At 35.2% G+C, this 285411-nt stretch overlaps 13 protein-coding genes, 3 long non-coding RNA genes, 1 other non-coding gene and 1 pseudogene across 21 annotated transcripts; 5 read left to right on the top strand and 13 right to left on the bottom strand.

Moving 5' to 3' along the window:
- Nucleotides 1–1263: 1263 nt before the first annotated feature.
- Nucleotides 1264–37837, top strand: LOC128222875 (protein PRRC2C-like). Of its 4 annotated transcripts, none has more exons than XM_052932040.1 (40): nt 1264–1404; nt 1912–2083; nt 2511–2651; nt 2804–2907; nt 3072–3207; nt 3503–3706; nt 3913–4235; nt 4655–4737; nt 7992–8189; nt 8610–8666; nt 9346–9457; nt 10783–10887; nt 12549–12641; nt 13147–13419; nt 13688–13819; nt 14052–14346; nt 14519–14717; nt 15068–15277; nt 16002–16348; nt 16736–16896; nt 17156–17259; nt 17434–18227; nt 18467–18620; nt 19049–19657; nt 19868–19974; nt 22424–22629; nt 23068–23341; nt 24135–24325; nt 24594–24809; nt 25195–25353; nt 25968–26236; nt 26805–27375; nt 29699–29872; nt 30988–31128; nt 31400–31529; nt 31688–31901; nt 32357–32486; nt 33018–33299; nt 33683–33962; nt 34208–37837. In XM_052932040.1, the coding sequence occupies exons 2-40, from the start codon at nt 1972–1974 to the stop codon at nt 34570–34572; spliced, it is 8655 nt and encodes a 2884-aa protein (XP_052788000.1). In that variant the 5' UTR covers nt 1264–1404; nt 1912–1971; the 3' UTR covers nt 34573–37837. The 4 variants fall into 4 exon arrangements, with proteins under 4 accessions (XP_052788000.1, XP_052787998.1, XP_052787999.1 ...); XM_052932038.1 differs by having other exon boundaries at nt 9346–9544; nt 25198–25353; XM_052932039.1 differs by having other exon boundaries at nt 9346–9544; nt 30988–31116.
- A 3479-nt stretch (nt 37838–41316) lies between these two features.
- On the bottom strand, nt 41317–48516 carry LOC128223073 (uncharacterized). Its single transcript, XM_052932308.1, has 10 exons — nt 48221–48516; nt 47440–47661; nt 46983–47064; nt 46007–46178; nt 45508–45654; nt 44878–45122; nt 44021–44278; nt 43506–43680; nt 42932–43077; nt 41317–42349 (listed from the first exon to the last, which is right to left on the bottom strand). The coding sequence occupies exons 1-10, from the start codon at nt 48270–48272 to the stop codon at nt 42040–42042; spliced, it is 1809 nt and encodes a 602-aa protein (XP_052788268.1). The 5' UTR covers nt 48273–48516; the 3' UTR covers nt 41317–42039.
- Nucleotides 48517–49341: 825 nt separating this feature from the next.
- Nucleotides 49342–49848, bottom strand: LOC128223507 (uncharacterized). Its single transcript, XM_052932785.1, has one exon. It carries the CDS (start codon nt 49846–49848, stop codon nt 49342–49344), a length of 507 nt encoding a protein of 168 aa, XP_052788745.1.
- A 717-nt stretch (nt 49849–50565) lies between these two features.
- Nucleotides 50566–50637, bottom strand: Trnam-cau (transfer RNA methionine (anticodon CAU)). Its single transcript has one exon. It is a non-coding gene; the product is annotated as a tRNA-Met (tRNA).
- A 1710-nt stretch (nt 50638–52347) lies between these two features.
- On the bottom strand, nt 52348–57112 carry LOC128224900 (uncharacterized). Its single transcript, XM_052934990.1, has 5 exons — nt 57085–57112; nt 54432–54609; nt 53923–54088; nt 53512–53643; nt 52348–52638 (listed from the first exon to the last, which is right to left on the bottom strand). Exons 1-5 carry the CDS (start codon nt 57103–57105, stop codon nt 52368–52370), a joined length of 768 nt encoding a protein of 255 aa, XP_052790950.1. The 5' UTR covers nt 57106–57112; the 3' UTR covers nt 52348–52367.
- LOC128223506 (uncharacterized) lies at nt 57106–69657 on the bottom strand (the record flags this gene model as incomplete). Its single annotated transcript, XM_052932784.1, has 5 exons — nt 69552–69657; nt 68490–68736; nt 61864–62016; nt 58267–58346; nt 57106–57159 (listed from the first exon to the last, which is right to left on the bottom strand). Coding segments are annotated over exons 2-5 (453 nt in total), but the record flags the coding sequence as incomplete, so codon positions are not given.
- Nucleotides 69658–77938: 8281 nt separating this feature from the next.
- On the top strand, nt 77939–78684 carry LOC128223816 (uncharacterized). The gene is made up of 3 exons (XR_008259363.1): nt 77939–78019; nt 78363–78456; nt 78622–78684. It is a non-coding gene; the product is annotated as an uncharacterized LOC128223816 (long non-coding RNA).
- Nucleotides 78685–88664: 9980 nt separating this feature from the next.
- On the bottom strand, nt 88665–93139 carry LOC128222735 (fatty acid synthase-like). Its single transcript, XM_052931838.1, has 8 exons — nt 93005–93139; nt 92722–92837; nt 92220–92443; nt 90533–90745; nt 90224–90337; nt 89719–89962; nt 89283–89519; nt 88665–88993 (listed from the first exon to the last, which is right to left on the bottom strand). The coding sequence occupies exons 3-8, from the start codon at nt 92256–92258 to the stop codon at nt 88827–88829; spliced, it is 1014 nt and encodes a 337-aa protein (XP_052787798.1). The 5' UTR covers nt 92259–92443; nt 92722–92837; nt 93005–93139; the 3' UTR covers nt 88665–88826.
- Nucleotides 93140–96947: 3808 nt separating this feature from the next.
- Nucleotides 96948–104271, bottom strand: LOC128223505 (fatty acid synthase-like). Its single transcript, XM_052932783.1, has 12 exons — nt 104127–104271; nt 102382–102531; nt 101924–102097; nt 101530–101730; nt 101182–101304; nt 100620–100850; nt 100000–100427; nt 99601–99831; nt 99170–99359; nt 97970–98199; nt 97463–97761; nt 96948–97041 (listed from the first exon to the last, which is right to left on the bottom strand). Exons 1-12 carry the CDS (start codon nt 104269–104271, stop codon nt 96948–96950), a joined length of 2496 nt encoding a protein of 831 aa, XP_052788743.1.
- Nucleotides 104272–157731: 53460 nt separating this feature from the next.
- Nucleotides 157732–172617, bottom strand: LOC128223503 (atrial natriuretic peptide receptor 1-like). Its single transcript, XM_052932782.1, has 17 exons — nt 172505–172617; nt 172141–172232; nt 171720–171855; nt 170938–171019; nt 169989–170091; nt 164397–164501; nt 163588–163659; nt 162949–163108; nt 162655–162819; nt 162079–162253; nt 161723–161875; nt 160172–160310; nt 159829–159897; nt 159259–159433; nt 158645–158743; nt 158179–158270; nt 157732–157806 (listed from the first exon to the last, which is right to left on the bottom strand). The coding sequence occupies exons 1-17, from the start codon at nt 172524–172526 to the stop codon at nt 157732–157734; spliced, it is 1914 nt and encodes a 637-aa protein (XP_052788742.1). The 5' UTR covers nt 172527–172617.
- A 19-nt stretch (nt 172618–172636) lies between these two features.
- LOC128223502 (atrial natriuretic peptide receptor 3-like) lies at nt 172637–186071 on the bottom strand. Its single transcript, XM_052932781.1, has 7 exons — nt 186066–186071; nt 185517–185625; nt 183634–183884; nt 176508–176628; nt 174925–175091; nt 172972–173078; nt 172637–172640 (listed from the first exon to the last, which is right to left on the bottom strand). Exons 1-7 carry the CDS (start codon nt 186069–186071, stop codon nt 172637–172639), a joined length of 765 nt encoding a protein of 254 aa, XP_052788741.1.
- Nucleotides 186072–203912: 17841 nt separating this feature from the next.
- Nucleotides 203913–206877, bottom strand: LOC128223501 (zinc finger protein 862-like; annotated as a pseudogene).
- A 2882-nt stretch (nt 206878–209759) lies between these two features.
- On the bottom strand, nt 209760–213135 carry LOC128224545 (uncharacterized). The gene is made up of 7 exons (XM_052934419.1): nt 213091–213135; nt 212799–212897; nt 212461–212535; nt 212042–212119; nt 211500–211864; nt 211117–211225; nt 209760–210844 (listed from the first exon to the last, which is right to left on the bottom strand). Exons 1-7 carry the CDS (start codon nt 213115–213117, stop codon nt 210833–210835), a joined length of 765 nt encoding a protein of 254 aa, XP_052790379.1. The 5' UTR covers nt 213118–213135; the 3' UTR covers nt 209760–210832.
- A 9150-nt stretch (nt 213136–222285) lies between these two features.
- Nucleotides 222286–224575, bottom strand: LOC128223500 (uncharacterized). Its single transcript, XM_052932780.1, has 3 exons — nt 224492–224575; nt 222708–222789; nt 222286–222456 (listed from the first exon to the last, which is right to left on the bottom strand). The coding sequence occupies exons 1-3, from the start codon at nt 224563–224565 to the stop codon at nt 222286–222288; spliced, it is 327 nt and encodes a 108-aa protein (XP_052788740.1). The 5' UTR covers nt 224566–224575.
- A 6240-nt stretch (nt 224576–230815) lies between these two features.
- On the top strand, nt 230816–244509 carry LOC128224569 (uncharacterized). The gene is made up of 8 exons (XM_052934462.1): nt 230816–230887; nt 235978–236239; nt 237548–237836; nt 238544–238668; nt 239099–239234; nt 241170–241325; nt 242589–242708; nt 243427–244509. Exons 1-8 carry the CDS (start codon nt 230830–230832, stop codon nt 244084–244086), a joined length of 1806 nt encoding a protein of 601 aa, XP_052790422.1. The 5' UTR covers nt 230816–230829; the 3' UTR covers nt 244087–244509.
- Nucleotides 244510–247253: 2744 nt separating this feature from the next.
- Nucleotides 247254–252234, top strand: LOC128224433 (uncharacterized). The gene is made up of 3 exons (XR_008259478.1): nt 247254–247504; nt 248373–248710; nt 249699–252234. It is a non-coding gene; the product is annotated as an uncharacterized LOC128224433 (long non-coding RNA).
- Nucleotides 252235–264108: 11874 nt separating this feature from the next.
- On the bottom strand, nt 264109–267083 carry LOC128222889 (uncharacterized). 2 transcript variants are annotated; one of them, XR_008259246.1, is made up of 4 exons: nt 266751–267083; nt 266147–266305; nt 265773–265903; nt 264109–265327 (listed from the first exon to the last, which is right to left on the bottom strand). It is a non-coding gene; the product is annotated as an uncharacterized LOC128222889 (long non-coding RNA). The 2 variants fall into 2 exon arrangements; XR_008259245.1 differs by having other exon boundaries at nt 266166–266305; nt 266751–267072.
- Nucleotides 267084–273657: 6574 nt separating this feature from the next.
- LOC128224239 (uncharacterized) lies at nt 273658–282772 on the top strand. The gene is made up of 6 exons (XM_052934031.1): nt 273658–273848; nt 276520–276608; nt 277402–277528; nt 278534–278738; nt 280124–280313; nt 281024–282772. Exons 1-6 carry the CDS (start codon nt 273673–273675, stop codon nt 281380–281382), a joined length of 1146 nt encoding a protein of 381 aa, XP_052789991.1. The 5' UTR covers nt 273658–273672; the 3' UTR covers nt 281383–282772.
- Nucleotides 282773–285411: the final 2639 nt, after the last annotated feature.

The raw sequence follows: 285411 nt of genomic DNA, 5'->3' as shown, positions 1-285411 counted from the left end.
AAGAAACTTTATGACAGAGTTAAATATTGCTGAATAATTTTAAAGCCATTTTGTCATTACTTTCATTTATGTGTGCTTGTGTTTTTTTTTATGTAATCCAAATCCAGTGTCAAAAATGAGCTGAATGCAGCGTACTCAAAATCGCCATCCGTTATACCGCCCAAAAATGGCCGGGAATCCGGCGTGCCAAAACGGGTGGGGCTGAAATGCTTCTTAAACATTAAAAAAAATCCTCACTCAACATCAAACAGAAGCTTATATTTTACAAGTAAATGGTTGTTCAAAGCAGCTCAGCTTGAAATAAACAGACCAGTCGCCAGTTGTCACTTAAAGGCCAAGTTCAAGGAATGTTTGGCACGATAATCCCCTGTTGTGCATATCCTGCTAATTGCACTGATGTCACAGTAGGGGCCTGTGTATTCGTTTATTGGCTCAGGGCCATTTAGGGTCCATTTCTAACTTAATATTATCCCAAACTGCATAGCAGGATACTCAGATCGGAGATCTGATAAGACAATTAGGCAATTAGATAAAGATCAATAAACAGAGGTTGTGTACCAATACACGTTATTTTTGTTTTTTTGTTGTTGTTGTTGTTGTTTTTGTGGGTTTTTTTTTTTTTTGGGGGGGGGGGGGGAGGGGTTCACTTATAGAAGGCTTAAACTAGGCCTTTAAACAATCAGGTGACCAATAATGCGGTTATAATTTGTAAATAAATATAAACACATGGTTGAATTATCTAATGGATTAACTGACTCTCCGCCAATTGATTTCGACAAGTTGTGATAATTTAATGACTAAATGCATGGCGACTGGTCCATTCCCATACATTTCAAAATATGTTATTATAAATATACGCCGTCTTAAACATTTCCGACTTTTATGTGCTGGATGTACATCAGAAAATCATGGGAGTGCCACCTGGTCGCAAATCCTTGTTCCTACGATGGGTGAGGTTCAATTTGCTTATACACCATACCTTTGCCAGGGTTTCGTCAGAGAAGCGCTTTTTCAACAAAATATCATTTTTATTTGGAAAATAGTGTGTACAGTTTCAAGACATGTTTTTTTACACTTGAAACAAACAGTTTTAAAAACATTTTTCAATTACAAGAAATTAATTTCCTATACGTACAAGTAATTTGCACAAATTTTAATCATCAATAAATAGCTTGATGCGAAACGAAGCATAGACGGATATGAATGTGGACGCAATCATTATTTAAGGGATTGTGGGAACGAAAAGCGTGACGTCACTCATTATTTGCATATACGCCATCTTGGATATCTGACAACCAAGAATCAGGCGACTGAATCCAAGGGAATCAAGAACATCTTAGTGTTAAGCATATATTCTTTGCAATATATATTGTCTTTAAACATCACCCAATAGAACGGACCGGTGTAAGTGTTTCATTTTGCTCTGATGTTTGTAAATTATGCAGTTGAAATGACCTATTTATGTCGACTGGGGGTTCACTGAGGACGCTTTTTGTTTAGGTGAAAAATGCGTCGTTACCCAGATGAAGGCAAAGTGCTTATTGTCCGAACAAAATGATTTCTCTTTTGCATTTTTAGTCATTATAATGGAGGTTTAAAATGTTCGCCTTTGCATTTGCTTTGGTACATTCAAAGATCGGTTGAGAAAGGACGTGACTTTTTCTTGATCTTCCATTTTAATTTTTCAACATTATCTTTGTCGAAACCGCATCTATAATTCCTTTAAATATGTATGAAAAGAGGTTCCTTGCATATTGCTGATATAAGTACTATAACTATTTACATTGAATATTGTTTTGGAATAAACTGATGGTGATCAAGATACATGTAACCCATTTTTGCTCATTAATGATTCATTTCTTTGTTTAACACTGACATGAATTTGTAAAATAATCTGTCCATTGATTTCAGATCTAACGGTTCGTTCATAGGGTACTTGCAGACAGTATCTCTGATGTATATCTTGGAAAAATGTCCTTCTCAGGGATAGGCAATAGGGCCGACAAGAACAAAGGAAAGTTCACGTCCATCAATATCAATAATATATACAAAGGAAAGGGTGTTGAACAACAGAAGACTCCAGGTAATGCACCAGTCAATTGTAACCATGGCCCCCAGGTCCAGGGATAGCCAGCTGGGGAATAGTGGGGAAAAGGGGCTGTGTTTTAACCTACCTGGTGGCTCGCAGTGCCTAGTGAATGCGGTGGTTTTGTTTTCGCGTCGAAAATAGCAAGAATGCAATGGGCCTTACCTAGGATGTCCTGGGGGTGTGGGGATTTTACAAGCAGTTTGTAGTCCGTGGCGGGTATTTTACCTTGGATTGGCTAAACCGAAAGTTAAGTCCACACTATTCCTCGGATCTTGGGGTGTGTGTGGTAACATTTGACTGGTGCACAATGATGCACAACAAAAAAAATTCCATGTATGTATTGAAAATGTTATTTCTATATTTATTATTATATTGAAAATAATAATTCAATGTAAATCTTTACTTTTGAAATTGATTTCAGTCGTACGTCAACATGGGTTACAAAGCTTGGGTAAAGTGGGAAGCCTCCGGCGTATGCCGCCTCCGGCCAATCTACCAAGTCTGAAGAGCGAAAACAGTGGAAACGATCCTAACATAGCACTCGTCCCTACAGGAGGTTCAGGTAAGGTTAAAAGTCTATGTGTTGCTCTCTGCAAGGTAATGATAATTTTTCATGATGGTGATTTGTTCTTTCTCCATGTCAATTTTGACACGGTATGAATTGGATACTTCCAAGGTTTTCAAGTAACAAGTACTTGTTTGCTTCTGGTGCAGGATGGGGCAGCAAGGAGAAGGAAGAGAAAGGTTCTGGCAGTCCGCAGCCATCCTCGCAGCAGCAGCCGGCTACCACACCGCAATCATCGGGGCAAACAAACAAGGTAATGAATCTGCTTTATTGGGGTCAGTTGTTAGAACCATTACAAATGAAAATTTCCTCATAAAACTGAAATTTCCATTTAAAATTCAGATGAATGCCTGGGTGAAAACTGACAAATGTTTATTAAATTTAAAATATATTTTTTATCCAAATGTCTTCTTTCAGGTGGTGGTGGTGACGCCAGCAACGGCGGTGAGTGGTGGGGCAATAAACCAGACACCGACGTCACAGACACCAAGTCAGCAGGGGACAACAATAACGACTCCTGTATCCACAGGGGCAAACACACAGACCCCATCAGGTATCTTGTCATGTCTTTGAAGATCGAAAAGTTAGGGAACTGTTGTTTCCTTTGGAATGTTTGATGTATACTAAGTATGTTTAGTTCAGCAGCTTTTAGAAAAAGATAAGGATTTCATAGCCACATGATGAGAAGTTGTGTTTCATAGTTCACTAGACTTGGATGACAAGAAATATCACTCACCGAACTGATGGCTTTAAATGTGAACTTAGTTGGGAAAATTTCAATTGCTTTTACTGTCCATTGTATTTCTGTGAAATCTATGCTTAAATGGAACTTGTATCTCTTCTTTAAGCGAGTGGGACAAAGTCATGGAGCAGTGTTACATCAGGGGAACCGGTAAAGCGAATTGTGGGGCACAAGTCGCCATACTTCCAAGACGAGTTCCCCTCACTTGCAGCAGGTGGACCAGACTCCGAGAAGGAGGGTACAGACAAAAAAGATGTAGAAGGTGCAAAGGAGGCACAGTATGGACCAGGGCCAAGCTTGCGTCCACAAAGTAAGTATTTTATGAAATCACTATTGCTAAAGATGTGTTGGTTCACCATTTTATCCATGGTTAGGTGTTTTGTGATTTGCTGTGTTTAACTAGCGTAAGGAATTATTTTTTTTGCTATTTAAGTAGCAAAATCTTTCCGTTGTGGCACATAATGTGCATACATAAATTTAACTATGCGAAAAACCAATTTAATAACACCATTTCAGATGTCGGGAACTGGAAGGAAGGCGGTGGACGTGGCGCTATGCTGCAGACGTCTCCCAGCAAAGATGTACAGTCGCCCACCGTTTCTGGTGCGGAGATCCCGACAGAAACACTGCAGAGTGGCCTCCAGACAACTGCTGGAAGTGGCGTCGCCGGCGTGGACTCTGTAGGGGGTCAGAAGATGCCGGCCGGAGGTCCTGGCATGCCAGGAATGAGGCCCGGGATGCAGGGGCCTGGTGGCCATATGGGCCCGGGACCCCACATGGGACCTGGACCCCCTCCATATAGCATGCCTCCAGGGTACAGGGGAATGATGCCACCCTATGTGAGTTGCACATACAATTGATGTTATTTTGGTTATTTAAGACATCCTTCAAAATAATTTGAAAGAGAAAATCCCAATAAAAAAAACCTTAGATATTATTGCGTGGGTGGGAAAAGGTTACCCCAGAAAGAGTATCCAATTTCAGTCATTCCTAGCTGTAAAGATACCATTTTGCAGAAGCATATAGTCGTTGAAATTCAACTTTTTGTTGAATACGCCCAAATTCTTACACTAATGCATGGAATAAATTTGACAAACTTTGCTCTCTAAGCTTCAGAATTCGAGCAAGCAGAGAAAGCATATAACCAGTTAAGGATTCTGTTAAGGCCTGTGCTTGTGTTCATTGCTACTATTGGTCATATTAGCCAAGTATTTTATGCAATGCAATTTTACCATTAATTGAATATTGTCCATTACAGATGTACCGAGGATTTCCACCTTACCCTCCACCAAACTTTCAAGGCATGCACAGACCTCCTTATGGACCTCACTATGATGGAAGGTTAGTTTACAAACTTAACTTGCTACACTTTACTTCCATTTGTTTGCATGGCGTTGAAATGTTACACTTGACTTCTACCTTTTTGCCTTAATTTTAAATGTTAAGCTGCTCTATGTCATTTATACTATAAGCCACATGATGAGAAGTTGTGTTTCATAGTTTACCATACTCGGATGACAAGAAATATCACTCACCGAACTGATTGCTTTATAAGTTTGTATGATAAATAGTGTTCACTTACTTTATTGTTAATTGTTCATTAGCTTTAATATCATCTTATTTTGTGATGTTTGTCCTCCATTTTAAAGTAATGTATGCAACACGTCTATGCCTTGCAGTGTTTTTTCTGCATTTTAGGAATTTTGTGTCTATTTCGACAATTCTTAGGTCTGTGGCCTAATTAATACAAATGCCGTAAAAATCTTGCGTGTTTTTGTTTTGATATGTTTGAAGTCTGGCTTTGATTTAGGGCCCATATATATGGCTTTCACTTGATAAAATTTACAGGGATGCGCAGTAAGTGCAGGAGGTTCTTTGTTTGACAATTAGGCCGGGCAACATGTGAGGCATGTTGGAGCTATAAAATACTTCTGGTTCCAGTTACCCAACCTTACATACTACATAGGCGCCGACTCTACTGTTTCATATATACCTACCCTGTCTGATTTTGTACAAGATGTAACCCCAATGACACAAAAAAATGTTGGCCTTCCAGATCAATCAGTTTGACAGTCAGTGTTAAGCAAAAATATTTCCCGTTACATTGCACATAGTTTCTGCACATTGATCAGTAACAGACAAGCTGGGATGTGTTGAGTTTGCTTACAAGTTGATTTGATAAGCCACATGATGAGAAGTTGTTTTTCATAGTTCACCAGACTTGGATGACAAGAAATATCACTCACCGAACTGATGGCTTCATAGTTCAAACAGACATTTTGAAAAATCTAAAACCATCTGAATGCTGGTTTACGTTCAAAACACATTACTATTTTTTATGCTGATTAAGCGCTCAATGACTTTCTTGCCTGTTGTTTTGAAACCATGTGTGTTCCTTGGGATATTTCATCATAACATGATTGGCAAACATTAAGGGACCAACTATATGGTGTTTGCGCATGAAAGTTTACTGTAAGGGATCCCAGTAGCACAGGAGGTCCTTTGCCTTTCATATTGAGTCTGTCTACATGTGAGGCAAAATCTATGAAGATCACAGTGACAATGGAAATATTAAGGAAAAAAACAAACTCTTCCTCTGTTCTGCACATTGATAAGCACAGGACAATCTTGCTTGTGTTGATCATGCTTAAAACTTGATTTGATAAGCCATATGATGAGAAATTGTGTTTCATAGTTCACCAGACTTGGATGACAAGAAATATCACTCACCGAACTGATGGCTTTATGCAGGCATTTTGAAATAATTCCTTAGACTAACTGTTTTAACTCCTTGTAGAAGTCCAGTAATGTAATAGGTTAGCCACATGATGAGAAGATGTTGTCATAGTTCACCAGACTTGGATGACAAAAAATATCACTCACCGAACTGATGGCTTCACAGTTGTGTGTTCTTTGTTGGTTGAAAACACTTTCCTATCTTTTATGGTTACAACGCCCTCAATGAGCTTGCCCATGGTCATGTTTTTACCTTGGGATATTTCAGTCTGATATGTTTGGAGTCTGTCAATTATATAAAGCCCCCAATATATGGTTTTCACTCGACAGTTTACTTTCTGGGTCCTAGTGTTACACAGGTTTTAAAACTGGAGGTCCTTTGCTTGGTAATTAAGTCTGTCAACATTTGTGGCAAATTTGGACAAGGTTCTCGATTGCAAAAGAAGTGTAAAGGAAGTCCAATCACCATTGCAACAATACTTTCCCTCAGTTCTGCACACTGACTAGTGTTGGGAATTGGTTCCAGTTAGACTCTTGGCAATGGGCTCCACTTAAGTAACTGAGTATCAATAGTACTATCTGTTTCTGACAATGACTTATTTGTAGTTTTTATCTTGTACAATGATTAGTAGGCTTTAACTTCAAACATATTGCTTATGTTGTGTGTATGTTTTGATTTATATATAAAGCAATACAAGAATAATTCTATATTTTCTCAACTTAAAGTAACTATGCTTAAAGCACTATCCTGGTTACTGGTTCATTTCTCAAGATATTTGCTAACTTGAACAAGATATCAGCTTTTTTTCATTCTTTCATTCTTAATATTTCAATTTTGTTTAATTTTCTGAAATATCAAAGCTAACATTCTTTTTGAGGGTCAGATTGAATTATTTAATGTGTCAATCACATTTTGAAACTAAAAGTATGCATTCAAAACAACTGAAGTAAAAAAAATATGACCACTAACCTTTGTATTTTTCTTGTTCTTAACTCATTCCTACGTTTTCTTTCGTAGCTGGTCTTGGCCTTTTCTTGTAAAAGACCAAGTATGTCCAGACTGGCGATAGGGTAACGAAATATTTCATCTGCTATCAGCCTTATTGTAAATGAAAACAACTTAACACTTCTGAATATATTTATACATGAACTCGATTGCGAATATTGGCGGTAATGAATCAAACACAATTATCGTGAAGAAAGTAGAAAACCAACTCAGTTGAATCGATTATCGACAATGACCAAATACAATTGATTGTCACTCGTTTTTAGGCCCAACCAATGAAATCTTAATGATATTCATCATCAAAATCAGTAACAGATGAGCTTGCAACTTGATTTGAAAAGCCATATGATGAGAAATTGTGCTTCATAGTTCACCAGACTTGGATGACAAGAAATATCACTCACCGAACTGATGGCTTTATGCAGGCATTATGAAATAATTCTTTTGTATGTTATACATAAATGTTAGAAATAAAATCATCCAAGTTACTAGAATAACTGATCAAGCTCCATGTAGTTGACCAGTAATGTAATAGGTAAGCCACATGATGAGAAGTTATTGTCATAGTTCACCAGACTTGGATGACAAAAAATATCACTCACCGAGCTGATGGCTTTAAAGAAACTGCATGAACACCTAAACTTATTTTTTTCTCCAAGTGCACTTTCCTGGAGAAGAATGAAATTATCCAAAACTGTGCCAAAAATTGACTTAAGAACACTTATCTTGCTGTCAAATTTCAAAGGAGGTGACAATAAAAATAGTGAAAATTCAAATATATTTTATTGTAATGATACATCTTATGTATTTTAGATATTGTAGCAGCTCTCTACTATTTCTCTTACACCTGCAGGTTTCCCCGGCACCCACCACCCCACATGGGGGGTCCCCAGCGAGCCGCCGGAGAGAAGCCAGGAGATGATGATGACAAGCGGGAAGACTATAAGCGGCCTGCAATCATCACGGATAAGGACATAAAGGACTTTGATGAAATACTCCATCTTGACAACAATGGTGGCTGGGCAGCTGCTCAGGGGGAAATTGACTACAGGTATGATTTTTGAATGGATTACTGGTACTTCTTTTATTGAAGACTCTCCACAGGAATCATACATCAAGTTTGATTGTATCACAGAGTTTTTAAAGGTTGATAATAGATAGGGATGCTTTTGAATAGGTATATATGTTTTTGAAAAATTGTACTTACTAGTGAAAGCAAATATGCAGTGTTAATTTCTTTATATATATTTGTATGTAAGTGTCAGACATCATGACAAAGGTAGAATGTTAAAAAAATGGAACTGATAATATTTTGTTTGCTTTATGATGATTGAAATATATGACATAAACCAATGATGACATTATTTCACTCATGGAACTGTAAGCAAACCATGAATTTCAATAATGTTACAGTTATTAACTTAATTTATTGTGCCATCTCCTCATTGACCCGGATTGTGATCTATTTCAGTGAGAAGCTTGTGTTCAGTGATGAGGAGGATGAATCTGGAGAACCAGGCAAAAGAAGGTAAACATGATTTGATTGTACAGTATACTTCTATTTCTAGTATTCAGTAAATATGAAGTTTACATTGCATATCTTGTTACTGATGTTGGAAAGTAATTGCCACGGCCTTTAGGATCATTGTGGTTGCTAATGATGATTGAAATGTCTGAGTTCAATTGATGACATTATTTCACTCGCCGAACTGAATGCAACCAAAGTTTTTTTTTCCAAATGTTACTCTCCTATAAGCTGACTGACTGTAAATGTTACCGCTGACTGCAATTTTTAACAACCAAAAATTGCATTAGTCATATAAGTGCTTTCAGGTTTGTTATGGTAATAAAGTCTCGTCCAAATCCATCACTAAGTAGCAACTGTTCCGGTTTAAGATGAATACAGGTGCTCAATAAGTATGTCCATTGTAAGAAAGTTTCGAAGCTGAGTGAAGCTGAGGATTTACTCCATGAACAGTCCTTCAACAATAAAATGGCAAACTGGTGCCCAAAATGATCAAATTTACAATCCCCTGCATTAAAATATTCAGTTTGTTTTTTCACTTGATCATTTTCAGAAATGTTGTCTTGTCTGTTTTTCCTTCATTTATAAGAAGTAAATAACTTTTCATTTTATACCCAGATGTACATTTAAGATGTAACTATATTGTGGTTTAAATAAAGCACAGAAATGTTTTGTGTTACAGGCGAGCCAAGGATAAAGAAAACAAAGCAGGCTCTGCAGGTGGTGCTAGGGGGGAGGGGAAGCCCCATTATGAAGGAGAGGAGCCTGAAGGCCGTCATGAGGCCCGGCGAAAGGCAAGTGACACCCAGAGTGGGCAGGGCGAGACTATTGCCGAGAGGCAGCTTGAGAATGGCGAAAGTCAGGAGCCAGGGCACACAGAGGTATAGAGCAGCAACTGTTTTGATCTAACCCAGGCATTATATCACACACCACTTCAACCAGGCTTGGAAATTGACCCAATTACTGACCAATCAACATTGTCTTTATTCTTTTGTTTCTTTATGTATGAGGAAGATCTTGGGGAAATGCATTCCCTGATTTAAAAGGACATTTTTGCAGAGGTTCTGGATTAATCCTAAAATCAGGAATTTGAGCTTTTTCTCCAGACTTTGGTACAGCTTTAAAGATTTTATATGCTCGGACTGTTCCATCAAAAACACTAGAAGGCGCCTTAAAATGCATAAAAATAACTCGGTAACCCTTTTACCTCACTTATGGCATAAACTTGAAAAGTTCCCCCGGGTATTTTTCATGATTGTTAATTATCAGCTGTTTAAATCTATATTTTCTGGGAACCCTAAGACAACATAAGGAAAGACACTAATATCTGTAAAGCTTTGAAAGATGGGGTAAAATAGATCTGTAAATCATTTTCCAAGCCTGCAATATGCAACATGATTGCATCTTCACTCTACTTACACAGGCAGTTTTTTAAGCTTTGAAAGATCATCCGATCAGTATGTACTCTGAATCTTTACGCTTCTGGTCATGCACTGTAGCCCATTATAGCAATATCTTAATATGCATATGAACAATTACTTCCTGCGTACAACCATCCCTTCTATATAGAGGAAAATTTTAAGGCAGTTGATCATTTGATCATCATTTACATTTGTCATTTACCTCAATCCTCGCTAATTCCTTCTTCTTCATTTATTTCAAGTGCTAATTTATGTTTTTCACAAAGACTTAAGTAAAAGATGCGTCTGGTGGTACATCATTTACATTTCATAAACTGTGTGAAAAGTGTGGGTGTTGCACTGTTACCATAACACTTTAACAAACTTCTTTATTAGTGACATGTAAACAAGAAAGTAACATTTATTACTTCCATCTTCTATTACATTTCATCAACTATTGCTGCTCTTAACCTCAAAAGGCTTGCTAGTGGTACATTCATTTCAGACTTTCATTGTAAAGTAAATAGTATTTTACCACATGTTCCTTCAATTTAAATACTTTTTTATTTTTAAAAATAATGTTTTTTCGATTCAAAATTGTTACTTGTTGAAATGAATTTTTAGTTGACAAGTTTTAGTTTAATTTGAGATGTTTGGATTTGTTATAATACAATCCACATCTTTGTTTAATTTATTAATTGTATTGACATATTGTGCAGGTGAGTGGAGAAGGCCAGTCCCCTGGAGCCAGGGAGGCTTGGGGGCCGGGCGGGCCAATGCTACCCCAGTTCCGAGGCAGACACCCTCACCCTGGCATGGATGCTGTGAGTAGATCTAGAGTTCTAGAATGTTGGTATTATTGTATAGACAGTCCTTTAACTTCTTACATGAATGCCGTTAACAAAATTTGAACTTTGAAATAATTTGGGCTTGGTTGCAAAAATCATTTCACTGGTGCATCACATGCACCGCTTCTTCCAGTAGATGATTAGGCTGAAAAATTTACATTTTCTGACATAGGCTGAAAAATTCACATTTTCTGACAATTTTATGTACTCCATTCATTAACTAAGAGATGTTTGGCGTTTCCTGATATCCACTATATAAGAATCTTAAGTCCTTAGAAAACAAATTAATAGAGTCTGTGGCAAATATACAAACCTTAATTCATGTTCAAAAACGAGACTTCTTCCAAAATGAAAAAAAATGACTGCCGAGTTGTTAAAAAACAATTTGGATAGCCTTATACAGTGTTATTGTATAGATTTAAGTCAATTGTGCAGCCAGTAATAATACAAAAAACCCATGAGGAAGAGATTGTTGTTGTACTTTGAGCTGACATTTCCTAGAGTCTAAGCCTTGTTTCATTTGTTTTAAATGTTCAGGTTAGAACAGTTCAGAATTAAATTAAAAAAGGCTATGAGGAAAATATTCCTATCGTATTTGTTAGTGCTGATACTTACCGGATTCTGAGCCTTTGTTTTTTTTGCTATATTACAATGTACAATTTGGATCAATCGAAGAATGATATGAAATTACAGTGTTTGTTTTTCTGACCAAAAACATTAACTCCCCCCCCACCCCCCCCCCCCCCCCCATTTTTTTTTAATGTAAAAGGAAGAATTAGTTTATTGTTAAAGAAATTAATCACCTTCTTTTATCTGTTATGTTTGGAAGGAGTGTTGGCTGTGAGGAAAACATCTGATCATATTTTATGCTGATACTTACCGGATTCTGAGCCATTGTTGATAAACCAACTTATCTGAATGCTTATCCTCAGTATTTTCATTATAAGAAATAATTTGAACTCAAGCACAGTGTCTATCAAATGCACATTATAATGATTGTGTTAAATAAAACATCAGAAATTATTTCTTCATTTTTCTCTAACAAGGAAAGCCCCGGCTTTCCCAAAATTCCCAAAACTCGCCCATTCCCAAAATCGTGAGAAAAAGGCAAACACTGAAATGGCTGTGAGGAAAACATCTGATCATAATTAATGTTGATACTTACCGGATTCTGAGCCATTGTAATTAAACCAACTTATCTCATTGCGGATCTTCAGTGTTTTCAATAGTAAAAATACTATGAATCTCCAGCACTCACACACAAAAAATGCACAATATTATGCTTGTGTACAAATATACAAAATATTTTTCCTTTATCCTCCTCAAACAAGAAAGCCACAGCCCCATTTCAAAAAAGGTGATAAAACAACATACTGAAATGGCTGTGAGGAAAACATCTCACCATATTTCATGCTGATACTTACCGGATTCTGAGCCATTGCTAAATAACAAACTGGTCTCAATGCTACTTTTCATTGTCTTCACCATTAGAAATAATATGAAACTCAAGCACACACTATAAAACACACATTTTTACAATTATGTAAGAATAAACAGAATGGAACTTAATATCTTGTTGGAACATAAATGAAAGGTAAAGAATAAATATTGATTGATTGTTTTTATTGCTGTTTCAGCGTGGTTGGATGCCACCGTTTGACTTTATGGGAGCACGAGGACCCTTTCCACCCCACTACCGAATGGGCGTGCCACCTCATGGACCTGCACAGGTAATTATTAAACTGTTCAGTGTTACCATTGTCTACTGTTAATATGAAGGACTGTTTGCTTTATGATGATTGAAATGTCTTACTGTTATGATGACATCATTTCACTCGCCGAACTGAAAGCAGACTGGGATAAGAATTGTTATAAATAGACAGGGACACTCAATTTTATGAAAACATTTCTGTTGTCCATTAATTTGTGGTTCCCTCTCTTCTCTCTCTGAGATTGTCTCCTCACATTATATGTAGTTTTCAATATTCAAGTTTCAAGATGAACAAGCCGAAATTTTTACACTTCTGATTGGCATCAAAATCTTTCAACAAGCCCTGTTATATAAAATCTTGATTGCAAGCAAGCCCGAAAGCATTTGACCAGTACAGAGCTTGTGGGCTTGTACTTATTTGGGACAACTGGATTTGTGTCCGGTCCATTTCAAAGATCCATTATCTTTGCTTCACGAAAAGGCAATTATAGTTATGTTAATTAACCATTGCACATACATTTCAGAGGCCCCCATTCCCGAGTCACCCTGGTCAGGCACCAGTGACTCCTGGTAGTGGATCCAGCAGCTCGGGATCAGCATCAGGGAAGAAAGGGGACGATGATGATGAAATGTGGAGACAACGACGCCAGGATACTAACCAGGAAGTGAATACAGCTATTGAGCGTGCCAGACGGCGAAGAGAGGAGGAGGAGAAAAAAATCGAAAATGAACGCAAGAAGGCTGCACAGGAGAAACTGAAGGCTCTTGATGAGAGGGCTAAGAAGAAAGATGATAAGGTGTGTACAAGTACTGCTCTTAAATTGAACTTTAATACTTTGAGTCAGAAATAATTGCTTTTTTTATCGGTTTGTGATTGTACATTTATTTTATGTCATAAAATACATACAAGTTGCATAAAATGTGTTTGAATGGGAATGGGATGGTGTATAGAGGAAGATATGTTTAAAAAAGATAAATATTTTCTCAAATTATCAGGGAAATTACTGAAATTATCAATGTTAAACTGTTTTGAACAGTCTAATATTAATTGATTTTGTCTACCAGGGAGACGTAGATGATGTGGAGAATGAAGGTGAGACAGGCAGTCGGGCGGAGACACGCTCCAGCAGAACCAGCGAGAGTGAAAGTGACAAGGGGGACAGGCCCCAGTCCAGGGATGGACAAAAATATCCACAGGTATGGAGAACATACTTATACATGTGTAGACCAAGTTTTTTTTTATATCGGATGCTTGTTAAAGAAATTGCAAGAGTAGTTCAAGTACAAAAGTTACAGCCAAAGCCTTTCCATGGAAAATTACGCTTTTTTATATGGTGAGAGACTAAAATTTGAAATTCATTAACTTAAATCCACTGATTAGACATGCATCTTTCCCATGCAAGTTCTACAAAGAAAAAAACCATTTCAGGGTTCTCAGAACCAGTACAACAAGGGTTACTCTCGGGGCTCAGGCATCCCACCCAGGTTCCAGAAGCAGCATTCTGGTGGTGACCAGACAACTGTGGCGGCCCCGCCCCGGAGCAGCCAGCCCCACTCCCCCCAGTCATCCCAACCAACACCAACATCACCCCAGCCACAGCCTCACCCTGCCCAGATGAGACCTGGACAAGGACCTCCGTCACCGTGGGGGCCCTACCCCTGGATGCAGCATCCCCACCATCCATTTATGGGCTATGGTCCAAGACCACCCATGGATATGCAAGGTAAACATTCCTGTGATATTTTTCTTTGACCGGTTATTGTTAACTGAAAAAGAAATGTTGTTTTTTTGATAAGTAAAATATGTTACTATTGACTGTAATTATGAGAATTGCATTATTACATAGTATATCGACTTTATCGTTCTGTAATACCTAACATTTTATTTTTTATCAGGGATGCACATGTACCAGCAGGTGCAGACTCGGCGCAATCGTACAGACAGTCACGGGTCTGGCACGGAGAGTGTAGAAGAAAGGGAGCGGGAAGAAGTCCGCCGGGTTGCTGGGTTTCAAGGGTATGAGGAGGCATACAGGCGCCCATACTTCGACCAGAGAATGTACCCTGAGTTTGAAAAACTTGATGAGTATAGGAGGTAGGATATTAAGAAATTTACTGTCTATGTTATGTTTGTATAAACCAGATCAAGGATCAATCATGGATTACAAAATCTAATTACATATAAATGGCCAATCATGGTAATCAAAAAGAAAGACAAATATTTGAACACATGACCTAGTTATTAACAGTTTGTTTGCTTAATGATGATTGAACTATCTTAGTACAGCTTTGATGACATCATTTCACTCGCCGAACTGAAAGCAAGCAATGAAAAATTAAAATAGTACTTAAATGATTATTGTCAAGTACTAATTCTGTCAATTTCAACTTCCTTTCATTTAGATTTGTCCTATATGAATTACAACTGTGTCTCATTTGTTGTAGAGAATATGAGAAGGGAGGTCGTCCTGGTATGGAATACTTCATGCATGGACCAGGTGGCAAGCAAGACCTATACGAGGATATCTCAGACCAGGAGAGCGAGGGAGACTTCACCGAGCCGGAACCACGGCCCCCTGTTGTACAAAAGGATCCATTTGAGGAAGTGGAGAGGGAAGATAGGAGGGAGAAGGTGGATAGTGACAAGAAAGACAGGTTTGTTGGTGTATTATAGTCTACTCAGGTCAAGTTAGATCAACAAGCGTGAAGTCTTAAGTTTAGTTATTCAGAGTTCTAAATACAGGATTAACCAATCTAAAAAAAACTTTTTGGCCGAACTATTACCAAGTCAGTTTGTATAGATATGTATAAATGCATTCTTTCTCTTAACTTTCAAACCCAGGATCTAAAGGGGTCTTGGACTTGGCTTTGTTTCTTGTTCAATAAATACTATGATAAATCCACAATTGTGGGCATTTTGTTGCATTTTTCTCAATTGCAAAGGCTTCTATCCCCATTCACAAGAAGGTTAACAAAAGAACTGAAAACAATTTCAAAAGGGGTCTAAGACTCGTTAGCCTGCTTTGGGCATGAATCTGCTATCTTATCCAGAATGGCAATTATCAGCTGTTGGAACCCCTGCTTCTAAAAAGATTAAAAATTGTAACAAGTCCTGCAAGGACAAGCAAGCTTGATTTATGTGAAATGTCAAACAATGATTAAGAAAAATGGAAAGTTTATGATGTGTGTAGACATTCAATAAGCTCTGTATACAATAACAGCAGTCCATGTAGACTTGTCTGGAAAAATCCTTGAAGAAAACTGAAGCATGGATCTATTTTAATGACAGGTATTGTAAACAAGATTCAGTTATAATTTGAATACCATGAAGGTTGTTTTCACTTTTGCATACTCAGTTTGGATATAATTTTTTTCACAGGAGTAATGAAAAGGAAGAACGACCTGAGAAAATTGACAGTAAATCCAAAGAGGCAGAGCCAGTTCGTGAAATCAAACCTCGGGACAGAAAACCTGACCGACAACCATCACGAGACGACGGCTATGATAGGAGAGACAATCGACAGGACAAGTATGACAATAGAGATACCCGGGATTCAAGGGACTCGAGAGGGAAGCAGGAGCCAAAAGCTCGGGACAATTACTGGGAGAAGGATAATAGAAACAGAGGGGAGGGAAGAGGAGACCGACGGGATGGCAGGAATGACCGCAGAAAGAGGGACCCTGATAATGTTTGGGGCATGAATAAACAGGACGACCATAAACAGAGTAAGTGAAATTCATCAAACTTCTTTGATTAAACAACAATTTGGGTACAAAATCCTGCCTTGTAGTGATTGGAAAACAATTATATCTATTAGGGATATGTATAAGACTTGATTAGCTACATGTGTAGTTCTGTGTCTTTGTCCAATGATAATAATCATTTTTGTTTTTAAACAAGAATGAATGGATGACTGTTTGCTTGATGATGATTGAAACTTCTTACTGTAATGATGACATTATTTCACTCGCCGAACTGAAAGCAAACACTTAGACATGTATGAAATATAGAAATAATTATGAAATATGTTTCCAACTCTCCACCAATTAACAGAATTTTTGCCAATAAATTATGGTCAATTGTGATTAGACTTTTCCCCTTTGTATATCCAGAGAGAGACCATTATAATGCCCCGCCGCCTATCACTCTGCGAGAATCACAGCAGAACACACCACCACGCAGTCACTTTGTCTCCCTAAAGAGGTCTGCATCCACTCTGTCGAAATCTGACTCCAGGGAATCTCCAGCCAGTGATAAACCGGAGGAGAACAAGGTAATCAAAGTTGGAGATATTCAGACCTATTCCCAAATGGAAAATTTACGGTGCAAAAATTTGCTTCCAAAATTACCTAGAGTAAAAGCTGCAGAATTGTTCAGAACTACTGTAACAAATCTAATAAGATTGATTTGTTTAGATCTACAATCGTTGTAACTTACTTGATAGCTTTAAAACAAGATTTGAATTAAAAGAATATTAAGTGAGCAATTATGATCACCAGTTAGCAATTAATAATGCCAATGTTTGTTGTCAGGAATCTGTTAAGGAGAAGACCCCTATTAAATCCAAGGATATGAAGGAGACTCCAGAAAAAGAGACCTTGCGCCCTGACCAGCCAGCAGAACGCAAAGAATTTATGTAAGTTGAAAGAAATGATATAATCTTCAGTTATTATTTAAAAGAGTTTCATATACATGCGGTTTTACTGTATGCTTCTATTGTTTAAGAAATCATTTTACAATGAACTACCAACATTTTTGTAATAATATTTGTATACTCAAAATTTTATTTATTGTTTGATTTCTTTAACAGTGAAAAGTCTGAACAAGGAGAGAAAGCAGACAAAGGTGAACAGAAGGACAGGAAAGAGAAGGATGATCGCCGTGACAGAGACAGGGGAGACAGAGGTGACAGGGAACGTGGAGATCGTTCCCACCCACCTGCCAAACGTATGAGGGATGAAAAAGAAAAATATGATAGCAGAGACAGAGCCCGTAGTGCACCCAGAGGGGGCAGAGAGTTTGTGAGGGGAAATAGAAGTAGAGGTAGAGGGCGCGGTGACCCTCGCACTGATCGTGGGTCACGTGGAGGTGACAAGGGATTTGGGCGAGGTGAAAGGAGAGGAGGGCTTGGCAGTGGGGGTAGAGGCAGCTCAAGGGAGTACAAGTTTGAGAATCATGCCGATGGTAACACAAATGCCCCCCGGAGGGAAGGTGGACTGGGCAGGCCCCCAACTTACGCTGAACAAGTAAAACCCTTCCCCACCATGGGCAAATGGGGTGATGACAATGAACAGGTGGAAGATGCAGAGGAGAAAAGGAGAAGGGATAAGGATGATGATAGTGACCTGTCTGTTGAAGAGGTAAGCTCCGCTAGTGAGGAATCCACTGGTGCAAGGGCTGAACCCTCAACAAGACCAGTTGGAGTAAGAGATGGCACGGGTGGAGTTAGAGATGTCAGGCGTGATGGTGGGAAACCCCGTGACAGGAGAGACAAAGGCCGGAGAAGCATGGACGATGCTAATGATGATCACTATGGGAAAGAGCCTCGGTCTCCAAGAGATGACCAGTTTGTGCCAAAAGGAGAGCCATCTCGCCGAGGCAGAGGTAATTGTAATCCATGATTAGAAATAATACAGATAAGTTTCATTTAATATCACATTTATCTTTTTCTTAAAATGTGTCAAAGTTTATTTATTTTTGAAGCATTTGACTTGATGATTTACCAATTTAACATTTGAGATGAAAATCGAAACCAGGTTAGATAAATGGTTGAAATACCAGTTATTTACTACTAGAAGAAAAGCTTGTCATCCATTATAATATCGTTAAACGATACCTTCCAGGAGGTTCCTCATTCCGAGGAGATCGAGGTAGAGGGCGAGTCCGGGATGATCGGAGGTACAATTCTGCCCCACCTGTCCGAGGTGGGTTTGGTCGACCCCCTAACAAGGAGTACAGGGGAGGTCAAGGAGAGGACCAGCCCAGGAACGAGCCAAGGTAGGCAGGGAACATACTGAAGGAAAAGCCACATTTCAGGATTGACTATTCTGCCTTATTAACTCTAATTACAAGAAATGTGATTTATGGGTCAGGGATTTTCTGGGCGATTTTTATAGCCGGTATTAGGTCATGTGCGAATGTATCTCTTTTTCGGCTAATTTTCCAATAAAACTTCCCAATCCCACTAGTTTAGGTCATTCTCCCAGAATACAAAAACAAACCTATGTATGAGAATGTTTGAATGAATTAGAAATGTTGGTACAATGACGCTGTGAACTGAGTTGTAGCAGCTGGAAGTTTTCCTGTCCCTTTACGATTTTAGGCATTTCAAAACTCATCATTTATCAGTTCAATTTTAGATGAAACGTAAGTTAAATTCATATTGGACATTGATGTTGCTTTAACACAAGTTGTTATGATTTCAGACGTGACCGTAGGTCAGAGAGAGCATCCCCACCCCCCAGATTTGCAAGAGGTCGTGGTGAGAGGGGAGCATTTGACCGAGGAGGTGGTAGGGGGCGAGGCCGCGGTCGAGGGGCCAGTGCCCCAAACGGAGGTGGAAGCAGGGGACCCCAGCTTACCAAGCAGAACTCGTCTGACATGGCGAATGAGGAGTGGGAAACTGCCTCTGAGAGTAGTGATATAATTGATCGTAGGGATTCAAAAAACGATTTAAAGGACGGTCGAGATAAACGTGATCCGAAGAAAAGCTTTTCTAGTCAGCGGCCGCAAAATGATCGACAAAATAGGAGAGTGAATTCCACAGATCAAAGAAATGGTGGTAATACAAATAATAATAAAAATTACGACAATCCAAAAAACTTCCATAAAGAGAGGATATCCCACACCTCGCAGACAAAAAATGGGTATGCTTCACCTCCAAAAAACGGGCCGGGTGGGGGCAAACGACCCCCACACCCCCAGACTGGTAAGAAGGAGAATGGAGGAGGAAACCAGGTGTACAGAGTGGAAGGAGTTGTCCCCAACGACCAGAACGCTATTGACAGTGCCATTAATGGGACATACAACGACAAGTGAGTTCACAATTTTAAAATAATGGAACTTGGGAGTGAAAACATCATATTGATTGATTGCCTGACTTGCACTGCTAAGCAGAATTATCTGAACTTGCGTAGTTAAATGAAAAATAACACCATTTTAAATATTTGTAAATGCATTGCTGATGAGCATCGCTCATGTATCAAGATTTTGACCATTACTTGAGGGTTTTGTATTGTCTACAGGAATCGCTTGGTGAAGAAAGGAGACCTGACTGATGTCTCCAAGCCCCTTAAGCCGGAGAAGAAGAGGGAGGATGCCCTGGCAAATATTGATCTGAACAACTACGCTAGTGAGTATGGTTACAGTGGGGGTTTTGTGACTAATTTGGGGATGAACATTAGCCCCATTCCAAATGCTCAAACATTTTTTTCCTGAAAAGTGAAAAATTAGATTTTTACCTCTAGACCATAATGGTATGGAAGAATTGGTGTTATCGAAAAAAAACCGCTTATTTCCAGTAAAACTGTCCTTAGTAACGTTTAAAAAAAAGAATTCCAGTGCAGGTCTTGTGGGCCGGTTATAATTTCAACCGCTGCATTGTTTCAATAATATTATACCAATAGTTTGCTATGATGTATGCATATCTGTCAATCCTATGAAGTATGCCATGATTCAGCTTCTTTAAGGCACTGAGCAAACATTAATGACATTAATATATTGTGGTTCAATTAGCTTCAAACTTCATTTCAGCCACGTTGGACTGTATTTCAGAAATGTAATGAAAGAAAGATGAAATTTGTCATTCTAGACTCGGACTGAGTGGTCAAAATTACCACAAGCCCTTGACTGCTATCCAGGCTTGCTCAATTTCAGGATTTAGTAAAGTAGGGCTTAGAAAATTTAACTTCAAGCAATGAGTATAAGAATTAATGCTTGTTTATCCAGTCTTAATTTAGATGACTGAGGGGCCATTTTATAGATGGGTCATCCAGCTACTGGTAGTCCGAGACAGGACATGGGTGTAAAAGTTTGCTATGATGTATGCATATCTGTCAATCCTATGAAGTATCTTGTGATTCAGCTTCTTTTTGGCACTGAGCAAACGTTACACTTGATAACAATTTGTTGTTCACTCAAGCTTAGCTTCAATGTTCATTTAAGTCATGTTGGACTGAATTTCATTAACATAATGAAAGAAAGAAGGGATATTTGTCGTAATAGTTTTTTCTTGTCCAAGTTTTATTCTTGGCTCAAACTTGAACCATTGGTCTAAATTAGCACTAGCCTGCAAGCCATACACTGGTAAAATGCTTTCCATGCTTGCTCAAATTCTGGGTTATTTATAGGAAGATTTGATGCCAAGCAATAGTAAAAATATTCAGACAACTATTATATTGTTACTGGTAATCTGTGTCTGGCCAAGGGTGTAAAAGTTTGCTATGATGTATGCATATCTGTCAATCCTATGAAGTATCTTGTGATTCAGCTTCTTTTAGGCACTGAGCAAACCAAACAATAACAATTTGTTGTTCACTCAAGCTTCAAAGTTTGTTTAGGCCATGTTGGATTGAATTTCATAAACCTATTAGGCTAATGAAAGAAAGGAGGGAAATCTGTTGTAATAAATTATTTTCTTGTTCAGGTTTTATTCTAAACTCCGTTTTGAAACAAGTTGTCTAACCCGCAAGCCCATTACTAGTTGTATGCTTTCTGGCCCTGCTCAAATTCTGGATGTTATAAGCAAATTATAAGAATTAATGCTTGTTAAGAATTAATGCTTGTTTAAGAATTAATGCTTGTTTATCGAATAGTCTTAATTTTGATGACTGTGAGGCCATTTTGTAAACATGGTTCCGACAACAATACCTGGTTACTGGTAATCTGCGACTGGCCAAGGGTGTAAAAGTTTGCTATGATGTATGCATATCTGTCAATCCTATGAAGTATCTTTTGATTCAGCTTCTTTTAGGCACTGAGCAAACATAATAACATTTGAAAGAAGGGATATTTGTCAGTTTATTTCTTGTCTTATAAAAGTTTTATTCTTGGCTAAAACTTGAGACCAGTGGTCTATATTAGCACAAGCCCACAAGCCCTACAATGGTAAAATGCTTTCTACACTTGCTCAAATTCTAGTTTTTAAATTAGGAAAGTTTGTTAAGCTTTCATGCCAAGCAATAGTAAAAGAATTCAGACAACCATTATCTTGTTTCTGGTAGTCCGAGACAAGACATGGGTGTGAAAGTTTGCTATGATGTATGCATATCTGTCAATCCTATGAAGCAACTTGTGATTCAGTTTCTTTAAGGCACTGAGCAAACCCATGCATATACCACCTGAGATAAAGTCATGGGTAAAACTAATAAATTGCAGCTAAAAACATTTGTATTATAGTTGTAAAGTGTTAATATTTCAGCAGCACCTTTTATACAATAAGGCATGATTGATGTACATGAATATGTAAAAAATAGTTGAAACTTGCCTTCATGCCATATCCCCATGCAGGGTTGAGGTGGCTAGCCCCCGAAAAAAAAAAAAAAATTTTTGGGGGGAATAGACTAGATCACTTTGTACAATATGTTTACTTACTACATATATACTAAATACTGTGCTCTCCGGTTTAAATGACATGCTTGTTAATATAAATGTTTTGAAAGAAGAAAGCGTGAGTTGAGGAAAAACTCCTGTGAAGCCTTTCGGAAAACTTGCAAACATGTCTTGACGATGTAACTTTGGTTATTAATTTGGTGTTAGTAAGTAACATTAATGAACTAAAAGAAAAACTTTATTATTTCCAGGTGTGGTAGTGATAGATGACCAGCCTGAGGTAACCATTGACGACCCTAACTTCCTGTACGAGAACAACGATGGTTTCCAGGAAGTACAGAGCAAGAAGGCGATGAAGATCAAACAGAAGGCACAGGAGGCTGAGACTAGGAAACTGACGTCAGAGGGTCAACAAGAGAATATTGCTCCAAAGAAGGCCAAGGAGGTCATATCCAAGGTTGGTGGAACAGTGTTTCATAAATCTCATGTTTAGGTGTGATATGACAGTTTTAGATGCTCTGAATTGTACAAATCATGGAGCATGTCTGGACTTGAGGTTTGCCTACCTAGCAGTAGAGACGTGGGATTAGGCGACCTTGATTATATTGTTTGCAATGATGCTAGTCATATCTGTCAATCCTATGAAAGCAGAATGATTCAAACATTTTGTGGCACTGAGCAAACACGAATCAAACATTGGAATACACATGTGCATTTTATTAGGAACTCCCATGTATTCTCAAGTGAGTATGTCGTTGAGGGTTGCATCAGACAACTAGGATATCAGAATTTAGTAAAATGAAATGCCTGCACAAAAATGCTCTAAACTTCCATGTATTCCATATTTCACTGATTTATGATTCCAACAGTGACATCTTGTTTCTTCTTCAAATAGGTTGTAGCCAAGCCAAAGGGTGTGCACACGGCCATAGACAAACCCCGGAACTACAAACTGTCAAAGCTGCCTCCCCGGTTTGCCCGGCAGAGAGAACAGCTACGTGGAGAGAAGGTCGTCACTAAACCTCATGCGGAAGAAGAGGCTCCAGAGGGAGATGGGTTTATGACCAAGATAGATAACTGGGACAATGAAATGTCCAACACTATCCCTCCACTGATGTCGCAGACCGTGAACCCCGATGTTAAACAGCAGGATATGGACATCTCAAAGAGTAAGAACATTGATTCATAATATACTCATGAAAAACAACACCACATTTAGTGATTTTCTCTGTATATGTTTTACTTAAACTATTCATGATTTTGGACAGAATATTAAAAATTTATTCAAATTTGTTTTTTATTTCAAAGAAAAAAAATTTGCGCTATGCATTGTTATAGTTAAAAAAATATTTAGTGAGACATAGAACTAGTTTGAAAGTTCTTGCTAGCATTTGTGTATCTGTGTTGTGATGAGCTTGCTATAATGAATATCAAGTATAGTCTTCTTTATTATGCCCCCACAAAGTGGCGGCATATAGGGTTGCCCTTGTCCGTACGTACGTCTGTCTGTCTGTACGTACGTACGTCCCGAAGATTGTTTCCGATCTAATTCTTGAAAACCGTTTGTCCAATCCTCACCAAACTTTAAACACATGTTTGTGACCATAATATCTTGATCAAGTTCCTTAGCCATGGAAATCGCTTTTGTCATTTAGGAGTTACGGCCCTTTATTTGCAAAAAAAGACTTGAAAAATACGTCCCGAAGATTGTTTCCGATCTAATTCTTGAAAACTGTTTGTCCAATCCTCACCAAACTTTAAACACATGTTTGTGACCATAATATCTTGATCAAGTTCGATAGTCATGGAAATCGCTTTAGTCATTTAGGAGTTACGGCCCTTTTTTGCCAAAAATACTTCAAAAATCATTATGGCTTATTTTCTGTGACAAAAAACCGAAGTGGGGGCATCCGTGTCCTATGGACACATTTCTAGTGTATTATGAAATGTCTACAACTTCAGATATGTTGGGCACATACAACCCTGTGGTTGGTCAGGCAAACCTGCAGGCATTGGGTCAGATCTCCCAGCCCGCCCAGCAGCCTGCTGCCCCAAGCTCTGGAAGCCCCGCCCTGGCACCAGCACCTGTACCCAGTGTCAACGCCTGGAACAAACCAATAAACTTTGCCGCTGTTTCTGGAATTCAAGTCCAGGTAAATGTGTGTACAGTGTTGATAGTGTGTATTTCGTATATTTCATAATTAATAATTCTAAGTATGAGTACAAATAAGGTTGTAAAACAAGGTAATCTTAGTTATTGTTTGCAATTTTGCTGTCCTTTGTATCCTGTAAAATATTTGAGCAAAACACTACATTTGATCAGGTCTCTTTTGAACTAATTTCATTGTTGCGAGAACACAACTACTTTTTAGCACAAATCTTAACAGTACATACAGATTTTGATGTGTTATTTTACTCCAGGTTGGTCAGGATGCTAAGTTTGACAAGGGTGACCAGCATGACAGTGGTATCGATGTAAGTGACCATCCAAACAGTGGAGGGTCCTCAACCCGGAGTTCCCCGAGCACGGAAAATAAGATTGCAGCTCCCAAGCTGGAGAAGATCAGCGAGAAGTCTAGCAGTGGGGATAGTAAACAGTCCATCGAGGCCTCGCCTAAACCACGGAGACAACAGAAGGTGAGAACGGGGCAAAATTTTAAGGGTTTGAAAGTAAACTAGTGAGGACAGTTTTTATGCAAAGGGTATAAAATAACAGAAAGTAGTGTCTTGGGTTGACATGAGCTGTATGAATTTCTTTAAAAGTGAATAGTCAAGATAATGTACTACTGCTTTACTATTACTTCAGTTGAAATCAACATCTGTTTTAAGATGTACAAAAATACAATTGTTAATTGATCCATATATTGAGATTTAAATCTTAATTTGATGTACAAAAATACAATTGTTAATTGGTCCATCTATGGAGATTTAAATCTTAAATTTGATAAATCTTTTTTTTTGTATCATCACTTGTTTCAAATTTTATCAGACTTAACATACATCACTGTCACTACCCTTCCAGCAGGCAATCCGCAGTGAGAAGGTGAGCGTGAAGGAGCCCCTGACCAAGCTGGACAAGACCGTGAAGAAGCCTGAGGGTAAACTTCGCCCAAGCTCCTCAATGGAGAAGCCCCAGCCAATACAGCTACCTCCCAGCTTCAAGGATCCCATCTTTGGCAAGGTACCAGATAACACTAAAGCTATTTGCTTTGTCACTGATTCAGAAACAGTGATTCTTTTTTAAATTGGCTTCAATGTGTTTCTTGAACTTTAACTTTCTATTATCATTATTACAGAGCCAAAAAGATCATAGGCATTATACAGTTTCTCATTTTCAAATCTGCTCGGGTGTATCCCTTGGGACTCATTTAACTATGTTGGGTCCTGGGCAAAAATGTGGGATTCCCAAGCATCACTTTGTGGACATATTACTTCAAAAACTGTGTATCCCCTGTAAGCACATATTCAGGATTAATGTCATGAGAAAAAATGATGAGTGTAGAACTCCATATGAAAAGTGAGTTGAATCACTTGGCTTAGTTTTGTGAACACAAATTTATAATAAAGCTCTCAGCTAATGTGCATATATGTATGAAAAACAATCTGTCCTAGGCTAGTAAGCACTGAAAGAATAAAACGGTGGATGCAGTGCAAAATAAATCTCTTCAGTTACCATAATCTATTTTAATACATCAAAAGAAGCAGTGCATTTGAATAAACCGTCCTTTCTGACTAAATCATTTTGTAGAGGAATATTGATATCTAAAATTGCACCTCTCTCATGGAATTTAACAGGATGACGACTCTGATGCGATCAAGCTGGACTTCACGTTTGATGCTGAGCTGGCCAAGTTCGCTGAAGAGAAGCCAGTGATGGAGCATATCGAGATGCACGACACTGCCTCCCCGGTTGCTATGACCCTTGGGGTTGTGAACACCAGCACTGCCAACATGGCCTCTGCCCAGCCCCTGTCACCCAGTGCACAGGAGCTTGACATGAAGATACAGTCAGTGAAGATGGTCTGGGACAACGCTCCAGATGTGAATAATGTGTTTGAAAACAAGTAAGTAGTAATAAAGTTGAAAATAATCCTTATTTCCATTGGGATATCAGTGATCGAAATAAGGATTTTTAACAGCAATCCCTTTGGGCTTGAAATCATGAATTTCAACAAGTGTGAACAGAAATGAACATGCCAAAAAATATAAAAACATTTGAGAAGCTGAAAGACATACAGTTTTATAGAAAAAGTTGTATCAAGAAATTAAACAACTCGATTTTTTTTTCCAGCTATTTTGGGAAAAGTTTATTACTCAATTGGGGGAAATCACCGCATTTTATAATAGTTAATTTATTCTCAGCCAAGTCGACAAGCCCATAGGGCTTGCTTTAATTGGATAATGAACAAGCTCATGACAGACATTTTACCAGTCTCGGGCTTGCAGGCTTGTGCTTATTTCCACCACTGGGATATTGATTATATGGGGTTGTCTGTTATGTATTGATTTCATAGTATTTTAATATTGATATCATTGAAATAACATTTTTGTTTCTTAATTCTATTCTGTTTCCAAGTACAATTTTATTAAACAGAAGGCTGAAGTATTCAAATTAACTGTTTCTGTTTGCAGCATGTCAACGAAGGTGATTGGCTCATCAGCTGGTGTAAGTGTATCTGAGTCCTTCAGTACGTTTAACTCTGGAGAGATGGACATGAATGTAGATAGCCGCTCCATTGACCTCAATGACAACATGGGAGTATCCGATATGGACAAGAGCAGTAACTCCAACATCTCGCCTAGAGGTCAGGACATGTTTGACTCGGATATTACAAAGAGGACATCATTCTCTGTGGATGTGTCCCCATTCAAGCCATCACTGGAATCCACATTTGCTCAGGCAGATATGGGAAAGGTGTTCAACACAGAAAGCCAACAGTACTCTATCCCCAGAACTATTGATGGTTTCTCAACAGGGTCAGAAGTTGGTTCCAGCTACAGGGAGGGGTTTTCATGTTCAGAGCCATACTCTCAAGTATTCACAGGCCCCAGTTCCACGGGAATATCGTACAGCCAGTCGTTCTCGTCCAACTCCGAGACGTACGTCCAGCCAGACATGGGAAGCTCCAGCTTTGCTCAGACCAACCTCAGTAATATGATCCACCTCAAGTCTCACAATCAGGAGAAGAGCAACATCTGCACGGTAAGGCTGAAGAGGGCTGAACATTTCTATCAAACCCTTAATTCTAGATTTAATAGTTATGCCCCCACTTTTTGATAGAACTTGGACATTAAGCAGCATGTGAAGTTGTGCACCTTTGGTTTTTGTGTCGCCTGAAAAGACGACATATAGGGGTTACTTTTTTCGGCGGTGGCGGCCGCGTCCCATTTTCGCTTGTCCGGGGTATATCTCCTAAACTGTTAGTGGTATAAACTTGAAATTTCATATGTAGATAGATCTAATTGAGGGCAAGTGCAGTGCACAAGAACTGTTGCTCTTGCTTCCATATATTTAGAGTTATTGCCCTTTGTTATTTTTCATGCTTAAAGTTTTGTGCGGGGCATATCTTGAAGAATATAAGATAGCTAGATAGATCTCATTGAGGGCAAGTGCAGTGCACAATAACAGTAACTCTTGCTTTCTTAGTTTTAAAGTTATTGCCCTTTGTTAATTTTCATGCTTAAAGTTTTGTCTGGGGCATATCTTGAAGAATATAAGAGGTATCAACTTGAAACTTCATAGCTAGATAGATCTCATTGAGGGCAAGTGCAGTGCACAAGAACCGTAACTCTTGCTTTCTTAGTTTTAAAGTTATTGCCCTTTGTTAATTTTCATGCTTAAAGTTTTGTCCGGGGCATATCTTGAAGAAAATAAGAGGTATCAACTTGAAACTTCATAGCTAGATAGATCTCATTGAGGGCAAGTGCAGTGCACAAGAACCGTAACTCTTGCTGCCATATTTTTAGAGTTATTGCCCTTTGTTAATTTTCTTGCTTAAAGTTTTGTCCGGGGCATATCTTGAAGAATATAAGATAGCTAGATAGATCTCATTGAGGGCAAGTGCAGTGCACAATAACAGTAACTCTTGCTTTCTTAGTTTTAAAGTTATTGCCCTTTGTTAATTTTCATGCTTAAAGTTTTGTCCGGGGCATATAAGAATATAAGAGGTATCAACTTGAAACTTCATAGCTAGATAGATCTCATTGAGGGCAAGTGCAGTGCACAAGAACCGTAACTCTTGCTGCCATATTTTTAGAGTTATTGCCCTTTGTTAATTTTCTTGCTTAGGTTTTGTCCGTGGCATATCTCGTAAACTATAGGAGGTATCAACCTGAAACTTATTCCGAGTGCAGTGCACAAGAACTGTAACTCTTGCTGCCATATTTTTAGAGTTATTGCCCTTTGTTAATTTTCATGCTTAGGTTTTGTCTGTGGCATATCTCGTAAACTATAGGAGGTATCAACCTGAAACTTATTCTGTAGGTATATCTGATTGAGGGAAAGCGCAGTGCACAAAAACCGTAACCTTGCATCTATATGTTTAGAGTTATTGCCCTTTGTTAATTTTCTTGCTTAAATTTTGTCCGGGGCATTTCTCGAAAACTATAAGAGTTATCAACTTGAAACTTTATAGATTGATAGATCTTATTGAAGGGGATCGCAGTGCACAAAAACTGTATCTCTTGCTTCCATATTAGAGTTATTGCCCTTTGTTAATTTTCATGTTTAACTTTACCTTGCACACTTTTTTAGCTCACCAGAGCACGAAGTGCTCAAGGTGAGCTATTGTGATCGGTCTTTGTCCGTCGTCCGTCCGTCAACAATTGCTTAAAGAACATCTCCTCTGAAACTACCTGGCCAAATTCAATGAAACTTGACAGGAAGCTTCCTTGGGTGTCCCTCTACAAAAATACAACAAGGGGTTACGATTGATTAACAACAACAACAACAACAAAATGGCCGACTTCCTGTTTTGCTCTAACAGCTATAATGTCGACAGTAAATAATTTGTCAGGCGACACATCCGACTCGCAGAGTTCTAGTGTTATAGAAGAATGTTAATAGTTGTGTCCATCTAGGTCAGGTCTTTTCTTCATTTTATAGAACTGGATTTATACAGCATTTACTGGACATGAAGATTTAAGTTTTTGATCATTTTTTCATTGTTTGCAATGATGCTAGTCATATCTGTCAATCCTATGAAAGCAAAATGATTCTAACATATTTTGGCACTGAGCAAACACAAATCAATTATAGAAAGTATATAGTCTGTTGTTGGTGATCCCCATTGTCGGAGAAATAGCGAGAAATTTCCAAATTTGGCTTTGTTTATGGAAACAATTATTTTTTCATGTTTTCTTTAAATGATGTAAGCGGCGCACTAAGCTAAAGCAGGCTGCATGATGATTCAGTTTCTGCAGAAATCAAGCAAGCTGCCTTTAGTGACACCTATACGATAATGAACTTGTTGAAGGGGGATGAGTTTTAAATATACAATCATTGAATAAAGGTCTCTACATTCCAGGTGAAGCCCCAGCAGTTGCAATATGCCAACTCTGGCAGCCTGTCAAACATGAGCCAGTCTATTTCCTCAGCCATGAGTTCAGACCCGAGCCCTCCGATCATGATACAGAGCCAGCAGCACCCGTTCCAGCCCTTCCAGCTGGGCACACAGCTCATTACTCCACAGGAACCAAGAGTAAGTACAAGGAAAAACTGCCTTCTCATTGACACCGACGTAAAATGGAAAAGAAAGTACTCCGTTTTATGTATATATAAGATATATTAAACCAAAAACAAATGATAAGTTAAACATTCATAGAAATAAGACTTGAAAGTCCTTACATTATACCTTCACTTTAGATCATGTAGCCATCCTTTCTTTGAGTAAGCCTCGTTAACAGTGTGCTGCGGCAGGGCTTATTCAGACTGTTAGTATTTATTATTTTAAGTCTGAGAACTATGATGGTTTTAACCTCGCCATCTTTCGGCTGAGTGCAGTTGTGCAAATGTTTACAAATATTTTTAATTTAAGCCTGGTTATCCTAAAATAAGGTATTTCATAGGACTATAATTAGTTAAACGCAAGGAAAACTATGATGATTTTAATCTCACCATCTTTCGGCTGAGTGCAGTGATGCCACTTTACTTTTCTGAAGTTTTCCCCATCATATTTACAAAGTTCATCTTTTATGAAAAAAGTTTGTTTATTTCATCTAAGATGAGTTAAGTGCAAGAAAAACATTATCGACTGCTGAGAGTAGTAATACAACTTATATGTACTGCTGTCATTTGCATAAGACTTTGATAACTTGTACAAAGGTTATCTTGGCTAGTTTGCACATAATAATGATGTCTCTGGTCAATCAATTAAGTCATTATTGAAAAAGTATTTACCAATTTTTGGCTAACTTTTACCAAACCAAAGAATTGACCAATTGTATACAATTGGCTGGGTTGAAGGTTAGCTAACATTGTGCATATTTAATACCTAAAAAAAAAGCTAGGAAAAAGCATCTTTGTTGAATACAGTACATGGAAAACTATGATGATGATTTTCTCACCATCTTTCGGCTGAGAACAATGATGCCACATCTTATCTTTTCTGAAGTTTTCCTAACATCATATCATAATCTGGTAGCACTCTATGTAAAACTGAGTACAAAGGTTTAATCTCTCATTTCCCACTTAAATTTTATCGATGTTTTGACCACTGCTTAAAATGAAGTTCATTCTTAATCGACAAATATTTGTGATTCAAGGTAACTGGTTACACAGATTGTTGATCTTATTCCAACTTTAATGTCTCTCCAGATGAACCAGACCAGCTTCAGCTTCAACCTGTCCCAGCTTCAACAGTCAGCCCTGGGCGGCTCCTTCACCCAGCAGAACTTGTTCCTTCCGACCACACCCACCCAGCCTGACCCATACCAAACATCACAGGTTGGTATAAAAGTGAGCATTCATGTTAGGTTGTGTTAAATTCATCCACATACTTCTATGTTTGGGTTCATTTGTTTTGATAATTCTTTGGGTAATAGAGGTACATAGGATTATAGATCTTCTTTTTTTATCACAGATTTGTAGTCATAAGAATGATCAGAACAATTTTTAGAGTAATTGAGGAAGATTTTTGGCAAACATCAAGAAGTGAACAAAATAATATTGAAAATGCTTGGAAAATGTAATTTGACCGATTACAATCTATTATATGTATTGTTTGCAGGTTGCAAGCTTCCACACTCCGGCCCAGCCATATGGTCAGTCCCACTCCCAGCAGAACACAATCATGGTCTCCGCGGCAACCACTTCACAAATGTCCTCCGCCATCAAGGCACCTGGTCAACCTGCATTTGGTGAGTACAGACTATGTGGGTGCAGTGGGACAATAAATAATACCTGTATATTTATGTGTAATTTTGACTTTTCAAACAGAAAATGATGAAGTTAAACAATAATTTGCATTAATTCACCATTGCTGTTTAATCAACTGTTATGATATTTATCATTACAGGCAACCTTACTAACAAGAACCTGGCCCCAGGCAATATAGCATATGGGCAGTCTGGCTTAAACAGCTCAGGCTTACAGCCTTCCCATCTCTCCTTCATCCCATTTGACCCGAACAGTCAGCTGTTTGGAAGCACAGGGGTCAACCAGATACTCGGCTCATCTCAGACACAGAATGTCAACAACAGTCAGATACTGGGATCATTGTTACCTCAGAGGTGAATTTAAATTGGATGTTGACTACTTCACTGGCCTGACTCTATAACAAACATCAATTTGCGTTAAATTTTAGTGTAAAATCAGAATGTTTTGATTAGACTGAACAATTAATTGGCCAATAGACTGAATAAAATCACTGAGGCATGTCTAAGGATAAGTCTTATATATTGAATACTGGCCAATATTTCTTTCATTGAAGATCATCAAACTAAATTTGACACACATCGTTATGTACTCTTTGAAATAAACAGTAAATCAAAAACAAGGAAGTTGGAAGAGGTAAAATATTGTAATAAGTGGTATATTGAATTGAAATCTGTTTATCAGTAAATACATGTTTTAAGACAGGTAAAATACCATTTAAGAAACCCACTAAGCAGTCATGTTCATAAAATGATGTCCATCTTGCACTCACTAGCCATTATTAAGACCATACCTCTTCATTACCCCACAGGCAAGGAGGGCTGCAGATCCAGACCCCATCCTCATTCTACCAGCAGGGTGGTCAGACATTACAGCAGCCACCCTCCCAACTACAACAGACAGGCTTCTTCCCTCAACAGCAGGCCAATTCCAACTTACAGGTACATAACTTGGTGTGTAATCACTTGAAAACTGGTCAATAGTTGCACAAATCTTCAACAAGCCCTGCTATATGAAATCAAGAATTTGAACAAGACCAGAAAGAACTTGACCAGTGCATTGGTTGTGGGCTTGCTTAAATTCTTTATTTGATATAGCGAGTTTGATGCCAAGCACTAGAATTTGGGTTTCTTCACTCAAATGTCTAATTTCAATGACTGATAAAATGCACTTCTATTGTAAAATTGTTTGATATTCAAACTGAATCTTTCCTGTTAAGAAATCTTCTACAGTAACTTGTATGATGATGCAAGAAATCTGGATGAAACCTTGTGATGATTACTCCTGTCACCATCTTTCGACTGAGTTGATTGTGATGTACACTACTAAAGCTGATGTCTTCACCTCATATACTTGTATTTTAGCTGAATTTTATGTTTATCATTTGCTATCATGTAGACATTTTTTACCAATTGGTGTAATGATGTGGTGGAAAGTATGCAGCCTGTTGTATGTATTTGATCTGATTTCAGTTTCCTGGAAGCAATACAACTATCAAGCTAGGTGGGGACATGACCTTCCAGCCGTCAGTGGTACAGAATCTTTCCCAAGGTCAAACTGGTGGAGCCCAGCATCCCACTGCCACACCAACAGGCCCCCCACCATTCAACCAGCTCTCATTCAAGACAAGCCAGAATTTGAGTGCGTTACTCCAGCAGGCCGGCCCAATGGCCCCTAACCAGCAGATGGGACACAGCCACGGAAAGGCTCAACCATACTCCTCACAGACACAAGTCTCTCCCATACCACCCACAGTAAGTAGTTGAAAGCCAGTTCATGCAACACAGTTTTAGCTCCTGAAATCTTTTTATAATTAAAAGCAATAAAACCATAATTATGGCAGTGTATTCTAAATGGATGTATGATGTTAATTGAATGAATTAGAAATCTTAATGAAGACTTGTGATGATACATAAATCACCATCTTTCGACTGAGTTGGAATGATGTTCATAACCAAACCTGATGTCTTCAAAAAGTCTAGTACTGTATTGCTGATTCAAGGAATGCACAGTTTAATATGCCATTGAAAGGATGAAGGTGAAACAATTGTCCGACTGATAAATCAAAATGTGTAAAATTAATTTTATCTTTTTGCCATGCTTAACTTGTTGAAATAAAATATTTTTTCACCCACAGCTGAAGTCTCCACCAGACAGCCTTGCTTCCTCCACCAGCAACACCAACATGGGGGGTGTTCCTCCTGGCCAGAATGTCAACTCAAAACCATTCACTTCCCAGCGCACTATGACCGCCCAGCCCCCACCTCAGGGGCCACAACCCCCGATGAACCCTGGTGGAAACCCAGGCACCCAGAGGTTCCCAACCCTAGGTCCAGGGCTTGGATTTAACATCCCGCCCTCATCGATGCCCCAACAGGGCCAGTTCAACAAACAGTTCAACAACTTCCCAATGCAAGGTATATCATTTCCCAAACTATTTGCAGGTTTATGATGTTTGGATTTTATTTCTAGCTCTGTTTAAGATTTTGCAAATTTAAAAAAAAGGGGAAAAGATCTGCAGACTTCAAAAGGTACTTGAGGTTGAGCCATAAGATGTTTCCATTATTACTTTTACAAATACTTAATGTAAATTTGATGTAGTAGAAGAACATGAGTTCTCGGTATCTGAAAAGATTTACCATAATTATTTCTATGTCCACAGGAACAATACGTCCCCAGATGATAATGGGAAACATGGTTCGGCCCGGAATGCCCCAGGTATCGTTCCCAAACCCCATCCAGCGCCCGGGTCTACCGCAGAATACCCGTCAAACACGTCCAGTAAGACCCCAGACTGTCCCCGTACCCAGCCCAAGCCTGGGTCAGAACCAGGGGAACCAGTCTATAACGGATGCGAAGCTGAAGCAGCGACAGGCCCTGCTAGCCCATACACAGAGCTTCCTGAATCCCAACAATAAGCCAAGGAAATCTAAGGTTGAAGTGTCTGCTAAAGATGAGAAGTTGCCAACAGTTAGGACGGAGGACACCACTGTGTCAGAAACAGGCAGCGATAGTGGCAAGAAATAGGAGGAAAATGAAAAAAGTAGAAATATTGTGGTAGTCTTATAATCTTGAGAATATATTAGTGGTGGAAAATAACTAGTAAAATGTGTTTTAGAGTTAGTTAAATGCCCACGGTAATAAGGGACAAAAATGTAATTGTATTTTACATGAAAAGTGAATATTCATACTTCGACAATTTCTAACAAACAGTTAAAAGAAAGAGACGAAAATATTGAGCCTTAGGCTAAAAAAAAGATTAAATTCTTTAATTGAAGTGACAAAATCACTCAGAAAGTTGCATGGACTTTAAAAGAGAAATAAGTAGCAACTGTTTAAGGAAACACAACCTTAGAAAATTGACAATACCTCCAATGGAATTGAACTTTCATGTGGAAGTTGAATGGATTGATGTGCTGTGAAGGGACTTGAACTATTGAGACACAGTGTGCTGTCTTAGGTATTTTATTTATTTCACTGTAAATATCCATTTGAGCAGGGACAACACATTGTGTTTGAATGGTCTCAACCCTTGAAGACTGTAACATGCAAATGTGTAAACTTGTGTTGGTTTTGGAAAGAGCATGTTGTATTTTAAGGATTCTAATTTCTTTCAGCTGCAGCCATCAGTAATATTTGCCCCTGTGTTTTTTATCAATTCATTGCGAATACCATCACTTTTGTACAAAGGGTATATTATACTTCTGTAAATATTAACCAGCTGTTACATTTGTACATTTATACTTTTGCATTTGGCTTTACCCACAAATATATGACAATGTATGTTTGAAAAGTTGGACCATTTTCCTTGTCCTGTATGTTGCACAAATGTAGTCGAAGTGAAGCTTACAAGTAATGAAGCATGGATAACTCTAATCCACAGATTCTTCAATGTAAAACTGTTTATATTCTTTGCTTTTTAAAAAAGATACTAGTTGCTGCCAATATATTCTGTTTGAAAGTGTGTATTATGTTAAATGTGCTGGAAATTGATCAATATTCAGCATAATCCTTATGTTTGTGATCCATTTGTTAATAATCTTTATTTCATATCAGATTGTACATAGATCATTGTTCACACTAACACTGCACATTTGGCATATTTTAATAAATACACATACGTTTTTATGATGCTTACAAACATAAATGTATCTTAATATATATCTTTATTGATGGTTGCAGCTGTCTGAAGAATCAGCAACTTGATTGCAAGGTATTTGTTGATGTTCTCTGGGGTTATTTGTTGATAATGGATCAATTTGAGAATTTACTTCTTTGTTAAAAAGAACAGCATTTAGCTGCAGTTTTATGAGTTGGAAACGCAAAAGTAAAAAGGTTTCATGTCAATACATATAGGCATTACTAATAGAATTCGCATAATTGGCAATTATTGCATGTTTGTTGTTTTCCCATGGGAAGGTAGACATTTTGGTTATCAGATTGGTGGCGTTTTACTGCAATTTATAACTGATATGACCGCATTAGCAGGAAGGCTGCTGGTCAGGTTCTGATGTTTAGACCTGTTAACTGAAAGGTATGCTACATTGTGATGGTTTGGCAACAGCCACAGAACGTGGTAGTGAGATTGTAATCTCTAGTTATTGTAGGATTGGAAGATGTCGGACTAGAAATAACTGAATCTTATCTCCATAGAATGGAACCTAGAATGGCTGAAGCATATAAGGTTGAATATGCAACGATGGTTTACAAGGGTGATTTACATGAAAGAAAACCCCATCTCCAGGGAGGAGAGAATAGAACAGAGGTTTTCGAGAAGTTTAGTTGTAAGCTTAAGGAAACCTTTTTTTTCACAAATTGTGTGAAATCCCCACAGGTCTGGGAAGCAGAGAGCTTTGAAAATGAGCCCATGTTTTTACTTACAATTTTATCCAGTTTTACACTAGGTACACTGAAACTGTTTGCCCCAACAGTTTTAATGTGACCTTTTGAGGTGTTGACCTTTGACCTTCATATGCCCCTTGGAGGTCAAGGTCGTGGTTTGTGTTGAGTTATTGTAAATGTAGTTCTTAACTATTACTAAGTGTTTCTATGTCCTTATTTATATCATGTGTACTTTAGGTTGCATTCTAGTTGTTTTTATTCTTTTCACAGGCATTAGACAGGTGTTTGTTGTTGCTGTTGTCATGTATAAGCCAGAGGTCATAACTGGCTGTGGTCATCCTGAGGCTTGACTGTATTTGTTGTAGATCATTATATAGTTTCATTCATGTTGGTACACATTTGTCCACAAATATTAACCTTTGTTTAGGATTGATATTGCTGAAATCTGGTGAAATCACAGTTGTAGACATGTGATGAAAGTGGCATCTTATAAAAGCTCTGTCTGGAAGGATTACTCCAGTAATATTTTTTACACGGGAAGTTTAATGGTTTTCTTGTGTTTCCTCAAAAAACAGTTCTCATTGCTGTACAAATTTACATCATTTTGCTGGGATTTGTAGTAAGGTATACGAATGCATCCCTTCATTTTGTACCTCCGGACATCTGCACATATTTTTCCATCTTCATACAGCCGCATTTCCAATGCTTGATTAATATTCAGCATAACCTGCACCCTCACAAATTACTGGTCCACCAACATTCTATGTACTTGCATTTTATAATTTTTCATCAATGATTTCAAGATGTAGCAATGTTCAGAAAGGACAATGTATTTATGTTTAACCTTTTATCATTCAAAGATATTTACTATTCTTTTCTACCAGATGATGACAAGTGGCGGTGATGTTTTCAGCATCGTTACTAGCTGTTTGACAGTGATATGCTGAGATTTTACCAGCATCTTTATACTGGCCAAAATTGTCAGTTATTTTTAAGAAGCTGTGTATAATCAATCCTGTATTTATTATGAAAAATATACATAGCTGTTTTGTCATGTGATAGTAAAGAATTTATTAAATAGCTGTATATTGTATAGCTAGCTTGAATGTTTGAATAAAAAAATTGGCATATTTATTATTGTTTACTTTACCTTGAGCTTACATTACATTTGTTCTAAATTTGGAGAGAAAATGATACTGATTTGCATGACTTCGTTTAAGTACAGCAATATATTTAAGTGATAAATGTTTACTTCAAAACCTCTTTCCGAACACGGACAGAAGTGCCAGTTTTTTTACCAGATTTATAACATGAAACCTGAGCAAGTGTATTTCAACAGCAATTTCTGTATGCCATTGTATGTTTGTGTGATCTTCTTGGTATCATGTTTACAGTTTTTTTCTTCCAAGAAATCTATTCACGCTCTCTGAAATAAAAGGGCTCAATATCATACAGAGTTGTTTTCAACTACCAAACTATAAAGGACAGTGTAGACCGGCTGAGAATTAAATATACGGTACATTATTATTTATATATCGACACAAATAAGTATGAGCTGTGCAGATCATATAATTTTGTATAGTTTTAAATCGTGGACAGTCGCATACATTTGCTTTACAATTGTTGACAACCGAATGGATTATTTGAACGATGACCTTGGGCCACCGGTCATCAAACTGGTTGCTTCTGTATAATAACTTAAAAAATTATGATTGACACTTGGTATATGGTAAGGTCATGTAGAGACGAACCTGGGGTCAATGACACTTGGTAAATAGTTCAGAATGATGTATAATTGCTAAATGTTTTTTTAGTGGCCTTTTATCAAAAGGTTTCCAATGATTCAAATACATATTTACGTATATGTTCAGTACTGCTCTTGTTGTCTGACACCATTTCTGGGTACTTATTGGGCAGGTTGCCACATCTTTATGTATGGGTCAAGCTGTCCTAGTAAGCCCCCTTAGTGGGTCAATGGGAGCGGTTTACTGTTAGGCAAGCCACCTTGAAGCTTCTAGGTTTTATAGAGCCTACATTTAGGTCATCACTGATGAGAAAATCACTGATGGTGAGAAGGAAAGACTTTAGATAATGTATGTTGGTCAAAAGTCCATAATTACATAAAAACAAGAGCAACTATCACAAAATATGCCCATCCTCTTTTTAAGGACACCATGTACGGTGACAAGTGGTTTTATGTTAAGCCATTTTAAGAAAGCTGACACTGTTGATCCAGTTTTTGCCAATTAATGGTTTATACCTCTGGATTGACTGCGGCGACATAGCTGGTTATGGAACCTGACCGAGATATTCTCCCCACACACTTTCTTATGAAATTTGGTGATGGTTGGACAAGGGCCTCTAATGTAAGCTCTAGACCAATTTTAGGTAATTTATATAATTCTAGGATTACTCTTGAGTGACACGAGCTGTATAGCTGGTTAACAAACTTATCCAAGATATTATCCCCATATACATTTTGACAAAGTTTGGTTATGGTTGGACAAAGGCTTCTTAAGTTACTGATCGAAAAAGCCAATTTTAAGTAATTTCTATAATTACTGTAATTAAAAGACAAGAACTATTGAATGACTTGAGCGATACGGCTGGTTATCCAACTTGTCGGAGATATTATGCCCATACACATTCTGACCAAATTTGGTGATAATTAGACAAAGGATTGCAAAATAATTTATCGGTCAAGACCGATATTATATAGTTTATATAATGTAAGGACGATAACTCTTGAATGACTTGAACGGTTTGGCTGGTTTACGAACTTATCCAAGATATTGGACCAAATTTGGTTATGGTTGGACAAAGGCTACTAAAGTTATTGATCGGACAACACCAATTTTAAGTAAATTCTTTAATTAAAGGGCGATTACCCATGAGATGGCTGGTTATCCAACTTATCCGAGATAATTATGATGCCCATGCACATTCTGACCAAATTTGGTGATCATTGGACAAGGATTGTAAAATTATTGATTAGTCGGGAGTCACATGACCAAGGCAGGTAGGTAGTTTCTATAATTTAAGGGTGATAACTCTTGAATGACTAGTCTAAGATATTCTGCTCATACACACTCTAAATTTTGTTATGGTTGTATAAAGGCTACTAAAGTTGTTCATCAGGTAATACAGATTTTAGGTAATTTCTTTAATTAAAGTACAATAACTCTTGAGTGACTTAAGCAATTTGGCTCATTATGCAACTTGTCCGAGATATGAAGCTCATTTACATTATGACCCAATTTAGTGATGATAGGACAGGACTGGTTTCAGGAAATTTCTATCATTCAAGGGGGATAACTCTTTAGTGACTAAAGCGATATGCATTGTTTGGATAATATGCCCATACACATTCTTTGATGATGATTTGAAGAATTCGAAAGTTATTGATTGGATAATACTGATTATAGGTAATTTCTATAATTAATGGGTGATTACTCTTGAATGGCCGGAGTCATATGGCTGTTTTTCAAATATGTCTGAGATATTATGGCCATGCACATTCAGGCCAAATTTGTTGATGATTTGACAAAGGCTTCTAATGCGATTTTATCATACAAAATACTAGATGCCGCCTGCCCACCCATATGCCTAAGGTATAACTATAATTTGTCCTGTTGAATGGGTGTATAAAAAATTGTGTATACATATTAAAGTTCATTTTAAAACAATATGCACATTGCATGAGAAAGGAGGAGCCGACTGAACTAAAATGGAGTCCACAATGTTGCTTTGGGGCTGCCAATGTATTTCAAGAAAAGGTTTAAAACAAGACAATTAAAATATTATAACATTATAATAAATTATATGTTCCTCCAAATCCATAATAAGGGCACTGCAGAGTGTTGGCCAACACTCTTGTTGATTGTTTTTTAAAGAAAGGGGCATAACTCAACAAATATTAAAGCCAGAGTGATCTACCTTGCTATACATTTGAATCTATCAATGTCTTGCAACATGTGTACCAAGTTTCATTAAATTTCTTTTAAGTTTTTTTTTATTATGGCCAAGGAAAATAAAATTGCCCGACCCACATAATTAAAACACAAAGACTTCTTCGTAAAATAGATGAGCTGAAAATATAAAACTTATATTGTCAATAACAATAAGAGTCAAACTTGTCCATACTTTATTAGTAATTTGCTGCCCAAATCAAGGGGGCAAATGTTTAACAAAGATAGTACAATAATTAATGTCAATAAAGTGTCCTACAAATTAGTGTTAACAATATTTAACAAAATTGTCAATACTAGTAAACAGTTTTTACATTTTGTAAATAAATGCATTATGCAAAACAAACTCATGTATCACAGAACAATTGTTTTACAATAAAGATTGCACATATTTTACTAATAAACAGAATACAGAAAATGTCCTTGTCTTCATATATAACAGCAAAATTTGGTTTAAAACCACCAAAAAGTATATAGTGGTTATTGGTTGGTAATTGTACATACTCATACTCATATATATATATATTATAGGGTTACCTCATATAAATTTGTCCCTTCTTTAAATATATAATCTCGATCGGTCCGTATACCATTGTATTTTGACGAAAATCCAGTTTTATGACGTCAGCGGTCCATATTATATTTTTGGCTGGTCCGGACCTCGCCAAAAATATAATATGGACCGGTCATACAATTGGTTAGTGCGGCTTGCTATTTTCACAACGGCAAAAACTTGTCGCAAGTAAACATTATCAGGTTTGTTAAATAAGACACATTTAAATAGCTTTAAAAATAGTCTTGTAATGAAAAGTGTTTGGTACAATATAAGAAATATAACACACCACTTTGGGCCATATGGCATTATAAGGACCAGTCAGTCAGCCCCCGGTCCATATCGAGGGGTGAAAGCGAAAAGGTTCTATCTTCTTCTTTATTTAATGTCACTTAGAACCTTTTCGCATTCACCCCTCGATATACACTTTTGGTGGCTGACTGGCCGGTCCTTATAATGTCATATGACCCTCAGTGGTGTGTTAGATTTCTTAAATAATGTTCACATATAAAAACATATCACAGACAGCTTCATTTACACAAATATCACAGACAGCTTCATGTACACAAATATATACATATGTATATTAAACTTAACCTGTAACATGAAAAAATAAAATACCTTAATTACACAATGGACAAAATCTCACAATATTATCATACTAAAATAAATTGAAAAAATTCAAGTACTAAAATTGGATAAAATGCTTCATATCAATAGGCATAAAAATAGAACAAAAGAAAACATGTCACAATTGAGTATTACACACCAAGTTTTACAATGACATAAAAAGTTAAAAGTTAAAATAATGGGTATCAAAAATGTTTCTGGCTTCCAGACCTACCTTTTTCCATCTAACCCTATATTGTATTTTGATTATCTGCTTGTTAATTTGTTCTTCTTTTAGTAATAATTAATCAGTAGTTACTGGCGTTAATGTATTGCTTTAAAAGAGCATTCGTAATTAGCGTTTATTCAGACCAAATGGCACAAGTTTGAAGTGTTACAATGGTATTCAGATAAAACTCACAGACTTTTTCTTTTTATATATATTCCATGTATTTTGGGGGACAGTGAAATAGGAAACATGTTTTGGGGGCCTAAGTTAAACAAATAATCTCTGCTAGAATGTCAGTTCATGTTTCCCTCTATCTCCATTCTTTCAAACGCCTTTGTTAGTCCATCTTGTTTAATAACAGCCTCCATCTCATCAATCTCATTATTGAACCCTGAGGACCCAGATGCTAGCATTCCAAACAGTTTATCAAGCTTCGTCAGGTCCGGCCTGCTTGTGTCAAACACAAACCTCATGGGTTTGAACCCCCGGGTCTCCAATTTAGGCAACATGTGTCCGCGATTAGTCTGGTTATAGAAGAATGAGACAAAGACAATTTTCGCGGGGAAAACCTCGTCATGGTACTTCTGGAACATCTCATCAAAACTGAAATGAGGGAGATGAGAATCTTAATACAATGAATTATGCCATTAAATAATATCAGAAAGTGAACCTGATGATATACCTTTAAATATGGTCTGTTTCTTGGTCTGATATAAATATTTTCTCAAGTCTACAATCATGTGTTTTTTAAAAGAGGTTATCATAAAACAACAAGGTACAAAGACAAGCTTGTACCTAGCTTATAGTATTTATAGGTAAAACATGTTTTAGTGCAAAATACAACCAAATGACAAATTGTTGAGGTTTTATTAATTTCTTTGACACTGTTAGTGTTACTAACGATTCACTAGTAAATATCTCTTTCTCTCTAAATGCTCTCAAAGAGACGAATGCAACCAGATGCCAACAATCTTATTTTTTACATTCAAAATGGTGCATTATTCAGCAATATGCATAGCAAGTTTCATGTGACTAACTTGAATAATGTATAAGGTGTAACCATGGTTACCATAACAGTTTTGCATGACATTAATGTGATCCAACCAAAGCTAGCACAATACTTGTTGTTGTTTTTTTTGAACAATCAGACAGGCTAATAAACAGGAGGACAAAGTGGAGACTTACTACATGTCATGGCACTTTCCATTCTCCTCTTCATCTGTGACAATGATGAACGTCTTAACAACCTCCTTCTCATTGTAGAAGGGCCAGAGGCTGGCTGCGGGCGTTGTACCTCCACCCGCCCTTGTGTCTACTGCAAGCTGCAAAACCTAGTGGGAGAACACATGGAGACTTAGTTTATTTTATTTGGATCCACTTTTCTGATAAGTTTATTAACTGTGTGATCCACTTTTCTGATAAGTTTCACTTTTCTGATAAGTTTATTAACTGTTGTTGTTTTTTTAGATTTGCATTAATCTATTTAAGCTTCATTTTCACAATGACCAGACTTACTACAATTGTAGATTGCATAGCTTTGAAACGTTTTTTATCTTTGTTAATAAAACAAATAAAAAATTAAAGCTCTGCTGAACAATACATAAATTACCTTTTGGGTATACAAAAGCATTCCAAATGATCATGGCATTGCAGATACTAAACCTCTAGAATAGTGTCAAAACATAAGTCATAACTAAAGGAACTTTAAAATTTAAAGTGAAAATCTACAGTAACTACAGTATATAATGCATTATTCTACCTCTTCAATATTCTTGGGAACATAGGGGGCGTGTCTGTTCTCTGTATTGAAAAATACAAGCTTGGCCTGACAGATGGCACTTAGCAGTCCTGCAATGATCGAGCTAGTCCGGATGGCCACCTCCATTGACCCGGACGCATCCCCAATAACCACAATGGGGGTCTCCAGGGAGAGGCTGCAAAAAGCGTAAAAATGATTATTATAAAAAAAAAATAAAAAAAAATCGGGCAAAGATAAAGAGAACCAGTATAAATCACTTATAGTAATTCAAACCTTACATGAATCATGCTGTATTGAGCTTTAAGCCTACAAATAAAGTGGGTGGTATCCAATATGAAATATTAATGGTGACTTAAATCACTTCAAATGCTTTAACATCTCCTTGTTGTGTAATTTTTCTAAACACAGAAAGAACAGGAGGTTTTATCAGTAAAATTAATAAAAAGGGCAATGTCATGATAATAGATAAGAATTAACTTTAAAACACTGTATCAAGAATGGAAAGCAGTATTCACCTGATAGCATCCACTTTCTTCTGGCATGGTGGAATGAGGTACTTGAAGAATGGGGCTATTGTCTCATCAGCTGTCCTCTTCTCGGGTGCGGGATCTGAACCATAGTAACAGCGCTGGTTTGATATGTTCTCCCGAAGCATCTTCAAGTACAATAGTCTCTCCAGCAGTTTCCCATTGGGTAGGTTGATCTCCTCCCCGCCCTCAACACGCTTCAGAATAATCTCATCAACAGCTGCACATTTGAGATCCTCATACCACCTGTAAATCAGGAATAAGGTTTTGTCCTAAATTTACTGCTCTAATAATACACATTTCTATCAGCTTGATTGTGATAAAAGCCAATAACTTGTAGAGTTCAGTACTCGAGACCAGTTTGTGAAGCCTCTGGTTGGGTGATAATCCCTCCTTCAGCATTACAGTAAACTTTTTGAAGAGAGGCAGGCACAAATACTATCTAAAAACTGCAGGTAAACAAGTGCCTCGTCTCACAGCCAAATCATCAATTCTTATTTGGTTTTAAATCGTTGGTAATATTGTGATATCTTGTTATGACAGTAAAATAATTTTCTTTAAAGAGATACAAACTAGAATTTTGCAAAGCAAAATGTGTTGCCTGTGGGAAGAGCCTATTTTTTTCTATTAAAGGTCACCTGGTGAACAATACCTTTACCTACTGACTCAAAACAATAGGGGTCTTCTACTGACCATGACCAATGTGCATATAAAGTTCAATAAGTCGTTGAAATGTGATTCAAATTTGGTAACAAAAGCGTGATGACACTGCCGGACAAAGTATTGGCTTTATGTCTACCATCATCACAGGCAAAACAAAACATGGAACAGTGAACAAAACCTACCACAGAAGGGTATCAAGCTTCTTCTCACACGATGCGATCCTGGCCTTTGAGTCATCTGTAAGCTTAGAGAGATGAGGTTTAACCACCGTGTAGGGAATAGGAAACTCCTTGATTAGCGCATTGATATCCATGTCAGTGTCGGTGGAGTTCTTTGCTACAAGGGCCTGACATCTCTCCACCATGGATCCCTCCGGTGCGGCACCTCCAAAGCAGTATGGCAAGAACCAGTCCATGGATGTAAAGTCCTGGAATGATATTCATGTTGTCATGTTAATAGTGGCACATCTTAAAGCTACATTAAAAAGCATCTTATCTTTGATGTTGTGATTTTTTTGTTGATTTTTGCTGTTGTTATGATATTCAAATTCACACACCAAAAAAGAAAATACACATACTTAAATTAACATTTCACATCATTATTTTTAATAGTGCATTTCCAACTTTATAGAACCATAACACCTTTTGTTTATTTTTGTCAATCAATTATTGATTTAGACAATGTCATTTCATTCATATTTGCAAAAGTATTTTATGTATACACAAAAATAAAGGTAATTACAACTTGAAGCATTCCAATGGTACAAAAAAAGTCAGGATCCAACAAATAGTTTCTAAAAATGCAAACAATACCTCTTTTGGATGGAAATGGACAATGTCAGCTAGTTTCTTCCATGGGTCCTTGGGGAAGTGAATGGCATAGAACTCGAGCTCCTCCGCTGTAAACCTCTTCACCCACCGCCTGATGTGCTTACACACAGCTCCACTTGCTGTGCCATTCTGCAATAGGGGATAAACATTTAATATTAACACTCCTATTGCACTTCCTTATGTTAAAGTATGTCCTTTCAATTGCATACATATTTTGAAGAACGCAACATCTTTGAAATACCTCTGATAGTATATTTTTGATGCTGTTGCTGTTCAAGGACAAACAGTTGAATTTATGCTAGATTCAATCATCTTGAAAACATGTTTTTCATTATTGAAGTATGACTACTGTAAAGAATTATCAAAAATAAAGAAAGGTATTGCAGAAAAAACACTAAAAGGTTAAAAAGTAAGGGTAAGGAAACAAATGGTATTCTGACGAACAGAGCAATGGAGTGAAAAGATGCACAAGGCAACCAACCAGTGGTTTGTTCGTGTTGAGGTTATCAATGTCTGACTTCAGTTTGCCTAGTGTGTGAGGTTTCGCCTTCCCAGCAGATGTCTGCAGGCGTTTCAGCTTCTTTTCCAGAACTCGTACCTGCCTGCCAGAGTCAAGCAGTGTGACCGCCTTTAGAACCTCCAGTAGTCCAAACCTGGGGATTTGACAACTCATTAAATATTGGAAAATGGTGAAGACCTTAAGGAAGGATTTTTTAGCATTAATTTTATGATTCATTAAGAAAAATAAAAAATAATTTATCAATACAAAGCAACAATGGTTTGTTTTAGTGTAAGACTGTAATATATTTTACTGAGTGAGAACCAAAAGTCATATTACAAGAGTGGCCCAGCCATAAATGAAATATTCACTTTTTGTGTTCATGAGGTAAAATATATTGTTATCTTACACATTTTAGAAAAAAACACGCCAACTTGTATGCCCACATAACAGCATTTTGTAAATGTGTCCCAGCCCTATGTTTGATTTGAATGTGAGAACAGGCAAATCTTTCAAACAAGTGAAAAAAATAAATTTTGATATTTTCACTGTTTGAAACAGTGAAGTATCATTTTTATTTCACTGATAAATCTCTATATACTACCGGAAAGCATATATTACATGAAGTATTCTTAATCTAATGCCTTAGATTGAAAAAGCTTTTGCAACTAATAAAATAACATTTTAAAAGATTCCTTTTAAAAAAGATAATTCTGAAAAAAAGAAGACATTTTTATCAATGAGGTTAAATAATTTGTATCAATCTAGCAAATACTAAACTTTCCCACTACAAGCTAGGAGCATAACTAAAAACTTATTTAAGCTAGAGTTATGAGCATTGCTATACCAAACCATATTGTCTCTGGAAACATGCATACCAAGTCTTATTTAAACATCTTGGACGTTTTTGAAGACAAATAGACAAACTAAAAAGGTAAATAATCCCCGCAATATGTACCTGGTTCTAGCCTGCAGGAAAGCCTCTGCCAGACTGTAATCGTGCCTTGCCCAGGCAGCAGCTAGTGCTCGGATTCTAGCATCTAAAATATAATACAATGTCATCAGAAGAGAAATTAAATAATTTACTTCTGAATCTTGCAGTGGAAGTATCAGTCTTCAAGTTTGTGTAGTTCATATTTTGTCAAATTCTATACAGAACTATTTTGGCTTTGCCCAATTACACATTGCAATGCAATATTATGATAAGGATTAAAAATTCATCTACTAAACATAATTTTAATTTATCAGAAAAGATAATTTCTTCACTCCAATAGCTCAATTCAATAAAAGCAATATTATCATTAATAATACTTAAATATTTATGTAAGTCTCTCATGTACTACTTAACACTTGTATTTGTCTAACCTATATCAGTAATCATTGCATGGACCAATAAATGCAATAACAAAACTTACTTTGAGCAATGTCCACCCCATTCTTCTGTAGCACGGCCATTGCTGCCGCATATCTGTCTCTGTTTTTACTCTGGGCTTCAAAGTGCTCGTCAGTGGACACACTGCCAACAAAGTATGACGTGACATTCTTATCAACGTCTAACTCCTGTTTTGGACCCTCCTCTGTTTTGTCCTTGGAAGTTGACCTAGCAGCCCTATACCCACCTCGACCTCTGGAGCGTCCTGCAAAATAATTTAAATCAGTCTTAAAAATGTTGATTTTTAAGCTCTGGCCGTAATTTCTATACTTTTATGAAAACTTATTCAATCCAGACTATATATAATCTGGAATATTTAAATTTTCTACAAGCCCCAAAACACTATTACTATTTTTTACTATTTGGCTAGTGCCATGTATAAAAATGATGTATAAAATATGTTGCGATATTTGCTCAGTCAAAAAAATAACAAAAAATTATGAAAGCATTTCCAGACATGTAGTCTACTGATGATACATGTATACGCCCATGACAAAAAAGGAACCTGCGACACCTTAATGTGAAGCTAGCACTCTAACCGTCAGGTACTTTCTACAGGGCGGATTGCAGTAAAGCACAAAAAGTTGACGCAAGGTGGATTATGTTTTATAAGAACCTAACCCTAAAAGTGTGCTTATCCGTCCGCTAACCAGTGATACTATCATCAAACGATCTGCCTGTGTAGAATATATACGTGTTTAACCACTGGGCTAATCAGACAGAGATACATGCAAATGTAAAATGATTGATTAATTTAAACAAACCTCTGCCACCTCCCCGTCCGCCACGACCACGTCCTCTACCTCGTCCTCTCATGATTCTGGTAACAATGTAAACAATTAAATTATTGATGAAATACTTCAAACAACGATGTAGCTGTCAAGCGATTTCAACGGCGATATATGTGGCCTAGAAGAATATTCTAGGTGTCAATTTATTTTTTCAATATAATTTAGCTCTTGACTTAACTCCTTTTAATGCATGTTTATGCTGACAAGCCACGACTGTTGCTTATATACACAGGTTGTAAACCCGTGTATTGCACCACAAAATGTCAACAGAGGCCTTTGAACCGCTAGGCGGATATACATTCGCCAGCAAATTGAAAAAAGTAAACCGTATGTTCAAAATAACTAAGTAAATTAAGACGCTTTATTTAACTAAAGGGTGATAAAAAAGAATACTATTAATAATAATTTGCCTAAACAGAATCGTAAAATGTCATATTTTATTTAATTTATCTATCTGTACAGGAATATATCAATCCGCCGTTTCTGGTACGGTCTAAAATATTTCCTTTTGCCCAACGGTTTCATCAGAAATGTACAGTTCGACCAGAATATTCCAACAGGTTTAATTTTAGCTGTGACCAACTGAAATAATTTCATAAACCAATGAAATAAGTAAAGACACAACACTAGTTCAATTTTCGGGTTCATACAGAGCTTTATATGTGCACCAAATTCATCGTCCTACATGTATAGTTGTAGTTTGCATGCTTTTGCAGGGACAGATCGTAGAATTTAGGTAATCGTGTTTGTTGTCGTTCTTCAATGATGACAATAACGTTCTTACGTAAGGGCTCAATCTTTTTGGGTTCTTTAATGAAGTATATTAAACAACAGAGATGTTTCTGTACTGAGTTTATTATAGCGACTGAATACACATGGCTATAGGTGGAGTATATATCTTTGAGCATGCAGATCATATTACATTTACAGCTATAGACATATACCAGAACACATTCCAATGCGGAGACTCGTGCCCCAGTGAACTCATACTTTTTCCGACCATTCACAAGCGTGACTCGTGTCCCAGTGAACTCGTGCTTCTCTGATCATTCCATGGAGGAGACTCGTGTCCCAGTGAACTCGCGTGTCTCTGATCATTCCAAGGCGGTGACTCGTGTCCTAGTGAACTCGTGCTTCACTGACCATTCAACGGCGGAGACCACTGACCATTCCACGACGGAGACTCGTGTCCCAGTGAACTCGTGCTTCTCTGACCATTCCACGACGGAGACTCGTGTCCCAGTGAACTCGTACTTCTCTGACCATTCCACGACGGAGACTCCTGTTCCAGTGAACTCGTGCTTCTCTGACCATTCCACTACGGAGACTCGTGTCCCAGTGAACTCGTGCTTCTCTGACCATTCCACAACGGAGACTCGTGTCCCAGTGAACTCGTGCTTCTCTGACCATTCCACGGCGGAGACTCCTGTTCCAGTGAACTCGTGTGTCTCTGACCATTCCACGGCGGAGACTCCTGTTCCAGTGAACTCGTGTGTCTCTGACCATTCCAATGCGGAGACTCGTGTTCCAGTGAACTCGTGCTTTTCTGACCATTCAAAAGTGGTAATCTCATCATTTATGGCAAAGCTCTTTTGACGCATGTCTTATGTGTGTGTGTCTGATCTGTTTGTGGTATTTGTATTTGTGTATCTGGTGTTTTAACGTTTGTGTCTCTTGTTCATTGTCGTTAAGGCGCTTGCCTTTTCCCTCTAAACAGAGTTTATTTTTGAATTGATGAAGCATCTGAAAACGCAAACTACGCTAATAAATATTCATACGCACTATTTTTCGCTAAGTCACTATACAGAACTCTTTACACTAGAATTACGTCAAATAAATTACGACATTTTATGAGAAAAAACGCGTTTTAAATAACGCTAAAATGGAAGCGTACGTAACAAAATGATAAAGGATCACAATGGAAATAAGAGTTTTCTCTTTTTTTGTGTCATCCGTGGTTCGGTGTGCCTGTCATGGCTATTGATAATATCATATATGTATAATGTTATTTACTATACATGTTGTTTATTTAAAATGTCCATGTTTGTGCATTCCTTACTGAAATAAATCTATCTATCTATCTAACATCATTTCGGGAATGCGTCGTTAAAATTATGTCCCGACCTTGTGAGCGCTGACGTTTGATTTTGATGTGAGAGCGAGCTAAAATTTCAAAACAGTGAACATTATCAAATATATTTTTTAACGCAATTTAAAGTATGAAAAAAAACGTTCGGTCATATTGTGTTATGCTTCACATATTTTGCATTGTCGGCATTAGTTCGTCTAATCTATGTACTATATTATTTAAAAAAATGTAGCAGAGCGTGGTTTCGATCCACGGACCTCTGGGTTATGGGCCCAGCACGCTTCCATTGCGCCACTCTGCTTCGCTAGTTCATAAATGTTGGCAAATAAAAAACAATCAATTTCATTTTTGTATATCCCCACTAAACAAATTTATTGCCCTATTCAAGGGGGAGGACGTATTCGTTTCATGCAAACATGAAGTGAGAAATATGTTGCATGGCAAACAAAATGGCGGATTTAGAATGAAAAGTACCGATTAACCTATCAACTATTGCCTGGTAAGTGGACTTTTTCTTTAAAGTTTGAAAAAATTGTGCGTCCAGTATGTGGCGAAAAACATAGTCTTCCGTCGACATTTTAGTTTGGTATCATAATTTTAAAGATAAAAAAGTGATTGAACAGATTGAGGCTGAGGATGCAATGTTTACATTTAAACGCTTTGATTTTATCCACATTTTTTCGTATTTTCTCGGCAAATATGGCATATCTTGTTATGTTGTAACTGTGCTTTTATGTATATATTCCTATTTTCCAAACTGCATGATTATTACTCGACTGTACAAATTTCCTGACCGATTTTTTTGTTCCTTAACCCCCCCCCCCCCCCCCATTTTGTTTTTTGCAAGCACATTACCCACATTTTGGTGAAATGCAAACAAACTTCTGCAAAATTGTTTAGCCTTCAGAGGATACTTTTCTTATTCTGGGAATCGCTAATGATCACGAGTCTATCAGTTTGGTATGTGATGTGTATCATTTATAAAGTCAACGACTTTTTCACTTCAGGAACGGACTTGAACTTCACCATGGTCCGATTTAGAATGCATATTTATTCTAAATATTAAACAACCCACTCGGAGTGTATGTTAACAAGTCAGTATTTGAATATAAACACATGAACATTTTTGTCACGTGATCCAGAAATGCGTATAATACGAAAGAAGAAATACCAATTTCATCGTATTTTAACACCATGACATGTACTCTTTTTTATGTTTTATCTTTTATCGACATTTTAAGGTTAGTTATACATGTTTGTACCTTTTCTATTAAGGGTTAAATTGTGTGCAATGTATTCATCTTAAAATTGAATAAACTTAAACTTAAAATGAATGTCTTACTTTACCGTCTACAAATAGTCTAACATCCTCAGCCAATATCGGGTTTCATTTTATTTATTTTATTATATACTACACGGCCTCTAAACGCCAGCTCCACCACTTTACGGTGGTGCAAAGAAAAAGAGCTGTCGAAACTTCCGTGGTGGAGCTGTGCCCTATGTTTACATGAACAAACGAGAGTATGATTTATATTTTATTTGATAATTTCATTTAACGGACATATTTCGAAAATCGAAGAATGTGGTACCGTGTAAGAACACTTCTACTGTAGGCTGGTTACTATTTCGTTTCAATAGTGTGCAAACTGTGGTGCCAGGAGCTTTTCTCCCGAATCGGACTTGTGCATGTTTTGAGATCTGATTGCATAGCAAGTATATTTCGGTGCTTACACACCCCGTAAGAACATTCTCACGCATGCAAACATAATTGTAATGTATAGGACCTATGCCGGAACACAACAAAACTAATAAGCACTTCTTAAAAAGCAAAAATGCACATATTTATAAAAGTGGTGGCGCTGTTGCACTAGTGGTTGCGCTGTTGAGTAGTGGTGGCGCTACAGTGGTGTAACATTAAGCTTACATCTGTTTGAATACTTAGAGTAAGAACAATAACTTTATTCCAATTTATTGGAGGTTAAGGTATTTTCTGATTGATATTGACACTGAATTTACGTTTTTAATTTATTACTAACAAATTAACTGCACAATTTTGTTAATCATAGCCATGTTGTAGAGAGCGTTCACTCCGTTTAGTTGAAACACATGGTCATTCGTTGTAGCTATGTGGAGAAGTTGCGCCTGGCTGACGTCACTTCCTATGCCAATTGCAATTACGTCATCGCTTTTGTGATGCAATCTTTGGAACACATCAATTGGCCAGGACATCGTCATGGCGAAGTGAATGGTTGGATGGTATGGTCTTGATGTTATTAAAATCACACCATCTTTATGCGAAGTTCTGAAAGTACAAGGACCAAACATCGATTCTAAATAACAGTGATACACGCTGACAGTTTAATCCAGTCGAATCAACCAATCAATTGAAATGAGAAATGTAGCTAAAATTGCATCACGCTTCAAACAAGAAATTATATTTCACACGCACACGCACGCGCACGCGCACGCGCGCACACACACACACACACACACACACACAAAACATGTTTGTGGAGGGATAAGTATATAGGAGTGAATGAGAAAACGTGTAGGTTGTCGGTCCGTCGGTGATGGCCCTGTATATTATTATTATATTTATATTTTACACCCAGGTTCCCGCAGGTCATCACAGTGTCTGGTTTCACTTTTCACTTCGGAAGGTTACTTGACTTTTGGTGTACTTCTAAAACGGGTCTGGTTCCCCTTGTAGAGGATTGAATGTCTTCCCTGGAAGTTTATTATGTTAACGTCCTTCCCTTGCTCAGTTATTCACAAAGTAATTTTTCATTCGCATCGTTGACGAAGCGTTAATCCTCGTAGTACTTCAGATTGCCGTACTAATTCGTGGCATAGCTTTAACCCATTTTCAACTTAAAATTTGCCACGAATACGATATCCGAATACTAACCCATGAAAGCGTACACATGTGTAACACAATAGAATACAGGACATGATAGACGTTGGTTACAATAACTCGCTTAAATACTTTACCCTTAACTTTTTTGTGTTAGAATTGATAGAAATTTACCGATTAGTTGCAATATTGGCTCGTGGTGGTGAATTTTACAGCTAGAATGGTATGCATGATACTATATTATATATAACATCCCGCACCCCCCACCCCCCACCCCCACACACATACACCCCTCACTTGTACGCCCACATATACCCATACCTGTCTGCGAAACTGTTCTGCTCGATATCTCCAAGATAAGCATGGATCCCGTACATCGGATCCGACATCATCAAATCTGGATTGCCATGGTAGTTGTCCAATGCTGATACAAGGCTTTCCTTACTAGTATGGCTGTGGGTAAAGAGAAAGAAGTCAAGTATCACAGATGTACAGTTTGTATGTTCGATAAAGTAACCCATCTTTCATACAACAATATGTGACGTTTATTGACTTACTTCGATTCCGGGTGAAGACGGGAGTGGGGGAAATGTGGGTCACTTTACAAAGTTTCACTTACACCTCTAAAGTCAAACTCTTGAACTCTTAGTATTTGGACATAATTCAGAATACATTGCCTTCGTACTATAAGTCAACAGCTATATATGTATAATGTTTAATGTGACCTCTTACCCGTTCAAAGGCCAAACCAATTGGTGGTGTGAATTAGTGTTAAACAAGGCAACCAAGCTTTTCGAATTTCCGACTTTTAGGGTATGAATGACACTGCGCATGAAGTATTTCACTGGTTGGATGTCAATAGTCTCGTCCAAAATGAACACAACATCTTTGCTGCAATCTGAAAAAAATAAAGTAATACATTGAAAATACAGGGACAAGCCCAGTAGTCGAGAATTCAAACATAAACCCTGTTTAGGGGCACAAATAAAGGGCCCAAAGGACATGAACTATTATAAGACACAAACATATTAACATCACATACACAAATACAAACACCACAGACAAACTTACACAACATACACAAATACCATGCTTTCTTGGTGGACCAATCAGATATTGGTTGTTGTTTTTTATAAATCGAATATAGCTATATCTTTATATTGTATATCTCGATTTGGTAGAAATGATAGGCGAGCGGGAGTAAGCAACACATTATAGAAAAGTTGAAAATTTAAGCGTACATGTACTAGTGGAAGTTGTCATCTTGTGGTACAGCGTTGTCAGAACAGTTGTTGGTGTCGAGAGTGTAGTTGAAGGTGTAGCTGTTGTTTGAAAATATTCAGGGCTGTTGCAAAAGTTATCTCTGCAGCAATGTGTCGTCGTGTCTCTTGGCTGAACAGACCTCTTGGTGTCACAAACCTTCAATAATACGTTTGACATGAAATTGAATGAATTGAAACTACACGGACAAACCAATGTATTCCATCATAGCAATTTGCTTGTATGTGACTGTGGCATGAACAACAACAAGGACACATCAGCAGAACAAGGCGAAATTTTAGCAATTATATGGATTGTGATCGTTTAGGTTTGAACTGAGTCAGTAGATTGGAAATGTCGAGTTCGAGCAGTTCTGCATACTTAAATGAAATAATGAAAATAACGAACGACAACTCTGTTTGTAGATTGATGTTTTATAAGCATTGTGAGACAATGGTAAATATCAGATAAATCATTGTTTGTCAATTAAATTAGATTAGCTCGTTTACATAAACTGATATGTAATTCAGAAATATTGTAATTAACTTCTTAGATTAATGATCAATTTATAGCAGGATTTTTTTTTATTTATTCGTTTTTGAGAAAAAGCAGGACGTATTTGAATGAATAAATATTACTGGCGTTTCTCACTGGCACCGGATTTTTAAACGCAAATCATTTTTTTTTTTTAAATTTAAAAAAAATTCTTATAATTCCGAACTAAAAATTATAATACAATGTACCGAAAATGTGAAAAAATATTGATTTTTTTTATAAATATGCACTTTGTACTGTATATAGAGAATACTAGGTTAGTGCCGTGGATGGAGGAAGTTTATCTGGCAAGGCGGAGGAATTTATCGGGTGAGCCGAAGGCGAACACGATAAAATCCGCAGCCGAGCCAGATAAACTTTCTCCATCCACGGCACTAACCTAGTATTCTATTTATCCTGTTACTTAGTTTAATTAAACACTATAAAACCTTGAAATTAATAAGAATCTTTAAAAGTAAGGGGGACAACTGTTTTTTCCCTGTTGACGTCATCACACTCGGTATCCATGTTTAAATCGCCCCCAATATAGTTCTCAAAACTGTTCAACTTTTTTAGTACGTTTATATTCAAAGTCATTGCATTTTAATACGTCAATATCAATTCAAAACATAAAAAAAATAAACGTGCATAAGCATGGATTAGTCTCCAAACAATATCTGATGATGTAACAATTATTCCGCAAGTCACAGAGTACAGTACACAGGTCAAAATTCAAGATCACGAGTGTTTAGTATACAAACAATCGCAACATATGAAATGGACTTAAATGATGTTGATAGTGTTGAATAATCATAACTGCACCGGCAAAGATATCATTCATTTCTGTTATAAGTGATATTTTGTCATTCACCACAGAAATGGAATAAACTATCGACGAGTATCGTTGAATGCTGTTTCACAGTTTCCAGCATTTGCGGGTGGGGTAAGATTTTCACATCACATGTAGATTTCAGGTCGATTGTTCTGCCAGTGTCATTATTTTGAATAATGATGGGACTTTATGGGCGAGTGATTGTTGAGGTCGGCTGTTAGTGGTCCATTGAAAAGATACTGAAACAGCATTTCTGCTGTTTTTCTGACATTGCAGAATATATAAAAGAAGTTCGTTTTCGCGGTCACATGACCACCTGACTGTAGATAAACATCACGTGGTCTACTATCCTAATAAACTTAAGTTTACACGGCACTTTGTTATTGGACCGATTTGTATGCAGGTGACAGGATAAAGTATATTATACAGTACTGGTACCAGGTGCATATTTATAAAAATAAATAAATATATTTTTCAATATTTATTTCACATTTTCGGTATTATAATTTTTAGTTCGGAATTAAAAGATTTTTTTTTTTAAATTTAAAAAAAAATATTGAGTTTGAAAATCCGGTGCCAGTGCACTGACGTGATGTATCACTATTACTTTGGTATCATTTTAAAGGGTTTAATGTTGAGAGGAAAAGCATATAACTATTTTACCGATACACGTGTTGCAAACATGCATTTTGGCCTTGAATTGCAAAAATAATTCATTTCACGTCAGATTTCAGTTAAAAAAGAAAAGAAATACATACTGCAGTACCGTTATCTGTTATGCATTTTTGGTCGTTTGTTTTACATAATTGTTACCAGTAATAAGCAATACCCTTCCAAATGAAAACAAAATTTCATGGGATCATCAGGCATCACAGTTGAACCTTGTTGCCAATGACTCGACGACATGACAAGCTATGCACATCGGGTATCTTAATGCCACACGATTGGTTGGCCAGAGTCGAACAGAATATCAATATTTATATGAAAAACTACAGAAACAAGTCCAGTTGTTTAATCACAACCCCGTTTACTGGCACAGGGTCAAAGCCAATGACATAGAACACAAAACAAACCATCACAAACCGGAAACATGGAACAACATCACAAAACTCCACGATACACGATAAAACAAACACAGTACTCATACAAGATATAAATCAATCAAAGTTACGGTCACAGACTTGGAATGGTAAGCTAAACAAAGGAGTTCACTGGCATGGGTTGGGGTTAAACTGCGGGTTAAAAGTTCTGAAAGCGGTAGCACCTACAGCCACATCCACACACTGCATGATGTAATCCTGGTTTCCATCGACGTAAGACACATGACGCTTCAGCATGCAGACCTGAAAAAAACGCCAGACATTTAAAATAATCGTAATTTTATATAAACTCAAACACATGTTACTTTATGTAGCAAAACAAATAGAACAGGGTGTTTTAGCGATTCAGAACAAAACCAAGTGATATTCATTGCGCAATAACACGTGTGTACATACACTTTTTAAAAGCGAATCACATGTCAATCATTTTAGCGAAAATAATGATTCCAGCACGGTCAATATGGATGAGCATGTCAACAATTTGTTGCTACTGACTAAAAAACACCACGGCGTTTAGGTGTTTATGTTCTTTTTATAAAAACATAAATCAATTCCAGTTGAATCCTTAATTAATATATATGGGTTAAGTCCACTACTATCCACTGCCACCGACCCTGATCAAATGAAGCGAGTGGATGGGTTGTTGAACTTTCGCGCCAAATGTCACGAGACTGCATTGCTACTGAGTCGGGAGGGGCGGAGTCATTGCGACGAACACAAACTAAATTCGCGTTCAATTTCGGTGCTCAACAGAAATTAGACAACAGCTACCTCCAGCCGGCCAATCATAGGCCTGCAAAAGTGTTTGATAAATCTCACACACAACTGTTTTTCTGTCGGATATTTCAACTGGTAAATCTCGTGCAAATCGTGCACCTACTTATGTTACAAGGACGTTCTTAATACTACAGAAATGTTTGTTTCCTGTGCTTTCCTAACATTTTTCTCATACAAATGTATGGTATCGGACTGAGAAACAAGCAATACACCCTCTGTTGTCTAAGTCGGATAGATCACGAGTAGCCGTTTGATATGGAATTATCAACTCGCTACGCTCGCTGATAAATTCCATATCAAACGGCTACTCGGGATCTATCCTATACACAGAGCCTCTTGCTCGATATATTGTCTCGCTGCGAGTTCCATTCTGGACATTAAAACTGAACTTTAGTTTATACTTGTTTTTGCCGATTATAGTAGACTAAAAACGGGACGTCTACAACAACATATGTATGAAGTATATAAACACACAGCGCAGTCGGCCTATTGCGTTACAATTGACAATCGTCCATTTGACTACTTCTTGGGCCGTTATGGATATTGACAAATTTCGTACATGTATAATCTTACCTGACTGTGAGGACAGGCTACAATATTCTTACAGTGCGTGTAATCTGCGACTGTTGCATTACAGTGGAAACAGTAAACCGCTGTAAGCCAATAATTCATAGTTGAATGATATGTTTGCATCCAAACAGAAGGCTCAAAACTAGGTCACACAACATCACATATATATCTGTCATTACTAATAGGAAAACTTTAAATCAAGGACACCACAAGAGGTATGGAGGCTATTCGTTGCCAAAAGTCCAGACGTGTAATTCCCACAATGTGCTTCTTAATCATACTAAATATCTCTTACATTTGTCAATGTAGACGTGCTATCTGTTGTTTCTATTCGTCAGTTGTTCCGTATTGATTTTTCATTTGTCATTAATGTATATTTGTCAGATCGACCCTGTATAAACTCACTAAAACAGAGATCGTATAACTTGCCTTTAACAATATGATGATGTAATTTAGAAAGCCGAATCATGCATATGTAAAACTGCAATCCTACAGTCGACACTCGCATTCGTAAAATGAACATTTGCAGTCCAACAAGTCCCGGTTTACAAAAGTCAATTGACAAGTTCAGAATTACAAGGATAGACGATTTCGCCTATACCTTATATGGTAAATGTCACCGGAAGAAACGAAGGTGAATGGGCGGAGCTAACGAATCAGATTTTCTTTCCTTTATTTCAAGAGAGATAACATCTTCGCCTACCTCCTGTAAATTCCCGGTTGTAAGTCCGAGTACTCTCTCTTTATTTCACAATAAAAACTAAAATTAACTTTATCTTTTATTTTGACGATCAATGTTCCTAAATGGGTTATAAATCACCATATTATTTAGTCAATTGCAGTTGGGTGTATCTGAGCTGGGCTCACGGATCCAGATTTATACTGCCACTGTTAAGTGTTTTTTTTTACTTATATACCCAAGCAAGCAAAAATTGTTCATTTATTTTATTTACAAGTGGACCATGGGCGGGTCTTTCAGTGGGGGGTGGGGCTGTAGGGCCTGTGTCCCCCCAGTTGGCCCGCAAGTAAACTTAAAGGTTATTTTTTTTTGTCAATATTTCTCAGAAAAAAATACTTAATTACGCCACAATGCACCAATTCAGACTAAAAATATTTAAAATATTCTAGGGGGAGTACCCCTAAACCCCACTTCCCACATTTTAAACATATTAATGTCATGCCCACTCGAGGGATCATGTCCAAAAAGTTGTGCCCCTAAGTAACGCCCCTCTAACGTAAGTCCTTGTTCAAAACCTGCTCAAGCAAACCCACGAAACTTTTGATGGACATCATAATGATATCCACATAGTTTTGTCTGATGTTATACATTTACTATCTTAATAAGCATGTATGGTGTAAACGTGTAATTTCAATACATCATTGAAACAAAATATCCATGTGGATGGAAGAACAACCCTCCAACCCACTTGTGTTCCCCAGTTATGAATTAGGGGATCTGCCACTGTGAACCATAACAATCAAGTGGGGGATTTAAAGAACATGAAAAAATAGATATTGTGAATCTTAGATTAGAAAAACAAACTCGCGATTTTTCCCCTCCAAAAGGGCTAGGTCCGCTTCACCTAAATGTGAAAAAAGCCCTGACTGTTGAGTGTGGGTGGGGTATAAAAGGTAGCAGCAAGTAATACTTGTTTATTGGCAATAAATTGACTTCATCATTAAAATACTTTATTAATTACCTATAAAATAATATTCGTTACAGTATTATGTACGAGTTATATGAAGTTGTAATCTAAGTGTATTTTATCCATACAGTTCCAGCTACCAGGTAAGAAACCTGGGGCATCTTGAATAATTTCAACTTAATGAAAATTTAGATTTTTTTCTTCGTAAATTTTAAATTATTTTAAATTACTTGCAATCTTAAACATAGCAAAAAGGCAAGAAAGTGTCCTCTAATGGTATAATTTAAAATAGTGTTTATAGTAATTTAAAGCTGCACTCTCACAGACTGACAGTTTTGACAACCTTTTTTTATCCCAGACTCGGCTGATTTTGGCAGCAATGCTTTCTATACAAATAATAATATTACTTACACTAAAACAGATCTAAATTGTTTGGAAAACTGCCGACATTTTTCATTTTTCTTAAAACGTTACTGTAGTATCACTTTTAGCCATAAAACATCAATTTGCGAACGTAAAACTGAAAAACTGTATCTGATCTTTTGTTAGCAGTCTTATACCACTGGTATCCAGACATTTACGCAAAAATTGGCTAATTCCAAAACAAAAAAATAAAGATAGTTGTCAACACGGTCAATCTGTGAGAGTGCAGCTTTAAAAGAAAAATAAGACAATGGGACTTTTCATTCTTGAAGTATAATTCAATGCTAATGACTTACATTTTGTTGTATTTAAGTCAAGTATCATTTTGCATACATCTCATTTCATGTCATATGTGCGTATTAATTACTATTATATAGACAAAAACATGTTGTAATATCATATATTATTTTATTCGACATGAAATAATTTATAATCCATCCTGTTTCCAAATCATAGTCCATAATGTCATAATATAGATGATTCGTAATGTCCATAATAACGTTCGCAATGTCCATGGTCCAAAGTATTCATAATTGGTTTAAATAGAGCCGAGTGATAGCGGAAATTTCCGAAAGACGTAAGGAGGAGTTAAAACAGGGTTAAGGCGGAGTTAAGACATGGTTAAGGCGGAGCTATCTATAAATAAAATTAAATTCATCTCGTAAACATTTTCAACTGCGAATGAAAAGTCACCACCATACAATGTACTTTGTAGAACTACGAACTGAAATCTGTCTTCTACACACCGCAATGTAAAACCCGGCATGTGACTTTCACAGAATGACGTGTGTTTAACATACACAACTTTATAAATACGACTGAATCGTCTGTTGAATAGATGCAACGAGATTAAAACTGAATGAAAAATGAAAATGTGCAGTGTAAAATGTAAACATACAACCGATGAGTTGGCGGTTGTAAAATGTAAATTGGTAAATCATCAATGTTACAAACCTAAAATACACACATACACGTCTGGACTTTTGGCAACGAATAGCCTCCATAAAGAGGAGGGTAGTTTTCATCTGTTTTCACCTAGTCTAGAACTACGTTGAATCATATGCATGTAAACTTTGTTGTCTTGTCAACTTGCTTGTAGTCATTGTGCCATTGCATTATGTGGCCGGACATCGAACATTGAACAATGTAATCTTGTGTACTATGAAAACACTCATTGGTCATTACAATAAATATAATAGCTTAATTTGAACATGCAGTCGAACTCCGATGGCTCGAACTCGCTTGGCTCGATTCTCTCGTTGGCTCACTGGATGTAAAGAATCAATTTCTTTATATTGAATGTAAGCATTCCCGCTTGGCTCGAAATTTCCAAGGCTCGAAGTATTTTCGCCGGTCTCAAGGAGTTCGAGCCAACGGGGTTCGACCGTATTCTGTAATCTGTGAGAAAATGTATTTTTACTTAAGTCAAATGCGCGTTAAACCTCTTGGGAGTTAGCTTTTCTTTATATTTTTAAAGGGCGCGCATGTTTTTATTGGCTGGTAAAATGTAAATACGAAAAATCAAGCTTACGACATTTATTACACGTGCGTGGACAAACGGTTTGCGAAAGAAGGGGATCGGCGCACAAATTCGGATTTCCGATGCATCCTGATTGGTCAATATCTGCGCACGGCGGACCCGTACTAAGAGAGGATACAGTGACGATCAGGAAAGTAGCCAACACTGTAATACATACAATGTGCACTTTAAACTCTCAAGAATACCGTTTTGGTCTTAAGGTATACAAAGAAATACAGACGTATGCACGATCGGGCAAAAACACGAGGGTGTTGGGGTAGGGGGGCATTCTGAAACAGGCACAAAATGGTAACACCAAAGACCTATAGAAAGCTGTCTCAGTTTGATTGACATAGCTCAGTGGCAGCAATTGCAAGTGTAGCATTATATCAACTTGCGCCATGGCCTTAGCGATATTATAAACAAAAATAAACAATCATAGAAATGATCCCCAAGGAACCTTACTTTCTCATAAATCAACTCAAACAATTTTTCGATGCCCATCATTGGTCGTTGTTTCCGGTGCACTTGATTTGCATGATGGTTAATTCATGTGTTTCATGCCAAACGCATGATTTGTTTCTTGCATGTGATTATTAATAATATATTTACACTCTCAAGTACTCTTCTGTACAAATGAAGTGACGTATGAATGCCCCCGACGAATCACCGGCGTGGTAATTTCAGCGGCATACTTACTTCGCAAATGTTAGTTACGCACGTTTGCAGTACACGCTTCCTATCCAAACAATAACAAACGTTACGATAAAATTAATTTGAACAAAAAAAACTATTAATGTTACTAAACATAATAACACACTTGTACGGGTTTTCTGCGATTATACTCGTCGATTATCGTTTGGAACGTTCACACGTGAATTCAATTTGCGCTTTTAAATGAAAATGGATGTAGTGCAGTATTAACTACGTAATAACACTTCATTGATCCATTCAAATTTTTAAAGTCTGACGATTTTTCTATTTTCACTTTTAATCAAAAGCATTGGGTGTTATTATATCATATGCGCAGAAGAAATTATTTAAGATGCTCAAATCATTTTACCACTTAACAGCCTATGGTAATTCAAAAAAGTACATGTTTTGACTCATATCCCAAAGGAATAATTGAATAAATCATTTTGTATTATTTGACGACTCGTGACAGATGCTCTATTTAAGAATATCTTAAATACAATCATTGATTGTATGTAATATACAAACTTTTATATTAAAAAAAACATTGTACTCTTCTATATATATGTATGCCTATGAAATTTTGACTTATCTGTCTCATGAGTTTCTACTTCAGGTTCATGCCATTGTGTTCGACCACTGGCACCGGATTTTCAAACTTAATCATTTTTTTTAAAAAATCAAAAAAAAATCTTATAATTCCTTACTAAAAATTATGATACCGAATATGTGAAAAAAAATAATAAAATATGCACTTTGTACTGTATAATATACTAACATGGTATTGAACGTTTCTCTACCCGGGTCACGTAATCATCTTATTACTCACGTTAGTATATTATACAGTGCATATTTAATTATTTTTTTTTCACATATTCGGTATTATAATTTTTAGTAAGGAAATATAAGATTTTTTTTGAGTTTTTAAAAAAATGATTAAGTTTGAAAATCCGGTGCCAGTGTGTTCGACAGCAGAGTATTGCTCCTGAGCATGTTCTTATAGTTTCATCAAAGTGACACTCTTATTCAAAATTAATACTTTAACAAAAATAACTTTTGCGTGATAAACCTTTAACTACTTACTTAACGATGCATTTGTGGAAAATATTTCTGATAAAAAGATTTTAACCGTGTATTTAATAGCTGAAAACACATAAATATTAAATGATTGGTGAATGATAAAAGATTTACTGTGATCTACTATCGTTTCGTATGGTAAAAATACCGTGTTTTTCTGCACCTCTCTTTCAAATTAAACTCGATATTCTTCATACGAACCATTGTTTACGACATTTATTCATCCGTTTTGATATATTAAAAGTATTGTATTAATTGTGGTTAATCTTATTTGGGACTAAGAGTGCATCTTTAAATGAATAATATTGAGATATGATTCTTATTTTAGAAATATCTACTCGTGTGTTGTAAGTCCATTGCTAAACGCATTAATCAGTTTCATTTTGATCGATACTGGATACAATATAATATAAATTGATTATAATAATATTGATTCTACGTACGAATTGTCAATTTCAACGTAACCACAGTCCGTTCCATCTTTAAGGCAAACTTGAAATACTGTGCAACTAAATACAGTCTTATCTTTGATAAAGCGAGATATTGCTTACGAAAGGAGCGTGTACACACACACATATATATATATATATATATATATGCATAATTTATATCAGTACATATCAAACCATTGAGATAACGTCAGAGATGGTCTACATTATGTTGTTCGCGAATAAAGAGTTTCATGCAATACACAAATCATAACAAGAGCTCCAGTCTAAGCTTTAAAAATGAAATAAACATTAAATAAAACTTAATTCACGAGGAATTTACTGGGTTGGACATTTTTCATTTAGCAAAAAGGACTTGTGTTTTTAAAGTTTTCCAAGGTTTTATGTATATGTGTAATTATATATGATATATGTTGTTCTGCTACGGAGACACTGATAAATAGAGAAATCCCATTGAACAAAAAGTGTATCAATATGGCCAGAGCTCTCTGTGCAAAATTATCGGACAATCATCGACTGTCATTTGACACACATACTTTTTTTACTACAAAAGCCACCATATTGTCAGCTTCTGTCTTTGCGTTGTTCAAAAGAACTGCTGGTGACGACATATTCGGATGTTGATAAATTAGTATTTTATCACAACAGAGGACATTCGGCATATAATGGCACTGACTCGATCTGTGTGAAAATGTCGCTTAACATGACAATTAAAGCTGCACTCTCACAGATTTACCGTTTTGACAACTTATTTTTTGTCTTGGAATGAGCCACTTTTTGCGTAACTGTCTAACTATCTAACAATCATTGATATAAAGACTGCTGAAAAAAGATCAGATCGCAATTTTTCATATTTCTATTTGAAAAATAATGTTACTAACGCTTGGGAAATATGCATAAAACATCCAGTTTTGAACATAAATATGAAAAGCTGCGGTCTGATTTTTGTCAGCAGTCTGATATCACTGGTTTCCATAGGTGTTTGCAAAAATTGACTCGTTTCAATACATGTTTTTAAAAAAAAAAAAAAAAAGTTCAATCTGCGAGAGTGCAGCTTTAAGCTGCTACATCTAAGTGAGTTAGTCAAACAACTATAAAGATCAGGCGTCAAATTCAATAACCACCTTAGATTTCAATTAATTTTTAGAGTAAAATCTGCGTGTTTTGATTGGACAAAAATAATTGACCATTTGACTGAATGGAATTTCTAAAGCATGTCTAAGGTTAAGGATAGGAACTATATTGAATACGGCCCCAGGGGAATATCCAAGCGTCAGGGTGGGCGTAATATGGCACACTCCGATCGGAACTCTTAAATATATGAATATATAGGTCGTTATTGAGATGAAGTCTTAATAGAGATGTGGACATTTTGTATACCACCCAAAATAATTGCTGTACATATTAATCTAAATTGGTGAATTATTAAGTACTCTAAACGCATATTTTCTACAAATCCGACATAAAATGGTTGGCAAATATAAGTTGAGCCGACATCCATTCAGAAGCTGCCCAGGCATTCCTACTTGCTTGAGCTTCCGCAACATGCCTTATCCCGGTACACCACATGCCATAAAGCCTGCGTCCATACAGGTGTGCCCCTGGAATGGCAACATCTTCAGACACAACATCGGATACCTTTATGTACTTTAAGCGATCAAACGGGGAAAGAGAATGATACTTTTTTGTTTATGGAAAATACAAAGACAAGCCTAGGGCCTGAAATTTAAGTTTCACAAAAACAAATCCAAACCGACACTTAACGTGAAACACCAGCCACTGAAATCACAAAACAGGACATCGATATCAAAACCTTTACATTTCTGTTCCAAGAACAAAATTGATGGCTTTATAGAAACAGTATCCCAATTCGACTAAAATTTCAGCTTAAGTTTTTATTAATGTCTCATTCATGCATATTCATATATAATTCACATATTTAAAAAATCAACATGTACACAGCCATTATATAACTATTAGAGACATACTAGCGTACAACATGTATATAAACAAAACCATTATGAAATGGTGTATAACACTGTAAATTTCTTCAAATGGTAGTACGAATAACGGTTGAGAGTTCTCTTGAAGAACTTCGAGAAATGACATGGGTCCAACCTCAGGCGACATGTTGCCACATCTCTTTGACTTCCCATCGGCTCGAAAGAAGATCTGAAGTTGCTACGGCCATTAATAATTAAGTCGTGACGGTAAGAATGCGTTGAAAGTATTGTTTACATTTATGTTGTCCTCACAGTGTGTGTATATCACGTGATAAATTACGTCATATATGCTACGTCGGAAGGCAAGATTTTGCTTTAAAAGAAGACTTAAATCATAGATAACTTTTCTTTTACTACATCATTTGAAATAAAACAAAGGTCAGACTATGCCGCTTAAAGAGCCCCACCTTCGTTTTATTACAGGAGTTTGATAAGGTGATTAGTTTTATCAAACACTTCGACAAACCTGTTTTCAAACGATGTTTTGACAGTGCTCAGTCAGACGGCCGTATTGTGAAAAGGTTTGTCGAAGTGTTTTAAGAAACTAAACTCTCAATCAAACTTTGGTAAAAGACCGAACGCGGGGCTCCGTAAGCTGCGTAAACTGCGCTATGTTTCATTTAAAATGGTAAAGAATAAGAAAAGTTATCTTTGTGTAAAGTCTTCAATCGAATAAAAATATTGCCTTCCGACGTAGCATGTATGACGCAATTTATCACGTGGTATACACACACTGTCACAGTCAGCCATAAAACACGAAAAACACGAACATTACGTCTTATATCGATGATGAGCTGAGAACAGGAAAATCATATTTCTGCAATGCTACAAATACTAAGATAACAACTTATAGTAGAAATTTTACACTCTGTTTCAAAATCAATTCATACACTTGTAAAATATGTGTATTTGATAGCAGAAAGCGCAAAATATTAAATGATTGGTGAATGCTAAAAAATTTACTATGGTCTACTATTCAGTAGGAAGGAATACCGTGCACTATGCTCATTTCTTTCAAATTGAACTTGGTATCCTTTACAACAACCATTGCTTTTGACATTTATTCATTCATTTTGGAATATTAAAACGATATTATGAATTGTGGTAAATCTTATTTGGGAGTAAGAGTGCATTTTTAATGAATCAAACCGATGGCTTATTTAATAAGTCACATTTTGATTATTTGAAAAGGATTCCCTTCTTTAGTTTCTTTTAATTTTGTTAATGAAAATCCTAGCTGAATAGTTGTGTTTCCAACATGTGTTCCACGACAACCCTTTTCCGTCCTGATCATGTGCACCTCCAAGGTACAACCCATTTGGATGTGCTTCATGACAGGCTTTAAACCAATTTCCCCCAGTGAACTTTACGGCACAGTTGACAGAGCTCCTGTCATTGTCGTTATCGAAAGTAGTGAACTGCATTCCATTGTGATAAGCCATACTGTCACCACAATTGCCCGTAAAGCCGCCAATCTCAAGCCGGTAGTTGGTAGACTCGTCGTTGACGACAAATGTGCTGTAAATGGCATTCACGGCGCTAGGTGACTTATCACCAAGCGAGTCCACGTAGACTCTCACAGATGTATTGAGGAGTGTAAGCCGGTGTATATTTTCAAGGCCAAGCCAGAACTCGCCTTTAATTAAATAAAATGAGTCATGAATTAAAAGGACTATATGCAATTTGCGAAATATGGTGCATATGCCCCGGCGTATGCTTGCACATCATTTGGAACTCCCCGGCCATTTTATACGAAAACAACCTGCCGTTTGCCGGTACATCAGTAAAATTAGTTCGTAAAAATTTGATTTATATTATTATTTAAATGAAGTGTTTTAGCTTGTATATGTAGATCTTATTTTAAATTGATTGCCAGTGAAGTGTATCATCGCAAACATAATTAAGATTCCCAAAAGTTAAGTCATTAAGTTCAACTGCTAAATTGAAATTAATATTGCTTGCAGCGTAGTTAAAGTGTGCTGATTTTTAACATTGTAAACCGTCCATATACAACCGAGGTTGTTTTCGGTAAAAAGGGCCGAGGAGCTTCGAATGGCTAGCAAGTGAGAAAAACCTAGATCACATACATCAACGCTCTACTTAAAAATTAAAATTGACATCTAACCAATAAAGCTAGACAAGTTGTGATTTCTGAAATGTTGGTCGAATGTCAAGATTCAGTTGGAAACACAGTGGCATCGAGAACAACACCAGACTATCCACATTTCTTCGACTTAACCTGCTATGCAAAAAAGCATTGCTTTGATTTCTGTTAAGAAGCATAAGTATAAAAGCACATTCCTTTTGCCTTTCCATCTTCCCATCGATAAATGTATATACCTATATCGATAGTTGTTAAGGATGCATAATATATACCAGAGAAAAATGATAAAGTACGCGTATATGTCAAACAAACCTGTTCTGTTTCCAAAGCCAGCAACATATTGCTCCCATCCACGGTTAAAATCCTCAGACCCGTCTCGCCGCAAGGAGATGACCGTCCATCCACCGTCCTCCATATCACACCACGTGTCCGTGACATCCCCTCCCGGCGGCCGTATTGCGTACACACCGCCCGTCATAAAACCTTCCTCGTACAAAGCTTGACAATCTAGTCGCTCTGGCGTCACGTGACGGCGCAGAAACCCCCCGTCTTTAGATATCTAAAATTATACAGCGAAATAGGAAATCACGAACAAATATCATATCAAAAACATTGCGCACATTTCTGCTATTTCATTTTTTTTTGTTCTGCAGTCACAAAAATCTAAAACACTACGCAATCATGAAATAAGCCGACTACTCAACGAATCTCTACATACTTTTTATTACTAGTATTACAAAAAAAAGTTAAAGTGACACTCTTATTCAAAATTAATCCATACATATGTATAACAAAACATACATTTTGAGATATAAACTTTCAGCTACTTACTAAATAATGTTTTTAATTACTGATAACAATGTATTTACTAGCTGAAAACGCATTTTTTAAATGATTGGTGAGTGCTAAAAGATTAACTCTGGGGCGGTATTCAATAAGCATCTTAGTGAATATTTTAACTTAGTGAGGACTTCGTATTTTTTTTTACATCGATTATTTTAAAAACCCGCTTCTTTTCATCAGATTTATTCATATGCATATATTATCAAGACCATTTTCTTGCTGATTTTCCTATTTTTGGTGTACAAACTTTGTTCGTTTTCGTAAAATTCAAATTAGAAAAAAGGCATTTTTTTACTAAGTTGAAAATTGTATCTAAGATGCTTATTGAATACGGACCCATGGTTTACTTTCGCCTCAAAAGGTAGAAATACCGTGTTTCGACAGCTTTCTTTCAAATTAAACTCACTATCCTGCATAAGAACCATTGCGGTCGATATGAATTCATCCGTTTCGGTGTATTAAAACAATTGTATTAATTGTGTTAAATATCATTTGGTAATAGTGAATCTTTAAGAACAATACAAAATGTACCTGAATACCGTTTCTTTTTTGACCGTAGTAAATTCCTGATGCCTTTGATGGGTCCTCTGTAAATGCCGTTGATGTTTCATTGCAACATTCACATGCTTTTGTAGAAACTTTGTAGATGAACGAACTGGCTATGAGGCCACAACACCAATTTGAACAGCTGATCACAGAACTAGCAGTTGTTGAGTTTAAGATGTTTATTTCCTCGGGCTGTGTTATGATTATAGCTATATTCACATCACACTCATTTTCTTTCGTTATCCAATTGTTTGTTGATATTGTCTTAATAATTGTTAAAATCAAAGTAAAGTATAGGAGAAGTGACATCTCTGTTTAATGACTAATTGACTGCAAACAGAAATGCCACAAGCATTGCTTTCTTCACTCGAACATGGAATGAAGAGATGCCATCGTTGGGACCTGCGGTGCACAATATAAAAGCTGCTACCGTGAATAAATATCAATGAATAAATAAATGACAAATCACGCATGTGCTGGACCAAGGCGGATAAAATTCACTTGAAGTTCACTTGAACACTAATTGGATTTTATATTTTAATAGTTCACCATATTTTTATAACCTTGGATGAGATGGCATAAACAGTAGTGATGATTTTTTTTTGAAGACGCTTCCCAGGTCTCATACCATTTTTACGTCGGTACACACGTGCTTGTAATTTGCAAGGGCCCTTGTCAAATGTGTAAACATCGCATATCGAATATTAATTGGAGCTTTTATGACACTATATGTAAATTTTACTCATTTGTATTGTGAGTGAAACAATTACTAATTTTGTTCCCTCGATACCATACACTCCTCATTATTATATAAACGATGGCACTCGTTGGGAAATGGGCTTGTTTTTTCATGACGTTTCTAAAATAAAAGCGAAGTCCGGAATTCAAAAATCAATTACTCTTTGCTTTGAAATATAATACTTTTGAATATAAATAATACGGTGGAAAATACAGGGGCAGATACAATAGTAAAAACTAACTATGGGTTTTAAAGGCACAACATGACTAACAAGGCACTTACCGAGAAAAGAACAACTGGGGGAAGGTACTAAACGACGGACGCACAACGATGGAGAGGCACTTTACGATGGAAAGGCACTTTACGAGGGATGCACAACGATGGAGAGGCACTTTACGAGGGAAACACAGCGATGGAAAGGCACTTTATGAGGGAAACACAACGATGGAGTGGCACTTTACGATGGAAAGGCACTTTACGATGGAGAGGCACTTTACGATGGAAAGGCACTTTACGATGGAAAGGCACTTTACGATGGAGAGGCACTTTACGATGGAAAGGCACTTTACGAGGGATGCACAACGATGGAAAGGCACTTTACGATGGAAAGGCACTTTACGAGGGATGCACAACGATGGAAAGGCACTTTACGATGGAAAGGCACTTTACGAGGGAAATACAGCGATGGAGAGGCACTTTACGAGGGAAACACAGCGATGGAAAGGCACTTTACGAGGGAAACACAGCGATGGAGAGGCACTTTACGATGGAAAGGCACTTTACGATGGAGAGGCACTTTACGATGGAAAGGCACTTTACGATGGAAAGGCACTTTACGATGGAGAGGCACTTTACGATGGAAAGGCACTTTACGAGGGATGCACAACGATGGAAAGGCACTTTACGATGGAAAGGCACTTTACGAGGGATGCACAACGATGGAGAGGCACTTTACGATGGAAAGGCACTTTACGAGGGATGCACAACGATGGAAAGGCACTTTACGATGGAAAGGCACTTTACGAGGGATGCACAACGATGGAAAGGCACTTTACGATGGAAAGGCACTTTACGAGGGATGCACAACGATGGAGAGGCACTTTACGATGGAAAGGCACTTTACGAGGGATGCACAACGATGGAAAGGCACTTTACGAGGGAAACACAGCGATGGAGAGGCACTTTACGAGGGAAACACAGCGATGGAGAGGCACTTTACGAGGGATGCACAACGTTGGAAAGGCACTTTACGAGGGATGCACACCGATGGACAGGCACTTTACGAGGGAAACACAGCGATGGAAAGGCACTTTACGAGGGATGCACACCGATTGACAGGCACTTTACGAGGGATGCACACCGATGGACAGGCACTTTACGAGGGATGCACAACGATAGACAGGCACTTTACGAGGGATGCACAGCGAGGGAAAGGCACTTTACGAGGGAAACACAGCGATGGAAAGGCACTTTACGAGGGAAACACAGCGATGGAGAGGCACATTACGAGGGATGCACAACGTTGGAAAGGCACTTTACGAGGGATGCACACCGATGGACAGGCACTTTACGAGGGAAACACAGCGATGGAAAGGCACTTTACGAGGGATGCACACCGATTTACAGGCACTTTACGAGGGATGCACACCGATGGACAGGCACTTTACGAGGGATGCACAACGATAGACAGGCACTTTACGAGGGATGCACAGCGAGGGAAAGGCACTTTACGAGGGAAGCACAGCGAGGGAAAGGCACTTTACGAGGGAAACACAGCGAGGGAAAGGTACTTAACGAGGAAAGCACAACGAGGGAAGCACACTGAGGGAAGCGGAACGAGAGAAACAATTTGAGGGAAGCACAACGAGGGAAGCACAACGTTGGAAAGGCACTTTACGAGGGATGCACACCGATGGACAGGCACTTTACGAGGGAAACACAGCGATGGAAAGGCACTTTACGAGGGATGCACACCGATTGACAGGCACTTTACGAGGGATGCACACCGATGGACAGGCACTTTACGAGGGATGCACAACGATAGACAGGCACTTTACGAGGGATGCACAGCGAGGGAAAGGCACTTTACGAGGGAAACACAGCGATGGAAAGGCACTTTACGAGGGAAACACAGCGATGGAGAGGCACATTACGAGGGATGCACAACGTTGGAAAGGCACTTTACGAGGGATGCACACCGATGGACAGGCACTTTACGAGGGAAACACAGCGATGGAAAGGCACTTTACGAGGGATGCACACCGATTTACAGGCACTTTACGAGGGATGCACACCGATGGACAGGCACTTTACGAGGGATGCACAACGATAGACAGGCACTTTACGAGGGATGCACAGCGAGGGAAAGGCACTTTACGAGGGAAGCACAGCGAGGGAAAGGCACTTTACGAGGGAAACACAGCGAGGGAAAGGTACTTAACGAGGAAAGCACAACGAGGGAAGCACACTGAGGGAAGCGGAACGAGAGAAACAATTTGAGGGAAGCACAACGAGTGAAGCACAACGTTGGAAATGCACTTAACGAAGGTAACACAACGAGGAAAGAACAACGAGTGAAGCACAACGAGGGAAATGCACTTAACGAAGGTAGCACAACGAGGGAAAGACACTTAACGAGGGAAGCACAACAAGGGAAACACACTTAACCAGGGAAGCACAACAAGGGAAACACAACGAGGGCAGCACAACGAGGGAAATGCACTTAACGAGGGAAGCACAACAAGGGAAGCACAACGAGGGAAAGAAACTTAACGAGGGAAGCACAACGAGGGAAAGTCACTTAACGAGGGAAGCCCAACGAGGGAAAGTCACTTAACGAGGGAAGCCCAATGAGGGCAGCACAACGAGGGCAGCACAACGAGGGAAAGACACTTAACGATTTGAGCACAACGAGGTAAGCACAACGAGGGAAAGTCACTTATCGAGGGAAGAAAAACGAGGTAAGCACAACGAGGGAAATACACTTTATGAGGGAAGCACAACGAGGAAAAGTAACTTTATGAGGGAAGCACAACGAGGGAAATGCGAAATGCAGTTCGTTTTCAAAATAGGAGAGCACTACTTCTGAATGTTAACAATGGTTTTATTAGTGTTTGCTATGTGTTTATTATTAAAATTAACAATGAACTGTACATGTTCAACCTAATAATAAATGTTCTGTTCTGTTTACGTTAGAGCTGCAGGTATCTTTCGTATGTTGTTTTCAATTCTGATGGACCATCCTAGGCTTCGATTTGTTGTAATTCGAAGACGACAATTCTGTAAGAAGGACAGGGCTTTCTTTTGCAGGATGCAGTGTCGCGGGTTACCAAATTATATTTAAAGCTACCAAACAGTTTCAATGTTAGCTCGCCCGCCTATCAATACAATTAGGCTTCGGTAGTTCGAAATCCATTTTTAATAATTCAGTCGAACCCCGTTGGCTCGAACTCGCTTGGTTCGATTTCTTCGTTTGCTCGAACTGAATGTAGGGGACCGACTTTCTTTCACTGAATGTAAGCATTCCCGCTTGGTTCGAATTTCTTGAGGTTCGAATTATTTCGACCGGTCCATGAGAGTTCAAGCCAAGGGCGCTTGACTGTAGTCAAATGTATATTATGAACTGTACTTGTTTTTCACACACAAGCACGCACGGATTCACACATTCACAACATCTCACTTATCCGAGCACACACACACACACACACACACACACACACACACACACACACACACACACACACACACACACACACACACACACAGGTCGTCTTGCTATACGTCCTTTTAACGCACAGCATTGCAAGAAACTGTAGCACAAAGGTTTTGGTTTTCTGCATGAGGCCTAAAAAATTTGTCTGTTTCCTGTAACCCGACCGACCGTAATTTTTTACCGCCGACCGCAATTTGTTTATGCCCCAAAATTCGAAAAGTCAGATTTTTAGCAATCTCTGGCCTGTGGCGACAACGATAATTTAAATAATTTAGTCGTGTCCGAACTCGTCGCATAATTACAAACGTTTCCGGTTTGACAAGTTGAAACAATGGCAAAAAGCTTATTGGCTGTGACATTAAACCGCTGCCCGGCACAAAGCAAAATAATAAATCTAGCATGTGACTTAACTTTATGTACCAATGACAGCAAACTGACAGAGAAATCCATAATTATGTATCAGATATTTTCATCTTCTCCCAACTCCGCCATTTTGTGTTTCATGTATACATGCAATCAAAGGGCATCTATACTTCATGCTTGTTTTTTTCATTTTAAAGAGTATTCCTTGGTTACAACAACAAATCTCATTTAAAGTGAAATATCAATTTCATTACAAATTGAAATGGACTTATTCAAAATAGTTTTCCGTGTTGTTTTATCTAAATGTTTTGCACACAACTCCCGGCATTAGTAAATGCCATTGACACATGTGTTCAACTCTTTCATTGTTTTTACTCTACTATTAACCCAAACATGAAAAACATGTAATCTAGAATAAACACAAGCTTTACATTGACTCAATGACAAGTATTTCCAAACCATTCTCTGATTTAAAATCCATAAACACCACCGACCGAACTTGTGAAACTAGGGGCGTTTTTGTTGATACCAAACCAGTTTCAGTTTTGGTTTCAATGGTTTCAGCAGTTACGAAACCGGTTTTGATAGTTTTGCTTAAAGTAACAAGTGCATGGTTTTGTGTACATTATCAATAACATGGCGGAGCTGCTGAGCCAAACAATTACTAATATAATCCTTTGCATTCAGCTCATTTGCCCATTGTAAGGCATTGTTATCTAAAAGATTGACTTTCAACAAACGTGGTTGATCACTTTCCGCCATGTTGTTTTCGAAGTAAACTAGGTTTCGGATGGAACGAACCGATGAAACCGCCTCCGGTAGGGGTTTCGATAGTTTCAAAAACCGGTTTCGGTTTTCGTTAAGAAACGATTAAAACTGGTTTTGGTTTATTTGAAACTGTTACAACAAATACACAGTTCGTGAAACCGAAATAAAACCGAAACCAGTTTACTACCAACAAAAACGCCCTAGGTCACAGGTGTCAACTTAGAAATTTTACTTTCGATTTCACCACTCACACTTAGTGCACTGTTTTTTGATATTTAACCATAAAATGTTATAAAATGTTTTTCTCACATAATTACAGATATTTGTGTCTACTAATTCGATGGCAGCCGCTGATACTTCTTTTTTTATCTATAAACAACAATATTTTCATGACCTAAATTGACGGGGGAAAAAAAACAACAATCACGTGACAGTTATTGTTTGTGTCGGCTGTTAAATTTGCCAATGTTTATTGCTTTTGCTTTTTTAACAACTCCTGCATATTTTAATTAATTATGTCATACAAAGAATGACTGCTATCGTCAATTCCGCCATTGCCAACGGCGCTGCCACAACAGTTGACTGGCTCACATGCTATCAATATAAATTGGCGAATACGGCTACGTAACAACAAACCAGTCGAGATCTACTGCATTCGTACTCTTATCTATTTTTTTTTTCGATTCGCACCAAACTCAATACGGTCGGGAAAATAATTTTGAAAAATAAGTGAAATTCATTTTTTATTTTTTTGTACTTTTCGGAAAATTAGACCCACCGGTTTTGTAAACCAATTTATATAACAGTAGTGGCCTAAGTTAACAGATAATTAAACAATTTTCGTAGCACATGGTCTAAAAAGCGCGGGAAACAGGTGCACGCTAACTTCCTGTCAATTTTAATGAAAGTGAAAGGAGAATTGCGTGAATCGTTGTCAGTGTTACAGTTAAGTTCTATAACATAACAGTACTGTATAACAGTTATGGTTATGCCCTTTATGAAAAATACAATGTTGCAATATTGGCAATAGGAACGTTTAATGTTTTTGTTTACTTCCGGAAAAAAAGATAAACGTTAAAGTGAAACTGAAAGTTAAAGTAAGAAAGATGTCGTTGCAACTAAATAATCGCTGGTGCATATTGGAATTTGACAAGGATGCATTGGGTTACATAACGAACATGCATTAACTAAATAATACGTTCGTCAGAGTTAAAACATATTTTTCCAAGTTTTGACTCTGGCAATTCTTTAACCACCTAAGTCAAGTCAAGAAAAGGAAATAAGACAAGGTATTCTATTAAAAGTTATATTGATTATTTTTCATCGTGCTTGAAATTTTTACAGAATGAACAGTGGATCTTATACAGCAGATCTTTATAAAACACTGGAATTTTTGTTTTTAAGTTTTGGAAACTATTTAATGAAGGTACTGTACGTGTACTAGTTTTGCTGTTTTACTGTTTAAAAAAGAAAATGACATTAAGTCAGTCTAAGCTTTTTGATACTGATTCTAGTCTATTTAAACCTATTTCAGTCCAATCTATCATTTTATGAAGTATTGATTTATAGTATTACTCTTAAAGCGTGAAGCACGACTATATCAGGCGTTTGTGACCAGTGTAGACCAATCAGGGTCTACACTGTTCGCTGCAGAGTCAGTAGGTAAGGTTTATGTGTCCAAGCAGTGAACAGCGTAGACCATGGGCCTACACTGGTCCAAAAGACCTGTAGAATTCTGACAGCGCTCTAAGAGTTAAATGGTTTATTCATTGATTCTAGTCATTTATCATTCGAAGTATTGATTTATATATGTTTTGTGGAGATTCTTGCCACTTTCATGTTGTAACAGCGGTTTGATGCTAGTCAGATTTTATAGTCTAGTTATGATTCTTACCATGTCTAGCCAACTGTTTATTTTATAATAGTTGCCATGTACATTTAATTGTAATACAACTTGATATTATTACACAATCTATTTTAAAATAGTTTGTGCAATAATATCATGTTTTATTACTACAAAATGTATGCATTTTGAAAGTATTGTTTTAAATATTTACCAAAAAAAATGTCTAAATGTTATTTGATTCACTTGTTCACTGGGTTATATTTGCGAAGTGTAAAGATGAACTGCTTCCCTGGTGAACATACTGACAATGCTCAAAATTGCACATAATGTTGCCACCGCTGGGAGTCGAACCCAGGTTTTGCAGTACGCATTCTACAACTGAAATACATGTACAATGGCTGTCAAGCTAGCAGTTTTAGCTTATTTAAGGCAGAAAGTTTGAATCTTTATATCACACTGAATTCTTTTTAAAATAATTCACCTGAAATAAACATGATTATTAATCAACTATTACGTATTTGACGAGATACAGAGACAATTGCTGTACCAATACCATACAATTGAAGACAATATATGCCAGAACTTGCTCAATATCGACCAAACTCGGCCAATATCAACAAAACTCGCCTTATATGAGGTTTCCTCCGTTTTGATTGGCTCCAAAACTCGCCTAATATAGGATTTGAGAAATCGGCCATTTTCATTGGCTGTCGAAACTCGCCTAATATGAGAAATATTCGGGAAACTATTTTTAAAGGTAGCCATTTTGTTTCCGTTTTGAAAATTTTGTGTTTCATATAACTCTATTTGGAATACTTGAACCTATTGAATGATTGAACCACTTTGTACGGTTTGATATTACAGTTGTATTTAACCCGTTGGTGGATTTTACGACTATTATGATTTTGTACACCAACAAAATGGACGACGAAGGTGGAACATTAGTCTGGAGTTCCTTCTACTAACACTATCGTTATCGGGTCAGACAAAGACCAATAATGGCGGCGCCCTGTGGACACTATAAGGTTACCATTTATTTAACATTTTTTGATCAAGTTTATAAATCAACGGCATTTGAACCCTCTTGATATATAGAAAATAATGGCACATTCGATTTTTGGTGATCACGTCTGGAAAGAAATATTTTGACAAAAGTGAAGTTAAAGTAATTCGGACGTTGTGTATTTTCGGATGTTTGTCAATGGGAAATGAATGCCGGTTTGACTTTACCTTCTCTTATTAAGACTGATGGTTGAAAGGGGAAGTTTGAATGAATAATGGAACAAGTAAATAGAATTATAACACTGTATTTATTGCATGATTTTGTGTGGTCACTTAAAAAATAAATGGGGATGTTGCATGTTTTAGATTTCACAAGTTTCCTGTTCTGATTGTGGAAGGCGTTTCCTGCTCACCGACATACATTAGGACAAAAATGGCGGTGCCCAATGGCCACTTTAAGGTTACCATTTATTTTATTTTTGTTTTTACATGCACCTATCTCATTTGATCAATTGCAATTATAAGGAGTGTATGAAATATTAAAAAAATGCAACATTTAGGAACAAAGTATTGCTTATTTCGTGCATCGTAGCATACTTAAACACATTTCTTATATTATTCACAGACCAAGAGATCAACCTAGGGACCAAATCGCTGGAATGGGATAGTTTTGATAGCTCGTCTGGCCAAAACTGTACAGAACATAAGACCACAGGCTCTAATTATTGTCTTACATTTAGTATTGTATACATGATGATGTGTAAAATAAACACAAAGAAAGATAACAATTTCTTTTTAATAATCAGTCAGTATCAAGTACAACAAGCAGTTGAATATTCTATATGTTTTACAAGAACAGTTTCTGTTTTACAGGATCAGTTTCTTTCAGAAAAAAAACTAAATTCTTACATGGTTAGAAGTAAACGGTAACACGTTTTAAAAAGAAAGAAAATTTGTAATAAGGTACATGTACTCTAGTGACTTATTGACTTGATATGAGTATGAGTACATAACATAGCAAGACCTTAACATTTCAACATAAACTAGCATTAACCAGAAATAAGAAAATTTGTTGGTAGCGGTTACGTCCTATGTTTCTATATTCCTCCGAAACCCATGTTGGGTATCATATACTAAATTTAAACATGTATCTGCCGCCATGTCATTTATGTTCTTTTTATATACCTCATTTGCCATATATTATGGTATGAGAGAATAAACATTGTTTGACTTGACTTGATTTGACTAAATTCGATTGTTCAAATTTCACTATCGATTGTCGCCAACGTAGGCCTTTCCAATCACTTGTCGATTATAATCGATCAGTGGCACAACACTAATTTCTCTGGAGTGACAGGGGTGACATGGCTTGTTATCAATGATGAAAGCTTACACACCCAGATAGAAAACTCTTATGACAAATGGAAATAAACGGACACACTTGTCAATAAGAATGTTTAAATCAGGTGATGCAAGTCATTAACCAGCAAACTTCTTCCAACATCAGAACTGGGAAATCTGAAACATAAAACATTATTTTTGTTATGCAACCAAACAAATTATCCAATAAATACAGTGGTATATTTAAATTTCATGGTTCCATTATTCATTTGAATTTCCCATTTTAACCATCACAGAGAAGTTGAAGTCAAATAAGCCTATAAAGCATTCATTTCCAATTGACAAACATCCGAAAATAAACAACGTCCGAATTACGTTAACTTCACTTTTGTCAAAATATTTCTTTCCAGACATGTGATCACCAAAACTCGAGTGTACCATTATATTCTACGTATATTTTTAAGTTCATAGTGTTTCCTTGCACATGGCAGTCTTTCCTACATTACTATCATTGCCTGACTTTGTTTTATCATATAAACAATAATTATGATCGTCCAATTCGCATTTATCCGCCCTTCGTAACTCTCTATTCGCTAACGAATATTTTTTTTGCTCAGAAACGGAAAAAAATAGTTAGGGTCGGCGCATATTTATAGGTAGGGTCGGGTTACCCGAAACATACATATTTTTTTTAGGCCTTATAATAAATTCTTGTAGCTCGATTGGGTAAACACTGCTTATAGAATCACTCTATAGTGACGTCACCAATGCATGGTGTAATAAAGTAACGGCACCAATGCCAAGAACACCAAACGCCCAAAAGGAGTTTATATAGTCTGCCTTTAAACTCCAGTTTGCGAATACTCCATGCTCTTCTTTGATTGATTATGACCGAACATGCAACAATTCAATTTGTTCTTCATTATTTTACTGAGGGCATTTTCCCAATACACTTTACGGATTCATAATAGAGTGATGTCGTGTTTCATCACATTGTCTTACTGTCTCAGCAATTGACCATTGCTGTCTATCTATTTCCCTGAAATTGAATTAATCACTGTTTAGCATGTTAAGGAGATTATCAGCTTAAGGCATTAGTTTCGATAGTTTCCAGTAAGTTGATGAGCTATAAATAGCCGTTGCATAAAGCGCTATTAACAAGTTGTTTTTTTTGGCCCCTTAGCAAAAATTACAACTTCTATATCCGGAGAAATGAAAAATTAGTAGTGTTCTCGTGTCAGATCCTATTCTATTTATTCAAAGTTTGTTTCGTATGCCTTAGAATGTAGATCCAGAAATCGAGCTGTAACTTCAAAATGTAGATCCAGAAATCGAGCTGTAACTTCAGAATGTAGATCCAGAAATCAAGCTGTAACTTCAGAATGTAGATCCAGAAATCAAGCTGTAACTTCAGAATGTAGATCCAGAAATCAAGCTGTAACTTCAGAATGTAGATCCAGAAATCGAGCTGTAAATTCAAAATGTAGATCCAGAAATCGAGCTGTAAATTCAAAATGTAGATCCAGAAATCGAGCTGTAACTTCAGAATGTAGATCCAGAAATCAAGCTGTAACTTCAGAATGTAGATCCAGAAATCAAGCTGTAACTTCAGAATGTAGATCCAGAAATCGATCTGTAACTTCAGAATGTAGATCAAGAAATCGAGCTGAAACTTCAGAATGTGGATCCAGAAATCAAGCTGAAACTTCAGAATGTAGATCAAGAAATCGAGCTGTAACTTCAGAATGTGGATCCAGAAATCAAGCTGTAACTTCAGAATGTAGATCCAGAAATCAAGCTGTAACTTCAGAATGTAGATCCAGAAATCAAGCTGTAACTTTAGAATGTAGATCCAGAAATCGAGCTGAAACTTCAGAATGTAGATCCAGAAATCAAGCTGTAACTTCAGAATGTAGATCCAGAAATCGAGCTGAAACTTCAGAATGTAGATCCAGAAATCGAGCTGTAACTTCAGAATGTAGATCCAGAAGCAAGCTGTAACTTCAGAATGTAGATCCAGAAATCAAGCTGTAACTTCAGAATGTAGATCCAGAAATCGAGCTGAAACTTCAGAATGTATATCCAGAAATCGAGCTGAAACTTCAGAATGTAGATCCAGAAATCGAGCTGTAACTTCAGAATGTAGATCCAGAAGCAAGCTGTAACTTCAGAATGTATATCCAGAAATCAAGCTGTAACTTCAGAATGTAGATCCAGAAATCAAGCTGTAACTTCAGAATGTAGATCCAGAAATCGAGCTGTAACTTCAGAATGTATATCCAGAAATCAAGCTGTAACTTCAGAATGTATATCCAGAAATCGAGCTGTAACTTCAGAATGTATATCCAGAAATCAAGCTGTAACTTCAGAATGTAGATCCAGAAATCAAGCTGTAACTTCAGAATGTAGATCCAGAAGCAAGCTGTAACTTCAGAATGTATATCCAGAAATCAAGCTGTAACTTCAGAATGTAGATCCAGAAATCAAGCTGTAACTTCAGAATGTAGATCCAGATATCGAGCTGTAACTTCAGAATGTATATCCAGAAATCAAGCTGTAACTTCAGAATGTAGATCCAGAAATCAAGCTGTAACTTCAGAATGTAGATCCAGAAATCGAGCTGTAACTTCAGAATGTAGATCCAGAAATCAAGCTGTAACTTCAGAATGTAGATCCAGAAATCGAGCTGTAACTTCAGAATGTATATCCAGAAGCAAGCTCTATTTTAGAATATAGATCAAGAAATTGAGCTCTTCCTCAGAAAGTATGTCCAGTTGTTCTGCTTTGTCTCAGAATGTAGGTGCAGAAATCGAGCTCTGCCTCAGAATGTAGACCCAGAAATAGAGCTCTGCCTCAGAATGTAGGTCCAGAAATCGAGCTCTGCATCAGAATGTAGGTCCAGAAATAGAGCTCTGTCCCAGAATGTAGATCCAGAAATAGAGCTCTGTCCCAGAATGTAGATCCAGATATCGAGCTCTGCCTCAGAATGTAGGTCCAGAAATCGAGCTCTGCCTTAGAATATAGATCAAGAAATTGAGCTCTGTCCCAGAATGTAGATCCAGATATCGAGCTCTGCCTCAGAATGTAGGTCCAGATATCGAGCTCTGCCTCAGAATGTAGGTCCAGATATCGAGCTCTGCCTCAGAATGTAGGTCCAGAAATCGAGCTCTGCCTCAGAATGTAGATCCATAAATAGAGCTCTGTCCCAGAATGTAGATCCAGATATCGAGCTCTGCCTCAGAATGTAGGTCCAGATATCGAGCTCTGCCTCAGAATGTAGGTCCAGAAATCGAGCTCTGCCTCAGAATGTAGATCCAGAAATAGAGCTCTGTCCCAGAATGTAGATCCAGATATCGAGCTCTGCCTCAGAATGTAGGTCCAGATATCGAGCTCTGCCTCAGAATGTAGGTCCAGAAATCGAGCTCTGCCTCAGAATGTAGGTCCAGAAATCGAGCTCTGCCTCAGAATGTAGATCCAGAAATAGAGCTCTGTCCCAGAATGTAGATTCAGATATCGAGCTCTGCCTCAGAATGTAGGTCCAGATATCGAGCTCTGCCTCAGAATGTAGGTCCAGATATCGAGCTCTGCCTCAGAATGTAGGTCCAGAAATCGAGCTCTGCCTCAGAATGTAGGTCCAGATATCGAGCTCTGCCTCAGAGTGTAGGTCCAGATATCGAGCTCTGCCTCAGAATGTAGATCCAGATATCGAGCTCTGCCTCAGAATGTAGGTCCAGAAATCGAGCTCTGCCTCAGAATGTAGGTCCAGAAATCGAGCTCTGCCTCAGAATGTACGTCCAGATATCGAGCTCTGCCTCAGAATGTAGGTCCAGAAATCGAGCTCTGCCTCAGAATGTAGATCCAGATATCGAGCTCTGCCTTAGAATGTAGGTCCAGATATCGAGCTCTGCCTCAGAATGTAGGTCCAGAAATCGAGCTCTAACTTTAGAATGTAGGTCCAGAAATCGAGCTCTGCCTCAGAATGTAGATCCAGATATCGAGCTCTGCCTCAGAATGTAGATCCAGATATCGAGCTCTGCCTCAGAATGTAGGTCCAGAAATCGAGCTCTGCCTCAGAATGTAGATCCAGATATCGAGCTCTGCCTCAGAATGTAGACCCAGATATCGAGCTCTGCCTCAGAACGTAGGTCAAGATATCGAGCTCTAACTTTAGAATGTAGGTCCAGAAATCGAGCTCTGCCTCAAAAAATAGGCCCAGATGTCGTGCTATGTCTCAGAATGTAGGTCCAGAAATCGAGAAACCGTTATTAACGATTTAAGCCATAAAACATTAATTTTCGAACGGAAATATGAAAATCTGCGTTCTGATCTTTTGTCAGCAATATTTTATCATGGGTCTACAGATATTGACGCAAGAATTTGCTCTTTCCAAGAAAAATAATAAAAAAAGTTGTGAAAATGGTATATCTGTGAGAGTGCAGCTTTAAAGGCCAGGGCCTCACATACACTCAACATGAGACACACAACGAACACAGCAACACAGACCTACCCTGAACACAGCAACACAGACCTACCCTAAACACAGCAACACAGACCTACCCTGAACACAGCAACACAGACCTACCCTAAACACAACCTCACAGACCTACCCTGAACACAGCAACACAGACCTACCCTGAACACAGAAACACAGACCTACCCTGAACACAGCAACACAGACCTACCCTATCAAATTCCTTTAATAACCTTTACATAGTGAGCATCAATGGTTGACAATAAACCATGTATGTCCTAAATGAGACAGACCAACTAAATCAGCCATAATTGGCCTGACGTTCGGAGCCATGATCACGATCAGTTTCCAATATGAGTTCAGACTCAAGTGGCAGAACTGCAAATCTTCATTTTTCATCGTTAATAAAATCTGAATTTTATTTCTACTTAAAACTTCACAATTATTCACATTTATATTTGTAAAAAGAATGGAATAAAAATATTAATTATTCTTTCTGATTGAATAAAAATGCTTTTTGATAATTCCGATGTTGTAAAGGAACCACGGTCCCTCTTGCCATAACGGCATTGTAACATTTCACATTATTGTCCTTTGGAGAGTATATACTGAATTGTACCACCATCTCATCAATGTTAAAAGCTTTAAGCGACTTAAGACTTAGTTGTACTTATTATACTTAAGTATTTCAGATTGTTTTCACTCAGGATTTGCAATTATGTAAGAAAATTTTGATGAAGGCGCCCAGAGAAGACCTTATATTAGATTTATAGAGGACAGACATAACCCACGATTTCTTATTACATTAAGGAAGTCATCACAGCGAACGCACTTGAATCAAAACCTATCTACGATATGGTAAATTAAGTTACACGGAAAATAGTTGAACATTTGCGATTCACGTTATATGGAACTAATGTGATGAATACAAAACACATTTCCCCCTTCTCATGCAATGTAATACCATGCTTACATGTTCACGGCACATTTTTAAAGATATTTTTAAGTTCAGAATATATTTTACGGCTAATTTCATAAGCCATGACCATAAAAATTGATATAATAATGTACAGAAATGTTGATTGCTATCCAGATAATGATATTTTTAGATGAATAGCTTTTATGAAATCAGTCGAGTCATTGAACAACTGAATTATATCATGATTTGCCTCCATGAAGCGGTACGAATTTTGATATAGTCTATAGTTTTATATGTTGTAATGAATAAATATGTCATTCACCACGTTGACTGTATCTAGAAGATAATAACGTGTATGAGCAATTCGATACAGGCAAATGCGCGCGAATTTGAAATATATTTCATGTATGAAGTACTTCTTTACTGTGAAAGGTCTTAAAGTTCGCCAGATAAACTTCCTCCATCCACGGCACTAACCTATTATTTTCTTTTTAATTTTCGTAATAAATGAACACTATAATAACCAAACAAGAGGCGTAAGTAGGCATTCGGGTACGGGAAAATACATACTCATATACTTCTTATTTTTTTCTATAAAATCTAAAAACGCTTTAAATACCGATTTTTAAAGTGACACTCTTATTCAAAATCAATACAAACACATGTATAACAAATATCATTTTTGACTAATAAACCTTTAACTTCTTACTAAATAATGCATTTATGTAAAATGTTAATTACTTATAACAAGATTGTAACTGTGAATTCAATAAAAGAGAGCGCAAAAATATTAAATGATTGGTGAAGCTAAAAGATTTACTGTGCTCTACCATAGTCTCATAAGGTAGAAATACTGTATGTAATGTTCATTTCCTTCAAACTGAACTCCGTATCCTTCATAAGAACCATTGTTTTCGACATTATTCATTCTTTTTGGAATATTAAATCAATACTATTAATTGCGGTAAATCTTAATTGGGAGTAAGCATCTTTGACTGCTATAAACTGTACTTGATATTGTGGAAATAATATCTCATTGTTCAATAATAAAATGAATCCGACGAGAAGAAATGGTTTTAAACCTCGATATTTAAATAAAACTTACAGATATTTCGGCACTCTAAAATATTGTTTTAAACGGTTTTGAATGACACATGATATTCAACCAGTATTTCTTTATTTTATTTTTATATTCCCACTTAAAACAGATTAGCTCAAAAAATCCATAAGAAGAGAGCACGATTAGAATACTTACATTCTATGTGTGTGTGTCAGGCGTGAAATATGTTGCTTATATCGACCACTATAATGTTGGAGTATGACTCGCTCGAGTTACCAAAATGAAGTTCGGAAATGCTTTATACACTGGAACGGTTTCAATTTTGTTTTAAATGCTAACACATTTTGGCGAACTCAACATATTTCAAGTGTCTATCGAAAGTTTGAGGAAGATCGAATGCAAAGGTGTCATGCATGGAAATAGTCAAATAGAAAGAAAACACTTCCAACGCTAAACTAAACTGACATAATGTCTTGCAAAAAATAAACCTTTTTAAAAATTAAAAATTAAAAAGTATGATTTTCATGATTATTTTTTAAGATCTATTTCTGCATATCGTAGTAGATTTATTCCAATTTGTACGTGGTTATCTTGTCTCAGCACCAGAAAATTGTGAACAATTTAAAAACAAATTGTTGTGAGTGTTTTTCACTGTAGCCGAGTCGACCATAAAGAAGTTGATAGATAAATGGTGAATACATTTGCCCAGAGCATATGTGTAGAATAAATTAGGCATGACTTTAAAAATAATCTTGCTAGAGAAAAAGGCAATGCACAATAAAAACACCCATTCAAATTTGTCATACTTGTTGCTGTAGTCGCTGCCATTGTTGCTATTGCTAGTGCTATTGTTGATGTTGTTGTTGCAGCTGTTGCTGCACGCTCTTTATGTAGTTATTGCTGTTGCTGTCTTTGGTGTTGTTGTTGTTGTTGTTGTAGACGTAGAAAAACGTTGAATTGGAATACATAGCATCAGTAGTATTAGTATAATTTTTGTTGTTGTTCTTGTTTCGGTTGTTATCTTTCTTGATCGGGTAATCGAAAACGAATAGTTACAGACGTAATCATCGCTAAAGTATTATTTATAGTACAAGTGGGACGCTCATTATTATATCTAACTATCTAAAGAAGTCAGTTTTTGCAAGATTAATACCCAAGTTATGGTATTCTAACCTGCATGCAAATATTTCTTTAGCCAAGTAGCTATGGTAAATCACTCCATCTTAAATCAAACGAATAGCCAGCAGATGTTAAACCAAGGTCCTGTTACATGCACAGATCAAGACCAAACAAACACCAAACAAGGGACACATTTATTTCGTCATATATATATATATACTTGTTATGGAGAGCAGAACATAAATGATACACAAGTCAGGGGCGTAGCTAGGCCTAAAACAACTTGTAGGCCCGATGGTTCTAGGTGAGCTGGGGGATACCCATTTCAAAGATTTCTTTCTAAACTAGAAAAATAGTGCAATTTCGGAGCATTCGAAGAGAAAAACAAAAGGCACAATTACATCCATTTTATATGCACATTAAAAAAACCATTTAAATATATTATGTAATGATTACAATAAAATTCAGCAATACACCAAGCACATAGTTTAAATAAACGCCAGACTTGCTTTTGTTATAGTAATTATAAACTGTTATCAGGTTTTATTGCATATTGGGTTATTTAAATTTTTCATTTTCAAAAAAGTTGTAGGCTCAGGCGTACAATGCCTATATGTAGCTACACCACTGCAAGTATATAAAACACTCATATTTGATTTATATAGTATACTCTGAATATAGTGCAGCAAAAATACACCGACCAACATAATCAAATGATTTTGGTCAACATCAACTATTAAATTAATCGTAGTTAATTATGCGTCATCATTTATTTGTGCTACAATCCGATTCCCTTCCAATAGCAACAAGACAATCGGAAACCAAAACGGAATATTTACACCCCAACTTCCATTCCTTCAATGAACTGCCTTTCGGCAATTGCGTTTATCAATCGATGAACGCAACATCTTCGGATATGTTCGGATCGTAATTCATTGCATAACAATATACATGAACAATATTGATCTTGTTATTGTATGTATTGTGTCAGCAGGACCCGTAAAATATAAATCAACATTTTTAAAAGTGTTAATTTATTACATTTTAAATGTATTGTTGCTCTGACTCTGAGTCGCGAAGGACTCCACGCGTACTTTGACCAACCCAATTTCCGTTCATATCCCCGATAATGACATCAACCCCGCAATTCATTCCTTATATTTACACCAATAGAAACAATTAAATAATGCAGAGCAATTGAGAAAACTAGAACAAAAACGAAATTCTAGATTTTCGATTAAAATGTGATTGGAGTAATGAAAATCAGCTATACAAATATCACAGTGCACATTAAATATTTATCTTTTTAAACACAATACTAGTATAGGATGTATTTGTAGATGTCAGTAAGCAATGTCTCAGCTGTCTGGACATCTTGTTCAAATAAAAAATACTAGATTGCAATCTGCTTCTGCGATTACATAAGTAATATAACACGTCATGAAAACATAAAGGACGACTAAGACGATTATCAATACTAATTTAAAATCTTTCATGATTTCAAAACATACTTCAGTGATGAGAAAAACAAACAAAAAATAAAAGTCGATAATAATATTGAAGTACATAACAAAAGTTACTATTGTTCTCATAAAACCGATAGGACGTTGTTTAATTGTATTATTTAGTACAAACAGACTATTCTACATGGCCTAACGTAACTCTGCCTACCGGGGTCATACGACAATGTCATTTTGAAGACGCCCGTGCAATATTGTGTTGCCTGTAGTTATAACGTTAAATGCATCATGACCGAACTTTTCGAATATAATGTGTCATAATACCGTTCTTTTATCATCCATGGCTTTATTTATTAATGTACCAACTCAAGAGTGTTTTCCTCCATTCTATGACATCACACGATATCGAATAATAGTTATGTCTTTAAGCTTTCTCTGTGCCATAACCGACGGTTGTCCACTATTCATCCATTGCCAAAATGTCAGCCACGGTCAAATCTCTCACGTGCTGGGTAGAGATTTTCCTACGTTTTCTTTCTATGAGTTGCTTTACTTCCAACGCACTGAATGAATCAAGTCCGAGATTCTCAAGAGTTTGTGTTGAAGTCAGCTGGTCTTTTTGCATACCTTTTAAATTTATAACATATAAATGTTTAAGTCTCTTAGGAAACTTGTTTTAACGAAACTAAACAATCATGAATTTATTGATTAGTAAAAAATAACGAAATGTTTAAACATAAAATTGATTTTTAGATTCTTGTAAATTAAATGCGGATTTGTCACTAGTTGTCTTAAGAAGTTATCATGATCATAAATGTTTAAATGTGAAGGAATAGGACTTAATGTATTAAGATAATTTCCAATGTGCCCTCTGACGCAATATTTATTCTAATAATACCCGTTCAATCACCAGTACCTAGAATGTCAAAAATCCGTTTTGAGAAAATATTTGTGGGATAGGTTCCTGCGTCTGCCTTCTCCGCAAGCACAAAGCTGGACACCACAGGTTCTTGTTGCAGTAAGAGATGGTCCAGCACTTCCAAACATGAGGCAATGGTTTGAGAGGTAGTGCCAGCAATCTCCTTCGTCTGTCCTTTCAATCTCTGATGGGAAACTCCTACGTCTCCGACTAACCCGTACTGAATGGCCAAACCTTCAAAAAAGAGCAAGCACTCATAAATGTTTCCATAAAGGTTTACTATTTTCATTCCTCGAACAGTTAAATAATTACGTGTGTACAAATTATTCTCGGAAAATAAACAGGTCATTATACCGGTATACGTACATGTACGCCGTATTGGTGTTTAAGCCTCTAATTGTTCTGAAACAAATGAAATAAAACGGTAGATCACCTGAAAGATTGTCACGTCGTCTGTACTCAATAATTCTCTCCATAGCCGAGTTTGCAAAACTGTAGTTTGAGAGCCCTTCATATCCAATCTTACTCATGAGCGTGGAAAATACAACAAAGTGATTTACACCAGATGAGCTTCGTCTTGTGACTATGTCCAGATTCTTTGCTCCTTCAACTTTGGGGTCACATACTTGTTTGAAGAACTCAGGTGTTTGGTCAAGAAACGAACCGTCCTTTAGTACCTGTAATTATAATAACAAGACTTGTCACAATAAGTGCTGGATGCGTCCAGTTCAATGGCATAATACACAAGCCACCGATGCACACAGTGTTTAGCCTAACACCATTTCTTGGTTGAATAGACCGCCAATAAACGAATATATTTATTAGTAAGTCCTTATCAAAATGCAATATATTGGTAACATGTTTGCTCGACTGGTAATTTAAACCTTTCCTTAAATCAACACCTCGTTTACAACTCATGAGTAACTTAAGTAACTTACTAATGCCAAGTGGAAAACTCCGCCAAGCGGTACTGTCAGTTTAGCAATGAGGTGTTCTGCTTCTGCTAGTTTCGAGACGTCATTTGCAGCAATAACGACTTTCGTTCCTCGTACCTAAACAAGCATTATGTGAAACAGATATGTTGTGATTTTTGTGCAATTATCATTATTCAAGCATTATTAACACTTTTATAATAAATATTTTGGAAAAAAATGACATTAACTGACATACTGTTTAGCCACATAGATGTTTACATCGTAACATAATTATCTAACGATTTTTGTACTTTATATTTTTCAAATTCTCACCTCCATCTGTTGTAACTTTCTCTTCTGGTACCCGGTTCGAACACCTGACCGGGAAGTCAAAACAAGATGGCGTGCACCTCTAATGGATAGCCAGTCTGCCAATTCAAGGCCCATTCCTCCAAGACCACCGGTAACAATATACGATTTCATTGGGTCAAAGTTTACCCTAGCTTGAAATGGTATTTTGTCTAATATTCCGATGTCATCCTTCATCTGGTAAAGTTAAATCGTACAGTTATTTTAAATAAAAATAATATTTTTTCAACAAAATGTATAATTCATTTTAGCTTCTATCATACCTTGATTCTGGTTTAATACAACAGTCACATGTTTATTTTCTATATAACACTTGTGTTATATAACAATATCACCCCGTATGTTTCTTTTAACAATTGCATTGAAAACAATTGCTAAATTGTTAATATTTTTTCATCAAATCATACATTTATTTCTACATTTTCCATATAAAACCCTGTGTGTTACTCAGGGGCTGGTATTTCCTCTTTATTACATAAAAACATTCTTAAAACTTTCGTCATTTTCTTTTTCTAATCTGGAAATGACGCCATAATCATATTACAAATTTATGACGTCATATAAACGGGTGTGATGTCATCATTTTTAAGAAAACAAATTCTAGTAAAAGGATAGTGTTTACGATGTGATTTCTACTGCATATTGTCTCAGTTTTCATTAACTTATATTCGGAATAAAAACAAACTGACATATATTTTGTTGAAATTATTTCGGGTACTACATTTCTATAATGCATGAATCGTGAGAAATGTTATTGCTTTGTCAGTTTATGTTATTTGGCTTATCATCAGTGCAGGTGAAACAGGTAGGATTCTTTTTTAAATCTTTATATTTTACAGGAAAAAAAGCATTTATTAACCAAAATCGGACACTCGACATCATAAAATACTTAGGGCTTATTATGTTATTCGGTCTAAGCGATACGGATTCTTCCACAAACAACTCGAAGTGATACAACACCATGGATCAACCGACTAACATAATTTTACAATCATTATATAATTTCAAACTATTTTTCAACAAAATCAGCAAACTAAGTTAACGCCTCAATTTCATCGAACCCACAAACACGTAAGTAACTGGACAACACAGTACAAAGTATACATGTCATATACAATACAAAATATGAATGGCGCATGAATATAAATAATTCAAGCGACTCTGTGTGACGTCACTTATGAATTGACTTAAACGAAAGTAAACGTCCGCAATTTTAAAAACAATTTAACGGTGGAACTGTTAAACTGGTAAATGTTTATTCATGAAACTAATAACTTTAAGGGCACTCAATCTCTGTCATTATCGACTACTCGAATTCGACTACGGTTGTTTTCTGTGTTAACATGATTTCTTTCTGTGCAATGTGTTATCTGGTCATATGCATAAAAGAGGACATTGCACAAATGTGTTTTTATATAATTATGTACATAGTAGTCATATTGTGAAATTATGTTATTATGTAAATGATTGTATCAAAACAACTTACACCCTCTTTGTCTGATACTTACATCTTTAACGTTTGAAAATACTAGTGAATATTCATGTAGTTTCCATTGCATTATTATTTGAAAGACAATACACACACACGTTCCTATACCCTCTGTCGAGCCATGAAGTAAAACATTTTTTTCTCTTCAAAACCTTACAATACCTTAAGAAGAATCTTTCCCCTATGTTTGCCGCTCGTCATCAACCTAAAGGCTTCCTCTGCCTGTGTTGCTGGAAAGACATGTCTGTCTAACGGCCTAACGACACCTTGTTCAATGCCTGTCTGTACTAGTTTATGTAACTGTTCACATACCACCCCTCCCTTTTCATGTAGAAAGTCTAGATGGATTCCTAAGAAACTTGCATTCTTAAGGAACACCGATTGTCCTGTAAAGTAAGACGTACGTTCCGGAATATTCTTTACCAAAAATATAAAGCCGCTTTACTTTCAATTATCAATATTGGAATTTTAAAAAGCTCTTGCAATTGAAAATCGTATATGACTCGCAAACACTTACACCATGACTTATTTGCTCAATTTCGTAATGACAATAAATAAAATAAATAAAAAAAACACACTTCTAACCTAAATAAGGATTTGTCCTATCATAATAATCCCGTTATTTATAGTTTTGTAACTGAAAATAATACAAAGATCTAGTTACCAAGCGGCTGATCAAATCAGACTTCCCAACTTCAAGAAAACACCCGTCAGGTGCAAGTACTCGTATACTTGCTTCTTTCAGATCACCCGTCAGCGAGTTCAGTACTTTGTCAACTCCTACAATATATGCGAATGTAAACATCGTTTAAAAATCATTTTTGATACAAAACGCTTTGAAATCTATAAATTAAAAAACAACAACAACTGTTTTATCAAAGTATGACCTTTTTAATCGGAACATACAAAAGCATATATAATTTCCTCCATTTAAAGTCGTTACATACCATGACCATCAGTCGCTGCCATTATCTTCTGCTCAAAGTCTTTATTTCTGGAGCTAAAAATATTTCTTCTCTTCAGACTTTGGAATTTCTCCAGAAGAAATCCTGCCTTTTCTTCGCCCCCAACAGTCGTGTATATGCTGCAGTCATAACTTAACGCTACTGCAATTGCAGCCTGACCTAATGCGCCGCTTCCGGAATGAATTAGCACGTGCTCACCATGTTTCATGTTTCCACGTAAAACAAAGGCATAATATGCAGTGGCATATGCAACTGGGACTGTGGCAGCCTCTTCCAAACTCCATTGATCCGGAACACCCCACCACCAGTGTTCCGATGTTTCTACCCGGGTAGCGATACCCTAGTTACATTTTGAGACAATAGTTGTAATGAGGAATTAAATAAGCGGACATCACACAACGAAACATAACATCAGAAGCCGATAAACGCAGTGTTAAAATAGAAGCCATTGAATACATATTTAAAAAACCCACTTAACAAAAAAAATACAAAAAATACAGGCAACACATTGGAACAGAGGAATTGTATCTTTTCGTGCTTGAATTTTTTGAGTGATAGAGATTTCCATTACCTGCTTTCCAGTCATACCCATGATCTTTTGTCCATTGCAGTCAATACCAGAGAATTCCATCCCAAGCAAATTGTTTCTTGTCTGAGCCGATTTGGGAATTGCATCCACTGGAAGCTTTCCGGTAGCCAACATAACATCCCGAAAGTTTAAAGCAACAAAAGCTGTTTCGGCAAGTTGTGTTCCATTGCCAGTTGATGAGCAATGTTGTTTCCATGAGAATGAAGTTAAGTCTCCAATATCATTTATCTCAAGATGTTTAGGAATGGCTTCAATCTTTGACAGGCCTGAATTTTAACGTATGTTATGAAATGCATATGTCACCGATTAATTAAATTGGATTTTATAACTAGTACAAATAAGTTAACTATATTTACAAGCTCATTAATTTATTCATATATCTGAATGAATATAAAACGTTCAAAATTGTTACCAACGGTGTGATTGTTAACCAAAAATAATCTGCCTTTGTTTCAAGATCTTCCATTAAATCAAAGGGGGTAGGGAAGGCCAACACTTTTATATATTTCAATTTTACCTCGTTTTGATATACAAGAGTAAACAGTACATACTTTGCAACGTGTTTGGTGTTGTATGGAGTTGCACACTCGTTAAGATGGACTAATGTTTGAAAGATTTGTTGAAATATCGTTCGTTTATAAACAGAAAACTCGTTCGAGAATATGAATATGTTTTGTGGCAAAATATTCCAGGGTATCCTTTTAACAATATCACTTGGCTTCTTGATGTTATCTTTTTCAAGTAAGAAAAATATTCAATAAAAAGTGAAATATATCGATTTTAAATCACTTGTTCTAAGTTACATCTTTCTTGAAATAGAATACTTAGAAAATTCAGAATTGATTGCTGGCACCTTGAATTCCTCCTAATCATGGTACACGTTCAAAATTTTAAAACACATAAATATTTATGAGAGAGTATGTATTATGCTGGCGAATATTGAACTTCAAAAGATGTTTACCTTTGTGAAAAATAAATGAATTAATGAGTATGTCATTCACTAATCATTACAGCACCTCTTATGTTATATTATTGTGATATATTTATATATCAAATTATTGTCTACGATTAAGCCTAAAAATACCATTTACATTTGATGGTATCTGAAGGATTTGTCAAAGTTGTAAAGTAATAAACATCAGAAAAAGTAAAAAAAAAAGAATCAATGCCTAAATATTAAATTTATGGTTTACCTTCCAACAATAATCCTGAAAACGTTCCCCATTTCCCATCATTATATATATTGAAAACGAGATCTAAATCTTTTCTGTCTTTAATAAACCTCTCTGCTGAGGGGCTTTCCGTTTTTAAAGCAAGGAAGACACACCTTAGAAAACAAAATACAAAAACAAATCTTGTTATTCTTACAACATCCTACTCGAAACTGTATCGGTCAAATAGAATCAAAATATATCATGAAATTCATAACGCCAATTCGATTTTTTTATTACCTTATAAATATTCATATTATTACAAGTATTTTTCAGAGACGTAAGAGATAAAGTGAAAATTCCTTACCTGATTCGCTCTCCACTCGGTTCTTGGCGCAATGAATTTACCAATCCAACAATCCCAGAAGATACATCTTCACTATATAGCCAAATCGTTTCTTCATCCCGTTCCTCTCGTGTTTTTAAGACATTTTGCAACTGGTATACCCATTCAAAGCCCTTCGCAGGAATTTCAATAATTTTCTCTTCGGCGTTTATCTTCAAACATGATTTTCTCAAAAGAAATACGAAGCTATATTCTGGGCATTTTCTAAGCGCTACAATCTTGCCCTGTGCTGATCCTGAAACATCGCATTTGCTATTAAGAATGTCAGCAACTGACTGATTGTCAGTCGTACTGATGGAAGGGGTTAATAGGAAAAGAAGAAACCCGTTTGTATTCAGATTTGATAGAAGGTCGTCAATATTTGAAAATAACGTTTCCTCTGTCGTTTCTTTGACTATGAGGTCATATAAATCTGTTTGTGTTTGGACCCTTTCAAATGTGCTTTCTTTTCCACTAGTATTAACAAAGGAACCTCTGTTTGGCATTTCTTGTTCAAACGACGCAGAGTGCCGTAGCTGATATATCATCCCATCTCGTAGATATTCCGATGCCTTGTTTGCGCAGTGGGTCAACACCCGTAATTTGATTGGAGTGTTTTCACATACAATTGACAGCATGTCATTTAAAACATCCTTTAAATTATCTGTCTCTCTTTCTGCATCAATATATGGTCTGAAGGAATAGGACATGAGCGTTGGAGTTTGGACTTCCTTTCTTCGATTGATTGTTGCAAATTGTGTATTTCCCAACACTACTCCTCTCGACTGGATTGTTTTCGCGGCAACATCCACCTGTGCTGACACTGAAATGAAAGTACAATGTTCATAATAAGAAAATAAGATCAACTAAAAGTTCAATGTTTGTGTCTGATCGATTATCTAATATCACGGCTATATGAAGGCAATATAATAAACTTTATACAATGAACCAGGCCAGTAATTCAAAATTTTAAAGTTTATACGTTGTTAAGAGAATAGTTTTACTCGAAACAACTTCTCATATGTCCCATGAAACAACCTTAAACGTACCTATGTCACTCTGTTTGCTTTTCAGCCTTGTATCTTGTGGACTGATCTCAAGAAATGACAACATTCTAGGAATTTTAAGTGCCCTTGAATTTTCCTGGAAAATCATCATTTGCAAAAGCAGATCAAGAAAAGAAATCCAGTTCCCTTTCCACTCTAGCATAACCTGTTGCACTGAAATCACATTTCAAACAAATAGCATCATGTAGCAATAGTCATCTGTTTTACGTACAGAGTACATTTTCAGTACATCTCAAACGTTTTAAATTGTATTGATCAAATTTTCATGGACTCGATCGAAATGTAATTGCATTACCATTTATGTCAGACTTGACAATTCCTCTGAAATCCGGACCGTAGTCGTAACCCATCAGCTTCATTTCCTGGTAAATGTCTTCTTTTCTTAGTACAAACTCTGTCTTTTGTTCGCTGTTCCAAACAGATGTTGGTTTGTCCGCCAGGTGAATTTCACCAAATGCAATTAGCCCGCCGTCATTGTTCATTTCAAACTTGTTTTGACCAGTCATGAGGGTGGTCGATATTCTCTCAACACCTAAAATGCATGTATGAAAATAAGAATGCGTCGATTCCAAAAAAAAAAAAAAAAAAAAAAAAATTGGGAAAAGCGAGTAGTCAATATATTATATATTTTAAAACATTGTTAAGACGCACAACATAAACCATGGTCAAACAAAACAAAATGAAAAGGGCATTCAATTACTCACTATGATCATCGGACAAAAAGACCGTTCGTTCAAATGAAACATTTTTTAGGACCACTGCAGTATCCCAAATGGATCTTCCGACGAAGCTGGCATATGCCTTCCAGGCGAGATATATAACACCAGCTGCAGGGAAAATACAATGACCATTAATAACATGGTCTTTCAGTATTGCATAATCCCCATGTATCGAAAAGTCAAGGTTGTGCTCGAAGACATTCGCCGCGCTTCCTCCAAAGAATTCCTTGCCTGTTGGTACTTGATAGCATTCTCTATGGTCCCATTTGACCAAAGGCGCCAGGAAAACATTTTGCGGATACTTCTGATGGCTGTTGGCTACGTGTGTGTTTGTTTTGAAATCAACTCCGTTTATCCACAAACTAGTAAATAAAATAACAATATTTCAATTGCAATTAACCTTCTTTACTTATTGATTATTAATTAATTATAAAGACATATAAATACAACACTAAACTTATATGCTGTATAATATATACTGCGTATCATATATATAGATATATTGGGGCTAACACAATTCAAATTATACCTTCCAATTGTTCTAAGAATATTTTCCTCGTTTTTAAGACAGTCTTTCTTCATGAATCCAAAGACATAGTTCTTGTTTTTTAGTGATCTTTTCAACAATGATTGAAGAAGGGCATGAGGTGCAACTTCCACTACAAGAGCGTCATCGGGAATCGTTGCTACTGCTTCATAAAACAGAACTGGGTTCAGAAGATTGTCCACCAGAAACGTCGGTGAACAGGATAGAATCTCAGGGCGTTCGTTGCATGGAACAGATGTCGTAATCCATTTACCTGAGACACGTTTTGGCTCAGGTATAATCTAAAAAGGTTGATACGATAAACGTTATATACATGTGGTTATAAAATGACAAAGCAGTGAACAGTTCGCACTGATAAAAGCCGCTAATGTTCTTTAACAATAAAAAGAAAGATCATGTAAAATCTAAATACACACAAATTTTAAAATCATTCTGAAAGTGATTTTGAAAGCGAGTCATTTCTTGAGGTACTAAAATAAAAAAAAATACCTTAATCAGCATTTCCATAAACGCATGTTTTACTCCGGAGATCAATGTTGAGTGAAAGGCTATGCCGCTACAATCCACTTCTTTCGCAAAGATGTTTTTGCTTTTCATATCACCAACAAACTCTTGTACTGTACTCTTTTTTCCTGACACCGTTACAGAATCTGAGGCATTGTGACACGCAACAGTTACGCCATCTGGGCAAATCGATAGTGTTTCCTCGACAGATAGCCCTGCAAATGAATAGCAACACTATCTCATTTTTAAAATAAAATTTTTATGAAGTAGATTTATTCAAACTATATTATTTTAGCTCATATTTTCTAAGAATCAGGAGGCTATACTAATCGCCCCGACGCCGGCGTCTGCGTCAGCGTCGGCGTCAGGTTAAAATTTAATAGCAGTTTGGTATTTTCACTTATAATTCCAATATCTTTCATTTAATTACTTTAAGACTTTAAAAAGTTGTTCAGGACCATCACATAATAAGGTTACATAACTCCATTTTATCCTAAATACAATTTATGGCCAATGATTGACTTCGGAACTTGGGTTAAAGTTTCATGGAACATCCTGTCAGATAAAAGTTTTAGGGCAAGTTGGGATTTTTACTAATAACTTCTATGCCCTTCATTCAATTTATCTAATACTTTAAACAATTATTGACGATCATTTTACAATAAGGTTACATAAAACCATTTCATCCTAAATACAAATAATGGCCCCTGATTGACTTTGGAACTTAAGTTTAAGTTTAACGGCACAATGTGTCCGTGCACGTGGCTAAAGATAAAACTGGTTAGTACTGAATAATTTTAGTTATGGGTTGACATATTTTACCATACTTGCTATATAAGAAGTGATTATAGAGACCTTTTATGTAATTGCGTTTCGGGCCCATTGAATCATTGTCAAAGTCACTGCTACTAAGAATAGAAAACCCTCAGTTGAAACTGAATCTCACAACGAAGTTCTTCTGTCAATCATTCATTATCTGGCTTCGTCGCATTGTGGCGCTTTTTGTTTATTTTTTAATTTGACTTTTTATTGCTTTTGATAGGGACATATTGCATCATTTTTGTAATTATTTCTAAGATAACGCGGCGTAAAGTCGAGCATGCTGTCCTACGGCAGCTCGTTTTTGTTAACGACTTAATATATGACATGGCAGTGTCAATTTATATTTGTTATTCTCATACCAACCTATTGCAGCCATAGCCCCTTTCGGTATGCACGTGTTTTCTATGCATTGTCCTCTAAAGAAAGCGGCCAGAAGGGCTTGCTCATGTGTCAGACATCCATCTGCATAAGCACAAGCCAGCTCACCAACGGAATGCCCTATGTATCCTGATACTTCAATCCCCAAATCACGTATCAAGGAGTATAACGCAATCTGGATAATAATGAAAAAGAAACTGTAATATTACCAGGGACGCAATTAAATTGGTTATCATGTTACATTATATAATCACTAACCAATGCCTTACCTGAATAAGAAGAATGTACATGAAACTAAAGGTGTGCTGGGCGTCGATAGCTGTTTGTACCGTCATAATATCGAAAGGATGCAACAAAATTATTTTGGTTATGACGTTGACCGACGTTAAGATACATAATTAATAGCAAATGGTTACCTGTATTGCAAGAATGCACACGAAGCTCTTGGTTGGTGTATCAATAGCTGTGTTCTCGTCGGTAAGAGTTTCGATAAGGCTAAATCCCTCTTTCTTGAGAATTTCATCAGATGTTTTCAAGGATTCGAAAACCATATCGATGCTCACCAGTTGTTTTCCCATACCATTCCATTGACATCCCATGCCTGTGAAGATCAGCCAAACATCGTTCTTCCTTGACTTCACTGGTTTCTAAAATTTATGACTTAAAGTTATTTAAATGATTCGTGGAAGACAATTTATAGAAAAATTTGAAGCCTGAGTTGGAACTTTAATCTAACACATACCATTTATATACTTTTGAGAAAATGTACAGTGCAAAGTAAATCCGCGATGAAATTTGAGTTTATCCAGACATACCACTTCTATGCTGTCCAAATTCGGTCCAATCGCCATTGCTCTGTAATTTGATTTCCTTCCAAAAAGGGTAGCTGAGCAGAACTGTTCATAATTGTAATTGTTCAGAAGAGTAAGTGATTCTCTGACACCGTTTTCTGTTCTGCCATTTGTGATCAGCAGGCGTTTGTTATGCAACATATTCGGCGATACTCCAGTCATATTTTGGGAAACCCTTCTGTCCTTGTGCAAAATAACATGAGCATTTGTTCCTCCAAATCCAAAGGAATTAATTCCAACCAAACCACCTTTCCAGGGCGTATTGTCTTTCACGACTTGAATTTTCCCGTTTACTAGACCTTCAATCTTTTTATTTAGATTTGTGAAATGTATGTTACCAGGTAAAACATTTCCTTCCATTGCCAACACGACTTTAAGGACACCTACCAAACCTGCAGAAAATACCTTACTGATACCATTCAAATATATTTTTAATTTTTTTTTACCAAAGTACATACTCAACATTATGATATATCTTGTCTGAGACTAGACATAAGAACTATTAATTTACAATCGGGTCTTTATCTTTTGTGATTATGTTAGAGCAGATACATCAATACATGTTCAATTACTTTAAAACATACCAGAAACTTCTTCTGTATGTCCGATATTTGATTTAACAGATCCAACCACCAGTTGACCACTTCTCCCTTCGCATAACACATCACAAATTGCATCGATCTCCGCCTTGTCACCAGCCTGCGTTCCTGTACCGTGAGCCTCTACGTAGGCTATCTCAGAAACATTAATATTCACCTCTTTGTAAACGTCTCGTATAAGGTGTACTAGACGTTCTTTTGAAGGAGACAAAATAGCTGCAAGATATATATAACGGGAAAATTAGAAGAAACCGGCAAATAAAAACAAATAGTGTATTGCATCTCTCTTGTATTTAACGATTGATGAAAAGCTGTTGACAAAACAATACTGTACGTATAATTGCAGCTTTATAATGCACAATGTACAATGCATACGCCAACATGTAATCAAAAATGCTTTTGTCAGTTGCGGCCATGAACTAAATGAATTATTTCATTGCTTCAGACAGCTGCGTGCAAAGATGTAATGGATGATAAAAACAGCTATTTCTCGGTTGACCACAAATGCATTAAAGCTAGATCAAATCATCTGACATTATTGAGATACCTTTATCTGGCTGCCCGTTGTTCATAACTTTTGATCCAAGAACTGTGGCATAATTTCGTTGCGCATACCCTTTCCTCTGAAGTAAAATGGCCACGACTCCTTCGCTTCTACAGTAACCATCAGCTGAATCAAAACATTTTCAGTGAATTAATGGCTCAACTATATTGTTATTGTTATTGTTATTGTTATTGGCTTCAATATGACATATTGATAAAGACATATAGGCTGACAGGCAAAACAAGGCCAATACGGCAACGACGTTTAAAACAATACGTTAATGAAACTCAAACTCTTACATTATGAAAGTCATATCATCTTGAATTATTTGTTTTAACAACTGCCCTTTACCTTTTTCATCAAATGATAAACAACGCCCGTTTGGTGATAGCATTCCTAACTTAAGATACTGTAAGGATTCTAGCGGGTTCAGTATGATTTTCGCAGCAGCAACAATTGCGCTGTCACATTGATTACTGCGAATACTTCTTACAGCGCTGTCAATGGCAACAAGACTTGAGGAACATGCTGTGCTTAAGGTAATACTTGGTTCTGGAAAAGTGGAAAAAGCAATATATAAACATTTCAAATTTAAACTCGTTCACTATTTATTTGTAACGTTGACAAAGTTGTTAGACTAGTGTAAGTCTTTTAAATATGTAGTAAACAAAAAACCCTTAGCTTAATTGTATCACGTGGAATCTGTTTGCTTAACTTCCGGTCCCTAATGAGTCTGGAGTATTACCTTGGAGCCCAAACGTATGCGAAACTTCATTGGACAACATGGAAGAATGACAACCAGTCATCTCAAACCCAGAAATTTCATCTGCTTGTTTTGTCCACGCAGTATGGGCGGCAGAAGGGCACGAACCAACAAATACCCCAGTCCGTGATCCTTTTAGACTTTCCATAGAGCAACCTTGAATTAGAGAAAAGACAGACTTTTATTAGCTGACCTAATCGGGATCTTACATTGGCCTTCAAACAAAAAATAATCAAAGTTGGTTGCAAAACACGCTATAGATGAAATACATGTACATATAAGTTGGATTCGGAGGAGTTATAGTTTGTGCCGCTTGCATAACCATTAAGAATTGTTTAAAGCGCTCAAGGTGACTTTATCTTTCATAAGACTTCCCTGTTTGTCGTTTAACTAGATTCGTACCTGTACAAATCGTTTATTTTTAAAATTCTTGTACGTACCGGAGTCGACGACTGCTTCGTAAGTAACCTCCAATAGCATCCGCAAGGCAGGGTCCATTTTGTCCGCTTGTGCGGGACGGATGTTGAAAAACGATGCGTCAAACCTTGATACGTCATTCAGTTGGCCGAAGCGAGGTATTCCGTAGAATTCTAAAACAGACATGAATGAATAGTTTGAAAGGACTAAGCTATTTGTCAGTTGGCAATCAAATATATATGTTAGGGTCGATTTCAGTTATGGAACTCACTATGATTTCGCATAATCATCATTTCAAATTTATTGATTCAGTTTTGAAAAGAAAGACAATGGCCATTACTACACATCAACTTAGTTTCAGATAGAAACTCAACAAAATATGTCATGTTTAATAATATTATTTACATAACAAACAGAAGGTCATGGCCAATGTGAAAACAACATTATGTTCAATTGTTACAAGAAATCGCAAATACAAAACAAAATCACAAATATTAATTGTAAGTACATAAATATAATGTACATCAAGCAATTAAGAATAGCACTTTATTATTGTGTTCTGTTTCCTTACTACAGTACGGTGAATAATAAATTATTTATACTTGGCATGTAATGAAATGTAATAGAAACATAAATATCGATATTTTAAAACAAATATTTATCCATCAGAAGTGTTAAATATATCAAGAACATATAAACTATTACCCATCCTATCGGGGTAAAATGAAATTAATTTATCATTTACAGTGTCAAAAACATACTTGATTTGGGATAGATTTCTGGAGCAAAAAGCACCTAATATTCATATCAAACAGCATAACAGAATTCCACGATTTTTCCATGCGTGTAAGGTTGTTTTGAAGTTACATAGTATTTTACCTTTATGAGCATCTAAATATAAATGAGCAACCATTGTATTATCGCATAATGCCTATACACAACGTTACAACGATAGATCGTCATAGGACCCTGTTTAAAGTCACAAGGCTAAAACATAAGATACACTGAACAACTTACACATAACGTTCCACCAACACAGACAGATCACACACGCATCTAACTACCGCTTTAAAACGGCCAGCCAAATACACGCATTAATCTACCGCCTTAAAACGGCCAGCCGAACACACGCATCAAACTACCGCCTTAAAACGGCCAGCCAAATACACGCATGAAAATACCACCTTAAAACGGCCAGCCAAACACACGCATCAAACTACCGCCTTAAAACGGCAAGACAAACTCACGCATCAAACTACCGCCTTAAAACGGCCAGACTTACACACGCATCGAACTACCGCCTTAAAACGGCCAGCCAAACACACGCATCAAACTACCGCTTTAAAACGGCCAGCCAAATACACGCATCAATCTACTGCCTTAAAACGGCCAGCCAAACACATGCATCAAACTACCGCCTTAAAACGGCCAGCCAAATACATGCATCAAACTACCGCCCTAAAACGACCAGCCAAACACACGCATCAAACCAAATACACGCATCAAAATACCGCCTTAAAACGGCCAGACAAACACACGCATCAAACTACCGCTTTAAAACGGCCAGCCAAACACACGCATCAAACTACCGCCTTAAAACGGCCAGGGAAAAACAGAAGTTTAACGAGTGAGGGTTTATAGTAATTACTTGATACTTAAAAGCAGTTTTCATTATTACAGTATTGCACGTAAATCTAAACTAATGTTACTGATAAACGAGGAAAAATGCGTAAAAGTGATAAAATATGCTATATACTATCTGCCGTACCTGTATCAAACCGCTGGTTTTCAGTGGTTACGAGATCGACCCCGGCGAAGAGCTTTTCCTTAAACTCTAATATGTTGTCACAACCAGGCAGGCGGCAGGAAATGCCACTGATCACCACCTCATCCTCTCCATTCCCCTCTGTCATTGTCAAAAGTAAACTATAATATATATTCTAAATCTTCATCTTTATGTTCCCTTTTTTACTTCTGATTTAAATATATATATAAATAAAGTAATATGCATAAGCAAAGGACGCATACAAATAAATATTGATAATCAGACACACAACAGTTAACATATATACAGATTTTTATTCTCAAATTTAATAGCTTCAATACAGTCATTCAAATCATTGGCGAACTGTCATGAATTGCCACGCATCCATGAAGGTAAACGATGAATTTATTCGCTTAAAAATATACTCCTCAAAATTACTCAAGGACCACACTTTGTTTTCGGTGTATCTTATATAGTGTCTAAGGCAGCAAATTTCAATACATTTTGTACATATTGAGTTAAACTAAATTTAGAAAGAAAATGAATACAGGAAAGATTAAAGCGAAATGTTCCGGTATCCATCCAAAATGAACTGATTATATGGGCAGGGAACACGCTAATTCAACATGTTCAGTTAAACTAATCAAAATGTACTTATTTGGCATAGTTCATAGTTTATTATGCTTTGAAACGCATTATGCACGCATCATGCTGATAGAAACAGAATAGCACATACGCATTATGCACGCATCATGCTGATAGAAACAGAATAGCACATTCCAATCCATTAAAACAAACTACATAGTGTAACATATGTTTAGACACATTGGTTAGTAAATCACGGTAGCGTAAAGCTTTCTTTGGAGAACCATGTATCGTTGAACACATGTGGCAGTAATAGAACTTCGCAAAGTTGTCCCTATCTTGCGGCTTAATAAAAATAATATTGATAGTAGCTGGGCATATTAAGAAGTATAGGCCCACTTGGTAGTGGGATTGTTTTACTCTAGATCCAATATGGTGCGTTTTGGCGTATATCTGAATCCTTTCTAGTCATAAAAATTAGCTTTAAAATGCATTTCACTACACTTTAGTTTTGTCTTACAAGTGATGTACAGTAACAGAACTGAAATACAAAGCTTAGATACGAAATTGTCAAGAAAGCTTTAAAATAGAAAATGCATATGAAATTGTTTACGATGATATGTCAAGGGTCTCAAATGAAATTCAAGTTTCCTGCTTTTGACTGAATCAAATTTGTTCATGATTTTATTAATGTCTTTCTCAAAAATATGATGGACACCAAGTGAGGATAGCCTCTCGCCTGTCATTGTAGTGCGAAGGTATGTCTTGATACGACTCATAGAAAGAACGACCGCTCACATGAGTCGGATTGTGCAGGCATGGTCAACAGTATCAGCAGTATAATGTGTATGCAGACTCCACCTCCTTACTTCCTCGCTGAGCTCTTGCCGAGTCTTGGGCAGCTCTGATTCATATGCCTCGTAGATCCTGTCCACATTGGCCGGCTGGAGACCTTCAAATATGGTCGGAATTCACCACTGAGCCTGACAGCGCTATTCATTATTCAGGATACGATTATCAATTTCTTTAAGCAGGTGGTCAATGAACACGTTAAAGACGGCAACCTTCCAATACCGACTCGGATCCTGTGTTTCACATTTCACCCTGTGTCTCTGTCTAGCTGCTTGTCGTGGCACAGCTGGGTTAATCTAGGTAAAAAACTTCAACATTCAATCGATATTGTTAATTGCCGAATCGATTAAACCGTTTCGTAGATGAATGCAAAGTACCTAAAAGCTTACCGCGTATATCTGAATTTTTATCTCATATATCAAAAATATCAAGAATATCAAATCAATATCAATATTAATATTTAGGTTATAATGTAATTCCTTGCTATCATTTGCTCTTAAATAAACTTAGATAATACTAATTTCTTTTTGTAAAAGAATTACGAAACTTTTCCGATTAAACATCTGGCACACAGTTTCACGTACTTCAATGGAAATTTGAAATCACTTACCAACTCCCACTTCTGTGATAACAGTCTGAGTTTAAAGTAATCTTTTCAGGATACACCAGAATTTCTGGGGTCGGGGTAAGGGGGAAACATGTCGAATGACGCAACCTTATATTGGTAAACAAAACCGAGTTGAAAAGACGTTCATTGAATGCGGTCGAATCGATATGTTGAACGGTTCAACTGTCTTTCAAAAATAGGCACTTAACTTATTACAAAAGAAATATCCTTAGCTAACCTGGAATGTTAAGTAGGTTTCAGCTGTCGCCCCCCTTACCTTTCAGTTTTTTATTGCAGATTTGGACGTTTTATATTATTCATTTTTGAAAACGAAGTGTAAGCCCGTGCCTCCCGTGCCTTATTTGCCTATGGGAGCTACGCCGTTGAAATATGACTTTATTTTGAAATGTATTCACACATGATCAGTTAAATGTTTTATTTTTCGCAAAGTACATACTATTGTTATTCGCCTTTTATCCAAACAAATATAGGTATATGTATAAGATAGTATTGTATGAATATGGAGAAATACCATGTACCATAGTTATAATTTTGTTACCCTGTTAAAGCATATACGTGTACTTGTTTGTTGCATATCATTCTAGATTTACAAAAACAAATATGTCAGATGAATATTATAGTAAGGCTTTTCAAAGGATCAACTCCATTCAAATTAATTGTAAACACACCCACATGGCTGACATCATCCGATTTCGATTTGTCTCTTAACATATTTTATTAAAAACATTTTGCAACTGCTATAAAGGACATTAAATGTGCTTAATAACTATAACGTTAGAAATTTCTCCATGAAACAATTGAGATAAACCAGTTTCTTTATGAGGTCCCTCAACGGATGTTGTATAGTATTGTCAAGCAGACAAAACAATTCGTTAGCTTTGTTAAGATTTGATTATTTCGATGGATTGCCCTCTCAAAAATAAATCATTATTTAATAGGGTACTTTTAAGGGCCAAATACATCCATTTAATATACTAAATACATCAATTAAATGAATAGCATAGACATATAAAATTGGATTGTATTTATTTTAATCATTTTTGTCATCCTTTGATGTTGATGCTAATGACATTTAAATGGACTACACCTGTTCTAAACATTTCACATCAGATAAATATTCCAGTAATTACATGTTCAAAAAAAATCATATGTACCCAGATTTGATGTGGTAGATTTAAAGCAAAAGGTTATTCATACGGATAAAAATTCACTGGTTTAAAGTGATACACCAATAAAATTCAAAAGGGTCACTCAGCCCGAATCAGACATAAACAATCTTATGGGACTTTTATGGACAAAAGATCTTCAATGGTCACAACTCATAAATTAACTTGTTACATGTGCTGACGTCGTGAGATATACAGCGGGGTAAACAAAGTGAAACCAATATACCAATATAGATTTTATTAAGATAACATCCTGAACATAAGTACATCAAATAGACATAGTTTTGATTCATGGCCAGTCATCAACATTTTGATTTGATATGACAAAGTCGAGGTAAAAGCATGGAATGGGGAATTTAATTTAGGGAAAGTTTCAATCAATCTTTAAGACTAAAGTGTTCAATTTGTGATATATTATATGAAAACCTGAATTATTTTCAAATTAATCCTGTAAAAATGTACTATATCAATTCAAGAGAACACACATAGCATTTAACACCAATACACTCAGACACGAGAAAATGATCATTAAAATATAGTTTCAAAAGAAATCAATATTGATATAATTTGCACTAATGAAAAACCCAACATAAAGTTCCCATGAGCATTAAAAAGTTGTTGACAATATAAAAAATCGAGAAATTTTCAATTCCGAAATAATGTCCTAGCCTGAGTATTTCAACTTATTACATATTAAAAAATAAACTATATATAAAAAACAACACCAAGAAATTTAAACATCAACAAAGTATTTAGAATAAATAAACTCAGACATATTAAATGCAATATTTTTTTTTTATGAAACTAAATTAGATTGTATTAACATCACACTGGAGTTTATTCTGTGTTTATGGAAAAACTGACATGTATATTCATGTATGGGTGGATGTAGTTTTAAAATGTGTGATAAGTCATCAACTGTTTATTCGAAATGACATGACAACTTTCACAACATTATTTGTTTAAAAAACATATTAGAGCAGGTGAAATAATAAATTTAAATAGAAAGCACCTCCAACTAATTTAATTAACATAAATGAAAAACAACAAATCATCTGTCCACTTACTGTCCAATCCCTAGCGGACCAGACGCGCTTGTCGATGCAGATCTAAGAACATTTCTTTCTTTTGGCGTTTGCGCTTGTGTCACTGGGAATGCGAAAGGCATCAATATGGAATTCCGGTCAGCGACGGGGCAATCAACCGTCCTTAGTGTCAAGAGAAAAAATGTCTTTTTCAAGAAGATTAATATTTATTGATGTGTGGTACTTGGAAATATAGGGATTTCTTGTGTTCATGTTGATTTTTGAACTAGTTGACATCATTGAAATTGCATTGCTGTTTCATGGGATGTTAAAATTGAAACAGTAAAGTAACATGCATAAGGAACGTTCTGACTCTCAAGTGTCAATATGACATGGACATGATGATTTTGTCTGCATTCTTAGGGTCGTATACACAAGGCAACTAAATTCAAATTTTCAACTTTATGTCAGAACGCTCGAAAACCTGGACATATGTCTGTCTAGGTTTTAAAACTCTGCATATTTGTGCTTCCACCGAGTGTACCAAATATGACGTTAATTGACACCACAGCTATATAATTGTTTCCATTAACGAAGCGTAGGAAGTTCTGAAGTATGGTGTTGTCAATTTCCTCTCAGCTAGGACAAAGATACCCAGTATGCATTTCTGTCCAGGAATGGAAGGTGTCCAGAGGATGATGCCTGAAACAGCAATTCTGTTCGGAACTAACCGAATAAATTTAAGTCATTTCTGATTCGTCTCAGTTTGCATTATTGAACTACGTTTATTTTGTTGTTTCTTAAAGGGACACCCTTATTCAAAATCAATACATACACATGTATAACAAAAATAAATTTTGAGTGATAAACCTTCAACCCCTTTCTAAATAATGCATCTATGGAAAATTTAATTACTAATAACAATATTATAACCGTGTATTTAATAGCTGAAAACGCAAAAAATATTAAATGATTGGTAAAATCCTAAAAGATTTTCTGCGATATACTATCTTCTTATAAGGTCGAAATGCCGTGTTTTATCTATATTTATTTCAAGTTAAACCCAGTATCTTTTATAAGAGTAGAATGGAACAGAACAGAACAGATACATTATTAAGACTTATACTAACGTTCATCGTCAAGTCACATAATAAAACACTAAAATATGTCATGTCATGAAATGTCTTTCATAAGAACCATTGTTTTCGACATTATTTCATCCTTTTTGGTATATTAAAGCGATTGTAATAAATGTGTTAAATCTTAATTTTGAGTAATAGTGCATCTTTAAAAGGACAGTAAGACTGCAGTTTAACAGATAAGCTCGAATAGTGTTATGGTTTTCTCCACAAGAGATCGATCTGATTACCTGTCCCGATTTTCACAAACAGAAATGTCAGTATATTGTGGTACTGCATTGGTTCTTCCAGCAAATGGTGGTGGTAACCGCATTGGTACTTTCAGTATATGTCGATGGTTACCGCGTTGACACGGTCAGTTAATGATGGGGTTTTCGCCATGGCACGATCAGTAAATGGTTGATGGTAATTATCTAGGCACAGTCAGTATATTGTAGAATAACATCCTTGGGACGGTCAGTAAATAGTAGGCTAACATCCTTTGCACGGCCAGCAAATGTTGGGGTAACCACCTTGGTACTGTCAGTATATGGTGAGTTAACCTCCTTGGCACGGCCAGTAAATGTTGGGGTAAACACCTTGGCGCTGTCAGTATATGGTGAGTTAACCTCCTTGGCACGGCCAGTACATGTTGGGGTAACCACATTGGCACTGTCAGTATATGGTGGGTTAACCTTCTTGGGACGGTCATTTAATGTTTGGGTAACCACCTTGGCACTGTCAGTATATGGTGGGTAAATCTCCATGGCACGGCCAGTAAATGTTGGGGTAACCACATTTGCACTGTCAGTATATGGTGAGTTTACCTGCTTGGCACGGCCAGTAAATGTTAGGGTAACCACAGTGGCACCGTCTGTATATGGTGGGTTAACCTTCTTGGGACGGTCATTTAAATTTTGGGTAACCACCCTGGCACTGTCAGTATATTGTGAGTTAACCTCCTTGGCACGGCCAGTAAATGTTGGGGTAACCACATTGGCACTTTCAGTATATGGTGGGTTAACCTTCTTGGGACGGTCATTTAATGTTTGGGTAACCACCTTGGCACTTTCAGTATATGGTGGGTTAACCTCCTTGGCACGGTCAGTAAATGTTGGGGTAACCACATTGGCACTGTCAGTATATGGTGGGAAAACCTCCATGGCACGCCCAGTAAATGTTGGGGTTACCACCTTGGCACTGTCAGTATATGGTGGTTTACCCTCCTTGGGACGGCCAGTAAATGCTTGGGTTACCACCTAGGCACTGTCAGGCAAGGTCTCGGGAGATATTTAAAATTGGCTGCGCCTCACCCTGATTATGTCTCAATTTAAAAGAAGTCAGATTCAAATTACATGTTACCCGTTGGTTGTGGGTTCATTTGGCGTGTATATCACCAGCAGTTTCCCATGTAGGGCGGGGATTTTACCTGGAATCGGCTGGACCGAAAATCAAAGACCCTGCTATTCTCCGGACCTGAGGGGGCTGGGTTACAATTGTCTGGTGCATACGTTTATCAGCTACTTGACTCTCACCAATTGTTCTTACTGGTATCCATAAATATATATATATATATATATATATATATATATATATATATGTTGTCTTAGCACTTTTCGCCCACGCCCGATTGAGCCGTCCAAGCGGGCCACCGTTTCGTGTTAACCATTTAAATTTCACGATTATTATCTAGCTAGCTAGTTAATAGTTGCGATACTTATTTGGTAAGATTAAAATCATAAGACAAATAACAGACTTGAAAATGCCGAGAACTGCCGCCTTATACTCTTTTTAATAGTGCTTGTTTGCGAATTCCGCTTAATCAAATTCGTGTAAACACTTAATTTTATTATTATGTACTTTTGGCTTCTAGCAGTAACTGGTTATCTAGTTATGGTTTGCGAATTTCATTAAATAAGTGTCATAATAACTCGTTAACTAGATAAGAATTGTGTTATCAGTTAACTATAAATAGATTTAAACTACTTGTTATTTACTTATGATTTGCGAATTTCACTTAGTAAGTTGTAACACGAATCTTATTTAGTTAACCTATGGTATCATTCTCTTTCTACACATATCAGTAAACTCAATATGTACATACTTTATTAAAATATGTTACCTTATACACTATTTAAGACGAACCGATAACAACGTGTGGTCCTTGGGTTATTTTGAGGAGTATATTTATAAGCTAATAAATTCATCATATATCGTATACATTCATGGAGGCAAGGCAAATCAGGACCGACATTCAGTTGTTAAATCACTCAACTGATTTAAAGCTATTCATCTAAAAAGTAATTTTTGGTACATTATGTTGTCAATATGTATATTTATACGCACCAATTGCTCATGAAATAAGCCGTATGAAAATAATTTCCTGAACTTATAATATCTTTAAACATGTGCCGTGAGCATGTGAGCATTGTATAACATTACAAAAGAAGGGGGAAATGAGAACATAAAGATGAAGATTAAGAATAAATATTAAAGTGTACTATTAACAATGACAGATCTCGTAACCACTGAAAACAAGCGATTTGATACAGTTACGGCATATAGTTTTAGAAGATTTCATCACTTTAATGCATTTTCGTCAGTTTTATTAGTTATAGCAATTCACATTTAAATGTTATACTGTTTTACAATAATCTGCGCTTTGTATACAATTGATACTGTCCCCAGGGTCAGAAAAAAATGCAGCCTGAAAGTTAATTTCATGTTTTTTGTTGTTTTTTTTTCCTTTTTCTTTTTGGAATTATTGATAAATATTTTGACAAGAGCGAGGTCTAGCCTGTTCTTTGTGTTTGGCGTTTACCCGTTGCCATTAAATGGGGTTTATTTTTAAAATTTTGGCTACTGAGCTTGTTTCTGTAGCTTGTCATAAAAATATTAGTACCCAGAAATTACTTTATATCCTCACTCAGTGAACACCTGTTTCGCTGGCTGTTCAAAGGAGGTATTTTGATGCGTGTGTTTCGCTGGCCGTTCAAGGAGGTATTTTAATGTGTGTGTTTCGCTGGCCGTTCAAGGAGGTATTTTGATGCGTGTGTTTCGTTTGCCGTTCAAGTAGGTATTTTGATGCGCGTGTTTCGCTGGCTGTTCAAAGGAGGTATTTTGATGCGTGTTTTTCGCTGGCCGTTCAATGAGGTATTTTGATGTGTGTGTTTCGCTCGCCGTTCAATGAGTTATTTTGATTCGTGTATTTCTCTGGCTGTTCAATGAGGTAATTTGATGTATGTGTTTAGCTGGCCGTTCAAGGAGGTATTAGGATGCGTGTGTTTCGCTGGCCGTTCGCGGAGGTATTTTGATGTGTGTGTTTCGCTGGCCGTTCAAGGAGGTATTTTGATGCGTGTGTTTCGCTGGCCGTTCAAGAATGTATTTTGATGTGTGTGTGTCGCTTACCGTTCGCGGAGGTATTTTGATGCGTGTGTTTCGCTGGCCGTTCAAGGAGGTATTTTGATGCGTGCGTTTCGCTGGCCGTTCAATGAGGCATTTTGATGCGTGTGTTTCGCTGGCCGTTCAAGGAGGTATTTTGATGCGTGTGTTTCGCTGGCCGTTCAAGGAGGTATTTTGATTGGTGGTCCGTCTGTGTTGTTTGAACGTTGTGTGACTGTTGTTGAGTGTATACTATGGCTTAGTCTTGTGACTTTAATTAGGGTCTTTGTTATATTTTAGTTTTTCTTGACTTGTCCCTGTAGTTTCCATTATAATATCAAAAATAATTGTCTCAGTTGTAATTTATGAGCAATCTAAATTGGACAACATGTGCCCTTATCGTACAGGAATGGTGTTCCTGGTGCATACTGTCATCGATGATAATAGTTCCATAATACACATATTACTATAAATAGTAACATTTTACTATTGAAGTTCGTTCCCGCAATAATGATTATCGTCTCCGCCCGTGAGATTATCACGGTACGTCAGGGCGATTATGGCACAATTGCCTGACGAAGACTAAAACGTGCACACTGACGTCATTTTTACGAAAATAAAATGGCCGCCGTATACTCGGTAGGCAAACATTTAAACATTTAAAGCTCTAAAGGGATTAAAATGGAACTATCGGGGCAATAATAGTGAAATTAGTTTACCAATAATGACACCTTCTGTCTTTCTGTAACGAGTACTTCCCGAAACCGTACCGGATGTTTATATTCGGTAAAGGTTATTAAGCAGTGAGACAAGGAAATGTTTTGTTGAAACGTTTTGGTTTACTTTATTCGCTGAGAAATGTTAATTATTCCAGCGAAATGGCTAGGGTCATTCAAGCCGAGATTCTTATGAAACTGCTCCTAGGCTTGTTCGACCCTAGCTGTGCTCACCTATTGAAATGAACATCACAAGCCGATGTAAAACAGGAACTATTTGAAGAATGGAAAAAATGCAGGCTTATTCTGAAAACAAGAACGAAAAGGTTTGCTATTTTGAATTCCAGTCACTCGTTATTTTTTGCAGCTAATGCCATTCAAAACCATTTTCTTATATCTCAGTTTTAAGACTTTCAGACTAGATGCTAATTATATGACATATCCTTCATAATTCCGCGAAATCATTTTTTAAAATCCATTTGAAATCATTGACAAATGACAAAACATATGTATTATACAGGATAATACATGGTTGACCATATCAAATCACGAATAGTTTCCCTGACGTTTTAAAGTGTGTAGTACAAAATCTTGCGTTTCTCTTACACATTCTCTAGTTGCAACCTTACATCCTTTATCAGCTGTAATACATTAGGATGTAAAGTTGCTTTAAAGGGACTATACACCAAATTGGCACCAAAAAAGTTTATTTCTGTAACACATCCCAGGCAATTATTTAATAAAATGTTTTACTCTTTGATATCGTAATTGTAAAAAATACCAAAATGTAAAAAGAAGATCGAGTCGGAGACCTGGTTCGAACCGGTGTCCCCAAAATTGCGCAGTCCAGTGTTGTATCCACTGTGCTACGAAGGCTTACCCTAAACGATTGGAATATTTAAGCTGTATACCAAACTTGGTAATATCACGTGATAACATCGACTAGCCAATCACGCATAATGAATGATTTCAACTAGGTAGACATACCTAGTATTTTTTTATTGAAAAAATACGAAAAAAATGCGAAAAATGAATTAATTGTAAAGTATGTGGTACTTCAGTTAGTAAGTTTCAATGCACTGTACACATCGAAACCAAGTTTATGTCAGTTTTCGACAATATTCTTTTTCGCTATTTCATAATACGGTATACAGCCCCTTCAAAGATTTGCACTTTGTTAATACCAATTCAGTGTATGATTTTTCCACTTATATTGTGATACAAACGTCTTCTACAACATTTTATATTGTAATATTAAAAGATGATATTCATATCAATAATGTCAATTTATGTGCATGTGCATACTTATGCTTATGCTGTTTTTGCTTTGTTTATACACAAGTGTATATTATGTTTAATATGGTTCATTTTCTAGTATATAATATGTTCTCCACATATGGAGGAAACAAAGCTCTCTATCTATAAAGAGACAAAGGAAAAGTGTTTTTACCTCTGTTTCGGAAGAACCATATGATACAGTAACTATACCAACCTTAAGTCAAATGTCAGACATAAAAAGGTGTTGGTAAAAAGCTTAAACAGTTGGGGTTTTCTATCAGACAACAGAGTCAGATGACAGCGATTCGGATAGTTCGAGTAGTTGGGATTGGGTATTTTTTGGGACTACATCTAAAGGCAAATCTTCTTCTAAGAAACACAAACATTCTAAAACATCTGGAATTAAGGAAAAGTCGGTTGATAAAGGTAAGTCTTCACAGATGCACCCGCATTCACAGCTTAGATATGAGTTATGGCACAGGGCATTGGTTTTGAGGACTTAAATTATCAGTTTATTTGTGGCAGGAGCTCGAAATCATTTCAGATTTATCAATTCCAGCATTAGAAAAAAAGAAATGGTCGAATTAATTTGTTATAGATAATCATTAATTTGAACTCACATTATACATTTATCGTTATAAAATAAGTATTTTTTATACTGCTGTGTTGAGAGAGATAAAATTTGGGGAGAAAAAATGGGGTGTGGGGGGTGTGTGTGATTAACATCACTTGAAGACATGTATTTTGAATAAGTTAAATCCCTTAAGAGCTAAGCGTGGCCGGATATCAAACCCACGTTCTCGTTCCAAGTTTTCAGATAATGTAAACAATGACGGTGATAAGTCTGTCTGGTTTTGCTCATTTTAACAAAATAACAAATGTACTCACAAAGGTAACCATTCTTCGGTGTATATGGGTAAAATGCGGATGGCTTAGCATATTTGTGCTGCATGTAAGGATAAGTGTCGGATTTAGTACGAATTCATGAATTAGTTTAAAGGTCTGGAAAATTTAACTTAACTGAGGGTTGTCGCTTCGAATTAATAAAAAGATTAATACATAATATTAAAGGGTGTTATTAATCCATTTTGGATATAAGGATAAGTTGTGTGTGATTTGTTAGAACTCGGGTTTCCAATTGGTTTCATTGGTATTAAGAATTTATTTCCAAGCATTAAACACATTTGGGAATATGAAAATAACAAGGGTGCGGAAGAATTTCCTCAACAGATTAATGACTATTTACACAAAGAATTAGAGTGTAAAGCCATTATTTGTCCTTCAAAAATAATCCTTTCAATTCAAAATTATTGATCTAACAATTGATCTCAGTTCAAAAACAAACTATTGAGGATAGTAGGGTGATTTTAGTGAAACTGGATGTGCAATAAATGAAATTGTTCCCAAGGATTTGTATTTAGGTGTTCAGGTTAATTTAGTTTTTCCAAAAAAATGATAGTTTTGTTAAGTTGGTTGTGACTAAAGGCAAAGGTTCAATTATGTACAAGAATGGAATGTCTCGAGCTTATAGACAAATAAGAACTGGTACTTCTAATTATAATTTGGTTGAATATGTTTGGCAAAAGCACCTTATCTGTGACAGCGGGATATCGATTGGTTGTAGCTCATCTGTTTAAATTGGACAGAGAGCAACATGTGCAATTGTTTGTTTACGATTTTAATATACGGGGTAGCAATGTTTGAATTATCTGGATGATTTGGCGGGAGTTGAAAGTGATGCCTTGTATGCAGGACGTGTGGTCCTGAGGAGTCGCAGAAGAAAAGTTCACCAACATCAGAAATAATGACATTCTTAGGTGTATTTTTGATAGTCGAGTCATGACAATTGACATTGCTTCTGATAGATTAAAAGAAATTAGGTTGATTAAATGGTGGTTGCAAAAGGATAAGGCACATTTGATAGAGGGTTTATCTGTGTAGGAAATATTGGTGCGTGTGTTTAACAAAAAAGAACCTTAGTGATTATAAATCGAAATAATTTGAGATAATTATATTTAAGACGAACCCATAACAACGTGTGGTCCTTGGGTTATTTTGAGGAGTATATTTATAAGCTAATAAATTCATCATATATCGTATACATTCATGGAGGCGAGGCAAATCAGGACCGACATTCAGTTGTTAAATGACTCAACTGATTTAAAGCTATTCATCTAAAAAGTACTTTTTAGTACATTATGTTGTCAATATGTATATTTATACGCACCAATTGCTCATGAAATTAGCCGTATGAAAATAATTTCCTGAACTTATAATATCTTTAAACATGTGCCGTGAGCATTGTATAACATTACAAAAGAAGGGGGAAATGAGAACATAATTTGAAGATTAAGAATAAATATTAAAGTGTACTATTAACAATGACAGATCTCGTAACCACTGAAAACAAGCGATTTGATACAGTTACGGCATATAGTTTTAGAAGATTTCATCACTTTAATGCATTTTCGTCAGTTTTATTAGTTATAGCAATTCACATTAATTATGTACAAGAATGGAATGTCTCGAGCTTAAAGACAAATAAGAACTGGTACTTCTAATTATAATTTGGTTGGATATGTTTGGCAAAAGCACCTTATCTGTGACAGCGGGATATCGATTGGTTGTAGCTCATCTGTTTAAATTGGACAGAGAGCAACATGTGCAATTGTTTGTTTACGATTTTAATGTACGGGGTAGCAATGTTTGAATTATCTGGATGATTTGGCGGGAGTTGAAAGTGATGTTATTTGAGATAATTATATGGTAGTGATTATGTTAGAAATACATACTAAGTATTTTAATATACACTCCTCCAAGTAATGAATTATTTATATTGGGGACACGTTTTTACCATTGAATAATGGTGTTTCCATGATGTCAAGGGATTCGTGGTCTCAGGCTGATGTGATGTATATTTCAGACAGTTGTTTAGTTGGTTTTGGTGGTTTTTGGAATGGACAGAATTTTCATTCTGCCTTTCCTCATCTCATTCTCGATAATAATGTTCATATTTGGGACATGGGTGGTTTGTTTACATTTATGGGACAAGTGTTTCAAACACTTACGGATAATAGTTATGTGTGATAAAATGTCAGTGTGTATCGCCTTAAATTCTAGGAAAGCTAGATGTCAATTCTTGCAAGTCTCCGTAAGAAAATTATGTTCATTGATTTTGTTAATGAGTTTAAATTAAAGGCGGAGCACTTTTATTCAGTCGAAAAAAGGACAGCTGAGTATTTGTCTAGGTTGGACATGGAAGGTGCAGGAGACAGGCATTGAATTTAAAGTAGAACTGTTTAAACTTACTTGAAAGTCAACACATCCGTGCTTGGTTGTCGTATTTGAGCCTGGGTGGTATTGATCACCTATACAACAAGCCTGAAAATGAATTGAATAAAGAAGCTTAATATAGGTAGCAGCGCAGACACTTTAACATAATTCAACCCGAACTGGCATACCCATTCAATGAATTAGTAACTTGTATTATTTATATAAGCATTTGTAAAACGTAATACAAATACAACTTTAACACTCGCAGAGCGCACTGCCATAGTGAAGACCTCATATCGGTGACATCTTGCGTCTTTGTCTAAAGCATAAATTGCAATTCTTGAAACAGTTTTATATTAAATTGAGGCATACGAACCAACAAACAATTAACACTAACTCAATAAGGCCACTACTTTTATATAAAGTGGTTTACAAAACCGGAGGGTCTAATTTTCCGAAAACTCAAAAAAAAAAAAAAAAAAATGAATTTCACTTTTTTTCAAAATTATTTTCCGACCGTATTGATTTTGGTCAACTGTTATGGAAGCGCCGTTGGCAATGGCGGAATTGACGATAGCAGTCATTCTTTGTATTAAATAATTTATTAAAATATGCAGGAGTTGTTAAAATAACAATAGCAATAGACATTGGTAAATTTAACAGCCGACACAAACAATAACTGTCACGTGATTGTTGTTTTTCCCCGCCAATTTAGGTCGTGAAAATATTGTTGTTTATAGATAAAAAATAAAAGTGTCAGCGGCTGCCATCAGATAAGTAGACACAAATATCTGTAAATTATGTGTGAGAAAAACATTTTATAACATTTTATGGTTAAACATCAAATAACAGTGCACTAAGTGTGAGTGGTGAAATCGAAAGTAAAATTTCTAAGTTGACACTGGTGACCTAGTTTCACAAGTTCAGTCGGTGGTGTTTATGGATTTTAAATCATAGAATGGTTTGGAAATACTTGTCATTGAGTCAATGTAAAGCTTGTGTTTATTCTAGATTACATGTTTATTCATGTGTGGGTTAATAGTAGAGTAAAAACAATGAAAGAGTTGAACACATGTGTCAATGACATTTACTAATTCCGGGAGTTGTGTGCAAAACATTTAGATAAAACAACACGGAAAACTATTTTGAATAAGTCAATTTCAATTTGTAATGAACTTGATATATCACTATAAATGAGATTTGTTGTTGTAACCAAGGAATACTCTTTAAAATGAAAAATAAACAAGCATGAAGTATAGATGCCCTGTGAACGCATGTATACACAAAATGGCGGAGTTGGGAGAAGATGAAAATATCCAATACATAATTATGGATGTCTCTGTCAGTTTACTATCATTGGTAAATGAAGTTAATTCACATGCTAGATTTATTATTTTGCGATGTGATTTATTATGTACTGATGTGGTAATTTGCTGAAAGATTTGAATTTGAAATGGATTTGGTGAACATCCCATGGTAAATATCCCAGTCCAAAAATATCCAGACTTAGTATGGATCGGGTAATACACTACTAGGACCCCGCATGGTAAGAATTATTAAAACTCAAATCTAGGTTTAGTTTGGTTTTTAGATTTTCTGGAATTGTTTTCACAAAATTAAAGCTCAAATGTCTTCATAAAATGTTATATTTACAAAATTGGTAATTATTTCACTTTATTGACATTTTTCCAATATTGAAATAACTGAAACAATGTTTAGAACATGTAATGTATTGTTTTAATACAGTACAATTTTGGTGTATTTTAATGCGTAAAATTCGCCTTCTCTTTTTTTCAATTTAATATTGGTCAGTTTTTAAGTGTTCTGCATTCACTTTTGCCTTAGCATACCTTTAAAGCTAAACAAATGTCTTGCTGAGTGATATTCAATGTATCTTTGATAAAAAGTGTAGTTTATACATGTAAACATGTTTTATAGTCAATTTCATTGATGTTTTATATGCACAGTATATGTAAGATTTAAACCGTGTGTTTAATTAGAACTTTGAAAGTTTTGAGTGTATTAAAACATGCATCAAAAGCAATTTAAAAATTTAAAATGTCAAGTAAATGATATAAATTTTCAATGTTTTTATGTTGTTCTCTGATTTTCACCCTTTAAGAGTATGTTTTGTGACTTTTTTCCTTTTTTTTTCCCGACCACCCGGTGGACATTTTTTCCAAAAATTCTTGTAAACCAAAAAAATTAAAAAAGGAGTGGCCTAACGGTGATTTGTAGGTCTGTTATGTACATGTTTCAATAAATGTTGAATACGTTTAGGCATTTGACCCAACCGTCCTGCTGTTTGATAGCCTCTATTTACATGCAGGATATTCTGATTGGACGTCCAGTATCACGTCGAGTTCGTAGTGTAATCACGTATCCGTCGTCGTTACGGTTGAGACGGACACCAATTATACATCAAAGTCGACGTGATACTGATATAAAAAAGCGTGCTGACGTAATATTACTTTTGTTGTATCCGTCCTTTTATCAATTACTGGGCTGTTGCCTAATTCCAGATTTTGCCTACATATTCGGAAATCGTTTAAAAGGCGTTTCGGCGACGGTGATCAATATAGAATGATCACAGTCTTCACAACTGACCTCCATAGCAACGGAAACAACATAAAAGTGCAGCTATGTGAGAATAACCCGTAAATAAATACCTCTAAACTTTCGCTTCCCAAAATGTCAATATTTAGTCACGTGGGGGATAACGTCACACAGCGCGAGCTTTTAAATTGAGGTTCAACAGGGTTGTCTTTAAACCCTAGACCTACTATACGAAGTTTATGACTTATCGTCAATCACGAAATACAATTCCAAATACATATAAAATCAATAAATTTACGATGCCATTATTTTCGTGTTGTGCAGCATTTGATATGAAAACGAAGCAAAAATGAAGCAGATTCGTACATTCAAAATTTTACAAATTCGGACATATTAGTAGTTCGGATAGGCCGAAAATACACATACGAATACTTCGGAGAAGGATAAAATTTATATACAGGTTAACATTAAATGCATGATTTATATTTAAAAAGCATTTAAATATTTGTATATTGACTTGATGATGTTAACTGTGTTCTTTTAAAAAATCCGAATATTTAGGCTCTGAATGCAGGTTTTCGGACGTCGTTCATGTCCTCATTTTGTTCTGAATATTAAATTATAATTAATTGTTTTTTTCTTTAATTCTTTTTTTCATTTTGGTTAATATAGGACCCAACATTATGATATCAAAATTTCATGTACTTATGTTCAGTAATTTCGACATTATTTTAAGAAAACCTCAAAATTGATCCGGAATTAGGCAACTGCCCAGTACATAGTTCAATGCACTGTTTATAGTATAAACCAAAGTAACTGAACTTTGATCCTACACGACATTTTCGGAATTTCCTCGCCGGAAATAACAATGGCAGTTATAAATGAACGCATTTTCTTGAATACAGGTACAATCTAAAGCGGTTGAAGAAAGTCGGATGGTTCGTTAGGAGATACAGTAGGTATTTGAAATAATTTCTCTTTTCAATTTATTAATAATTGTAGTTAAAACTTAAAAAGAATGATGCTCTTAGTACATGGCACTTACATGATAAGAAATAAAAAAAACGACGACAGCATATTTGTGACTTTTCAATACGGCTTTCTGTTTTTACAAGCTTATTTATTTTAAGTGCAAAATGCGGCAGATAATGCTATCAAAATAGTTGATATATGATGACTAAACTGCTGTTTTTTAAACACATGACTCGGGTTGGAAGCAACTTGGCAATTAATACAACACCATTTGGTGCCCGGTCGTAAGACTTTTGAGACACCCGGTGACAATTGTACCTCCCAATATATTTTTACCGACAAACAGACGTTCCATGTACCGGGGGATTATTTTGAATAATTAAAGTATACAATGTGCCCCATGCCCTCTGTGGGGTATGTTATGAAATACGTCACATGCACTCGGCTGGAAAAATAGACAACGTGTACCATGCCCTTTCCTGGGGTAAAATATTGATTTACGCATGATTGTCACTATACCTGGTTGAAGTCACAGGTGCCTACAGTAGTGCAAAGTCCGTGGTGTGAATGGGCAGAGTCGCACACGTAGCACTGTGATTGGTTCATCGACGCTGCATATATAATATAATACATGAGCGGCCATTTAAATCGAAATTCATTTAGTAACATGTTTTCAAAACCTAAGATATGTCCAGTAATATTAATGGTATTGTTATTCACCTCCAGTCTTCCAGCTTATATTAAAGTTGCAATAAACAAATCATGCATAATAAGTAAAGACAAGGGAAACAATTAACATACTTAACAGTATTAAAGCGTGTTTGGCGACTCTTTTTTGGTCCTATAGTTAATATAAAATTCACCTGGTATGGTCTTAAAGTTAATGTAGAATCCATCCGGTATGGTCCTACAGATAATATAGAATCCACCTGGTATGGTCCTACAGATAATATAGAATCCACTTGGTATGGTCCTACAGTTAATATAGAATCCACTTGGTATGGTCTTAAAGTTAATGTAGAATCCACGTGGTATTGACTGACAGTTAATATAGAATCCACCTGGTATGGACTAACAGATAATATAGAATCCATCCGGTATGGACTGACAGTTAATGTAGAATCCACCTGGTATGGTCTTACAGATAATATAGAATCCACCTGGTATGGACTGACAGTTAATATAGAATCCACCTGGTATGGACTAACAGATAATATAGAATCCATCCGGTATGGACTGACAGTTAATGTAGAATCCACCTGGTATGGTCTTACAGATAATATAGAATCCACCTAGTATGGTCTTACAGTTAATATAGAATCCATCCGGTATAGACTGACAGTTAATATAGAATCCACCTGGTATGGTCTTACAGTTAATATAAAATCCACCAAGTATGGTCTTACAGTTAATATAGAATCCATCTGGTATAGACTGACAGATAATATAGAATCCATCCGGTACGGACTGACAGTTAATGTAGAATCCACCTGGTATGGTCTTACAGATAATATAGAATACACCTAGTATGGTCTTACAGTTAATATAGAATCCACCTGGTATGGACTGACAGTTAATGTAGAATCCACGTGGTATGGTCTTACAGTTAATATAGAATCCACCTGGTATAGACTGACTATAGATAATATAGAATCCGTCTGGTCCGTGTTCAATAATGTGAAATGATGATACCTTTTGACTTTATATTATTTTGATATCATATGATGTGTTGAGGGGATTTTGTAATTATTATACTGATAAGAATATTGAACAAATTCCCTGCTTTGACTCTAAAAGATTGAAAAAATCGGTCATTTCACATTCGATTTCAGTTGAAATAAAGAACTGATATACTGCCATAACCTTTATCTGTAAAGTGTTTCTAGTAGTTTATTTCTACATCCTATTTGAAATCAGAAGCAATACTGCTTCAAATGATACCAAAATTATTTGGGCCTCCAAGCATCAACATTTCATATAACGGCCTATCGCATCTAAATCACGAACATGTTTTTTGATCATCGCAACCCTTAAATTAAATGACCTTGTAGGAAACATATAGTTAATTTCACATATCACTGCTGTACAAATTTATCTGATTTGGTAAGGCGCTTAGTAAAATAATATTAAACTCGGTAGATAATCAATCATGAAATTGTTACGCCCCTGCAGTAAACATAGAATCAGTTTGAAGCATATGCTCCAGCAGAAAAGTGAATTTGAACTGCCCCTGCAGTAAACATAGTTAATTTGGTGTACCCCTGCATTAAATTAAGAGTCAATTTGGTATGCCCCTGTAGTAAACACAGAATAAAATTGATATTTCCCTGCATTAACCATAGATTCAATTTGGTATACCCGTGCAGTTAACATAGATTCAAGTTGGTATACCCGTGCAGTTAACATATATTCAATTTGGTATACCCCTGCAGTTATCATAGATTCAATTTGGTATACCCCTGCAGTTAACATCGATTCAATTTGGTATACCCCTGCTGTTAACATCGATTCAATTTGGTATACCCCTGCCGTTAACATCGATTCAATTTGGTATACCCGTGCTGTTAACATAGATTCAATTTGGTATACCCCTGCAGTTAACATAGATTCAATTTGGTATACCCCTGCAGTTAACATAGATTCAATTTGGTATACCTGTGCAGTTAACATAGATTCAATTTGGTATACCCCTGCTGTTTACATCGATTCAATTTGGTATACCCGTGCTGTTAACATAGATTCAATTTGGTATACCCCTGCAGTTAACATAGATTCAATTTGGTATACCCCTGCAGTTAACATAGATTCAATTTGGTATACCCGTGCAGTTAACATAGATTCAATTTGGTATACCCGTGCAGTTAACATAGATTCAATTTGGTAAACCCGTGCAGTTAACATAGATTCAATTTGGTAAACCCCTGCAGTTAACATAGATTCAATTTGGTATACCCCTGCAGTTAACATAGATTCAATTTGGTATACTCGTGCAGTTAACATAGATTCAATTTGGTATACCCCTGCAGTTAACATAGATTCAATTTGGTATACCCCTGCAGTTAACATAGATTCAATTTGGTATACCCCTGCTGTTAACATAGATTCAATTTGGTATACCCGTGCATTTAACATAGATTCAATTTGGTATACCCGTGCAGTTAACATAGATTCAATTTGGTATACCCGTGCAGTTAACATAGATTCAATTTGGTATACCCGTGCAGTTAACATAGAATCAATTTGGTATACCCGTGCAGTTAACATATATTCAATTTGGTATACCCGTGCAGTTAACATAGATTCAATTTGGTATACCCCTGCTGTTTACATAGATTCAATTTGGTAAACCCCTGCTGTTAACATAGCTTCAATTTGGTATACCCCTGCAGTTAACATAGATTCAATTTGGTATACCCGTGCAGTTAACATAGATTCAATTTGGTATACCCCTGCTGTTTACATAGATTCAATTTGGTATACCCCTGCAGTTAACATAGATTCAATTTGGTATACCCCTGCAGTTAACATAGATTCAATTTGGTATACCCCTGCAGTTAACATATATTCAATTTGGTATACCCCTGCTGTTTACATAGATTCAATTTGGTATACCCTTGCTGTTAACATATATTCAATTTGGTAAACCCCTGCTGTTAACATAGATTCAATATGGTATACCCCTGCAGTTAACATATATTCAATTTGGTATACCCTTGCTGTTAACATATATTCAATTTGGTATACCCTTGCTGTTAACATATATTCAATTTGGTATACCCCTGCAGTTAACATAGATTCAATTTGGTATACCCCTGCAGTTAACATATATTCAATTTGGTATACCCTTGCTGTTTACATAGATTCAATTTGGTATACCCTTGCTGTTTACATAGATTCAATTTGGTAAACCCCTGCTGTTTACATAGATTCAATTTGGTATACCCTTGCTGTTAACATAGATTCAATTTGGTATACCCCTGCGGTTAACATAGATTCAATTTGGTATACCCCTGCTGTTTACATAGATTCAATTTGGTATACCCCTGCAGTTAAAATAGATTCAATTTGGTATACCCCTGCAGTTAACATAGATTCAATTTGGTATGCCCCTGCTGTTTACATAGATTCAATTTGGTATACCCCTGCAGTTAACATAGATTCAATTTGGTATACCCGTGCAGTTAACATATATTCAATTTGGTATACCCGTGCAGTTAACATAGATTCAATTTGGTATACCCCTGCTGTTAACATAGATTCAATTTGGTATACCCCTGCTGTTAACATCGATTCAATTTGGTATACCCCTGCTGTTAACATAGATTCAATTTGGTATACCCCTGCAGTTAACATAGATTCAATTTGGTATACCCGTGCAGTTAACATAGATTCAATTTGGTATACCCCTGCTGTTTACATAGATTCAATTTGGTATACCCGTGCAGTTAACATATATTCAATTTGGTATACCCGTGCAGTTAACATAGATTCAATTTGGTATACCCGTGCAGTTAACATAGATTCAATTTGGTATACCCGTGCAGTTAACATAGATTCAATTTGGTATACCCCTGCTGTTAACATCGATTCAATTTGGTATACCCCTGCTGTTTACATAGATTCAATTTGGTATACCCGTGCAGTTAACATAGATTCAATTTGGTATACCCGTGCTGTTTACATAGATTCAATTTGGTATACCCGTGCTGTTTACATAGATTCAATTTGGTATACCCGTGCTGTTTACATATATTCAATTTGGTATACCCCTGCTGTTTACATAGATTCAATTTGGTATACCCCTGCTGTTTACATAGATTCAATTTGGTATACCCGTGCAGTTAACATAGATTCAATTTGGTATACCCCTGCTGTTTACATAGATTCAATTTGGTAAACCCGTGCAGTTAACATAGATTCAATTTGGTATACCCGTGCAGTTAACATAGATTCAATTTGGTATACCCCTGCTGTTAACATAGATTCAATTTGGTATACCCGTGCATTTAACATAGATTCAATTTGGTATACCCGTGCAGTTAACATAGATTCAATTTGGTATACCCGTGCAGTTAACATAGATTCAATTTGGTATACCCGTGCAGTTAACATAGAATCAATTTGGTATACCCGTGCAGTTAACATATATTCAATTTGGTAAACCCCTGCTGTTAACATAGATTCAATTTGGTATACCCCTGCTGTTAACATAGATTCAATTTGGTATACCCGTGCAGTTAACATAGAATCAATGTGGTATACCCGTGCAGTTAACATAGATTCAATTTGGTATACCCCTGCTGTTAACATAGATTCAATTTGGTATACCCGTGCAGTTAACATAGAATCAATTTGGTATACCCGTGCAGTTAACATAGATTCAATTTGGTATACCCCTGCTGTTAACATAGATTCAGTTTGGTATACCCGTGCTGTTAACATAGATTCAATTTGGTAAACCCCTACTGTTAACATAGATTCAATTTGGTATACCCCTGCGGTTAACATAGATTCAATTTGGTATACCCGTGTTGTTAACATAGATTCAATTTGGTATACCCGTGCAGTTAACATAGATTCAATTTGGTATACCCCTGCTGTTGACATAGATTCAATTTGGTATACCCGTGCATTTAACATAGATTCAATTTGGAATACCCGTGCAGTTAACATAGATTCAATTTGGTATACCCCTGCTGTTAACATAGATTCAATTTGGTAAACCCCTACTGTTAACATATATTCAATTATGTATACCCCTGCGGTTAACATAGATTCAATTTGGTATACCCGTGCAGTTAACATAGAATCAATTTGGTATACCCGTGCAGTTAACATAGATTCAATTTGGTATACCCCTGCAGTTAACATCGATTCAATTTGGTATACCCGTGCTGTTAACATAGATTCAATTTGGTAAACCCCTGCAGTTAACATATATTCAATTTGGTATACCCGTGCTGTTAACATAGATTCAATTTGGTATACCCCTGCAGTTAACATCGATTCAATTTGGTATACCCGTGCTGTTAACATATATTCAATTTGGTATACCCCTGCTGTTAACATATATTCAATTATGTATACCCCTGCGGTTAACATAGATTCAATTTGGTATACCGCTGCTGTTAACATAGATTCAATTTGGTATACCCGTGTTGTTAACATAGATTCAATTTGGTATACCCGTGCAGTTAACATAGATTCAATCTGGTATACGCGTGCAGTTAACATAGAGTCAATTTGGTATACCCGTGCAATTAACATAGATTCAATCTGGTATACCCGTACAGTTAACATAGATTCAATTTGGTATACCCGTGCAGTTAACATAGATTCAATTTAGTATACCCCTGTTCTTAACATAGATTGAATTTGGTATACCCGTGCTGTTAACATAGATTCAATTTGGTAATCCCCTGCTGTTAACAGAGATTCAATTATTTATACCCCTGCTGTTAACATAGATTCAATTTGGTATACCCCTGCTGTTACCATAGATTCAATTTGGTATACCCGTGCTGTTAACATAGATTCAATTTGGTAAACCTCTGCTTTTAACATAGATTCAATTTGGTATACCCCTGCTGTTAACATAGATTCAATTTGGTATACCCGTGTTGTTAACATAGATTCAATTTGTTAAACCCCTGCTGTTAACATAGATTCAAGTTGGTAAACCCCTGCTGTTAACATAGATTCAATTTGGTATACCCGTGCTGTTAACATAGATTCAATTTGGTATGTTCCTGCTGTTAACATAGAGTCAATTTGGTAAACTCCTGCTGTTAACATAGATTCAAGTAGGTAAACCCCTGCTGTTAACATAGATTCAATTTGGTATACCCCTGCGGTTAACATAGATTCAATTTGGTATACCCGTGCTGTTAACATAGATTCAATTTGATATACCCGTGATGTTAACATAGATTCAAGTTGGTAAACCCTTGCTGTTAACATAGATTCAATTTGGTATACCCGTGCTGTTAACATAGATTCAATTTGGTATACCCGTGCTGTTAACATAGATTCAATTTGGTATACCCGTGCTGTGAACATAGATTCAATTTGGTATACTCCTGCTGTTAACATAGATTCAATTTGGTATACCCCTTCTGTTAACATATATTCAATTTGGTATACCCCTGCTGTTAACATAGATTCAAGTTGGTAAACCCCTGCTGTTAACATATATTCAATTTGGTATACCTCTGCAGTTAACATCGATTCAATTTGGTATACCCCTGCTGTTAACATCGATTCAATTTGGTATACCCCTGCTGTTAACATATATTCAATTTGGTATACCCCTGCTGTTAACATAGATTTAATTTGGTATACCCCTGCAGTTAACATCGATTCAATTTGGTATACCCCTGCTGTTAACATCGATTCAAGTTGGTAAACCCCTGCTGTTAACATATATTCAATTTGGTATACCCCTGCTGTTAACATAGATTTAATTTGGTATACCCCTGCAGTTAACATCGATTCAATTTGGTATACCCCTGCTGTTAACATCGATTCAATTTGGTATACCCCTGCTGTTAACATAGATTCAATTTTGTAAACTCCTGCTGTTAACATATATTCAATTTGGTATACCCCTGCTGTTAACATAGATTTAATTTGGTATACCCCTGCAGTTAACATCGATTCAATTTGGTATACCCCTGCTGTTAACATCGATTCAATTTGGTATACCCCTGCTGTTAACATAGATTCAAGTTGGTAAACCCCTGCTGTTAACATATATTCAATTTGGTATACCCCTGCTGTTAACATAGATTTAATTTGGTATACCCCTGCTGTTAACATAGATTCAATTTGGTATACCCCTGCTGTTAACATAGATTCAATTTGGTATACCCCTGCTGTTAACATAGATTCAATTTGGTATACCCCTGCTTTTAACATAGATTCAATTTGGTATACCCGTGCTGTTAACATAGATTCAATTTGGTATACCCCTGCTGTTAACATAGATTTAATTTGGTATACCCCTGCTGTTAACATAGATTTAATTTGGTATACCTCTGCTGTTAACATAGATTTAATTTGGTATACCTCTGCTGTTAACATAGATTTAATTTGGTATACCCCTGCTGTTGACATAGATTCAATTTGGTATACCCGTGCTGTTTACATGGATTCAATTTGGTATACCCGTGCTGTTAACATGGATTCAATTTGGTATACCCGTGCTGTTAACATATATTTAATTTGGTATACCCCTGCTGTTTACATAAATTCAATTTGGTATGTTCCTGCTTTTAACATAGATTAATTTTTATATACCCCTGCTGTTAACATAGATTCAATTTGGTAAACCCCTGCTGTTAACATAGATTCAATTATGTATACCCGTGCTGTTAACCTAGATTCTTTTTTATATACCCGTGAATTTAACATAGATTTAATTTGGTTAATCCCTGCTGTTAACATAGATTCATTTTGATATACCCATGCGCTGAACATAGATTCATTTTGGTATGTTCCTGCATTTAAAATAGATTCAATTTGGTATACCCCTGCTGTTAACATAAATTCCATTTGGCATGTTCCTGCTGTTAACATAGATCCAATTTGGTATATCCCTGCTCTTAACATAAATTCAATTTGGTATACCCCTGCTGTTCACAGAGATTCAATTTGGTATGTTCCTGCATTTAAAATATAATTAATTTGGTATGCCCCATGAGTAAGCATATAGTCAATTCGGTATACGCCTGCTGTTAACATTGATTGAATTTGTTGTGTTCCTGTAGCTTACATGGAATCAATTGGGTTTGCTTCTGCAGAAAACATAGAATCCATTTGGTATGCCACTGCAGTTAAGAACGCGTCAGTTTGGGATTCTTCTGCAGTAAGCATAAAATCAATTTGGTTTGCCCAAGCAATTAACATAGAATCAAATTGGTATGCCCTTGCAGTAAACATAAAGTCCGTTTGGTATGCCCCTGCATTTAAAATAGAGTCATTTTGTCCATGCAGTAAACATATAGTTATTGTGATATTCCCCTGCAGTAAACATAGAATTAATGTGCTATTCCCCTGCAGTTAACATACAACAGATATGGTATTGCCATACATTAATCTTACAGTCATTTCGTATTGCCGTACAATTAACATACACTCAATCCTAAATGGTCTTTCTTCGTTAATACGCGTGTCAAATCATGAGCTACTTACTCGACTGGATGCCGCAGAGTCGTTTATTACAGTAATTTTCGTCATCGCAACAACTGTAAGTATAAGATATATTTAAGAGATGTGTTCCATAAAAAAAAGGTTGTCATTACCCCCACCCCTACCCCTTGGAATCCAGAATATCGATTATTGTTGGTCAATAACCAGAATACAGGGACATCATTTATTATAGATATTGAAACAAACTGTTTGACTATCGTGTGTTAAATATTCACGCGTAGAGAGAGCGGAAACTAGCTGTGTAAGCACCAGCAAGGTAGGTGTCCGGGAACATTTCTTCTTAGGGATGCGCGTGAGAGCGTTTTCTGGCATTATTCAAAGACAAATCAGTTCCACATTTCAAGGTTTTGATTGCTTACGTTAAACTATGTTCCAGCATAAGTTACAAACACTATATTATTTTATTATATAATAGTACCTTTAACAGCAAACAATGTACGAGGGGTGTTAAGAAAACACAAGTGCACTCATTTTCTTAAACATAAACAAAACACACTGAAACGTTTTCGATATATATATATGAGTAGTCTATGGCAGTCTGTATGGCAATGATTAAAATGACTATCATTTATGTTATCTTAATAATGTATAAAGGTAAAATTATATCATGTGATTTCATTTTAATTGACGTTGTCTCAATAAAAATCGTGGGAAATTGCATGTAATTTCGCGTTATATATATTTGCGTAGGAGTTATGGGTAGAATAGACACTTGATTCAAGAATGGTTTCGGTGATTACATTTGCAAACGTATTTTTTTTGACGCTGATCTCATTGGCAACACGTGTGTCACGTAACCAAGCAATTTGTTTCAATCATTTCACCCTAGATGAACAAAGCGTGTGCCTTGAGCATGAAAATAAAAGTTAACCGTAACTGTACAAAGTGTGTGCCTTAAGAAAGCAGTCAGTTCATCCTTGTGGAACGAAGCGTGTTCATTGAGCATGAAATTAGTTCACCCTTGCTAAACAAAGCGTGTTGCGCAAGCAATTTATTAGCTGTAGCGGAACGAAGTGTGTACCTTAACAAGCAATAAGTTCACCCTAACGGAACGAAGCGGGAGATTTTAGCAAAGAAAACCTTATATCCTCCTAGCTGAACCAATTGTGTACCTTAAGCAAGCAATTACTTATTCATAGCGAAAGAAAGTGTGTGCCTGCAGCAAAGAATTAGTTACCCGCGAGAAACAAAGTTCGTACCTCCGGCAAGCAATTTGTTCACCGTCTGTTTGTCTTTTCTTTTTATGCACATCAGCTGGTCTTTATCCAATCTGTACTGGTCTGCCCCAGCATTGCTGAAACAGGAAAAAAAAGTTTTATTTCGCCCACTGTGAGTACATGTGTATAATATGTGAGCTAAAGGAGTCCGATCCCTTTTACCCCCCCACACCCCCTCCTTTGTATGTAGATTTATTATTTAGACTTTAGTGCAGGGTTCAAAGAAGTCCAGTTGAAATAACCAATGAGCTTAAATTGAATGTATCTCCTCTGTAACTGTGCCTGTATAAAATTATTACTTTCCTGGGTTTAACCAGCACTGATTCTCAGAGTTACCATTTACATTAATATCAAAGCTGATCACCAGGCCCGGGAGAAACAGGTAGAAATTGTCTGTTTACAAAAGGCAAGCCTATGAATTATTAATGCATAGGCGTCTGTCTATTCCTCGAACACCGTTTAAGATATTCAAATGGAACTTGGTACAAATGCTACCAGATAGTTATTGCACATGAATGTCAAGGCCCATAACTTTCATTTTAATTGTTCAGGTTATGCACTTTATTCGATTGGGGGAAGGGGAAACAGATTCGCCTTCGCCCCGCGTTGTTCTGTTTATACTCGTCCATGGTAAGTCTCGGTCAATGATTAAACCCGGAGCCTCACGCCTAAGAACCGGACGCTTTACAACTGAACTATCGCTGTGTGCCTGTTAAAACACTTACCATATGCATAACACTACCAGACAATTAATATAGCTCACATGTCTCAAAACCTCTCTAACATTCTTTGAAAGAAACATCCAAAAGTTGTAACAAACCCGCTTTGCTCGACATCCACCACGGTAAATAAGTTGAAAAGTTGGGATGATCACTTGATCGATATAACATAACTGAAAGAAAAAAATGGTGAATGTTAACATGTTTTAATTTACATCGAACAAGAAATTTGTCTAGAGTCCCTAGGGTGTTTTTTCTACATGAAATCCTCATACATACATACAGGAGTATTAGAGGTGATACCTTTGACACTTTTAGATACTAGGGCGTGTGCATCAATATGGTATCATTACTGAACACCCTAGTTAGGGCAGATCGGGAAGGGAACTGGCCAATACACCTAAGCACAGTTCAGTCAATGCTACCATTTTTGCCCAGTCTGATTAATTATATCTGTCATGTGTTCCCGTTTTGGATAGAAAAATCCCACCCGAGGGCATCGGCTACGCAGCGTGCCCAAGGGTCGGACTTTTCTATCCGGAACGGACACACATGATAGAAATTTTTCTAGTATACCTTAAATTTCATTTTTTTGTAGAGAAAATACATAAAAAGTCGAATATATAAACATTTCATTAAAAAACGCGTGCGATGATGTTGACTGACGTCATGACGCGCAGTAATTTGTATTCACTGCATACGTCAATATGTTCCTTCGATATCACGTATTTTAAGTCTTATTTAGTATTGCTTTTAAGGTATATTTTTGTAAATTGGGTCAATTTAAATGGAAGTCATCTATTAAAATGTCATAATTATGATAACATGAAGTGTATTATAAAAGAAATTGAAAGTATTACGTCATAGCACGATTACGTCATCTGGCATGGGGGTGCCAAATGGAGTTTTCCAGCACTGCTGAATTCACCGGAAATGCCTATCCGGTGTGCTAGAAAATATCATCCACCTTCGTTAGGGCTCTATATTTTATATTTGCCTTTGTCACTTGTACCTTCTGGCGGCCACCTTAAGATATTGCGAGCGTACACGGCTTTGTTGTTTTAGAAAACTGAGATATCCAAAGAAAACCCACGATCCGACTTAGTTATCCCTTACTAAACCCACATTCTCCCAGCTCGCAAATCGAACCGAGACGTCCGCATAAGAAGCAAGTGCGCTTACTGGACACTCATTTGTAAACTTAATGACTGAAGGCGTGTAATAAGCCAGACAACTGCAGAAATACCCGAAATTTGTGTCTCTATTTACTAACGAATATAAGCGTTACGGCAGGCTCAACACTATCAACCATACGATTTCGCTCGAAAATACAGTGTTGAATGAATTCCACATATAAATCATAAAGACGTTACAAAATATCTGGGCGAAAGCTGCAAAAAAGCCGAGATAGTGTAGACTTGTTTTAAAGCTTAAGTTTAAGCGATTTCTGACTCACTAAACACTAGCTCAATGTCATTTTTACGTTTTATTGGTTATTGGCTAATCACTAATTAAACTAATTAAAGCTGTATTCAAAGAAAAGTGGCTGCTCCGGCTATGCTTGGAATTTGACATCTTATCGAAAATGACACCGGAATACAATAACAATTTAGACTTATACAAACAGTGTGTAATATTCAAGATTTTTGGAGGTGATCGCTTAGAGAAGGGTTAATCTAGTCTTTTAATGCATGAAAAGCTACCAAAAAGTTATTTACACCTGCAAAAAGGTTTTGCTAAGGCTAAAAAGTTACTAATACTGCTAAAAATGACAGAAGTTGCCTTTGCATATGCAAACAGTAGGCATGGCTATATGCGCATGCGCAGTTATAGCAATTTGCCTTATCCTGAAGAGTCGTCTTCAGAAATAAGTAGGGATTCTTGACGTAAGAAATGAAACATTTTTAAAAAATAGCGCCCTGATTGGCTGACAGTGTAGGGCAAACACTTATTAGTTTAACTGTTTTACAATTAGAAATAGATATAGCGTAAAGTAACTTAAATAACTCAAAATAATCCTAACTAAGCTTTTCCGGTTTTCAAAGGAAACATTTAAAACATAAAGAAATTACCGTATGGACAAAATGGTCCCATTGGGACGCGTGAGCTGTGACTTTAGGCCACATCAAATTGATAACATCAGATTATTTCCAAAAAATAATGGGGCGAGCGAGCGAAATAATAATAAAAATATTTGTTTTGCATTTAGCAAAAAAGAGGAGAGAACGAAGAGCGAACAAATATATAGAGTCATTTAACTCACTTTTGCTCACATTTTATTCACTTATTAACTAAACAATGATATTGTAAATAGTACAAGGATAACATCCAGTTAAAGAATGATAACACTAAAAGATAATTCTATACAAATAAAATCGACGTTAAAATAAATTACAAATAAAAAGATAAAGAAAAATGCAGGTCCGTGAATGCGTCCACAAGACGCACTTGAGATGGAAATTTCATAGCATAGCAGTAAACAAAGAAAGACATCGGTTATTGTAGTTTGAACGCAAAAACTGAGAGACCTCTCTGGTAAAATCACCGCCTAGGGACATCCTAGGTAACGCCCATCCTCCGCTTTTTTCGGCACGATAGCAAGACCACTGGATTCACTCGGCCCTGGGGGTCACCTGGAAGGTAAAAACATGGCCCATTCCCCCCGCTCTCCCCGATATACCCCCGGACTGGGGGGAGCTAGGTTACAATTAACTGGTGCGTTATATGGACAAAATTGTTTAGTGCACATTGTTTGTTAACATTAAGATGGCAGAAAAACTTGAACTTGGTGCGAAAAATATCACTCACGTTTGTAATAGGTGCATTTGGCCAGTTGTAGATAGTTGTTATATCGGCCCTATATTTACAATCTCATTTCCATCTGAGTTCAAAGTAATCTAGTCTTACCGTATCGCGGTTTGAACTTAACCAATAGACACATTCCGATTTGCAATATATGAAGACAATTCCATATAAAACGATGTATCATTTCAGTGTTAAGTTGACGTTTACATGTTTAGTTTCGCAAAATACAGTTTAGCGTAATGCGACTTGGCGTTAAGCGTAAGACACATAGCGGTTTAGAACATCTTGAAATTCGCGAGCCTGATACAGACAATGTACATTAAAAACATGAACAACGAAATGTAAATGACGATTTAACACTTTATTACAACAAATTAAACAATGCATGAATAAAATGAATTGTAAGATGATAAATATCGAGCATACAAATGTAAACAAATATCATTTTTGAGCCCAATACCGCTCCATAAACTTGTACATAAGAGGGGTAATTTTACCATTATGAGCTTTAATCCAAATTGACAGAAGTACATTCACTGCTCAATACGTGAACTCGGATTTCTTTTATACAACTTAAGGCCGCTGTTATAGTTGCCAAAGCGTCTGTATATAGATGGAGCCCATATTTACTGTTACGATTTATATTTAGGACAATTGTTTGTTTCAGTGAGAGATCGTTTCATATTTCACCGAGTGAGAACCAAGATTAAATATTTCACTAGTGGTATTGGATATAAAAAGGGAATTAAATGGCATCCAAGCGTATTTTTTTTCTCAGAAAAACGTTCAATTTTAGATGCAAATTTCGAAGATAACGTCGTTGATATTGTGCTCAAACCCTGTGTGTGCTGACATTTATTCGAAAAGTGACTAAATTTTCAAAACAGGGAAAGTATTAAATCTATATTTTAACTGTTTGAAACATATAATACAATAATTGATGCAATAAAGGTTGTTGTCTTTGTTGTTTTTGTTGTTGTTGTTTACATTGGAATTATAATCATGATCAAATAAGGATATTTGTTGATTTGAGTGTAAGGTCGTATTTGATTTGGTGTTGTTTTAGTTATTTTGGAGTTTTATTGATATTTAAATTTCTTTTATTAATGACCCCTTTTTGAAAATAGTGTTTTCTAATATATCTTTTGTTTTAAACTACGTAGATGTACTTCATCTTGATTATCATCTTTAAAAGTACATTAAAGGTACCCGTCCCTATCAAAATTAGAATTGAAAAAACAACAGAAATTATACAAAAAAATAACAAACAAGTGTGTGCTTAGCCTTATCCTGCAATACGGGATGTAACAATAGAAGACAAAATGGAGCCAGGGCTTTACGTCCATTGCGTTATTGCTTTTTTTTCTATAACTAATGCGACGTAAACGCAATAAAATAAATCATTGCTTAATTGAATTTGCATTTGCTGATGATGTACTAATCACTTCAACTATCCAATGACTTATTTTCCCAAGAAAAATAATGTTCTTCGAAGTCTTGTTAGGGTTCGTTATTACAATCGATATGGTAACGAACCCTAACAAGACTTCGAAGAACATATGTAAAACTCATAGCACGGCTTGTTAACAGCAAGCTCAAGAAAATTAGATGTCTAAAATCAGTGACAATATTTTCATTCCCGAAATGAAGTATTGTTAGGCGAGGCTCTGATTCGCGTCAGGAATGATTTCCAATATCTCAGACAAATGCCAAGGAAATATATCGGGCACCACATTGGAACACCGTACTGTCAGTGTTGGTCTGGCGCGTTGAACAGCTGTTGTCGGATGAAATAGGGACATCTTACTGTCAGTGTTAGCCAGACACGTTGAACGGCTGATTCCAGATGAGGACGCTTTTTTATATATTTCATAGATTGACTTGTGAGGAAGAATTATTTTCTTGTTAAAGGTAACAATATTATTTAGTGTTCCGTATTACTCTATTTTTTATTTAAAATACAGCTCATAAAATTGTTTTGGGTTGTGCGTCGTTTTTAACAAATATACTCTTATTGTATCTTCTATTGTTTTGATGTTGTTAAAAGGAGATTTCAGTAAGAAATGAAAACGACGTAAAGAATTTACAGAAAAATACAAAAATAAACTGTCAGATTGATACATTTTAATGATTATCACGAGCATAACGTTTGAATGATATTCATTGTATTTTGAACGTTATGTAGCTTTGTGTATCTCTTGTGTTCATATTATATTTTGTCCTTTGCAATATGTAGTGGCCATCAGAATGTCGATAGCTCTTTAGGAACACATTTCTCCAAGATCACGTCTGTGACACCTGTGCAGAATAAGATCCTATGGGTCACAGATATAGAGCACGAGGTGTCATATTTCACTCAACAATGTTACACTGTTGTCAAGAGTGAACTAAAGAATGACAGTATCTTATGATAAGTGTACAGACGTGTGAATAAGTGTTTTTCGTTATTCTTCGTTCTGTAAACTAAGAAATGTATCATGTGCGAGTAAGTAACTCTTTTCTTATAGTCATAATTTATATGGTATTGTACTTGAATAAATAGTTTGATTTTGTTGTCGCCGAAATGAAAATAAATGATGGTTAAACCTACTAAAGCTCTTCAAACCATCAAATTCGTCATTATTCATAGATCTAACAAGAAAAGCATTCTTTATGCGTTCATGGCATAATGGTTTATATTTTAATTTATGACTACTTGGCTTGTCGCCGTAGTGTTCACTGTAATATTAACAGCATTCGAAGTCATTGTAACTGTATTTTCTGTACATTGTAATACGATTCAATCCATTTTCTCTAAAACAATCAAGTTCTTTCGCAACTGAGTTCACTATTTAAATCCTGTATTTAATGTCATTGAAATAAATAAATTATGCCGTAAGTTCCAATGTAAGCCGAAATGCTACTTTATGTCGTAGTTTCCAATTTATGCCGTAGTCTGAAATTGTTACCCTAGTCAATATATGCCGTGATTACAGTGTATGCTACAGTATCCAATGTATTCCGTAGTTTTCATTGTATTCCGTTGTTTCCAATGTATGCTGAAGTTTCCATTGCATTGCGTAGTTTTCTAATGTATGCGAATGTTTCCAATGTATGCGCTTGTTTCCATTTTATGCCGTAGTTTCAAATGCATTCCGTCGTTTCCTATGAATGCCACATATTCATTTCATTTAATGCTTTAGGTTCCATTGTATGTAACAATTTCCATTCGTATGCCGTAGTGTCCAATGTATGCCATGGTTTCCATTGTAATGTATGCTGTGGTATCCAATGTACGCCATAGTGTCTTAAGTATACCACATATTTCAACCAATGTAGTAAATCGAAGTTTCCATGTTTACATTGTATCCCTTAGTTTCCATTGTATGCCGTAGTGTCCATTGTATCCCGTAGTTTCCAATGTTGGCCATAGTTTCCAATGTATGTCGTATTATCAACTGTATGCTGTAGTTTAAACTGTATTTCGACGATTCCAATGACTGCCGTAAAATTTAATGAAAGCAGTATTCTCCAATATATGCTGCAGTTTGCAATATAAGCCGCTCTCTCTAAGGTATGCCGTATTTAGCAAGTAATGCCGTAGTTTTCATATATGCCGTTCACTCAAAGGTATGCCGTAGTTTTCCATGAATGCTATTGTTAACATTGTATGTCGAAGTCTCCAATGAATCCTCTAATTCCCATTATATGAATTGTATGCCGTACTTTCAAATGTATGTCGTAGTCTCCATTGCACGCCAATTTATGTGGTCGTTTCCAATGTATGCCGTTGTTTCCAATGTATGCCGTTGTCGAAATCTTCATTGGATTCCTCAGTTTCCAATGTATGCCACACTGGCCATTGTATGTCCTAGTCTTCAATGTATGCCATTGTTTCCAATGTATGCAATAGTTTCCCATGTATGCATTAGTGTCACATAAATACCGAAGATGACATTGTATGCACAGTTTACATTGTTTGCTGTTGTTATCTAATGTATGCCTAGTTTCCAATGTATGTCGTTATTTACAATGTAGGCCCTAGTTCTGATTGTTTGCGGTAATGTTTTCAAATGTATGACATAGGTTTCAATGTATGCCCTAGTTTTAATTGTATTCGAAACTGTCACAACACAAACACAGTTCGCCAAACCAATATAAAACCAACACTTGTTTATTACCAACAAAAACGACCTCAATGTAAGTAAGACAAATGGTTTCCATTCCATTCACCATTCAGGTGGGTAAAACTTTCGTTCGAAAAAGTAAGAAAAGTTTCTTTTTCTGATAAATATCCTTTTTGGTCCTACGATTATTTTTACTTGTACAAGAATTGTATCAGGTAGATACTGAAAATAATTATTATTCAGAAATGTTCAATGAATTCCCTGTACATTTTTTACATTTGTATCTTATCTCTTTGGAATGTTTCTAAATGGATTTAATAATAAACTGAACTAACATAAACACGTATTTATTTTACAGGACTCTTTCTCTCCAAAGCAGTCACATACAAATGGAAATCTCTGACATGTAAATCATTGAATGATACATCTAACGGAAAACATTTGCCAAAAATAAATAAGGACATTACAAATGAAAATACCAGCTGCATGGCACAGACTGTTCTACGGTATGAGATGGTCTCTGACAAGCCGCAATAATTTGGAGAGAAATATTCCGTGACAAGTCATCAACTACAAGTCTCCCGTGTTTAGTATTGACATTATATTCAAAATGATCTCTGTAAAACTTGCAGAATTTCTCGTAATGGCTATACTTTGCAATGGAAATAAGCAGCCACAATCCATTTCGAATAGAGTGGCTGTTGTTACCACTCCGGCAATGGAGGTCAATTGCTCTGATATGTATTCGGCGGAAAACAATAACGATACTGCAGGGGATTTAGATATTCTTGATTTCCGCAACTGCAATTTCTTGCATACACATATAATTTGTATCGCATGCAGAGCAAGCAAACTAGCCAAGATCAACATGGCAGATAATATGCTGGAAGAAATTTCCGACCTGGATTGTCATTGTCAAGATATCAGAGATCTTGATTTTTCATATAACAGAATATCCTATCTTCGGCCGAATTCATTTGCATTCGCAGAATTTGTTCGATATCTGAATCTAACCAGAAATGACATTCATAAAATCGGCGATAATGCGTTTGTCGAGCTACAGGATTTAATATCACTAGACATATCATACAATAATCTAAAAGAGCTATCTAGAAACAGTTTCAATGGATTGATTAATTTGAAGGAACTCTATTTGTATGAAAATCTCATCAGAAAATTGGACGTTGGGAGTTTTGCCAGTCTCCAGCGACTTGATATAATAGATATTTCCTATAACCAAATCTATTATCTTCACAAGTTGGCATTCACGGGTCTGGAGAATTTGAGAACTCTATATTTACAGCGAAACAGATTGTCAAAACCAGTATTTGAATTTCTCTTCCCATTCATTAAACTGTCAATCTTGGACCTCAGCGGAAACAGGTTTCACACATTTTCCGAGAATGCTTGTCTAGGGAGCCGAGTCAGGTCATTAATTCTCAGACATTCCTTGCATTTGGAGTCAATAATGTCCCGAGCATTTAGTAATTGCTCAGACGTAAGGATGCTGGATCTCAGTGACAACCCTAATTTGATATTTCTGGACAGAGATAGCTTATCCTCAACATACCTACCTTATTTGGAAATTCTTAACGTTAGTTTTACTGGCCTCCAATTTGTTCCAAATGTTTCTGAGAATGTAAAAGTGTTTAAACACGGAACTCACCTGTCTTCAGACTGTTACAAATTTGAAAGTGATGGAAATAGTTCAAGCACAGATTTGCAGACAAACCCAATGGTTCCAGACAATACGTGTCAGCCTTTAATTGTGTCAAGCTTCAATGACACATACTCAATTTATACCGGTGACACGTTACACCTATCTTGTTTTGCGTTCGGTATACCTTGGCCAAATGTCACATGGAAAAGACTAAAAAATACAGTCAACACAAACAAGACAGAAACTATCGGAGATGGATACAGGTTGGACCTTAAAATAGTATCTTTAAACGTTGCTGGTCTATACAGGTGTGAAGCGAAATCCTCTCTAGGCAGAATGACTAAAGACTTTTCTGTCAAAATACAGCACATTGATGTTGGACTAAAAGTTCTGGCGAGCAATGCGCGCGCAATTGTGGTCACATGGAACCAGTCTTACCACGTGAATCACCACGTAGTTCTTTATCGTGCGTATGAAAAGTCATCAAAGTATGTGAGACAACATTTGAATGAATACTGGAAAGTTTTCAAAATAAATTCCCTCACTCCAATGACGCAATACGAGGTGTGCATAGCTTCGTACGCAGACATTCATGACAAGACCTGTGTGCGCGCCTGGACTAAACGGCAAGCTGATTCTCCCCACGGTATACAACACAACGTTCTTGCAATCGGAGCATTGACTATTGCCGCAATTGTGTTTGTTATTTTCTTCACAACGACAGTTTATAGATGTGCGCGAAAAATCCGTGTTATCTCTAAACAAAGCGTCTTTGTTGTTGGATCGGAGTCACGTGAGTGTTTTGATGAGAACACAGAGTCTACGTTTCATTACGAAAATCAGTTCACAGACTTTCTGTTGGAAAATGAGGAGAAAACTGATGTTTAAAAAATATTTTCTTAAACATTGAAATACTTGAAATGTAATCTGCATATATAATTTCCAATGAAAAGTAACAGTTAACAGGCTTTGACCTGACCTCAATACATGGTCCAATCTCATTTCAAAGGGTGAAACTGTTTACATACATTCTATCATGAAACTTCATTTAATTCAAATTAGTCACCAAATATTTAAATAAAGACGGTTTTCTTGCCTATAACTTAGAACATAAACTTAACAAATTTATGAAAAAGCAAAATAAACCAATCTTTTAATATTGTTGAGCTTTTAAGAAATGCTATTGATATTTCTGTTAAAAACTTTCCGGCCTTAAAAGACCTAGTTGCGGGGATTTCCAATTTTCATGCTGATTTATTTTATTAAACAAAGTTTTACTCCAAAAAGACCAAGTCATGTTCATTTTGAAAGACCTTCTCAGAATGTTAGGGTTATAAAGCGTTTCTTTGTCATTTTGCAACTACCTATATGATTCGTTTACTGATTCCTCTCTTCCCGAATGATAATATGATATAAGGCACTGCCTTGGACGGGCTCTAGGTATGTTATCAACTGCAGAAACTGCTATTGCAGTACATTTTTTCTCAGGTAAACAAGTGTCAAAGGCAAAATTCATTTTATATGACATACTATGACTTTGACTACACCAATTAGATTATTAAGGTGCATAACAAGTAAGGTTAAGGCAATGCAAAGCAAATTTAATATTTTAATGTTTGAAAAAACTCATAATAACAAACACAAGTATATTAATTTATCTAATACTGAATATCATACAAGCATTTACAGTACAAATAAATGATTCCTACTTTAAACATAAGAAGGTAAACGAAACAGATTGAGTTTACTTAAAACTAATTATTACAGTTATCTGACAATTAACCTGTACTAAACTATTTTAATATGTAAAACAGCATTGTGTATATTTTAGATTTTTAAGGTTCTGCAAATAACCTGGAAAAATGGTTTGACCACCTCAGCAGTTTGAAATGAATATAAATTCCCTGTAGTTGATGTTGTTAGCACCATTCCATCATTGAATATAACGATGTATGCAGAAAGTATGAAAATATTTAATTATTTAAAGTATGAGTCTTATAACTGAATTATACATCTATAACAGTTAAAAAAACAATAGGGCCCTGAAGGCCCTGTATCGCTCATCTAATCCAATACAGATCATCAAGAATAACAATCTGATCATGTTCCATGAACATATGGTCATAAATGTGGCCTCTAGAGTGTTAACATGCTTTTTCTATTACTTGACCTGGTGACCTAGTTTTTGACTGCACATGACCAAGATCGAACTTGGCCTAGAGCTAATAAAAATAAACATTCTGACCAACTTTCAGGAAGATGCAGTCGTAAATGAGACTTCAGGCCTCAATTTCTCGAAATTTCTTAAGTACCTTATATATAACCGGATAAAGCTAAACTCACTATTTTTGGTTTTCAATAATTTGGATAATATTTACTTCTGTAAGAGTTTTTATACTTTAGATAGGAATTATCTATATGTTAGTTAAATTAAACCATTTTTCATTTATCAAAATTCCATTCAAGTATGTATTTTGAGTAATTGAAATAGTAAAAGCTACTTAAGCCTGTTAAGCTTAAGAAGTTTCGAGAAATTGGGGCCTAGAGTATTAACAAGCTTTCCTTCAATTTGACCAGGTGACCGAGTTTTTGACCACACTTGACCCAGATTCGAACTTGACCTAGATATTATCAATATTAACATTCTGACCAAGTTTCCTGAAGATACAGTCATAAATGTGACTTCTATAGTGTTAACAAGCTTTTCCTTTAATTTGACCGGTGACCTAGTTTTTAACCCCAGCTGACCCAATATCGAACTCGTCCAAGATTTTATTGAGAGTAACATTCTGACCAAGTTTCATTAAGATATTGCCCAAACTGTGACCTCTAGGGTGTTAACAGTCAAATTGTTAACGACGGACGACAACGGACGACTACGACGGATGACGGACACAGGGCGATCACAATAGCTCACCTGAGCACAAAGCATATAGATTATTCAACAAAACATTAGTTCTTGTTATTGATACATATTTATTTATGTTGTAAACTTGTAATATATGCACAATAAAGCAATTTAACTGTTCACAACATCATCAGAACAAAAATATATTATAATTATGCTTACATTAGATCATTCATAAGCTCATTCAGTTTAAAACTACAAAAAGTATATACTTTGCCAATACACTTAATTGTTCAGAACATATTAGGCTTTGTTTTAATTTTAACAATGTCACTGTATTTTAGACATAGTAAATTGCCCCCTACCCCCCCCCCCCCCCAGCAAGAGTTTAGCAGCCTTCTGACAAGATGACTGTAATAAACTATGATGTATTGATCTATTGATAGGGGAATACTCTTCATGAAAATTGACACATTTCTCTGCATTTGATACATATGCAATTCTTGTCTCTTATTTCAATTGTTCATGATGATTACAGTACTGAAGTCATTGATCCAAGATACATAATGCACTCTGGTATAGGGTACTGAAGTGATCGTCCCATATGCAAACTCTGGTATCCTGGATGAAATGTTACTGGTGAATACAATACCGAAGTGATCAAATCCTGATGCCACTCTGGTATCCTGGATAAAACGTTACTGGTGAATCCAACTTACTGAAGAGATCAATCCCAGATGCCACTGTGGTATCCTGGATAAAACCTTACTGGTGAATACGGTACTATAGTGATGAATTCCGATCTGAAACAGATTAACACCTATTTAAAACTCAGAATATAATAAACAAGGGTCAATTTGATTACATTGACGCAGATGAAGAGACTATCACACTAACAAATGAAGTCACCGTTGTTAAAAATATGTAAATATGGCCTAAGACCACAGTTATTCTAACTATATGTTTCATATAGACACTAACCAAGCTTACAATGTATCTCTTCCAAACAGTATTTTCATATAATGTTTTTGCAAAAACAGACTTCAAAAATCCTATAGTTCAATTTCAGGCTGTATGCAACACATACTGAAAGTTTGGCAATGATATATTAAACACTTTTAGAATGAGTATAAGCACCAGTGGTGTTTTCATAAAAAGCAAAAATAGCCATTTCCATCAATCGGTAAGCCGCAAACTTTTAAAGAGCCATTATTTCTTCATGCATTGGATTAATCTGACCAAGTAAAGTATATATATATAAGTATATATATATAAGACAGCACCATAAAAATGGCCTGCCTACTCTATTAAGATTTTTTCAAAGCAAAATAATTTTTTTTCACTTTATCAGCTTAGTGTTTATATAAAAAATGACATAGAGCCAAACTGAAATGCTTCCAGGGACAAATGGCGCAGCAAAGAAAATGGTAAAAAACCCACACCAAAACTGAAAGATTCATAACAACTGCTAGTGTTTTCATGTATGAGATGTCTACATGATGTAGAAAATGCAGTGATAGCATAATTATGCTAAGTTTTTAAAAAAAAATTCCTTAAAGTATCTGTTTTGAAGGCTAGATTTGCCTTAAAATTAAAATTACAGCTCTTAACAAGTGTCTATAAGTTGCTTATTTACACCTGATTAGTATAGATCTCACTCTTTGGAATCATTTACACACAAACAAGAACTACAAAGTTAACTTACATCTTCATTCTGAAATATTAGATTCAGAGCTGCAACTCCTGGATCTAGATTGCAGGACCACTGCCATGGGCGAAAAGCCGCAGCAAACTGGCGCTTATTGGCACATCATATGCTGCAAGCAAGACACAAAATCAATGTTTGACACAGAATAAGACTATCTTCTTCTACTGTAAAAGTATGAAAAATGCCTGTAAACACTCATTTGAGACATACATAACCTTTTATGTAGGAATTATGCTCCAGTCAATTGTAAACACCACTCAAGCCCGGAGAATAGCGGGGACTTTGACTTTCAGTCCAGCCAACCCAGGGTAAAATCCCCGCCCTGCAGGGAAGAAATGATGTTAAAATACCCACCAAATGCCCCCCGCACTGCTTTAGTTTGCACCAAGACAAAACCACCGCATTCACCCGGCACTGCAGTGACACCTGAATGGTAAAAACACAGCCCTTTCCCCCGGCTATCCCCGGTTTACCACTCGACCTAGAGGGTCCAAGGTTACAACTGACTGGTGCATTAATGCGATTAATGTGCAGAAAAGTTCATTAATTCCAAAACATTTATAGCAAAAAAAAAATATATATATAGTCTTTTGGACGATTTGCAATAACTTTATTTAACAACTCAAAGGTTAATCTTTACTAATCGAGTACCCAGATGCATTTTTAAAGCCTTCAAACCAGACTTTCTTAGAAATCTTTCTTACTTGCAGACAATATTCCTTTCTAAAAAATCCTTGCCAAGAACGGGTATGGAATTCCATCACTAGACCATGTTTTGATCAGCATTGGTTCTTGTCCTTGAAAATACCTCTGTGGCTTCAGCAACCAGGATGGCTATATCAAATAAAAAATAAATTAGTGTTTTAATTTATTAAAGCTGCACTCTCACAGATTGAACGTTTTGATCAAATTTTATGAAACAATTGTACCGAGATTCGCTACAGAAAATAATATTTTTGGTGCCAATCTGGTGTACCCTTTAAGGCATTTTGAGTGTATTTAGGTTTTTTCTTTAATGCATTAAGGGAAAAGGTACATATCTCAATCCCCCTGCTCACTTTTTATTGATTTTGCCATCAGAGTTGAGATATAAATTTTTTCAATATATTAACTTCAATTAAATGAATATATTCATGAATGATTGACAGTATGAACGAATGAAAAGTAGCAATATTTCTTTAGATAGGGATCTCATTGTGTTGCTGTTATTGTTTAAGTAGATGTTTTTCATGTTCATAAGCTAAAAATCATATGCACACTAAATGAAACATAATTCTGCATCATGTGTAGTAAGTTGTGATACTTCTTTGCAATTAATGCAATGTTTGCTTAAACGAGCAAACAAAATGTGCGAATAGATGCACAATACAGTCCAAAGACCAATGAAGGTCAGCAGTTTTATTAGAAAATGATATTATCTCAAAGCCGCAACAAAAACGGCATGAAAGAAATTCAATTCGGAAAGAAACAGTTCATCAATGAGCTATTGAAATAAACACTGATCATGATGTCATAACAAGCGAATGTTAATATCAAAGAGCAAGAAACATACTGGCAATTTATTTCAGGGAAACCTTGACAAAATTCTAGTTTATTTCCAAACTTATTGCCTCCAGTAATACATAACATGGCAATACCTGCATTGCTGAAAATCTGTCCATAGCAGTAACTTCAAAAACCAGGTGGCATGGATGCATTCTGAAATAAAAAAGTCTGTAATTTGTGCTAATCTTACATATCCCATTTACAAGTGATTTACACTGAAATCTAAACTATAGTAACACAACTTCTTTATGACCAAACATATTGCTATTGAGCATTAGTACACTGTATGTACATGACTTTTTTATTTTGTATGTCATGTTTCTTTGCCCCAATTTATGGAAATATTTTATAACAGGTTCAAGCTTTTTAAGTCCGTTACGCTTAAGATTTATCGAGAAGCTGGGGTCTTATGCACCAGTCAATTGTAACCACGCCCCCCCCCAGGTCCGGGGTATACAGGGGATAGACAGGAAAATGGGCCGTGTTTTTACCTTTCAGGTGGCCCTCAGTGCCGGGTGAATGCGGTGGTTTTGTCTTCGCTTTAAATATAACGGGTAATGGGTCTTACCTAGGGTCCCTGGGGTGCAAGGGCATTTGGCAGGGATCTTACCATCTGTTCGTCCCCACAGGGCGGGGATTTCAGCCAGGGTTGGCTGGACCAAATGTCAAAGTCCCCACTATTCCCCAGACATGGGGGGTACATTTGACTGGTGCATTATCGCATGCAGATTTGAGTGAATCGCAGAGAGTGTTTACAGTATTTACTGTCAACAACACAAACTTCTTTAGGCATATCATTTAGACTTTTTTACTTATTAACAAGCAGAAATTTTGACACAATGTCAATTTTATAACAAACTTGACCATAAAATTGAGTGTAAGCAAGCCAGTACAGTTTGACTTACCATTTGGGTGAAAAATTACTAAACGGCGATGTAAATTTAAAAAAATGTAGTTGCACCTAATTGTTTAAGGTGCAGGTCTAAGAAAAGGCATGACGGTCTAAATATAGAGGTGCAGTTGTATATTAAAGATGTGCACCTCCATCTTAAATATAGAGGTGCAGTTGTATTTATGTAAGAGGTGCACCTCCATTTTAAAGTTTTAAAATATATATAGAACAGAACGTATGAATAAAGAATTGCACAGCTTGATAACATACAGGTGCACCTGTAAAGTAAGTGTATTTAAGTAACATTGATGATTCTCTCACAAAGCCATGTTGTTTCATTGTAAGGGTATGGCAACTCTCACTCAGTCATGGAGGTTGTTTGGCAGGATGGTTCGCCTTCTCCACACCCTGGACTGACTATTTAGTTACAATATTTCACACGATCTGTGGCCCACAGCAAAACCATCAACCCGCATTTGCCGATTTGTCTTTCAATCACAATCTTGCACTCTTATGGTGTCAGCCTTCCTCGCAACATATTCAGTCACAATCTCTAATCACCCATAGTTTTGCTTGGCACGAGGGCTCACTCGGCACTATTTATTTGCAAACTTTCACACAATCTGTGGATCAAAGCAAAAAACCATTTATCTTTACAGTCACAACAGCTCACAAAGCCATGGTGTTGGACCGCAACCGTCCATTTATCTTTTCAGTCATAATCTTGCGTTCCGCCATGGGTTTTTTTGGCAGGAGGGGAAACCCCTCCCGCACCCTCCCCTTCCAACTTCTTAATTTAATAACATCTGTCACAAAAAAGTGGTGCTGCATTTTAGTTACCTGGTATTTGGACTGCAGTTGTGGCCAGTCGAGCTATCTGATTGGGGCGATTCGGTCCCTTGGATGATCTCTTGGTCTGAGAATTATAAAAAATGTGTTTGTCACTGAGTACTCTATGATACATATAATAAACAAATAATCCACTTTTGGTCGTATATTTTTACATATTAAATATTTTAATGTTACATAAATCTTTATCATTCACATGGTGTCTGACCACAACCATCCATAGATCTTTTCAGTCATAATCTTGCGCTCCGCTATGGTTTCACTTGGCAGGAGGGGATACCCCTCCCGCACCCTCCCCGCCCAACTTCTTAATTTACAAAAAAGTGGTGTTGCATGGCACAAGAGTCCACCTGTCACACAATTCCTGTATATATTTTTAGTTTCAATCTCTCAACCAGCGTGTTGGTAATTGAAAGGTGTTCCCATCCTTTGATCTCAGTCAAAACATCTCACTCATCCATTGTTGAGGTTCACAGACGGTACACCCCAACTGGTCAACCGCATGTCATAAGTTTATGAAATTGATATCTTCATTGTATGATTTACTGAAAAGTGGTTTTACATTTTTACAAAATAATCATACTGTACCTGGCTGACGTGACAAGCTCTGCTATGTGTACCGGTATAATACATGGTCGTAATTAAATCGGTAATCCAACAGGAATTAATTCTTCGCAATTTCTATCCGATCAACAACTGTCAAAAATCTAAATAGTATTGAAATTGTAAAGCCTAAATTGACAACTTCTTACTGTCAAGTGTGACCTTCGTATAGAATGGTAAACAATGCGTATGAATATTTTTAATAAACAAGTGAAAACAAAGTATATATCTCAGACAATCTATAGAAACATGTTTTTGAGTTTACCAAAAGTTTTCATAGTCATTGCTTATAAGCATATTTTGAATTATTTTAATAACTAGTAGGGCGCTATTTCGCCGCATCTCATAGTTTAAATTTCATTCTTCCGTATCGTCACGCTCTGATGACGCTGGTGTCCGGCATGCACGCGCTCGATATAGTTTATGAACAGAAAAAATACTGGTTCCATCACCATTACGTCTTTTTTCAGGCTGATAGTATGTGCAGTTTTTGAACGATAGTAGTGCTATGTGTGACCGTAATAGGGCTCTGCCGAGCTTCGCTCGGTTTAGAGCCCGTATAAAATAATGTTGCCATCATATGTTTAAGTTTTACGCTGATGTCAAAATGAGCAAAATTATAGACACAACACCATTCTAGACTAGAACGACAAACTCAAAGGGATGCTAGTTACATTTTTATATCATTGGTCTCCTTATACAAATTTTCCTGTTTGATAATGAATTATTTTCATAATTGCTTTTTTCAATACAAGGATCATGTCTTATTGTAATTCCAACTTGTTATAAAAATACACCATATTAAAAGTTACAACCGTTAATAAATGAATATTTAAATGCTTCATAAGATACCAAATATTGACAGAAGAATTTCCAATATAGTTCTTGTCATTGATATACAGTGTTATAAATCATCAGGAAATATTCATTTATTACTATCAGCTGACACATGCCAAGCCAAACAAACAAACGAAATATATCCAGACTGATTTCATCAAGCCAAATCAACGTTATTGGACAGGAGATCTCCTTTGATATATAGCTCCGTTATATTTGTACATCTTATCACATTCATTTTTCGGCACATCCTTCATGTACAATCCAGCAAAAGTTGCACAAAGACGTCCATACAAGCAATGAACATAATTATTATTTTTAATTTACATTTTAGTCATGTTTATTAAATTAGTTTTTAGATCATATGTACGTTTTCTACTTACGTAGCTTATCAGTGCAACTACTCAGTGTTAAAACCATAAAAATCTATTACAGATCTACTTCAGACGGTGATATTTGAATTGTAGTAGTATAGTAACATAAACCTCTTTTTTTCAATGGTATATAACAAACAGCGATTTTTATTCTCAATTGTAAATGACGCCATCAATTATTTAGGGATGTCAACAATAAACAACTCAAATCGAAAGAAAGGCAATTTGTTAAAAAACACCGTATTTGTGCTATTCACTGGGTATGATTTGAGCTGGCAAGAATTTTGGCAAATAAAATCAAATGCATGGATATTAGTCATGCCTAAGGTTTATTTTCTTTGAAGCTTTTTGATATTGTAATACCATATTTTTCATACAATTGAATATGATTTCGGATAAATTGAATATTCATGTTTTAGTCCTTTATAATGGTAACTTATTTCGACTTATTTTCCAAGGCTCTGGATAACAACAAGTAAGAAAATAGATAATGATGCAATATTCTATCAACCTATAAATGGGAAACGTTAGTTTGAATTCAAATGCTACTAACAAAGTAAACAGTGGTAAATTATATTTTATGAAAAAAAATCGTAAAAATACGTAAGTCTATTAGAGAGAATAAAGACTATAAACTGAAACACGTATTCACTTCATAAAGCCATAAAAAGTACTGGAAAGAATGCCTTTTATCAAGTAATAACTGGTTATTGCTATTTTGAAATTATTCAAGCTTAGAATGTGAAATCGGTGTTCGCTTTTTTAGAATTAATTGTAATTTCAATAAAGATTTTTTTGCTGTTTTCAAAAGTAATTAGCAAATAGCTCAAAAGAAAAAGCCCAGTAGCTAAACAATAACGATGACGCTATTTATAGGGACAAGGTCAATGGTATTTATACACTAAACCACTAAGTGAAATACCCCATACAAGAAAACACAAACATGCATCGAAATTTATTCAGAAATGTTGGGGTAACCGCATTGTTACGCTCAGTGTAAAAGGAGGTTTAAAGTAGTAGATGTCTTTTCAACCCCAAACCTGCTCGAACACTTAAAAGAACTAATAATTAAACATTTAAAACAAAACAAAACACTTTTTTTTTTTCAAATCGGCATCAATAAGACTGCATACATTGCAATCCACATTAAACGTACATGTATATTTGTCATTATTTAAATTGCTTCAATATAGCGTTTACTTCATTAGAGAAATGAGTCACGTTGTTATTCGAGCTACTGAGCTAATGGAATATGGCTATTTATTTAGTATCCAATAAAGAATGTTTGTCTATAAGTACAATGCCGTTTGAGAATGTAAATACATTTTAGTTGTCATGCTAAGGACAGAGACAAATTAGGTAACGAAGTTGTATGTTTAGTTTGATTTACATGTATAAGCCGTAAAGATGGAACAATGTTATTGTTGAGCGTAAATCAAAAAAGAAATAAAATGTAATTTTAATGATGTAGAAACTTAACAAAACGTGCAAAATGATAGGTAGGTAGGACGGTAGGCAGGCAGACAGGCAGTCAGATAAGACTAGGCAGACAGGCAGGCATGCATGCAGGTAGGCAGGCAGACAGGCAGATAAGACTAGGCAGGCATGCATGCAATGCAGGCAGGCAGGCAGGCACGCAGGTAGGAAGACAGGCAGGTAGGCAGGCAACCAGAAAGGCAGACAAGTCTGTATAAGCAGTAAGAAGAACGCGAAAACGTTTAGTAGTTTCTTGAAAGTCTTTATAATAGGTGATCCTTCCTTATAATAATTGAAACAAGTCATCAGGTCAACTAATCAAAAACATTGCTAACAAATCAGATTTCATATGTATAACCCATTGCTCCGATATGTTCAGTGAAGTCACTAAAAAAAGGTTTTGCAAAGAAGACAAAATATGCAGAAATAATTTGGCGGGCTGAAATTGGAAATTATCATTCACAAATAAACACTCTGCAAGGGCTGAAGATGGTTTTGGACATTCACAACTTTGGAGGGAACATTTCCTCAAAGTCATCAATGTCAGGCACCCTATCCTCAGTATTGACATTCTGTCAAACTTTATCTTCATAAAAACTTGGAGATCTTCTTATAATAGTTGAATGGAAATGAGCAGTCAGAATTAGTTTGGGAAAACGTGTATAATGTTATAACCTGACAATAGAGGTTAATTGATCCGATGTTCATTTGACGGAGATCTGTAATACAACTGCAAAAGATCCAGACATTACTCATTGGAGAAGCTACATTTTTTTTACAAATGAATGTAATAAATATTCCCTATATAGGTAGATAATTTGTTAGAAGAAATCACTGCACAACCTCCCTTCCAACTCTTCAGCTATCTGAGAACTGGAATAGTTAAGTAACCTAATTTCCTATCTGCGTCCGAGTTCATTTGTATTCGCGGATTTATTTGATATCTGAATTTAACGAATTGTGACATTTACAAAAACGGCGTTAATGCTTCGGTTTAGCTCCGAGACCTAATGTTACTAGTCATAGTACACAATAATCTTTAATGTGTATCCAGAAACACTTTTACAGATTTATTCAGACTATTTGCATGACTATCTCATAAGAAGTTTGGCCGTTGGAAGATTTCTCTAGCGTCTTTGTAAAAAATGTTTTCTTTTGCCAGATCTGTGATTTTCAGAAGCTGGCATCTTCGGGTCTAAACTTTTGAAACACACTTTATTCACACGAAGGCGGTACTTAAATTGAACTATCAATTCACTTAACGGTCAGTATTGGAACTATAGCGGAAACAGAGTTCATAGTTTATTCGAGAATATTTATCGAAGAAGTCGAGACAAGCCATTAACTCTCAGACAGTTCTTGTCTTTGAAGTCAATAATATCCAAAACGCTTACTATTTGTTCCGGCCTAAAGCTGCTATATATAACTGACAGCCCTTATGTTTCTATACAAAGGTAGCAAGCAATCATTTAGAGTCCATTAACGTTAGAGATACCGGCTTTCAATTTGTTTCCTATGGTTTTGATAATTTGCAGACAAAGCCCACGGTACCAGACGATAAATATCAGCCACATTTTTTTGTCAAGATCTAATGACACATAACATTTATCATTTTAAGAGTACGGAATCCATTGGCCAAACGTCGCATGGATGACTAAGTAGACATGCAATGCTAACATTACAGCATTATCGAAGGTTTCCATTTGGTCTTTTAAATAGTATATTTAAACCTAACTGTTCTATGTAGGCGTGATTCTTTACCCAAAGGCTCTTCTGATGCGTGAGTGGTCGAATTGTGGTGTTTGTTTTTGTATTTATGGTGTCCAAATATACGGTTTTATCCCTGAATGTCGATTGGGCCCGTGCCTTGTTCTTCTTAACAGGGTTTAATTTTAATTTTTGACTACTTGGCATGATCTTGTTTTCGTGGTCTTATTGAGAGGCAATACTCCATTTACACCTCGATGTAAAAGTACAGCATACTGATTGTTGACTGACAGTTTGTGTAATGCCCGCGAACTATTTGTAACATGAATTCAGACTTACCACGCGAATCACAACGTTGTAGTTCATCAAGTCTAAGTATTTGAGATAACAGTGTTGAAAATAAATTCCTTAAATCCATCTATGCAGAATTAGGTGTATTTGGCGTAGTTCAAATACATAAATGTAGAATAGTGTGTGCACACTTGAATAAAACGACTACAGTTGAACACCACTATTCCAAACACCCTTTATCCGTAATCATCGTTATTTCGAAAAAAAAATTGGTCCCGGTTTTACTCCTTCTTTATTTAACTAAATATTTGGTTTTTATTCCGAAATCGCTATTCCGAAATAATCGCTATTCCGAAGTAAATATTACGGTCCTGATTTGGTTTTTACACCTATTTATCAATTCTTATTTCGAACTCAATCGTGTCAAAGTTTTTTTTACACCATACTGAGAATGTACTCGGGCATCGGCTTGAGGTGACAATGGAGCACAATAAGCGTTTGTTAAAGAATGAAAAGTTCTTGTTCTGTATACTTGATCTTAAGCTGACTGGGAAATATATGTTACACATGCGGACATACAAATCATGACATATGTATACAAATTCCCCACCCGCATATAGGTTTTATTTTAAACCAACATTGAAAACTACAGGGACAAGATTCAAGCTGCACTCTCACATATTTACGGTTTGAGTAAATATCTGCAAACCAGTGATAAAACACTGCTGACGAAATATCAGAACGCAAACTTTCATATTTCCGTTCAAAAATTAATGTTTTATGACCAAAACCGTTACTAATGGTTAAAGAAAAATGCATAAAACATCAATTTTTGAACTTAAATATAAAGATTTGCAATCAAATGTCAGCAGTCTTATATGACTGGTCCACATGCATTTTCGCATAAATTGGCTCGTTCCAAGACTAATACAAAAAAATGTCAAAACGGTAAATCTGTGAGTGTGCAGCTTTAAGTAGTCGAACATAAAAAAGAATAAACAATTAAAACGTTTCAGAAATCCTTTCACATGTGTTTGCAAATAACAATGTGTTGACGTTCTCTTGTCGAGTCTCTAGTTTCCAAATATACTTTTATAAATATTACCATAACGTCTCTAACAAAGGCATAAGAACAGCCTCCAAAAGATTCACGAATAATTCTATATTCTATGAATTTATGTCTTCATGCATTTTGAATGCCAATTTTGTTTTGCTCTGGATATTTTAATTGTCGCCAATTATGTACAATCAACATTAACTTTACTGAACTTTTAGCCTAATATAATGTTGTATATAATGTTATGTTTTTATGAATTTGCTATTATATATTGATCAGGATTTTTATCATTGATGTATTGCGTTATAAATCAAATGAAAATATTATATTATAACCCTCTGCTGACACATGTCTAGCCAAAAAACACTCTAAGTATCTCCAGAAAGATTCCATCACGCTCGATACACTTTATTGCGAAATTATTACCAGCGATTTGTATAATTTGTCTGTATAGACATATGCACTATTATGTAGCGTACTTTCCTGTCCCTTTTGGGAATGTTTTGTCTTCGATTGTATGCTTGAATATAATGAAAATAAGAAGGGAATAAGTTCATCCTCAAAACAGAACCCCCATTGGAAAATATTTCTCCTGTTTTTCTATAGCTTGTTTATTTAAGTTTATTTAAAAGGATAATCTTAAAAATAGGGGTACCTTGTTCTAGCTTGATCATTGACTTATAATTGTATTGGCAATGTTTCGAATGGAAGAAATTTATATCGATTAATTATTTAAGTTATTTTAATACATATGTTATTTACCTGTGTTGTAAGTTTGCGTTGTGTGACTCTAACAGTATCATCGACTGAGCTTGTCTCTGTAGTCCCAAATTAATAATTAAGTATATTGCATACATACATTATTTAATATATCGTAACTGTGTCGGTTTTGTCACCCGTTAATTGTTTGAACGATCATTCATAAAAAAGATAACGCTGCTTTTAGGAAAAAGTTTGAAACGACTTATATAAATCTACCTGTTTTTTTAAACTTTACTTGCAACTGTATTTAGACATTAATTAGGATTGATCCGGAAATTTAAAGAGTGATGTTATACACTGGCACTCACACGCAGTTTTAATGGGTTGTCAAATATTGTCTTTGGATAAAATATAGTGGAAGGGGAAGAATAAATAGCAAAAAAATCGATATTGATGAAATGAAATAAACACGTTAAAATCGTACTTCTTTCAAAAAAAAAATTGTTTTCAAAAATCTTAATCAATAAACTTTTACACAAATGTAACTCTATGTGGTATACAACTAAACTAGATACCAAATGAAGAAGGGCGAATAATTGACCCTACAGTACGACAATGAGAAAGGTTTCCCTCCCTTGATAATTATAAAATTACCTCAAAATGTGTTCAATCACGGAAAATTGGTCATGATATGTTGATATAGCGTTAAGTCTGGAACACAAGCCACACACCTTAAACAACAACACCATTTATTCAATTACAATTTTAGAAAACAAAAATCAAATCAGTAATGCTAAGTTTTAAATACCCCTAACAAAAATTCAGGTCCACAGCTTTTTCGATGTCCACAGAATTAAAACAACATAGAATATTGAACACACTATTAAACCACTATTTATACCTAACAATACTTTCAGAAAACTTCTCACAAAAGGTTGAAATATACTCCTTACGAAATGATTTAATTGAAAGGTTTTAGAAATGTTCTAGCACTTGTGAAACTTTTATAAAAAAACTTTGATTTAATCCAATAAACAGTGAACAGAGGCAGTGTCCCTTTTATACCAAATAAAAATGATCTACAACATAAACATCTACAAAATTCCTCAAGAACTTTCTCTTAAATTCTATAAAAATCTGTTCTATCATAAAACTTCTATAAATCGAATTAGAAAATTCTATAATATTCTAAACACGTCATGATTAATACGTCCCATAAAAATCATAGGAGAAACATAGTTAAATGAACATAGGCCATTTATCAATGACACTAGTTTAACAAATGCAGTGTGAATTTAAAATAAATTTACATGTACGACAAGCAGTCCTTGTGTTTCGGAATCGTTGCAAAATGTACACATGATACATATTCACGGCACGTTGGTCAGAATATGCTGTTTATAGTTCCTGTAAAGGCTATTTCTATACAAAAGTAAGATAGCTAAGAAAGTGTCAAACCACACTAAACTGCTGATAATGTCTTGAGAGCTCATCAATCAGCCAATATGTCATCATTAAACCTTTCCCCTGAAACATGGCAATGCATATCATAAACAATAATAATACGCACTAACAAACAAATAAAGTTCTTATCTAAAATTTACAGATATATTTTAATACATATACAGACACACTTTATTACAATATATATTTTTTTACATGTAAATGTTTCATACTGATATAATTATTCGCAAATTTATTATAAGCTGGAAACCACAGGGGTTATCACTCATGATTCCATTCTACCTTATTCTATCCTTTCCGATGCGCTGTCTGTTCAGAAGCAACCATGCCTGACCCCATTGAGAAAAAAAATCAAGTCTGATATAAATATTGGACTCAATAAAATCCGCATTTACTAGACTATCAAATCATGTTGAAATGTAAAGAGAACTGTACCTTGATATCAATTTCTCCCCTTTCTTCTATAACAAACGTGTTAAATCTCGTCAACAGTCTCGTTGTGGCTTTACTCACGTGTATCTTCATTTCTAAAATTTGAAGAAAAAATGATGATGAAGTTGTTCCGCTACCTGTTTGTGTGCTTGTTCTGTTCAATGAACACAGGTAATATGACGTTTCATTGGCTTGGGAAAACCTGCTATCTTTTTTGTGTGTGAGTGCTCTGTTTAATCAAACACATGTAATATGATGATTCATTGGCTTAGTGATACCAGCTACCTGTTCGTGTGTTGGTTTTGTTTGGTGAAAAAAGGTAACATGTTAATTTATTGGTTAAATTATATTTAATGTGTATAAAACACGATATGGCGTGTAACTAATTAACAACAAACCAATTGCTTTACTAAAGTGTTTTTACCAGTGACGGAGTACGGCAATAATACACTTTCTATGTAATACTTACGTTCACCGTTAGACTCCATTCTACTGGCAGTGTTGACAGTGTCACCAAACAGACAGTATCTAGGCATCTTACGCCCAACCACGCCCGCACATACAGGACCTATTCACAAAATAATTTGTCATATTCTTGCATGGATAACAACAAATTCTATTGCTAAAATCTTATGTTACTCCATATTACTCTATGCTTAAACAGACGTGCAATATTTCGGCATTCTACATCCAAACATGTAAGCATATATGGGACTTATTCACGAAAGTAGACAGTTAAATATACCTTGCTTTGGTTACTCAATGTCAAATGGATAAATCAAAGATTTAATCTGTATATATATATATATATATATATATATATATATATATATATATATATATATATATATATATATATATATATATATATATATATATATATATATGTTGTTGTTTTTTGACAATATTTATATGAACAACTACAGAAACAAGCCCAGTAGCCAAAAGTTTAAAAATAAACCCCGTTTAATGGCACAGGGTAAACGCCAATGACTTAATCGAAAACGATAAATGTTCTGTTTTGGTTCGCCATAGAATCGTATTGGGGATTTCGAATACGAAGTACAGTGACTAAATACATACCAGAATGTAATCCGATGCGTGCACGGAGAGGCGTATTCGGTTGGTGTCTTATAACAAATGTTTGCAGGCTGTGAAGTATGTTGAGAGCAAGTCGAGCAATCTGCCGAGCATGTTCGGTTCCATTCCTTTCTGGTAAGCCGGACACCACCATGTACGCGTCGCCTATAGTTTCCACCTGGAAATAACAAGACCATAAAGATACAACCATGTACGCGTCACCTATTGTTTCCACCTGGAAAGGTCAATACTATAATTTTAAGTTTGAATGTTTTTACACATACACATAACACATAACACCCATTTTAGACACGTGCTGTATTTCGAGCACAAATTTACTATTTTCTATGTACTGATTGAGCATGTTTGCATTGCTGTTAGTCTATTTTGTTTTTTTGTTCTGGACTCAAATTAAATGATAAGCACATGGTCACTTTAAACCATTGTGATAAATCAGATCAAAACAATTCTAGCTAATGTGCTTTTACACGTGGTTTTAATTGCACAAATACTTTCTTAGAATCAGTATTAAAGCATATACCAAGAAACATCTGATAACAATGATCAAGCTACCTTGTAAACATCGTAGTGCTCTATGATAGAATCAAAGCACGAGTACAGGTCATTCAAGAGATCCACGACCTAAAACAAAGAGAGAACAGTTATTTTTATTCCCACCTAATTGGTAAATTGTATTGAAAATATATATATAATAAAATATAATATATGTATGTATATATAACCTTAACATTACATACAGATTTATTTTGTTTCATTATAAAAGCCTTGCATCATTACCCTTACATGCGGTATTTTCAAACTGAATTTTATCATTTATTTTATATTTGTATTGTAGTTCAATGGCCATAATTTCCTCTTAAATATATCACATGATTAAGTAATAGCAATAAGAAACAAGAAGTGGTCGTTCCTGGAATGGAGTGCTATTTGCAGATATGGCGGTAAACCCGACAATATCAGAAAAGTAGATGGTCACGCTCTCATACGACTCCGGAACAACAGGATTGCCAATCCGAAGCTGGTTGGCTACACTTCTGATGAATAGAGAAGAATCAGTTTGGATGACAGATGTTACGGTTGAACAAAGAAATCTATGAAAGCAGAAGCCTCGGTTCAATAAAAGCGGTATATTGGCAGATGTAGTAGCAATATCAAACGCAGTTATCTCCCTTGACGAATATAGATGATTTCTGCTACCACGTTCGAAAATAGCTGGATTTCAGCAATAGTATTTTTTAAGTCCTGTTTAATTATTAACATATAACACGAAAGTATGCAATATATTATCAAAGTTTGATGAAATATCGTCAATTTCAAAGTTATAAAAACAATCCAACGAATGGAAATTAAATCACGAGGTGATTTTCATCATCATCACGTGATATGCCTGATGAGATTACCGTACGGCAAAGGGAAGTAACCGCTGTTTTGAGATTTCCGAAGTAGGTGTAACACAGTATACGCCCCTAGCGCTAGCTAAAGCGGTACTCTATCATAGAAATATAGGCGCCTTTGTACTTTTAATAGCATTATAAGAACATTTGTTCGAGAAAAATAAAAGTAACAAGATCCGTAGCCTAATGTATGAAAGCCTAATGAATAGTTCAATCGGTGATCTTTAGTTAAGGTTGCACAATATATATGCAAAAAGCTACAGAAACGTGCTCAGTAGCAAAAAAGTTTAAACATAAACCCGGTTTAGTGGCAATGGGCAACGCCAAAGACATAGAACACAAATTCACAAACAAGAAACATAGTACACGGTTGTATTGGTAATTGCAATTATTTGATACATATATCGACATTTATTACTCAGTTTCGATAAACGAAGTAGACGATGCTCTGAATAGTGGTTAATTTTTATTATTAAGAAAACGTGTTAGGAAAAATATGAAATAAGTTCAAGTACATATCAGGGAAGATAATACAACGAAGTCCGTATAAGGAGATGTGTTTGGCATACATCGTTCTTAACCTATAGATATTCCAAATGTGATGAATACCCTCACACACAAAAATGGTTAAGTGTCGTGTTTTTCTTTAACAAAAAATGCTATCAAAAAACTGAACAGCATTATTATAGTGAAGTAATATGGGTGTAAGTGCAATGCTGTTGCAGCTACTTGCGACACAAGATTCATCAGACCATTTGTTATACAATCAAGGACTATAACTATTGTTCGGCCGAGTGCAATGTCAAACAAATCAAGTGCACAATTATGAGTACAAAACGGGACGCGACAAATAGCTTCTTGCATAACGGACAATAATAAACATTAATGGAAACATCCGACTGTCGACAAGCCTCGTAATCGGCTTTCGCACGTACGAGTCGAATGTATTTAATCTGGAATGAAAAAAACAACAACACATGGACTATACTTATAACCTAGGGGTATGATAGCCATGATCATTGTCTTGTTTACAATTCTGTTTTATTGTATACCTGGGTAAAACCTGATATAGAAGCTCCTCAGATCTCTTCTTTTCTTCAAGAAAAGCTTGCGTTCTCTCCTCTACTAGCCCTTCCAAGTTGTTAGCATACTGCTCCATGCGGTTCAACAACACATCGAGTACATTTTGAGACGGTTTGGCATCTCTGTAAAATTTTCTCGTATCTTTAAAACATATATTTGAGAGTAAAACCAATAAATTAAAAGCTAGAAAGAAATATTTTTTATTGTAGTAATAACTTAACATAGGGTCTTTTCCTCATTTCATCATCAACATTTCTTCGATATATTAATAAAAAAACAATAGGTAATTGCCAAATCACAGACATAAAATGAAGTAATGATTAACCTTTTGAATCGTATCCTTTTGACAACGTTTCTGATGTTAGAAAAGGGTGGTCTTTCAGGTGGGGCTTCATGCCAGCAGCATTTAGCAAGTTTGACAACGTCTGGGAAATAATCCTCCTCTCGCAATGTAGGGCGAACTTTTAATGTTCCTACGCCCTTTATTTTTGCCAGTGTTTCTAAAATAGAAGAAGCAAATTAAGCACCACATTATAACACAATCACTTTACCATGAACATATGCAATATATGATATAATATTCATATCTACTACAAAACTTTGAAGGTTTTATCATGCTATTCCAATGGTTTGGTGTTTACTAAAATAGTGCACTGAATTTTAGTGTTTGAATAGGTGTCTTTATCATTAAAATGGCGACTTTCTATAGAGATCAGCCCAACAGACAAAAAGACAAAAGCGAATTATTGAACATGGATCAAAAACCATACGAATGAAAAAAAACATGAATCAAAATTTGAATCAGCGATTATCGTATATCTAAATGACAAGTGTTGTGTTATGAGCTAGTGTCAATCAGCAAAGCATGATATTTATTGATAGCCAGATAAATGTAGCTTACCATCAAGAGATTTATACCAAATTTCTGACACGTAAGGTTCTGCTCTGGTGCACATCTCGTAGATGATAATTGCAAAGCTGTATACATCGCCTGCCTGGGAACTCTGACGTGGAGGGTAGTTCCTGAGGTGTTCTGGGGCCATCCACAGCAATTCTGGTAGGCTTACTGAAAGGTACAGCGTAAAATTATTCACTTCTCTACAATTCATTCATTCGTAAGAAAATAAAACAGGTCAACGGTTCGTTGCGTCATTATTAAATTTGATTGTTAATTCCATGATATATGGTGTCTCACAATATAGATTATCCTGGTGCTGTTTCCGGTTGTTGGTGTCGTTCATTATGTTGAGTCCAAACCCAGTAATCTTAAGGACAAATCGACTGTCGATCACACAACGAGAGCTAGTGAGGCGGCCGTGTACACCGATGGAGCTTGAGTGTAGGTAGTGCATACCCTGAAATGACATTATTAGCTAAAGAAAACAAATTTAAAAGGATCATGAGCACACCAAAAAGATCGGCCTTTTCCTCAGGTTGTCGACTAGCGTGTACAGCATTAATGCCATGGTTAGTGGCATATGCACAGTAAGGATGTTACATATGCACTAAGAAGCATGTTTCTAAAATACGGGAAGCAAAGAAGCGAGCTTCCTTGCATGAAAGCATTTCCGTGCATATCGATCAATATCCTGAACAATTGACGAAAATGGATGATAAACATGCTATTGCGATTCCTTCCCGAAAACCAGGTGATCTAGCAATACAGATTATTATGACGATAAGTTATAAATGGTCTGATAACGAATTGTAACAATATCTTTCTGATTTTTAGTTGACTTTACATATTGTGTCCGCTTTTACCACAAGTTAGTGGACTTTGTTAAACATGTTTTTCATTTCTTCTATTATACATACAAAATGACTTTATATCTACCTCAACTATATCGTTTAATAGAGACAGCTTAAAATCCCAGTCCAGCTGTATGGATTCATTGTGCAAAATGTCCTGAAAAAGAACGAATTAGCCATTCAGGTTTATGCAGGGAAAATCACCCTATCACATCAAACCAAAATTGGTTGGTTTTCCTATATATTTACTTTCTTATTCGCTTCCTTGCATGAAAGCATTTCCGTACAACCGCATTCGTAGTTCCGATGAACTCACATAACAGTAATACATGTACCCCTGACCTTACAATGACGACACTGGTAATTAGTCCAAAGACGTTTGTTTTGCAAAAAAATGCATTTGACGTCGATGTCATTGACCCTGCCGCTGATCAAACAGCCAATTTAATGCAACGTTCATTTGACCTTGGAGCGATATTTATCTGTAGTTGGATTATCCAAGATTGTTTTTAAAATTAATAAATATTGAACATATTTTAGATTTTTTATTCATCAGAGGATGAAACATTTGGTCAGTGAACGCTCAATCGTTTACACCTTACGGACTTCAGAGACCGTGAACAGATCAAATGAACTCATAAACCGTTGAGCCGCAATGATAAACATGTCATCCTTAATTAAAAATATATTTCTGTATTGGATCAATGGAAGTTTCTGTTACAGTCAATAGCAAAACACACGTTTTACCGATTACAGTTTACAACTTACTAATGAGTACCTCACATGTGTATTTTATGGCAGTCGGTTTCCGTATTACTCGAAAACCATTTTTTGAAAGGAACTCGTTTACTAAAAGATAGATTTATAACAGCATTAATTTTCCTTTTCTCAAACCTGCAGGCTTCCCCTTGAGCAGTGTTCCATGAGAATGCACACGTTGTTGTTGTCGGGACAAAGACCGATAAGCCGAGTCAAATTCTGGCACGTTATGTCACGCATCTAAAACGATATCATTTACCATAATGTATGATAATAATATTATTAACCAACCTATGATTTGCTCTGAATTATAGAAATTCTTCCAATACCGTTAATGGCGTTCCTCGCTCATATCATCTTTATAGTATTTTTTATAGTCTGTATTTCTTTGGTTTTCTAAAACCATTGTTTTTCAAAATAAGGTTCACAATTTACAGAAATTAAAATTTCATGCACAATCAAAAGATATGGCAATTAAATATGAAAAATAGACAAGTGATGTATCTACAAGACACAATAATTACGACAAAATAGAAAGGCATTGAAGGTTAACTAATCCTCATTTCTGGAACTTTTTTAAGATGCTTATACCGGTATAAAGGTTGTTGTAACTAGAACATTATACTGGCTAACTACTGATAGCATGATAAATTGATTGGAAAATGTACGACAAAAGTATAATGTTGTAAGTGGTTCGAAGAAGGCAAACAGGTTGGATCATTATGTACAATCCAATAATATGAATGAAGTACACGGTAAAAGGCGGTCAGTTTCGTGTCGAAAAATCAGCGCAAAATACATCACACCTCAATATCCGTCTAAAATATTAATATCCTGAACTTTGTTGGAAATAGGGACAGAATTGCCTGCATTTTTTATGTACTGTGGAACCTAAGTACGTCGCAAAACTCAAAGAGTGATACCTGTGTTAATCCGAACTATCTAAGGTTGCTAATAATGTCATGACCAAAATCTAGAATTTTAAAGAGACATATTTAGTTGGTTCGTGTATTTTTCAGCAGCTGAAAGTTTAAATTACAAAATTACAATATTACATATTATATGTCGGAGACGCAGACACCCTTGCAATAATTATGTGAAAAACTATAGAAACAAGCTCATTAGCCAAAAGTTTAAACATAAACCCCGTTTAATGGCACAGGTTAAACGCCTAGACTATGTAGACTAAATACTACCGTTCTCAGTTTCTGGAAATTATGACGACATTAAATTTAATTGCGGGGCGACTCTTAACAGCTTCCACACGGCACTCACAAAACCTTGATACTGTTTCCGACATGGCTTCCGAAATATTTGAATATCTCTTCTTCTTGTTTAACCATTTGTTTTGTTTATTTTAAATATTGATTATAAGTGAATCGTTTAAACTCCAGTGAGTTCTTTTGATTTACCGAACCAAGGCGGGTACCCAACATGAACAAATAACGATTTTTTTATCGATTGTGTAATGTGTTTGTTGCCTTGTGATGTTGTGCTTCTCTCGTTTAGGTTGTTTTTGTCTAGAGTGAGATAAGAGTGAGGTTGTGCACACAAACAAGTTTAAACCCTCCGTAAATTTACATTTTACTGACCGTTCCAAGGCAATCCTTGATAAACACCCCTAGTTTTTTTTATGAATTATATATATAGTGTCTTGTTTGTGGAGTTTAGTGCTTGTTGTTCCATGTTTGTGCTTTGTGATTGTTTTTTGTTTTCTATGTCTCTGTCTGACGATTACCCTGTGTCATTAAACGGGGTTTTCGAACACTGTACTTGTTTCTGTAGTATTATATATAAATAGTGTCCTACTAGTTTGTATTTGTTACTTTTAAAAGGAGTAACTGCGTTGCATCGATGAAACAATTTTATTTAAATGGTACCAAATGACACTGTTTGTGTGTAAATGATTCAACTGCAACTTTCGAGGCAATCGTTTTGAGTCAAATACCATGCAGGGACATGCCAGATAGCAAATTATTGTAAGTCTGTTATTGAAACAACATTATTCGAAACAGCATTTGATTTGTTTTCTAGTTTTTATATGAAATATGTTTTTGAATTGGTTACTTGTGATATTCCTCTTTATCTTAGTACATTTATTTTGTTCGTTCGGGCTTGTCCTTTTAGTTTCATTTGTGAACCAATTTATAATACATATTATGTTTACTCATTTTATCGCAATCGGACTTAGACATATAGGGTGTCAATTTGATAATTGTTAAAGAGACTTTTCTACTACTTAGAACAAGTTCATACATACATACTCGTGAAAGCCCTTACTGGTTTAACACATTAAGTAAACTCTTACTTGCTGTGTTGTGATACCTTTTTGAGTTCCAACAGCAGTGCTCTGTCTACGGGCAGAGATTTAATATGCGGCTTCCTGATGTGTACTTGGGTACCCTGAAGCAAGGTAACTGGTATAAGCTTAAGACAAAAAATACCCATTGTGCAATGTGTTATTATGTATCTTAAGACAAATCCGAACCAGACAACCTTCATTGTTGCTGTTGATTTGGCACGCAATTGCAATATAATGGTATCGTTTATGCATATATAAAATATTTGTAGAAGAAAATTATTATATATAATGAAAGTTCATTTGCTAATAAACATTTTGTTATATTATACTACTAATAATGTGAAATATCATGTTCTTTGATGATTCTTAATGATAGGGAAATTTGGAGTCTTGTAATTTGGTAATAAACGTTATTTTATGCTATCAACTTCGTGAATTTAGCATGTTTCATCACTGTTGTTATTTTCGTTTCACTCTTAAAGCTTTTGTATCCCGTGTTGCTTAATAACAGAATTCATTATGTTTGGTTTAAATTATTCGAAATAGCGTCACTAATTGGCACTTCTAGATTGCGTCTAGCGTCTATCACGCGATATTACAATAAACACTAATCAAATCGACCATTTCCTTAAATTGTACCATAACATAATCAGACAAATTGTTGAATTTCGATGAAAACCCCCCAATTTATTTCAATCGAGAAAATATTGTTTCCAGACATATACATTCTAGATTACAGAACCATTTGAAGCTCATAAAATCTTTACAGTATTAAAGCAGCAGATTTGGTTGAGGAAAAACGCTCATTGAATGTAATGACAACTTTAACACTTTAAATGCCTCCCCGCAACCCTCCACATTTTACCTTGTAAATGCCGACAGCTTGGAGGCAGGCAGCATGTGTCGCCAGGGATAACGATACATCATCATCCACATGTAATAAAATTTAATGTTACAGCAAACATATACTATAAAATGGACACATATTCTGTAGCTATCACTGTTTAAATGTCATTGAAACATAAAACGATGCTTCGCATACATATACAGAACCATAAAATGATTTAATGCAGCATTTTTGATGCTTACAATATGTATTTCGTTCCAAATCAAAACGGATACGAAACCTGTCGAATTCAATACTAGTTATGTTTCATAGTAGAAGAAATAAAAGTGTATTTATTTGATGTTAATATCAATTTATCTAAAAATATTTCGTAAGAATGGCCGTGTTAAAATGAATTAGTTTCGCAGTGCATATATTAGATACGTTTTAGCAAAAAGGTGTTAACTTATGAAAATTAGATATCTCGAATATCCTCGAAGAGATCCTTTACAAACAGATACTGGTCAAAACGTAAAAATGAAAATATAAACCTCAGTGTGATTTAGACTCTTCATCACAAAAAAGTAAGTGCAAGACTTTCCACGTCTTCATTCTAGTGTTTGCAATTAAGCCCTGTATTCTTCAATGTGTTATAGTAAATTTTATAGCAAGTTAGTTTAAAGAAATTATATTTTCCAACCGCTTATCAACATAGCGAAATTTACAATTTTACAACGTCGACATGAATTTTGTTAAGCATCACAAGCAGTTAAATTTTTCACTCAGCGATGAATATAACTGGCATTAGCACATTATGCGAATTATAAACTCAGCATCAAAGGTATTGAATGAGGATGATCAAATTCAGAGTCAGCAGAAAACAACTTTCAGCAATGTAAACATATCCCATTTATGCGAACTCTTCTAGAATATGTTGCTGTGGTGTGGGATGAATGCACATGAACGAAAAGGATTTCAATATGAAGCCGTGCTGAAGCATTTTCTGTTGATGATTTATAACATTGTTTTACCAACTACACTACTAAACCAGGCTGTATTTCACATGTACATCTTTGCTGTTTAAAATGATTACTATAATAATCCTTTATTTATACACTTAAAAAGACTTATCATTTTACAGTGGTATGTCAATTAGCGAAACCGTGCGTGGGTGGACTGACCGTACTGCCGGGGAATCTCATTATAATTGTTTGAATGAATATAATCAATAACAGCCTTTGTAATTACCTTTTCTATACGTTACCTATTTAAAACTGTATGCTTTTATTTCCAGATCACCAGTTCATTGTTAAGTTTTGTTAAGTTATGTATTTTTGTTTTTCATAAGGAGCCATTATAGTAATCTTAATGATGACCTCTACAACACCCATATGCTTAATAATACTAAATGCCAGTGTAGTTACCTAGTTGAAGATGCAGTGTACTCTTATACTCCAGAATGTAGATGCATGCTTCGAACAACACGTGTTTTTCGGCCACTTACCATTACGTCGTTATTACTCGGTATTCCATTATGCAATTATTTTTCAAACGTTCTAAACGGTTTACATATTAGCTTCATCTTTTATGATAACTTAGCCATGTTGCTCTATTAAACTGTTTACCACATATCACCTATGAAGCAGTGAATCAGATTCCCCCCCCCCTTGTCTTCTTTTTTTTTAACTGACATTTCAATACTATTTATTATTTATATTTATCGCCAAATACTTATCAAGTTTATGTCGTAACTGATGTTGTAAGAACTTGTGTCTTACCTATTTTTTTTTTATTCTCTTTGTCATTATAAATACTGATCATGTTGAAAGAAAAAGGCAAAACAAATATGGTTCAACTATTTTTCCCGGACTTGGGAAAATATTATCGAGAAAACTTATGGTTCTACAGATGTCGCCAAGCCGCGTTAACTTTCGCATTCGAGCTTAAAGTGGAGTATCAGCTCCAACATATCGTAGCTTAAATTAACTCTCGTTAAGGTCAGCGTTTTGTTATATGAAACTTCTACGCTCAAAACTGATATGCTTTTTGTTAGTCTGGAAAATAAAACAAAACCCGAGGACAATCGCCGATTGAGACGGATTTAACACCGCAACTTTCAATATTTCAAATCCTCGAAACGTTTTGTCTTTTTGAAAAAGGTCATATCCAATGTCAGGAATTTGATATTCGAGTGCTAGATGAATGTAAAAGAAACATATGCACTGCTAATGAATAACCTGTACAGCTTGCTAATCAAATCCTTTATTTGTTTGTTTTAATGTTATAGATGTACAGATGACATTTAATCCTACAAAACGTATCGTAATCATTCACCATGGTATTACTTCATAACCAACGCGACTCCATAAGATATACATTTACGCAACAAACTTATCATCTGTTTATGTTTTTCAATCCATCCATGGTTATTACTTCATAAAGCCGGTCAGAAATGATCTCTCAAGAAAAGCCGCAGTGTTAATACAATATGCGTGGTTCTGTTACATCACAAATGATACAATATTATGCTCAATCCTATAAAGGCCACATACCATACTGATCACAAGTAGCAATACACCTCGATATCGTAAACACTTACTCTACTGCGACTTGAGAAGAATGAAGATGCCATTGTCAAAGATATATCCTCGACCTTGACCCGCCACCACTGACTGTGTATGTCCGCCTCGGCCTTCATATGTCTGGATAAGAACAGTGAATCATATAGGAAATCAAACAGCGAATTCATTTATTCTTCATATTCCGCAAGTAGAAGTATCCAAAATTGCAGTTAAAAAGTCTTATTAGTGGATTAACAACACCGTTCAAATGAGAAATTATACAGGCTAAACATTTAACGCCACAATTGAATATATACTACGGTTTCATATACCACACAACAATTTAAATTTGTATTAAAAATGATTTGCACTTTTCTTCTCATTTTAGAGCACAAATGGGCACGATGATCGGTAAAACAACTCATCGGCCTTAGGCGATATTTTTTTTGATTGTTCGTTACCTCGACCCGCCGAACCGTTTTTGTTTGCTCTTTTTTTATGTATTTTTGTTTAAATTGAAAACCAATAAAAAATTCTTTCTGTTCGACAACGTTAACAAATCAGTCTGATAGCGAGTAAATGAGTAAATGATTGTTGTCCTGCAAATGCTAAAATATTTCTAACACTTGACTGAAGCAAAAAGTACAGTCCAACAATTTGAAAATGTCTTTTTAAAAAAATTAATATTTTGTTTTCCTTCTTCTACAGTCAATTTTTATCAAACGCAAACAACAACCTAGGGACCGTTCAATAAAGATCTTAATCGATTTTATTCGTAAATTGAAATTGTCTTAGTACCACAGTCTCATTATTTTGCTACATATTTTTTGCGAAATTGGCTCTAGCCAACATTTGATTCGAACACGTTTTTGAGAAATTATATAAAACAAAATGATGTATTGACATTTGTTACCTTTTAACAGATTTAAGCTAATTGCAGTTATGACTAAAATCCTTTTCTGAAACGGTCCCCAGGGTTTTACTTACCTATATATGAAGAAGCCAACAACTAAGACAAGCACTATAGCAGCGCTCATACCTATCCCTACGATGGCCGTTGGCTCCAAAGCTGTTGGATAAATATATCAAGGGCTGACATCGAACATGGTTTTTTATCTCTTTTTGAATTGCATGTCACAACAAACCTTTTAATAAACTAAGTGGTAACAGAAATAGAGCAAAGATAAAACGTGATTTCGTGTAGCTTAAATACTTTCCGTACTTAATAAAGTGATGTTTATACTAAACATTTATGATTTATATGCTTTGAAAATAAATTTCTTTTTTAAGTAAAAGTCAACGTAATACCTTTGACATTAATTTTACCGAGAAAATTTTATTGAGGTAATGAGAGTTCAGACCTCCACCAAGGAGTCTTTTATGTGTTATCCACTTTAATCATCTTATATCATAATTTAACAAGAGAAGAAAAATCAATCTACTTTAAAATACGAGATAAATGCTACAGGACTCAGGTACGCAGATCGCATTGATGTCGCCTCAAGGTAAATCTCAAATACGGAGAATGTCTGATGAAGGGTAATAGAATTGCTTTGGAAACCGTTACCATTTGACTTTTTCTATGTTGTCACTCTGACCTTTTTTAAACGAAGATTTTTCATCTAGTGGTTTGCGAATCGTTATATCCTCTTTTATTCGTATATTTGTGAGCATTAGTGCCAATTTATTTCGAAATCAGTGCACTAGACCTTTCTCACCCTATTACATATTCAAATAAATCCAGTAAATTGTAATTCTTGTGAACTTACTAAAGGACACACAAAGCTCGCCCGTAAATCCACATTTAGGCTTGTTGGGTGGGGCTGTAATTCTGCCTGGCCAGTGTACGATGACATCTTTGATTATCTCGAACGTGTGGGTCCAACCTAGGTACTGTGCTACGCCCTGAGGAAACCATGAATTTAATACATTATGTAATACGTCAATATCATTTTATTACATATGTCATAGAAAAGTACTTTAGCCAATACATTTATGTGTAAGACAATATATAAATATAAATTAGCATGCCACATACAACCTACTTTAATTATTTGTAGCACAATTGAATGATTCCGATGTTCCGTATGGACCAATCTAAATGATATTTGCAACAAAAACTGTTTTCTAGATTTAATTTTACAGTTTAAAGCGAAATAAAGCAAATTTACTATGAAAACAAAAATGTACCCGGAACTTTCCAGTGATAGGGTCAAGGTCAAGGAGAGTAAAATCTGTGTCTCGGTCTCCATTTTCGTTGACAAAAACCGGGCCTCCTATTCCTGAAAAAATTCCCTGATCTGAAAAAACCCTACTTCATGGATAGCTATAAATGCACAATGCAGTTCCGTATCAAAAAGTAACACAAATACCCATGCTTCTAGCTTTCGACCTAACGTCTTCACATCAGAAATGAAAATGATCTATAACGGAAGTCCAAAAGAAGTTACTTTCCTTAGACACAGATAAACCACGTAGGTCTTGTGTTGCTAAAACAGTTTGTTAATCGCTACCAACACCTAAGGTTTAGTTTAACAAAACTCTTTCAGCCTACCTGGGAATGTTCTATTCCACATCCTTTTAACAATCCGTTTTCCATCTCGAGGATTCTCTCCGGCAGCCAAACTTTCATTTAGAGTATGCGCATACAAGATAAAGGAATCGTAGTGTCCAATGTTGTAAATGCTTACCTGAGTGGGATAAAAAATAATTATACAAATGCTTCATTTCTACCATGAAGCTAATCTGAATAATATTGTTTTATCTTAATCTTTTGTGTGCTTTCTTTACAACTCAAACAACTTCTTACATACATGCATTAACAAATGCAAATAAACCTGACAACTCACTTGCAATCAACCAACTGACATTAAATCTACCAACTAAAAAACAATCTACCAACTAACATACCGAACTTGGGGCGAGAAACCAACCAATAACCACAACTATTAAACAAGACAACAAATAACAACCCAAAAACTAACACTTACTTCATTCCCCTCCCTCCATGTATAGTTGTACTCTGTCTGAGCTCTTTCTTTCACTTCCTTCTCAAATTTGAAGAATTCGTCTGACACAGGACGTCTGGGACGTATCACCATCACAGATTCATACGCTAAACGGGCTTCCTAAAATTAAATACACAAACATTCAGGATGTTGTCTGTTAGGAGACAACTTTAGGCATAAGGAACTCTTCCATATGAGAAAACATAAATATTTCTAACGTCATACTTGCTCTTTACCCATTCGACACAATAGGTCTGTTTCGGGAATGAGGAAAAGACTACACCGTGCCCCAGCTCCTTCGAAAATACTATTGCACTAATTAAAGAAGTACTGACAGGGATATGCTAGACACACAACTACGAGGTAAACACGCAGGTGTTAAAAGCATAAAAGCAATATTAACGAAACTTCTCAGACATCGTACACTTCGGGAAATTGTTGTTTGATTAGAGTGTAATTAATTAAGGCCCCTTTGAAAATAAATATTGAAATATTCCATGAAAATGAAACATTTCATCGAGTTTATCTCCTTGTAAATCCTCTGCCTATTAAACTCATGTTTGCCAATAACACTTAGCTCTTCCAATTATTATGATGACTGTCGATTAGCCAATGCTTTGGTATTTTTTTATGCAAATGCAAAACTATTTGTAAATGGCTAAAGCTTTTAACGTAGTTTGTTTTGGTACAACCGTTACTAAGTCAAATATATTTTACTAATGCATTTTATGAACATTATCACGAATCGGTTATTAAATAATGTTTGATTGAAACATACATATTTAATACTGGATTTGTTTTAAAATATTTTGCAACTAAATTACATCTTGCCAGCACTTTTGTATCTAAATATTTCATACATGACATATGTCAAACGTGTATGCTATATTTTGCCATAATTGTCATTATTAATTCACGCATATGACGTCAACGACAATCTATGTTCATGACGTTGTTGCCTATACACAACCCCTTTTAAAAATGTTCTATATTAAAGTATGACTTTTTCATAACCCTTTATATATGTAAAATATAAAAGTCACAGTTTACACACTAAGATGATCACAAATAGAAACGCACTCTATATAACCCACTGTGACTGTTAATTGTGCTTGCATGGTAAAACACTTTCTTTTAAATTCCTTCAGCAAATGTAAAACATCCGATACCACAATAAAATATTGGTTTAAACAATATCTATTTCAAAATATACATTTTAAGCCATACACAAGGTTAGAGCATAATCAATACTAAAAGGGTTTCTTACATAATAATAAAGGCAAAGTAAGCAAATGATATATGCACAAAACAAAATAAATCACAACATAATTGAGAAGGAATATATTAATATATTGAACAACAAGAAGCAGAGCAAAATAGGTCTTACATGATCTGTATTAAAGTACGACTTCTTTTATAAACTCTAATACAATTAAAAGATAATCGTCACGGTTTACACGCTAAGATGATCATGAATGGAAACACACTCCTTATCACTTCCATTGTAACGGCCTATTTTGTTTGCATAGTAAAACAATTTCAGTGCAATTCTTTTCTGCAAATGTAAACCACCCGATACCACATTAGTATGTTGCACGACAACAAGCAGAACGAAAAAAGGTCTTAAAATAAGTACCACGTACATAATGAATATGATATCATGGTTGAGTACAAAATAGCGGAATCTATTGTGTGACTTATGTTTACGAGTGGGCCTTTACATGTTAATGCGTGCCGTTTGTGAAAGGATATTTTAATCAATTATAATGTCACAAACGGATCCAGCATGAACTAATGAAAGATCCATTGTATTATTCACAGTTCTATTATAGATTATTATTTATCATATTTTATCATATGAGAGTTATATCATATAATGTTATACATATATGCTTCTATTTCTATGGTAAACATGCATGTATTGGGTTTGTTTTAAAAGTTTGCACAAATGAAGATTTTATCTTACGTTATCTAGCGTGTCCCCTCTGAACCAATCATAAGTGCCGACAGGTGGATCACCGTGCAGTTGAAAAAAGAAAATGAACACGTATTCGCCAAACGGAAGTGACGCCATTGATTTTGTCAGCAACACCATTTTCCGGAACACATCACCATGACATGAGACTACAAAAACTGAAATGCAGAATGTAAGATTAAATATGTGATTATATATATGTAAAACCACTTTCTTGATGTGAATTTTGTCATTAAGTCAATTCATTTTGTATATGCGTCGATTCACTTAAACAGTCGTTATTGAAACAAATAGCTAATGGAGTCACGCAATCGGTACATATGGTATGATTGAAAAACATTTTAAAGGTCATTCCTAATTGTAAAAGCCATGTAAAAATCTCAAGTTCCATTAAGTCAACTTCATTGAAGGTCGCAATATCAAGAGTTGAATCGCCTTGAGATTAATATACAGCTATATGAGTCTCCAACGTATTATTATTTACATTAGTCTATACAAATTGTAAATGGTTTGCCAAGCTAACTTATCAAGGACCGGTCAGACGCAAATATAAATATTTAAATATAGAAAATAAAACAAACGCGTACAATCGTAAGGTAATATAACGTCCTCTTAGAGGCAAAGCACCATTATTAAACACTATCTCATATAACATGAATAATGCGAACTCCACACTCGTCAAAGGCTGATATAGATATCAATAGATAAGGGTTAAAGGGTGATTAACTGCAAAAAAGTATCTAAATTAGAAATTGTAAGTGAGACACGGCCAAATCCCTACGTCTTGAAAGGCGACTTTAAGGACAAGAAAAAGTAAAAATCAGCACTATACAAAGCTCAAACGAAAACACACTATTGAGTGAATACAATGTTAAAATGGTTAATATGGCAGCAAAGAAAACAAGACACAGGCATCAAAAGAGCCATCAATAATGACTATACCCTTTCATTTAGAGTATAGTGGTGCTACGTAGGCATGGTCAGTGAAATACAAGTGAAAAATGCTGGGGTTTTGACGTCCAAAAAAAAAACATCACCATTCTCCAAACATTTATTATCAAATTGAATCACTTAAAGTCCCATATAGCTAGATGCAAGAAATACCAGCTATAAAACTATTTAAGTTGGAGCAACCATTGTCATACAAATATTTGGTGTCTTTTTGTTAGAGATTATGAAGGTCTGCCCTGGCTCGTTGAATAGAGATAGAAGGGATTTCGATTCCCAATGAAATCCAGATGTTAAAACATTTGAAAAACAGAGTGAGAGATAGGATGAGTTCCGGGGGCGATACCGTACCTTTTTTTGCGAAATAACCGTAGAACCATATTACACGTGATAACAAACTTCTGTGTTTGAACCATTTCCGAATATAACATTCCATAAGCACTTCCCTTTTCAGAACGAAGACCAGCAATAAAGCTACTGATTCAATCTAACGAACGTCGACCAAATGGCGATATAGGCAGTGTTCTAACATGCAAGGAAAGAAGACATATTTGTAATAAGGCTAGAATTAAATTTTTTGAGGCTATTAAATAAAACCTAGTGAATATGAGAAAAAATGTGATTACCTCTGGAAAGTGTGGCTGCTTTATTCATCAATGTCTGAATCTCCGAGGTGAGATCTGAAGTCATGCTATGAAAAGGTATAGGTGTGGAGCGGATCTGCTGGGCATCTTCATCGAAAGACCGCTACAGAAAAGTATTCAATGATTTAAGAAACATAGGATATAACCTTGTAATTATTTTAATACTTCTTTAAAATTTCGGCGACAAGCACATCCACGGTGATTTTGTACTTCATATGATGTTGCATTGTAACTGTATGGACAAGCACAGCCGCTTACGGTAATTGTGTTATTATTGAATGATGCATTGCAACTACGAGAACAAGCAAATCCATATTTATTTTGTCTTTTTATCATGTTGAATTGCAATAACAAGGACTAGCATAGTCGCTTATTGTGTTTTTGTACATATTATGATGTTGTATTGCAACTACGGTGACCTTCACATCCACGATGATTCTGTCTTATTTTGATGTTGCATTGCAACTCCAAGGACTAGCCACTTGCGGTGATTTTGATCTATCATGATTTGCATTGCAACTACAGAGACAAGCACATCAACGGTAATTTTGGACAAGCACAGCCGCTTACGGTGATTTTTATCTTATTTAATGTTGCATTGCAACTGCATGGACAAGCACAGCCGCTTACGGTGATTTTTATCTTATTTAATGTTGCTTTGCAACTGCATGGACAAGCACAGCCGCTTGCAGTATTTTTGATCTTATTTAATGTTGCTTTGCAACTGCATGGACAAGCACAGCCGATTGCGGTGATGTTGATCTTATTCAATGTTGCTTTGCAACTGCATCGACAAGCACAGCCGACTTTGGTGATTTTGATCTTATTTAATGTTGCTCTTCAACTGCATGGACAAGCACAGTCGCTTGCGGTGATTTTGATCTTTTTTAATGTTGCATTGCAACTGCATGGACAAGCAAAGCCGCTTGCGGTGATTTTGATCTTATCCAATGTTGCTCTTCAACTGCATGGACAAGCAAAGTCGATGGCGGTGATTTTGATCTTATTCAATGTTGCATTGCTACTACATGGACAAGCACAGCCGACTTTGGTGATTTTGATCTGATTCAATGTTGCATTGCTACTGCATGGACAAGCACAGCCGACTTTGGTGATTTTGATATTATTAAATGTTGCATTGCTACTGCATGGGACAAGCACAGCCGACTTTAGTGATTTTGATCTGATTCAATGTTGCAGTGCTACAGCATGGACAAGCACAGCCGACTTTGGTGATTTTGATATTATTAAATGTTGCATTGCTACTGCATGGACAAGCACAACCGCTTGCGGTGATTTTGATCTTATTCAATGTTGCTTTGCAAAGACAGGGACAAGCATAGCCGCTAACGGTAATCTTGGTCTTATTTAATCTTGCATTTTATAAACAGGGACAAGCATAGCCATGTAGTCGATCCGTTCTTTTGTACAAGTACGCTATTCAAAGATGTACAGTAGGCGGTTTTAACTGATTTTACCCGTGTTAACCATTCCGGCAAATCACTCCTATTCTGAACGACGTCCTTAACAGACCATTGTATAGCAATATTCTTGCAAGATTATAACTGTACTGCTGCCATGTTACCCCGTGATATTTCGATAAACTAGATAACTAGAATTATAAGCTGCAAAAGAATGTTCTCGAGTTTGGAAACTGTTCATCTTCCTTTGCACCATACTCTTTAACTTAGTTTAATTGGAAAAATGGTTTGTAATTTTTTTATTTTTTATTAAATTTTAATGCGACCTAATTTGTTAAGAGTTATCGTTGTACTGTTATTAAGTATCGTCTAATTTTGTCAATTATCATTATGAAACGTCAGCCAAGGAGTTTGTAATACTTACATCATTGATACACTGTATTTTAACTACTTTCTAAGATTCGCCTCAGAAAGAAATATGTGAAGTGACATATTACAAACGTTCTTAGTGTAAACCACAGCTGGTGCCAGACTTGTTTATTACTGCAATGGAAGCCACGACTTACTTTATCAGATGTAAATATGTTCGAACCATCGCGTATGTTGTAAATAATAAGAAATAAGAAAGGTAGTTGTGTGTCAATTTTTAGCACTTTTTAGAAACAGGAAATGGAATTCTTCATCTTGTAAATACTGTGTTGTATCGGTAGACTCCTATTCTGAACGCCGACAATTATACTTATTCAGTCAATCGCACTTTTCTTACAAGATGATAATACTATACTGCTACCTTAATATTTTTAATAACCATGGTAACACGCTTTTTAAGTTTGATCATTACACAAGGAGTATAATTGCATTTATCTATTAATAATATCATATAAATAATACTAAGATATCTTCTGCAAATTTCTGACATGTTGTGTATCACTTTATTTGCAGGCATTCATTCACTTCGTCATTATATTCAACTCTACAATAAAGAAACAAGACCCACACCAATGGTGTGAAATACCATCGGTTAAATTTGACGTCCCATCTTCTACTTCCGTCCTCCATCTGCCCACGTTGGTGTAGTGGCAATGACAATGCACTTCACGGCCGGGCCCAACGCATAGACTTAGACGAATCGATAAAAATACGTGTCGTGTACATGTTCACGTCAATGTGCTGACATGATGTCATTGAAACCCATAATTCAGAACAATAATCAATACAACAGATAATATACTACTTAAAATGTGTTATAATTCAAATGATATTGTCAGAAACTATGCAATTTATATTTTTATTTCAGAAATCAACCTTTTTATAAAAGAAACGCACTTTTAGCGGGAAAATAACCTCTTTGCTGGTATGGTTATGGCTATACCAAAAGGCACATGACAACAACTTCGTCCACATTTGTTTTGGCAGAAGAACATGAAAAAACGAACACATTTTTTGTAAGTGTGCAAAATCCCATTTAAAACCCACTTAATTACATAATAACATCATTATATCTTTATTTTCAGATGGTAACACATTATCGATACATATCTCTCTCAGAGAACGGCTTATATTAATCAGGAATCAAGAATCAGCTAGAAATATAAAAATACGGAATGAGTGACCAGATAACGGCTATGCTTATCTCACGCCACATAGGGTGAAGATAATGGAGCTTTTGTGTTCTTTGGCGTTGACCCTGTACCATTAAACGGAATAGACGACTGTACTTATTTCTGTAGTTTGTTTTATATAAATACTGAAAGAAAACGACGGTCAAAGGTCCAGTTTTTGTATAACTGAATTCAAGTCATAAGGATATCCATAGAACTTTTGAACTCGTGCCTTTTACACCTTAAGTTATTTATAAATGCCTTAAGACGAAAGTACATTTTCACATAAGAATAAAAATAATTCATACATAATACCATACATAATTACATCCTGGCATAAATGGTTTATAAATCAAGAAGAAAAGATAATAACACTTAGAAAGCGTTGGACTTTGGTAAAGAACTTATATTCCATATTAAGATAGATTAGACATAACTATTATTTGAAACTGCAAATCTAAACATCTTGAGCCGGTTAATTAACTTTCTGAAGTCAGGTTCTATTTGAATAAAAAGATATATGAACAGATCTCAAATAGAGGCGTGCAAGCCCCTTATTTACCACATTTATGAACAAACATGCATAAGCAAAGACTAGCATGTTTGCGTCTAATCATCGAAAAGATTGAAGAAGGAAATAATCATATTGACTGTTATCGAATTAAATATGAAATATAATTCCATTACAAAAGTTAAAGAATTGCAAACCTTTAACGATATTCTTGTTTCATGAAAACAATCATAAAATTTGAACTACAGCTATGACTAAAGACCATGATCTATGTTTTAGGCAGACCATGACATAGTTTTTATTTATTTTTTTTATAAAAATTCGATTATTGAATTATATTCATATACGCTGTTGTAATTCACCATTTCAGTTCCAAAACAATTTATTTTCTAAAGACAAAGTTAAATTTGTTAAATCATTCTTATTGTATTTAATTTGGTTAATCGAGGCTTGAATAATCATTGTAACAGGCGAGCGGAACTCGCATAAGAAGTATGTAGTTATAAAACAGCGATGAAAAAAATGCAAATTGAAATTCTTCGGACTCTTCACACTTTAACCAGCCTAATTGCGTTTATACCCCGGAAATGACATCACTCTCGCAATTCATCCCTTAAATGATAAAAGTGCCCGTACTTGAAAGAGACATAAAACTGTATTTTATTTATATTTTTGTTCATTCTCCTATTCAAAATGGAGAAATGGGGCATTCTGTCAGCAACAATTCATTATGAAGTTTTGTAATTGATATGTTTGATATATCCTATAGCATAACAGTGTGCTCGTTTTTCCAATGTATGTTTACTTCGTATAAAACTCTACTTTCCAGTACTAAGAAATATTCAAAACAACTGTCTTCCTAAAGGGTATTAAAGCACTTAAAACTACTTTTAAGAAACGAAATGGATTTCTTAATGAGATCAAAAACCCCATTTACAAAGCATTTAAACGTATTTAGTAAGGTTATGCTGGATTTAAAAACTGCGCGTGTATTCAACAATAAAAAATAATGTACTAATAGTCATGCATGATATATTGCTTTACATGTTTTCCTAACCTAACATGTTTTTAACGTTTTCAATTTCAACTCATTTCTATATAAGTTAGTTTGTATTTTATTAAAAACACAACAATTAAAGGCATTTTTTATTTACTCCTTGCCCACCCATATAAGAAGTTATTATTGAAAACAATGTTCGTGTTTCATTTTCACCTGGTGCCAGTCTTGTTGAGCAGTGAATAGAAGCCACGATTTATCATTTTAATCGGTAATCTTTTGTCAGAATTGTGTATATCGTAAACACTTGATCTGTTTATGACAGAAAGAAAAATGTACTTTTTTATTGTATCAGAAACATTTATATTTCATCTGAGAGTTTATGTTCTGTTTTATCGCCAGTGTCGTTAAACTATCTGTAAACATGTTAAACATATTCATATTCTGACGTTCTCTCCGTTAGCCGTTAGGACTTTTATACTCTACCAGATTGCGTAGGCCAACAGGACCGATATATAACCCTAGGTGTCTCCACCGTAATATTTATAAACCCCGTTTAATGGCACATGGTAAACGCCAAAGCCATAGAACACACGAACAAACAATCACAAACATGAAACATGGAACATCAGCACAAAACTCCAAAAACAGCACAGTACATATATATTATTGTAACGTTTGAGCATAACAAGGCCAACAGGTTCCTTTATAGAAAAGCATGTTCGACCCTGAAGGGGTCCGCTGATCTTTATATACAGTTAATTCTCAATCCACACAGAAACAGGGTTTTGCTAATCTGCATATTTCCAAACAAGTAAACATACGTACTATGAACGTACCTTCGACTATAACGGAATATTATACTATGAACGCACATCCGCCTTCAAAGTTGACCGTTACATATTTATGAACGCACATTCGCCGCCTACAGCGGACCGTTACAGTTATACTATGAACGCACATCCGCCGCCTAAAGTTGACCGTTACATAATAATGAACGCACCTTCGCCGCCTACAGCGGACCGTTACAGTTGTACTATGAACGCACATCCGCCGCCTATAATGGACCGTTACATAATTATGAACTCACATCCGCTGCCTAAGGCGGACCGTTACAGTTGTACTATGAACGCACAACCGCCGCCTATAATGGACCGTTACATAATTATGAACTCACATCCGCTGCCTAAAGCAGACCGTTACAGTTGTACTATGAACGCACATCCGACACCTACAGTTGACCGTTACATTATTATTAACTCACATCCGCTGCCTAAGGCGGACCGTTACAGTTATACTATGAACGCACATTCGTCGCCTAAAGTTGACCGTTACATATTTATGAACGCACATTCGCCGCCTACAGCGGACCGTTACAGTTGTACTATGAACGCACATCCGCCGCCTATAATGGACAGTTACATAATTATGAACGCACATCCGCCGCCTACAGCGGACCGTTACAGTTGTACTATGAACGCACATCCGCCGCCTATAATGGACAGTTACATAATTATGAACTCACATCCGCTGCCTAAGGCGGACCGTTACAGTTGTACTATGAACGCACAACCGCCGCCTATAATGGACCGTTACATAATTATGAACTCACATCCGCTGCCTAAAGCAGACCGTTACAGTTGTACTATGAACGCACATCCGACACCTACAGTTGACCGTTACATTATTATTAACTCACATCCGCTGGCTACAGCGGATCGTAACACTATATAAAAAACTAGGTATGTTTATCAAGGATTGTTTATGTACCGTATTGGAACGGTAGGTAAAATTAACTAGGGGTTTAAATCAGTTTACGTGCACAAACATCACTTTTACCCCAACAATCCTGAATAAAGTAAAAACGTATGCATTAACTTGAGGTAACTTAATAAAAACACAAAAGGGAAAATCATTTTGACCAATGAATGTAACGTGGTCAATGTTTTGTCTGTAAATATTCGACTTTTCAGCGCTGACAATGTAACTTGAGTTTGGAAATGGCATGCTAACGAAGTTGAAACTCATCGTCATAAATACAATTATTCGATATTTGCTAGTTAACTTTATGAAAGCTCTTTATTAGTTTGACTATTGAACTGTTTTGATTTAGCAGAGTTTCCCTCATATTTAGTGATTTTTTCCAATTATTATCAGAATGAATAAAATCTCTAGAGTATTTCATGTTAAACGTAGCAATATCGTTAACGAAAAACTTGTTTGTATTTTACATCTCTGAAGAAAGATTGACTCAATAGTTTCAACAATGATGATACAATTCAGCTATTATTTATGACCATATAATGACGGTTTAATAACGCTCCTTTTAGATCCTGTTATTGGATTAAACATAATTAATTTAAATAAATTCAAAAGATAAAAAATAAATAAAAAAAATCATAAAAGAGAAGAGATATAAAAGCAAAATTAAATGAAAAAAATGTTTCTTTAATATTGGCGTTTGAATTGGAATATGTTTCTCTGTAGCATCTCTAATTCTTTCAAACTGATTGCCGTTTAAGCAAATATTTTCGCTTGAGCTACGGTAAAATTTTCAAGAACTACTTCACCGACTAACCTGCAGACTTGTTCCAACCAGATTTGGAAGGTATACGTCACTGTCATATATATTCGCGATATCGGTCCAACCAAAGGCGTCAAAAACGTCGACGTAGAATTTAGCAAAGGTATTCATGGTGAACGACAGGCGGGATAGCATTGAAAATTCTGTTTTGTCACCAAGGGATTCGTCAGTTCCTACATATGTGATGTGAGGAATGTTCCATGAAACGGCCATTCTGGAAACAGTCTGCACTGACGGGGTACACCCTATGTAAACAATATACAAATATATTATATGTAATTTACGATTTATCAATGTACTTAGACATTTATAAAGTCAAATTGAACTTTATTTCACGTTCATGTGACTTAATCTCTGCCTCTGTAAAATATCAAATAACATTGGCAGAAATGTACGAATAAGAAAAAGAGCATATTTGTTTATTTCAGAGTAAGGTCATATTTCATTTCAAGAATGTCATAGAAAAACATAGCCACGAGTGAAAATATAGTATTTCTATCACGAGTGAAATAAAATACGATCTTACACTAAAATAAAATAAAAATATGTTTCTTTTATGCTTATTTTCTGAGTTTTATTAGTATTTTAATTTATTGTCTCAACTGCACCCTTTTTGAATAGGGTGTTAATTACTCCACTACCCGTGGGACGACTCTCACGTTTAATTATAGCAGATGTAGCTTTCAATTTTCTATTTCCGGTGTGTTGAGAATATGTTCTCTGATATTCATTTTTATACTTTATTATTCGCTCGTTTTTAAGTGTAAACATTAATCAATTATGTTTTATCAGTGGTGCATCTATGTTTCAAAACGAAAGCACTTTTATATGAAACAGGGCATGATTACATAACCACATTAGTACTCCGCCATTGAATGAACATTTGAAAGGAACATTCTAGCAACAACTGCGGATAATCATTGGATAAAACATCTTTCTCAGTCTAAAAGTTTTTTTCATGATACTTTGATATCCAGTTATCTCACTGTCAGAGACCAGTCTGATTCGCTTGAAGACAGGTCGATTTCCATGTAAAGAGTAAAAATCACGCTAGGTTGTTGACAAATATTGAGGCGTGGTTCGGGTAAAAATTTCATCAGTTTATCTGTTAATTGTGGTGCGAATTTTCCGGGAATATCGTATTACGTATTACAACGACAAATATTTCAATCTATATTTGAACGATGATATAACATTCTATGTATGTTTGAGCATTTTTGCCATTAATATGTTTGGGATGAAAGCCACTGTTTGACCATTCAGTTTCAAAGTTCAAGACAACGTTTGAAAAACGGGATAACAACTTTTCTAACAAAAGTTGTTTTTTTTGCAAATATTTTTTATTAACACTTATGTAACCTTTTTTAATTTCGAATTATTTTTGTGGCAACACTTTCTGGGTCAAAGTCAAGTGTTTTGTTCTTCATCTAGCAAGTGGCCACCAAGGTCAAATTGTATCCTAACGAGTGGCCTTCGTGGACAAATCATCGTTTAACAAGCGACACACCGAACTCAACAAACGCCGTGCTTGTTCTAATAAGCAAAATTGTGGCCAACTTAGACAAATACTTACCTGACGAGATGCTGACTTCGAAAAATTATCAATTGACGCATGACTAACCTGGTTCAATGATAACCTAACAAAAAACTTACCTGGTCCAATGATCACCTAACAAATGGCCTACCTGGTCCAATGATCACCTAACAAAGGGCCTACCTGGTCCAATGATCACCTAACAAATGACCTACCTGGTCCAATGGTCACCTAACAAATGGCCTACCTGGTCCAATTATCACCTAACAATTGACCTGCCTGGTCCAATGATCACCTAACAAATGAGCTACCTGGTCAAATGATCACCTAACAAAAGACCTACCTGGTCCAATGATCACGTGTGGCTTATACTTGTACTGTAGATCAGCTGTCAGTGCCCCCCATTTCAAGGCAGTACAAGATGGCACATCACATGGCATCGTTACAAACTCCTGAAATCGTAAAATCACAACGGTACTTTTTTTTACTTATTGCCTTATCTTATTATGAAGCAGAATATCGTAATTGAATTTTGAATTTTGTCATTTAATAAAGCCAACTCCTTACGCAACTATTATATCTAAATTACGTGTGAGTGCTGGATTCTTGTACCATTAGTGCCTTTACTGTAATATTAAGGTTTGCAGTTGAGGAACATTGAGTTCTAATATTTAAAGTAGCGACAGAGAGCAATGGTGAAATATTTAACAAGCATGTAATAGAAACGTGGCGAGTGGGTTATACAGTAAATAATACACTCGATAACATTGATTAATATCTACTGAGCATTAATTATTGTAGCTATTGTTCTGTTTCACTTTAATGTTAAATGGTACAATAAGTAAGGAAGATTTTTCTTGTAACTTATGTGTACGACAAGGATAAGGTTTACCTCCATTTTTATTTTCCATGTATTTAAATGATATAGAAGAATATTACATATTGAATGGTTCAATTGCATGCTTTTGGTATGTGTGTTGTTGTTATCGCTTTATGCTGATGATATTATAATTATGGCTGAATCTGAGGATTAATTAATAAAGGTTTATTATTACTTGAACAGTATTGTGATAGATGAAACTCTACCAATGCTAAAATAATGATTTTTTAAAAAAAGGGTAAGGTTGAGGGAAAATATAAGCTTCTCATATAAAGGAGACAAAATAGAAATAGTAAAACATTTTACATACTAAAACTTTATGTTTTCAACTGGAGGCTCTTTTGCCAAACAAAAACGAAACACTAGCAAGACAGGCATCAAAAGCGGTTTTTGAATTAAATAAATATCCAATTAAATTTCAAGCAGTGTCTATACCAAATTAATTAGATCTTTTTGATAAATCAATCCTACCAATTTTAAGTTATTGGTCTGAAATTTGGGGTCTGAATAATTCTTTGGTTCACGAAGGGGTTCCTTCATAATTTTGCAAAAAAGATCATAGGGGTTAAAAACAAACTCAAAATAATTTCATATATGATGAGCTTGGTAGGACATCTTTGTTAGCTGAAAGAACCATAAATGTTATGAGATTTGATTAAAAGTTATTAACATGACGCGTTTCAGTAACAAATCCTAGACAAACTTAATTCAATGGATAAACGTCTTGTGAGACTTGATGTCATTGAGAAGCAGCTCTCGGATGTTTCATCCAAACTTTCTGGAATGGACCGCCGTGTCGCGTCTCTTGAAACAGCTTCCCACTGTCAATAAACGATTAATCGAGCTGGAAGCGACACGTGCATTTGAATCAAGTGTTAATGACGATATAGGCAAAAAGCAATCTGCCATTGATAACACCCTAAAGGCCGAACGAGATAAAATTGCTAGACTTGAAAAGGACCTGGCAAAAGTTAACGCGGTGCAGGAGGACATTACTGACTTGAAGTCCCGTTCAATGCGGAACAATTTGTTATTTTTCGGTTTTCCTGAGAAAAGTTCACCTGATGATCGGAAAAACGAGGATTGTTCAAAAATTCTTTATAACCATTTCCGGGATGTTCTTAAAATTGAAAATCCCCAGGACTCAATCAAATTCGAGCGGGTACATCGCATTGGAAGATATGAGCCTTCAAAGAAACGCCCGATCGTAGCAATGTTTAATCATTTTCCAGACAAGTTGCTAATCAAGCAGAAATTCCGGGAACATGCCGAGCCACCGACGACTGATGGCCATGGATCCCAGGACACAAACAGAATCCGGTGTAGTGAGCAGTTTCCGCCAGTCATCCAGGAGCGCCGAAAGCAGCTTATTCCCGCCATGATCAATGCCAAAAAGAACGGCAAGACAGCATACCTGTCGTATGATAAACTTTACATTAATAACAAGATCTATGCCATAAACACTTTGAACACTTCTGGTTATAACTAGGATTGTGATTGGAAACAGTTAACCTTTCTCGTATGGAATGTCCAGGGTATTCGCTCTAAACTTGATGACCCTGATTTTTTAAACTTTGTATCTGATTTTGATATTCTGTTTTTAACTGAATCATGGAGTAGTAAAACATCCAATATTAACATTGAGGGATATGAATATTTCAATTGTCCGCGCCCAATCATTAATAGCAAAGCTAAACGTTCAAGCGGGGGCATTATTGTGTATTTTAAAAAGTGCTACTCAGACCATATACACTTGATTGAGAATAATGATAAAGGATATATATGGTTTAAGTTAAAAAAGGAATTTACTAACTCTTTAAAAGATTCCTATTATTGTGTCTGCTATATACCTCCGCATGATTCCAAAGTTTACAGAAATCCGAACTCAATTTCATTTCAGTTTGACTTTTTTGAACAATTGTCTTCTGACATTCGTAAATACAGTGACCGTGGGAATGTTTACTTGACCGGTGACCTAAATTCTCGAACTGGTGATCAGCTGGACTATATCACAGAGATACACCTGGACCGTTATGTCAACATGCCAGAATTAGATTCATTAGTAAATAGTTTACTTGTACGTAAACACTCGGATAAACTGTGTAATGCCTTTGGTTTAAAATAATTAACTCTTTGTAAAGAGAACAATTTATGCATTTTAAATGGGCGATTAGAATAGGGAAAATATACGTACCATGGTGTTTATAGAAATAACCCTGTTGCCAGCACGGTTGACTATCTAATTTGTAATCATGACTGTTATAACTCGGTAGTAGTTTGGAATACAGAACAAAGGGACATATTTTATGAGAATTTACATAAAAATTCCGAGTTATTTAATGAAATAAATACTGATTTGTTGTGCGGTAATATGTCTCTTGATGAATGTATGGAAACATTTTCAAATACTGTTTACGATATATCGTTTAAATGCTTTGGTAAAACATATGTTACAAAGGCTTCAAAATCCCGATACAAATGTCCTTGGTTTGATGAAAATTGTAAAAGAGCAAGGATTTATTTTTAAAAGCCCAGCGATTATTGTCTCTAAATAACAGTGATATAAATAAGATTGCTTTTCTTACTGCACGACGTAATTTTGCTGCAGCTAAGAGAAAATCTAAAGGATTGTTTTATAGCCAGGAAAAATCAAAGTTGTCTAAAATGAGTACATCTTCTCCACGCAAATTTTGGAAATATATTAAAAAAATCAGAAGTACCTCAAGCAGCAATAATTCTGTAAATGCTAATGACTTTTTAAAACAGTTTTCTAAAGTATCAAATTGTACTGAAGGGCAATTTAATAGGGATGATCACGCTTACGTCAGAAACGATACTCTGAATATTGATCAACTCGACTGCGCTATTACCATTGAGGAGATTAGTAAAACTATAAAACTGATATCCCGTTACAAATCATGTGACTACGATAATAATGTAGCGGACTTTTTCATAGATGCGAATGATTTTATTTCACCATATTTATGCACTATCTTTAATTATATATATGACCATTGTGTTTACCATAAATCTTGGTCTAAGGGAGCTATTGTCCCAATATTCAAGAAGGGGGATAAATCGGATCCTGCTAATTACAGAGGTATTACATTAGTTAATGTTACTGTTAAAATATTTTCTTTAATTTTGAGGAATAGAATAAAAAGTTGTTGTGAACTGAACAATAAGATTAGTGATTGCCAGTTTGGTTTTCGTGATAAGCATTCTACAGCTGATGCCATTTTTCTTTACACGCTAATATCCAAAATGTATTAAACAACAAGTCAAAGCTTTGGTGTGTATTTATTGAGTACCAGAGAGCCTTTGATACGACAAATAGAGATGCGTTATGGATCAATTTAATTCAAACAGGAATTAGCTGTAAAATGACCAACATGATCAACTGTATTTATAATGACGTACAGTCATGTGTTAAACTATGCTCTGCTGGCGAGTTGGAATTTTTCCAATTTTTCGACGTAACAGTCGGTCTGAAAGAAGGAGAACCTCTTTCTCCTCTTTTATTTATATTGTTTATAAATGATATCTTTGAGAATTTAAATTCACTACTAAGGATTTAGAACTTTTATCAATGTATATGATTTTATTCGCTGATGATATTGTATTATTTACCACAGATCCAGCAAGTTTACAAGCCCAGATGGATGCTATTTACCATTATTCTGTTAAATGGGGTTTAAAAATCAATGTAAATAAAATTATCTTGTAAAATTTAAAATGATAGGCTAAGAAAATGTATGACGTGTTTTAGATTATCAGCACATACTCTTGAAATTGAAACTGTTAGATATATTGGTACTGCCAGAGCTGACAGAAAATGTAAATGTTGTTCATCAAATATGATAGGAGACGAGTATCATTTTATGTTATGTTGTACACTATACAATAGATTGAGACAAACTTACTTAGGCAACACCTCCTGGCCGTCTATAAATATGTTAAAATCTGTTTTACTAAACAAATCAACTAGTAAGTTACTTAATACTGTAAGATTTATCGAATTTGCAATAGAATTAAGAAAATCTACCCTGGAACCTTAACTGTTTCTAAAATTTACTGAAATAATTAAATATAAATCAAGTATTATTATTATGTTTTTTTGGTTGTTTGTTTGTTTTTTTGCTTTATGTTTTTGTGTCTTTTTTGTATTATGATCTGTACTGTACTTCTGAATCTTTGTGTGTTTCTATTTGTGTATATTATCACCATGACTATGTGTTTAATGGCCATAGGCATTTGTTTGCCGATCTTTGCCAATAAACTTTGAACTTTAACTTATTAAACTAGACGATCATAATTATGCTAAATGTGTTTACTCTTATATGAGTAATTATTTAGAAACATGGCTAAATTGTAATTCATTGGCAAAGTCTGTATGTACTCTTTAACAGTCACTTGATTTTCATTATGTTTGGTTAAGTCAAAGTGTAGGTGGTGAAAAAATGTTTTTATCTTTATCGATATATATATGCAAAAAGCTACAGCCACATTTATCAAAGTGGAGACTTCGTGATACAGTTATACAAAACTGTATGTCAGAGCTTAAAACTCATCACGAGCAAGAACTTATACAATGTTTTGTAATTTTAGGCTGCAACCTTAGTTGATATATATCAATATATGTTAATTCGAAAAAGACCAATGTAAACTAAGAGTGTCATTTCATATATTAGAAATTGAAGCAGGAAGATGGCATAAACATGAACCGATACTTTTTCAGGAAAGAAAGTTATACAATGTATTAGAAGATGAATTTTTAAATGTCCTCTTTATTATGAGTTAAGAAACACGCATATTGATAAATATTATTGGACAAAACCAAATGTACCAACATTTTTACAACTTTTGTACAATTATGCAGCCAAATAATGTCAAATTAAATAGAAATGTAGCCATGCTTATCCATTAAGCGTTTAAATTAAGAAATATATTTTATTACTATTATGAATAGACTAAAAGATGTAGCCACAAAAAAAACCTTTTTAACACACTGTCCCTTCACTATCGCATACTTTATTATCATGGATAAATATATTTATTTACCTTTGAAAATATTTTGATTTTGTGATCTGTAAAGTTGATTTTTCTCTTATTTGTATTTTGTGACTTTTGTTTTTATGTCCTTTCCACTTTGTGAATGTAGAAATTTTGATATGTATAAACTATCCAATAACCTCTTCTGTTTCACTACAATATACACGAGTATATAAGGTTTTGGATAAAATATAAATTAAATGCATGGACTATATTTGTATGACATGCGCGCTCTAATTGTTTTTGTTGTTGCATGAATGTTTTATTTATCATTGTAATACGTGTTGTAAATATGTTCTGCTCTCATTACTGGAGGAAATAAGAGAACTACTTTTTGATCAAGGCTACAACCGATTTTCGATGGGATTTTTTTAAATTATTTGCTAAATATTCCAGTGCCATTTGAATGAACAATGTCATGGGAAAATCTTATAATGGAATTATGTTTTTGTGATGAAGCTTTATTTCTGTATCATGCTAAACTGTTGAGGTCAGGTTGTTCACCTCGCCTGATTCTAGATTACAATTAATTTGGTCATCTTTCTTCTTCTTTTTTTCTTTGCTTTCTTACTATCTTCTAGTTGGTCACAAGAAGCACTTGTTTCTTATTCATTAGTATTTGATTGCTCACGTCTTTCTTCCGCATTCCTTCGTTCTTCTTCACTCATGACTATCGTATTTATACTTGTCCTTTTTGACGCCATATTTATTTTGAGAAGTGTAGATCTTAATTAACTGAGGTGGGATTGTTTTCAATGTACTATACTTAGAAGCATAGTTTGAAAGTTTAAAAAAAATTGCTCAAACATTATTGACTAGGCATTTCATTGTAATTCATAGTCCAACCTGTCAAGTTTCGGGTAAATTAGTTTCATGGTCTTTTGAGTTCCATTCATGGTATATATATTCTTCCGTCAGCAAAAAATTATGTACAAACAGCTTATTTCTAAATTGTGTATGATTTTATAGAACAGAACAGAACAGAAGAGAAGTTTATTTTGAGTTAGACTTCATAGTCTCTCATCATACAAACAATCACAGAAAACGTGTACACGTGTCGTTGACACCGTAATCGGCAGCAAAAAAATGGAAATCTTTCAGGTAAGGGGTCAATTTTGATTTGCTTTATACCAAATGATCGATTACACCTAAACTTTGGTCGCAGGGAAACATCCATGATCCATTTCTTTCTTGGGTGTTGTAAACACATTCATCAAAACAATCAATTGTTTTTTTGTTGAATTTACTCTTGCCATTTATGAATCAAACACATGTTAAATCTAATACTTTTAACCAGTGGATTAGATTTCTGTGGTTTTTATCTGGTATTCCTGACCAACCATTCAAAAACCTTGAATCTTTGTTATGTGTTTGTTCGTATAATAACTAAACAGAAGAATATTATTATATTGAAAAGATGTATACAAATGTTTTGTTCCATTGGTATAATTATCAGATTTTTAAATAAATATTTTATATATTGCGACATATTTTAAGGTAATTAAATATGAATGATTTTTGTATCATCATTTTTATGTTGTTTTAGTGAAAAACAACCAATAAAGGGTACAGGCGAACATGGGAATGAGTCGCAGAGTTATGCATGATACGCCCTGTCATCCCGACATAGACTAAATGTCATGTCACAAAGTGTACTCTTGGTTGATCCGTGTGATATGTTAATTTAGACACAGCATTGTTATAATATGATTTAACGTTGTTGTCAATATTTCCATTGTATATAATGGTGGGTAAGCAGTTTTATATTTCCATTTAAAATGTCATCAACACATTACATTTATATATGAAATGGTATTGAATAGGCACGAGCGCCGTAACAAAGGAGGGACACTTTGCTTTAAACAGGTGTCTATATAGTTAATTTTATTCTGTCACTTGTATTATGTGAGTGGTCACGCAATAAAGAAGTTGTTAATCAAGCGTTCCCTCAACGACCTTTAATCAATATTATAAAATACGTTTAAAGATGCACTCTTACTCCCAAACAAGATTTTCCGCAATTGTTTTAATATACCGGAACGTATGAATAAATATAAAAAAACAATGGTTCACAATGGTTCTCATATAGGAAACAGAGTTTAATTTGAAAGAGCCAAAAACACTTTTTTGTTACTATATGAGACGATAATAGATCATAGAAAATCTTTAAGCATTCACCAATCATTTACTATTTATATTCTTTATAAATGCAATTATTTTGTAATTAGTTAAAAGTTTATCACTCAGAGTTTATGTTCGTTATACCAGTGTATGTATTGATTGTGAATATGAATGTCACTTTAATAAAGTGCGTATAGAATAACCACTCATGTATACATTTTAAAATCTATAATGTCAACAATTTATTTTGAAATGTAAGAAATCAATTCAGTAGCTGTATAAATTCAACTCGTAAGCCTTTATGTTATACTTATCAATTGTTTTTACTTCATTAATTCATGTATGTTATAAAATGAATGAGACATGAATTTTGACCTGACTTGGTATCATAAATACTTCTTCAATGATTATAAAGCACTAAATACATAGCACGTTGCTCTGTACCACGATTTTCATTTATGTCATCTCTAAGTAAATACTTACTAGATTGGCGACGTTTTGTAAAAGTTCCCTCGTTTTGTTGATAGCAATGCTTATGAGTCCCTTTGTTCTGTTGATTGCGAAAGGGAAGTCCAAAACAGCTGACCTCTCTATAAGTATGCCAACAGTAATATTCGCATTAAATGTATTTGTAACATCTAGCTTGTCAATAATTTCAACATTATCAATCTGACACGAGTATATCTCAATTAAATACACAATTATCCAAACTAGAATGACTTTCATCTTCATTCTCTTGATTCGTCCGCCTAGTGCAACATCTTTTCTAAGACAGACTTGTAATTACTACAACTTGTATTCGTAATATTGTCAATACGATAATATCTGTTGAACACGTGTATTTGCGCAGAATAAGTGCACTATTAGTTTCTTAACGAATCATTCTTGCCATTATAGTTTAAGCTTTACAAGGTTTTCATCATTAACTCTCTGTTCACTATAATTCAATGATTATGGCGAAAGAGAGAGGATTGCCTTTTCAATCAAATAATGATACCTTTACTGCAAACAGAAAACTATATAGTTTATTTTCTCCACGTTTTGAGGACAACATTATTACTAATGCATTTATCGGAAAAAAGTGATGTCTCGTAGCATTTTATACTTATAAATAGCTTTAAAAAAGTAACTGATGCATTATATGAACTACATTTATCTATTAAAATAGTTCACCTTTTGAAAGGTTTAATTAATTGAACGCATGTCTTCTCATATAAAGACAACTAAAGAACATTTAAGTGGACACCAATTTCAATATAATATATGATGTTATTAAAGTTGTGTTGTTAAACATGTATGTCGGCAAAGTGGAATAACGTCATGGCAGCAATTTGAATAAGACCATATCGTGACCTTATTCCAGGCAAAAAATACCATTCATGAAGCAACTGTATCTGATGAAATACACTGAGCAAATGTCGACAAACGAATGATGTAAATGAAAAAGAAACAGATTAAGTGTTATAACAGGCCAATAAAGGACATTAAAAAATATAAAAAGAGCCCTAGAAACCGAGTGTTTATGGGACCGGTCATATCCCTTTCTATTCCAACTCCTATGCAATTAGTATGACAAAACAGCTCAATGACTTTTCATAATCTCAATCTTTTTAACTCGTTTTACGAATGCGTACATTACTTAAGAATAATTGACACACACTGTAAGACATTTCGACACGCATCTGAGAAGCAATATAATCATTGTCTAATGTTAATATAGTAAAATATAATGCATTATATTGCAAACCAAATCAATAACATTCACAAATGAGTTCTGATGCTGTATGTATGTGACGCTGACACACACAAGAAGGCATGCACGCACTCATGAACGCACGCACGCACGCTCGCACACACGCACACACGCACACACACACACACACACACACACACGCACACACACACACACACACACACACACACACACACACACACACACACACAAAGAGCTTCATCTTACTGATTATTGTCTGCCCGAAAGAGCATATCTCACATGCAATCGTAATTCTTCTAGCCCGCAAAGGCCACTCTCTCACCTGGACTCCATTTAATACATATAAATGATAAATAAAGGGTATAAAGTCACCAGTACTTATTCATATCTGAAGTTCATACATGTGATAATTTCTTGGGTCGATTCCGGGACACCCATCGTAATGTCAACGCACACTAGGGGGGGTCCGGGGGCATGCCCCCCCGGAATTTTTTTTAAATGGGGAACGTCTGTGGTGCATTCTATAGCATATCTGGGGCTATTTTAGTCGTTTTTAACGTCGGGAAAATGTACCTATTTTGACTGCCAAGACGTATTTTTTACTTGACATGGTTGTTTTTTTTCTGCATTTTCTTGAAAAAATAAAACCACCAGATATTTTCCCAGGCTTTAAATGAAGTGCTAACCAGGAGGATATGCAGTCTACTTTCGGTTTCATCAAAACAGGAAACAACTATACGGGCACCTGTTTTCCCGCGCTTTTGAGAACATCCGTTACAAAATATTTATTTTTTCATCACATTTAAAACGTTTGCAATTTATGACACACAATATTTTTCAGACGATAAAGAAGATTTTCCAGTCGATGAGCTTTTTTTCCGTTTGGAGATGCATATAATTTTGATAGAGACGTGTCAACAATCGGCTGTATAAAGCGATCACGTGACTTACCATGGTCACGTGATTAAAGCACTCTATATAACCACCTGTAAACCCAAAGTCGAATTTGAGGGTCGATGATTAAACGCAATGAAATATTCAATCGTTTAAATCGTATATTATAAGTTCAGACTGTTATACTTTGATGTAAAGAAAACATATAAAATGAATACAATAAACGAAAAGTAACTTGATCTTAAAATACTTTGTGAACGAATAGCGAACAGAGCCAAAGTAAGTTTGAAAATATATTAGAAAAAATAAATGAAATATACACCAAACTAAAAAAAGATATCAATACGAATCAAACTGAAAAAAACATGCATAGCCTATATAATTGGATAGTCTAAGAACGAAATGAATTGAGGAGCTATTCTTATTTTCTAGTAATCCAAGGCTAAAACTGAATTACGGTATCGTAACTTGAGTATCACTTGACAGTTGAACGAATCGAAATAATTTTGAACTGCCCATCTCTAGAATGTTGGCAACAATCCATATAGATTAGTGTTTTTTTCACCACGACCGACGATAACCTCTTGATGCGCCGTAGGCTAGTAAAACAAGAATGCCAGTTGGTGCTCAGATTTTGTTTCAGTGCGTCCACACGTTAATGCCAAATAAGGTTTGTATGGATGCTGAACATCACATACGATGACCGGAACAATGTTCACGAAGTGCAGTGTAATCGATGATGTCAGTTATACACATCATGAGTCAATACCATCGGAATGTCTGGCGAAAATTCGATTACTGTCACAATCTTTGGAACAGTTGTTCACGCACCAGGAAAACCAGAGTTCTAAATCATAGGTTGAAGTCTGGAGAACACACTATAGCCTTCACAGAATTAGTCTAAATTGCTCTGGATGGACATATTTAAAGATATTGTTTTATTATCTACATAGCATTGGCCATTGTGTTATATTTGCACTCCTTACTGCATTATATTGACACACTGTTATTGTTTTTATCATAACAAAGTTATGACTCTGAACATACAAATATAGTATTCAATATTCTAATAAAAGGACAGCCACTAGCTAGATATGATGTGATATTGTTTCAAGTAAGATGAAATTTGCGAGATTATCACTGCAGTATCATTTCATGACGTTTTGTTCATTGTAACATACCAATTACTTCGGATATCCTTTTTTTCATTTATCAAAAGGCAATTACTCGGTTCTTACTGAGATGAACATATGCAATAAAGTTGTACATATTTCATAAAGGCATCATTATACTTTTTACACATAGCATACTACTGACTGGATGAAATACAAGGTTTTCATCAATTCAATTTCACTATATTTTGTATGATGGATTCAATTCGAATGAAACTTGCGCGTGCACCACCACACTATAGTTGAACAAACTGCTTAGTTTTATTAATGTTTATCTCTAGGATACATAGCTTGGTTCCTAATGGAAATTTTTTTTTTTTTCAACTTAAGACAATAGCTATTGTGTAACTGACCCGATTTAAATGAAACTAATCCTTGAGATAGAACACGAAATAAGGACTTGACTTTCAACAAATAATGTGAACAATCGTACGTTCCCATATATAATATAATAAATGAGATTAACCTGTATGAGAGTTCAAATAAATTAATTGTTTTTGGCATCACTTTAAATTGGTAACACAAAATATCATACATATCCCAAAGAATGTTATGTCCAAAACAATTTTAAATGGAATGGACTTTCGTGAACGTGCATTTTTTTCTCTATCGCAGTATTCGTATGGCTAGAAATTCATATGATAAGTGCCCCAAATGATGCCTCAACTTTTAAATCAAATTTTTGATTTTTTCAGCATCATGCCGCATATATATATCAGTGTTGTTGAATATGATCTGCTCATTTAAAAGCTCTTCCCAATGTATTTACTAATACCATCATCCAATTTCATGTTTATATTTACCATTTAGTCACGAAATAACTTTTTAGATACAGTGACAATTTTACTTGAATGTAATTTGATGCGGTGACCATCCATTAGACCAAAAAATGCAATTAGTATAAATGTAACATTGGTAACGTGATTTCCTTAATGGTCGCTTATAGTTTTAGGTGGATAGTATAGAACAAAATAGTGGAGCCCAATTATTTTTCATATTTTACATTTTTAATATCTCAAAATACACGCAGGTAATTATCTAATTTCCAATGTTTTAGAACAATGGATTTGCGAAATGTAACTGTGATTTTCATGAAAAATCGACTTTTGGGAATTTGAGCATTAAAGGCTTTTATACAGCATTATACAAAAAGAAGTATTTATGAAGCCAATAGTAACCTGAATAAACACGGCACCAAATGGTCCGAAGCAATGGCTTAAAGCTGGTATGTTAGACGGTAACCCCAATAAACAAGGCACTCAATGGTCAGAAGTAATGGCTTAAAGATGGTATGTTAGACGGTAACCCCAATAAACAAGGCACTAAATGGTCTGAAGCAATGGCTTAAAGATGGTATGTTAGACGGTAATTTTTTTATACAGAGTGTCAGTTTGTCAGTCAGGAATAGCTTGATTATAAAAAGAAGAATTGGTAAAACTATTTCCCCGAGGCACAAAAGTTACAAAGTAAGCCCCTAGTATTATGCAAATGCATGTCAGACATCTTGGTGAAATTACTATGCATGTATATAGGATAGATTTGTTTGTTCACAATTGTATACACATGATTAAGTCTCAGTTGCCTTACTCTATTTTAAATATATTACCATCCAATTGTATTAAAATCTGATGATTTCAAATGAGATCTACATTCATACCCATAAAATCTGATTATTTCAAATGAGATCTACATTCATACCCATGTATAAATCTAAATTAAATTGTCCAAAAGTAACACAATCTTTTATGACTAAACATATTGCTAAGCATTAGTATCACTGTATGTACATGTATGACATGTATCTTTCATTTTGGTGTAAATTATGTAACTTCCTTCATTTAGATTTAATTAGTTTCTAGAATATACAATGAAATTATGTTTTTCAATATAAACTATTTCTTGTTTTGTAAAATCAAGTTTTAGAATGAAATTTAGTTATTTCAACTTAGATATTTAAGCCGGTTACGCTTAATATTTATCGAGAATTTGGGCCTAATCGCACGCAGATTCGAGTGAATGCCAGAGGGTCTTTACAGTCAACGACGCAACCCCTCTCCCCACCCACCCCACTCCTTCCATGCAATTGCCAAAGTGAACCTTTTTTAGAACAAAAAAATGCAAAGGGTACATCATATTACATAATTTGAACAACATTTACATCTTTTCAGTCATCAATGGTGTCTGGGTAATCTTATTTAGATTATGTTTTACATAATTAACAAACAAGAAATTTTGACACAAATTTGACCATGAGATTAAGTCTGATCAAGCCAGTACAGTTTGTTTGACTCACCATTTTGGTGAAAGGTCGCTTAACGGTGATGTAAGTTGAAAATATAGAGTTGCACCTAATTTTAAGGTGCAGGTCTTAGATAAAGACATGCCCGTCTAAATATAGAGGTGCACCTTCATTTATGATTTAGAAGTGCAGTTGTATTTATGAAAGAGGTGCACCATTTTATGGTTTTAAAAAAAAGATGCGACTCTATATTGAGACCAGAAGTATGAATATAGAGGTGCACATCTTAATAAGATACAGGTGCACCTATCAATTAAGCGGATTTTAGGAACATTCTCTCACCAAGCCATGTTGTTCCATGCAAAGGGTACAGCCCTTCCCATCCATATTCATATGGTGGTGTTTCGCCTCTCCCACACCCCGGACAGACTATTTAGTTACAATATTTCACAAAATCTGTGGCTCACAGCAAAACCATTGCCCGTAACCGCCCATTCATCTTTCAATCAAAATCTCGCACTCTACTATGTGTTTGCTTGGCAGGAGGGGTGACCCCTCACGCACCCTCCCCGTCCAACCTTTAAGATACTTTGTTACACTGACACGGTGTTGCTTGGCAGGATAACCCTGCTACGCGTTTCCCATCAATGTTTTTAATTTGAATCTCTCAATCCTGCTGTTTGTTGAGAGGTGTTTTCACCTTCTTGTCCATCCTTATTTTCAGAATATCTTAAATGTCCATGTTGCTGGTCCGCTCCCACCCTATCACTTTTTCAGTCACAATTTCTCACTCAGCCATAGTATTGTTTGGTAAAAGGGGGCGCCGTTCCCGCACCCTCGCCGTCCAACTTTTGAGTTAAACTCTGTCACACAAACACGGTATAGCATGCCAAGACAAAAAAGCCTCTTCATCCATCTTCTTTGTTACAATCCCTTACACATCTATGGTTTAAGTTCGCTAGCTCCCTATCAACATATTTAGTCACAATCTCACATCTGCCATAGTGTTGTTTGTTACGAGGGGTCATCATTCTAGCACCTTTCATTTACAATCTTTCACACAATCTGTGGATCAAAGCAAAAACATTAATCTTTACAGTCACAATCGCTCACAAAGCCATGGTGTCGGACCGCAACCGTCAATTTATCTTTTCAGTCATAATCTGGCACTCCGCCATGGTTTCGCTTGGCAGGAGGGGATACCCCTCCCGCAGCCTCCCCGTCCAACTTCAAAATTTAATAACAATCTGTCACACAAAAGTGGTGTTGCATGGTAGAAAAGTTTCCCTGCCACACAGTTCCTGTATATCTTTTTAGTTTCAATCTCTCAATTAGCCATGTTGATGAATGAAAGCTGTTCCTATCCTTTGATCTAAGTCATTACCTCTCACTCAGCCTTGTTGTGATTCACAGACACCTCGTCCATCTTCTCAGTGACAATATCTCACACAGCCATGATAGCGATTTTTGAACTGGTCTATGGCATGTCATGAAATTGATATTTTCATTTACTGATAGTGTTTTTACAAAAAAATAATTATTATACCTGTTTATGTACGTGACAAGGTCGGTTATTTGTACTTGTGTGGTCCATGGTCGTAATTAAATCGGTAATCAAACAGGGACACAGTTTTGGCAATTTCTATCCGATCAGCAATTGTCAAACATTTAAATGGTATTATAATGAAAACTACTGGAGAATAAACTAAATAGTGACCTTTGTTTAGAATGGTAAACAATGCGTATGAATATCTTTAATGAAAAAGTGAATACAAAATATATATCTCTGACAACCTAAAAGAATATGATTTATTTGTCTTTGTTTGTTTACCACAAGTAATTATAGTAATTGTTCATAAGCATACTTTGAACTATTTGGTAATTACTTGGTCGCTATTTCGCATCTCGTAGATTTAATTTTCATGCGAATATATTCTTCACGGAAACAGCCGATTTGGCGATGACGAAATCTACCGGAGGCAGTTTCGTCCCGCTTTGATGAAATTTTGGTGTCCGGCATTCACGCGCTCAATATTATGTTTTATGAACAGAAAAAATACTGGTTCCATCACCTTTACGTTTTTTTTTCAGGCTCAAAGTGGTTGTACTTTCGAAAGGAAGTAGTGCTTAGTGTAAACGCGCATACATGTAGCCTTAATAGGGCTCTGCCGAGCTTTTAAATTTTAACTTAAAAAACTCTTTTTAATTTGTGTTTGTAATATCAGACTACCTTGTTATTTCAGCCTTGGCATTTTCTCATGTTTTGCCATTTCACACTGATCTCCTCCCCAAGGTCTGACAGCATAACCCAGGGCAGAACATTTAACTGCTATCTCTTCCGATTTCCTTTTCTACTTTTCATTTGAAATCTTATCCGTGGTTTAGTTGGTAAAATTTCATCGTTTCATAGTCACCCACACATTCCTCTCTGATTAAAGTTTTCCTAGCAGTAAAATTAGTTTTTTTCTCCCTTTTTGTTTTTTCAGAAAGATAAGCAGATGTGATGTCGGCCATCTTGGGTGCTGAATGATGGTGACAGATGAATGAAGGGACAGGAAGTTTGATTGAATTGTCTATTAAGCATTTAACGCTACTGTTACTTAACGGCAGAGATAAATAACTATAAGCAACATAAATTAATTTAACTGACCGTTAAGTACATTTTAAAATTTATGCTAGTAAGGTTAATGACACTAAGTATATGGTTTAACGAAAATAATGCACGTAATTTCATTTCTTTTCCGGACAAAACTGATTTTATCAAGGTATAATCTTAAAGTACTAAAGCTATGGTCATGCCTCTGAGAGTTTTGCTATATTCAAAAAACGAATGTATGCACTAAGTCATTTAATTGTTTTCGTCGTTGCTTCTGCAAAATAATTAGTTAAAGTACCATTCATTAACTGGAATTCAACCAAGCGCAAAAGTGTGAACTAAAATGTTTTAAATGACACTTTCTATACCAGCAATTCTTAATGAAACCATTTTTTTCCAGAACACGTCAATGTCAAAGATGTAAACATGTTACTGAAATTGAAATGATTCAATGAAAACAACTGAGCAGCCATAACTTAATATTTGAGCAAAGATCATGGCTAAACAGACACGCAACACCACAAGACTTTACATGCAGATACCATGAACAGTTCAATTCGTAATCATGTTTTTATATGTGTTACATTATTACTGAAAATGTTGATATAAGTTCGCTAGAACTACTTTCGAAATCTGAAATAAAACCAAAGAAACATTTTTTTAAAAATTAATGAGAGAAAATAATAAGTATAATGACTTACCAGTTGCATACATTTCTGCCGTGGCTAGGGAGCCCCTTTCGCTTAGTAATGGACGCTTTTATTAAATAATTCGAGATGTACCGACTATTTTCGAATTGGTTATCCGGTAAGTGCAGTGAATAGCGCACTCGCGTTTCACCTTAAGGAACCTGGGTTCCATTCCTGGCCTGGGCGCAAACGAGTATGTCGAAATAAACATTATTATGTTTTGTTACGATTTGGTCTTGACCTTAAGAAACCAACCAAAGTTTACATAAACTGTATAATGTCTGGTACAGTACATGTCAAAACAATGAGAAACAAGCAAAGTATTGATATAACAAGTATGATGTATATTACCGTACTGGTCTAGACCATGCCAAACCAACATTATATTGCCATAATCAGTATGAAGTATCGTTACATTCTAGTCAAGACCTGAAGAAACCAACAAAAGATTGACATAAATAGTATGATTTCTCATACCGTATGGTTCTAGATAATGAAAAACTAACAAGATATTGGTATAAAAAGAATGATGTGTAGTTCAGTACAACACTAAAGCATGCGCAACCAATAAATATTGACAGAAATAGTATTATATATCGTTAAGTTATGGTCTAAACTTTAATAGAACCAACATAAATAGTATGATGTCTTGTAACGTGCTGGTCTAGATCATGAGTAACCATGAAAGGATCTCTTACCGTGCAGGTTCAGACCTTGACCAACGAAGTACTAATTGTGTTATTTAGTGCGATAGAAATGTGCTGAATATGTATGCTCGATAAACCATTACATAACAAGGGTTTCCGCCAGGAATTTCATAAGGCATGTCGGGAGGGGAGGGTGTGGGAGGGGTATCCCCTCCCGACGTCGATTTTTTTTATTTTCGTAATCAAAATGGTGCAATTTCGTGCATTTTAAACAAGTTTACAGCTATGTTCCTTTGATTTAGAATTACAAAAACAAGTCCGAAAAATATTTGCGAAAAGGTGTAATTGTGTTGTTTTTTTTTCATTTATTATTGGTATTTCTCAGGTATTCCGACAATACAATACCGACGATATCGATCGACTCATGTTTCGTTTAGTGTGGGTATTATTTATATTGACACCGTTGACGTCACAGCAAAATGTGTAAAACACGCTGTCTGCATGCTGAAACACAAAAAAGCTCGGAGCAAAGCGACAGCTCGTGGGTGTATATGAAGCTGCAACAGCTAATAATTTTGAAGCCGGGTCGGCTAAATAATAACTTAATGGGAATGTGAGATTTATTTATTTTTCTAAATAAATGAAAAGAACGATAAAATAATCAAAGTTTAATAATAAGCAACACAAAATATAGCTTCACATGACTCAATTACATTCGACAACATAGCATGGCAATCAAACTAGGAGGCGGCGTTTCTCTCTCGCCCACTCGGACACCATCTTCTCTGCCTCCGTCTTCGTGAAGTCCGCTACACTAGGGCCTTCCATAGAAACGCGTAACACTGCGTTTAGCGCTTCATTTTGCAGCCGGTTTCGCTGTGCCGTCTTAACCCGTTTCAGTGTGGAGAAACCGCGCTCGCAATCTGCGGTCGATGTTGGGAGCAGTAGACCCACTGCTGCCAACAGACGAAGGTTGGGCATCGCCTCCTTCAGCGGGCCGGCGACCTTCTCCATTAGCACGGTTGTCGACGTTTTCTGGAGCCCGAGGTCTTGATGAATGGTGTTCTTGAGGACGCTGTACTCGGAGGCGGCCTCGGTGGCATCTGGGAGAACTGCGGTAAACCGCTCAACCAGCATCTGCAAAATAGAAATAATGTTTGAGTTATTTTTTTATTGAACTAAACTTGTGCAACTCTTGTGAAAAAATCGCATCTTTAAGAAGAGGGTGTTTGTTTTCACGTGTTAAAGAAAAATAATGTAAAAATGATATACGTTAACTATATTAATTAACACTACAACTCTGGTAGATTTCCATTCCTCTAATTACCTGTAGTTCGTCCTTGCAGTGGTCGTTCCGCTCCGCCTGGTCTTCCGGTACTGTAGTGGGGTTAAACATAGAGAATGCCTCCAGCACGGGGATGTGGGGAAATCTGCTCTCCAGATTGTTGACAACGGCGTCGATGAACTTGTCAAAGACGTTACTCTTAAAATCGGAAACGTCGTTCGCGCTAGGTTTCTTGAAGCGAAACGGCTGGCCTGACAGTTGTCCTATTGTAACGGGAAGCTCTCTGAAGTTAAGCTCTGGGTGCTCCTTCATAGACCGGACCGTAGTGATGGCACCCATCACAAGAGTTCCGACCGTGCTGTAGACAGCGTCCTTCGTCTGAAATGTGAATCAAAAAGTGCATCCATGACAGTGAATATATATTACAGGTGCTCAACTATCAATGCATTTTTACTCATTTATTTGAAGATAAAACATGTTTATATACTAGCTTTTGCATCAAGGTAAAATATATTTTGAATAAATTATCATTTTAATAAAAACAGATGTTTTCATTGTTCATTGCGCTGATGTTACATACCTGCAGCGCAAGGGACAGGTTCGCCAGTACGGGCAACACATCGGACATCATCATCAGAGCTGCCACGAATCTGTACTGCTGCATGAAAATCGCAAGCCCCTGTGCCACTGCGTCGCATCGCTCTCTTGCCTCATGCTCCAGACTGGTAAGCAGTGACGGCAGACAGCGTCTGATCGCCTTCACGGCCTTGTTGTGCGACAACCATCGGACATCCTTTGCCTCTGTGACCTTCACCTTCGGCTCTTCCAGGATAGTCTGAGAAAAGAATAAAACATATAGGACAACACAGAAATGTACATTCGTTATTTGGCGCATATTTACCTGAATCTCTAATAGAGATGCTGTTCTGACGCCACTAGCGTGGTAAAACCGGAAAAGCTGTTCCACGATAGCCTTCCACTTAAGGAGGTATGGCACTTTCTCGGCGGCCTGTGAGCTGGCTAACGCAAGACGGTGGGCAACGCAGTGGTTCACCAGGATGTGGGGAACCATGGTTTGGAGTTGTGCAGCAACGCCATTCTTCTTCCCAAGCATGGCTGCGGCGCCATCGCTGCCAAACGCGCACATCTTGTTCAGCGGCAGTTCGGCATCACGCAGGAACTGGACGACAGCAGCCCGGATGGTGTCGGACTTCCCGTTGTGAACTTTCACTAGCGAGCAAAACACGGTTTTACTGGCGCCCTGATGAAGATATCGCACGTAGATGGATAGCTGGCTGTGAGTGGCAATGTCAGTCGTTTCATCAATCATCACGGAGTAGAAGGCTGCTGGATCTCAGCCACGATGTCTCTGAAAATGACGTTTCCAAACAGAACCACCTTCTTGTTCACGAAGTCGTTGCTCGTGTAGTTGGCGTTGCCTCCGAGCGTCAGCATGTTCAGCACGTCCACCCCCATTCCCTTGATGGTGTCCACGAGTGACTCGAACTTTGTATGGTGCGGGATCTCTTCCTTCACCAGCCAGTAAAGTAACGTCATTGCCTTCCGCATTGCGTCACGGTTGACATCTCTCTCCCGTATGAAACCCCCCGCCTGTCGTCGCTGCCATGGACTCAAATACGACAGCTTCCTTGTGTGAGTCACTGTCCTGGTGAGTCTTGCAGGCTTGTCGCCGGACGGTGGTACAAGGGACGTCGACCCAAGTCGCTCGGCCTGCCGGACACTTCTTGGGACGGCGCTCATGCTGGATACATAGGGAACAGATCATGCCCCTACCTGTTATGAATAAAACACAGTTCATAGTAATGATTGAAAATAATCTATCTTATGTCTGGATTGATTCTTTTTGCGGACTTTTACAATGTGGTTAATATACCGATAATAAAAACACGACACATGCTCGATTACGACGAGGAGCACGTATTTAAGTTCCCAGACTGTCATTTTAAAACTTTAACAGCATATCATAATCAAATGAAACGGATAAGTTTTATTCACGTCTATGCAATATTTATTTAATCAGAAAAAGACTTAATTGCATAATGCGATGGATCAAGTCAAGATGGTCAATTGTTATGGACAACGATTGCGCTTTATTGTAATTCGGTACAGCGCAACCAAACAGTAATGTTACTTCAAACTTTATTTTCAAAATGCTTAAAACTGTATCAAAGTCGTTTTATTTAATGTGTAGTTCTCACCGTCTGCGCCTTCCTGCAACCAAGAAAACGTCTCCTTCCACTTGGGATCGAACCCAGAAGTACGCTGTTTTGACGGTGTTGAAACACAGATTGGCGGTTCAGGAGCTGGAGTCGGTGAGCTAGGCTCACTAACCTCAGTACGTGAGCGCTTGAAGAATGATTCAATAGAAGCCGTGGAAGGTTTACGTTTCGACATGTTGGAATTCTTATACAGAATGATTTCTTTTTTCATATAAACATAGTAAAAAATCAAGATGACATGACATGTTTTGATAGGTATTATCTTTTCTTCGACCATGCTTCTCAATTACAATTTAATAATTGGTAAACAAAAAGACAATTAACAAACGGACTCGGGATCAATTAACAAAATAAAACGACACATAATTTATGGTACCGAAATCAATTAACACTTATTGTTTACTTTGCAATCATAGGTGATTATAGGGATAAAGGTCGCAATCACGACAGTGGTGTTTTTCACACATTCCAATTTTGATAAAAAAATAGGAGGAGTTTGGTTAATTGGCACTGTTGAACCTCACCGACACGCCTTCATGCTGTCGTCGATCCTGAATGGCTGATACAAATGTCGTAATACTCCCGACACGCCTTCTGGCTGTCAGTCAACCGTTGCAATCGAAGCGAAACTGTGTATTGTCAAAACTGATGATTGTTTTGATAAGGCTTGTCGCTGCGCGGATTAAAGCATGTCGGCATAATTAACGCGTGTCGGTAATTAGCCTTGCCAGCGGAAGGCACGTCGGGCCCGACAAGCCATAAAGGTCTGGCGGAAACCCTGACATAACAAAAGTGAGCGTGGCAACTCGCTTTGGAATAAAATATAAGAAGGGTGCAACTCCAATTGGAGAATTTTCCACATGAGCCGAAACGGGGGGAAAAATCAGCAATTGGAAAAAAATCAAATATTACAATTTGGAACAGAAAATTACATTTCTATTTATGTTATATGTATTAGATAATAAACAGTATTAATATTTTAAAAAAAATCAAATATTTTGATTTTGTAAATATGGCTCTCCAATTGGGTAAATTTCCAATTGGAGATATCCCCAGTCAAATTCTATTGATAAAATTCACCAATTGGAGATTACAGAAGTTGGAGATTACAGAAGTTGGAGAAGGCACCAGTTGGAGATTTCCACAGTATAGCAGCTGCTGGGGGAAAATAATGTGGGGGAAGTATAACTGTATACACACAGTGGTGATTATTTTTATGTAGCTAACTGGTCAATTCATGTCAGTAACACTCGGAAGAGGAGTTGACATTAAACAGATAGATCATAGAGAATTCAAGTATAAAATAATAACAAAAATAAACAATGTAAGTTGTAACCTGATTTCGCGTATAACATCGGCTTCACTTGTGTGCAATCTAACGCAGTTTTAATGCTAAACTGCGTCAGATGTGTGTTTTTAGTATCCGTATGTTTCAACCAAACGCACAATCGCTTTTAAAATAAAAGAAATTAAAACTAGGATTCCTTCTTCGACTTCCTGGATATGCATTCGATTGACCCATTTCAATTCATTAAACCAAATCGATTGAAGGTTACAGAGTACTCTAGGCATGAAGCAAAACGGTTTTAATACAGAGAGCTGATTTTAATTAAAACCGAATCATATACTACCATTTACAGAATGTTTTAGAAGACGTAATTCTGACTTTTGTTATGATAGGGCCCTCTATCCCGTTTTCAATCTATTAAAAATGCAAAAGCAATAAGTAAAACATTCCAAATACTTAAAAGATGCATACGGGCCAGTACAGTACTCATGATACCATTTACAATCCAACCTGTCTAATAAGGCCAAGGCATCTTATAATACTTGATGTTAAGTGCATTTTCAACTGCAAGAAACAGACAAGTTCTTGGTGAAGTAACCTCATATGAAGGCAAATCCGGGGGAAAGATCTCTATGCGAAATGAGATAAATTACCATGTGCTGTTCTCGACATATCTAAAATATCAGTTCTAATTTACAATACTATAATCTTCAGTCATTGAAGTAATTAAACATGCCTTTAAACTATATAAATGCTATATCATCGGAAATATCACAGCAATTAAACCACTCAATCTTTCAAGATCTTATGCATTGTACCTGTTTGATAACCCAATTAAAAAAAGTAAATAATCAGCATACCATAGGGCCTTTAGATTTTATGAAGATAAAAAAAACACATTTGAATCCATTTTATAGTATTTCCCAAAACTTATGTAGAAATGTATGTACTATATAGTAATACAGATGATCTGTGCAGCGCATCTTCATCAAAACCGGTTTTTCACTTCAACCAAGTAGATCATCACTTAGCAAAACAAGCCCCAAGCCACCCAGAGACTAGAATCATGGGTTATTTGTTCACATTTTATGAACAGGTACGTAGCGTTTCATATCATTTATTCACCTGAGTTTAAATCTTGAACAATATACATCAGTATGACCCTTACTTGACACCAGCACTTATGGAGGATGAATTGCATCTTGAATTGTACTGGCTAAAAGTCACAAATCCGAACACTTTTCGAGTTTTTATACAATTATCTTGAAGAGTTTTTGTTTTATTAAGTTTATATTTCGTATGAAACATCTTTGGTTAATGTGGCATCTTCCAGACATAAACTTAAACATACAAAATATCCACCAGCTGAGTCAATTAAACCTAACCAGTGCTGTAGCCAGACTTAAAAAAAAACACCGAGGCAGAACGGTCCAGGGTCCGGGGCCATCCCCCCACCCCTGATATATTCTTTGCAAGAAGCGATTTCCTGCATTCAAGGGTATCTTTGGTCAATGTTTTTTGTACATTGAAGCAAATGAAGTAAGTCGAAAAGAGTTATTTTTCAAGCTAATTTCTATTTGCCCCGAAAAACACCGAGGCAGCTGCCTCGGTGTGCCTCAGTGTAGCTACGGCACTGCTAACTGGCCATCTGTTTACAATTATTCTACTTAATTATTACAAACATTTATTTAAGCCATCAATTAACATTCAAAACAACACAGAATCATTGTTTTGATTTATTTGTATAGTCTCAAATAAAACCAGTTCATACAAATGCATTAAACACATCATATGTTTTAAGATTTTTAATGCCGATATTTCATTATTTCCTCCCTTGAATTGAATTTGAACAAAGCATTAAATACTTTCACATAACAATTGTAGGTGAGATTAAATATGTACATATGTACATGGAACATGGTTGTGAAAAGACAAAAGAAATGAAACCTCAACTTCTATAAGTCATTTAATATGGATTCATGTAAAAGAAATGTGCTAGTTATTTCATGTTGATAACAGAGTTCAATTATAACTTAATATATAATTTATAACAGAAGTGCATACAATCCTAACATCAAACTATAATTGTTATTGAAGCCAATAAGTGTCTAATTGAGCCGAAATCAAAATAATTAGACAAGGATATGTATACCATTCATTCTATGATATTAAAACAATATTATTAAGTTGTATTATTTTGGTTTAAAAGTGTAAAAGTGCCAGTTTCACATTTTGCCTAATTGAGGCAAAAGCGAAAGAAACTAGGCAAATGTTTGGCTATCACATTTATAATAATTAATTATAATTATATGATTAATTATAATCAAGAATAATTCTTATACTGGATGTAAAAATGTTACATAATGTTGAAACTTAAACATTTCTATGTCCTAAATTATTACCAGGAGCATGGTTTTACAAGTAAATGTTTTATGCTTATAATGCTCTTGTTCAGAGATTCATGAGGTTGTTAGAAATATTTAAATCTGTAATCCATTATTTAGTGTGTCTTTTTATTTAAATGTTTAAAAAAAAATATAAACAGTCCAAACTCTATAAATTATAAACAAACACAAAATACATATCATATTTACACTAACAGTCTGCTAAACATTTGATGACATTGATAAATTAACTACAACAACTATTATTATTATTTACATTTTTAATGTTGTTCCCAATGTTTGAAAGTCTGAATCTTTTGATACATTTTTTGGGGGGGATCTTTGTTCATGTCACAAATTATTTTAATGAATTGTTTAAAGACCTGTGTTCAGTGTCATTTATCTAGGTTGAACATGATTACTAGGAACTGTCCTTGTACAATCTTCGAATTGGATTCTCAGCATATCACCTGTTAAGTGAAAAAACACAGTCATAGTTAATTTTGCTCAAGTTTTTTTTATAAATTGATGCAAATTTATAACACTGACCCAAATCAAGTGTTATACAAGGAACTTGATGATGTTGCATAAATAACTCTAGTTTCGGTTACATTTTAAAACTAATACAATCTAATCTATAAACAATTTTGAGTATTGAGTATCTAAGAAATATTTTAAATGGCTGTCTACAAAGAATAAATGATTTAGCACAGAATCAATGAATTAAATAAAAATGACATACCAGACATGAGGATTGCAAGAACCTTTCCTGGGTAAAATTCCTCAAAATTGTCCCCTGGCGCCCTATTCTTAAACAAGGCATTGACTGAGTCACCGACGTTGAATTTTTCCTTAAAGTAAATTTTTTTTCAGTGTAAGATCATGATATTATTTCACGAGTGTCATAGAAAAACATCATTCACACTATTCTGAAAATAACCTTGCCTATAGCTTAGCTTTGGAAATTATTAATATCTCTTTAATAACAAGCTTCCATTCTGGGTTGGTCTATTGCAACAAGTCTGATAATACAACCAAGGTATCTAACATTTACATAATATTTTATCCCTTTAGATTGTACCTGTTTATTTCTTTTCTAAACACTGTAAACCAATTTTAAGTTACCTTTTTTTTGATGAGCGTCTGGTTCTGCTATTTGTATTGCTTTCGGCCTGTCCTCTGATAACAGTTTCTGATGGTATTGGCATAAGGATTGTGGCTTCCGGGGTTAGGAAGATGTCATCAAGTTCTGGATTGGAGATCATGTTGCAGTTGGTTGTCGTTGAAGATTCATTGTGATGTTCATCAATAATAGAGTTGCTGGTGGGTGTTGACGACATTTCGGGCTCCATGTTAATATCTGGTAGAGAGTTGTTGGTGAAGATGTCATTGTCTTGAAGGAAGGTGTTTGCGTGTAGATCATTAGTATTTTCCAAATCTGAGATGGAAGACCCTGCCCCAAGTGAGACATCATCACTGTCACTGTCAGGCTGCCAAAGAAAACATGTAGGATCCATCAAAACAGTCCTTCCAAATTATGGCATATTCCCACATGGATACAGTGTATTCAAGATTTTTTAATGCACATAAAATTTGACTTAAATTTTCAAAGAAGGTTTATGTCATGGAATTTAATGATTGGAAAAACTTGGACAGTAAAAACTTACCGCAAATACAGGGCGGCTGTACCGACAAGTCCGATTTCCAGGAATTGGACTTTCAAAGTTGAAGATGTCTCTTCGGGCCTGAAACAGTTTTAGTTAATAATAATGAAATCTTCTTATCATTATTTTACTCATTGTCCATTCTGAATTTCATCAGAAATCACTTTTTTACTTATAGCCGTATCTAGTGAGTGATAGGGTAAGTTTTATGGCAAAATAATTGTTTTTAGGTACAATTATAAAATAAATATTTCATTAATTGTATTACATGTAGCATTATTGTTAAAATGCCTTGCCTCATATCAATATGGGTTACAATTTGGCAAAAAAAGAGATTTAATTTCCCTTTGAGACCAATTAAAGTGAATAACAATTAAAACCATTCCATCTAAAAAGTAATTCAATTTGTTATCAGTCCTAACCTCGCCGTTGTGACCAGTCTGCTTTGTCTTTGCAAGCTCCTCTTCTAGGGATGCCACCTTCTGTGCCTTCTGCGACTGTAAAATAGATCATAATGGATTCATATGGAAGCTATTTCACTTTCAAAGCAGTGTTTTTCTAATACCTTCTCTTCCAGATTTAAGTAAAGTATTGTTCTCGTGTAATACTTAAGTAGAATATTACAAGTACCAGCTGAAGGGGTATTCTGCAGTTCCATTTGCTTGATTTCATCTTTACTATACATGTTTATAGAAAGTGTTAAGGAATGTAAAAAAAATAATTAACAATCTCAGCAGACATGCAATTATTCTTGACATACCAACTCCCTCCTTAGCTTTGCCACCTCAGCTCTAAGAACTGCCAGCTCCTGTTTGGCATCAGGGTCATCTGGGCTCGGTCGACACTCTCGTGTGTTCTTCTGAAAAAAAAGTTTTTTTTACTAACATTGAAATTAATGATGGTTTCTAAAAATGTACCTCCTTCAGGTACGGCACTGTTGTCTTCTTCCTATTTCATTTAGTTGTAAGAAACTTTAAGACAAATTTCATCATCATCATCATCAACATTATTTAATTAATCTCCAGACTCATTGTCTTATTTTGGGAGTATACCTTTTCTTTTATCAGAGATTCGTTCATCTCTTGGGGACCTATAACACCGTCATCAACCTGTCGCAGGACAGAGAAGATGTATAACTCATCATAGCAGCCTGAGATTCCCCGTATCATATTTCCTTTAAAGGATATGTGAAGATCACTGAAAATGACATAAAATAATTTACTGTACCCTCCCTAGAGTTCAATAAATACTGTTTTATTTAAAGCACATATACAAACAGAAAGGTATATATATATTAATTTATATACAAAATTATGGACACGTCTTTTAACCATATATTTTGGTCATATGTGACAAATTTAGTAACTTACTCATGAACTGCAGCTTTATTGTTTATATATTGGGTTATTATCTTGTTTATTGAAAAACTACTCATATATTCAACCTTACATGAAGTGCATTCAAGTTGATAGGAATTACAATTGTTTTACTATATTTTATATATGAACTCTATGTTGCTATACGCTAATAAGATTAAGTACTTGTGTTTGGTCATGATATTGTCCAGAAGCTTGTATGTTCGGCGTGACAGACAAGCACAAGAGAGAGCCTCCTTGAACAACCCTCCAAACTGGCTGTGTGTTCCATACCCCTGTAATATCAATCGAATAATGTTTAATATTATAATAGTGATTATCAATAAGTCTATAAAATTATAGGGTCAGTATGAAATAGACATTTAAAAAGTTTAAAACAATTTGGTTTCCAATGTAACCCTGTTGAGAATCTGTTCATGAACTGTTGAACTTTTCATGAACATTAATGAGCTGTTCATGAACATTCATGAACTGTCCATCAAGTTCTTGAAAAAAAATCATCAACATATACTAGTTAATCAACAGTTCATAAAACAAAGTTGATGATTTTTTCATGAACTGTTCATCAAGTTCATCAAAAGAAGTTCATGAACCTTATGCTATAATGATAAAAATCATCAATTTTCTTGCACAGAATTCATCAAAACATAAGTCCATGAACTGTAGTTTCTCTATAAGTTCAATAGCTTAGAGGTTCATATCCTTTCAATAAAGAAAAGGGGATTAACACTTATTATTTCAAGCTATATATATATTAATTTTCAATTAAGTTCATACATTGTAATTCATTGCCTGCTCACATTGCCGTCGCCATTTTGTCAGTTTTGTAGGAAGCATCTCTGAATCCCCTGCTTTGCCCACATCAGGATGAAGGTTTCTCATTATCTGAAAATGTAACATGTTCATTCTTCCATCCATATATAATGTTTTTGAATTTTTAGAAAAAAATGTTGAATATTTAACATGGCAGACACCATGGTCATTGACACTCATTGCAAGTTTTTGTCATGGACTTTTAAATGTTGGGACACATTGGCTTTTAAATGTGTCAATTATTATATTAACAACTTGCATCCTTCTTTGATGAAGGATAAGGTGTTTCTGTGCTTCGTGATTAATTGGTGCCAAGTCATGTTTATAATTTGAAACATGAATATACATCATTTACCCAAATTTCAATTTATAAAATTATGTTTTAAACATTTCTATATAAATAATCTAAATGCTACTAAATCTGATAGGGTTTCATTTTGTTTTATTTATATAAGTTCATCAGTTTTTTTTACCCTGACACGATGGCTGAATGTAAATGGACGACTTGTATTTTGGTCGTGGGATTGGAGATTCGGCATCTGAAAATTAGTCATAGTATATAAAAATATTTCTTTAAAAACCAAACTATAAATGACCTGGTTATAATCATTAAATTGTATTGCAAAGTCCATGAACCAAACTGTTGCAATTTTTTCCAATAAGCCAATAATATCAGAATTTCTTAGATTTAGTCTAGAATAAAATTGTATTTGTACCTAATAACACAAAACTATATTAAATAAAAAAATCACATTTCCTCCCTGCTTAGTTAGTGATATTATAGTGAGATTATACAAAGGACTTATTTTCAACAATATTTTTTTAAATTACCATGACTGAAAAAAGTCAGTTGAGCCTCATCCATGATGTGCTTAATCATCTTTGTGAAGGTCAAGGACTCAGAGATCGCCCCTGCGAAATGTGACCATGGTTCACCATGTTCATCCATGGTTATTTAACCATGGTTAAACCATGGTTATGACATGGTTTAACAAAATAACAAATGGACCACAGTCTACAACCATGGTTTTGACAGACCATGGTCAACCCAAGTTGAACCATGGTATATAAACCATGGTCAACCACAGTTGAACCATGGTCTATAAACCATTGTCATCCTAGGTTGAATCGTGGTCAGAAAAGAATGGTCAACCAAGGTTGAACCATGGTCAGAAAACCATGACTGACATATATTACTTGGTGATGCACGGATGACGGACATAGAGTGATCACAAAAGCTCACCTTCAGCACTTTGTGCTCAGGCAAGCTAAACAAATCAATAATCACAAACAGATAATGTAAAAACCATACCTGTTAATCTAATAATGGATAAACTCTTTTTTATTTCAGTTAAAGATTCTATGTATGTTGTCAGGTTACCAAACCAACTAGGACGTAGTGTAATAAAGTAGGCATAATTTAGGGTTTAAGGTATTAGACTGATAAATATTTCTATAAGCCATAAGACAATTACATCAAATTCAACTGCATTCTCAACAATGCAGTTTTTGTGCTGTTAGTTTCTTAAACTTCCCTCATGAAAAAGTATGGTCTGTCAATATCATCTGAATTTAGCTGAATTTTGCTGAAAATTTGTCTGAATACCATCTGAATCATTGCTGAATGTGTGCAGATAACCCTTCCCTAAATTTGCCATGAATTGGATGTGGAAAATGGGTGGCAGTTGGTGGAGTATTGGAACGGGTGGCACTTGGTGTAAAACGATGAAAAACAGAAGAAAATGGGACATTGATCTAATTTTTCACCATTTTCCACCAAATGCCACCCCAACGTGGCAGTTGGTGGAGTATTGGAACGTTTTCCACCAAATGCCACGTGGCAAATTTTTCCACCAACTACCACCCCAACGTGGCAGTTGGTGGAGTATTGGAACGTTTTCCACCAAATGCCACGTGGCAAATTTTTTCACCAAATGCCACCCCAACGTGGCAGTTGGTGGAGTATTGGAACGTTTTCCACCAAATGCCATGTTCAGTTTCTTTGATCTTTTTTTCACCAAATGCCATGCCAATGTGGCACTTGGTGGAAACTACGTGGCACTTGGTGGAAATAAAATCATGGGATTTATAATGAAGTATGCATACAACAACCTAAGAACAAAAAACAACAACAATTCTTTGCAGTCATTTAGTTTCATATGTACACAAAATTACAAAGGATCACAGTTGATGGTGAAGAGCTGTCTGCATTTCTACATTTGGAGAAATCCTGAAAACAGTTTTAGTATTATTTATTTTGGAGGTTTCATTTTAGCTATCATTATTCAAAATTTATTTTAAAATTACAACATTAAAAACATACTCTTAAATATGTTTTTTCAGCTTTGGGCCTAGCCAGATTAATACCAAGTATTACAACAAAATGTTATACCATAACAAAATATATAATCCAGACTTATACATTGAATCATTGCAAATATGTTTTACAAGAGCACTCCACTGTTTTATTAGCAATGACAATACAGGTAAAAAGTTAATTTAACTACCGGTTTTGGTATTTTGAATATCGAAATGTCAATAACCTGTTTCTTGTCTTTAGTGATGCACATCCGGTTGTTGTTTTCTGCAAGTTTGGCTATACTTCTGCTATAGAAGTCCTCTATTCATATTTGTTTCTGAAAAAGGGAACATTTTAATAAATCTGTTCAATATAACAGGGTTTGTCTCACAGCAGAATGTTATTTGTTCTACAATTTGTTCTACAAATGTCTTTGGAAACATGTGTACACCAAGATTCACTTGAATATCTCTATTTTTTTCAAAATCATGCAACCAACAACATGAATAACACCAAGGCTTTGTCAACGATTTTTCTTAAAAATACACACACCCTTTAGATCATATACATCTTCTATATCTTTTCTTGACTGTCATTTAATATTGTTTATCTCACCCTTTTTAGCACTTAGGACTTTTAAATAAGTATTATAGCTAATAAAATATGATAATACTATGAGGCAGTCTTCATTTTAAGTTATTGTAATATTCAAATATTTACCAAATAGGTCTTAGAATCTTGTCCGAGTACATTGTCATCGTTATGGGGGGTTTTGTCTGGAAAAAAATGTGTATAACATTTCTTTATACATCTTCAACTTCATTGTACAAATTAAATGATACTTTTCAAACTTAGTACATTCCTTGACTGAGTATTTGTCATTTCTTTTGGGAAAAAAGTGAAACATACTTGACAGTACATGCATAAAGCTTATCTCTTAGTCAAACTTTAAACAAAGACAAAGAGCCTAATATGTGTAAAATAAAAAATAAAATAATAAGTCATGATCTTTTTTGGTTGTCAATACGATAAAAAAAAACAGTTACCTTATAATCAATCCATTTAATTAAACAAAACTGCACAATTTTTTTTCTCCCTATTCAAAGTTCCACAAAATTAATGCTAGTAACAGTCAGAAGATTCAAATATTTTGAAGAGATTTTCCAGCAGAGAGGTCATTCCAAGTTTAAATCAAACAATAATGGGGTCCCTGTACCTTTGGGGAAATTAAGCAACAGAGAACATGTACACAGAAAACTTAGTTTAACTCATCATTGTCATGATCATGATAATCATCATCACATTGTTGTTGTCATCATCATCATCATCATCATCATCATCATCATCATCAATAACAACATGTTGTTGTTGTCACCACCACCACAATCATCATGATCACTATCACCACCACCACAGTCGTCATAATCACCAATACCACCACAATCATCATATTCACCAACACCACAATGAACCACCAACAACACCACAATTGTCAAAATCAACCACCACCACCACAATCATCATAATTACTACCACCACCACCACCACCACCACCATCATAATCATCATCAATAGAACCACCAATATTAATATAAATCATTATCAATAGAACCACTAACATCATAATCATCATCAATGGAACCACCAACATCGTAATCATCATCAATAGAACCAGCAACATGATGAAGAGTAGTAGGACATGTAGTTATAGTAGTAGTGGGAGAAATCCCCAAAAGTAGTATTACCAGTTAAATAGTAGCATATGTAATGATGCTAAAACAGCAGCATGAACTTCAACAGCAACTGAATGCTATTCTTATTCCGCGATGATACTTTATTAATGGTGAAATTTGCTGACTTCCATTTTACAGAACTCTTGAGATTTTCTAAGTCTTTTTTTCACCAAATGCCACCCAAAAAATTAACTAAGTTCATTTTTCCACCAACTGCCATATGAAAAATTAACTAAGTCCAACCTTTTCACCAAGTGCCACATGAAAAAAAAAACTGAGTTCAATTTTACACCAACTGCCACCTCCAGTTGGGTGGAAATTTCATGGCAGTTGGTGAAATTCTTGATTTTCCACCAAGTGCCACCCATTTTCCACCAAGTGCCACCCATTTTCCACCAAATGCCACCCAAATCCATGGCATTTGGTGGAAGTTGGTGGCAAATTTAGGGAAGGGAACCTGAAATTGCAAAAGCTGAATAAAGTCTGTAACACTAATTCAGAAAAAATCAGCGTTGTTATATGTTTCTGAATTATGTCTGACAACACTGCTCAGTTAAATTTCAGACTTTTATTCAGACTTTTATTTCTGAATATTGGCTGAGCTGCTGAAAAATGGCTGAAAATGGAACAATCCAGACATAATTCAGACTGGTAAGAAAATATTCAGAGGGTTGTTCAGACAAGTTTCTCAGACAGTATTCAGAGAAATATTCAGACATTGTTCAGGTGAGGTCCCCAGTAAAAAGTTTGGCAGTATACCACTGGAATTTCAGTGGTATATCAGCGGTGAATTTTGGTGGTTTTCCACTTAAGGTTTAAGGCTGGTACTCCACAATACCACTGGAATACCAGCCGTAAACTTTGCGAGGAATACCACCAAAATATATCCATGGTTTACCCCTGGAATAAAGTAGCTAAAAATACAAAATCATTCCAAAATTAAGAGCAGATATAGTAGGAAATTCATTAACATTTGTTGACTTATATGGAAAAATATTTAGTCAGGAAAATAATTGAGTCAAAACATAATTCTTAAAGTTCTAAAATATTTCCCTTTTAATATTGAGTGCTTAGCACAAGTCACAACACATTTTTTATAGCTCTATATGTTTGCGTTGGGCAAGATCTGTGACATTAATTAGAAACAATATCCATGTTACAACTTATTTACTTCGAGGTCAGTTAAAACAACAGATTTACAGAACAAAACCTTACAAAACAAAAACATTTGAAAGATATTAAAAAAAAAATAAGTTATGCAATTGAACACACATAAATCTATAACACCGCTTCACTAAATGTTTTATAATAGTTTAAAAATTTAAAATGAAACAATACCAATCATTACAAAATATGACATATTTATGGTTTTGTCAGGAAGTCCAGAGTCCATGTATAACAGTTTTCACTTTTTATGTATACTCCTTGCCGGGTGATGTAATCATTAAAGATGATTCTTCTTCTTTAGGGTTCTTTTGTAAGTTTCAAATTTATTTATCACTGCAACATGACAAACTTTTTAAGCATCTAGTTTAGGTCAACCTACCCTATACAGGAACTGTTTTTCACTTCTTCTTTAATTAAGATGGCATAACTTTTTTAACAGTTTCCAAAATGGCATCTGTATCAATGTTGATGCCGACAGCAACTCACATGGAAGTTGTAACACAGGGTTGATTCTATACTGCAGTGCGGTAATATGTTCCTCCTATTTCCTCATTTTCTTTCTCAAATGGCGGTTGTCTTACACAATAAGTAAGGTCCCAGTATATTGCTTTATTCAGTCCTTGACATTCACAATTAGTCTCTGAAGACTGCAGTCCGTTTCCTTAATACATTTGATGACAAAGATGATTTGACCATGACATTTTCTTAACTGTTGAGGCTTATGATTGAGACTTTGACATCCATCTTCCAACCTGAAAAATATTTCTAATATTGTTTTTTACTGCAAAAAAATGCCAATAACTTAAGGTGAGTTGGTTATTAAATCAGTGCGAATTTCAATGTCACAGGTATATTAATTAATGACCGCTTACTATATTTTTTCGAACCAAAAAGTGATTTTTTTTTTTAAAAGATTCTCATTCCTGTCTGTCACCACCCACTCCAAAATGTTTTATTTGATGAATAATGGTAACTGCAAAAATAACCAAACTATACACAATAATCATGTTTAATTTTATTGAATTTGATTTTGTCATGGACAGTACATTCATAGGGTGTCACCTATGTGCATAGCAAATAAGTTCCACACATATGCCATATTTGTTTTTAAATCAGGATGAGAATCTTTCAATGTGCTTTAAAAAACATCAACTTACTGAGGGATTTGGCAATTTATGGCTTAGAATGTTTTTCTCATTCTCTGTTTAATGAGATAGATCTCCTTCACAGAAATCTAATTGATTCTTGTGTGGACGGACGATTTGTTTTTGCAAGCTCCTATAGGCTATAGGCTGGCTAAAATAGATGAAACAACACTTCAGTTTATTTGGCTGAACAGGTTAACAAAAATGTGAAAATAAAAGACAAACATGGCTCGTTAACTTAGCATCAAGTTTCTGAATAGACAAATTTATTAATTGGCAACACAGGATAAGTGATTTGAGATCATGAAAAATGTGATGTTATGGTAAAAATATTGAAAATAATAACTATCATAAACTATGAAAGATGACTGACAACTGTTCCTACTTCTAGATAAAAACTAGCTCAACAGAAGTTTCATTAACAATTACCTTAAGAAACATATATAATAGTTGTTAAAAAATATATAACAATGAAGAATTAGCTGTATGCTACTCAAAAACACTCGCTAAACTGTGTTTCTACACAAACGTATTTTGTACATTTGTCGCGAAAACATATAACAAAGAACTTATTTGCTCACAACTTTTAAATGTTATAATGTCGTTTTAAACAATAATATTAGTGTAAAAGATAGTTATGAAAGTTATTTAATAACACCAATTACTTTGTTTTAACTTACCTAAAATCGAAGAAATAACATTTAATTTATTTGGCGCGTTGTCGAACACGGCTGAAGTTCGAAATTACCTCCGCCAGTGAAGAGCGTTCTCTAAAACGCGTAACCGTAAAAGAATAAGACTATTTTGTTATATATGTGAGGCAATCGATAACAAGTTGTCAAATTAATTGCAATATTTTCACATTCATAGAGATCGTTATCCTTTCAATTTTATTTTAATTTTATTTATAATTAATAAAGACGTAAGCGATCCGTAAGCGATACCGGAAGTGGGTGAGAAAAAAACATCAACACCGGACATCGGATTGTGTCATTTTCAATGATTGTAGAGTCGTTTTAAGTTTAGTGAACCTGTAAACAATATACCTTAAACCTGTTTGACAACTAATTAACCAGTGCTGGCAAAGATGTTTTGTAAATTAAAGTATTTTAGCAAATAGGGCAATTCAGGATATCTCTATATCTTGCGTCAACCATCAAATTCGGACAGCCACGAATTCAATTAGACCATCAGCATGTTTTTCCTGGATTAATTTAATACTGTACCCTCACTGGTCTTCAATTCTATTAGTTGAAGTGTTATTTTTTATAACACTGTCTAATAGTGAGATCAATTCCAGCTCCCATTGTGATTATCTCTATCTTGGACGATCTGATAAAAAAGCAGGTAAGTGTAATAAAATTGGAAATGTTTAAGTTATATTTTATTCTGTATTTAATTGGCAATACAAGTTTTAATTATAATGTATACAAGGTTACATTTAAGCCCATCATGGTCAACTGCCAAACAATTGGTCTGTTACCTTGACCATGTTCACTTGAAATAGACCATGGTTTATAACTGTCTTATATTAGACCATGGTCTATCATGGCTGACTAAACTTGGTTTATTTATTGTGATCTTGGTCATCATTGTTCAAGACCATGGTTACCTAGTAGAACCTGGTTAGACCATGGTTGATCATTGTGGACCATGGTTTATATATTGTGGTCTTGGTCAACCATGGTCAATCATGGTTCAAGACCATGGTTACCTAATAGAACCTGGTTTGACTATGTAGAACCAATGATTGACCATGGTTGACCATGGATGAACATGGTGAACCATGGTCACATTTCGCAGGGGTGTGGCTCAATGCCATAAAGATGAAGCTTGTTGGCAGAAATGTTGAAATTGGCAGCAAAAAGATCCCTGCCATCATGCCCTGAAAATCATTATTTCACATTTTCCCATGTTTAGACATGTATTAAACATAATGCTGGAAAGATCTATTGATATTTTTAATTTACTTTGTGAATTACTTTTACTGTTAAATTCGTGAAGAAAAAAATAACAGATTTCTTAAGGTTTAATACACTTCTGACATAAGTTTTGAATAAATCACAATAATAATCAAATTTCACATGTTAAGAGTTAAGTCAATACTATAAAAAACCAGCTGTTTTATTTACTCACAACATATGCAGTTACTGCAACCCTGTCTTCTCCTTGAGGTTTAATCTCTGCAACCTTTCTCACAATAGGCTCATGCCCAACCCTATATTTAAAATTACACTCTTGTGATTTCACGTCATAACATTACTATGCAAAAAAAATATTGAAGACATAAAATTTAATATAAAAACATGTGGCTTTCTAGTGATCTTTAAACTAGTAATGTATATAATAAAAGGATTATTAGGACTAATTTTTGATCTGGTATGTCATATTCAGCTTGCGCCTCTTGAAATCTTAAGCGAAAGAAATCATCCGATAATATATTTGTTTTAACGCTGCACTCTCACAGATTGAACATTTTGACAACTTTTTTTTTTTGTGTCTTGGAACGAGCCAATTTTTGCGAAAATCCATGGAAACCCGTTATAAATATAAGACGGCTGACAAAAAATTAGATCGCAGATTTATATACTTTAGTTCAAATTTTTTATGCATTTTTCTTAAACTGTAATCTTATATCTGTGAAAGTGCAGCTTTAAATAGTATTATTTGAATAATGAGTCCTTACACAAATGATTTGTACCAATGAACCGAACCTTAAAGCTGAACTCTCACAGATATACCATTTTTACAACTTTTTTTTGTCTTTGAAAGAGCTAATGTTTGCGTAAATATCTGCAAACCATTGATGAAAGGTGGCTGACAAAAGATCAGATCACAGGTTTTCATATTTCAGTTCAAAATTAATGTTTTATGGCTTAAACTGTTACTAACATCAATTTTTTTAACTTAAATGTAATAATCTGCTATCTAATTTTTGATCAGCTGAGTGACTTATATAACTAGTCAATGTTATCAGGTGATATTACCAAGTTAGGTAAATAGCTTAAATATTCCTTGGTAGCATTGTGGATACATTTTAGGACAAACTGCAATTTTGACAACACCAGTTTGAACCTAATCACTGACACAATCATTTTTTTACATTTTAAAATTTGTTTACAATTGTGATATCAAAGAGTAAAAAAATAAATAAATAATAGTCCCTTTTCATAAAGTTCTCAAAGAATGCAATATGGTAATAAGACTGTTGGTGTAAATATATTAAAATTGAAGGTATCATTATTTTGGAATTGATCATAAACATCATCTAATTTTAAGTTGCAACATATCAGCATGTTTAAGCAGTATACAAGTAATCATTTAAAATTTTTGGTGTGTTCAGCTTTTTAATATGCATGTAGTTCTTGTTATTTTCCATAAATGGAAATAGTCATTTTAGGAGTATCACTCAAAATTCATGTATGTTATACATGTGTATGTATTGAATTTGAATATGATTGTCATTTTTAAAATCATGCAAAGTGGGGCCGAAAGGGTCAAGGTCATGCTTAGGACATAGGACCGTATTGATGAAGGGTTGAATTAACCATATATATTATCATTATTCAATACCAAATGATCTGTTTCTAAATATAAAGAATATATTTATCTTAGCAAGAATTAAAATGACGTAATCCTTTTCAATGTTTTAGGCAATTGTAAATTCTCAGCTCAGAAGCTACATTTGTACATTATAAGTACAATATCAACAATGGTACACATATCCTTTTGAAATATAACACTAAAATTAAAACAGCATATTGAAGGAGGAATGCGAAAAGGTTCAACAAAGTTACATTAAATATAGAAGATATAGACCCTTTTCCTTATTAAATATAGAAGATATAGACCCTTTTCCTTTTCACCCTTTAATACAAAATTTATAACACCGATGTAAATATATTGTGAAAAATAACAACCTCATTGCTAGAACTTTCTTCCCTGGGCACGGGTTGGCTACTGTTTCAAAGAACCAGGAATCATCTTGTTCCATCTTTCGTTCACTGATAATAACAGGACTCTTGTTTGATGAGTATATAATATGTTAACACTTATTAAGTTTAAAACCAAATTATTAATCTAAATCAATAATACTATTTCCTAACAAAAATGTAGGAATACGTAAATCACACTTTATTTCATACCAAATGATTGTACAATGTAGATGTAAATGCTAATTAAGGCACTTCATTAGATATTTATCTAACCCACAAGTGGGTGTGATTTATTGGTATTAGGTTGTAGGATGTTGATTGGATAACTCCGAAAGCTTTTTATTCTTGGTCAGGAAATTTAGCCAACCAGATTATCTGATGAAAAGATTGACACTAAATGGAGGCGGGGAGATTTTAGTAACAAATAATGTTTATGCAAAAACAATTTTTAAATTATAACAAATCCAGTTTCTCTTTGTGATCATTAATTGTTCATATTACAAATATGATCATTGAATGAATCATCACTGAAAGGTTGACAAAATTCAGATCAATGAATTCCTAAAGTTTATAAGTGACAAAAAAAATCAATTCTTATTGTATTCATTATCATTGTGACAACTAACTCTCCTCCTTTCCTTAATTCCCTTAAATTACCATATGAAAAATCAACATATCTTTGTTTACAATAATTATAATGAAAATTGTAGTACCTTAAGTTGTAAGTAGCCTGAACTGAATCAAAAATTGTTTAAAGATCTAATTTAAGCTACAATTTATTACGACTGAATCAGAATTTCTTTTTTATTACATCATCCTATTTAGGATGAAGATAACAGTATTCAGAGTCTGTTTTTTCTGTATTAATGTTAAAAAAATATCTTTGTATGATAAACATTTACAGATTTGGGTGGAATGTTTTGAACTTCTCTTCAATAAGGATTTTTTTAATAGATAAAAAATTAATATTGTCACTCTTTAAGCTGTACTCTTGAATAATAATTTAAAATTATGTTATATCATATTTCATTTAAAATAAAAATTAGTAATTTAAGTTGGTTTTATTTTGCTGAGTATTGTCTGTTAACCCAAGCCAAAACAACATTCCTAATTTATTCCCAAAAAAATAAAATCATGAAAAACATGAGGTGACTGGGTGTGTGTAGGTGTGAGGAAAAGTCAATAAAATTTTGAAATAGAAGGAAAATTAGTGTTTATTATCCTTATTTGTTTTGGACTTATTTTATCACTTGTATGTTCCCAAATGAAAACGCTGCTGCTGCAAATTGGAAAAATATATAATATTATAATTTATTATTTTATAATTGTCAGTATATTAATGAGATATAAAAACCATAATTTTGAAATTCTACCAATTTAACAGTAATTTTTATGACCATCATGTCTGGTGTAAGGGCATTTCCTGTTGATTTTGAATGTTACTAATACACAGAATGGTGTCACCATCATCACACTTTAAAAACATCATCACACATTTTGTTCAAAACAGGCCATAAATGCTTTGAAGTATGAAGCCAGTTTATTTTCAGGAAATGCCATAAATCTTACAAGAACATTGTCAATGATTTGCATGATTATAATATTATTATAGAAAGTAGTAGTAGTAGTAGTAGTCGTTTATTTGTAATATATAAGGCCTCCAGCCCATAATACAAGCATACAATATCATGCAGTATATAGAGTGATGTCGTGTATAAACATATTTACACAATTCGATTGATTTTTTACGCATTGGTTAACACATTCCAAAGTACAGATAATGAATAAACAAAATATTTATGTACAAGCATATATACAAAATTAGATAGATATATAATCGATGCAATAATGTTTATGGTAAAAGTACACGTTCTCTACAGTATCAAGCTATTTATATGATCATTTATGTAATCACATAGATAATCGATTTGTAACATTGATTATATAACTTAAGATTTTGTTATGTAACAGTCATTTGGTATTTACACATGGGTTAAATAAAGCAGACAAATGTATAACTACAAGTTGCATTTCCTTGAAAGTATATATCAGTTTACAAGCTACAATATTGGTTGCGCTTTTTAAAGGCAGCTGTGATATATTTAGCTGTTAGCAATATATTATGCCTATTATTATCAGACATAATTTTTTGAAACGCACCTCTGCTATTGAGATGAGAAATGTTTATAAAAGTTAAAAACTGGTCGCGAATATCGCTATATAACGGGCAGTCAATCATGAAGTGCACTTCATTTTCTACAGTTAATATGGATCGTGTTGCACAGTATTTACAAAACCGTTCGTCTCTTTCAATGTTCATATGTCTTCCTTTTTCAATCATGAGATCATGGCTCGAGCATCTAAAGTTCGCTAGCGATTTTTTGAGCACGTACGGTAATTTAATTAGCAAATAGGGTTCAACGTCAATGCTACGTTTGTAAATCTTGTAACACAAGGCTTTCGGAGATGCACTTATATTATGTAACAGGTCCTGTTTACTGCAGTCAATAAGTCTAGTTCTAAAAAGTGTTAAAAATGCATCTACATTTCCTACACCGTTATTTTCCCATGCATATCCAAATCCGTATCGGTATAAAAGCGCTTTGATGTGGGTTGCCCATGTGATTCTTCCAGCCGCGTCTAACTGTCGCAGCATGATGAAGCACTGTTTAGGGTAGCGGTTGTCACTCATCTGGGTCAGTAATGTCCAATATTTAACACATCGATGTGCTTGGTTTTAGTTCTGTTGAAAGATTCAAAACAAAGTTCCTTTTTTATTTCGAAAAATATGAACAGAATTAATGTTTAATGTTAACACAGGTTTACAGTACTTAAATTATACCTGTTGTACAGTGTACATATATGCAACAATGCAAAACCCAATAGAAAGGATAAACAAAAGGCCTCATTAAGCTTGTTATGAATATCAACATGTACTCTTTATATTTATAAATTAAACTTTACTGGCATATATTTTGATAAAAGAATGGTTACAATATCCTCGGATGGAATAAGCTGCAATTAAGTTAACTTGCATTTAAACAATAAGAAAGCCAACAGTGATTTATCAAAAAATTACATTTTAGTTTTGCAGAAAAATAACTTTATTGTAGATTTCAGCTATGCCTTAATTATATATGATTGAATAAGTGTAGTAATTCAATTTTTAGTTGCAATTTATCATGAACAATAAAGTATCCTAATGTTGCAAGAGGTTATAAATGTAAAAATTTGTTAGAAAAGTAACATGAAATATAGCAGCAACTCAATCAGGTATTAAAGGAAATATGTGCCTTATGTTATGAGAAATCCTTCTTAGCTGTATAGCAAAGTAAATATGTTTTGCTAATCTATATGTGGTCTTTTTAATGTCTTGAAATGCAACTTAACACAAATACAAATTTGTGAGCCAGAGTGGAAAAAATAATTCTTGAAGAACTTGTTTCTAATTCCCTATATTTTGTGCCCCTTTTGTAGTTGGAAATAACATTCAAACGCATATTGCATTATACATGTATCCTTTCAGTTACCGATGAGTCAAGTAATATACCTGCTCGTCTTGGTTCCAAGGTTATGGGTGGAAATTGTAAAACATGCTAGAGCATATTGAAATTTATTTCAAGTGTTTTTCTGTAATAAAAGCTAGCATGTTTAAATAATGTGTATATGTTCTTAATCTAGGTGAATTATTGATATCTGGAGTAGCAGCTTAAATTGGCATCATGTGTCTATAATTTTCGCATTGTAATTATCAATTAAAAATGAATAATGCTATCAATATTTATTGACTTATATAGGGCGACAAGCAAAATCTTCATTTAGCATTGGATTGTGAAATGTAAATGACTCAAAGTAAAATTATAAACTGGACAAATGATAAATACCCTTTATTTAAGTATTATTTGATGTTCAATTAGGCAAACAACTTTGATGTTTCCACCATGTGAATTGTATACTATTATGAATTAATGTGTTAGGTCAATCAGTAATTATCAACTGGATTGCACTAAAACATCTTCAAAACAAATAAAACATATAATGTCATTATCGCATTAAGGATTATCACTCTATTAAATAAATAAAAGTCAATGCAAATGATAATTAAAGGTGAGAACTTACTGATCAAAGATTATTAAATAAGTGCTTAGTCAACAAATAACAGAGAAAACAATTAACTTTTAAAATAATAAATGTTTCATTGTAAAATCACATGCTTTTCCATTTATTTTTCACTATTCATGATTTTTTTTCATTGATTTATGCCTTTGGGTTGTTTCATTTTATAATAAAAATCATTGTTTTGCAAATTTGCTTAAATAAACTGGTTATAATATGCATTTTAATATTGGAGGGGATATCGTCCGTTTTTTCACTAAGAAGGGGGGGGGGCTATCTTCCGGGAGGGCTATGGTCCTAGGGGCTAATGTCTGGGGGGGGGGGGCAATCATCCAGGGGGGGGGATATTATCCGTACCTCAGTTTGCCAAGTATCAGAAAAAACATATCCCAGATTTACAACAGAACTCAGAGCCCACTAACACATCAAAATAATACTAATTATTGGAAATGTCAGTTTTGTTAATTTATTTGATGATCAATTCATTCAGTGAAAAAGATGCATGAGCAATCAGTTTTTGAGAGTTATTGAATTTGCCATTTGTTCAAAATGTATTCCTATAAGTATTTGATTAGGAATTCAAAATTCTATTGGGAAACTAAATTATAAATCTGTAAGTTTGTATGTGTTGCCCTCCAATTTTCACAGGTCATGGTTGTAATATTTAGTCTTTGTTGCATTTATTTTTAATCCCACGCTTTCCCAGTAATTTTTAACATCATTTAGAATAAATTTTAGAGATTCAGAGCTGATTTTGCAAAAAGTACCATATATCATCTGAATAAAATAAGAGTAATATTTCAATATCATATAGCTCAGATATCACCACGGCAAATAAGAATTATCATCATTTACAAGTTCATAAAAAACATTGCTAAAAGAAGTTAGCTAAGATCCATCTGTTTTACCCCCAAGAGAAAGTTTACAGTTTTTTAACCTAAAACCAACCTTAAAGCTGCCCAGTGTTACAAATCAATTCAAGTTATTTTCTTACAGTTTTTATTAGATCTGAACCTGTTGGCAATTTCAATTAATATTTTTAAAGCTATAAATAAATTAATAACATGATTTGGGGATTGAATAAGAATTAAATTTTTGAATCGATAATTATACAAGTTCAATATTAAACTTACTTTCTAAATTATTTAAAGTTAATAGCAACAATTGTCAATACTTCAAATCAATAAATCAAAAAGTCTGTCAATCAACATTGTGAAGATAATCTTTCATGTTTGAAAACCTTACAGTATATAAATAGTTTGATATATAATTACTGGTTATATTAATTCATGCAGATTAAAAAATATATCTAAAGTGTTTTAGATTTTTACTTTTAAGCTTTCTATAACTTGCTTGATTGCAATTTGCATCATATTGCATGAATTTATAATTGCACTTCCTATAATTTTTGGTTAATTTTTGTGTGTTACTACAATAAATTGTAAATTGAAATCTAGAATTCTTTTTCGATCTTATTCTTCCATTTAAGCTTAGCATCACTATATTACCAACTTATAGCTCAGAATTTCTGTAATCAAATGATTAATCATCTATATTTCAATCTTAATGGATGATTCTTCGATCAGATCTCTAAATAACAAACTGTTAACTTCAAGTTGTTTTTCTGTATTTTCTTATTATATATTTATTGTATTATAACCATATTATTTATTGTTTATGTATATGTTTCATACAACTCTGTTTAAAAAAAACTTCAAATATTTCAATTGATATAAATGACCTCTTTCAAATAGATCAAGTGCCTTAGATCAAAATGGAGATAAAACTTTCATAAGCATCATGCTGTTATCTTGGACTTTGATCTCAATTTCCATGGTATCATTCACAAAACATGTCCACAGACATGGCTATTTCTTCAGCTTTTATGGAGATGGCATGTTGAGAATAACTGTTTTCTGATTGTTTTTTATGTTTTTATTGCTTATAATTAGTTGAGCTTAAGTGAACTCATATTTGGAAATATTATTTAAGCTTCACCTGTGGAACACAAGGTAATGCTCTTAATAATGAACATGATTTAAGCAATTAAAATAATTACATTTTTCATAATTTATGCTTGATCTTCAAATAAAAAGAAATTGATCTTACTTTTTAACAAGTATTGTATATAATATAATAAATTATATAATTTATTGCAAATATTATTAAAGATAGCTCATTTTTTCAGACCTACACTAGAAGGCACAATGAAGGAAGGGGAGCCAGGCCCTTTGCAAGCATTACATGGCCAGCATACAGTCCATGGTTAGTACACACATATATCAATATTAATAACCAAAAATAGACTCACAGACTATGCAAATGGATAAGTAACATAGATCTCAGGTTTCAAAAGACTAAGCATGAGTCTCACTGTGAGTGAGGGTCAAATATAGTTGATATTTACTTTGGTTAATAAATTAATTATCTTTTGCAATAGTCTGTGAGAAGTTTCCTTTAAGGGTGTGCAGCGTTGCAAAAGTTGATTGAGGGACCAACATTATAAATGTTTAAAATAATCAAGTTTTTTAGGTTCAATATTTAAGTTTATTGGCGAATCGGCATGTTTGCCTTTGGCCATTTACAAACTATCTACTTATGGCCAAGACACAAAAGTATATTGATTTATAAAGCAATTTTATGATAACATTACATATATATATATTTACAAAAGCAATATCCTAATAATATATACGAAATTATAACCAATAGAAGCAGCTAAACTTCTAGCTTTTCTTGTCTTAATTTCATAGCACTATATATAAACTTAGCTATGTTTTGTAAAAATAAATCCCTCTTTACTGACATCAAATATTTAAATTTAGCCATATTTGGCCAATTATATTGAATATGATACTTTTTTCTAAGGTCTGAATAGGCTGTACAACAAAGTAGAAAATGGTATTCAGACTCAACAGTATCATGTGAACAAAGTTTACATTTTCTGTTTTCTCTGTTAATATTCGTATATCAACCAGTCTGAGTGAGTCTCTATTTCCAGTGAATGAGATAACAGTCTGAATCTTGATAATTCTTTTCGGTGTTTATCATTTTTGACACACATTAATTATTCTTTAAATAAAAAAAATATTTTTTAAATCTACAATAGTATTCCATTTTTGGTTGGGATGTTAAGTTAAGTTATTAAGTTATACCACATTTGAACATATTGATCCCGTACTCTTTGGGTTAACAAAGGAAAATAATTGTAACCTGTATTAAAATCAACTAACAAGTTACCATAACCCATTCTGTTTAACAAATCAGACATAGCTGAGTGCCATATTTTTTACTAGCAGGACTTATGCTATTATTATGATAAATATTGGATTGTTTTGTTAACCCATGGTGCATTAATGAATTTGGATTCATATTCATTTTTAGCTCCACTGGCCGAAGGCCATGGAGCTTATGTCGTCACAGATTGTCCGTCGTGAGTTCGTGCGTGCGTAAACTTTTACTTTAAACGACATCTCCTCTGAAACTGATCAGCGGATTTTGACAAAACTTCACAGGAATGTTCCTTTGGTGGTCCTTTACCAAAATTGCTCAAATGGTTCCGGTCCATTGCACAATATGGCCGCCAGAGCTAAAACTAGCAAAATCGTTAAACGACATCTCCTCTGAAACGGTTCGGCAGATTTTGATGAAACTTGACAGTAATGTTCCTTGGGTGGTCCTTTATTAAAATTGCTCAAATGGTTCTGGTCCATTGCACAATATGGCCGCCACAGCTAAAAATAGCAAAATCTTTAAACGACATCTCCTCTGAAACGGATAGACAGATTTTGATGAAACTTGACAGAATTGTTCCTTGGGTGGTCCTTAACCAAAATGGCTCTAATGGTTCCGGTCCGCTGCACAACATGGCTGCCAGGGCAAAAAAAATAGAAAAACCTTTAAAGAACATCTTCTCAGAAACCGATGATCAGATTTTGATGAAACTTTACAGAAATGTTCCTTGGCTGGTCCTTTATCAAATTTGCTTCAATGGTTTCGGTCCACTGCACAAGATGGCCCCCAGAGGTAAAAATAGAAAAACCTTTAAACGACTTCTCCTCAGAAACCGATGATCGTATTGCAATGAAACTTGACAGAAATGTTACTTGGGTAGTCCTTAACCAAAATAGCCCAAACAGTTCTGGTCTGCTGCACAACATGGGCACAAGCTAAGAATAGAAAAAAAAACGTTAAACTACATCTTCTCAGAAACCGATTATCAGATTTTGATGAAACTTTACATAAATGTTCATCGGGATGCCCTTTAACCAAAATTGCCCAAATGGTTCCGGTCCACTGCACAACATGGCTGCGAGAGTTAAAAATACTAAAACCTTTAAGGACTATTCGTCCGCAGTCTTCACGAAAAACATTTTAACCTACTAGCCAGTTGGACTAGCATAATGGCATATTTTACTAGTCCGAATGACAATCTAGTAGTCCGACTATTTTGCCACATTATAAAACTGTATGCTTGAGGTAAATACCTATTTCAATTGAGCAGCTTGCGGTTTGAGTAAACATTTCTTTATTATGATGCTCATGCAGTGATAGGGAGTGACATCCTTCTGTTGGGAATAGTGCTCCTTGTTTTTCAGAACCTATGGGTACTATGTAAAAACAAAAGGCATCTTGCTTGAATAGACTGTAATAATATCAACATGGTTAGAAAAGAAATGCCATGCTTTAATAGCTTTGATTACATTTTACTACTGAATTACCTCCCTTTAATAGAAAAAAAATAATGTCTTAATTTTTCACGTATAGCATCTTTAAATAATTTTTAAACAATAATTATTTATGAGTAAACATATAAGCATAAAGTTCTCACAAAAAGATCAATTTAAAAACCTTACATTTATACATAGGAAAGTATATATAGACTGAACATTAATTTTCGTTTAAGTGACATTCTGAAAGTTTATGAAACAGCTATTTTTAGTAACTTAAATGGCCTAAAAGTGTAAGTGAAACACCAAGTCGATTCTATCTCGTCAGTTCTTGTTCAGGTTAGATATTTGCTTCATAATCTATTCAGATTAAATGTTAACCGATGATCAGATTTTGATGAAACTTGACAGAAATGTTCCTTGGGTGGTCATTAACCAAAATTTGTTAAATGGTTCCAGTCCACTGCACACCATGGCTGCCAGAGCTAAAAAATAAAAAAAACTTTATACGACTTGTCGTCGAAACCGATGACCTTTTTTCGATAAAACTTGACAGAAATGTTTGTTTGGTGCTCCTTTACTCAAATTGCCCAAATCATTTCGGTCCACTGCACAACATGGCAGCCAGAGCTATTAAAGTAAAAAAATTTTTTTAAATAACTTCTCCTCAAAAATTGATGATTGTATTTCTATGAAACTTGACGAAAATGTTCGTTAGGTGGTCTTTGCTTGAACCTTTTGGCCAGTGGAGCACAGGCACTGATGTGCCTCTTGTTATCCAATATTTTAATGCCCTTTCTTTACATATAACTGACAATAGAAACCGTCCTAGCTCGCCTAAAACTGCGACATTAGATGTCAGTTGTTTAACACCAAGAATATGTTTGCAGAACTTAAAATGGAGTATATCTAGCTCGCTATGATCATATGCTCCCCATATCTCCGATCCATATAAAATTATTGGTACAACTAGAGCATCAAAAAACGATAGTTTAGTTTTAATATCTAGTATTAATCTACTAAAAACAGATAGTAGATGGTTGTATGCTTATAAAGCCTGTTCATTCAGCATTTTTACAGCATTATCCGTATTCCCAGTATAAGAAAAGTTAATACCTAAGTAACAAAAGATATCCACCACTTCAACAATTTCGTCATTAATTGTCCATCTAAAATTACACTGGCTTTTCCTTTTTTCAAACACACAAATTTTAGTGGTTTTTTTTAATGTTGATCTTTAAACCCTAGTTACATGAATACATATACAGAGGATTTAGCTGATGCTGTAAACTTACAGGATCAGTGGTAAATAATGTCAGTAAACAATTGCTCGTTAACACGATACAGCCTTTAGTTTTGATTGTATCTTGATGAAACTTGTACAGTATCTACATATCCATAAGAGCTTGGTTCCTTTTGGAAAACTAGCCAGATCCGCCCATGGATGCCTAGATTATGGGCCTTGATAGTATAAAAAAATCAGTGTGTCAGTAAATAATTGCTCGTTAACACGATACAGCCTTCAGTTTTTATTATATCTCGATGAAACTTGTACAGAATCTACATATCCATAAGAGCTTGGTTCCTTTCGAAAACTAGCCAGATCCGCCCATGGATGCCTAGATTATGGGCCTTGATAGTATAAAAAAATCAGTGTGCCAGTAAACAATTGCTCGTTAACACGATACAGCCTTCAGTTTTTATTGTATCTCGATGAAACTTGTACAGAATCTACATATCCATAAGAGCTTGGATCCTTTCGAAAACTAGCAAGATCCCCCCCCCCCCCCCCCCCCCCCCATTCATGCCTAGATTATTGGCCTTGATGGTATAAAAAAATCATCTAAACAATGGCTCGTTTACATGATACAGCCTTCAGTTTTGATTGTATCTCAATGAAACTTGTACAGTATCTACATATCCATAAGAGCTTGGTTCCTTTCGAAAACTAGCCAGATCCGCCCATGGATGCCTAGATTATGGGCCTTGATAGTATAAAAAAATCAGTGTGTCAGTAAACAATTGCTCGTTAACACGATACAGCCTTCAGTTTTTATTGTATCTCGATGAAACTTGTACAGTATCTACATATTAACATATCCATAAGAGCTCGTTTCCTTTAAAAAAAAAGCCAGATCCGCCAATGCATGCCAAATTATGGGCCTTGATAGTAAAAAAATGAGTATGTCAGTAAACAATTGCTCGTTAAAAAAATCGTACTTGTACAGTATTTGGATATCCATTAGAGCTGGGTTCCTTTCAAAAACCAGCTAGATCTGCCCATGCATGCCTAGATTATGGGCCTTGAAATGATTAGATCATGGGCCTTGATAGTAAAACAAATGCTATAATTGTGTAATAAAAGTTTGCAAACATGATACAGTCTTCAGTTTTGAGTATTCAGATACCCATAAGGGGTTGGTTCTTTTCGACAACAGTGATGTTGACCACACAAACCCAGCCAGTAGAGCATTTGCCCTTTTGGGCCTCTTGTTTATGAAAATGTTATATGAGTGATCCATAGTCAGTGCTTTTTCAAAATTCTTCAAAGAAATGAATTCCATGCAGAACTCTTGTTGACATTCTTATCTGTTCTCTCAGAACATGTAACAACTAAGAAGTCAAAGGAGGCTGACAATAGTTTGTTTGCCACATTTAAATACAATACAATCTTTATAACTTTAGGGAACAAACGCTCTCGAGAAGCAATCTCATCCCAGGAGATGCACAGTGTTATGAAAATAGATTGCTGCCAGCGAAGATGTTGCAGCTATTTCACACCTGAACAAGTCGAGGAAAGCCGGACAGAATATTGGGCACTACGGCAAGCAGATCAGCGGAAGTGGCTGAGAAAAACAATTCGAGATGCACAGGGCGTATACAAAATCCATGGCCATGTTATCTGTGAAGAGGGATTCTTGGTCATCCATAAGATTGGAAAAAGAAGGTAATACAGGACTCAATTGTTGTTATAAATGTGAAATAGGAAAAATTAAATACAGTTATGTTTAAATGTTTGGATCAGCATTTAGTTATATTTAAGATTATGTTTGTGTTAACTAGTATTGGCATTAATTGCAGAAATACATGTACAAGATGTAAGAGAAGAACATAATCATTATGTCTATTAAATTAATTATTGAAATTGACGCGATATTTTAATGCTCTATATGAAAAACAGTTCTGTATATCCTCATGTATGTCTTATTCAACATTCCAGTGCTAAATGGTATTCAAATCAATAGATGAGTTTTGAATTGTGTGTTTGTCCATTCAGAGACATGGAGCCCAAATTTTACTTTTTTGACCAATTAATTTTTCTTATTTTGCCCTGATTCGGCTATCAAGTTTTCTTAAAAAAACATTGAACCCTTCATTGAATTAACTTAATATTTCACACAGTGCCATCACATAATGAGGTGATTCATTCAAAAACTCAGTAATTTTATTATCCTTTATACAAATTATAGCTCCTGATAATGGATCTTAAGTTTTAAAGATTTATTAATAACCTTTATATATCAATTCAATTAAAATTAATTGACTTAATACTTAACACAGTTGTTTAGGACCATCACACAATGAGGTTACATAAATCCTTATTATCCTTTATATGGCCCTTGATTGACTTAAAAAAAAAAACTAGATTAAAGTATTAGGAAAAGTTGTGATTTGATAAAAAAACAAACTTATATACCATTCTGAATGGATCTTATACTTCACACATTTAATTACGACTATCTTACGATATGGTCACAGAACCCCATTTTAACCTTTAATTCAAAGTATGGCCCTTGATTATTTTTGTTTGTTTGTGTTTTTGACAGGCACATTTTAATATTCTTATCAAGGTTTTTATAACAGGAAATCAATTATTAGAATGACTTGTGTCACTGTCAGGGCAGGCTGGTGGGACAGCACCACCAAAGTTACCTTCCGTTAGAAAAATTATACCTGGGTTGACCTATAGTGACCAAACTTTTAGGTCCCATAGGATCAAGGTTACAGTAAAAATTATTATTTATAGATAAATGGTTGGTATTGATTAACTCAAGTTAGAATTGACATGTTGTGATCAAACTTGGTATAGAGGAAGGGGTTATAGAGATCTTTTATGAAATTGTGTTTTGGGCCCCATGAAATATGGTCTAGGTCAAGGTCAATGTTGCTAAAAGTAGAAATATAGTAACAGTCTTTGACTTACTTTTTTAGGCAAGTAATTCTAAATTCACTTTTGATATGTTAATTGTTTCAGGTTTTGGAATCTAAAGAAAGGCAAAGAGGCTCCTGCTTCTGAAGTTCCCAGAGTCAGAAGACCAACTGAGGCAGGAGTACATGCAGCTAAATGGCTCGAGGACTACATCAGGTTTTTTGCTGACAGACAGCCAGACCGTGAGGAGCTGCATCTTCCTGCATGTCTGACCAAAGACATGCTGTTCAAATCATACGAAGATGAGATGAAGCAAGGCAAAATTCGACCTGTCTCAAGGAGCCGGTTTCACGAGATTTGGTTGCAACAGATGCCGAATGTAAAAATCAGAAAGGTATTTAATTCGGCAGTTTAGTTGTGTAGAAGTATTTCTGGTATCACCGTATGTATATATTTGGTAATGTTTATATATGATTGATTATTGCCAAATTAGATTGGCTAATAGTTTGACTTCAATCACCACAGTAGAATGCTTCAATTCTGTTGGGCAAAGGTGTTGATTTGTCTATCGGGCTGAAAGTTGACCATGGACTATGAATTTCCTATAATTTCCCTCAATTGCTCACTATAAAGGCTTTTTAAGGTTAATGCCTTGAATGCAGTCTTATTTCCATATAACCAGCTTGTTCAGGCTGTAACATTGGCATTTCAATGGAATTTTGAATTAAATTCACAAAAATGTTAACCATGAGAAGACCCTCAAACATTGATAAGTCTCTAGGTCTGTAGATTAAAGTCATATCTATATGTGTGGGACATCTAGGTCAAAATAATTTTTTTTTTCTTTGTCATAGCTGTAACTTGAAAACAGCAAGTATAAAATAACTGACTGTGAAAATTAACGGAGTGAGGTCTCATGTAGAGATCTTTTTCAAAGATCCTAAATGTACCCCACAGGTCTCAGGTCAGCAGTCCCGGGCAACTATTGCCCTCATTTACTTCTTCATATTCTTTGGTATAGTATAGTTAAAAGAAATTAATTCTCATTTAGAAAAAGATTGCGACAAAAATGTTTCATACAAGAACCTCCATCATTTTCAGGATCCAGATGATCTACCACAGTGCCAGACATGTGCCACAATACAGACTGGCCTCATGCAGTTGCCATGCAAACAAGATCGAGAGAAATTCTTAAATCTGAGATCAACTCATCTGGAATTGCAAGCGTATGTTTCAAATAAATATTTAACTATCATCTAAAAGTATATTCAAATAATATTTTGCCACTTAAAGCTCAGTGCCTATTGAAACAATCCTGTCTATTTGAAAGTGTTGACCCCTGGACAATTTACATTTTAAAAGTTTTGAAATTTAGAACTTATGAACAGCTTTTTAAGAGGTAAAGATGTTGTTCTATATTCATGAAACTTAATCAGAATATTGTCCTTGATAAGATCAGTGACAAGTTTGAAACTAGCTGACATATGGGCTCAGAAATTAGGACACGGGGCTGAATCTTATTTTCAAAAGAAAAGTATCAGGAAGTTCAAATTTTGGTCAAAACTCAACACCTATGTCAAATGTCAAATCATAGAGATTCCCAAATTAAGAACACAATAGAGGCAATATATATATCCAGTAGCACATTATTTTCAGGAGATGTCGCAAGAAATATTACAAACACATAAGAAAGGCTGCCAAAGATGGACTGGAAGGGCGCCACTTATCGCTGATCATAGACGGTATGGACCAGGCCAAGACACGTTTGCCCCGTTTCAGTGTCTACTCAAAGGTAACATTACAATTAATTTGTATGCATAATGAATACATACAACAAATATTCTCATAAATTTTTTAATAACGTGTCATACTCCATTAACCTGAAAGCTTAGTGTTAAGAACGAATGCCATCCAAAATATTGAATTAGGCAAAATAAGAATATGCTCTTGATTCGTTCAGGGGCACCATCATATGGAACGTACCCAATTGAGCAGATGTTATTTTCAGGGATTCAAACCCAAGAGATTGCCAAGAGCTGTCTCATGAAAAGGATTCACAGTTAGTCATAAAACAGGGTTTATTTTCTCAATAGAACAGATTAATGCCGTGCTGTCAGAACAATATGATTTTTACTTTTTAGCCTTGTAAAAAACGAGTTCGTATCAAGTATCTCATCAATGAGAAAGAAGTTGTTTTTAATGAATAAGTATTTTAAACCTTTGGTTTGATTTTTAGTAACCGAAGATGCTCTGATTCGGCCTCTGAGACTGGCTGTTTGTTGGTTTTTAAAAAAAACTGATAGGCTGGAAGGAATATGGCTACTGGTATCTCTGGTTGAGGGTTAATTGAACAGTTGGATGGGTTTAAATTATAAGAGCATAGGGTTTAACACATGACTTTTATTTGAAGACCACTGATAACTATAAATACATGTGCTAGCCTTATAGTAGTGTCATATTAATTTTAAGCTCATCTGATTTTTAGAAAAAATGAATAGCTATGGTCAGATTCCTTGATTATTGTCACTGTTGTTGCTTATTTTTTGTGTTTAGGTCACTTTCATAGCAACTATTAAAGCTATCACTTTGACACTTGAGGAACTTGTAATCTGTTACTCTTCACAATGCTCCCTTTTTAGATGCTAAGTCTGTTTTTTTGGGTTAATCTTTGATTGGGTTTGGTTGATTTTGAGAATTGGGCGTCTTCATTGTGGGAAAGTGCAATGCAAAAGATCGTAAAGTGCAGTGCACAAGAACCATAACTCTTGATTCAATATTTTAGAGTGATTGCCCTTTGTTGGCGTTTGCATCCTGTTTTCACTTATTCAGGGCATATCTCTAACTATTAGAGTAACAACTTGAAAATTACATAGATCTCATTAAGGGCAAGTGCAGTGCACAATAACTGTTACTTTTGCTTACTTATATTTAGAGTATTTGCCCTTTGTTAATTGTCATGCTTAAAGTTTTGTCCAGGGCATATCTTGAAGAATATAAAATATACCAATTTGAAACTGTATAGCTAGATAGATATCATTGAGAGCAAGTGCAGTGCACAAAAACCATAACTCTTACATCTATATGTTTAGGGTAATTGCCCTTTGTTAATTTTCAAGGTTAAATTTTGTCACACGCATAAAAGGGGTCTCAACATGAAACTGAATATGTAGATAGATCGCATTGAAGGCAAGTGCAGTTCACAAGAACCGTAACTCTTGCTTCCATTTTTAGAGTTATTGCCCTTTCTTAATTTTCATTTTAAATTTTGTCCTGCTTAACATTGTTTACTATAGCTTAAATGCCACCTACACTTGAAGGTTATATGGCAACATCATTGTCTATAATTGAATAAAATGTCAATCTAACAGCTATTATGTTGACAGTAAATAGTTGGTCAGGCGACACATTCAACTCACAAAGTTCTACAAGTAATAATGGACTGAATTTTAAGCAAGTTTGAATTTTTTAGTGTTGTGCTTGGGTCACTTACTAGCAACCTATCAATGCTATTATTTTCAAGCTTTGTTATTTTTACTTTCAAGCTTTGTTATTTCTGTAAACTATCAAATGTAACAAATGAAATAAATGAACCATAAAAGAAGAATAGAATCAGAAGAGAGTTCAGCATACACAGGTTGTGGTCTTCTTGGCTCAGTGGTAATACCTAAAACTATCCTTCCTTAATGATTGTTTCCATATATTTAATTATATCAAACATATTTTTCAGGCCGATGCTCATCTTCACAAAATGCAGCAGCATGTTACTGGCATCAAGGTGCACAACACAAACCAGACATACCTGATGACATGGACTGATACACTTCATCCAGATGCCAATGTGACAATAAATGCCCTTGTCCATGTTCTACATGACATCAGTAAAGTAAGTTTATGAACAAATAAATTTCATTATAGTTTTTTATATGTGCAGTATAAAAGGGTAACTATTGTTCCAATGGAATGAAAGTGTTCCAATTGAATAGTGTTGCTCTCTCACCCAAAGGGATGTTGGTTTGATCCCGACCATGAATATTTATACCCCCACAAACGAAGTTTGAGGGGGTATATAGGAGTGAGCTTGTCGGTCGGTCTGTCTGTCGGTCGGTCTGTCGGTTTTCATGGTTTCCGGACGATAACTCATGAAAGGCGTGACAGATTTGAAAAAAATTTGGTACACAGGTGTAACATCAGAAGATACAGGTCAAGTTCGATATTGGGGCTGGTGGGGCCAAGGTCAAGGTCATTGTTACTAAAAATAGAAAAACGGTTTCCGGACGATAACTCATGAAAGGCTTGACAGATTTGAACAATTTTTGGTACACAGGTGTACATTAGAAGATACAGGTCAAGTTCGATATTGGGGCTGGTGGGGCCAAGTTCAAGGTCACTGTTACTAAAAATAGAAAAACGGTTTCCGGACGATAACTCATGAAAGGCTAGACAGATTTGAACAATTTTTGGTACACAGGTGTAACATCAGAAGATACAGGTCAAGTTCGATATTGGGGCTGGTGGGGCCAAGTTCAAGGTCACTGTTACTAAAAGTAGAAAAACGGTTCCGGACGATAACTCATGAAAGGCTAGTTTTTCTTGTCAGCAGTGTAACTTCTAAATTACTCAACAGATTTAAATAAAACAATACATGCATGATAAAAGAAGATGCAGTGTGCAGTAACCTTGGAGTTATGGCCTCTTTTCAAAGGAATGGTTTGCCATTCCTGTGTCCAGGCGGCATTTGGGGGTATTCGTCACTCCTGTGACAGCTCTAGTTTGTAATGTCCTCTCAAAAAGGACAGTAGCACTGGTTTCCTGGAAACAGATATGAGTAACAATATAAAGCTGTCTGCATTAAAGCTAAAAGTGGTGAAAATTTAAGGTATGTTTAAAAATAATCATTGCTTGGAGATGTTTTTGATGTGCAATTTTTTTACTGTTTGGAAGTTTAATATGTGAAAGAATGAAGGAATTCATTTGACTATCATCAATTGTTTATCAGTCAGGTTTCAAACATCCATGCCAGAAGACCTGGCAGCATGTGCTAAAGCTTTAATGAATTAGGTTAACTTAAGGGTATACAAACATTATTTTCATCATAGAAATGTTTGTCAATGAATGTTGTTACTTACTGTGGTATGAATCATTTCAGGAAACGGGCAGACTACCGGAAGTTTTGTACATCCAGATGGATAACTCCGGAAAGGACAACAAAAATGTGTTCATAATTTTGTTTATGGCATGGCTTGTCAGAAGAAGAGTATTTCAGAAGGTAATTATCAAAGCTATGATCTGTTTGATATGTAATATACTGTAAGCTTGTGGAAGTTGCATTTGATTATGTTTCCAGCATTCTATTGGAATGCATTTACAGTCAGGGATGTGATTTGTCCGCGGATCTAATGGCCCCAGGGACCCCCCCCCCCCAAAAAAAAAAAAAAATTCTTTTTTTACTGATTTAGAAAGTTACCACAGTTCTTTTGGTTATTAGAGTTGATATTCAAATTTAAAGTCAGAAGAACCCCTAAAAAGAGCTTTTAAAAAGGCAGTTTTTCTTCTACGACAGTGTGCTTTTGACCCCATAAGTGCCCAAAGAACCCATGGTCGAAATGGTTTCAGCCCTCCAGCTGCCTGGGGTCAATCACATCCCTGTCAGTCAATTATAGTTGGATGCCATTGCAAAGGAAGCTCGACATTTTTTTTTATATTTGATAACCTTAATTTAGTAATTATTAATAAAATGGACACATTGAAAGTTTAGATAAAAGTATAAATAGGACATAATGCAGTCATTGTGATAGTACTTTAACATGAAAGTAGAAAAATACTATTTTGAATCTACACCTATGTTTTTCCTTTGACACTGAAGTTGTAAGAATTGGAAGGTCACTCATACATCTAATTAAGATACCCATTACTTACAGGTATTGAATGATGTGTCCTCTTAGTAATGTTGCATATGAAACATTTTTTTTATTTTCATCTTTCAGGTGAAAATTGGTTTCCTCATGGTTGGGCATACGCACGAGGACATTGATCAAGTTTTCTCGCGTGTGTCCAGTCACCTGAGAAGGCAGGAAGTCTTGACCCTGCCGAACTTGCACAAGGAGATGCAAGACTCCCAGCACCCATCCCCGATCACAACTCACCTTGAAGGAATATTTGACTACAAGAAGACTATGGAAGGTCAGAGAGATCTGATAGAAGGCATCTCTGTACCACACCACTTCATAATAGCAGAAGATGATGGCTGTGTTAAGATGCGGTACAGAGACTGGCCGGACACTCCAGATAAGAGCATTGATTTGACACCAAGTATTCCAATAGAATATTTGCAAGAACTTGTGCCAGTCAACAGCAAATTTCATAGGGAAGCAGAGTTTATGGCAACAGACATTCCAAAATGGCAAACCTGTGGAAAACTACCAAGCTCAGCAGTGGAATGGTGGAGGTTTTTTTTAACAGATGCCAGCAAAACAACCAAGCCCAGTGTTGCATTTGTGAATGACCTGCCTACACAGCAGCCTAGTCTACAAACAGCCACTCTTGAACTGGTAACAACCCTACTCGAAGCTACGGAGCATCAAGTGAAGGCCCACCAGAAGGTTTCAAACCTTAAAATTAGGAAGCGGAGACAGCTCAGGGTGTGAAAAAGAATGAGAAACCTGTATAGACTTACAAAAAATGCAGTTATGGAAAATATTAATTTCAGATAACAGGATTATAACAGTTCATTAAACAGGTGAACACACAACAATATTAAAAGATTAGTGAGAGCTAAAAGATTTACAATGATCTTTTATTGTCTAATGAGAGAGAAATATCATGTTTTCTGCACATTTCTTTCAATTTAAACTCATCCTTTTCGTTGTATTAACAATTGTATCAATTGTGGTACATCTTATTTGGGAGTAAGAGTGCATCTTTAGAGCTGCACTCTCACAGATAAATGGTTTTTGTCATTTTTTTAATTCTTGTCTTGTAAAGAGTTAATTTTTGTGTAAACATCTTCAAACCAGTGATAAAAGATCAAATTACATATTTTCATATTTCCTTCGAAAATAAATGTTTTATAGCTTAAGCCATTACTAACGGTTTAAGAAAAATGCATTAAACATCAATTTTTGAACTTAAAAAATCTGAGATCTATTTTTGTCAGCAGTTACTGTTGTATAACACTGGTCAAAAAATCAAAAAAAGTTGTCAATGTATTAAATCTGTGAGAGTGCAGCTTTAAGGAAGTTATTTTATTATAATTTTTGTGTAATCTTTTATAAAATCATGGGTAGTTAAATTTGTTTCTACAGTGTTTGTGAAAAGGAACTTTTTGCTCAGAAGTTTTTTATTAATTATTAAACATTTTGGCAATTTTAACATACACATTTACATGTGACCAAGTCACCAAATGGTGCCAAATCAGCAGATTAAATTTACCAGTGTAAAAATCAGGCCCCTTTTGATTTATTTTAACACGGCACTCTCTGAACATAGTCTCCTATTTTTTAAACCTTTTTTCCTCTTATTTGATTTATACAAGAATTCTCATTAAACTTATGTATGCTTAAATTCAAGTAATTGATGTACATTCTTGAGTTGGATCTTTATTCCAGCATATATTCTTATGTTTATATTAAACTTGTACAGTTCATGTTGGTCATGCTTTTTATCTGGTCTCCCTTTGTTTCCCTTTATGAAGGCTGCATGGTCTTGTATGTGAAATTGTATACTTATTTTTCACGTTTTTCATAGTTTGAGTTCAACGCATGGCTTTAGAAAGTCTTGAAAACATATCAGTTATGTATATATAGATGTGTTTACCATTTATGCTATATCATATGTATGTCATTAAATGATAGCAATACAAACAGAGTTTTTTATACTTTTGTTACCACAGCCCTGGCAAATTAGAACTGGGCCACACCTTTTTTTTCTTTTAACATTTTACCTCAGTCATAACAAGATTTTAGAATCTTTATTTAAATTCTGGTATACTTAGTATGTTTACGAGGAACATTAATTGAATGTGCTTTTTTCATACACAGCTAACAAACATACATAAAAAATATGTTCTTTGTTAGTTGAGGAAAACAATCTATCACCATTTTAGAAATAAAATACCCAATGTCAATAGTTGAACTAATATGTCTCTGTTAGGGATGGCTGCAAGTCCAGAGAGTTTGTCCCAAATTTAAGCCCCTCTTACAACCATTTCTAGTATCGTTACCCTTTGAACCAACAAAGGAATTCATAAAGGGCATCATATTCATCTAGTCTTAAATCAAAGTAAGCATATTCACTGCTTTAACTTAATAGGCCAATCTTTAATATACAGGCACATATAGTGCACTATAAGTGTCTAAACAGGTCATCCCTTTAGTTCAGTGAAAGAATTCTACAATTCACAAATGTACAGTCCCCCATCGAAGTTGGAGATGCAAATTTGAATTATTGGTTTTACACTGTATTCTGAGAAGATGTATGTTTAGCTAGAAATGACACTTCAGTTCTGCAGTAGTGCATGTTAACCATGTTAATATAAACAACCGCTTCACTGTTTTTGATGATTTTTCATTTGGCAAATCTATGAACAGTGAATGTCAAAATGTTAAAAATACCATGTATATGCTTTATGGGGTCACCTGTTAACTGTGAAAGAAACGGCAAAGGGACATGTTTTGTGTTTATTCTAAAGTTATCTTCTTGGTTAAAAAACGTTTGCAACCTCTAACTCATCAGCAGGTCAGTGATCTAGCTGCAACACAGTTGACTATCTAGGGGTCACTTGTTTGAATCCTCATCAAACAGCTCAAGAAATAATAATCGTCTTTTATTAGAGGCGTTTACTGGGACTCATGTGTGACAGTGCTATACTCAAGTGCAGATTGAACCAGTGTTACATTTTGTCTATAATGGCAGTATGCTCTACATAAAATGACTTACAATCGTATCGAAGCACTCAACAAATTAACCTTGCCCAAGTGCATGTATATATAAGCTTACACGTCCACACTCGGATGATTCTCCATCGAAAATCATGGATGTTATAAGTAAATGCAAAATACAGGTATTCAATGGAATTGCGTTAACATATATGATGCATATATCTAAGTATAAACTGGTTGTCAATGGAATGTTTCATTGCACAGCTTATTTAATCTTCTAAGACTGAGTAAAATCATTTATTGGAACAGCTATATTAGATAACTATGATCTACAATTACTGTATCTCTATGAATACGACGCAGGACCAATTATGGCATAAGGTGTGATGTGTAAAGTCACGACATATGTGGGAGCTGCCTTGTAGCTCTCCACTGTTTTCCCTTGCATGACACTGGCGACACTCTAAACAGTAGCCTAGATAAAAAATGAATGTTTGTATTATGTACTATAATGCTAACTTCTTGCAGCATAGTTAAAGGTAATTATTTCTGACTTCATAAACCATGTACTTAAAAATGAGTAGAACCTAACCTATGCTAAAACTTTAATCGAGACCAGGCTCGAATGGAAAAAAAGTCTGGCGAATTGTATATTTGGAAAAACAGCCTTATGATTTCACACGCATAATATAAACTATTAGATGACAGTTATTACAGCTGTGAAACCTTATGTACGTGTACAGTCTTTAAGTTCGAGTTAGTTTGGGTGCATATAATAAATATGTATGATTTATGAATTACCATGTATTATTATGAATTACAAATTCAAAAGTGTTTTTTTTTTATAAATATGAAGGAAGGGTGTAATTTAAAAGTTAATGACTGGCTGATTTGACTGACTTTATGCCTGAACAAACCAATTTAAACCATTTGAGCCTATAGTAGTATGTAACCTTTCATTAGTCGATTAAATTTAATGTTAGAAGTGAGCATATACGGAAGTAGATGTAATATATGCTGAGAAGCGAGTAAATTGTTATTTTTTTAAAGTTTCTCAATGACTGTACAGTGGGCTTTATTGCTTTTTCGGAAACGGATAATAAAAACACATATCTGACGCAGTTTAGCATTAAAACTGCGTTAGATTTCACAAAAGTGAGAAAGCCGATGTGATACGAGAAATCAGGTTAGAACTTTATTTTTGTTTTTTACTTGAATTGACTAGTTAGCTACATAAAAATAATCACCACTGTATGTATACAGTTATACTTCCCCCACTTTATTTTCCCCCAACTTTATTTGCCCCCAGCAGCTGCTATACTGTGGAAATCTCCAACTGGTGCCTTCTCTAGTCTAAAATAATAGACGTGTTATACGGGATTCTTCCAATCCCTAACAAAAATCTAAAAACAATCCGTCAACGTACAATTATTTGGACTAGTGCCTTCTCCAACTTCTGTAATCTCCAACTTCTGTAATCTCCAATTGGTGAATTTTATCAATAGAATTTGACTGGGGATTTCTCCAATTGGATCATATTTACAAAATCAAAATATTTGATTTTTTTAAAAATATTAATACTGTTTATTAATCTAATACATATAACATAAATAGAAATGTAATTTTCTGTTCCAAATTGTTATATTTGATTTTTTTCAATTGCTGATTTTTCCCCCCGTTTCGGCTCATGTGGAAAATTCTCCAATTGGAGTTTGCGAAAATCCCGCGGGGGACCTAAAATCCAATTGGTGGCCAACGGGAGAAATCACTTTTGGAATTAAAATTTTCATACTTCTTAAAACTTTTTTTTAAAAATTACTTAAAATATTTCTTATTTAAAGCACAAACTTTCTATGTGCCATTTTTGAAGTTGATATCTTAGATAATAAAAATTTTAGGTTTGCAAATAAACCGGATTTGCAAACTTATACCGGATGTTGTTTAAATATGAGAAAAGTTTTGTTTCGGCCATATTAACAGAGGGACAATGCATTTCAATGTATAAGTTTCAAACGAAACGCTGTTAAACGATACAATATAATACATATTTACAGGATACAGATTTGCAGCGTGGCTGTTTGGCAGCGTGAATATAGTAGCCTAACAGCGTGGCAGTTTGGAGGCAGTCTGGAAGCATGACAGCCTAGCAGACAGGCAGCTTGAACTTACCAGCATGACAGCTTGGTAGCCAGGCAGCATGATAATATCAGCATGGAAGCTTGAACTTAGCAGAGCAAGAGGTTTAAAAAAAGACTAAGAGTACGGAGAATGTTATAAAAAGTTTAATTGTACATGGACATGTTGTTCAATGCATAGTAGGGGGTTCAACTACAACATTTATATTTTAGATGAATCATATATGCCGGAGAATAAAGATTGCATTATCAAAAAGGTAAAGTTGACATTTTTCTGTTTTGTTTTACAAAAAGAAAGAAATCTGGTGAAACTGAGAGTGCTTCAGAAATATGAAAAGAAGCTTGACACCGAGAAGGTAGACGGTTTCATCCGAACAACCTTCTCTGATAGTTGAATGTGAAAATATGATATTTTATTTCATTCTGTTTGTCATACTTTAAATGTCAGTTATTTAAATTAACTGCGTGAAATTGATGTACGAGCTTGCATGTAAAGAAATACTTTTACCATTATCAAACTATCGTCATAATTCAATGGTAGGGTACAGCCTTGGAACGGTCAATGAAGTACTTTGGGGGTTAACCGGTTAATGATAGCACAATGGGTGGGGACGACCCGGTCAATGGAACGGCAAAAGGGTGTTTAACTGGTCAATTAAAGCACACTGGCGGGTTAAACCGGTCAATGAAACCACACTAATGGGTAAAACCGTTCATTTAAACCGCACCTGGGGTTGAACCATTCAATTAAACCACACTGGTGGGTATAACCGGTCAATGCAACCATACTGCGAAGTGGAACCGGTCTGGTGGAAAAAAACGGTCCATTAAAGCGCACTGGGAGTTGAACCATTCAATGAAACCAGACTGGCCGACAGAGCCGGTCAATTAAACCAGGGATTGAACCGTTCAATAAAAGCCCACTGGATGGTTGAGCTACATTGAATAAGTACAAACCAAATGGAGTCTTCACATCGGAATTGGCCTGCTATGCTCCTGTTTGAAGTTTAAACTAATTTGCAGTTATTTTGAAACAGTGATTATATCTCAATTACCTTTTCTTGTGCTTAATTGAACTCAAAAACATGAAATGATAACAGGAATTCCTCTGATAAATTGGCATGAATTGTTTATATAAGTATGTAATCATTTTAATAATGTATTGTGAAAATGTGATAGAAGTATGCAAAAAGATTTATCAAATGTGAAAACCACATTCATTTATGATTATACCACATTTTGCAGTTACCTTGGTGAAACCTGACCTCTACATTTCAATAAAAAGTCTGCGTTATCTATTTTACAAGTTCTTCTAGATTGTTTGCATACTACTCCACGCGATAAAATAGAACAGCAAGGACATTTGTGCAGGCTTTGTCACTCTGAACATGTTTTCTTGTAACCGAAGAACATTTATTTTATGAAAGGATCTGTAATTATATTTTGCTGACATTAAAATGCAGTAAAAAACCTTCTGTTTAATAGAGACTCAAGAAAGATAACACCTAGACCTAGTATGCATAAATCATATGTGGAAAATAACCAGTCAGACTAATGTTAACCTCGTTAGTCGTATATCTTAAATAAGGTTTTTGATTAATTGCCTCTCTCCAGGACGTTCATGTCAACAATTCGTAGTCAAATGGACGATGTCGGAAGATGTTATCTTCAGTAAGTGTAGGACGAACAAAAGATATTCCTCCACTCTTTATTTTGTCAAGTGTATGAATAAATCATTAGTTATAAAACTGTACCACATTTACCGTATATGCAAAACATACCAGTATTTGGAATATTTATCAAATTTGAAAACAATTAGTCAATATCTTGTGGAATCATTACGAAGGATGGACTTTTATTTTTCGACGCCAATGGTCTATCCATTAGCGTCGGTCCAGATGAGAGTATCATTCGTGTAAGTGTTTGGGCATAATACACATATACCTGTATACTGAAGCCCTGAGCTACCCTTATCTACCTGTTACATTGCGTGCCTCAGTTAATAGAACTATCACACGGGACCCCTGTTTAACGTCCTTCTTGGTAGACAATTTGTATTCAAGTGGTGTGTTTGGGATCAAATCTGGGTTAAGAGTCAATTGTCTTACCAGAATTGATCCTCATCACTCATATAACTCACCTTCTTAAGATGTAAACCAAGTCACGGTTACGTAAGGTAATGCTCTAGCCCCAATTTCTCGAAACTTCTTAAGTCCCTTATAATAGGATTAAGCTAATCTCACGATTAATGTTGTTCTATAAAATGTGTTATATTTATTTCTTCAAGAATTTTTAGAAATTATGCAGGAATAATCTGTATGATTATCAGAATTAACCATTTTTCATTTATCAAAATCCATTTTCAGTATGTATTTTGGCTAATTGAAATAAGCGACTAAAGCTTGATAAGCTTAAGAAATTTCGAGAAACTGGGGCCCGGTGCATATATAGTAGAGGATATTGGCAAAGCTGTAGATATCGTCTTCCTGATAGTTTCGCAGTAGTGGGCAATCTCCGTGGTGTTCCCAAGTCATCCATATCAGTTCTAGTAAACATTTCACATGTTACATTGCGTTTATTTGAGAAATCTATGTCCGGAGATATCTTAACTTGAAACATAAATTTAATTTATCTAAGTAAAGTTTGGCTTCGTCTGGAGAAGAATTAAGTGAGTATGCAAACGATGTAAGCATCGGGACACAAACCGATAAGTCTGTTGTCAAATATTTGGCCTACCTAGCAAGTAGAGATTGAAATTGGAACCTAGCATTAAGACCATCTTTTGCGACGTTACAATGATAAACGATACCTGATTTTTTCAGTTACCTTAAAACTGGATGTATCTTGTATCGGGTGATATTTTGCAGCAGGGGATTAAATGTTGATCGTTATAATATGAAATAGTTAAATTATGCAAACAAATTATTTAATTTTGTTATTTATCATGCTTGGCATCTTCAAATTAAATATTAAGTGTACAAAAATGTAAAAACTATATGCTAATTTAAAACAAATTTCATGCCCGTAAAATGGTTTGTGAAGAATGATAAATACTTCTGCAATAGATAAAGAAAACTCCCATCCGAATGTGATCATATTTCTATCTGATATAAATGAGCTGTCAGCTGTCTTTATTCAAATTGTCCATAAATTACCTCGTAATATCTATAAAATCTAAACTTAAGTGCTTACCAACAATGTTTTCCTTGTTTGCATTACGAAGCACATATTCGGAAAAGTATCCAACGCATTACCTTTTAAAAAAAGGTTTTCCTCCATCCGCTTTCTTTATTCAAATAACAAGCATTAATTACCATTTAATGTCTACAAAAAATCTTTAAGTGCTTAACAAAAACGTTTTCCTTGTCTGTAATACAAAGCGAATATTTAGAATATTTGGCAACACGTTTACTTTTAAAGAGCTAGAAACTTTCCTATTTAACGAAGAGTTCGTTATCATATGCGATTAACAAATGTTTAATAATTATTAAATATACATGTATAAAGCTGAACACATATGCAGGTGGGGAACGGTACTGAGTCACTTAAACATCAATTTAGGCCCATATTCATAGTCTGTCATGTATGTTACAGTCATGAGCTGCAATTTAGGCATCCATCTGATCTTATAATATATGCAGTATTTAACAGTCATTGAGTTCATTCGAACACATATGCAGTATGAAATAGTCTCGAGCCATTTAAGCATCCATCCTAACCTATGTACTCGTAATAGTCCTAAGTCATTGATACATGAATCTTATATCGATGTTATAGTATTTAATGATTGAGGACGCCATTTGAACACGAGTGTGTTATTTTATAGTCCTGAGAACTAAATGCGAATTATATTATGTTATATCATCTTAAGCAGAATTTGTGTCAGTACCGTCGAATTTTGGTTGTACGATGAATAAAATGATGAAAACAAGACGTTTTCGTGGTGCACTCCCCTGCAACAAAAACAGTGGGATATACTTATATGACGAATATCAGTTTGAATTGTACAATAGAAATACAGTAGTCACATATTTTACATACTTAACAAAGACCCTGATTATTCTAACACCTAACCATAACATTCTAACAGAAACTGACCGAGAGAAACATACGGTAATAACAACACAGACAGACAAAAAATGCATCGAAATATCTACATCAATTAATGCTGTATTTAGTGCAGGAGTACACATGGTTTTTAAACTAGTTATGCTATTTGATGAAAATGTATGCAATTTACCCATGATATGACAGTTTAGAAGTAATCATTGACTATAGGAATCTCAATATGCAAATAACTGCAGATAAACATCCATTAAAATGTAGCTTGTTACAATGGTTTTTACGAATTCTGGTACCAAGGGTGATATAAAATTACTTTTCAAGACTTGTACATTCGCAATTGTTAAATCAGAGCACATCCTTAATTGAATGGGTTCGGGTTATTAACCAAATATATCAAGGGTCTCGTCCAGTGAATTATTAAGTCTTTTTTGCGTCAAAGCTTAAATCGGAAAAACATAAAAAAACAATCAATCGCATCTTAATTGAGGCTTATGTTCTACAAACTATTTTAACATGTACGTACATATTTCATTTTTTTTTCAATTGGCTCTCGAAGGAAACTAACAGTATTTCATATAGTATACCATTCCATACTCTTATACGTTGAAAAGTCTTTAGTACAAAGTAGTTTACCCTTAATATTTATGCGAAAAACTACAGAAACAAGCGCAGTAGCAAAATTTTAAACATAAACCCGTACAAAGTACAAAGTGGTTTATCCTTCAGTTCAAAGTGGTGTATCCTTTAGTTCAATGAAAATCAGCCTTTAGTATACAGGGCTCACTTTCTAGTACAAAGAAATTCATTCTTAGTGCAAAGTAGTTGATCCTATAATACAAATACGTTCATCCCTCAGTACAAAACAGTTCGTTCTTTAGTACAAAGTTGTTCAACGTTGTCTCCCTTGAAATTGCAACGCATGCTAGAAATAGTGTATCAATATTACTCTGATTAAAAAAACCCCATGACATTAACGTAAGAAATCGACCGTTATCATAACAAGTAAAATTAAAACCAACAGCCAGTTAGTATTGTCTATCAGGATAAATTTCTTGAGCAGGCCAATAATGCCAGCCATCTGGAAATATAGCCGTATTCGAATTTTAGATGAAAATTACTTATTGTCGAACACCCTCAAAAAGCCAAAAATGCATTATTTTCTATGTCAGCACAAGACTTGCATATTTTATTGTTTAAATTATCTTGTAGCCATCAATAAAATAATAACGCTAGTAGCCTTATATGCCTGTGAACTGTGAAACAACATTACTGACCATGGCACTTTTACAATTAAAATAGCTTAACCAAAATATTTTAAATAGATTCAAGGCGTTGATTTAACAACAAGATCTGATATGTGAGAATCAATGCAATTTATTCGCAAATGCTGTTATTAAAAAAATGTATTTTTACATAAGTTACTGTCCTTAGATGTAAAATATACTATCATGCATTTATATCAAAACGATACATTCAGTTTACCCTGAATAGAAACATCATCACATTAGGATTTGTACCAGATATATGCAAGCTACTTTGTACGTTCGTGCTGTACACTGTCATTAGCGAGGTATTTGTTAGTTCTTATAACGTATCTAATAAATGCTTTAAAAAACAAATCTGTGAAACACCTTGTTAACACACGGGAAGCATAGTAGTGGTAGAGAAGAGTAGGCCTTTCGGATGTTACATCATACAAACAGCCATTGCATCCGTTGCGCATATTCCAGGAATGTCATAGACGTTCGTGGACCTTTTTCACCTAACGTTCATAATATATAACGAAGAAAACAATTAATTATACAGATAAACATTTGAATACCTCTTTGTTATAACTCACTAATATCTATAAAATATAAGGAACACGTATGGTTTTATATTGATTAATTTTGACGTTATTTAATAACGCGTCCTTTTTCCTCAATGTAATTGCCGCTTTTGTACTGTTTTTGGCGAGAGAAACACTTATTGTAGGTATCTCTGTACCATTTACTGTCAAATTGATAAACAATTCTCTGCGTCTTCACCTTCAACTCACAGACGGTCTGAAAGTGTTTACCTCGTCGTTAAGCTTTGACTTCAGGAAAATCACAACGTCCATAGAGGTGCAAAGTATTATTTGAAATAAATTGGTAAGGTATGCGGCATTGACGGTCTTTCCATCGGGAATCTGGTGAGTTAGGATCATCCCTCGCCAATCCATAACAAATACAAACATGTGTTTCCCCCTGATTTCTTAACCATCGTTTTTTGCGGTGGTGCAATGTTGGGTGTCTGTCACACGGAATACTGCATTTTGGATTCGGGGTAATACGGCCATAACCAGTTCTCGCTTGGCGTTTTAATACGATCGCGAAATTCTTCTTTATCATTGTCATTGTTCTAAAAACTCTCTGGAACAAAACAATCGTTTGGTTTAATGCTCGGTACGCAGTTGCTTATTTTGCACTCACAATATTTATAGGGATTTTAGAATTCTACTATGAACAAGTTCGAAGCTCAGTTGCTAACAGTCTAACAGATAAACACATGTCTTAGTGAATCTTTTCTCTAGCTTACCGCACCATTGTTGATTTCACATGCGTGGAATGGCCACAACGTTCATCGTCTTTGATAGACTGACGCCCGTCCTTAAATCGTCACTTAAACACCAGAAATCTGCCGTTTTTCTTGCCGGTCTCTTTCATCATATTAAACGTCGGAGTAGGCCTTTTCCATAGCGCTTCGAAACACGGTATCACTGCCCGTTGTTTAAAGTCGCCACTTCACGTCATGAATGTTTTTCAGTCTCCTTTAGATACAAGGTTGTTATTTGTACGATATTTCTGAACAAAAACTGTAACAAACATTAAAATAACAGGAAATGTGAAGTCGTGACGTTGCATTAACGGCATGTGCAATTGCGCTTAAAACACACAGCGGAAATTGTGATTTTACATATGTAGGAGACAGATGAACGTTATTGATGAGACGATGTGTTTTAATCATTATTGACGCTGACCATCTTTTATTTTTTGCATTTTTGGCAATATATATTTGCCCCTGTCTAGGTATTTGTTTGGACGCTTTTTTATGGAATTTTAATAAATATTTATAATAAAATGACAATAAAATGTACATAAAACCTAATGATAAAGCTACTTTAAGAACCTTTGATATCAATATTTGTTTATAATACAACCCCTATTCACCTCGGAATATAACATTGCAGTAATTTCAAGAAAAAAAGTACAGAAGTATGCTTGTCTTTCAAAAACTTGTTTAACGTTGCGCTTATATTGCGTAAATAACCATCACCCTAATCTGGCGTTCCGAGCAAATATGCATACTGTGTCTTTTTTGCACGCGTGTTTATGAGAATTGAGAACATTGCGTTTTCCAAGATGAATGCCATTTGCACCTGGGGTGTTTATTTCGATGCAATGGTAAGGCAATTGAGAACATTGAATATGTTAAATTAAGTGCCGGTTGTTTAGAAAGAATATTTGTCTGTCTTTTTCCTTTCAAATTATTATTAATACATTTTTCAAACTATATTTAATTATTTTAGCGCAAGAAAACAGAATCAGTTAAAGCTTGTGATACATGAAACTAGTTGCCATTCGCAGTATGGTATATTCGAACTTACTTAAATTGATCATATGCATTGCTTGCTTAGGACAGTTATCATTACAGAATCCAAACAACCCCCTAAACCGTCTCAACAGTCGGATTACAAGCCTGTTTCTTAGAAAGCGTGTTTTTTTCTTGTAGTCTCGGTCTCGTCTCCACCTCTAACTAGATCACGAAAAACCGAAAAAAAAAATTGCTATGTTAGAAACTTATTACACGAAAATCATTGGTGGCAATTGCAGGGGCACGATGGTTAACTTCTGGTTCTAAAAAGTATGCGTGAAATCCGAGTCCCGACAGCCCTTCTGGTACTTTCATTTTGATCTGACACCCCCGAATCAGCGTGCGAGTGTTAAGTCAATTATATTGTCTAGATCTATTAAATAGGCGAGCATCTGCAGTGTATGCCCGACAGAGACCAGAATTATAAGGTTGCACGTGCATTTCTTCAATAATAGAATATAAAAAGAATGTATAAAAGATATAACAGCAACGTCATAAGTTACTTTTTATATATACAAAAGTCATGTAGTAATTAGTGTTTTATTAACCAAACAAATTCTGACTTGATTTTGGGGAGGAACAATTAACGCATTGCATATACCCTGACCCTTTAAAAAAACGGTAGTTTTTGAATAAATTTAACAGTTTGGCTTTCTTAATTAAACGTACAACGCCATTTCAATTGGGTTGAAAAAGCATCAGCCAAATGTTTATGCGTGTGTAACGTTTATTCCCTATCTAGCTCGGACATGCTACCTTAAATTAAACTACTAAAAATAAGTATGAAATCAGTAATATGTACACGCGATTAACAATACTTGCTTACAAAACCAAATGATTAGAAATAATCTTCTATACCCTAGCCTGTGATTCAGTCTCAGTGGATGCAGACCTCATCTGTTCCTGCTGTCTTTTCTCACCCCGATAAAAAGCTGCCATACAGCATCATTCAGATTGGTTGGTTTTGACTGCTTGATTTTTAGCCTCATCTCTGAATTAACCAATACATCCATGAATTGCTATTTTGCTAAGGTTTCCCTTACATCTATAGGTGTACTAGAATATGCCAGATTCGTATATCCTGACCTAGTTCTCCCATGGACTTCATGGCCTTCTGCCGCCTATCACGAAGTTGAACCCTATAAAGTTCAGTCTTGTTGGCAGGCAAAATTCGGTCCTCTAATGCTCTGACTAACTCTTTATAGTCAGTTGTATTTGAGCTCAGGTTTCCAAAAACACCCTGGGCTGGGCTCTCAATGATACCGAAAGAGACAAACCTTTCTGTTCTTCGGACCATCCGTTTAACTGAGCGCATGTCCCGAAATGTGCCTTTTAGTCCGTCCATGCTCCAGTGTCATCATATGTAGCAGGCTTCACATGGCACCTGTTCTGTCCTGTACTACTTTCAGGTTTAGCATCCGGCCGTTTTCTACGCTGAGTTACATATCTGTCCATACCCGGGTCCTGGGCCTCAGGTTTAAGCTGAGGTTTTGGTGTAGACATCCTGCTTGGTGCTGCAGTTCTGTCGAGCTCCTTTTCCAACGATGAAATTTCCTGCTCTCACTTGAGCCTTGTTATTTCTTATTTCAAGACAGCATTTTCGTCCATCAGTCTCGAAACCTCGTTCTGGTTTGGAATGTCCATGCTTGGTATTGTACCAAGGGTAAGCTAGATTGCTATGAATCATATATTGCCCCACGTTGGGAGCCAAATTGTGTAACGTTCCTTCCCTTAACTAGCTCTGACACGCTACCTTAAATTAAACTACTAACATATTCTCTGACTGCATTGTCCAAAAAATTAAGTATTAAATCAGTAATATGTACACGCGATTAACAATGATTGCTTACAAAGCCAAATGATTAGAAATAATTATTATGGTTTAAGAATCAATGTTTAAATATTCCAAAACCAAGAACGCACAAACAAAAACACTACAACACCTATGCTTTATCTTCAAACAAGACCAGCATACAAAACGCTTATAAACCAAACTCACAATATATCAGTGAAACCCGCAGTCCTTATTGTATAGCGTACGGGAAATCAAACCATTAACCCTGTTCCGTCTGTATGGCAATGATCCAGGCTTACTAAAAGGCCAAAAAGAAACACCACGGATGTCCGAACCTGGAAAGTAGAAGCTGTAGCGCAATGCTTCACTTTAATTCTCCTAGTCCCCAATAGTTCAGAACCCGCCCTAAACAGTACAAAAAGATACTTCAAAGCTTCCCTATATGTTTAACGTGATGTTCTCCCATCGGCGTCGAGACACGAACTAACCATTTCTATGCCTTTCGCTGCTTATATACCTTAACATCACGTGACCAAAATGAAATAGTCCATTTTAACAAACCCTATGGGTGTAACCATTATATATAACTTATATTTCAGACTAGGGGAGTCAAGTTCATAAATCTTGAAAAAAAAGGTAGAAACCATTAAGAATATCACTTCTTTCGTATCAATCTTATACTTATATGACTTTAATATCAAATACACAAAACATCCTAAAGAAGTAATAAGAAAACAGCTGAATTCCTAAAAATCAAATACTTTATAAATGTCACTAAAACAGAAATGTTTATTTTGCGGGCTCCGGACAACATGATTCCAGAAAGATTACACATGTAATCAAAGACGCCTTGTCTGTTGTAGTTTGAAATTGCGCACACACGTTATGTTTTGTTCAATGTACCAGCATATTAAGTTCACTTGTATAAGCAAGACGTTTGAAGTATTTGGATTATCTCAACTCAACTCAACTTTATTCAGCACATAAAGGCCTCTGGCCCAAAATAAATACTTTTATATATACATCATTAATTACAATACAGTGGTGTCATTGATTAATACAAATTGTATACAAATTTCAAACCGCCATTTTTAACAAGTAAAAAATAAATATTGCCACTTGTCTTATAACAAAACTATTATCTATATATATGACAAGTTTATGGAAATATATTTTCCGGATTGAGTAAGGATTTAACATGTTTATAGAGATCGCATCTTGAGGATGTAAAAATGGGGTCGTGCCACCCCTGAGTCATACAGTCGATTAAGCGAAGTTTAAATTGCGCGTTGAAAGTATTAATGTCGCCTACGTCTTGCCATAGCCAGACGTAGCCAAATCCATACTGAAATAATATTTCTCTAACTTTTGTTACCCAATTTATTCTTCCAATATCGTCTTGACGTTTTAACATAACGTAACAATGTTTAGGGTAGCGATGGTTTTGCATATGCATAATTTCATAACAGTATTTAATACATTTTGAATAATATATCACGCAAAGTGGAGCACGACCACATTCACCTAGTGCCATACAATAATTTGTACTTATATTTAGACCGAAAAAAATTACAGAACGAACTTTGAGCTCGTTCGATTTCAGGGGCGTAACTACAACCCCAAATCTCCGCTCCTAATGTAAGAATGCGGACCATTATTAGTGTCAAACAGTTTAAAAAGTTCTTTGTTATTAAAGCGATCAAACGGTCTTTCATAAGATTTGATAGCGAAAACTGCTTTCCTGGCCTGCAATGTTAACTGGTGTTTTGCATCTGACCAAGAAAGTTGGGGGGGGGGGGGGGTACAAAGTAGACCCATATATTTAAACATAGAGGTTGCCTTTACATGTTGACGTTTGTATAGCCAAGTTTCATAACTTCTCAACGGGCCGTCGTTTCGAAATACAATGATTTCAGTTTTCTTTAATTTCACAGTCATTTCCGTCTTATCACAATATTCCGATATACGGTTAAGTTGCAATTGTAAGTTATTCGCGGTTTCTGCGCAATTTGCAACGTCGTCAGCGAATAGCAGAATTATAATGTCGGGAATATCATTTGTTATGAAAATTCCTCTGTTAAAATTTTCCCTTAAATAAGAACAGAGGTCGTTTATATATAGACTAAAAATTATCGGTGAACTCAAATCTGCTTGTCTGGTACCTATGTTGCAAATAAAAGCTTCTGATAAATTTATCTTTTCTACTCTAACGCGCGCGGTCAAATTTGCATACATTGATACAAGAACATTTAATATTTTGCCACGAATGCCTTTACTCATCAAACTAGTAAACAGTTTTTGGTGAACTAACGAATCAAATACCTTTTTAAAGTTGACAAACAATACGTAAAACCTCCACCCAGGCTTTGATGTATATTTCGTTATCATTGATTGCAAACAGAAAATATTATCTATAGTAGAATAGCCCGCGCGAAAACCCGCCTGCGCCTCGTCAATGACGTCGAACTCCTCCGCCCAACGTGTAAGTCGATCATTTATTATACCAGAAAATGAACATTGATGAGACAAATGCCTCTAAAATTAGATGGATCGTTTCTCGAGCCTGACTTAAATATAGGCACCAAAATGCTTTCGCACCAAGCATCTGGGAATGACCCTGTATCTAAAATTTTATTAAAAAGTATCAATAATATGGGTGCTATTTGGTCACATGTGTGCTTATAAAACTCTGCCCCTATTCCATCAGCGCCACATGTCTTGTCCGTTTAAAGTTTACCGATACTCCGAAACACTTCTTCGTTAGTAACAGGACAATTCGATACTGAATCAATGTTATGGTTATGTATACCATTCGTGTTTATATTTAACAAGTTAAACTGACCATCTTTAAATAATAGGTCCTCAAAATACCTAAACCATTCTTCATTCTTAATATTACAAGGAATTGAATTAGTTTGGCGAGCGCTAGACTTCGATAATGACCACAACAGTTTTGGATTATTGCTAGCTCGTAACAGTACATTTTTTACGGTCAATTTGATGCGAAATCTGTTTAGATCTACAAAGTGATTTAAACCTGTTACGCACTGCTTTATATGTAGCAAAATCCTGCTCAATATTTGTGTACCTAAAGCGACGTAAGAGTGAATACTTGTTGCGCTTCAATTCATCGCATCCGTTATCCCACCAAACGGGCTGTGATTGTATAGTAGACTTAAATTCTTAATTTGAGCGCATATTTTGCAGACGATTTATATACATGTAATATGAGCGCGACCGCCTCGTTTACGTTTTCGTTAATAGCAGTTTGAATACGTTCGAGGCTTAATTCAAGATACGTGCCAAATAAGTTAAAAAAACACATTTTGTCGCCATTTATAAGTATCGTATGTCATATTTGTTTGTTGGGCCTTATTGATCTGAGTCCGGCAAGGGACATCGCTTCGTGCATCGCGTTATCTTATATGAGATATTTTGCAAACACAACTCTCATTATAGAACAACTATTCTATATATGTACATGTATTTATTTCAACTTATCTGTGATTAAACATTTAACGTTATTGACACATTAATTTAATTAATAGATTGCTTTGTAAAATATTTTGATTTACTGAACTTATGAAGTTGGTGTATTTGCGTATTTGATATTTATGTTGTTGTTTTTTGTTTTTTTTGTTTTGGTTGTCTTGTTTTGTAACTTGTATGCATGGAATCACCTGAAAACACTATATTGTATAAATATTTGTCCACATGGACTATGGCCTTCTGGATATTCTGTAAATAAATCTTGAATCTTGAATCTTGAATCTTATGAGAGACGATGGGAAAGTGTTCCGATTCGTCTCGATTCATGACGCTTAAGTATGAAATATACGGAAACAGTTCTGAGGCAACAATATGATAGTCTACAACACTGTGTCCCTAAAAAGCATGTTATATCCCCTGAAGTATCATTATGTAACCTACCATTTATCATTAAATACTTTAATCATTAGTTCTTTGAAAAAAAACATACAGCAAAACAGAGCGCTCCAATACCTATACAGTCTGAATTTTTAGGGATAAGCCAAAACGAAGTATTCTTAATTTTTTAAAAATGTTTAAATGAGCAAGCAATCATAAACGCTTCAACCGAAAGGTAGAACTTGAGCCTTCAAAATGAAAATGAATATAAACAGAGGTTGAAATAAGGATATGTTTTTTTCCAATTTAAACAGTACAGTTTGAATTTGGAACTTAAAACAATGAAAACCAACTTTTGCGATGTTTACAACGATGAAAGATTACTGAGTACCTTAAATATTTTTTAATCTTACGTAATCTATACTTTTGTTCAGTATGGAATTTAATGTCTAATCTGATATTTTTAAGTTAGTTAACTTTTGTAAATGTATAAGATTTTGCAATTGAGGAAGCTATGCATCCTGAAGTCGCATGTTTTAATGCAGAAAAATGAAACAACGTATGCTAATTTAGAACCAAAAAGTTGCAAAACATTATAAATACGTCTACAAAATATGAGGAAAATCTCATCCCGATCTGTTCATGTTACCGCCTGTCAGCTGTCAGTTGTCCTTATTCAAATTACATGCCAAAAACGTTTTCCTTGTTTACATGACAAAGTGCATATTAGCAATTGCGCAGTATGCAACGCATTTTCTCGTAAGAGCTAGACTTTTTTTCCAGTCTAAAGAAGAATTGTTTGGTGTTTTTTTTATTACACCATTATTCCATAAATTTTACTACTTTGTTTAATGCAATATAAATTCTGTTGCTTATTTATATACCACTACGACCGAGTAACTACGATCTAGAACCGCGTCTTTGATGCTTAACATCAACATTCGTCTTGTTAACTCTATGTTATGTTCGTACTCCACTCTACCTGGTATATTTACTGTATTATGCACAATGTTCGTATGATTGTGTTGTATTTAAAATGCATGTAATGGATTTATTATTACATATTGTATTGTCCTTTATTGCAAAGCTATTCTACTATGTAACATTTATGATTTAAGTATTCACATGTACGTTAAACTGTAAACTTTCTTGGCTTTTAATGTGATTTTAAATTTGTGCGTTATTTTATGATATTCACAAATACATTCGAAGGCCAGCACAACAGGTGCTAATCATTTAAATGATTTTACCTTGACTTACTTAAAAGTGCTGAGTCAAAATGTTTATGTGTTCGCTGCAAGGATACATTCCGCTTCTGCTTGATTTAACAAGGGTTAACCACAACTATTTGTGACACGATCTTCGGTCCTCCAAAAGGTATAAAATTCGAGAAGGTAGAGATACTCAGCACACAAGTGACTGGACCGTTCACTTAAAGATTTTGAAATATATCACGCATTTTATTTTAAGCATCTTGATCGGATTTGAATATTATAAGTTATCGAACTAAATAACTATTAGGAAAGGAATATACGTTTTGGTAACTTGTTTTCAAATGCTTATTGTTTGTTTTATTGTTAAAATACCTTGTATATGTAAAGTTGAAATAAATACTGTTTAAACTAAGGGTTCACAAACAACGAAACAGCCTTTGAAACATATCCGGTAAAGTGTATTTCCCGGTAAAGGGTCTTACAAAGCCTAAGTTAGATCCGCTTTGGTTTGCCTCCGCACCCACATCCGAATACCATCCTCCCCGTAGGGCAAATCGTTGTTAGGCGTAAACTTTTGTTTATATTAGTTTTGTTCAAAACATCCTATGCTCTAACGACTTAAGATTAACAAAAGTAAGCCAAAGAAGCCTGTGCCTAAACCCCATGCATAAATTGATATCGTTAATAAACCTTGTAAACCATTTTGTTCAGCCGCTACTGTTATTAAAAAAATATTCTATGCGATTATGATCATTTTAGCACGAGATCTCCACTAAAAAAATATTTTGCATAGATACCATCGGTTTCCAATTTATAACTTTTGAGGGTCCCACGACCATACCCGACCATATCTCTACCGGCTGCCTATAACTGTACCTGACCTAACACATGAAGCTTTATATACACTACCTGATATAATTGGTACTGTGACAGAGGTATTAACCACAGAAGTACCCAGCGTATATCCTATTCGCGCATCCATAGTGAATAGCGAATCTGATGCTATTGAGCCCACAACGACATAATAATTAAAAAAAAAATATTCAAAATGTTTAAGACTTTTGTTGCTATGGTGATTTAAGTCCAAAGGGGGTCAGTGTACAAAATATATTCTATTATCGAAATATGAAGAAAATGTACATCCATAAATAGGTATTTTCATGTATCTATGCATTTTATAGCTATGCTTATTATACACATTATAATCTCACTAATGGACAATCCTGTAATAAAAAACAATAAATGTAACAAATATACACAGAAACATTGCCATGGCAACAAAAATACAAAGTAGTGTATTTATTGTCTCTGTACATGTGTTTGAATCATTATTTCTTAAAATATTATAAGTTTACATAATGCAATATTGTATTTATATGTATAAAACATATTACTACACTAAGAAACAAGTTGTAACCATGGCAACCACAAGTATCAATTTTCAATACATTACATGTACAAATCAATTCTATAAGAAAACTTAATGACAATAAAAATTGATGATATTAGCATAAAAAAATATCACTGCATCATTTGTTAATTGTCAATATTACTGTTATTTGATGAAAAAGGATATTAGGGTTCTAGCAAGAGTTATGGAAGGTTTCTGCACCCTGTTCTTTTTTGGAAGCACCCGTCATGAAGAGTAAGATTGGCAACCTCCTGCCTTCATAGAATTAAAAGCTTAAGACTGTCAAATATTGATTTTGTTTTGATAACAACTTTATATTCACAAGATTATAAATACACACAGGCTTTAAATATTTGGCACTTGAAACCTAATAGTACTTCAATTAAACATTATACAATATTCCTAACATTTTCTGTAGCATTCAAAATGTTAAAATTCTTCACAGCTAAATGAAGGGTGTCCTAGTGACACATGGAAACCTGTATCTTTTCTGTGGCTCCCTGTCTTTCTTTAACCTGGCTAAACCTCTAAGAGGTTTGTTTATATAGTAACAGTAAATGTCAGCTTCTAATTTCTACAGATTTCTTATACTGAGAAATAATGTTATTACTTATTTCTGAATGCCAAACACTAGTCCAAACAAACAGCTCTAAAAAGTTAATTAACAGGTTGTACAGTTTGTTCAATGCTTTGGTTGAGACTGTCTATGGCACTCTGTCTTTTTCAATGTCTAATCTGCTGTACTCTCTGATCTTGTCATGTTAATACCACTGCCATTCAAGATCCATCCCCTTGATGCAGATTTTGGAAAGGAGTTCAGGGTACACAACTGCTCTGGTTTTCATCAAGGTAAACTACACCCTCACCGATGCAGCAAACCTGCACTGCACAAAGCCAGGCATGTTTGCTGAAAGTATGGATTGATAGAAATTATGTCTAGTTCAGTCATATTTTGACATCACAATAAAACACACCAAAAAACAAACTTATATAGAGATCAAGATATCATGCCAGTGTTTTGACAATGGGAGGAGTTACTTGGCTAGTTAAAACAGTGTTTATTTTTGTTTAACATTGTTGAAAATTTAAAATGTAATACAAAAATAACATACTTATGAAATCTCACATATACATTCTTCCTCTGGCAACAGGTATGCAAAGATGTATTTTATCAATTTCAACAGTTATTGAGTTATGGTCAAGGTTAATTTGTTTACATGTAATTGACAACAATTAGAAGGCTAACGCTGAGATGAATACTCTTAAAAATCTAGTGCTCAATTCTGTTAGGTAAGTATTTTCAAAATTAAGCATTTTACTTTAGGGCTTAATATGAAAAATTTATTATCTACCTGCTAAGACAAAGTGCCAATTTCGGCTTTTCTTTTCCAAGCCATGGACTTGAAGTAGTGATCATCATGCTCACAACAGTGTCTGCTCCCTTTTAATTCAGTCTCATCGAAGAAATAAACTGCTTGTTGTCCTGCAACATTTGATACACATCTTTATTTTATACATGCTATTTTGTTTATCTAAAATATTGCATGATTTCAAAATAAAATATGGAAACCAGTTAGATATTCGGTATAACACAATATGTCTTCTGATTACGTATAACAAGGTTGTCATGTGTGCAACCAAAAATCTTCTCCTTGCTTGGAAAAAGCTGTCAATTAACAACCGTTTATTAATTTGTGAACTAAAGTTATAAATAACTAAAATATACTCGAGTGCTCTGCACATACTCCAAACTACGATGACACCGCATTTCCATCAAGTTTTGAACAATATTGGACCAATCGGTTGGGCATGATTGGGGAAGAAGACTGGCAGGCAATGTCCCAACTGTAATGGAGGGGGCCGGGCAGGTAACATGGATACTGTCCTGAAATAAGATAGCAATATGATGTTATGTAGAGCACTGTGATCTCTCGTCAATTCATTATTGTTGTTATAAAAACTCATAAACAGATTTCAATTATCTACAATCTTATCGTGGACAGGTTGAGTTTTTCTAGTAAATGAAGGTCATTCATAAGTTACACAAATCCTTATTAAAATGTCATCAGTGTCGTTGACATGTACATCGGGAACACTTTACTCCCATGACTACAAAAGCATATGACTCGGTATGATGAGAAATTTATATAATTATACAAGTTCATTCATTATTATGGACAATGTGGTATGGAAATTAAATAAAACCGCCAGTTCAAGCCGTTTGTTTACTTCCGGGTTTATGACAATTGACGAATATTTTCGCCTTTTTCTATATCATTTTAACATAATAAAATTTAATATTAAATGTATACAACTGCAATGATATTTACCTGTCAAAACTCGACAGAAGCATCCTCGAAAAGCAGCAAATGAAGACAAAAAACGTATATGTTTGAAAATTTCTTGTTTGTCAATTACTAACCGGAAATTACGTATATGCATAAGGGAGATAACCTTGTTGTTATTATACTCGTCGCTATCGGTAATATCGTTGTCGGAGAATATGTATATTTTATGGATGCAATTTAAACAATTGTTGTACGTTAAAATTTATAAATCTAACAAAGAAATGGTCACTTATACCAATTAAAGTCAGTGAAATAAATCAACAACACTTTAAACACGTTTTTCTCGAAATTGAAATTGCCGACTTTGTACCCCTTTCTACAGGCGTCGTCACATATTATGAATTGTGAAGTGATTTGGGCACAGTCGGGAGTTCTCTCCCGATAGTAGCTGCAGACCAAATGAGTTGCCTAGTGAATTACTACCGACCTTTAAACAGTCTTAGGTAGTTGAAACATTTCCTAAAACCACAGAGAGAACTGGCTGGATCATGGCTACAGAAGCACTTCTCTTAAATACGGAGTGCAATGATTGCCTTGTGGTAGGAATAGGTTTGCGTAATGGCTCAGGAAAGCTATGGGGCTTTTCTGGCTAGTGTAGACGAGGTTTGCTGTTAATGCCCGGCAATATCAATCTGCAACTGATCAACGGGTCAGAAATGTTTGGGAGGTCTGCAGGAAACCAGGACCATGGGAGATCTAGGACGGAATCGATGCATCAGGCCAAAATCATGCTTTCCGTAGTAAAGTAAAAATCCATTTTCTTACACGAATATACGGATAATGCAGATCCTTAAGGAAAGATAAATGTCCCAAATAACCTATGTTAACCTAATTGGTATCTTAAAGTACGCTGGAAATCACCACAACACTTACATGTGTTTTACATAGTTAACTCCCAAACGTTTTGTTATTGTCCCCTTAGTCAAATTGTCTCATCAGCTCGTATAAGATGTAGTCATTATTGAAGTTATTTTCGAGCTTTGTACTTGATTTTTGGCTACTAAAAGTAAAACCTTAATATGTCATATTATAACGATTGAGGCATAGTGCAATCATATACTTTTCGCTGTGGCCCGCCAAACAATTCAGATCAAAAGTGGTCTTCTATGTTTAATTTTGATTTTTGGATTTATTTTCGGCTAGTCAGGAAAAAAGCGACATGAATCTAAAAAGCCAACAGGTAGGAATGGTGGCATAACTTTACCCTTTAAATTTCATTATGGACCCATGAGTTTAATTTCCTAATCAGCTCGCATCAATCGTGGTCTTAAAAGCCGTTTTTGACTCTGCTTAAAATTGTTTTTAGACCGTTTTTACCGACATCTTTATGCACTTAATTGCCTATATACTTTAGTGTAAATGAGGGTATAGTATATAAACATGTTTGTTTCACTCGTTGATGGAACACAATCCAGCAACTAGCTGCACCAGCAGCATGTTACATACGAACCAGGCATTCGATATCGCAGCCCAGTGTTGATTAGACATATACACATAACCATCCAACTGATGGATAACCCTTATTAATGCACCAGTCAATTGTAACCACCCCCACAAGGTCCGGGGAATAGCGGTGACTTTGACTTCCGGTCCAGCCAACCCCGGCTAAAATCACCGTCCTGTGGACGAACAAATGGTAAAATCCCCGCCAAATACCCCGCACCCCAGGGACCCTAGGTAAGGCCCATTCCCCGCTATATTTAAAGCGAAGACAAAACCACCGCATTCACCCGGTACTGCGTGGCCACCTAAAAGTAAAAACACGACCCATTTCCCGGCTATCCCCGGTATACCCCCGGACATGGGGGGCCGTGGTTACAATTGAATGGTGCATGATGCATCCGTCAATCACTTTCTTCTAAAACACTATTACTTGGATTTCGGTAAAAATGTACTTGATTGATGATACTAGGTTTTTTTAACTCGTCATTGGCGCTGATCATCGTTTATTTTTTGCATTTTATCGAATACAGTGGCAATTAATTTTCCCTAACCTGGATATTTATTTAGACGTATGGTTATGACAACTAAATGAATATTATAATAAAATGCCAATATTGTGTGTTGACAAGTACTTAAGACCTTATGATAAAGCTTAATAAGCTTAATAAATATACTTACAAATGATATCAGTATCTGTTTTAATACTACCTTTATTCACCTCGCGATATTACCTTGCAGTAATTTCAGAGAAATTGCGTGTCTTTCAAAAACTTATTGTCTAATGTTGCGTTTATATAATGTAAATAACCCTTACACTAACCCTTGGAAATTGAGACTTTTCCTCATTGTTAATGGAATGCCAATTGCACCAGTAGTGTTATTTGGGTGCGTGCGTACAGTAATTGAGAAAATTGAGAGTTTTTAATAAAATGCCAGTTTTTGCGTTAGAAAGAACATTAAACATAATGATGAACATAGTATTACTATCTCATGGTATCAATATAAGTATTATATACCCCTTTTATTCATTTGGTGATACTATAATGCAGTAATTTCAGGAAAATCATTTGAAAATGCAAAGACTTTGTAGTCTTTGTATTATTATTCAAGCCCTTTAGACTGAATGTGACATGCAATCACTCATAACTAGTGTTATTTTGAATTCAGTGCAAATTCATAGAGGTTAAATGAACTATGCTATTGCAAATCCTGTAAGGAGTCCATCTTCATGGATTCAAAAGTATATCATTAAGGGTCTTGCCCATTCAAATTTGGAAAATATAATGCCTGGTCAGTAGTTCTTTGGAAAAAAATAATGCTTATACAGAATAATATTGCACAGATAGGCATCTTGGGCAAAACTAAGTAAAATTTAATTTGTTTAAATGATAAAGCAGAAACAAAGAAACACTATTGCTTTTTAAACAATGCAACATTTATTCCATGTTTAGCATGAACCGACATCTAGGGAACATTTTATGCAAGTGGTATAGAGAATACATTCGATACCTCTCATGGGGAACAGTAAACAACAGTCGAACACCGTTAATCCGAAAGCATAGGAACCAAAAAATGTGTTTCGAAATAGCGATATTTCGAGTTAACAAATTACTAATAATGACATTCAGAAATGCCTTAGTGATTTTAACGAATATTGTCAGCATTGGAAGCTCGAGGTCAACATAAACAAAACAAATGTTATGATATTTGGGGCGAACAGAAGATCGTGGATACATTATAGATTTACACTGAACAACGAAGAGCTAGAAATCGTTGATAACTATAAGTATTTAGGAATGGTATTTAGCCCAACTGGGAAATTTAATAAAGCCAAAGAACATTTAGCCCAACAAGCAAAACAAGCTCTTCATTTCCTATACAGAAGAATTAATAAACTTGACTTACCAATTGATCTCCAACTTAAACTATTTGATCATACTATTGTTCCTATATTAACTTACTCTTGTGAAAGCCTAGGATTTGAGAGTAAGGATATTTATGAAAAAAATCATCTAGATGTTTTTAAGGAAAATAACAAATTCAAGGAAAAGTACTCCTGCATATATGTTATATGGCGAGCTTGGCAGTGATCCGCTTAAAATTACAATTCAAAATAGAATGATTGCTCTGTCAGTCAGACATTGGCGACAGCTACCATTACATACTAACGTGCACAATTTTCCAGGATCAAAGAAAAATCCTCATTTCACGATATTATTGGCAGCATCCAAATATGATAAAGTATAGCGAGCTCCTAAATACAAGTAATAAAAAACCTCTCGTTAATCTGTCAAAGTTCGCCAGATATTTGTTGAATCACGTGAAATTTCAACAATTTTTAATTCCTCTGCTTCTTCTTACCTCCAGGCTTATATTCCAAATCACGCAGCGATCATTATCTCAACAAAGTCCATTATTCATAACTAGTTAAATCTAAATAATCTCATATTAAATTTGTAGCAAGTCCAAGACCACTTACACTATTTATAAATTTCTGCACGTGCTTTTTGTACCGTTAGCCAACGAAACGAGGCGAATTTCCATTCATAAAATATCCCGAGGCAAGTTTAAGGGACTTGTTTTATACTACAAATCTGTTAGCAGATCAATGAGTAGTATACATGCCAAATTCTTAAGCTGTACAACTTTGTATTACATTGATTTCCTTTATCATGCCTGTTAGCGATTTGTCACGGTAACCGGTGGTAAAATTGCCTCAATTGTTATTTTCCGTCATGTTGTTTACCCAATTGCCTGTATATGTTATTACATTTCTGTTGTAACGATATGTTACCGTGACAAAATAAAAAGTGAATGTGTGTGTGTGTGTGTGTGTGCGTGCGTGCGTGCGTGCGTGTGTGTGTGTGACAGCGCTTGGAATTATATATTACGTGAAATATTAAGTCGTGAAGATTGCAATATTGGTTACACGTTACCGATACGTGTCATTCGGTTTGAGTGATCATTCGTATACATGTGTGTTGAATGATTGTTTAATAAATGACAAATAATTCGTTATTATACCTCTTTATTAAAACAACACTAAACATTTAAAACAAAATGACAACACTTCTCCGGATTGTTCAGTAGCGGATCGAGTGAGCAGTGCGGCGATCAAATCCCATGTGACATTTTCGAATGATATTCAGGTGTCAACCAGCAATTATATCGACACTGCATCACCAAAATGAATCACTCATTCTCAGACATCGATGCTTGTTACATACATGTGCTCAATGTCATTCATTAACAAGCGGTACTTATGCTCCATTGTCACCTCAAGCCGATGCCCGAATGCATTCGCAGTATAGTGCGAAAAACTATGAGATGATCAAGTTCGAAATAAGGATTGATAAATAGGTGTGAAATACCAAATCGGGACCGTATTTTTTACTTCAAAATAGCGATTTTCTCTGAATAGCTGTTTCGGATTATAAATTTAAAAAATAGTTAAACGAAGAAGGGGTAAAATCGGGACCGAAAAATAATTTCGAAATAACGACAATTTCGGATAAATAATGTTCGGAATAACGATATTACTTCACCATATGTGAAATCTGCCTTATATGTAAAATGCTATCATTTGTCAACTATTTCAACCCTGCATCATATGCATCACAGGACCTCATGAAATATGCCAGCTTAATCAGAACTGCTGCTAAACGAAGCAAATATGGTTGGATAAAATATGACGATCAGCTTAGGTATAGTTTAACCATTGACCCCTCCCGCTGTTGGGCGAAAGTGGATCAAGAACTGTGGCTTCTTTTCATTTCGTCCGCTCCTAGCTTTGATAGCAGTGCCCCCAGTAGTTTAAAAGAAATACAGTCTGGCTGAACACCATGCCCCACAACCATACTATTCTTACTAAATTAAACGTTCAACACCGCAATTTCAATTTGATATAAAAAAAGCATGAGCAAAATAATTATGCATGTAATCAAAGACCCCTTGTAGGTTATAGTTTGAAATTGCGCACATACGCTATGTTTTGATTAATGTACCGGTTAATTAAGTTCAGGTGTATGTGCAAGAGCTTTGAAGTAATTAGATAAAATGTTTAAATGAGCAAGCAGTCACAAACACTTCAACCAAAAGGTAGGATTTGAGCCTTCAAAATGGAAATTAATATAAACAGAGGCTGAAATAAGGATAAAGTGTGTTTTTGCTATTTAAACAGTACAGTTTGAAATTGGAACTTAAAAAGATAAAATCTATCTTTTGCGATGTTAACAAAGGAGATTGATTACTGAGTACCTGAAATATTTTTGAATCTTACCTAATCTATACTATTGTTCAGAATGGTATTCAATGTCTAATATGATAATTTTAAGTTACTTATCTTTTGCAAATGTATAAGATTTTGCAATTTAGTAAGCTATGCATCCTGCAATCGCATGTTTCAGTGCAGAAAAATGAAACAATATATGCTAATTTAGAACCAATTTAAAAGAAAATGCAAAACATTATGAATACGCCTGCAAAATATAAGGAAAATCTCATCTCGATCTGTTCATGTTACCACCTGATATAAATCAGCTGTCAGTTGTCTTTATTCAAATAACATGCCAAAAACGTTTTCCTTGTTTGCATGACAAAGTTCATATTAGCAATTGCGCAGTATGCAACCCATTTTCTTGTTATAAGTTAGACGATTTTCCAGTCTAAAGAAGAATTGTTCTTTTTTTGGTTACACCATTATTCCAATAAGTTTACTACATTGTGTACTGCAATATAAATATTGCATTTTTATTTCTTCATTACGATACGCAAACACATTGTTTTGCTCCGTGCACTTTTGCCGGTGTCTTTACATGATTTAATACCTAATGAATACTTGAATAGTGTTTATCATTTTGTGCACAGTATTTATGACCTTTTTTACATTATTAATTGTGTTTTGTTCAATCTGAATGCGCTTATTTATATTGTGTTAAATGTAAATAATAAAACAGACTGCACAAAACATAATAAATACATACAGTATACACAACATAAGACAAAATATCAATTACAATAGAATACGCACATGGTATTTGTGTTGTTAACTCTATGTTATGTTCGTTCTCTACTCTATCTGGTATACTAACTGTGTTATGTACAATGGCAGTTGTGTTGTTAACTCTATGTTATGTTCGTTCTCTACTCTACCTGGTATACTTACTTTATTATGCACAATTTTCGTATGATTGTATTGTACTTAAAATGTATGTAATGGCTTTATTATTACATATTGTATTTTCCTATATTGCAAAGCTATTCTACTATGTACCATTTATGATCAAACTATTCACATGTACGTAAATAAATAAACAGCCTGTATACTTTCTTGGTTTGTAATGTGATTATAAATTTGTTTCGATTCTTTATAATAGTCACAAATACATTCGAAGGCCAGCAAAACAGGTGCTAATCATAAAAAATGACTTTTCTAACTTAAAAGTGCTGAGTCAAAATATTCATGTGTTCGCTGCAAGTTTACATTCCGCTTCTGCTTGATTTAACAAGAGTTAACCACAAATATTTGTCACACGACCTGCGTTCCGCCAGAAGGAATAAAATTCGAGAAGGTAGAGATACTCAGCACACAAGTTACTGGACTGTTCACTTAGAGATTTGGACCTTCGGAAGTTTAAGGTAAGATACTTGAAGATAGATTATTGGATACTTGGTATTGTTAAATTTAACAACGAATTATTTCAGCTCAGTGGTGAGGACAACAACTCTAGATATCGCGCTTGAACATATTTCTTATTATATAGGTTTATTACTGTACTAGCGCTCTTTCCGAGACGCCCGGTATCTCTGCTTTGGATGGAAATCATGCTCTCTTTGGCGTGTTTCGGACACCACCACAGGAGGGCGGTCGTCACGCATGATGCTAATTGACAATTGTGCTACCTTTGAAATTGTCTATTTTCAGTTTTTATATAAAAATCTGCAATAATAGAAAAATATAACTTAAATTTATTTAAATGCATGCTAGATTTTGATATTAAATACAAAGTTGTTCTTGTTAATAATGTAATAGAAAAAACAAAACATATCATTATTTTTTAGAAATGATTATTGATTGACTATATTTGATAAATTGTTAAGATCTATGGAGGCATTATCATATTCGTTAGGAAAATATGCAGCCAATTTTAGCAACAAGTTAAATCTAATTAAAATAAATCTACATTTGACATACAAAAGCAAAATTGTATGAATTGATTTAGCCGCATTCGATATAAATACAATAACTAAATTGTGTGTACTGATATCTGCGCAATTGCTATAGAATAGAAAAAATGCGTATTGATATTTCCAAATTTGATAAACAATATCAAATATTTGTGTTTTGTTATTGCCGCATTTGGCATGCAAATTTATGATCATTGATATTTCGGCATTTTAAATAAATATAAAGTGTATTCGCTTTTAATATACCAAAGCAAAAACGTGTGTATTGGTATTTCTTTCATGCTTTACGATGACATATGGGGTTTAAACAGTGAAATTACAACAGTGAAAATATCAGTTTGATATTTTCACTGCAAAATAAGGAGTGAAAATACCAACTTTCAGAACTACTTTTAAATTCCTTTGTAGTTACTTGCCTTGATCAAAACAGAACACCGGACCTTGAACCAGTAAATGTTGTCATTTTTTTTTAATTAAAGAAATGTTTTATAAATTTAAATAAATATATATTTGGAAATTAACAACTTATTGTTTATTACCGGTTATCCCGTTTTTCAAACATTTTCCTGATCTTTGAAGCTGAATGCTCGAACATTTGCTTTCTTACCAAACAAATTACAGACAAAAACAACTGTTCGGACATAAATATAATTTTAGATCATCGTTCAAATGTATTTTGAACTGTTTTCCGATATAGTACGTAAAATGAGCTTCCTGGAAAATTCACACAACAATTTACAGATAATCCGATATTTTTTACCCCACCCACACCTCAAAATTTGTCAACAATCTAGCGTATCATTCACTCTTTATCTGGAAAACAAACATGTTTTCAAGCGAAACAGACTGGTCCCTGACAGTAAGATGACTTAATATTAGTTTACTATGAAACACATGCAGTCTTTAACTAAGAAGAATGTTTAAAATCCAATGAGTATCCGCATAAATATTTGTTTTGCTAACACATTTGACCTTCCAAATTTTCATTCATTAAATAGCGGCTTAGTAGTTTGGTAATCTATTCATGCTCAACTTAAAATAAAAGTGTTTTCATTATTTTTTGGAACATATGTGCACTTATAAAACTTCATTGTTTACTGTTCATAAAAATTTTGCACTAAAAAACGAGCGAATAATAAGCTATACGAATGAATAGCAGAGAACTATTTCTCAGCAAACCGAAAATAGAAACGTTGACAGCTATAATTTTGCATGAAGGGCGCCCCACGGGTAGCGGCGTAAAAACCACCATTTTCGCCACTCGTGAAAATATGTTTTTCTATGACACTCGTGAAATAAAATACGATATTACACTGAAATAAACAAATATCCTCTATTTCCGCCTTTGCAAACAATAGCAAATTTGTGTGTATTGATATATCCATGTTTGATATATAATACCAACATTTATGTACTGATATTTTCGCCTTTGGTATACAATAGCAAATTGAGTGTATCGATATATCCACGTTTGATATACAATACCTAAATTCTTTGTATTGATATTTGCGCCTTTGGTCATAGCAAATTTAACTGTATCGATATATCCACGTTTGATATACAATACCAAATTTGTATGTATTGATATTTTCGCCTAGGCCTAAAAAAATATGTCTGTTTCGGGTAACCCGACCTCACCTATAAAAATGCGCCGACCCTAACTATTTTTTTCCGTTTCTGAGCAAAAAAAAAATATTCGTTAGCGAATTGAGAGTTACGAAGGGCGGATAAATGCAGATTTTAATCAGAATTATTGTTTATATGATAAAACCAAGTCAGGCAATGACAGTAATGTAGAACTTACGACAGATTTTGAAAAACAAAATAATAATAAAAAAAATTCCTACCTACCCTAACAAGAAATTTTGGGAAGGTTGCCCTTAACAAACATTTTTTTGTTTGGCCCTATGGTCATAACAAATTTGAGTGTATCGATATATCCACGTTTAATACACAATACCAAAATTGTATGTATTGATATTCCCGCCTTTGGTATACAATAGCAAAAGTAAATAAAAAATACAGCACTTTCTGGGCTAGTTAAGTCTTGCTCTTTGGTTGTCGATACCAATTACGATATCACCTTTAACATTTCTTATTTGGATAACATTTTTTATTAAAGAAAAACGACAACTTCGCAGCAGCGTCAAAGAAAGAAGGATTTACAAAAAGAAACTATGGAGCTTGACGAGATCATAGCGTATAAACTCAGTAAGTTTTATGTATCTAATTTTTACCACTTTCATATCATGTTATTAATGATAAATGTACCGTGTTAATTTCACATCACATTTGATGCTAGAGATGTCTTATAAAAGTATTTCTTTCAAGTTGACAACAATTTTCTTAAAAGTGTTTAACCTTGAGACCATATATATATATGGTTTGTTTTGAAATATATGATAACGGGCAGACTTGAGACTATTCCTATAAATATAGGCATGCGTTTCCCTGTAGTTTATCATTTTTAAATATGCCATGATTCTTAAAATGATGTGGTAAATATGCAAAACAATATAAATACATCAATTCGATTTCTTGTTACTCCATAATGTTTGCCCCTCTGCACAATCAATCATCTCTGTATTTATTAAAACCACCAGAGTCTGCTTTTGGTTTATGTTTTTGTACTGAACAATTTATCTTTGAAAGTCATTTCTAGTTATGTATAGCCGCCTCGTCTCCGTCGCAGCAACATTACAATCATGTTAGTTGATTAAGCAGTCCATTACTATGGCAATCTTTTAAACTTAATTGACCAACTATAACTATTTTAACGAATTGAATCTTTTCACCATTACAATAAGGAAACTGCCATTCATATTAGGCAACACGGTAAAAACTTAAAATGAATTTAAAATACTTTTTCTTAACTCCATCGATTTTTATGACATATTCATGTTTTATATATAAAGACTTCACCAAATTGCAATGTTCAGTATGTTATATCATTTATAACATAACGTTTTTAAGTATCCTCGTATATTGATTGTACATTTACTAGAGACAGCAACATATGTAATCGAGCTGGACGTGTTTTCTGGACAGCCAAATCCGATTATCGAAGTCAGTGAGGATAAGAGACAAGATATAAAGATTTTTGATAACCACAGAACCTTTCAGTCATCAGGGTGAGTACTAGCAGTTTTATTAGTGATTACTCATTAACAAATATATCCTGCGGAAGGGGTTAATGAATCGAATTATAAATAAATAACCAAAACAAAATGAGGTTCAAACCATTAACCATAGGTTTATTATGAAATACGGGTCGGAACTCGCCAAATCATAAAAGCATTATTGAGAACAAATTTGCCCCAAGTATGCTGGGAAAATATGTTCCTTCAGAAGTTAATGATATATAAACGTAACAATTGAAAACAAATTATGTTAGTAGTTTTTGGCATGGATTAACTGTAATTAAATGACAAAATAACGGAAAGTTGTAAATGCAACTTTTCTTATTTTGTCAAACTTTATTTTTTTTTCAAATTTCTTGGCAGCTATTACTTCCAAGTACTAAAGTGTTTGAATTACAATGTTTATTGCTAATTTAACTATTATGTTTTCAAGTTTGGGTATTTGTTTTTTTTCTTTGAGTCTCATATGATATCAGAATTGAATGGTACCGCACTCCTATTCAGCTGAAAATTTATACACATTCTCGAATCTTATGCAAAGATGCACATTTCTAAATAATTTTCCTTAAATAACTGCAACTTAATAACGCAGTGATTAAGTTTGGTAAAAATACAAATATTGATATAATGTACGTAAGTAATATTAGATTTATGATTATGTTTCAAAGTTCTCAATAACTAAAAAAACGCAGCCAAAACAAAACACATGTGCAAATCTACCCACGGGGATAAATTTGGCTCCGAGTACAAATTCGCCCCATGGAAATATGTTTGGCATATAAACATATCTCGAAAACGCATACATCAAGGGAAATATAATTAATCTGGTCACCCGAATGGCTATAAAAAGTATGTTAAGTCATAGGACACGTTCGGATACATTCGGGCTGACAATGCGAGTGTTTGTTTTGCCATTGACAAAATGGCAATCAACCCAAATATGATATATAAATGCCCGTCACTATTCCGGCATTATATTTAGTCTTACGTTTATAGATTGGCGAGTACGCCCGGATACAGGGGATTTATTGTCCACAAACGAACTTCGCATAAGCGGGCAACTCTAGAGATTATCAAACTGACTGTTGGAAAGGGTAAAAGCGCTTATCTGGAGAGCAAACTCCTGCGTATGTTTCCCGGTTCCGGTTCCGGTCCCGTTTCTAGACAAGTATATACTCACGTGGAGCAGTGGATTGATGTAGTAAGTTGTCAAAAGTAATAGTCTACCATTAAAGTGATCACTTACTTGTATGAATCATTTACGCTTACGGCAGTGCTCTGACAGTGTTGCGATCTTAATCCCATCAATACAGGGGCTGCAACTGAACGTGCATTGGACGTACATATAAACGTTGCAATTGAGTTGAAAAGCGTTTGCGAAAGTTCAATATATGCTTGTACTTATATGCTTGCCCGCATACAGTTGTTTGATAGTATCGTTAATGTTATTCTAATCTTGTAAATTGTACTCATACCTGAACGACATAGCGCGCCAAAGGTCCCCAGCACGTCCAAGTACCCATATATGCATTGCTTCGCAAACTTTCTATAACTGCTATGGGAAAACGATTTAGTTTGTGCTTATTGTAATAATAACATATAATTTTCAGATTGTACATATCTGTGAAAAACGGAAATATGGTTACTCTTTTTTGTTTCAATCTTAAGAAAGAAATATGTTCTGTTCCTGTACGTTGCGTTTGGCAAGGCTTTCAATATCTACATAAAATAAAGACTTATAAAATTAAAACAATTAGTACACGTTTAGAATAACGATAATACCCGAAAAAATATAAGCGAGTCTACAAGTACAAGTGTTAGATAAATTTCGCAAGTGAGTTTCAAACTCAACTGCAACTTTTAAATTTACTTAATTCTTCAAGTATACGTCAGGTAAATACTTTAATGAGCCGGTGAACATTTCCTCCTAGTGTTTGTACATGTTTAATGTTCTATTGGAAAATACTGTTTAATTCTTAAATTTACTTGTAGGGAATGTGCAATGCTCCATGTGATTAACATTAATGATTTGACTGAATATTGTTAAACATGAATGTTTCATTTGTTGTATTTTAATAGTTATGAGCTATACGCTATTTATTATGCGGTACTTGAATTAATTGCATAGCTGTTAAAGATGCACTCTTATTCTCAAATAAGATTACCAAAATAAATGAAGTTGTTTATATTCATCAAAAGAGATTGATATATGTCGAAAACAAAGATTCTTTTGAAGGATAATGTGTTTAATTTGAAAGAAATGAGCATAAAACACGGTATTTTTACCTTATGAAACCACAGTAAATCTTTTAGCATTCACCAATCATTTAATATTTTGTGCGCTTTCTACTATTACATACACGGTTACAATATTGTGATCGGTAATTAATACTTTCCATTAATGCATTATTTAGTAAGTAGTTGAAGGTATATCAGTCAATATTTATGTTTGTTATACAGGGTATGCATTTATTTTGAATAAGAGTGTCACTTTAAAGGATTCTTGATATTAGTTGTTTTACGCTTATTCTGGTGTTGTTTTTAATTGTCTTTGTTTCCATCGTAACGTGATTTGCTCGATTACAGTGTACACACTTGGAGATGTCAAAAACAAGTGCGAATAGTAAAGAAAAAAAAGGAAAAGGCGATCCTACGCAGTTGTACCAGCTACCGGACTACAATCCTGATTTGTGGAACACCAGTGCAATTACCCGTCTGAAGAACAGCACCTACAATTATGCAACGAATATTCAAACGAATACATTCTCGAAACCAGGTACGGCACGCTTCTAATTTTACAAATTAGGGAGGATTGAAGATTTGACGTAATGTTATATGTGGTCAGGTTAGCACAGTGTTTAATGCTATCGCTTCTCACCAAGACGTCCCAGTTGGTCACCACGCCGAATCAATGGTTTCCTGCGGGTTCACCAGATTCCCCAAAAGCATAAGAAACCACGATCGCAAATAATTGTGCCAATGAGAGGGATGAATATCTTTTTGTAATAATTAGCTTCACAACCGCTTCAAAAATAAGTTATTACTAAACTTTGGATCCCCCTAAGATATGTATTGTGCAGTAACATCCATACTGACTTTTTCACTTTTGAAACAGAGCAAATTAGGTCAAAATTAATATTTTGATATTTTAAAACGATTGCATATTATTAATAAACATAACTTACCGTTTATTATGGAAATGGTTATCCAATTTATCAAACGTTTTCTTGAAACTCAATGCTCGACTATTTGCTATCGCACGAAACAGATTCAAACTAAAATAATTGCTGGTATATAAGTTCGATGTTATATAATATATTTAATATCTTTTGGAACTGTCCGAATGTATTTTCTCCTAATACTACACACTTGTCGCTCCTGACCTTCTCACAAATATAAATCCGCTATACACCTTATCGAATGACTACACATTTTAGAATATTATACTTAAGAATATATCTTACTTTGATACTAAATATATTTTAGGGCGTGGTAATGGTGTTATTAATTGGGGCACAACACAACATATCTTAGATGGATGCAATGCTGACGGTTTGAAGGAACGCACTGACGGAGAACTGCCTAGCGAGAGAGAGAACACTGGAGCTATTGCCCTGGCTGTTTGGTATGCCGATGACAGTAAAGTAGAGTTCACTAATCAGATCAGTGACTTCATCTTTTACCGACAAGATTCGGATATGATGTGGTCTTATAAGTCAGGCCAAAAAAGTGTCACCAATAGGGATGGCGATGGAAAATTGATATCCAATCCGAGCAAAGCTGCTCTTCATCCGTTTCGATTTGTCTGCTACTTTGGCAACAATTCTTCTGTCCATATTTGTTAACTGGCGTGAGAACATGATTGTTTCCGCCTGTTCCGGTCACACAAAGCTAGTTATATTGGTTGTATCCACATGCACATGTACATTGCTAAAAGTTTGCGAACAATCATGGAAATAACCTCAGACATTTTCAAAATATATATATTCATATATTAGGTGATCGCAAGTCAGAATGAGAAAAAAAATATCAATATCACATGCAGTCATAACGGCCTTTGCTGCATTGACCATACTAAATCATCAATTATGATTTAAAAAACATCCAAAACAAGAGTTGCAATATTACTTTAATTGCATTTCTTCTTGCATAAAATTACAGGTTTCTTTACAAATTATAATATTAAATTGTTTAATTTTTGGAAGAAGAACGTAATTTTGGGATCTTTTGAACTTTCCTGGCTTTAATGCTACAAGTTATATCATTAAAGCATCTTGCCACAGGATATTGTACTGCTTTTGCTTATGTTTTTGAATTAATGGCGGATTATACCATAAATGGAGATGTTGTCCTGACTGTACTTGATATATTATTTGTATTGTGGTATCCTGTGTTTAAACAAGCTTTTCGTTCTATCGAGTGATTAACATTAAGGTTAAATGTTGATGCCTGGTGACCCCATTTAACGTTGGCATCATTTCAAATGGTAGTATCTTATATGTACAATTAATGAATGAATGAAATTTCATTGTGGTAATTTGTACGTTTGTTCTTAATTTCAATTGACCTAACCAGGGATAGTTTGCAATCTTTAAAGGCCAAACAGTACTGAAAATTAATTTTGGTATATAATTTTAGCTCTCTTCACTTAAAAGCCTTCCAAATGATTTTACAATAATAATGTGTCACCCGGCATCTCGAATGCGCCTACCCATGCATCGTAAACCTTCAATTGTGCTCCACATGCAGTATCTTATATTACTATTTTGTATCATGTTTTTAGTTATTTAGTTGTTTTCTTGTGTATTCTATGATCTTGTAACTTGTACTGCAATAAGTTGTATATCTTTAATCTGCATGCACAGCCAAACAATTATACAAATTGAAACTTGATTTCTGTCTAAAAAGGCGCAATAACATAACGCGCTCACTAAGAATCATTGATCATTTAATGTTCATTTTGAAAAGGTCCATGCATAATATGGACGGTCGACCATTTGGTTAATAACCTTTTAATTGAATGCAAAAATGTTGTTGCCGTACGAATCAAGATCACCTTTATAAGATATATTCAGCATATTTTGATAATCAAGTTCAAACCATTTACAATATGTAAAACACTCTTTTATTTTTAATATATTGTATTCCTTCTAAACAACGTTTGTGAATGATGATTGATTGTTGAAGTCTAATATGTAATCAGAGCTTGCGAAATAAAGACTCTTCAAAAATGTTTTCGTTGTATGTTTACATTGGATGCAGGTGTAGATTTATATATGGTATTTTATAAAGGCTTTTTGCAGGTAATATCTTGGGTGCCGACGTAAGCGAAAATGCGGAAAAAAAACGGATGAAGCAGTCGAAATGAACAAGAAAATGAATGGTTATATAAAGCGAGAATAAGTGTCATTTAGTGCTACTTTCACTCAATGGACCTCTAAAATGTTTTCGTTTTTACAACGGAATTTAAGCTATGATAGCACCTTTAATTCACCCGTTATTGACCAGGCGTTTTGGTCTATACACCTAAAATATCACCTGATATTACTTCAGGTACATCTTGAAACTCATGAAAAAGATACGTTTTTAGTTTGAATTAGTTTTAAAGAAGAAAATTAAATTTGTATTATGTCAGCAGAAACTGCTGAATGAAACAGCTGAAACTTTTGAATGAAATATTTTGTCTTGGGTCTGATTTCATATGAAAATATAACACTGCATTTTCGTAATAGATACGTAAAACGATTATCATGAGTCTAAAATGTTTCGTTTACGTATCTTAGGCATTTAGGTGGATTCCTAAACACTTAATGAGTAATATTGTGTTTGTACCTCATATGCATTTATGAATTATACCTGATTGTTGAAATATGTTATTTGAATTCTATCTGTTTACTGCATATTATGGAATTCCGTTAGGGCAATCACTTGTGAATGTATTTATGTGAAACTCGATACTTGATATTACGATGATGAAAACGCGAAATCACGACAATACAATAACGAAAAAACGAGACTTGTACGATAATGAAAACATGACAGTACGATATTGAAAACGCAATTATACGACAGTACGATGATGATTATGCGATAAACTTTCGTGTTTTCACCATCGTACTGCCGTATTTTCACCATCGTTATATCGCGATATCACGTTTTTTGTTATCATGATGTCGCGTTATCCTTATCGTACTGTCGAGTTATCATAATCGTGATGTCGCGTTATCATTATCGTACTGTCGAGTTATCATTATCGTACTGTTGGGTTATCATTATCGTACTGTCGCGTTTTCAACACCGTACTGCGTGCTATCATTATCGTACTTTCTCGTTAATAAAATAAGCATCAACAATTCCTTCTAAACAATAGTAAGTTTCTTCTATCTAAAATTCTAAAACATAAGTTACACTGGCTCTATTTGCATTTCAGTGTCGACATCAGAATTAACCATTCCAAGGGAAGCAGTCATGCACACTTATAATATGTTATTGCCACGCGAGTTGCCTCATTCGCTTCAATAATTCAAAGGATTATTTTATTCAGCACCCATATCCGGCACATTTTTATCGCACTAAATAACATAACAATAACAACAAGTACTCATAGAACAATGTCCTGCGAACTATGCCAGGCAGATGAGATATGAAACACTTCCGGTAGAAGGATAAATCGTAAAATATGAACAAGCATTGGCCGCATTTCTTAGCTGTATGTTCTTCGTAGTAGAATGGACCTTATATAACTATAATAATATTATGATTTGTTAAGCTGTTGAAAACAGTTAACAAAATCCAAATTTGTTTGCTGTAGCTTTAAAAATATGAAAGTAGGTCAAAAGGGGGTGGGACCTGCATTCATCCCAAGTGCAGACTTTGATAGAGGGCCATCATATGATGCTACATAACAAATATCAAAGTTCTGGGCCATGTAATTTGAACTTTTTCAAAGATATCCCTGTATAAGTCTATAGGAAACCTGTGGCCTTCAGGGCGGAGCAAGTTTTGATCCCTGTGACACTATTTGAACAAACTTAATAGAGGGCCACTTTATAACGATACATACAAAATATCTGGGCTTATCGATTTAATGTGACTTTCTAGGTTTTCCTTTATCTAAATATCTAAGGATTCTTAAAGTTGAGGGTGGGTTTCGATATAGTTCTTAGATACAATCAGCAGTTACGGATACTAATTAACTAAAGTTAACAACAATAATGTTTATCAAATCTCTGTATTCAGGTGATATTCATCGAACGTTAACAATGTTAATATAATTCCAAGAACGATCTAAAAACGATAAATATCAACAATCATAAGCATATGAATAACAATTTATTTCATTAAATTAAATGGCTAAAACATATATACATGACGAATTATCACAAAAAACAGTGTACATCACACAAAACATTGATCTTACCAATTTAAGAGTTTGAATGCTCTTAAACAACAGTCTCTCTCTCTCTCTCTTTCTCTCTCTCTCTCTCTCTCTCTCTCTCTCTCTCTCTCTCTCTCTCTCTCTCTCACGTTGTCTGTATTATTTCCATGCTGAAAAAATCAACTGTAAACGAAACCAACATGTGCTTTTATGGAAATAGATTAAAAAAGAGCATCTCATAACTGGCATTTCGATTTCAATACAAAATCACCTGTTACGAAATTATGTAACAAAACTAATTAAATACAACATGAATTGATTGATCATTCCAAAGCATTGCAAAAGCATTACAAATACAAAAGACAACAAATGCAAACAAATACTGACCCATGTGTATGAAATATCACTTAGAACATAAGACAGGTAAAACATGTCTGACTCAATGATTCAATTTCAAACTTTTCAGAAACTTTGCTGTAACTCATTGTAACTAATG

The sequence above is a fragment of the Mya arenaria genome, chromosome 17 (genome assembly GCF_026914265.1).
Source record: "Mya arenaria isolate MELC-2E11 chromosome 17, ASM2691426v1".
Classification (NCBI taxonomy): domain Eukaryota; kingdom Metazoa; phylum Mollusca; class Bivalvia; order Myida; family Myidae; genus Mya; species Mya arenaria.
This window is presented reverse-complemented; position numbering and strand designations above follow the sequence as displayed.

Bases quoted from the DNA above. Each gene is read 5' to 3' on its own strand.
- LOC128222875 (XM_052932037.1), top strand. From the start codon at position 1,972: ATGTCCTTCTCAGGGATAGGCAATAGGGCCGACAAGAACAAAGGAAAG. The intron at 8,667-9,345 runs GTAAACATGATT...TTTGTGTTACAG, and splicing joins GGAGAACCAGGCAAAAGAAG to GCGAGCCAAGGATAAAGAAA. The intron at 13,420-13,687 runs GTGTGTACAAGT...TTTGTCTACCAG, and splicing joins CTAAGAAGAAAGATGATAAG to GGAGACGTAGATGATGTGGA.
- LOC128223505 (XM_052932783.1), bottom strand. From the start codon at position 104,271: ATGACAGAGGGGAATGGAGAGGATGAGGTGGTGATCAGTGGCATTTCC. The intron at 99,360-99,600 runs GTAACCATTTGC...ATTATTATCCAG, and splicing joins TGTGCATTCTTGCAATACAG to ATTGCGTTATACTCCTTGAT. The intron at 98,200-99,169 runs GTTGGTATGAGA...ATTCATTTGCAG, and splicing joins AGGGGCTATGGCTGCAATAG to GGCTATCTGTCGAGGAAACA.
- LOC128223073 (XM_052932308.1), bottom strand. From the start codon at position 48,272: ATGAGAGGACGAGGTAGAGGACGTGGTCGTGGCGGACGGGGAGGTGGC. The intron at 47,065-47,439 runs GTAAGTTTTGTT...ATTATATTTTAG, and splicing joins TGGGGTGGACATTGCTCAAA to ATGCTAGAATCCGAGCACTA. The intron at 46,179-46,982 runs GTACATATTGCG...TCAAATCCCCAG, and splicing joins TTCCTGCAGGCTAGAACCAG to GTTTGGACTACTGGAGGTTC.
- LOC128224569 (XM_052934462.1), top strand. From the start codon at position 230,830: ATGAAGGAAGGGGAGCCAGGCCCTTTGCAAGCATTACATGGCCAGCAT. The intron at 236,240-237,547 runs GTAATACAGGAC...TAATTGTTTCAG, and splicing joins CATAAGATTGGAAAAAGAAG to GTTTTGGAATCTAAAGAAAG. The intron at 237,837-238,543 runs GTATTTAATTCG...CATCATTTTCAG, and splicing joins CGAATGTAAAAATCAGAAAG to GATCCAGATGATCTACCACA.
- LOC128223507 (XM_052932785.1), bottom strand. From the start codon at position 49,848: ATGCGTCAAAAGAGCTTTGCCATAAATGATGAGATTACCACTTTTGAA.
- LOC128223502 (XM_052932781.1), bottom strand. The intron at 176,629-183,633 runs GTTAGTCGGTGA...ACTTTTCTGTAG, and splicing joins TGGTTGGAACAAGTCTGCAG to CGGTCTTTCGATGAAGATGC. The intron at 173,079-174,924 runs GTAAGATAAAAT...ATTTAATTTTAG, and splicing joins GAGGGGACACGCTAGATAAC to GAAGCCCGTTTAGCGTATGA.
- LOC128224545 (XM_052934419.1), bottom strand. From the start codon at position 213,117: ATGAACGAATCTCTGATAAAAGAAAAG. The intron at 211,865-212,041 runs GTAAGTTTTTAC...TTTCTTTGGCAG, and splicing joins ACAGCCGCCCTGTATTTGCG to CCTGACAGTGACAGTGATGA. The intron at 211,226-211,499 runs GTAACTTAAAAT...ATTTACTTTAAG, and splicing joins AGACGCTCATCAAAAAAAAG to GAAAAATTCAACGTCGGTGA.
- LOC128222735 (XM_052931838.1), bottom strand. From the start codon at position 92,258: ATGACGAGCGGCAAACATAGGGGAAAGATTCTTCTTAAG. The intron at 90,338-90,532 runs GTGAGAATTTGA...ATGCTTGTTTAG, and splicing joins GAAAGTTACAACAGATGGAG to GTACGAGGAACGAAAGTCGT. The intron at 88,994-89,282 runs GTACTGGTGATT...TAAATTTAAAAG, and splicing joins ACGGATTTTTGACATTCTAG to GTATGCAAAAAGACCAGCTG.
- LOC128224900 (XM_052934990.1), bottom strand. From the start codon at position 57,105: ATGCAGTGTGTGGATGTGGCT. The intron at 54,610-57,084 runs GTAGGTGCTACC...GTATTATTGAAG, and splicing joins TGCAGTGTGTGGATGTGGCT to GTTTGTGACACCAAGAGGTC. The intron at 54,089-54,431 runs GTACGCTTAAAT...TATTTTTTTCAG, and splicing joins GACAACTTCCACTAGTACAT to ATTGCAGCAAAGATGTTGTG.
- LOC128223500 (XM_052932780.1), bottom strand. From the start codon at position 224,565: ATGGAACAAGATGATTCCTGGTTCTTTGAAACAGTAGCCAACCCGTGC. The intron at 222,790-224,491 runs GTTGTTATTTTT...TTTTAAATATAG, and splicing joins AAGAAAGTTCTAGCAATGAG to GGTTGGGCATGAGCCTATTG. The intron at 222,457-222,707 runs GTGAGTAAATAA...AATGATTTTCAG, and splicing joins TTGCAGTAACTGCATATGTT to GGCATGATGGCAGGGATCTT.
- LOC128223503 (XM_052932782.1), bottom strand. From the start codon at position 172,526: ATGTGGAATAGAACATTCCCAG. The intron at 171,856-172,140 runs GTACATTTTTGT...TGGTTTCCTCAG, and splicing joins CTATCACTGGAAAGTTCCGG to GGCGTAGCACAGTACCTAGG. The intron at 158,271-158,644 runs GTAAGTATTACA...TTCAAATTTTAG, and splicing joins AATGGAGTCTAACGGTGAAC to AAATGAAGATACACGTGAGT.
- LOC128224239 (XM_052934031.1), top strand. From the start codon at position 273,673: ATGTGTTCGCTGCAAGTTTACATTCCGCTTCTGCTTGATTTAACAAGA. The intron at 273,849-276,519 runs GTAAGATACTTG...TTTTTATTAAAG, and splicing joins TGGACCTTCGGAAGTTTAAG to AAAAACGACAACTTCGCAGC. The intron at 280,314-281,023 runs GTACGGCACGCT...AATATATTTTAG, and splicing joins GAATACATTCTCGAAACCAG to GGCGTGGTAATGGTGTTATT.